Here is a 288,358-nt window from a genome sequence, read left to right as displayed (position 1 = left end):
TGCAGTCATTTTCCGCATAGGAGCGTCTTGACAATCCATCAGCGTTCCCATGCGATTTCCCTGCTCGATGAGAAATTTCGAAATTATATTGCTGACGTTTCACCCAGCGGATCAACTAACCTTCTAATTCCCTAAAAGACATCAACCAACGGAGAGAAACATGATCAGTTCTTATTAAGAATTCTCGTCCATATAAATAATGGTGAAAACTTTTCAAAGAGTCAACTATTGCTCTCTACGAGTAACACAATAGTTTTTTTCGGTTTTACTTAACACTTTACTAAAATAAGCAATTACTCTCTCCTTTCCTTCTTGAACCTGGGATAAAACAGCACCAATACCATGATTCGAGGTGTCAGTATCCAAAATGAATTTTTCTGTCTCAATTGGAAAAGACAAGACAGGGGAAGAAATCAAACATCGTTTAAGCTTTTCAAATGCCTCCTGACAATGTTCATCCCAAACAAACCTGCACTGTTTCTTTGTCAAGGAAAATAGGAGTTTTGATATTTGTAAAAATCCTCTAACAAATTTCCTATAATAGAAGTAAAACCCCAAAAAGCTATGAATTTACTTCTTATTCCGCGGAACAAGCCATTCCTGTACAGAAACAATCTTTTCAGAGTCAATAGAAATTCCTTCTTCCGAGACTTCATGTCTTAAATATTTAACTTTCCTTCCAAACAGGGAACATTTCTTTGGATTTATTTTTAAATTTGGTGCCCTGAGACGAAGAAAAAACTTTCCGTAGCCAACATTTCCTCGAAGCTTTTATTGAAAATCACAACATCACCTAAATAAACCAAATAAATTTTATTTAATATCTGATGAAGAACTCTTTCCATTAACCTCTTAAAAATCGCCGGAGGATTACATAATCTAAATGGCATCACAGTAAATTGCCACAAATCGTTTTTATTCTTGGTTTTTCACATTGGATTTAAAAAGTGGCACTGGCAGGTGAAGTTTCGTCCAGAAGATAAGGAAAAGACAACATTCTCAATGTTTTAAATCCAACGTGAAAAACCAAGAATTTTCTGATAATCGATCAAGAAGAGTTTCATATTGAAGCTGCTGATAAGCATCCTGCCACTCGGCGTAATGAAATAAAATTTTCTCAAAACGGAAATCTGACATAACGGGTAAATAACGAAGAAATCTCTTTACAAAGATTGTTTTCCCGCATCCCGTTGGTCCGCACACGATCGATGTCCACGAATGTTTCCAGCGCACATCCATTTCGCGAAATGAACGTTGTACTTAATTTAATAAACAATGGGATGGGACATTTGAACCTATTAGAAGTTAGCCCCCCACTTTTAGAAATAACTTATTTTGAGAGTTGTGCTGAATTGTGCTAGGTTTGTGCTACATTGTGCCCGAATTTTAAAACCGTAATGTGAAAAATGTCATAAAAAATGAAAAAAAACGACATTTTAGGCTAGCCCCCCACTTTGCGATTTTTTTAATTTTCTCGATTGTGCTAGGTTGTGCTAGGTTGTGCTAACATTGTGCCAAAATATTATCTTTAAAAAATAATAACAATAGAAGTTATGATAAAAAATAGATTTGGGAAAAAAAATATATAAATGACATTTATTCTTATATCAGTCATCTAAAGAGTATGCAAATGCATATCTAATATATATTCGCTTAGCACAAATCGGCACAATCGTCGGTTTCGTCAGCAGAACGATATGAAGGGCACTTTACTCTTGAGCGCGACCCTTCGCGCGCGCATTTTTTGTTAAAAATTCGGATTTGTAGTTATTGGATGTTCATAATACTGCATATCTGAGTTGTGCTAGCCTAGCACAAGTTGGCACGACTGTCGGTTTCGTCAGCATAACGATATAAAGGGCACTTTACTCTTGAACGCGGCCCTTCGCGCACGCATTTTTTGTTAAAAATTCGGATTTGTAATTATTGGATGTTCATAATACTACATATCTGAGTTGTGCTAGCCTAGCACAAGTTGGCACAACCGTCGGTTTCGTCAGCACAATGATATAAAGGGCACTTTACTCTTGAGCGGGGCCCTTCGCGCACACATTTTTTGTTAAAAATTCGGATTTGTAGTTATTGGATGTTCATAATATTGCATATCTGAGTTGTGCTAGCCTAGCACAAGTTGGCACAATCATAACTTTCGTCAGCACAACGATATAAAGGGCACTTTACTCTTGAACGCGGTCCTTCGCGCACGCATTTTTTGTTAAAAACTCGGATTTGTAATTATTGGATTCATAATACTACATATCTGAGTTGTGCTAGCCTAGCACAAGTTGGCACAACCGTCGATTTCGTCAGCACAACGATATGAAGGGTACTTTACTCTTGATCGCGGCCCTTCGCGCATTTTTTGTTAAAAACTCGAGTTTGTAATTATTGGATATTCATAATACTGCATATCTGAGTTGTGCTAGCCTAGCACAAGTTGGCACAACCGTCGATTTCGTCAGCACAACGATATGAAGGGTACTTTACTCTTGATCACGGCCCTTCGCGCACGCATTTTTTGTTAAAAACTCGGGTTTGTAATTATTGGATATTCATAATACTGCATATCTGACTTGTGCTAGGCTAGCACAACTCAGATATGCAGTATTATGAACATCCAATAACTACAAATCTGAATTTTTAACAAAAAATGCGTGCGCGAAGAACCGCGTTCAAGAGTAAAGTGCCCTTTATATCGTTGTGCTGACGAAAGTTATGGTTGTGCCAACTTGTGCTAGGCTAGCACAACTCAGGTATGCAGTATTATGAACATCCAATAACTACAAACTCGAGTTTTTAACAAAAAATGCGCGAAGGGCCGCGATCAAGAGTAAAGTACCCTTCATATCGTTGTGCTGACGAAATCGACGGTTGTGCCAACTTGTGCTAGGCTAGCACAACTCAGATATGTAGTATTTATTATGAACATCCAATAACTACAAACCCGAGTTTTTAACAAAAAATGCGTGTGCGAAGGGCCGCGCTCAAGAGTAAAGTGCCCTTTATATCGTTGTGCTGACGAAAGTTATGGTTGTGCCAACTTGTGCTAGCCTAGCACAACTCAGATATGCAGTATTATGGACATCCAATAACTAAAAATCCGAATTTTTAACAAAAAATGCGTGCGCGAAGGGTCGCGCTCAAGAGTAAAGTGCCCTTTATATCGTTGTGCTGACGAAACCGACGGTTGTGCCAACTTGTGCTAGGCTAGCACAACTCAGATATGCAGTATTATGAACATCCAATAACTACAAACCCGAGTTTTTAACAAAAAATGCGTGCGCGAAGGGCCGCGCTCAAGAGTAAAGTGCCCTTTATATCGTTGTGCTGACGAAAGTTATGGTTGTGCCAACTTGTGCTAGCCTAGCACAACTCAGATATGCAGTATTATGGACATCCAATAACTAAAAATCCGAATTTTTAACAAAAAATGCGTGCGCGAAGGGCCCCGCTCAAGAGTAAAGTGCCCTTTATATCATTGTGCTGACGAAACCGACGGTTGTGCCAACTTGTGCTAGGCTAGCACAACTCAGATATGCAGTATTATGAACATCCAATAACTACAAATCCGAATTTTTAACAAAAAATGCATGCGCGAAGGGCCGCGCTCAAGAGTAAAGTGCCCTTTATATAGTTGTGCTGACGAAAGTTATGGTTGTGCCAACTTGGGCTAGCCTAGCACAACTCAGATATGCAGTATTATGGACATCCAATAACTAAAAATCCGAATTTTTAACAAAAAATGCGTGCGCGAAGGGCCACGTTCAAGAGTAAAGTGCCCTTTATATCGTTGTGCTGACGAAACCGACGGTTGTGCCAACTTGTGCTAAGCGAATATATATTAGATATGCATTTGCATACTCTTTAGATGACTGATATAAGAATAAATGTCATTTATATATTTTTTTTCCCAAATCTATTTTTTATCATAACTTCTATTGTTATTATTTTTTAAAGATAATATTTTGGCACAATGTTAGCACAACCTAGCACAACCTAGCACAATCGAGAAAATTAAAAAAATCGCAAAGTGGGGGGCTAGCCTAAAATGTCGTTTTTTTTCATTTTTTATGACATTTTTCACATTACGGTTTTAAAATTCGGGCACAATGTAGCACAAACCTAGCACAATTCAGCACAACTCTCAAAATAAGTTATTTCTAAAAGTGGGGGGCTAACTTCTAATAGGTTGATATTAAATTGCTACAGAAGATATGGAGCAGTATAGTTTTTTTATTTATTAAATTCGCACGCATTTATTAATTCACTTAGGACGTGAAAATAAATAAAACAATAACTTGATTGATCTCTAATTAATTTGCTGAATGCTGTTAAAATATTATACACGTATTTATGCATACAGTAGGATTATCCTATAGGTATTTGTAAATTATGATTTTTACATTTTTTGAATTTTTATAAAGCAGCTATAAATGATGGGAAATGATGATTACATCAATAATGTTACGATGAAAAAGAAGAATAAATATTCATCCGCTTCTGAATTTTGTTCTGCGTCGATAAATATCACGACTAATAGTTCTGTATAATTCAGTGCCACATAATATTCGCTATATTTATAGAGAAATCTGATTGGAGAGATAAAGATGAGAGAGAGGAAGAGGGAAAAGAAGAAATGAAATTGGGCAAAAGAATGCTATCGGGCAAGAGTGGGTTAAGAGTGGGAGAGTTAATCAATATGAGAAATAGGGCGATTGTCCAAGTGGATGACCAAGCAGAATATTTCATTTTTCTATGAAGTTATTAACCTTCCGTCGCATCGATGATTCTATTCGCGAAATCAAATGCATAATATTCAATATGTAGCAATAATTAAATTTAGAGTAGCGAAAGCTATTATTCAGTTATCTCTCTTTTTTTTTTATCTGTGGCAGTAGACAAGAAATAACTACATTTAAATGATCAAATATATCAAGATAATGAAATGAAAAAATAATTGTTTTGCCGAAATAGATTTTTATAAGTTAATTAGAAATTAATTATCACATGTTATTTTTTCACACATTGACGATTATTGGTTTATTTTAAGGAATTTGTTACTGAAACGAAAGGTTTTCGAAGGCAGAAATAAAATCATTTTTCTCACAGTTGGGCCCTTTTCTGCCAATTTTGCTAAAGGACGATATTTTTTTGCGCAATTCTTGTGGATTTAACGATTTAGAGCGTAACCGACAGAATAACAAACTACTACTGTTTCCACGCGCACGACAGTGCAGGGCTCCAGTACTACATCATTATAAGCAATTTCAGCGAAGGCAATAAAATCAGGGACTGTTACAAAACTAGTTTTATCGAAAATGCCATGCCATTTCTTGTTCTACTCTCTTGAACTTTTGTCGGGAAACATATTTTTCCGCGTTTATGTCTCTTCTGGCCGGCATTATGTATCCAAAATTGACGTTGCGCTTCCGAAATTTATGGGACGAGTAATGCGAAAATCTCAAAGTTCAGAAATTTGGAATTTCCGTTTGATTTCACACATTCGCGCAGCATAATTTATAGGTGCGATCCCGACGCAATGTATGTTAAAGTGAAGAAAATTATATATATATATATATATATATATATATATATATATATATATATATAACATCCTTGACATTTGAAAGCACATATAACAGAAAAATAATTTTATAGAATTGAATTATTTCTACATGATATACGATATTATAACAAGAGCCATTATGAAAGTATAATCTAACATTAATGTAACATTAATGAGAGATTGAAAATAAAAAATTCATGATAAATTCATGATAAATTAAGCTATTCCAACAGAAAGCGAAAAATGTGTTATTTAAAAATTTTTTTAATTAAAATTTATCGCGAATAATATATTTTATGAAATATAAAATTAAGCATTAATTAATATTTTCTAGAAAATATTATTTGCAATAGCTTTTTTTCGTTTTTCTGTAAAAGTAAACTCACTTTTGCCTTTAAGTTTTCGATCCTGCACCACTTTGCACACGATCGCTCTGGGAGATATATCAGGATCTAGCGTCCGTCCATCGAGCATCTCTAAGTTCTATCCTTTCGAGAAAAGTTCGCGAAACTGGTTCGCGGAATCTCGCACACGCAATTCTCCGCGAAGCGCATCTCGGATGTATGGGATGAGGAGGAAAAAGCGGAGACGGGATGGATGCATTCAAAATCGGGTAAGGGGATCCGGGGAGGAAAGAGCGTTCGCCATCGAAGGGAAACGGGAAGGGGGAAAAGGAGGGACGCGCGCGAGCGGAAGATGGAAGTTTCGAAGGTGCAGGAAGGTGGTCGTCGTCGTAGGGGTCGTATCTCGCCGACGACTGGGGTAGGTGAGCGTCGAGTCTCGAGTCGAGGGAAGAAAAATGATCCATTAATCTGAAACCCAAAGTCTGGCGGCGCCGGGCGTCACGGCGGCGGCGGCGGCGGCAGTGGCGGCGGCGTCGGCGTCGGCGGCGTCGGCCGTGTGCGATGGTGGTTTCGGCGGCGCGCACTCGTGCTCTCGCACCCCTGCCTTCGCCTGCCTTTTCTCACCCTTCTCTCGACACGTACGTGATAGTGCGAGATAGGAGTGCGTGAGTGCGCGTGTTCGCACACGCGAGCGGAGGACGCGAAGAGGTGGTCTCTTCTCACGAAGTCGAGCAAGTGGAAGAGGATGGCGAAGAGAGCAGACTGAAGAAACGGACCAGACGGAGAGAGAAAAAGGAAGAGAGAGCGAGAGAAAGAGAGATCGAAACGCGGCCATGCCGAGGTGTCGAGACGAGAGACGACCGGCGGCCGCATCTGAATCCCAAATTTGACGCGGCTATACCGTTCCAGTGATTAAAGAGTCGGGAGTCGATGTCGATTGGTAGCGTTGAATGTCAGACTTACGTTTCTATCCCGAGGGTAACAACTGCAACGGTGACGAGACCTCTAGACCTGTATCGATTACGCAATAATTGCAGGCCGAAAGATCGATTACGAATTTTCGAAGTGGATGATCTCTGGAGTTTTAACAAAATAATATTTAAATCTGAAAGCTCTGTATTTATTAATTAATAACAATTATTTTGAGAAACCTATTTGTTTAATGATTTAATTAAAATGATTCAATTTCGGTAAAAATCGATTTTTCTAGTTTCTGTTATTATTTTTTCATAAAATAATTCGATTCTCCTCGCGATTATCGTACGATATCTCCATAATGGTCAACGTAATTTTCCAATGGATCGTTTGACAGAAACTACGACCGAGCCGCAAAGCATTAATGTCTAAGATCGATCGGGAACGTGGAAGACGTTCAGAGAAGAAGTAGGATAAAAACGCCGATGCTCAACCAGCCGAGCATGCAATCAGTGTCAGAGATATCAAAAGTTTCACTCTCATCGACTTTTTCCGAGTTCCAGGACGAGTTCGATGAGGGAGCGGCGAATCGCCGCTTTTTCTCTTTCCCCTCTCTTTCGGTGACGCTGCTCTCGCCCGGCCATAAACGCTCCAGCTCGTAATTTAAAATAAAGGAAGCATAACCGTGCATCTTAAACTCGATACGGACTCGCCGGCGGCGCTGAAGCGAAAGACAGAGACAGAGAAAGAGAGAGAGAGAGAGAGACAGGGAGATAGGGAGAAAGAGAGGGAAAGGTAGAACGAAGCCGCAGAAAAGAGCAGTACGAACGGGAAAAAGGGGCGAGAAAGACGAGGAGAAGGAACGACTCGTTGAACTATTAGTGGCACGCCATTACCCCACGATGCATTCATAACAGCCACCACGCCACAGCGTTCTCTCCCTCGATTCCGCGACTCCGAGACTCCGAGTCGAGCTCGTGAGAGAAAGAGAGAGAAGGAGAGAGGACCGCTCGCCGACCGGCTAAAGGCAGGAAATGAAATAAAGCTCGCGCGAGAAGCTCGAAACTGCTTCGACGCGCCGATGGACAGGCGTTCATTCTTGGCAAAAAGTAAGAAATCAGGAGAAGGAATAATAAGAATACGCGCGATGGGTGTTAATCGAGTGAGCAGGCCATAAATTTTCATGTAAAGCATTATATACCAACTATGTCATCAACTATGTCTTAAATATTTGCTAGAGTATTTATTTTTTTATAGATATGTATGAAATATATCTGTACTATAAATATGTGTGAACTATATCTGTATTTTAGGAAAAAAACATAAAATATGACGGATATATTTATATCTTCCATATAAATATTTCTCATGTCATTAATTTTTAAGTATTTTAAAAGACATTTATATATGCATATAAGATAACTCGCTCTAAATGAATTCAAATTAAAAACAAACGTTTTTTGTACGTAACGAATCTTCTTTAAAAGTACATATGTAATCGACTGCAGAAAAAACATAAAGAATGAGAATATGCATAAAATGTATGTAATTATATTAATAACTCTGTTAACGATTTTTCAAGTGTCTTAAAAGAAAAAATTTAAGAAATTTTGAAAGGAAATTTATACATTATAAAATATTATTGGATAAGGTAAGAGGCAGATACATGTAGATTTCTAAGAAGCTTTAGAAATTTGTATTTGTGTATCTTCTTATCGATATTTTATTGCGATAAACAAAATTGCAGATACGATATCGACGCATATTCACTTGACCTCAACCTGGTTCAATCGCGAAAAAATGTAATTTACAGTCATTTGAAATCATTACATTTCTTATAAATTTTTATATTTATTTTTGTGATCGATGTGTTAGGTAAAAGTAGAAACACTTTATGCTATATGATGTTTAAATGGCACAATTATTCGCTACTGGAGAGTAGTTATATCGTGATGGCAATTTTGGGACAGAACATCGTTTAATGGCAGCACAGCGCGACTCGTTAATTAAGAGACTTCGCCCGTCCGCTTGGGCAAAGTACAACAAGCGGCCTTGAAGCGTAGGGACAAAGGGATCTGGGTCAACTGTTACTCGCCTCATGATCACGAGAAATATGGATTAACTTGGCCAGCTTAAACCTTAATTTTTCTGGCTTCCGTCAAGTGCTCTAACAATGTTGTTTTTAAGATGAAATAATGAATTTCTAAGATAGTTCCGTCCCAAAAATGTTTTCGTCTTCGACATTATCGCCAAATTTCTCGAAATTTTAGCATTCATTATCCTAATGGAATAAATTGATCTTAAAATAAAAATTTATTGTTTTAGTTTAAGATTAATTTATTTTACTTATAATATAATAATATTTTATTTCAAATATTTAATTCAAATTTAATCATTAAATTGCTAAAATGTAATAATGTGCGAAAGAAAGAAATTTTGAAATTATTCTCTTTCATATTAGATCATTTGTAGCTTTTGTTATATATTTTTTGGTATATTGTAAAATTGTTGCGACGAGATATTCTGATTTTCTATATCAGGCGTGAATTTTATATCAATATCTCGAAGAATCCGGCTTTCCATTGTCCGCATTTTCTTATTTTCCTTGCTCGTTCTGCGATCTTAAACTTCAAGGCGGTACTGTTAAATCGCACGACTCTATTCATCACTCACTGCCTTCCGTTTCCTCCGTGGCGATACCGCGCCAAATCATAAATTTTGCAAATCCTTGAACGCGGTTCGCCGCAGATTGAACGAAGAGGATATTTCGAAAACGATAAAAAGAGATCTCAATCTCTTGCGCGTCATATTTTATGTAATTGTACTCAAAGGACAATTAGAGACTTGATGCAATTGTATCTCCATATAATGATAAACACCGTAAAATTTTGCTATGAACGCTTCCTATAAATATTAGTTAAGATTAATTTCTACAATACAATAGACTTTCTACAATATGAAATGAACGAAAAGTTAATTAAAGTTCAATTATCTTTATCTAACATTTAGCAGAACGGCCGTATATATGATCGGCATCAGAATAGTTGAAATATTTTCTATTTTTTATAATCTCTCCAGATTTATTTCTACATAAATAAATAAAGATTGATAGTAATAGCTGTTAAAATATTAATATGTAATAGCTGTTCAGTTTAATGTATTAGTATATTTATTATATTTAATGTAAGTATATATTTATTATATAATTAATATTTAATAATTTTATGAAACTTTGACGAATATTTTGTTACTATCCCTGGCGAATATACTATATTAATATATAAGAATAAATTTATATGTAAAATTACTTAATATGAAAAATATATATATATATATATATATATTTTTTTTTTTTCATATTATACACTTTATTTTTTATTTTTTCTTTTAGGAAAAATTTGGAAGCTTTTAAATTTCCCTGCCTCATTAATTTTTGTCATTTCTCTCTTTCGAGGATAATTCCAAAGTTTAAAACGGCGTATTGTCTGACAAGGCTTTATACACGCGATCGATCACGCGCAGCAGTCGCGATTTCGGGCTTCGTCATCCGTCCGACAATGAACGATCGATCAAGTCCGCAGCGTTCGCGCTATCAGGTACGGATCTACCGATGTCGCGACATTCTCACGATGTCGAGAGGTGGGCTGGGTGCTACCAATTGATCCCCAATTTTCCTGCCACTTGCTATGCAACCTACGCAATGGCATTCCGCGCGCGTTCACGTGAATATACTTCACCGAGTTGGTAGAAGCGCGCAGCCTCGTGCCGTCGCAATAGTCCCGAGTAGTAGTCGGAGTGAGTTGACCCTGGCTCGCTTGCAATTGATCTCAATTAGGTCTCCCTCTCCCTCTCCCATATTCTCTCTCTCTCTCTCTCTCTCTCTCTCTCTCTCTCTCTCTCTCTCTCTTCTCTTCCCCCTCATCTCTCCCGGTCGCGGCGTTCCGCTCTGCGAAGCTGCAAGCTCGATTTTTCTCGTCTCTCTTCGTCTTCGTCTTCGTTGAGGCAATTTCTCTTCGGTCTCTTCTTTCCTTTTCCTCCTATACGCTGCATCCCCAGCGCGACTCCTGCATCGTTATGCAATTGAGGCATTCGCCGCGAAAGAAGATCGTCTCTCTCTCGCCCCGTCGCGTCGATCGCCGCCTCACATCCTGCGTGCGATCGATATCTTTCGATGCTTCATTCCCGTCGCGTCGGACTTCGTCGCCGTCGCCAGGACGAGGCGGAATCGCTGCCTGTCGAACTCGATTAGAAAACGGAGTAATATCTGAAAACGTTCTCCTTCGCAGGAGTGTTTCTCGCTATTTATGATATTTTTTTTTCCTAAGTTTGAATCTGTAGCAGAGAAACTTTTCAATCTCATAAAAAGCGTCACTAGTACATATTGGCCGCAAAATAAAAAATTAAAATACAAATAATAATTTGTTATTATTTGATAAATATGATTGAAATCGTTCCTTCACAAATTGTTCAATTTTGATGAATTTCTAGTAACGAGATCATAAAACATATTTCATTGGCATTACGGTATCTGCTGAAAGTTAAAGATAACTGTATTTTGATTCTTGATCTTGTTCAACCATCAACGACAAGTTCCTGATGCAAATTGGCTCTGATTTATACAGGTGTTGAATACTAATCCATTAAATTAAGTGAACGATACGAGCTGGCTATTAAGAATGTAACGCCAGCCAAATCTTGAAATCTCCTTTAAATGGCACGCGCCGTCGGCGTGGACTTACGTATCACATTTAAGTTCAAGGTGTTTCGAAATTGGACTCTTTCAAAACAAACAAATGTCACTATCAAAATAAGCATCTCAAATGTCGCACGCTTGTTCTGCTCGGTAAGCTCTTTCCATTAACGCCGACTTGAAAAAGAATCGCCGAATCTAGCTCAAAATGTTAACTTCGACTAACGCTTAATCGATTAGCGAGTCTCCAAGATCAAAGATCAGCAAAGTATGAGAAACGAGCCGACTAATGTTACTAAATCGAACAGCTTGCAGTTTCGACTATTTCTAGCTACTGTAACAAGTAAACAATACGTCATAGAATAAAATTCCTAATTGTCGCAACTTTTCAAGATACCGCGTAGATCAACGGAAATAAGTCGCGTTCGCGACTCTCAGAATCTCGTATTCTTCTACCTTTTCTACTCTTCTAGCTTAACTCATAGTCTCGGTCGCCAGTGCAACTGCATGCACTCGGAAAGTGCAGCCCAAGTGGCTCTTATTTCGTGAACATTACTACATCTTGTCGTCGCCGGGGAAATTTCCCGGAGTAAATCCCTACCGGAGTAGCTCGGTCGGCTTGTAAGAAGCGGAATGAACGAACTGTTGAGGGATGAAATGAGAACCAGCGGGAAGAATGCAGACAAGACCGAGAGCGGATGAGGTATCGTTTCGGATGCTCGAAAGTCCAAGTGGCTTACAAATCGCAAATTTCCGTTGCGTCGGCGGCATGTTCGTGTTTTCCGCGAATGCGCGTCTAGGGCTGGCTACGGAGGAAGGGCGAAAGAATCCTCCCTTGTCATTGCCATCCCCGAATACGAATGACACTGGGAGATCGCGAGCAGATGGCAAAGAGAACAGTTTGCGCAGTGAAGATTCGAAAAGATTCAATCGATAACTGTCGAGTTATGACAATCGAGTAATTAAAGAATTGTCGAAACTAAGAAAAATGTGATCGAATGAGCTTTACATTCAATATATTTCGATATTTCGAAACACGAGCGAACAAGCGCAATTAGAATTAATGAATCATTTCATGAAATAAAAAGGGAAGTGAAGGAAATATAAATAAATCAAGATTATCAAGATTTTTAAAAACCGCTTTAAATATGTAGCTTGATATTTAAAGAGTTCATAAATTTTATACGACACTATCTTTTGTCATCTTAACAATGTAGAAGAAGACAAGAATTATGTCGATATTTTATCTTAATTAAATATTACTTGAATTTCAAAACTGTTAAAATTTCGAACTTACGATGTTTTACGTTTCGAGCTTACTCAAACTGATATTTTACAATTGATTTTTATATTAAGTTATTTTTTAAACATGACATAAATGGAATGGCGAATCGTTAAGCTACCCTTAGAAGTCGAAACTTGTTGATACGAGCGATTTAATCATTCAACTTGACAAAAACGACAAACTTCGACACTTTTTCGTGACAATTTTGAGGAGCGTAAAGAAGTCGCGCCATTTTTCCGCGCGCGTATAACAGCCGTCGCGATGGAGGACACTGCGACGTGATCTGAAAAATCGTGCACATTGATGGAATTAATCTTCCGTCGCGCCCGTCGACCAACGTCGGCACTTTTAATGCGGAGATATTCCTAACGGACGAACGCGGACGGCATTATATATAACAACGCCGGGTATCTGCAGCCGAGTATCGCGGTCGAGTGAAACACGACCGTCGCAAAGAAACGCGGAAAAAGAACTGCGGAAGAACTATGGGCGAAACTGAGAGCCATCGACCAATCACGCGACGAGGAAAATGCAAAGGAGAATTACAAGTGGCGATGATCTCAAGGATCTCTGACATTTGTGATTCGTCTTTACCTTTCATCTTAGAATTAACTCATCAAATTTTAGTTCGATATCATCAAAGTTTCGTTATCGATATCTTTCATTAAACTGAAGTTTCTTAAGAAACTTATAGACTTCGTTGGAAAAGATGTGAGCTATTTTTTAAAATTGACGACATAGTTAAATAAATTGCACGCAAAAATATGAAAAAAAATTTTTTTTAATTAAATATGCACTTTTTTTTTAATAAAACGTTATCTGCAAGATATACATTTTATTGGCGAAAATAAAATAAAAAAAAAAAATAGCAAGAAAGATAATGATTCCGTGAGATATAAGAGAAACAGAGGAAGAAAGTACAGATGAGTAATAAGAACACTCGTACTATCTTTATTGTCCGATCCCAGTGGAGGTAATACCTTTTGAAAGAGTGTTTATCTGACGGTGTCGCTGGCGAAGCAAGGAGAAAATCTCGTTCTCGATGCCGCACCGCTTGATCCCCGACTCGACAAGTTCCAAGTTCCGTTAATTGGCGAAGGATGAAATGACTGACCGAGGTGGAGAACGCTAATTGATCGCTCGAACGAAGGGAGAGCGAGGCGATTTAGCGCTTTTTCGCGACGAGCTAAGATCGGACGGCCGGTAAAAATAGATCGTCGTCGACAAAGGGGAGACCTTTATCCGTGGCCTGGCGATAGGGATGAGTTTACGGACTAGTTGTGTGCAATAAAGGGAATAGGGTTTCGCGTGACGAAGAGGAGGAGGAGGAGGAGGAGGAGGAGGAGGAGGAGGAGCGCGAGCGCGCGCGTCGCGAAAAACGATGAAAAAGCTCCGACCGGGATTTGAGCACGGCGCATAAAAGGTGCAATGAGAGGACGAGGAGCGCGAACGAGCGCGCTCCTGCCTACTGATCCGGACGAGGAGCCGGAAATGCGGACGGGATGTAAAAGAGGCCTACGATGGCGCTATTTTGCGTGCCGTCTTCTGGAATCGATAGCTCATTTAATTTTGTTCTTGCAAATGGGCTGGGGTTAGGCCAATCGAGGTGTTATGTCGTTGCTCGAAGCTCTAAAGAGACACATGCACCCTAGAACCCTTTTAATAGGACATGTGTGTAGGCGTACTCGTGATGTATAACAACTTCGAATCCGAAGAAGATGCAAATCGCTCGTACATTATGCAATATTATTTTTTTATGTACTTAATTTACGATTGCTGAATCTTGTGATTTACTTGTGATTTTTGAACGTCATAGAAAAAATATTTTGCGATAGATTAATTAAAAAACGAATGATTAATATCTCGAATATAATGGTTATTCGTTTAGATTATCGCTAATCGTAGTACTACTTGATGGCATAATCTGCAGGATCGATCAGCGCAATCTCCGACATATCGAATCTGGAGGTGTCACGGATGACACGTGGCTGCAAAAAGGTTCGATATAAGGGGTGCCTAGTTTGCGGAAGGGAATAAAAAAGCTGGGTGACGAGGCGGGGATAAGGGTTGCTAATCAAAAAAAAAGAAAAGAACTTCTCGAATCGAAAAACGATATGAGAGCGAGGGGAAAGGAATGCTACAATCAATCAAACAAAGTTGTTCGAGAAAGACTAGAGATCGACACGAAGTCCTTCTTTCTGGAAGCATCCTGGAGAAGCCCGGGTGGTACGGATGTACGATTTCCTCCCCCGTGTGATGACCTGCTTTCTCCCTTTAATCCTCAAAAAAGTCTCGTTTGCGAGATGTTGAGAACCAAGCGATCGAGATTGGATATCTAATACTCGATATTTATTTCGAACTAGCTTAAGAAATTTCGAGTTAAGCATATTCTGCCATTAACATGTAGAAAGTACATTATTATGATTGACGTAATGTTACGATCATATACATGGCTTGTTCTTAAATTCCATAAATTAAAATTAAATAAAATTCTGGGAAAAAGGACAAAATTTCAATTAATGTTAATGTTTATGGATAAAAATAAATAGTTTTATGGTAAATTCACCTTGAGAATAATTCGACAAAAGAGAAAGCACACGTGGAAAATCTTAAACACGCGCAGTTTAATCATGAATATTGCAATAGATTCAAAAAGTTATTCGGAAAAATTCTGAGATAGAAAAAAAAGAGCTTATCGTGCTTTTTTTTGGAATGAAAAGTTTCCATGATAAACGTAATTTATACATGCGGGGCTACATTACGCAATTGTGATCGCCTTTATCGATACAAGAAACGCCAAAGCGTCGCCGACAGTCACGCCAATATTGCGGAACGATTAAGGATTTGGCAACCCTAACTCGAGTTAGGGCGTACGAAAGCCGGAGCTCCGCGGTCGCAAATCACAGATTCGCATCGCTCGGTTTCCCGATAGGTCACCACACCGCCACCACCCACAATTCAATCACATAAATATCGAGCGCGCGCGCTGCCAGCCTTGAGATTCCATTCAATAACGAGTGGCCATACAAGCGAGACTCCCGGTGACGCAGTCTGAAAATGTGAAGCTTATGTCAAAAGTTCATTATTTCATCTGGAGATAACATATTTTTAGAATCTCGAAAATACGTTGAGAAAATGTATCTACGTATTTCTAGGTAAAGCAAATATAATCTCTTGTTATCATATATTAAAATTCTACATTTTTGTGAGTTATTTATTATCTGTTTTCGTTGACAGATTAAAATATTTTCAAAAAATAGTTAAAAGATAGATGACAAACGGAAACAAAAATTCTGAAAGATGCTTCTGAAAGAGAGAAGAGAGGGGAGAGAGAGAGAGAGAGAGAGAGAGAGAGAGAGAGAGAGAGGGAAAGAGAAAGAGAGAGAAATTTAAAGATTTTTCAAAAAAATTTCTTAAAAATTAATAATGTGTACAGAAATAGAACGTTGATCACAATAGGAATTACTCATGTCTGTTCAATTTTATTTCGCAGTAATGCATTCTGATTCAAATTTTGCAAGACGAAGGATGAAAAAGCAGGAAGTCTGCTGGACGGGACGATGTGTCGGATCTTTATTTCCGTATATTAGCATAATAATTGTGAAATTGCTTTCCGTTTGATTCAAGCTGATTCAAGCTCGTATGCATCGCATATATATATATATATATATATGAGGAAAGCTCCGATTTCATGAGAAACCGATCTTCGCGTCTTTTTATACGTCCACAGTTTTTCGGCTGTTTTTGGGCTACCATGCAGAAAAGAAGGTTACAATATAAAATTCGCCGGGTAACCCACTTGCCGGCCTCCAACCGACATTGCAGTCGTCCTGCAGATTCATGGACAGAATTGGCAGAAGCGACAAAATTAATGTTAGCAGAATGGATGAATATATTCAAGTACAAAAGTAATCACTCACACATCTAAATCGAAATAAGAGAAGAATTTGAATCTAACAAAAACGACTTTTATTTTTATATACAAACATTAAAGATCTTACATTAAATAAAGAGAACATTTATGTAAAGATAATAAATTTCAAGATTTAGTTTTTGATGCAATTATCAAAAATAATTAAAAATAAAAAAAAATCAATTCTTTAATTATATTGCAAAAATAAATATATGATTTTTTTACGATAATTAAAAAACTTGCCTGTGCTGAATTGATATCTAAGGAATTCAACTTGGACTTAAAACTTAAACATTGATTTTCCCAATCATCTCGCTTTCTCGAAACGATCTCAGGCATTGATGAAGAAAACTTTTCAACTTTTCCTGCAATCGAATCGCATTGGACACTATATGACTGATGATAACCTATCAGCGTGGAGATAACCGTACTGCGTTTATCATCTCGGATTAATGGAATATTACTGTTTAAGAGAATTAATCGCCTTCACAAGATACCGGGAACTCCGCACGGCTCCGCAAGCGAGGAATGTCATGTCCTAATTACCTATTGCACGCGAGACGTATTTACTCAAGAATAAAGAATCTCAGGAGTGTGACTATACTTCAAATGCCAACGTAAATTGCATGACGCCTGTAATGTACATAATTAGCAACGTATTTTTCACATAAAAAACTTTTAATTAATCTTATAATTTTTAGTACTTAAAACGTAATAATACCAAAGTGATTTTGCGATAACATTATTTTATGGATATTTAATTTAAACTAATTGACTGAGTTAATACGTTTGAAATCTATTAATTCTATGAAATAAAAATATTAAATTGAAATGATTATTGCGTTAATTTAACTCATGATTTAACTCATGATTTGTGTAATTTATTTTTAAATTATTAAATATATTAAAAATATTTTGTATTAATTTTACATTTTACATTAAATTATTTAACGTTAAAAAGTATTAAAAATATTTTTGTGTGTATTTTAATCGTACGAGAATATAATGTACAATAGCTGATATAACGGTAACGGATTTTTCGAACGATATAGCCACTTTCGTCGTTAGGCGACGAAATTGCAACGCAATCAGGAAGTCATCAGACACTCTGATAAGCATGAAACGCGCTATTTGATACGAATTCAATGGTATCAAATCTCTCGCGAATCGTGATCGTAAATTTTTCAGAATTAGTCCGCGCAGTCGTTCTACATTTTAACTTAATTTAGAAGAAATTGATCACATTATCTTTTTTAAAATCTGTTCTCAATAATTACAATTTTTCATAAAAATAAAACATTTATAAACTTTTATAAAAAAAATAGTCATACATGCAGTGTAACGTATATTTGTAAGTTTTTTTATGTATATTTATTCTTTGGTTGCAACTACGCAACATTATTACGCAGAATACATTCGTCTATTACGCAAAAAAATAAAAATGCAGTTGCGTTTACGACGTGCAACAACGCAGCTTGGAATAATTATCGCGATACAATGTGGAGATTGCAGTTACATTTTGCAAGTCCATATGTAATAATGAAATTGTATTCAGAACTGATAACGGGCGCACATTTGGAAAACGTGGTTTGCAAAAATACATAAGAATTACAAAATTTTGGAGTCTCAGTCAGTTGAGGACATTTGCATTTTTTGCTATTACGTGTTACGGAACGGAGCTTTCTTGACAGTTAGCGTCAAAGAAGAAGAAGAGGTAAAGTAAAGTAAGATTTCGAAACGTCGTCGTCGTCGTCGACGACGACGACGACGACGACGACGATGACGGCAACGTCGGAGGAAAAAGATTAAGACGAGCAGCGGAATCGTTATCAATGGTGTCAGGGTCCCGTGGTTCGTTTTATCGCACAGCTATCCGAGTATCCGATCGAGAGAGAAAGAGAGAACTATTCGATTGTGCTTACTCGTGCTTAAAGTCGGCCGCACAAGTGTGGTGGTTCTGTCAGTTTCTGTCCTCTATAATCCATTGTTTCAGTGGCCGTTAATTGTTATCGCCGTTACGTGACACGGTAAAAATCTCATCCGATCAAAGAACGAGGTTGATAAGACCCTGTCGTTGCCACTGCAGCCGATTACATCGGCATCGATAAGGTGGCGCATCCTCGATATGACTGCACATACACACACACACACACACACACACACACACACACACACACACACTCTCTCTCTCTCTCTCTCTCTCTCTCTCTCTCTCTCTCTCTCTCTCTCTCTTTCTGCTGAGATTCTCGTGAAGTTCTATATCTTACTGAGATATAGAACTAAGATATAGAAGGAAAAAATGCATAATGAGAAATGAGAGTAAAATGTTATATTTTTGGTTCTACATAAAGATCATATGTAAAATATTTTTTTCATATATATATATATATATATATATATATATATATATATATTCACCAATCTTAACATTAGATTTATTTTTTTATGTTTGCTACTAACATTTGCTTTATGTTTATTATTAATATATCTTAATCTGCAATAAATTGAAATTTAACGAGTATCGTAGATTTTTCTATTTGAGATTTATTTAAGAAAATTTATGAAATTCTATAGAAAATTTTAGAATGAATGTAATATCTCTCATAATTTATAAATAGCAAAACCATGTTACTTTACAAAGAATATCATGAAAATTTCATCGTCCTTTTTAAAAGATTAAAAAATGGAATAGAATCGAGAAAAAGATGAATAATTATTACGGTACTTACTTTTGAAAGATTTATTAATTTATATCATAAGCATATGGATAATATGTGTACTGCTGCAGGTGTTGCTTATGATTGGTTATCTGAAAATATTCCTACAAACCGTTATTTCCTGATACATACTTGCGGCACTTTCGACTGAAATATATTTTTACAATGTTTCGTAGCATGCAATGCGGCACGTGTAAGCGCACCTGCTCGCTTTGATGGATTATCTCGACCGATAATACGTTTATCTAATGAAAATGCAAGTCTAAGGTGCGTGCTTTTGTTATGTAACTGGTTATTGAGTACGTGCCTGACTTACGCTGGAAAATGAATTCGATTGATTGAAAACGGAATGAGATTAGTTATATTAATTACATTATTTATTACATTTTAGGTTACTTTTAATGAAACGTTAAATTCTACAGAAATTCACAACGGGATTCTAGAAATTTATATCTGTATGAAACTCGCAACTTAAATGGAGAATACATATCACATTTTATTTTATATTTGATTTTATATACTTGTTGTATATGAAATAGGATATATAATGAAATAAAAAATAATGAAATAAAACATAATTCTGCTTTTTTCTCTTTTATTATGTATGTATTATGAATTTTTCAAATATATCCAACTATCTTCTTATCAACTTTTATCACAGGCTTAGAGTGAAAAGCTGTATAACAGCTTTTGCAAACACGAAATTTGTCGGGCGTCGCGTCAGCCGATTTTTCCATGTCTCGATTAGCCTGTCTTTATCCTTCTTCTTTTTCAAAAAAAAAAAAAAAAATTAATCGTCCCAGCGAGCGAGAGGTACTTTCGAAATCGGCTTGTCCGAGCGGATACTCGCTTGTAACAGTTAGGAGGATTCGACGTCGACGAGCCGGGCGTCGCGACGCCATGTGGGCGTCGAGGGCATCCATCATGCCCCGCGCGTGAATTACCACCGCTGCTTCTAACCCAACCTAAGAGATTTTCGAAGAAGAGGATGGCGAGGAAGCGAGACGAGACTAAAGGAGCAGAGAAGCCGAGGTAGAGAAGCGGTTGTCCAAACTTGACACTGCGAATAGTTGCCTTGCATACGACGAAGTATCCTCTTTTCGTACCTTTTCTCTTGTAAACCCTCTTTTGTTTTACTTCCGTTTCCTTTGCTCGTTTCTAACGTGTGTGTGTGCGCGCGCGCGCGCGCGTGTGTGTGTGTGTGTGTGTGTGTGTGTGTGTGTGTGTGTGTGTGTGTGTCTGTATGCGCGCCAGATTAAATAGAAAAATTGATGATTTGAGATTCTGGCCTCACTGGGAAAGAACTCATAAAGTTTAAACCTAGTGACCTAGTAATCTAGTAATCCAAGTAATCGAGCCGAATATTTCCATAGCTGAGTTTTGTACACATCAATATCGTGAACAGAATAAATTTTTGTTTCATCATAACCCATATTTAATATAAACTACATGAAAGCTATTCAATCTTAAATGATTTAATTCAATCTTAACTGATTAAATGATTAATCTGATTTCAGATTAATACTTTCAATTTATATTTAAATTCATATTTAAAAAAATATGTAACTCTCTCTCTCTCTCTCTCTCTCTCTCTCTCTCTCTCTCTCTGTTTTTGTTTGTGTATTTAGGGATAATTTCCAAAGGAATAATTCGTAACTTTAGTTCGGGTCAGTCACGTTGACAGTGACGAATAATGGATATTCTGTCGACGAGAGAAAGAAGAGAGAAAGAAGAATACAGAACGGTGGGAGACGGAGGTCTCCCGCGATAAATTCGCGCTATATTTTTCACGGTAGAACCATCTCGTGCTTCCACGTCCTCATAACCGGCACAAATTGCGCAAAAATACTGCCACATATAAATTGCGGCGAAATCGGCGCGCGCGCCGACAAGTCCGAGAATCTCTTGGATCTAATTTGAGCAAAAGCCTTTTCCGTTCCTCTGTGACCGCGTCGTCTCTTTCCTTATATCGTATACGTATACAACGGACGAATCTCTAGGTACATTTTTAATCCTTGTATTACAGTCAAGGAAAATTACGAAATTACTTCGGGGCAGAATTTCTTGTATCTTAATTTTAACTAAATAATTTTAACTTAGGTATTTATTTTAATCTATTTTATATTTGTATATTTTTATGGATTTTAATATAAAATTGTTGTACAAGAATTTTCTGTTTATTTGCTTATTGAAGCATATAAATAAAGATAAGATATCGAAGCGATAAAGATTAGTTAAAGTGATAAAATTTTTTTATGATAAAATTTCATGGATTTTTAATTTTGCATTCAGATCTTCGAGAATTGTCAGCCTAAGGGGGAAAGGAGAATAAGCAGTGATCAATTATCTGCACCTATGTCCCGAAGAACTTTCGAACTTTCCGAATCGGGATATCTACCCCGTTTTTCTATTTGCCGATATTTCAGCCGCGATAAAGAGATCTGAGCATGGTCTAGACTGGCCGAGTCGATAAAGGAATCTATTACCGCCGAAAAAGAAAGAAAAGAAGGGAGGAAAGGATAGTTCAGAGATGTGCCACTGACTCCGTGGAATCTCAGAATTTTTCAGGCTATTACAATATAGCATTTCTTTATCTGCACAGAGATGCCGCGAATGTCAAAAGAGGGGTTGGACCCCTTCCGCCGTTCGTTTTCACTGGAGATTGGTAGTTTTTCTCGGATCTTATTGGTAGCGCATTGCCGGAATACAGCGAGCGTTAATATTGACCGCCTCTTTTCGATAGTGCCCATCGCGGTATCACGAAATTGAATTTATGATATACAGTGACGGAAGAGACGAATGGTTGCGAGTATTCCGGATTAAATCCTACGAGAGCTCGTCGCTAGACGACTGTCTTCCTCGTTTCGAGGAAGTCGATATCATGGCGAAAAGAGACATGAAGAGTAGAAATTGCACGTTTCAATATGATTTCTAAATATTGCAATTTTATTCCTGATATTTTACTCGAAAGAGAGATTATTTTAAACTATCGCAAGAATTTTTTTATATTGTTGCAGAGGATTAATCGACATAGAATATGAATTAGTCCGTTTAAAAAATATTTATTTAATTTTTTGCCAATAGAAGTTTTTATTTATAAATGCCTATGTAAAACTCTGAAAGATTTTACTTACGCATTTTTATCATTTTAAATCGTTTCTATAATTATAACCTCATCGCTATGATTCTTATCGGGTATGAAAATTTCGTTTGAAAATGACGATTCAGAAAAGATATCACTCGTTTCGTTTAAGAAAGGTTACTCTTTTCGTTTTAATCCATTTACGAAAGTTCCAATTTTCTCACAGATTGCCGGGGAACACCGTATTAACATTTGATTAGAAAGACAACGCACTTGGTGAAAATGATATAGTTTGCGATTTGCACGATCGCGGCCATAGAGCTCATATGAATATGAATTTTCCAAAAGAAGATCTCGAGGGCTCGGAAGATCGCGAGTCGTCCGAGCTGCGAGTCGTCGGAGCGAGACGGGCTTTCCTCCCTCTATCTCGCAGCAAGGAAATGGAGAGGAAACTGATTGGAGCTGTTAACGTAAATACGCGAATGGATGTACGCGATCGGAAATCGGGATTAGTGAATTGGCTCACTGTTTCTCCCTTATATCTCCTCCCTACGGAGATAGTGCTCTCCGCGCGCGCGCGCGCTTTCCTCTCCCTCTCTCTCTTTTTCTTTTCTCTCTCATTGTCCTTACTCCAGAAAGCCATCGTTTCGCCTTCCCGATCTTCGCCGTTCTATCTCGATATCTTCTTCGTTTTCTCCCTCTCCGACTCTCTCTCTTCCGGCTCACCACCGACCGAATTGAGCGCTCGTACGCCGTTCGATCTTGCATTTGGCCGCCAGTCTGGATTTCTGATTTGAGTGCTCGCAATTTTCGGACGGTAGAATCCGCTTTACGCCGCTCGCACGCTCGAGACTGCTGATCTCTGTGCGAATTAACCGAACCCTCTCTCTTCTCGTTATCGCGATAATTCGCGCATTCGCAATTCACCACGATTTCTTCGTGAACCGACGGGGAAATTTTGCTATATTAATGACGTAATCTCATCTCTCGTAACACAAGAATATGTAAATATTTGAATACACAGCTTTGAGGTATCGAAAATGATTATCAATATTATGATTATCAATATTTATTCGTGTGGTAATCTAATATTATATTTTTGATAAAAATTAGATAGCTGTAATATTATTTCGGAACGAACGATTAAAAATGAAAAGAGAATGTGATCGTAGGAAGTATGAAATATAAATAATATTGTCATTTAATATATATTAACATACGAGCTTTTGTAAATATACTCGTAAAGAAAGTTTGGCATTATTTGAAATTCAAGAATAATTACGAAATAGGAAAATGAAAGATCTTTTCGATGTAAAAGCGAAGCCTTGCTGCGCCAAGACTTGTAACGGATCACCTTTACGTCAGCACGAAACGAGTGCCCTGGCTAAAGTGCATACAGGTAGGCGGTGCGTGGGTGTGTATATGTGTACATGTGTGTGGCTATAAGCAAGTGCACACTCGATCCTTCTTCGATCGTTCGGCAAATGCTTTTTACGAAATTGGACTCGTCAATGGAATTGAATTAATGTATACCGAGAGAGAGAGAGAGAGAGAGAGAGAGAGGGGGGGGGAGAGAACGAGAGAGTTACATGCGCGGATTGGTGGGATGGTCTTGTTGGCAGTCTTCTTGGATATGATCGGTTCTCGGTCACCATCTAATCACCTGAGAGCACAAACGTCGTCATCGATGTAAAACGATACCGCTCTTCTTTTGCAAGCCGCGTTTCTCTTTTATGTTCATAACTGCTGCCAAACTTTCGATTGACGTTGATAGCTTTTATTCGTAAAACATGGATTTGATTGTTCTACTAAAGAATTTGTTAAGTAAGTTGGATCACATTTCAAATAAAATTGTCGAGTTCTAAGAAATAGCGGTTCAAATTGATTTTTAAAGTAAATTTTTTATATTACATGTCTACCACCAAATTAATATTTATAATTTTTGAAATTAACTTTTTTGAGAAATTGCATTAAATTGTTCTTTAATTGATAACTGCGAAGAAACTAAAATTGGATTATTACAGAAAGACTAGAATTTATTTAAATAGTTTATATAATTTTGTGACATTATTAATTTGCAAGATTCATATTAAAATTAAACATGAATTATATCACAATTTTTCTTGAAAGCAATAGATTTTAAATTTCTAACGGCGCAATTTGTTAAATTATGTTGAGATAAGTTCAGAACTCGAGTTCACTGTACACTAAAAACTGAGATCAAAGGGAAATCTCTACTGCCTTGGTAAAAAAATACTTTTGTCTAATTTCAGAAAGTACCTATTGAACAAAGTTCATTTTATCTACTTGCAAGAGAAAAGTTAAAATTTGTATAATTAAATTAAGCAGATATTTAGTATAATTCGATATAATTAACTGTATAAAAAGCGTTAACGATTTACATGGGTTACTATTTTATACTTTATTAAATAACTTTATTAGATTAAGTTGTGTTAATAGAATTCCTTTATCCTAGTTTAAAAATTAAAATTAATTATGTAAACTTTAAATTCAGAATTTTAGTTCCTGTTAGAACGATAATTTCGAACGATAGTTTTATATGTATTCTCCTTTAAAGTTAGAATGTATTATATATCTTGAACATGATTACGAGGGTTTTTTATTGCGCGATGAAAATCATTGTATAAGATACACGCACGGTCTCAGCCTGCCCACAAACCACAACTTTGGTATCTACGTCCTTCTGATAAGAAAGACTTTCAGAAATATAAGATACATCATGACAAGATAAAAACCACGTCCGTAAAAATTGATGTAGAACTCTATTTCCTTCCGCGATTACATGGCTATCTATAATCGTCCGCTCTATCTATAATTGTTTCCCGTTACATACGGATTAAAAAAAAACTGTTGTTACACTTCGATATGTTGAGAGAGATATTTCGCGTAATATGGTAATAGATAGTTTAGTTAAATTGAAATAAAGCAGATAAGTGACAAAGTATTTACAATATCATTATGTATCTTTTCTCTAATAAAAATTAATCATATTATTAACTATATTATTAATATTCAAATTTTAATTTGGATATATTCGTTACGTAGTTTGAAAATTTTTCTATTCTATAAATGTGACATGTTGAGGTGATTAATTAATATTTTATTAATATCATTAACACATTTTTCATATATTAATTATATGATAGCAAAAGTTTGTAATTATTAATTTTCGTAATTTTTTTTTTTTTTTTTCTTTTGCCTAAACGCAAGATTGTCAAATGGGAAATGTCAAGAATATGTCGGAAAGAATCCTTCTTGCAGCTCTCTATTTCAATACGTAATTTCTTTCGCGAATTTCCCGTTTCTTTTCATGCGCTTGACGGTACGAAATGACGCATGCAGATCGCGAAATGCGAATGCATGTTGAATCATCGAGCGAGCGCATCCTCGAAGCTCGGCGATCGAGACAAATCGTTCATTCCGGCCGGACCTGGTTCTTTTCTTTCCACGCGCGCATTAAGAATTAAAGCTTCCGTGCTTGTAGTTACCTAACGATCGTAATTTATTATTCAAGCCGTCCCTTTCCTTGGCCGCCGCCAATCATCATCGCAAATTCCCTGTGACGAGCGATCGCCCGCTTGTTTCCGCGTACCCCCGGTATCGGAAAGGCCATTTGCAATCTGTCGAAACCGAGATGTAATTGATCGCCAACAAGAATGCCGTCCTCGTTCCGCATTAAACGCGTCGCGATATTATGCACACAGACCAAAACGCGATAAGTGCCTTTTATCAGTGGCAAGTTTAGAGCTCTTTATCATGCGATAAATTATGCGAAGCTTAGTAATGTTTATAAAATAAAACGTTAGTGAAATATAAGTGCGATCGACATAAGTTGGTCTTATATCATCTCCTCTATTTATCTCGGTCACATTCTGCTCTGCAAGATTCCATTTGCCATAACAAATATGATATAGATGAAAAAATCCGCGTGTTGTGTTCACATATCATTTGTTTGCTAGTTATATTTCTGCATGGACTTGAATGTTAACATTTTTGCGATTTATTCTTCATTAAGTACTTTCAAAAGATAAGATATTCTAAATGACAATTTTTTAAGAGACGTAGAATTTGGTTTTCGATTTCTGTTATTTGCTTAGATGCCCCAGATGCCTTACTGCTCTTGAATTGAAGAAATTATGAACAATTGTAATTATCGATTTCTTACCGCTGATTTCGACATTTCTTATCTTAGATATTCTGGTCTATGCGCTAGCAAATGTCATACAAGTATAAAAAGGACGAATACGTGTAGAAATCGCAGTGAACTTTGGAACTAAAAACATGCGATCAGATTCCTGAAGTGTCACTTGATAAGAAAGGGAAGTGAAAAAAGTCGAAGCGTTTTAAAAATGTCAAGCCTCTTTGAGTTAAAATTTTTTTTTTTTTAATGATATATCTTTTTAATAAACTTGTTAAAAGAACATCGATCTATGTTGCTAATCTCTGCCGAGAATTGGAGTTTTAAGAGAAACACAATAACTCTTTAAACAACAGAATCTTTCTCTATATACGTAATATATATTTTTATATATTACACATTATATTGTGAACGCGAGATAACCTTTAGTCTTGCTCATCTTGATGACAGCGCGCTGCCATCTTCGTCGCGTTCTTTTCGCTCCTGGACAACGAAGGCCGTTTCCGCGCAGTTTATAAAGATTTTGAACGAAAGTGCCGGGCTTTATCGGTGGCTGAGAATCACAGTCGGAACCCGAAGAGAGAGAACAAGAACGGAGCTCATTCTGCGCTCTCTTGCCTCGTGTAAAATCGACGAAGTGATCTCTATCTTGAAACTCAGTCAACCAATCTCGATAGAACAGCTTCTTCTCTGAAGAACATCTCTAGTTATATTATGAATATAGATGGTAAATTTAATTAAACTCTAATCGTTGAAGAGTTCTAGTTGTACTTTGCATAATTCTAATTAATACCAAGAGAATGACGATGGCATTTCTCGACGAATTTAGCATCTTCCGATGATTATCTGCTTCTTAAGTCTTTTAATTTTTATCTCAGCGTGTCAAAGTTTTCTGATAAATTAAAATTACTAATTTTAAGTTTTGTTCAACAAATTTTTTCTAAACTTCTACCTTTTTTAGAGATTCGCTTTAAATAAAATTTAATTTCATATTATAGTAAAATTATTTTGTAAATAAATAATGTTATTTTAGTGCTGAGATATCATATACAGCTCTACATTTTCATTCAGAAGATTATAAAAACTTTTAAAAGTTTCAGTTTGAATTACTTCTTCTGTAATAAGTTCTATAGATATTAAAATCCTTCAAATTTGCTGGTATAATCCTTCGCAAGAACTCGGCTGGATGGAAAAATCAGAACGGTGGCGCCGAAAATGTCTTCATCTTCGAAGCATCGCGCCGATAAAGGCGGGTTGATGATAGGGTTATAAAGTCCTGCTATACAGTCCGCGACTGCACGACTGAAATGGCTGATCGCCCCATCGGAGGGGTAGTCTCTCCCTCGAGCGTGAGTCTCTCACGCGAGGGGTTAAAGCGAAAGAAGTCTGGCGCTGGCGATCGTAAAAGCATCCTGCTGGCGCGATACCCCCTCCCCCCTTCTCTCCCCGACAGCTTCTCAAACTTATCGATAAATACTTTCGTCTTTCCGTGTATTCAGAGGTCCGGCGAGACGATCGGTCAAGTTTGAAAAGAGTGTCGGATAGTAAAGGCAGGAAGATGCCTAAGCCGCGATAAAAATAACTAGACTAGTTCAGATTTATACTGCGGAACTCATTTGCGACCAGCTAATTTGACGAGCTTATCGAAATGGGAAACCGGCACCGGTGAAACAAAAGGAAAAGGATTCGTGCCGGTCTGTTAAGCTTTACTCCGTCCGTTATACGGTCGTTCGGACTGCAGCATTGTGTCGCATCAGCAACACAAGCGAAACTTGCTAACATGCCGCACACCGCCCTACGGATGTGGCTCCCTTTTTTCGCGAATTGATATTGAAAGGGACATGTTGTGGGTGGAAGCAACGAACGCGATGTGCGTCATGAAGGCAAGCCATTTCTTTCTGGCAGTAAAGGATACATCGCTTACATTTCCACGTTATAAATTTTTGGATGTTAAAGCGCCCGGTGCACATGTCAGACGTCCAAGTAAATTGAACGTAACAGATGATAAATACCTTGCAATTTTATGACTTGCCAAACTGTCATAAAGCGTTATAAAAATAAACTATTCATAGATAGATGTAGAGATTAATATAGATAGATATAAATATTCCTTTTTCAAGAAATTTTTGGATATTCTATATATTCACAAAATTAAAGATTTTCTTTGTTCAATAATCTCATAATAATAATATATTATCAGAGATGGATTTTTGTGATTATTTTTATTATATTTATCCATTTAAAGGCCAACAATCTGCGACTATGTTTTAGGAGGGTGATTAACGAAACGATAAAACGTCGTGGCGCGAGTTTGAGAAAGTTGCTCGAAATACTTCGCGTCAACTTCCGCCTGTCTCGTTCGCGATATAACGGCCATTTTAAAGAAGCCATTTTTATTTATCACGCCATCTTCTGCGTGTATGTATTTCATCTTCCTTCGGCGCGCGTTCGTCTCGCCGATTCGCGTATTGGGAGACGAAGACGAAAGGAAATGGTTATCGCTTCGCGACACGGGTATTCTCGTATTAGGATAGAAGCTTTCCGAAATTTTTCGGAAGATCCAACTCCTATATCCCTAGCCGATTCAATTTGCCTAATGAAGAAGGCAGGAGAGACGATGGGGAACTATAAAATGCTTCTATGCTTCTATGATTCATTCTTTGCGAATTGATTTTTTTCATGTATTTCTGTATTCTTTTACGTAAATGTCGAGAGTATAGACTCTATTTCGCTACGAAAGATATACGTTCGAACAAGATAAATTTCCTATAATTTATACGAAAAGGCATTTAAAAATTCAGGAAGAAATGAATTAAGACCCCCGAATGGGTCTTAATCAATTTACAAAAGTATTACTAATACTGTCGAGTACAAGTCATGTATATTCTAATACTGTCGAGTACAAGCCATATTTAAATCTCTTGAATTACAAATTTCCTGATATTAAAATTTATTCTTTATTACTTCCAGTCCAAAAATAGCATAAAAATAGCACAAAAATAGCACTTCAATGATTACATTATTTTTAATTGTAAAATAATATAAGGAAATAAAATTGATTAATAACAAATTATTGTTATTAACTGTTATTCGATTCTGACTTCGTTGTAATGCGTGGTTTAAGAAATATTTTATTTCTTTTTTTCCTTTTTCTTAGCATTACTGTTTTATTATATAATAAACCATGTTATTCTTTCTGTTTGCAGAATTCTATACGTCACAACTTGTCACTGCACAGTAGGTTTATGCGAGTGCAGAACGAAGGCACCGGTAAGAGTTCTTGGTGGATGATCAATCGCGATGCCAAGCCAGGCAAATCCGCCCGTCGCAGGTAAGTTCAGATTTGCGGACAATTTTCCTCTCGTCCTGTTTCTCTTTGTCCTTCTTGATCGCGAACTTGTCGAGAATACCGTGTGTATCGTGCTTGTTGCACAGAGCTACTACCATGGAGAGCACCGGGAGTCTAGAGAAACGACGCGGCCGTTCGAAGAAGATCGCCGAAGCTATAAGAAATGGCGGATTGCTAGCTGAACCCACGTCCAGTCCCAGCAGCAGCGTCGGAGAAGGTTTAGATTTGTTCCCAGACAGCCCCTTGCCGCCTGCTAGCGGATTCCAACTCTCCTCTGACTTCCGGTATGTTCTAATTTTCGTATTTAGGAGTAAAATGTAAAATTTGTATAGCGCAAAGATTTATAATCAAAAAGTTATTTGGAACTATGCGCTGCTTTTCCATAAACTATCATGTTAATTGATATTAGAGTTGACTAATTTTTGTGTAATTTTGAAAGGATTTGGAGTTCGCAAATGTTAATTAAAAGAATAAAACAATAATTTTAATGGCATTTTCATGGCAATATCAAAGGTATAGATATTATAATTATATTAAAGATATTTTAAGTGTGTACGCATGTATCTACATCACTTAATCTATAATCATAAAAATATCTACGTTATGGAAAATTAATTAAAGATTAATGATTAATAAATTTCAAAAGGAAGACGAAATTAATTGTTTTGTCATTCAAGTCCTCGCGCCTCGAGTAACGCCTCTTCATGTGGCCGATTAAGTCCTATCCCAGCAGTTCTCGGGGAACCAGATTGGACACCAACCTATGCATCTTCTTACAGCCCAGAACAGCAATTAGGTATATATCTAATATTAATCTCACTTTCTCCTTTTACATTTTTTTCTTCCTTCTCCCTTATATTTTAATATTTTTCGGATTTATCTCCATATATTATAAATTTCTCCATATATTATTATATATTATAAATTTACATCTTCTAGCTATATAAAACAGCGTTAAATACAAATTACACATTTTATTTAAGTGGCACATAGTTGGTGATATGATTATTTGAATTTATTTTATACAAAAGATTTAGCAACTAAGATCCTGCTTGCCGAAAAATTGACTATGTTACTTGCTTGTTTGTTAACATGTACTTGGCTGGTATCAATATATCGTTTACACATTTTATGTTATTATTATAATAATCGGATTAATCAATTGAAATTAAAGATAAAATTAATTTTTTGCGCTTTATCTGTCCAATAATGCGAATAAAACATGCATCATGCTCGTCAGCAGATACGATCCTAGCAGGCAACCTGGCAGATACGATGAAACTGGAACCCTACCAAATGTACCAGACATCACCGCCGGCCAGCCACCAACAGCAATCGGGCCCACCGCCGCCTTACTACGAAACGCAGTACCAGAGAAATAACGGCCTACGCACGTCATCATCTGCATCCTATGGCCTGCCACCTACTTCGCAGCCGACCAACCAGCAAAGATGCCCAATCCATGGCCTGCAGCCGTGCGCCTGTCAAATGGTGAGTCCGAAATTTTTGGCGGATTTTTCGCGCGAGAATATCACAGCCTTCCACAAAGGACGTCAGCGTTTTTATGTTGCGCATGTTCGGCCTGGCAATGTTGCAAAATCAATAAGGATCGCGATGTTTTACACACACACACACACACACACACACACACACACACACACACACACACACACACACACACACACACACACACACACACACACACACACACACACACACACACACACACACACACACACACATATATACATATATATATCCGTATGTCGCTTTCTGTACGATTTAAAAAGAAAGGATAATGTTAACGAAATTACAATGATGATCGAAATGATAAATAAATATTTCTGAAAATTAATTATTTCTTGAGATTAAGTATAAATACGATCTAACTGAAAAATTATTGTTAAAGAAGTTGAGGAATCTTTTCTTTATGGAAATTGAGCTCGTTATTTTCCACGACGTCGATATTTTTATAACAATATTTTTGTTGTCTTGTGTGAAAAGATTTGCGATGGTGCGATGGAAGCTTATTTACATTTTATTATTGAAACTGGCTTAAAAAAGCATCATACGCTTATGGAATTGTATTGGAACGTATTTTTGATAACGGACAAATGCAAACACATTCAGGCCAAACTCAGAACAACCTGTCCGTGGTAATTGATCAATTTTTAAGAGATCAAATTTGCTAAGATTAAATTATGCTAAAATTGATTTATTTTAATTTCTATTAATTAGTTATTTTAATCCTGCGAGATGTATATGTGTCATATCTTTTTCAAACAGATTCAATTTTTCGAGATTCATTACATTTCTAATGAATTAGAGTAGACATATAAAGAATAACAAATATGGAAAATTGATATTTGTACAAGTATGAGTATAAACAGTGGCATATTTTACGATACCGATAATTATAGAAATAAATTCACATTTTATCTATAAATTATTAGATTAGTCGAAATATTTGTACGTACACATAATAAATTACAACCACAAATACCATAAATTGTTATGATTACGATTTTATTTTCATCGCATTTTCTTGTTACAAATTCGCAAATTAGAACCTGAGTCCTGGCATGTCACCGTCCGGCATGTCGCCATCGTATCAGCAGAACGAGCCCACTCCTACGACACTGGGCAGCAATCAGCAACAGACGCTGCAGTACATGATTCAGACGCAACGTCAACAGCAGCAACAGCAACAACAACAACAGCAACAGCAGCCGCAGCATCAGCCTCAGCATCAGCCTCAGCATCAGCCGCAACATCAGCCGGCACAAACTGGACCAGCTGGACCTAGTCCACCCCATACGCCGACACCTTGCCCCCCAGCTAGCACGATGATGGGTCAGTTGATGGGTGCGCTCAACCATTCCGCCCTCGATGACCTTAACATCAACATCGAGGCGATGCATGGCGGTTTTGATTGCAACGTTGAAGAAGTAAGTCTGATCATGCATCGTCTGTCACTACTGACATTCCCATCGCAAGATCCGTTATTTCTCATGCCACAAATAAGTTTTTAGAAAAATTGCAAAATTTTCAAATTAAAAAAATCATTTGTCACACATGCGATTACCCAAAGAGGGGAGAGGTTTTCTATATTAAAAGAGAAAAAGTGTAGAATTTATATCTTGATTGTCACGCAAAATATTAATCCTTATTCAAAGAATTTATTTTAGTGTAATATCCAAATATTAGCAGGCGATATTATTAATTTTTAAGAAATCATAATGCTATGTACATAATTTTATCTGCTTTACATAACACAGAAAAAAGTTTGGTAGAAATAGTTACACAACAATTTTAGAAAATAAATCTGGTTTAAATTCTGCAAAAAATTCAACAAATTTATATTCTTGGATAAAAATTGCTGTAGAAAAAAATCGAGGTTTCGTGAAAGAGATAGATACAGACGCGTGACACGCGGTACGTGAATTGCAGGTAATCAGGCACGAATTGTCGATGGGCGGCACATTGGACTTCAACTTCCAACAGGGGGTGATGGGTACTGTGCAAGTCAGCGATGGTAACGTCGTTGGCCAGAATGGCGGCGTTGTCTCCCAGAACACGGGTGTCGTCATCGGCACGACGACCGGCAACGCGCCGGGCGTCTACGTAAGCACGAATGCGGCGACCCCCGCCGCGACCCCCTCGTGGGTTCACTAGCAGTTAACCCCTCTGCCCTCGACACCCCCGTCGTCCTTGCCGATGCTGCCGTTGTCCGACGGATCGCTGGATAACTTCTGCGGGACGACCGAAGGGCAGCTCATCGGTGAGTTCCTTGAGTTTGAGTTTCTTGATTTTCAAGTTGCTGGTAATCACAATTGTTATATATCGAGGCCGAGTGTCGATAGATTAAATCGTGTAGTCGTTAGTCATTTGGATTTTCGAAAATCGAATCCAGGCCAAGATTCGTATTCAGATTGTTAGAAAAAAATTGTAGAAAAATCATGGATTTAACTATGATTCGGTGATAATAGCTTTAAGCAGAGTTCAATTTACAACGATTCTACATAAGATCATCCGTGCAAGATTTTTATTCATTTTATATTTTTTATTATTTGGAGTCAGTAAAGAAAAAAATTACTATCGATATTGATATATATTTAATGTTCATTTCATATTTTGAGATTAAATGTTCCACGAGTGGTCAATAATTAAAAGTAGTTTATTCTAGTTTATCGGCTTTTGTAAACGAAGGAACTTGGACTAATTTCCAGGCGATAGCTTTACTCAAATGCATTATGTAGTCGTGAAATAAAGGAAAGACGTAAATCTATGTCATCCATCTGTTAGACGTTAGAGTCCGCGAATCGATATATCATTCTCGCGTGGCTGATTAATCATCCGGTACTTCTCTCAGGATCTTTCGTGAACTTTCTCTCACGTCGCGTTTTCGATCATGAAACTACGAAGGGAGGAAGATAGTCGGGTGGACGCAAGAGGGAATAGGGGGAGAGAGAGAGAGAGAGAGAGAGAGAGCGGGTCATTGATTGTCCCCTCGTGCACGCAAAATAATATTTGCATACTCGTGTCATAACAGTGCTCAGCCGTATGGTATTTAATAAATCGCTTCGACGTTTTGTACCTCCGTCCCCCGAGCCTCTCGGCCCTCTGTATCCCCACCTTTCGCTATTTCGTACGTGCCGACACATTCATATAGCGAAAACCCGTATTCCGACGGTGTTTTGTGCGAAATCGCTATTGACTTGGATGCGATAACAATTACATCGCCGCGGGCCGTGAATTTTATGGAAAGCCTTAACACAATATTGCTGATCGCGATCACATGAAAACAGTGGCATTCTGTTTGATGAAGAAACGAAACGGTGAGCAATTAAGCGTTAGCGAAAAAACACTTGCGAAGTCTCGATTTTCTTTCGAGGCCCGAGTAGTGCGCGTTTTCATGTCACTCGTTTAGCTGTAAATGCGAATTTTCCATTTTTTTTTTTTTTCCATTTCGTACGCACGTCCGAATGTAGATTTCATTTAGTAGATAAGAAAAGATGTATCTTAGATAAGAGATCCATTGGTCCATGATCCGAATAGCGTATTGTTAATAGACGATATTTTTGAAAAGAGTAGCTTAATTTTTAGCATATGAAAGGAAGCTACAAGTTACATGTTTCAGAAAATTGTATAGAAGTGTAATCAGAAAATTGATTTTCTGGAAATAAAATTGGTTAGATGGAAAATACCAAAGGTGTACCTGTGTTTTTAATACAACTCACGCTTTAGAAAGTAAAATTGTTTTAAAAGCAGCAAATTCACAAATGTTTGACCGTTCACGCGCTTACGACGAGACGATAATCCCTTCTTCATCATTTCCCAGAGTATTCGTTTACGGCATGCTCAAATATTCACGTCGCTTTGCAACGACCTTGGACAATTTACACGAAATTACACTGGCAATCGCGCCCGGATAATGCGATCTGTTTCTTTCTGTTGGTAGCGGAGTGCTTTGTAAGCGATAAAAATTAAAACGTTTTCACATTCTTTTACGTCGGCTCCTTTTTTCACGTCTCGCTCTCTCTTTTGGTGACGGAGGAGGAGGAGGAGAAGGAGGAGGAGGAGGAGGAGGAGGAAGAGGAGGAGAAGAAGGGGGATGGTGTAAAAATGTAACGTGATTTCTCGGAGAAAATCGCTTTTGCTGCTAGTATATCGCAACAAAGTGACTAAAACAACTCCGACTTCGCTACCGGTGCCTTTTAATCTTTAGTACATGTACAAAGGTGCGATGTAATTACAGCTTTATCCTACCATCTCGACTATCCTTGTCCTCGTCGTGGTCGTCGTTGTTCACACTAATGAGGATGAAAATGCTACGGGAATGCACGGATAAACGTTCGACGATATTAATTACACACTAATAATCGCGTTCTAGCGTCTGCTTTCCAGTGGTCCAGTTACAGCTGGCTGGATGTTGGCTTCCTCTCACAATCTGAGCGGTTGCATGATCGACGCAATAATGTTTTTCGAGTGTTGCAAGAGGAAACGTATGAATGAAGCGTAATCGCCCACGATTCGCGATGATCGCCCATTTACTCGCAAATCTATAACGGTTCGCATATCATCGCGATGTTACGTTTATCTTTTTTACAATAAGATAAAAATATATAGAATTAAATAATTAAAGTTAACAAAGTAGGAATAAAATTAACTTAATGTAACAAACCAATGCGATAGAAAATAATATTTCTGTCGAATACAGATATATATCACATTCGTGTATATGCATTTTCATTCATGCCACCGTCAAACCGTGCAACCGATCTCGACTTAAGCCTCGTTTTCGTCACTCACTGATTTTTCTTGATTTTGCGCATCATCCGTCGGACGGCAGCAAAGCTCAAAATGGAAAACGGGCGAGTAGACAGCGAGAAAAAATGACGCCAGCGTTTGGCCACGCGAGCGGCTCATTTTTTTCCCCCGGACAACCTCTTTTGGCGATTGCACTCACATGACAGCCTACTTTGTTGTCCCTACGGGCGCGGATATTATTTACACGGCGGAATATCGGCCCGAGAGAGATATTAGCTTTCAGAAAAATATTTTTCAGAGCGGCGAACGCGCGCGAGCGGCGAAAAAATACCGCCCCCGGGCTTACGCCCCGGTATATTAACGCCTCCGGCCGTTCCAGTAGTTTGTTGTACGTATGAAACCGGTATGCATGCCGATCTCCGTTAGTTCTGGGGGATCGATGTCTTTTTGTTTCCTCTCTCTTTCTCTTCTTCTTCCGTTCTCTTTCCCTCGCATTCTCTCCTCTCTTCTCCTTTTTTTTTTTTCATCCAACTGTATATCCATTTACCGGTCTGGCGGAAAGGGCATAAATTCGAGGGTTTGGATAAAACCGATACCGCCGTGCCCGCAACGAGCGAAACGCAGCGCGACGCGTAAGAAACGCGCTCCGAGGCACGGACGTTTCAACGCGGCGGCGATGCTGCTGTGACGGTGACAGGGAAAATTCTGCGGTAATTCTTCGCACAATATGGAAAAATTTCTCCTACCGTTTGAGAAAATATTTTCAATCATTTTTACGGGCTAAAATTCTACCTAAGGCGGTAAGCTGAAATAAATTCATCTGGCATGGAGATTCTGGGATTCTCTCGACCCGTGATAATTGGCATTTTTATGCTGAAATATATTTGTTTTATATAATTAATTAATATCTCCGATTGTATAAAATCAGACTGAATAATTATTTCCATTTTATTTCCTACATCTAACACAGTAAGGAAATGGTAGCCGTTTCTCTCTCAAACGACGGATAACGAGAAGAGAGTTGATAACGTGATAATCCGAGAATCGCTCCGTTTTATCGAGCGCGATGATAAAGGAACGACCGGAGAAGTCCGGCCTTATCCCGCCATCGCCCTGTAAAACTACTCGCGAGAGTAGTCTCAGCCACGGAGCGGAAACTGCGAAACTACGAGAAGCGTCCCTCATTAAACGACAGCGCGCTCGATGAAACTTTTGTCGTCCGAAATAACAATGGAATCTCTCGAGCGCCAGATTATTTCGAGATCACACGGTACATGACTCTAATTGAACGACTTCCGGTCGGCGTCGCGCTAATGGAGAACAGATTTTCGGAACCATGCCGCTCGTAAACTCGCGGTCGAAACTCGAAACTCGCTCACCCCCCGATCAGTTCCTTCGCGAAAACTTCCAAGTTAAAATAAAAAGCACCCGGGAGGGAAAGAAGAGAGCGCGACGCGCGCGCGGGAAGGAAGAGGCAGGAGCGAAGAATAGGAGCAAAGTGGAGAGATAGGAGAGAGGACCAAGGGATGCAACGATAGATCGAGGTAGAGAGCATGTAAGTTGCGGAATGAGAGAGGACGGGTCGCTCGCTTGACAAGGTTGGGTGGCAAGAGAAGAAGTCTTTTCTTTCCCCTGTCCCCTTCCCCGTCCCTTTCTCTTTTCTCCTCCACCAACTTTATAATTCTTGCGACGCTTTTGGGGAATGAGATTGTCGGCGGCAGGGACGAAGGCAGGCGGCTAGGGGGTGACCGGGCTTTAAGGTAGTCCACTGGCGCCAGTGACGTCTGCCGAATAGCTGCTGACTCCCAGACTCCTGCAGTTTCGGCTAAGTGGTTCCCTTTTGCCCCACTTGAACGTCTGTGAGCGCACACCTTCTTCCTTCACACCCGGCCGCGCGCCTATCGATGATGAAGGCTGATGAATACTCGACTTTTTATCGACCGTGGGGGAGATACCGTAGAGCGGTGTTTAGGGCGACGAATACATCAATGCTTTCTATTAAGTTTTCACATCACATAGGTCAAGATTTAATTCGCACACGTGGCGGCAGATTGCTCTTTTTATTAATTAGATAGACTCTCCGAGAAATTCGGAAATTATGAATATTAAACTTTATGAATTGTTTAAGCTTACTATTGCTAAAATAAGAGTTGGTCACTGTATTCTGTAACATAATCATTTCCTGTAATATATATTTTTTTATAATTAATTAAGTGACGAAAATACTATCGGTAATAAAAAAAATTTAAGATTGAATGATATAAGACATTCGAGTTTTAGAGTAATCCAGTTTATTCGTCAACATTATTATAATGATATATGAAGTCATTGAAATATAGAAAGAGAAATTATAATTATTAAGAATAACTTAATAATTCATTAATAAGAATAAGAGACATTAAAAATAGTTAGTAAATAGTTAGTACTTTGTTAAAAATAGAAAATTTGATATATGTAGTAAAATGTATATATCAGATACGATTAGTAGAGAACAAAATGCTTAATCTTCATTTAATCGTGACATCGTTGTAATCTTGGTGAATCGATTACGACAAGAGAGACGTGCCACACGTGTCAAAAATTAATTACATTCTGCAGACGATGACTGACGTAATTGGACGCCGAACGGTTGGTTTATTAAAGTTTCGAGTATTGCTGGATCATCGCCAATCTTACATTAGTAAGCAAAAGAGCTCGCGAGTCATTTAATCCTTCAGTTAGCCTGTTAAAATGTGATATTCAAAGCCATTTTATTACGTTTTTAATTAAGCTAAGCTATAATTTAAGCTATAATTTTTTCATAAAATAAAAAATTAAAATTAAAAAAGATATTATTAAAATTTATAGATAGTTTAATTTGACTAAAAGGATACTTAACATTTTGAAGATTTTTAATTAAATTGCAATATTACAGATTCATGATTATAAATTATAATTTTTCGATTTTTAAAAATTTTTTATTCTCGTATGTGCGCATAAGCATGCGTAAGGATTTAAAATTCAAAACATGCGAAATCCTAAACCGACGTTTATAATCTGTTTGACCTCGGTGCTTTATATTAAAAAAAAAAAGTTATATGTGCATCCACGTGTATTCCCTCAGTGGAACGTACGAGTCGACATCACTCGATGAAAAGGGCTCGAGCTTTTTTTCTGGGTCAAGGCTCAACCCTTTTGCGCTACCTGCAGCAGAGAACTTAAAAATGGTTAACTGAAGAGGCGTATTGTGTGATCACAATTTATTTTCTGTCCAAACTTTGACCGTTATAATTTTAAATAAAATATTTGTGAAAATATTGTTAAATAATATATAAAAAATTACTATATTAGCCTCCGATATTGCAATCTCATATTTCTTTCTCTTTTTCTCTTTATGCCAATCTTTTCAAAATGGTACTTTTATAATACACAATTTATTATCGCGTTGTCATTGATTTTATGTACGATCTTCTTCAATTAAATGGCTGTCTTTAATGACCATTCATAAAATGGCAAAATGATGTAATACTACTATAATTTAACAGTGCTCCGGCCAATTAATTTCTCCTGACCCAAAAAGGAATTGAACTATACATTTCAGAATCGCCGATGTTACCGGGAAAATCAGCAGGGATGACACGGTTGTAGGCCGCGCGCAAGATTGCCGTTAGTGTCACTGCTAGTGTAGGGATGAATATAAAAGTAGCGACGATATGTCTCGTCGACTGCGAAATTTAAGATGAATCGGTACGTTCTTGGCCGGCGTTCCACTTTTGGAAAGTTTCGTTTATTCGTTTTCTCGGAAGGACAAATGTAGTTTTGAATGCAATTGGATAGCGCCCCCGTTGAAGTATTTAGGTTGAGTTACGATCGCATGAAGTTAAACAAGTTGATCAAACGAAACTTAAAATAACTTTGACGCATAAAAAAAAAAGGATTATAAAGACGTTAAGACCTTTTAACGTTTTAAGAAGAAACATGTGCGAAGAATGTCCTTTCAAAGGGAGTCAATTTTAATATACCATGTCCTTTAATTACTTATTATTATTATAGATTATAGCTAATAATATTGATAATAATAAAAATATAAAATATATCTATAAAATATATCTATAAAATATATCTATAAAATATATCTATAAAATATATCTATAAAATATATCTCATATGTTGTGGACGAATATTCGTGTATTTATGATTAATGACTTATAATTCCTGACAAATTAAATTCGCAATTGTCTAATATCATTATCGAAACTTTAATGTTACGAAAGAAGGGAGTACTATGCACTTGTCGTACGAGTATGTGTAAATCGATCCCCCCCGCTTTATCTTCAAACTGTGTGATGACCGTCGACTGTTGCAGCGCCGACATCGCAAAAAGCGTATGCATAAAAGAAGCCTAACGCTTCTTGAGACTTCTTAACCCACTTTCTTACGGAACCTGCGGTTCTCGACGGTGAGCATCTCGATCTATCGATTAAACGTTCGATCGGGTTCTTATTCTAGAAAACCGCGACATGCCCGCGGTTTCACGTTACCACAGTTACCACGGAATTCCAATAACACTTGTTACAAACTTCTTCATTTGTATCCTGGAGTTATCTCGGTGTCTCGGTTAAAGAGATCGACGAGAGCAGTAGATCATATACGATATATATTCTTACACATTTCGGTCAACAGCATATCCAATTTGATAGAAAACTCCGAAGAGCGCAAAACTTCGACCGATGTGCGCGAACTTCGGAATACGTAAATTCGATCGCGAGCATGTTTGACCGACGTGACGCCGCCGCGACTCGAAGCTCGTTCCGCGAGAGTTCCCCCCACTCTCCTCGGTTAACTCCGCGTGGTACCCGTTCTGGTCACTTCGCAGCCTCTTCCGTAGCCTGCTCCCGAGCCCGTGAGAGTGGAACCCGGCGGCCTCGACGTTTTCTCCGTTAATGCCGATGAGGAATGCCGCCGGGTGTGCATTCCTCCGCGCAGAAATGTCGCGATGTCGCCTCGACGAGGGAAGGGAAGGGGCGGACGGCGCGAAGGCACCAAAAGGATCCCGCCGGAGGGGCGGAAGATGCAGGGATTGCATAAATAGAATCGCGGCTTCCTTCGCGCGCACGTCGTGCACACGTGCGCGACTGTCGTAACGGCACACGCCGGTCAATAACGGCATTCCGGCTCGCAGGAAATTAAGAACGAGTCGCCCGAGCATCTCGGCGTTCAACTGCTGCCCTTAATCGGGAGTAATGTTCGCGGGAGGGGGCGGGGCAGGATATAAAATTGCCGCCGTGTTTTACTTCCCAAAGAGATTTGTAATCCTCCCTTACCACCTTGTAACCTTAATCCGCGATGACTATGCTAATGATCCGACATAAATCTTAAATGCTCCTCAGTAATTTGTGTCATGACGTTTCGTTATAGAAATATTTCTCGCGTTAATTTTTTTTTTTTTTATGAAAGGAAAATGCTTTCCATGTAAATTATTTATTTAGAGAGATTTCTATGTAAAATTACCCGAATTTAAAATTAAGATGAGATGTAATAAAAATTAAAAATTCAAGTAAAAATAGTTTATCTGATTGTAAGTAATTCTGTGTAATTGTTACAGGAACTATATGGAATTTAATTTTTTCGGTGCCTGGATTATGGAAATATTTAACGAAAAGAATTCATAAAAAATATCCACACGTAACATGGCATATTTTGTCGCAACATGTGTCGTCAATATGCGATTCTAATTATTGCTTGACACGCACGCTTTAGTTACAAAGTATACTATGGCAGCAATTCCTCATAAATGAATTTTCACATAAATTGTCAACGTCCTTTTAAACTGCCTCTTTTTCCTATACATTAACGTTAACTCGCATGTCTACGGAAATCAGAGTTTCCTTTCCATGGTCAATTATCCTATTACTGTTATTACAACCTTAGTCTAAGAAAAAATAATCTAGAGAAAGTATCTTAACCACAACTGATATGGAATTTATTTCTGCAGACCTCCGGCAATTAAAATTCCTTTTTTTGTGATTAATTTTTTTATTTTGTCGCATCATTTTATTTTCGAAAACATTACGTCGTAAGATACTCTGATCGCAAGAAATCTGTTTATAAAGGAAGCAAAACAAATTGTAAGGAAAATCACGACTACTAAAAGATAATCAGGAAATCACACTATTTAAATTATCTATCGAAAAATAACAATAAAATTAAAATTAAGAGAGAGAGACACAAAATTTCCAAGAATTAATTATCCTACTATCTTTACTGAAATAAAAATTCTCTTATTTACTCGAATTTTTCATGAGAGTGACAAATCTTGATCTTAGAATTTATAACTCTTTTCCATTTGATTTCACGCATTAAGGAACGGTGCCTGACGACGATCTGAATCTCCCTAGTTCTCCAGCCCTTCATAAGTGTAACGACGTAACTATAACGTCGCAGTAACATCAGCCGGTCTACGGGGTGAAGCACGAAGAAGGGCGCCGACCGCCTTCTAGACGGGGGTGACCGGGTTTGTGGTCTTGCCTAATCGAGTGTGCGTTTCCGATGAATTATTCAGGATCGAACACCAGCCTCCAAGCTAGCTGTCCTTAGCCGTTAGGCGTTTATTCTCATTATGCGTCTTGCCTATCTTATGTTTCATACGAACGCGTCGATAAGACGTCCTTCTCCTCTCTCCGCTACCTTTACGAAAACTTTCAAAACCTCTAACCTTTTCAAAATTTAAGAATAATAAAATAAAATAATTTAAAGTTTTTCAGAGGAATTTGTTCCTTTCAAGTTGTTGGAACTAAGAAATTTATAATTTAGCTTGTGAAATTATTGAATTGTAAAATAGAGAATAGTTAATAGAGAATGTATACATTTTACAAAATGTGAAAGGGAATCAAATCTGAAGGAGATTAATAGAATATTTTTAAATAAAGATTTCTACTCTCTCAGATTTCTCTATAAGATAAAATTCAAAATTTATCAAATTGTAATCGAGACAAAATAAATTAAGAATTGGAATTTACATGTGTGCATATATGTACATACGTATACGTGTGTGTGTGTGTGTGTGTGTGTGTGTGTGTGTGTGTGTGTGTGTGTGTGTGTGTGTGTGTGTGTGTGTGTGTGTGTGTGTGTGTGTGTGTGTGTGTGTGTGTGTGTGTGTGTGTGTGTGTGTGTGTGTGTGTGTGTGTGTGTGTAATATAAATTTTGTTATTATAATTTTAAATAAGTGTATTTGGAATACTTTTTAAAAATTTTGTATAATATTATGTATAATATTATGTTATATTGAAGTAGCGATAGGATTTCAGCGAATCAGTTTAAAATTTTCTAGGACTTTAAGTTATAACATAATTATATTTTTTTATATATAAATTTTTTTATATATTTTTTTATATAATGTTATCAAAATATTAAAAAAATCAACTGTTTGCTTTTTTTGACGCCAAGCTAAGCAACTGATGGTGCACGATACCCGCGTGAAAATGTGGAAAAGTGCTCACGGAATACGTGAGCAATATTTATATCCGATGCGACTTAGCAAGACGGCTACGCGTTTCTAACGCGTATAAGCGCGCATACTACAGCTTGTTTCATTAGAAATTCTAATCGAACCACGACGTTCACGCACGCCTTTCGTACGCGCCCTGCGATTGGTCGACCGGTCGTTTGCAGTAAAACCTGTCTGCCGCGTTTCAGTCGTAATTGCGCACACGATCCATAAATCGGCGTAGGTTTCAGCCTCTCCTTTTCTCCCCCTCTCGTCCTTATAACATCGTTAAAATTTTCAACGTTGAATAATTTCATAGTTATCGATACCACACACACACACACACACACACGCGCGCGCGCGCGCGCGCGCGCACGCACGCACTCACGCATCAATAAAAATCGTCATTTTCCTCTAAAATTCACGATTGGAGAGACACGTGATAATTTTGAAACATTCTGTACCTTAATAATATAATTTATACTTGCTTGATCTTTCTTTTATTATTAACCGTTTCTTATTTTACATATTGAGAAAATTGATATTATAAGATATATATATGTAATAAATCTTCTGACCTCTCCTTTTTCCCGATTTTTTTTTAAACATGCAGAGAAGTTTCATAATCGATGGCTATATTTACGATGACTTAATCTGATGAAAAATTGATATAATGTGGTAAGGGCAATTGAACGCAACGGCGGATAGTGACACAGTGAGACGAACGGATAAAACGGGAAGAAATAAGGAAAAATCATGGTTAAGAGTGATTTAATTGATTTTACAACGATCGACATCGTTAAGTAGACCGTGATAGGTTCTCGGTGTCACGCATCGATAACCGCCCGGCTGCTTTTTAATACACTTAGGTCTTACGCTTTTCATTACATAATTTCGCGTATGTGGGTCGCGAACAGGAATTAAATCGATATTGGAAACTGCGGCCGAATTAATCCTTACTATAAAGTCCCATTTTTGGGAACTTAATAATTCCAGTTGTAATTGAAGATTCGAATTTTATATAAACGTAATCTAAAATATAAATTAATAAATATAATTATAAAATTATATTTATCTAATCCATATTGAGTTAAATTTTTTATTAAGAGACGCGAGACATCGTTGTGTTATCACACGAATAATCTCATGTCTCTCTACTCTATTTTTATAAACAGAATTTATGTGAAAAAAATATTTAAATTTTATTCTCTATTATTTTATATTTTTATTCTCTACCATTCATTATTATAACTTAATAAAAGTAATAATTATGAAAAAGATACTTAAATATCTTAAAGTGATGCGATAGATTATAATTAAGTTAGATTTTTCTTTTCATTTACGATTTCGGAGTTAGCGTGAGTTGGAATTTGAGCTTCCAATTCTTAAAGCCATCCACGAACATTTTCTTTTTACATTGACTTCTTTTCTTCGCGATATCAGAGGAATCTTTTTCTTATAAGAATCTAATCCAGTATGAATTAATTATATCTTTCATCTCTTTTATCTCCGCTTTCTTCCATTTCGTTCCAAAATCTCTGAACAACTGAACCGTTATATAACCGACTCATTTTGGTAGAACATTATGATCCTTGTGTAAGTGGCGCTTCAATTTGCTCTTGACAAATAGTCATCACACTTCACGTACTTCCAACAACAACAAGTGATATTCCAAAAATTACGCGGACTTCATCCCGTAATTCCGTAATAGTACGTTCGCGCCTCGTGAGAATATCGAAATTCGCAATTATGCGATCAGTATGATAATATGTCTCTTCCCAACTAAACATCTCGTCAATCAATCGATCGTCAGCTCGCGAGCGGACACCCGCTAGATATATTATGCGTGACGTCTTGGCCTACGCACTTTGCTTGCGTCACGGTATTAGACTCTTCTTCAGTCAAGGCGAACTTCGTTTCAGTCTCACAAGAGAATGTGCGTGCGATCCGTACGATTCACGCGTGTTCCGCATATGATGCGCGCGCGCGCACGTATGTATGTATGTATGTATGTGTATGTGAACCATGCGTGTGTTCATTCGTATCGTAGATCCAAATATGTGCGTATAGATTTTTGGATTTTTCCATAAATGTATGACTGACACAGGAAAGTCCTCCGTATGGTTGCTTTCGCAAGAGGCAAGATCGACTTAAAACGATCCTTCGTGATTGGCGCTTAAAAAGCAAATGCCGGTTTGGTTCTCTAGCGGCGGATATAGAGAGTTGTCGACGACGATAATTTCGAGCGATAAAGCGCCGCGGCGTTTTAATAAAAATGTTCCCGGACCCGATATTTTATTTATTTTTGATATCCAGCCGGCCGCGTGCGTTCTGAATGTGTCTACACTTGACGTGCGTAAATATTTGTGACTGGTACGCTCTCGCTATTGTCGGGCTGAACGGTTGATTAAAATTTTAGGGTAAATATATCCGCCGGCGTATTTTTACGCGTCCGTTTCCGCGTTCACGTTTCGCGTTATAATATACCTTCATAATATTTAGTTTGCGCTTTTATACCTGCCTTGTAATCCGTATAGAAACGCATACAAACCAAAATATCTTACTCTCTTTGCGCGTGAGGATTTATACGATCAAAGTTCTTTGGAGAATCTAGAAAATTTCCTCATTATTAACCTTTTTAAACGTTCTTTACTTTAAGGATGTAATTAAAATGTAATTAGATTTAAACGATTATAATATAAATATAAAATCTTACACCATAAGAAAATGTTCATTCTATACTTGCATATGTCATAAGGATTCACATTTCACATTTAATATATTACATTATACGACAATAAATTTGTCGTATGTGCAGAGACTCCAGTATTATTTTTGCAGGTTAAATTCCATTCATTTTTATGTTAAATTAAATGAATATTTACAAATGTTATAAATCTGCGGAGAATTTAAAGGGAGTTTCATCTCGTACGGATTTCATAAAAACAGTCCAGTTCGCTTGACTACTAACAAGATAATTGCTGACTATTACTTAATATTATTACTATTGACTACTACCGACAAAAGATTGTAAGAGATAAGTGTATGATACATCTTAATGGCTCAATATCGTTTCGTTTGTGATATAAATCCCAAACAGAATAAATACGAGAGTACCTGTGCACGTGTGAGCAACCTTAAACCTGCGCAGCGGATTGGAACACTGACATTTGGCGACTACTCTCAGTGCGGTTGCACTTGCTGAGCACGTAGTGATGCACGCGGATAAAATGCACAAGTCATCTTATTAGCTAGTCATAGCTGACCGTGCCACTGAGAGTGCAAGTCTCGTTTTCTCAGTGGCTGCGTTAACTGCGTTTCAAAAGGAACAAAAGCTTTGTTTTCCGTGTATCATAACGAACCGTGCCAAACCGTGCTTTGTCTTGTAATCTTGCAATTATTGCAAATTAGTTTTACACAGCATTTTAATATATTAAAACAGTTGCTTCAAAATTATTATTCCTTGTATTAATGTGATGAAATGTGATTGCTACGAATAAAATGAGAAGGAATGTACATCTTTTATATATATTATTTAATTTTGTGATACATGTAAATACTTTTGTTAATTCTGTAAAAATCATTTTTTATATTTGAATATCTTTAGTAATTTTTTTCAATATTTTTTGCGTGGAATGATTTAAATATTCTTAATTATTCACGAATTAATTATTAATCGAACGGTATTACTTTCACTCACGGATATTATTAACCACATTAAATATCTTAAAATTTTATATATGCTATTATAGAATGTTTCTGATAAGATTGTTTCGATATGAGGCACATGCAAAATTATCTTCGACATTTAACCACGTGAACTATTCTCGAGAGACATTCTGATTTGACTCACAGATATTTTTAAAACATTGGCAGAAGATTGCGGACACATTTTATTGCTTTATCTGTAGAGATTGATATCTCTCTGAGTTACAATTGTGCATTTTATAGATCATAATTTTACTTATTTATACATATTTTTATATATGTATATTTATATATATATATATATATATATATATATATATATATATATATATACATGTATTATGTATGTATATATATTATGTATGTATGTACATACATACATATGCGTGCATATATATATATATATATATATATATATATATGTATATATATATAAAATTTATCGTATTTCGTAGTTTCATAATGGATATGAACGTGCTCGCATTGCTCAACAGCCAACCGCGAAATTCCAAATCTATGAGCCGGAAACCTTTTTTCTCGGCGCACTGTCAGCCAGTTTCGCTTGCTCTGTTATAACTGTATCATACGATGATATTTTCACGATTCGTCGTTCCGTAACTCTGCAAGATGCAGAGAAAGTATTCACGAGTTTATGAACAGACATACAAATGGAATTCACAACGTTTTATTTCGAATATGTAATACAAGTCAAATTACAACACTTCGATACTAAAGATTCAGTGCTAAATTCAATGCTAAGAAAATATATTAATATGTCTATTTTATCTCATCTAAGCTAGTATTATTACTAATATATTATAGAGCTTGTACAAAATAAAATAAATAATTGAAAAGTTAACAAGTTGAAAAATTGATTTAGATTTGACCTCTCCAATTTAAAATCATATTTCGTAAATTTTCAAGAAAATTAGATTTCTTTATTCAATATCATCAAGTTTTGTGAATAATATATCACGAGTCGATTGCTTTTCGACTTGCATAATTAAATAATGGAATAAAATCCTTCGAGAAGACTTCGTAACTTGTTTCCAGCGTTAAAGTATGATTTTTTTATCAGTTATTTAACAACAATGTTAATTATATATTGCATGATCGTCATTCTTAACGTCGAATTTCTTTTTAAATAATTAATTATCTGCGATATTGCAGTTAAATAATACTACCGAGTTAAATTTTAAAAATTTTAGTTTGTAGCGGTGACTAGAAGTCATTTGCTATTTTTAATATTTCTTATAGCTAGGCGACAGCTTAATGCCGTTCGCTAGCCAACTGGCGCCTAAAGGCCGACTTACGCATATGCGGATGATATGCTTGGAATCTCTCGATACCAGAGATCGAGCTCTCGACGACGAAAAAGTAGGCCAGTTTGCGTACGCGTGACCAACGATATTTTTTCAAGTCACCCTTCCCGAACATATTCGGTCAGTTGATTGAATGTGCATGAACGTACATGAACGGCGAAAACTTTCCCATCAGCAAGAGTTACTGTTATTTATATCACTGTTACTTGCACCGCATTTTATCATACTGGATCGTTATGCAATATAAAACTTAAATAACATTTTATCGTACACATAGAAATTATATAGATAAATGTAGAAGTGGAATTTGCATAAAATTAATAATACGAGCACCTCTTTTTGGTGAAAATACAGTGACGAGACTAGAAGAATGGAAGACTAGAAGAATTAAGTAATTACAATTCGAACAGATGACAGTCTGCCAGCGAATTGTTAACTTAAAATCTGATTCAACGACTCTTCTTCTGATTAGATTTCAAGAAATTAAATCTTTGCGTGACGGTGATTAACAGAGTGATTACATTTTCGAAAGGAGATTTTACTCGCAATGGGCAACGACTAGCACACGGCTAATTTCTAAACCGTAAATAGTCGGAAAATTGAATCTGTCATTAAAAAGGGGATAGAAACATTGCCTCGAAGTTTTACTTAAGCTTCTCGTTTCCTAGATATCGATAGACTCGATAACGCGACACGGCGGCGACCGCAGAACGGATCGTACACTCTACTTATAGCACATGGCGAGCGAGCACGCCCGCGCGCACGCACGCACGCACGCACGCACGCACGCACGCACGCACGCATGCACGCACGCACGCACGCACGCACGCACGCATGCACGCACGTATGCACGCACGCACGCACGCATGATGTCCAGCGAGTCGCAATCGGTGCATGCGTCCACACTTTCTCACACGTATGCGTGCGTGCAAGCACGCTTGGCTCCACTCGGTAAAGTTCTAAAATAAGCCGCGAATATAGGCCGTCGAGGCGCTCCATCTGCCCGTTGGAACTCCACGCATCGTTTATTATACCTGCTCATCTTATCGAGAAAGAGAGGAATGCTCTCACTCTGAATTTTTCGCGTGAGAGAGCGATTCGCGATTTGACGAGAGAGAGAGAGTCGTGTGTGAGATATAAAATTCAAGAGAAGAGAGAAATTATTCTTTAAATATGAGATTCTACATCTCTCTCTCTCTCTCTCTCTCTCTCTCTCTCTCTCTCTCTCTCTCTCTCTCTCTCATCGGAACTTTTCATTAAAATATGATTAAGTGACGACAATATGATTACTCGCGAGTAATGCAAATCTTCTAAGATTTACCTCAGAAATATCATTTTCTATGTCATTTTGATACAAGACTATGGAAATATATGAAGTATATCTTATTTTTATATGCATTATCATCTTTAATTGTTTTTATCAGTTTGCTATTCACAATACGGAATATATTTTATATTTCGATTCTGATTGATATTACGATAAAAATAATCTCGAATCTTAAAATCTGCGTCTTAAAATATGTTCACGATTGATTACTGACCACTATTCCGTTCAACGCCCTATTTATCATTTTACGCGATGAAATGATTATGTGACAAGTGTGTGACAGTCGAAAAGTATATTGATCATATATCTCGATGTAAAAGCTGTAAGACGCGTGCGACATATCTCCCAAGGCCGCTTCGAATGCGATTATATGTATGTTAGTATGTACGTGTGTGAGTAAACTCGACAGACACGTGCTCATATACAATGAGTGCGTATGAAGCAAGTGATGACGTATGTAAGGAATTAAGCTAATCTTGCAATTAATTGGTCAAGCAGATACGGAGAACCGTGCCCCCTCTTCGCGGGAGGCAAAACCTTTATTCTAGATTATCAATATTTTTCCAAGTGACTCGTACGAGTGTGCATGTAATATGCTGACAGATAATCTCGATAATTTAACTAAATATTTAATTGCGTAACTAACGATTTAAGAATTAGGCAGTATTGTAATATCAGATATCGTGTTTTAGATTCTTTCAAATCTAATATCTTGTTCACTGCAGTTTTAAGAAAGAAAGACATTTATTCTTTAAAAAATCTTATTAATAATCGTAAAATCCTTTTGTTAACAATAGATAGTTCACAATCGATATTATTTATATTTTAATTAAATTGAAAGAAAAAATTATGATTAAAGTGTAAGTTAAAATTTTAAATATGTATAAGTCGGAAATTATGAATGCTTTAAAAGAGAAATAGAAATTGCTTAAATGTTGGTTAAACATTGTATTTAGACGATAAACGAGCGCAAGTAATCGTTTATAATATGAAATTTAAATAACATTGAGGAAAAAACCGACAATCGTTGTTGCAAAATCTGGCTTTAGGAAAGGGATCGCTCACATCTCTCTCTCTCTCTCTCTCTCTCTCTCTCTCTCTCTCTCTCTCTCTCTCTCTCTCTCTCTCCTCTTCTCGTCGGGCAGAGAAGAATTAGGTGGGAAATTATTTAAATTATTCCTTTCCAATGGGTGACAGGTCGTCGGTGGTAGCTGCACGGGGTTGTAGAGGTAATGGGGGTGAGGGGTGAGCGAGGCGGCGCGGCGCCGCCAAGGAGGACCACTTAATAAAGAGCCGCTGACAGCGTGACAGTAAAGTAACTTCGTTCGCCGGAATTTAAAATTAGATTCATAAAAATTATTCTAATAGATTCTCTTGCTGGCTGGCTGGTGGAGTCGCCGCTCAGGGCAAATGAGGCAAATTCGATTTGACACGCGGGCCGTTCCCCGCATTCTTCTTCTGTTCTTCCACGACCTTTCCTCCTCGTCTCTCCTCCCTCCTCTCCATCATCACTTTCCTTTCTTCTTTCTCTTTCGCATCTTTCTCCTCGACGGCCTTGTCTTTCAGTTATCTCGACGGTTCGGCGCGAAAGAAGCGCAGCTGGAGCGAAAGCAGGACGAGTTATGCAAATGCCAACAATAACCGAACGTCAATCAGGGAGAAAGTTAACTTCCGGGGATATGGCTGTTGGTTCACTTCTTCTTCATCTTCTCTTTTTCTTCTTCTTCTTCGCCTTCTTCTCGAAGAGAAGGAGATCCGAAGAAAGCGGTGCGAATAAGCGTCCCCGTCTATATAAATTAAGGGAAACCGATGACGGGGTTGCCGCACGAGGACGAACTCGTTCTTCGCGACACTGACAGCCGGAGGACGGCCTTCGAATGTAATTTAAAGTTTGTCAGGCCAGAATTCTCCGCGCGAACGGCAAAAATGACCTCATCTTGCAATGACGCTTTCTGCGTTTTGAGAAAATGCCTGGCCTTCATTGTGGATGAATGCGACAATATTATGAATTTATTTCATCTTACCAAAATCTAAATACACATTAAAAATTTATTATCTAATTTCTATTGTCTACTTATGTGATAATTAATTATTATTTTATAAATAGATGCAAAAATTAAAGAGATTTTACTAGGAATTTAAAATTATATTTTTAAAGATCAAAATTAAAATTTAATCATTTTTTTGTTAATTAATTAGTCTATTTTATGTAAGATTAGATCTGGTTATGAAAAATATACGATATATAGTGATCTTACAAGCATATTTTTGACGGAACTATTGTCAAATATTTGTTTTTACAAATAAACTGGAATATATTCTTCCGCTCGATCTTCTTAACTGCGACAGTGAATTGGAATTGGATGAGCACCGGATCGCGATTACACGTGAGAATATTTAGCACTTTCCTGAGCACGTAGTCGAGCCATTTGAGAAGACATGGATCTCAGTTTTCATGGCGTTTAAAACGGGGCTGCGAATAACCGGCATAATCAGTGTAGAAATTAAAGCCAATTAGTGTGAAGATAGCGGTCGGTCGTTGCGGAGATCAAATGGAGGAAAGGGGTAATTTAAGCGTACTCAAGCAAGCTCTCTCGTCTCGTACCGTTTAGTTCCGAAAATAAAAGCCGCGTGCTTTGTGCTTTATGCCTTAGTGCTCGCGACTCGACTCCGTACCTTTCAACCGCGATGCAAAATCTACGGTAAATCACGTCTCCATATATCTGTGCTAATTTACTGAAAATTTTGCAAAGTACTGTTCTTCCATTTGGGAGACCGTTTTAATCTGCTCGGTGTTGTAACGTTTTTAGCTATTTTGATTTGGTACGAACAATTTAAATTAATATCACATTAAATACTATTCGCGAACAAAACGCGAGTTAAGCCCCGTATTTCGCGGGTAGCGTTCGCAAATTATACTCACTCGACCCCGATGCGAAATCCGCACAGACGTCGCGCTCGGTGTACGTGCTAATTAACATTACATTTATGCGGAAGAGCCCCATCGTGGAAAATAATATTCAAAACGTAGTAACGTTGACGCGAAAGAATAGCATATCACATCTTTCTCACAGTGTTTCCCATGAATTATTTTAATAGTTATTCTTTACCCATATATTATATAATCGCGATTAAGATAATAAAAATTTTAGTAACATCAAAATTTATTTAATTTGCTTATTTGTTTAATATCGGCGTTTAATTCCTCTCATATTACGATATTAAGCAAAATTAACTATTTACTGTTTAAACCTCTCTAATCTATCCATCTATTTAACTATATATGTATTATTTCGCTTTATCAATAACGATATATTCATGATGTAATACATGGAAATTGCTCTCGCTCAATCGATTTTGTTTAATAATTACCTGTACTTTCAGTTTTTTTGGAAGACTTTTTTACCATTTATTTCGCGAACATTCTTTTATTTCCCTTTCAATACGTAAATTATTTCCTTTTTTTTTTTAAGGAAAAATAATGCTTGATTTCTATTTTGTAATTACGCTTTGACATATATAATTTATATAGATTGTCATATTATTACGAATCTATAATGTCGGTAAATATCACAAAATTTTTGTTTTCCGTTTGTATACATCATCGCGTACCGGATAAGGACGGATAAGCTCGAATAAGGACGGATTCGCGAAGCGCATCCTTCCGATATTCCATGTCATGAATTCAAACTTTACAAGCCGTGTACACAAGCGCCGATTTATAACGCTCTACGGAATGATCGCGACAGCAATAGGAAGTTCGAATCGCCGGGTGTCCATCGCCGGGACCGTCCGCCGTATTTCCGGTGCGAGAAAGTAGCCTGTTGGCAGCGTTGTCGACGCACGATCGGTCCACCGTCCATTTCTGTTCTCGCCCGCGGGATCGTCGACGGCTTCTTGCCAAAATCGAGGGGAAATTCTTTTACGGTAATCTTGGACGACCAAAACGAGCGAAGATGCACTCGTTTTATGGCGTCCACACGTACCTTTGAAATATACATTTACCATGCGCGTAAAATCGATCAACCTACCTAACATATCTAATTTTTTTTTTGGAATTACGAAAAAACGTATCCTTTCCACTTTTTATAAATAAAACAAATGTATTTGTATTTTACAAAGCTTTGAATATAAAATGTAGTGACAATATTTGTAATATTTACTTATGTCCGTGACTTATATGATATCTAAACTCAGATTTGAAAAATGTTATAGAATAAATATTCGCATTTTTTTATTATGTTAATGGAAAAATAATCCTGCGTTAGAGATGGTTCTTTGATCCTCATGTTGAACGAAAAAAAAAAAAAAGAAAAAAAAACAGTCATTTCTTTCTAATTAATAAATTTCAAGACAATTTGACGTATTAAGTGTCGAGAACGGTGTTAAACCGAGATGAGAATTCTGGCCATGGCGGCTTCTTATTCTACCACAAACTACTCGAGATATTCGGCTTGAGTGCGGGTGCGCCTCCGACTTTCCTGGTATGTACCCTCCTGTGTACGGGCGAGGTGTAAAGCCAGCTACTCTCGGTAGTGGTATCAGTGGGCACTTGTTGCTCCTCTGGCAAACCCCGTGAGTGTTTACACGCTAAATAAGTGTACACAACACCGTTACGACGACGACCATGCCAGGCTTCGTCTCGGCAATGCACCCGGGTACGTTTGTGTGCCGTGTCTTTTGTGCGTGTGTGAGTGTGTGTGTGTGTGTGTGTGTGTGTGTGTGTGTGTGTGTGTACACGCGATATCCCAGCCACGATTATCGTGTTTCCTTTCGGTCGGAGAAGATATCGTGGTGAATTTTATTTCGATCTTATCACGCGAAAAACTCGCGGAGAACTTAATTTACGTAACACACGCGCCATTATTAAAGATTTTATAAATTTCATACATTAGGCTTCATCATTCGCTTTATTCGTCTTTATTTTTAAGAAGGGAATGCGCTACTATCGCGTTAAAAAGAGATCCTTTGTCACACGTTATATCGTGTTATTGAGTGCATAGAATGATATTGATTTTCTACAATTAACATAAAAGAGTGAGATTGCCCTAATGCGTAATTTACGTTTGTAATTTGATTTGCGTGCAACTGAGACTTAAATGATACATTTCATTGAAGCATACGATACCGATTACCTATGTGTTTAATATATGATAGCACGCCCTTTGTGTTTTCCGACAATCCTCATATATATGTATCGGAAATTTTACATTTTCGTCACACTTGCCAATAAATGAGCGAATAATACTTTTTATATCAACGAACAAAGTAAAAACATCAAACGATACGTCGGAGAGAATTTACAAATGGATAATTTCACTGATGTTATTATGACGTAATGCGAAAAAGAGCGCGAACTCGTGTTACATGAAGATTAAATACATCTCTACATTTAATCTCTTGAGAAAGGAGAGTCCGTATATCCGATATACCAGAAATTCATTGAGCTATCATTATCATCTTGACACGCGTGTGTGATACAAAGCATGCGTTAGAGAAAGAAGAGAAAGAGTATACAACCTAATATCGCGAGATAACGCGGGATGAATGGGCACGCAACAAGCTACACGCTGAATGTGCCAAATTGAGGGGAGTCATTTGTTTGACGCCGTGCCGCGCAGCCACGACGCGTGACAGCTCTTTCTCTCTGTCCCTGTCTCTCCCTCTCCCTCCCCCCCTCTCTCTCTCTCTCTCTCTCTCACTCTTTTTCTCTTTCTCTCTCCTAATCCCCTTTTTTCGTCTACCCGCGTAATTGCACCGCGAACAATCGGAGCGCGCCCATTCCCAATGATTGGCAGGTATCAATGACGGTCAGCTCATCCCATCCCCGTACTGCATCCCTCTGTCTCTCATTCGAGAGATGATCAGTGATGCCGGTGATGCTACGAAATATGCGAATTGATAGAAATACATCGTTTTTTTATATGAATAGCCAATGTCTAACATATTTTTGCTTCAATATTAAATCGGTAAAAAATAATTTAATTCTAATGTTCGGAAATATAGTAAATTTGATTTGAACAAGTAAAATTGCATTGACAAAATAAAATTCTTATAATATGTAAATATGAAATCATGTTTTTTCTTAATTTTTGTCAAAATTGAATCAGAGTGCATTTCTTGATATTATCAATTTGTTTTTTACTATATAATTATGAATTAAAATACGATTAATTTTTTAAAACTAATGTTTTATTCATCTCATTTTAAATCTCTTTTCATCGTTCATTTTAAAAATGAATTTTCAAAATGAAGACCAAGTATAGTATGAAATAATATGTTCAATTAACAAAAAAATATTAAATTGTTTTTAATATATTCTTTGATTGTTTCATTTATTCTTTAAACCACTACATTTCATTATTCTGATTTACATTATTTGAAAAAATATTTAATTGCCAGCAAAGTTTGTATGCTTTGTAATAGAAAGATTCAGGCACATGAACTTAGGAGCACAGATTTAGATTTGAAAATATCGCATAATATTTAAAAATTGGCCGTCACATGCAGATTTACTCATAAATTATCTCGATCTTGAAAGGAGATGTTGACATAAAGCAGCGACGGAAGTAGGTCAGACGTATAATTATCTCTTGCGACGAAACACAGCCTCACAGAAATCTTACCCTTTAATTACGGTCGCCTGGAAACTTAACCGAGCGTGTGAAGACTTGTAATTTATAACTTATAACTTAAGTACGCTCGATGTCTTCGAGAAATTTATCGCACTCGCGCGCGCGTAGTCGCGCACTTAATAGCAAACTTCGAGTACACCTTTACCTTATTATATCTCACCTCACCTCACTTAACGAACCTCCGTAAGCACGTCTAAAGTAGTGCGGATATCATGCGCAAATTGAACGGCATTTATCGTCTAGTCCTCAAACTCAACTCAAAATTTTCAAATTAGTATTTCTTTCATTTCTCGATTTACAGTAAAAAATCATATTTTTATGCTTACATGTGACATTACAAATAATTTAAATATATTTTCGCGATTATCATTTATAACTCTTATTACAATAATATAAAAAAAATATTTTGGTACGAAATTATTTTAATAAAGATATAATAAAATAGTAACGATTGCTCTAATCCTTATTGAATTAATTTTCTAGCGTTTCTCATATTTTATTATTATAGATTGCTCATCAAATATGCCGAAATATCGCCGAATCATTGATATTTTCGCCTTATAAACCTGATTAAAAACCATTTAATGTAACTATTCTGCGTCAATGATAATTATAATAGCTCTATCTAACAGCCTATGTATAAATAGAAATCCTCATTCATCTTTTAATCTTTTAGAGATTATGGAATGAATAGATATTTGAGATATCTGAATCGTTTTCGAAAGCTTGCAAACTCATCAAAGAAATATGAGATATTACGCCCTATTGATTATTTTACGTATTTATTTGAATCATGGGAAATGTAAAAATCTACAGTTGAGAGAAAAGGAATGAAAATTTGTGAATTTTAGTAACTCGAATACTCAAAAATATGAAAGATCTGAAAATCGAGGGACTTTTAAAAATACATATTTGATTTGAGTATTTGATTTGAGTATTTGAGAATACAAAGAATTCGGAGAGAGTCTATCCTGTCAGATTTATTATACATGTCGCTCAGGCACACGTCGTCACACAACGCCTCGTTTAATCAGTCGGGGGGTTCGAAAGCGACGCGTGAAATCGTTAATCCTGATAAAGTGTACGACACGCCACGGTCTTATCGAGTCGCGCTTTCGCGCGCCCGTAAGACGAGTATCGATTATGCGATCGCGCGCGATAAAGTCACGGCGACGACGAATCTCCTCGGGCGTTAATTCCCCCGACTGTCGCGCCGAGTGAACTTCCGCGCTACGCGGCCCTCGTCGTCTAGGTAAATCGGCGACGGATAACGTCTGCGACCATTATCGGAGGCAGCATGTAGGAAGGAAGGAAGGAAGGAAGGAAGGAAGGAAGAAAGGAAGGAAGGAAGGAAGGAAGGAAGGAAGGAAGGAAGGAAGGAACGATGGACCTCGAGGACGTATGTCCTCGCGAGAAGGATCGGAGATTAGCGGCGCCTCAGGATCACTGAAGCAGCATGATCCGATGCGAGGCGCGCTCGCTCGATCGCGCGTTCAGTGGCCTTGAAATAATTACATTGGCTCCCCCGTCGTCGCCGCTCCTAAGCGACACTTGCTCTCGTTCCCTTAATGACGCGTTTTGCGACGTCATCTGGAATGCCCTCTCGGCGCGGAGGTAACGCGCGGGTTTCCTTTTGATACCGCCGGAAAGACGCCGGAGCGCGCTTGTGATTTCGAATAGAACATCGAGATTGACGTATCGAGTCGCTAAAATTTGATAAAGACGAAGTATCACAAAAATTCAATTCTCGAAGTTAAAACGCTGTTAAGTTATTGATACAGTTACATACCGAGGTTGAGAGATATTTTACCCTTTAAAAGCGATTCTAATAAACCGTATCGACAATGGTTATAACGAAAAATCTTTGCCGAAAGATTTTTAATTTTTTTTTTTTATTCTAATAAGAATTCTTTATGCTATATTTAATTTTTTCGAAAAGATTTATTTTTCCTTTATTACATATATGTGCATATGTAGATAGACGGTATATCCCGAAATAATCAGACGTGAGAAAATAATGAGAGAAAAATAGACTCGATTGACACTTCTTTAATGTCCGATTAATCGCTTATTGACAGTCGCGATTGAATATGAAAGCGCTAAATTGGCCAATGAATCGTCAATGAACGTCCACTGCCTTGAATACTTTAATATCCCGAGAAAGGGACACGGTTTTTTTTGAGAGAGAGAGAGAGAGAGAACCAAAAGGAATCAGGATAGCATCGAGGGACACAATGAAATAAGATAGGTCATGGCGGAGGAAAGTACGCAACGGATGCCTCTGGCTTCCGGGACAACCTGCTCTAGTCTACATTCTCAGAAGGGTAAACAACCCCGGCGTTTGTTTACCCATTCACTCGCTCGCTCTCTCACTTTTAAAGCTTTTCAAACGATATTCAAGCTCATAGTTCCTTAAAGCATCTGCATTGCAACGCAAGAAAGTGCGTATGTCTTTAATCTCACTGATTGTCACTTTTCTGATTTTGCATATTTCTTTCATTACGAAAAAGTAGCTGATAATCGAAAAAGTCTTCTCTCAATTTATAATACTGTTAGCTACGTTATTTCACATGAATAATCTCAATTTTATCGATTTTTATTCATACGATAGTTTTCTTTTATCGCAATAAAGCATTATTAATTACAGCATTATTACTTCGGTGATTTTATTGCACTTTAAATGCATCTCAAATTTATCCCTGAAAAAATGCTACAAAATTCTTCGCCGTACAAGCGAGTTATATTTATTAAGTATACAAAAAAGTTCTGAGCTTTAGATTTCATACAACCGAAATAATAATTTAAATTTTATATATCTTCCCGCCCTTTTGCGGTTTTAAAGCGTTGACATTTGGCCTTCTAAAATGCCATACGGTTTGGCGTTTGATGCACATAACCTCAAAAATCAGTAGTGTTCACGATGGCAATAACAAAAGAGCATATTCGATTTTCCATCCATTTCGCTTCATCTGAAGAAAAATGCTGCTGAAGCCACTGCAATGATTTGTGCTGCATATGGAGAGAACGCTGTAAGTCATACTACATGTAAAAGATGATATCAAAAATTTCGCCAAGGAGATTTCAGTCTTGAAGATGAACCGCGTGCTGGACGCCCTCAAAAGATTGAAACGGACGAATTGCAAGCACTGCTGGATATAAACTCTGCGCAAACTGAAAAGAAGCTTGCAGAACAGCTTGGCGTTACGCAGCAAACCATTTCGGTACGTTTACATACGATGGAAAAGGTTCAGAAGGAAGGCAGATAGATTCCGCATGAATTGTCCGAAGACAACAAAAATCGTCGGCGTGACACTGCACTCACTTTGCTTTCAAAGTTCCGGAAAAAAGATTTTCTGCACAAAATCATTACAAGTGATGAAAAGTGGATTCTTTATGATAACCCTAAACGTAGAAAATCATGGGTTGACCCTCAACCTTCGACATCAACGCCAAAGCCCAATATTCACGCCAAGACGATTTTGCTCTGTATCTGGTGGGATTGGAAAGGTGTGTTGTATTACGAGTTGTTACAACCGGGTGAAACAATCACGGCAGACCGCTACCAACAACAATTGACCAATTTGAGCGATGCATTAGAAGAAAAGAGGCCATTTACTGGCCAAGGACGTCGTAAAGTAATCTTGCTTCATGACAATGCTCGACCACATGTTGCGAAAGCGACTCAAGACCATATCTTTGCGTTAGGCTGGGAACTTCTCCCGCACGCGGTGTATAGCCCAGACATGGCGCCTTTCGATTACTACCTATTCCGGTCGCTGCAGCATCATTTGGCTGATACACATTTCGTGAGATTTGAAGAGATACGAAAATGCATTGATGACTTCATCGCTTCGAAGCCGGTGAGCTTCTATGGTCAAGGAATTCGCAAGCTACCCGAAAGATGGCAAAAGGTCGTTGATGCAAACGGGGAATATTTCGCTAATTAATATTTTTTTGTTTGTTTTTGAATAAAGATTGAATTTTACAAAAAAAAGCTCAGAACTTTTTTGTACACCTAATATGTATATTAATAATACATAAATATCATATATATATATATATATATATATATAAAATTATAATATTTCTTTTTAATGAATAATATGAATAATAAACTCTGTATAATTTGATGACGATAAAATAATAATAACTACGACACTTCAAGTGTTCATTTTGTATTTAATAAAACTTTGACGATTTTTAACATATTACCATTCGGTATTCTTAACGCGAGATAAAATTAAATTCGGTGTGCGTTATGTTATTTGTGTGAATTCTTGATATAATTTTTGCCACGACGCTTGCTTTTGACGATGAGAATACGTGAAATCTTAGAAATCGAGAATCGTGGGAGGAATGATATATCCACTCACCCTCGTCCAAAAGAGGACTGTCATGGCAACAACGATCCATCTGCCTGCCTATCCGCGCCTCCTCTCACTATCCCGTTTCTCGCACATTTTCTGGCCACTCTGTCTCGTTTCCATTCGTTTCTCCCTCGTTTCTCCTTCCCGTCCGTTCACCCTCCCACCTACCTGCCAGGAAATTAAAGTGCTTCGTCCGATTTCTGAAAGTACTTCAGATTAGTATTGTTCGTTAGGCAAAAGTGCGTGTTTTAAAAATAATACAAGTGTAATATTGTGGATTATTTTTTATTTCAGTACACACACACACACACACACACACACACACACACACACACACACACACACACACACACACACACACACACACACACACACACACACACACACATATATATATATATATATACGAGAGTAGTCTAAAAAGTTTTGAGCCTAACATAGAAACAAGTATTTTTTCGGTCAAATATAGTTTTATTTTTCAACATAATCTCCTTTTAAGTCGATACATTTTTCCCATCGATACTCTAATTTCTTTAACCCCTCCAAATAGTAGTTGGCGTCTTGCTCCGCAAAATAGGCGTTTACGTATGCGATAACCTCCTCGTTCGATGAAAATCTCTGTCCTCCAAGCGAAACTTTAAGCTTAGGAAACAGGAAAAAGTCGCTGGGGATCAGATCTAGTAAATACGGTGGGTGGTCAACCAATTCGAAGTGCAGTTCGTGAATTTTGGCCATGGCGACCGCCGAAGTGTGAGCAGGTGCGTTGTCTTGATGGAACAGCACTTTCTTCTTCTTCAAATGCGGCCGTTTTTTTGCAATTTCTGCCTTCAGCTTATCAAGTAATAATGCGTAATACGCTCCCGTTATTGTTTTACTTTTTTCAAAATAGTCGATACACACAATTCCGTATCCCAAAAAACAGTCGCCATCCTTCCCAGCTGATGAAACCATCTTCATCTTTTTCGGAGCAGGTTTACCCTTTGCAGTCCACTGTTTTGACTGTTCTTTTGTCTTTGAAGTGTAGTGGATCCAAGTTTCATCTACAGTTATGAATCGACGCAAAAAATCTGACTCGTTTCGCTTGAACCGCTCCAACAGGGTCTTGGAAATGTTCATTTGAATTCGTTTTTGGTCCAAAGTCAGCAAGTGCAGCATCCAACGCGCGGATAGCTTGCGCATATTCAATTCTTCAGTCAATATATGACAAACGCGTTCTTTCGATATGCCCATAGCCTCTACTATCTTTCTAACCTTGATTCAACGGTCGTCCAGTACCATTTGGTGAACATTTTCGATGTTATCAGCGGTGATCGCAGTTTTTGGCCGTCCCGAACGCTCATCATCAGCCAAGCTGGTACGACCACGTTTAAATTCAGCTGCCCATCTTTTTACGTGGCAAATGATGGGGCAGAGTCCCCGTAAATAGCGTCCAATTTGGTTTTGCGCAGGCGTATTGTCTTTCAAATGTAAGAATTTAATCATGGCACGATATTCAATTTTTTCCATTTTTACAAAAACACTGACATCGACTGACACAAACGACTGTCAAACAACAACTGATCCAAAATGGCTGAAATTTTCACAAAAGTCTTTCAAAGCATATACTATTGTAGTACTAGAATGGTTTTGACGAGTAATTTCATCTTCAATCAAGGCTCAAAACTTTTCAGACTACCCTCGTATACATACACACATATATACTGAAATAAAAAATAATTCATAATATTACATTTGTATTATTTTTAAAACACGCACTTTTGCCTAATGATTATATTATCGATATATATATATTATATTGAATTGTAAAAATTAATAAATATTTTTCACGAATTTTGACAAGTAAGCAAAAAAATTTTGTCTTTTTAATATAATTAAATGATATATATTATTTATTGTTTATATAATAATTTTTTAATTTATTAATAATTTTATTAATTTCATTTTTATCAAAAATTTATCACACACAAATATACCGTAATAAATAATTACCAACTTATTGGCTGACCTGATATTTGAATTCAGCACAGCGGGACAGTGCTCTTGATTAAATTAACCAGTGAAACGTCCCGTTATTTCTTTTCGGGCAACGGTAATTTTTGCAAAAAAGATCTCTCAATTGCGTAATTTTCTACGTCCATTAGCGGGATACGGTTTCAGTTGCGCTATCATTCTTAACATCGCTGAAATGCGTTTCGAGGGTGCAATCGTATCTCTACTCTACCAACGTAATGTAAATTTATGAGTCCGATATCGAGTTACCGCGATTGCGAGAAATCACGTACGTTGCACTAACATCGCCGATGGAACATTCTTACAAAAGAATTCGCGGACGATGCACCCTTCGTCCCGACTGAAATTCCTTTTTACTCGTAAAACTCACGTTTCTTCGCTCGAATATGAGCGATGGGGCAAGAGTGACTAAGGATGACATGGCCGAAAAAGCGACTGATTCGTTCGATTTATAAGGCCCCGTTCCAAAATTAATCGCATGACCTTGCTATGCACGCTGCAAACATTCGCTCATGCGTTGACGTTGTTTTCATAAAATGTTTACAATATGTCGATTATTTTAAATTATTTTTATATAACTATATACAAAATTTTTAATTATATCGCAGTATCGTATTCGTATATACATAAAATAAATGTGTACATAAAAAGTCTTTTTCTTTTATCTTAGAGAGTCTAAGTCAAATTTACGTAGCGTCAATTAAATCTAAATACATAAATTAAATAATTTTCCATTTTAATTTACATTTTGACTTTGTGCAACAAAATTTTTAGCCATTTATCTTTAATTTTACTCGATAGTTTTATAATACTTAAGCTCTTTCGAGTAGTTATTAAACCGAAGTACACTGGATCTATCGATTCATTCGTTTCTACTGGATTTATGTCGGGCAGATAGGACACGTCGTGTTTGGAGAAAAAGTTTCGAGATAAATGTCGTTGCGCAGTATGCGTTCGGCTCTGCAGTCGATCATCGTGGAATCACGATAATCGAGTTGAAAACGATAATGTTCCTGCACTTCGGCGGCGTCGTTCATGAGGATTGTAAAACGGAACGAAAATGCAATCAGGCCGCTCGATAGTTTTGATGGTTTCACCGTCGTAAAGCAACTTTTACGGCAGTCTAATATTGATGTGTTTAAATTTTAGAGCAAATTTCATCCCCCTAAAACTCTTTCTCTATTCTTCTCTCTGTGTGTACATTTGTCAATCTTGTTTAAAATCGGCCAATTCTCGTAAATCTCCTTATAAATTTAGACTGCATGAATTAATCATCATTAAGCGTATAAAAATCATTTTTTACCATAATAGAAAGATAAAATCGTTAATATATTCACAATTAAACTCGAGAAAAACACATTTTTATTTCATGCCGTAGAAATGGATCTCTACGTATGAAAAGCGAATTAAAATAAAATTTTGTAAGTGCTTAACAAAATTTAATCTCATACTCAAAATATTCTTGAGGAATAATTGTTTGCCATATAGTGTGAAATGATAACTACCCCACTTTGGAATGATAATTGCTCACTAAAAATGTATCTTACGCTTTCTCGTCTTGAAGAGGCAACCGACATATATAAAACTTTAATCAGCCAACTAATTATCCGCTAGATGACATCGAGCAATGGCTTTCGAACGATATTTTTCGCACGCCAGATCTGGATCATATAGAAACTAATTGTCTAGTCGTCCTCATGACATTAAAATTCCAGTCGGTCCTCTGAATGTCATGCCACCGTATAAAACATTTATCTGGCGACAAAAGAAATTCGACCACTCCTTAAGACCGCTCGCTCTCGACGGGGGTCATGAAGTTCAGAGGAATCGCAGAAAGTCGAAGACACTCGCAAACGAGCTTGTGTTCAGATGAACTAATTATGAGTAATAGAGCACTAGTCGGGATCAGGGGAAGGGAGGGGGTTGGACCGGAGATTGGATAGGATTTGGGAGAAATAAAGGATCCTGATGTCGTCCTGTAACACGTAGGCCCGCGATTGGGGTGAGAACGTTAGGAGTGGGTCGGTGGCGGCGCGTCGACGGCGCGAGGACTAAAACTGTCAGCCTTGACAAATCTACGAGCGACGTCCTAATAAATTCAATTAAACAATTATATTCTCTCCCCGTCTGTATTCGAGCGAGGAGGGAAGGCGAGGTCGAAGGAAGAAGGGGGAGAGCCATTTCTGAAGTTTATAGCCGGTCTCAGATCAAGCGTAGCGCGCGGCCCGGGGGATGTCCTGGAGGGCGGTTCGTCTTAATATAAAGCGAGTTGGTAAGTTTGGTACTACCAGCCAGCAGAGGCTAACTTATAATGCGATTTGTTTAATCGGCGCCAACTACTTTGTTCCGCCCAGCGTTTTCCGTCGTTATCCTTTAAGAAGGATGCGGAGCTACGAAGGAGAAGGAGTTCCTTTCCTCCTATCCTCATCATTCTCTCGTCGACTCATGCTAGCTCTTGTAACGACATGTAGTATCGAATCATCCCTTGATGTTGATGTGTCTCGCGTAACTTAAAATTCCAGAGGTCCATAGGTTTAAAAACAGCTTGATTATTACGCCTCTTAATATTAAAATTTTGTACTAGGATTTGAGAAACTTAATGTTTTCTTATAATTTGTTACGATTGTCGCACAAATGTAAATATTATATAATTAAATTGTATATAATTAAAATAAATTAAATGAAACATTTTTTTGTTTTATATTTATTGAAAGATTTTTTAAGATTTTTTAAAGTTTGAATAAACATATTTTTTTATATGTAAACAATAAAAATAATTTTATAACTTATAATTTTATAAATTAAATTTTTTCTCTTTTTTCTACAATGAAAAATAATGGAGAAGTTAATATCTGTTAGAATTTAGTGTGATCTCAATATGAAAAAATAAAAACTAATTTGCGATCTATGTCGATTTTTGGAAAATAGGACAATCAGCGTCATTTTATACTATTCTCTGAAGGAAATGAGACATCATAGGTATAAATATAGGAAATTCGCTGTTCTTCTTCTACAAACCGCAAAATGACATTAATTGGGCAATTTACTCGAAAAGTGACATATGTCAAATTTTAGAGATTTTATCAAAATAAATTATATAACTTTAATTTATACCTACATCTCCATCATTATGATTCAGAATATATGACTTAAATGACCTACTTTAGAATACACATACGTGTTGATATGTATATTTGTACCTTGTATAGATAACGCAATGCTTTACTCTTCAAAATTTCCGATAGTATGTATTTTGTTATTAATTATTAATAGAAATCAGATTAATGATTATAAAAATATATTAATTATATGTATTATATTATATAAAAATAAAAGAATTTGTTAAAATTAATGAATCTATGCAGTAATTAATACCATTAGGATTTTAAGAAAATTCTATTCTCTAATAGATTTATTATATTTATTCTATTAAATTAAAAGTCTTGCTTAGATTTATAAAGTAAATTTAAGTATGGCTGACTTGAAAAATTTGAAGATCGTGTACGAAAATAGAAAGTTTGCTATCCTTTATTTCTTAAAAGAGATGTTCCTGTAATTCTTGAGATAAACACAAAAATCGTTGAAATTTTTTATAGCAATGCAGGATGTGCAAATTGTTCGTGTGTGTCCCAATGTTCAAATGTAACTCTTTCTATCCTGATATTCTCGGCGCGTAATAAAATACCCATATATGGAAAGGTAACCGAGAAGTGTCACGTAAAAAAGTGGATTCATCTAACAATCGATAAGATTATAATAAAACATATGTTTTCGCGCCAAGTCTAGTCTGTTGTCTCACACGCATCATCCACATTTCATTGCATCACTCAATTCCCTAAAATTTCGGCAAAAATATGTATTCTTGGTTGTACGCGACTAAGTTTAGTGAAGACGCTACGTTGTGACGTAGGTTCCCCATGATTCTTCGCGATATCGTTTTTCCCATCTTCTTTCTCGTCGTTCTTTGCAGAAGAACGGAAAGAAGCTCATAGCTCTCCCTCCGAAGACACCCTCGTGACCGGGACCGGAGCAACATCGTCCTCGTTACGCGGATTAATAGACACTTTACGTCCCTTTCGGACAATCTGGGAAATTAGCGTCGGCCGAGCGTAACTCATTCATGGGTAGTTAACGGTGGATAGCCGGGGTTTCACCGGACTTAATACGCGAGTCATAAGTCGTGAAGTTCTTGCGCGAAGGCAGGCGCCCGGCTACCGGGAAAGAAGACGTCAGGACGATAGAAAAGAAGGAGGAAGAGAGTGGAAGGGAGTTAGACAGCGGTGGAAGAGGTTGGGAGAGCGGAAAAGAAGAAAGTCAGAGAGAGAAAAAGAAGGTCGCGGGAGATGGTGGATGGGACAGGGACGGGAGGGTGGGTAGCGAGGGGTGGTTGGCGGTGGAAAGTGGCGGCGGCATCGGAGTACGCCCGGAGGTGGAGGAGGTAGAGGAGGTGGAGGAAGAATATGCGGCTGCAAGAAAGAGCCGTCCAATATTTCAGCGCGGGACGATCGCGCGACTGAGCGACCGAGCGACCACTTGAAATATCTTGTCGCCGGGCGAAAACTTTCGGGCACCGGCAGCCGCTGAACATGCTGACGTAACGTATATATAGAACTGCGGGACGAATAAAGAGAAAACTCGAAGCCGTCGAGTCGAGTCGAGTCGAATCGAAAAGCGCCGCGACCTGCCTGACTCGTGACTGACTCGTTCTACTTCGCGAACGTGGAATACGTTGTCCATGCAGTCACATGTAACTTTTGTATTTTATTGCGTGGACAAAAGTTGGATGATTGACCCGTGGATCTTACAAAAGGCGGAACCGTCAATTAATTTTGACTTAACAAGCTATACACATTTATACATACTATTGTATACATAATAAATATATATGTTATTTATTACAAAATTTTTTATCTCAAAAAATTTAATTAAATTGCTTTTATATTTTATCTGATTTAAGTTCATGTATTTATATATGTGCAATATATTGTTCTTTAAAAAAAGTCTTGTACAATTTTGTGATAATTAAATATATTATGAAAGATCATATGCTAATGATGTTATAGCAAGCCATTTTGCTACAAATCGATTTGAACTGTCTCAAATAAAATATTCATAGGCTAATTAAGAGTAAGTGTTCCCAAATATGTCGACAATAATACGTCGACGAATCAGAGATTTAAATGTATAGCGAGGGCACCGCTTTGATGCCAAATTACATCGCGAATTCACTTACCGTAATAAAGATAATTAAACGCCAAGATTTAGTAAAACAAGGTGAAAAGTAATTAAGTAAGTTACGTAAAATAATTAAGTAAAGTGAAATATATACTCAGATCTTTATGATACAAAATTTTCGATGTATCTAATAGATTTTTTTATTAATAAATTAAACAAGTTATGTATAAACGCAAGTCACAAAATAATTCATAGTAGGAAAGTACAGTTTAAGCGATGAATATGTCTAATATGATTATGCATAAGGTAAAATTCTAATTTCAGTATGCTATTTAGATCATGCATAAAATTTACGTAACACGCAAGTCTCGACTTAAGTATACGAATAAAACATTTTTCTTAATAACATAAAAGAATTGTATCTTAAAGGGGCAACATTTTCAGATTTCTAGTGATGTGGAAAAATCTAATAGCCGTTGCAATATAAAGCACCCCTTTGTGTATTCTCTGCGTTTTTTCTTAAGAAGCTTAGAGTATCGATTTTTTATAGAAAGGATATAATTAAAAATGATTAATCTTCGTCATTTTATAATAGGATGTTATTCCGTCATTTTATAATAGAATAGGATTCTGTTAGTTAACATTTTTATTTTCAAGAAAATATTTTCCTTAAAAATAATTAAAAAATACATAATTATTTGTGTAAAAATCTAAAAATCTAATTTATCTAAATTTTTTAATTTTTATTTTAATTATAAAATTTTTGTTAAGAGAGAAATTTATTTTAGAATCACGAATCTGTGTACCACCTTTTGTATGTTATATTCTCTACATTCCTTCTATTTTCTATCTTTGAGACTCGTACTTGCAAGGAGCCGAAATCTCTCTCCAGCCACGCTGAAATCGATAATCGGCGTGAAACGACGCCGTTCATCGCGAACAAGCGCGTTGAGGTCGCAGCAATACTTTCAGAGCGCCTAATTTAATTTTACGACACAAAGGCGATTCGACGCCAGTGGATATAAACCTTAACTATCTCCGAATCATGGGCATAGGTCGAAGGTCATGCGAAAGAAGTTAAACGTCGCTATCTCGACTGAGCAAGGTCGATATACTAGGTGTATTACCAGTTGACGTACTACAATCCCATTATCTCAAATTGCTGACTTAATGTTAAAAAATTGATATTTTTAGAATATTGATTAGATACTTATAAAATCGCTAGTAAAAAATAAAGAAATTTGTTAAACCTGATTTTAGTTTAATTTAGTTTCATCATATTATTTTAATATTTATTTTGAAAAATAAATTTTACAAATTAACGATTCCATCGAAGTAATTTTTATTTTGTAATCGAATTTTAATTTAAATCTAAGTTCTTATATGAAAATTGATATTGATATATCGGACCATCTATTCCTGATTAAAAGAATTGACCCCTAATCTGTTAAATAAAAATTATCATAAATTTATATTAATGCAAATCGACATCTTATAATTTGATCCATGATAAAAAAATAAGTGATATTTTTGGATCACCCGATATCGGCTCGAGCTGCACACCCCGTAAAGGCGCGATCGAGTAATCCTGTTCGTCTCAGAGAAGACGAAGAGAACCAACGAGTCAGCTAGCCAGCCAGCCAGCCAGCCAGCCAGCCAGCCGGTTGGGCCGTTGTGCTGGGGGTTGAAGTGGAACTGAGCCGCACACGGGGTATGCGGGACGACGGCGCCGGAACGGCGCGCCGCGGCGCCACGTGGCCAACCCTCCCACCCGCCACTATCTTGTCACGTACCCTCCTTCGGCGCACCGACACGCGTCTTTCGCCCCTTTGCACCAACGAGCCCGCCGTTTCCCCTCTGCGCCACTCGACAGGCTAACCCTCCTCGTTCTTCTTTTCCCTCTTTCCGCACCCCTTTCCTCCCCACCGCATTATCCCCTTATCCCCTTTCTTTGGTGGCCGACCGGCACTGTCTCTCTATCTAGATTCGAATTGTCGCGTATCTCTATGAGCAAGTACGATACTCTAAGCGTAGGAATGGTTAGTATAACCCTTCGATAATGACCGCTGACCGAATAGTCATGCGCTATCGTGATACCATTGGTTTTTGCGGAATTTGCGATTCCGTTTCTTGGAATAGAGAACGTGTAAAAAGCTTAGTTTGGATTAAGCTAATCGCGCAATACTCGACTTCGATTTCTATGCGTGATTAGAGAAGGTCTATGTGTAATTAGGAAGGTAATAAATCAAATATGCCATATGCTTGCAAAAGTTGAATTACTGAAATATTATTATACGATATCAATTATCATATTTTTTTGAGATGGTGAGGGATAACATTGATGTCTAGGATGATATATAATAGTCATTTGACTCATTATAAAAAGCAGAGAATACAAAGAACAAGATTAAAGGAATAAATCAAGTAGGCGCGTTCGCCGCTAAGTGCATCGCTTTTCCGCTATTTCCGATATTTCCAGTATTTAAGGATGCCATTCTTAATTCGTAATTTCAGCATGCATAACGATAAACGTCGCGCGAGTATTATACGGCGTCGTTTCCTCCGACCGTATATTTCTTCGGGAAAGCGGCGGCGGCGGCGGCGGCGGCGAGCTCAAAAATCATGAGAGCAAGAGCGATACGGGAAAAGAGGGAAGAGAGGGAGATGCAAAACGAAGCAGAGAACACGTGGGGCAAATAAATATGGTCGACGCGCACGTGCCAAAACGTACGCGCGTGGGTGGGCTCGTAATTTTTGGCGGTGACGATTTTTCAAAATCAAACGTAACCAAAAGGTCGTGCTATAAATTCCGCTCCTCCGCCCCGCCCTTCCCACTATTTCCCCTGCATTCTCCATGCCCGTTCGTAGATACATTGCGTAACGACACGTAACTCAATGTAATTCAATCGGCCTCGCATTTTTGCTCACGTTACTGCCATATATCAGCGAGCAGATCATACATCGGCATGGTGCGCCACCACTATCCCAACCCCCGCCCCGCGTGTCAGTGACAGATAGAAATGGCGCTGCCGGGATGGAAATTAAAAATATAAAAAACTGTGCTCTATGCAAAGCTAACGCAACCTATTTTTTCAAATTGAATCGGTTCGGACCGCTCTTCGTATATTGGACGTGTTTCGGAGTCGCGGTAATGGATGGCCGAAATGGAAGGTTGATACGATATGTAATTGTGCAATTGATACGAGCTGCAGGTATTACTGCTCTCGTGATTAACCCTTTAAATACTAAAGAAGCCGGCCTGCGTGTTTTTCGAGTTTCCTAACGTGTACCTGAAATGTGGCGTGTACTAAAAAAAATAAAAACAACATTTTTTTCTTTGCTAAATGTTGTGATTGAAATTATTGTGTGATATCGAAATTAAAATATATTCGACGAATGGCATGCCGCGTATTATCCTGTACTGAACAAATATATCGATAAAAACGTAACGGTATTTATTTTTTCTTTTTTTTTTTACATTTAATTATGTAAAGGAAGATCATACATATGCATGATCGTATTTGAATATAACTCGCTGTAAATTATTGAAAAATTCTAATTGTAACTTTATTTATAATAATAGTCTTTTTTTGAAAATAAAAACATTGACATTTTTTTGGTAATAGATAATTAAAAAAATAAAAAAAATGATAATTACGAATTTCTTACATGGAGCTAAATGTAAAAGTGAATATTCACGTAGCACTGTTTGCTTTGTAATATCAGTAGCATTATAATTAATGTCGCTATTAGTGTAATTATATGCGTTCTATATGTGTACTTAATTCGTAATTAACAGCCTAGAATGAATTTGACCTAGAATGAAACGTGAATGCTGGCATATACGTATGCGTTGTATTGTTCGCATAAATATTTACTTCACTCGCAAGTTAGACGTATAATATTTTGTAAAACGGGCGAAATCTCTCTTTGCGAACCATAGAATTTCAGATACGCTATTAACACTATTATTTAGTAATGTTTAACTACCTGAAAATGCATGAACATTATAATAAACAATCACAAAAGTGTTTTAGCGTCACAAAATAATTTTCATGTTAAAATTTCATGTCAAAGTTTTTTACGTCGAAAGATCTTCTCGCACGGATCAACATTGAAATATTCGTTAAGAGTTACGTTATAAAAATTACGACTCGCCGATTATGTTAATCCACTAGGATCGCGCACAGTAAAACACTTTGCGAGATGGAATCCGGAAATTCGCAATCGGGCGTTTGCAGGGCGACAGTTAATTACCGCCCTGGAAGGAAAATCGACTACTGGTCTCATTGGGACGGAAATGCTACTACTTCCGCACCGTTAAAGACACCGATATAGCTTCGGTTAATTGTACTCTTTTTATGTGGCCAACGGTGCTCGTTGAATTACTGCGATTACGCAATCAAAGAGAAGGAAAAATAAACGCGCGATAGACTCGTAAGACTTGAAAATAAAATCACGGGCGATAAGACGCCTTCCTTCGAAGTCGTAGCTAACTCAAATCACGAATGGAAATGTTAACTCCCAGGAAGATAAAACTGTCCCTTTTCCTTCTTCTTTCCCGCGGATCTATGTCGATCGTTTGATCTCTCTTTCTCCCCGTTAAGTATTTAAGCGCTATCCATTAAGTACTTAACGAGTCCTACTTGGACGTAGCGCTGATTTCCAGGATCCACGGTAATAATGCAATCGCATTATGCGCGCCCGAACTTTTCTCTCTGTCCTGAGAGCGGATGAGCGAGTGAATACATCCCGATTCTAATTTCGCCCAATTATACGTTACATCATGCGAAAACGCGAAACGCGAGCACCTGGGATCGAGACACAGAAACCGGAAAGTATATGGATTCGAGCTGGAATTGGTGGAAAAAAAAAAGAAGAAAAAAAAAGGAAGATGACATCGGAGTGCAGAATCCATTAGCACGTTCGGGCGGGGAGGGGGGGGGAGGGATCGCGTTTTAGCATCGACGCCCGATCTTTCATCCTGCTGGGAGAGCTTTTGTACGTGTGCGAATGAATGAGCCGCCTAGCTACCATTTCTTTCCGTCCCCGTCGCTGCTGTCTAAATCCGCCGGCACCGAATTTCCACGCGAGACACGTGTCAGGAAAATTGCACGTCGAATGTCCGAAAGATGCGATCCTTTTGTCTAGGGAAACTTAATTTGAATTCACAGCTGCCATTTCTAAGCTTAATCCAAAGACGAAAAGACGTTGCCTCCAAACGATAGACACGCCATTTTACATATACTTACGTAATGTGACAAATATCTAAATAATAATTTATATCTTTGTTATTGCAAAATCTGCCTTCTTCTCGCTGGATGGTTTCAGATAGGTTAATTATGATCGACTCTAAATCAATGTTGTCGCAACGAGAATGCAGCTGATTGCGATATGCGTTGGTCCACTGGCAATTCATGATTATACGCAATACGCGTTTCACCTCGTAATAATGCGCATAACAGTGCTACGCGTCGTGATCGTTAAAGCGTAATCGTTAAATCTACTCGCGGACTTAGGTCCTTTGATACGAAGTCTGGAAAACGCGTACTCAACAAGGCGTCGTTTCTTCCTTTCACTTTTCTTCCTTCCGTCCGTCCTTGCTCTTTCATGGCTTTTTTCTTGCACTTAGTTGGTAACTCGGTATACATTTCCTGCCTTTTCGCTCGAATCGATGTCTTCGTTTCCGACGATGTCTCGCTTAAGGTCGCAAGGGAATACCAATGATCGAAGGAAAATCACGAAGAGACGTGATAGAGTTGTTGAAACAAGGAAATATAAGAAAAAGATCGGTGATGTAAGCAATTTAAAAATTGATATATAAGACAGAGTATTCTAATCTACTATGCAACAATGTTGCATCTAATCTTGAAATTGATGTAATTAATCTTTGAATAAATCACGATCGTTGCTACAGAAGGAATCAATGATTCCATTTTCATTTTCTAAATTAACTTAAAATGTAATTGTTTCTACAATCTAATAATTTTACCTTGCGTTTCACTTATTTAAGCAGATTAAATAATGATTGGATAATATAATAGTAATTATTCTAATTACTTCATTGTGTGTAATTATTCTAATTTTTTGCTCAAAATTTTAGGATTTAAAAACTTTTGCAAACAAAAACTTTCTTTTAATTAAGTAAACAATTTTTAAATATATTTTAAATTTATTATATTTTAATTCCCTTTGTAGTCTATATTTCGGCCTTTCTCTTGTATTCCATCCAATATCATTTGAGACTATCTTTGCATTACCCTTTCGCGCGCGAATCTTTCTCTCTGATAGAAGGACAGAGCAAAACGGAAGTGACAAGAGAGAAGAAATACCTCGTAGCGAGCGGAGTACATCGGTCGAACGAACAAACGGAAATCGGTTTGGTATTGGTATGCTGCCAATGCAGGCAGCGGGGGCGGGTGACGATTGGTCGTCGTTCACGAAGTGGATCAGCCGCATGCATAAAGCTGGGGAAAAAATCGTGCGAAGCGCTATGCTCGCGCTACCGCTCCGCGCTACCACCCCATCCGTTAAATATTAGCCCGTCCGGGTCTGCCCGTACGGGACACTTTTTCTTCGCTGTCTCAGCACGTTCTCGTTCACATAAACAAAGTAATGACGCGCCCGCCAACGCGAAACCCAATTCCCGGATTTCGGCGTTAGCTAGCCGACAGTAGATGCCTGTATGCACACGCATATCCACATACATAAATATTCACAAACGTACACGCACGTACGCACGCACACACACACACACACACACACACACACACACACACACACACACACACACACACACACACACACACACACACACACACACACACACACACACACACACACACACACACACACACACACACACACACACACACACACACCCAGCGAGCTACGTATCGTTGTACGCGTTACGAACACGTTCACGAACGGTAAAAGCCGCCTCGGCGTGCATGTAAATCACTTCGACGACGTCGACTACGACGACGACGACGACGACGACGACGACGACGACGACGACAACGATGGCGACAACGAGAATCCTGCTCTCGCTCGCTCACTCTCTCTTTCTCTCTCTCTTCTTGTCCCCCTAAATCGTCCACCCTTTTCCTTCCCTCTCGTCGTACAGGTTTGCGTGCATCGACTCACTTCGCCGATATCAGCTATCGACTTCTCGCTAAACAATGCTTCGATCACGAATGTGAGCTGCGAGCTCTCTCTTACTCCCGCATTCCCATCCTTGAGTTTTCTCTTTATCCTTCTTTAGCTCTTTTTCTTCCACTTCTAACCTGATATCCGTTACCTGGTCCACCCTTGCCGCGTCCCTTCGCTTCTACTTCTTTGCCTTCTTCTTCTTTCTTTGTATCTTGATTGGAGTATCCTGGTATCTATTACCTTGGGAAGTTGTCCTTGTTCCCTAACTTCGCTTCGTGTTCTTCTTTCTTGGGTCCCTATCTTGATCCTGCATCGTCGACCTTGTTAGCGCCGCTCGCTTATGCATTATTTTTGCTTCGGCTTCGATCTTGATCCTGCTATCCTCGCTCTTTGCATTCTTCGAATTAAGAGACGTTCCCCTCTCCTTGTTTTCCTGTCTCTCTTGATATTTATTATCTTGCCATTATCGCTCTTGCTCTCTTTAATCTTTCTTTGTATAATCCTTGCTCTTTTTACTTCCATTTCTCTATCTTTCTCGATATTTACTATCTCATCGTTGTCCTTGCTACTTTGTGAACTCTGTCTCTTACAACGTATATATATATATATATATATATATATACGTTGTAAGAGACAGAGTTCACAAAGTAGCAATATTTATATATATATATATATATCCTTCCGCATTATTCTTCTTCATTTACTCTTTCTCTTAATCCCGTTCCGTCATTTTTGTTCCTCTCTTCGTTTGAAGGAAACGATTACGATTTTTCTCGCCGTTATTTCTTGTATGTGTCATTTCTTATATTTATTATCTATTCATATTACTCTTATTTTTTTAAGTTTTTTCTTTTCTTTTCGATTGCCTTTTCTTTGCTTCTTGCCGTTTTTTTCTTTTCTCCCTGTTCTATTTTTCTTTGAACATCTTTCTTCATAATTTTTATTATTATTTCTAATATTCTAATTTTGTTCCCTATCGTTTTCTTTATCAACTGCCTTTAACATTTAATAGTTGCGATTATTAGTAAACATGCAGTATTGTTGAGTGACTTGCGTCATTACAGTTATCAACCGTTTAGTTCTATTCCATTACACATATTCGCGCTTCATTGCTCATCATCTACAACTTCTTGTTGGAATCTCGCTGGAAATTGTGTTATGGAAGTTTCGCGCGCTTTTGTAAGAAGAGTCACTCTCGCAGAAATCGACGCGATTTTTGTAACAACCTAATATAACGACGGCGTTACGTCATCTCTACCTAACTCCTCGCTTCTCTTCCCCAGCGATGCTTCTCTTCCCTCTCTCGCTCAAATCGCCCTTTCCCATTCTTCCCGTCGCGATTCGCGATCCTTCTCCTCCGCTCTTTAACCAATCTGCAGAACTGTCGCTTCCGGTCGACCATCCCGACGGATGTCGAGAGATCACGTCGGAAGAGAGGGATTTTGATCTCTCTAGCTCTCGCGGCTCGGAGGAAAACTTTTCAATATCAGGAATGAAAAAGTTGCTGCCACGGTCGACTTCTTCGAGGTCGGACTCGTTCGTCGCGTAGCTAGATCAATTTAGGGCAATGGATCAAGCGCGTGGAAAATAGCCGAAACGGCCCTTTAGCAGCCGAACAGTCTCGGAAGTTTCCATTTTCCAAGAGATCACGTTGAAACAGCCTTTGATTGAATTCATTTGTCAATGCATTAATTGAAAGCCCATTATCGAATTTACTTATTAAGCATTAATTAGTTTCAGGCTAAATCTAAAATTTTTAATATTCCACAAAGATCAGTAGTACTTTAAAATGTTATATATTCATGACTTTAAAATTAATGAAAATATCTATTGACAGAATGATTGAGAATTTTGCGATTTTAAGTATATTTATCAATATAAAATTTATTATTCTTTATTATATAATGTATTATATAATGTACATTTTGAGATTAATTTTAATTTTTTTAATATCTACTTTGTTCTATTATTTTGAGATTATTTTTAATTGAAAGGTATTTAACAATTTATCTGCTAACATAAATGTGATTAAATACATTGCATCAAAATGAATTAAATGTTCATCTACAATGTTATATCAATATTATACCAATATTATATTATTTATTACAAATTTTATTTTTTGATTGCATGATAAATAATAACAATAACTTATCTATTTAATATTTACTTTATTTAATAACTATTTATATGCAGTTTTATGATATATGAACTTCCGCTAAAATGCCATCGTTGCTTAATAATCTTATTTGTTCAAAATTGCCAATATATTCAACGATAGTTCGGAAATCTGTATTTATTCAAGTGCTGCGTTCTTAACCAGACGAAGGTATCATGCCTAATTATAAGTTGCAACTCGTCTCAGAAACGCGTTGAGTGAATAATATTCGTTGAATATATGTCATTAAGTTTTTTTTGCAAAAACGTTTTTAAATATTTTATTTATATATTTATTCAATAATTATATAGCATTTTATATATATATATATATATATATATATATATATATATAATGTTATATAATTATCGCTGCAGAGATATTTTTATTTATTATTTGGATTTTAAATTGTTTAAACAAAAATAATACATTATCTATTTACTTGTAAAAATATTGACAATTTCAAATAACGAAACAATATGTTATTTATATATATATATATATATATATATATATATATATATATATACATTCAATAATTAAAATGTGCAAATCAGTCACGACTTTATGTAAAAGTCCGTAACGAAATGGTTTGTCTTTCTTCTGTTGCAGATGTTCGGCATACCGAGGACGAAAGGGTGAACCGGCGATTTGTGATAAGATATAGACATAATGATACCAGATCACGACGAAATACGTACTTCAAAAATGCCAATTTACGCTAGTGCAATTGTAGTGCGAGAAACTAAAACGTCGCGAGTGCGATCAACGTCGGCGAGGGATTCATCATCACTTCATCAAATGTTTTCAGCTTCTTTTACAATGAGCTGCTGCTCACTATAGGTCGGAGATGCTAACCACGACCACGAGATTACAAGTTTGGATTTACGAAAAGTTTTGTAATGTATGACTAAATCAAATTTTAGTGAAATATTGTAAAATATTATTTCTTCCATCAAAGTTCTTTTTCTTTGTGTCTGGCGATTCACAAAAAGGTGATCGAAAAGATTTGTTTTCTTTTATTTAATCTGTTTTAGATTGTTTATTTTATTTTTCTTTTGTTTTATTTTCTTTTTTGTAAAAATCATTTGCACAATTAACCCTTAAATTCCAAATGAATTAACATCAAGAAATCTAATATATTACTTATTAGAGATTATCGAGTCTTTATTTTTAATTAATAATCATGGAATGAATTTGATGTTATGTTTATATATATATATATATATATATATATAATTTTTTTTATTTAAATAATTTATTTTAATATATAATGTTTATATGAAAAATATTTTCTTTTATTTTTAAATATTTATATAAAATATTTATAGATTTACATATTATAATTCAGACTTTAAGGGTTAATTTGTACATGACCATTTTCAATTACTAATTGTTGTAGTATTATTTTTACTAATAAAGTATTTCAGTTATCCAACAATGCTATTGCTCAAAAAAGTTGTGCCGATTTATATTGACAATATTACAATAACAATTTATTTTTAACGATAATTGTGCGTTGAATCAATTAATTCTTATTAATTCTCAATCATTAATTATTGAAAGGATTCTCAAAGCCGTAACCTCCCGAATATCTCGATTTATGAAGCGTCTCCGACCTGTAAAATCGAGGATTCGAACCGTTGGAATATACATTAAATCGCCAAAATGGACAATTTAATCACGTTTAGAACTTGGAATAGATAAACTTTGCTGAAAGCGTCGTTTCAATTACTCCGTGTGATTCTTTCACACAATTTTTTCAAAATCTTTGAAAGCAGGAACTGAAGTTTTACTAATGATTATATATATTAGTATCATAAAGACTTTATTCTTATAAAACTGCAACATTAAAATCTTTTAATTATACCGTTATTGAAAAATTAAATAATGTCGTTAAATAATGATACAAACGAAATGTTCATAATATCGGTATATAGATAATTTTATGATAATAATGATATTATCGATATCCATTATCGTAATAAATGCTAATATTCTCAAATCAATCAGGTATATTCCTATACGTAATATAAAGAAATAATTAAAGTATCAATATTTTACTTAAAAGAATTTCAAGAAAGAAATTATATATGTAATATGAAATGATTATAATTAAAATTATTTTGTTTGTTGTAAAATATTTGTTTGTTATAAATATGTTACAAGAATTTAAATAATAATATTAAAAATTTAGTATGAAATAATATAAATCTAAATAATTAGAAAAAATTTTTTTCTGTTTTCAACTGCAGCAAATCTTTGCATTGTGAAAACAAAAAAAACTTTATTTAATTTAATGTGTTAATAATTTCAATATAATAATTTCAATCATTGCTAATACTATTAATACTAGCACATCAATAAATTTTGTATATTACGATATATGGACAATTATTCCATTCGACTTTCATCTTGATTATATTATATAAAATTGAAGAAATGACGGTACTAATATTTTAATATTTTCAATCCCTGCTTCAAAGTTGTTTAAATTTCGCGATCGGCGAGATTCAAGTCAATTTTTAAGATATAAGATACGTGTGATCTGGTAAACTTAGATTTTAACGCGGCCATCTCACAAAACGCGAACCAATTCTAGATCACGCCGCAATTGTTATAATCGCATAACCGCGTACATAGATATATTTATAAGGACACGGCGATGAGTGCGAGTAGAGGAGACGAAAAAGAAACGATGAAGAATTAAGACTCGCCGACGTGTAACACTGTGCGTACAACGATCTCTATCGTCTATAAAGAAGTAACCTCATAGTGCTTTAAGGCGCAAGATATCGCTGCACAATGCGCCCCTTTTAAATTTGGCATGCGCTATTAGTACATTATTAGTGCATTTCTTGCTCTTGAATGCCGATGTTCCAAACAAAAGCGTGAATTAGTCAAACAGTTGTGGAAATGAGTTTTTCTTTTTCTTTTTCTTCCTCTTTTCAACACGAGATCGATCTCAGTAGGACTGTTAATTGCTCTGTAAATATGGCTGTCTGCTTCTAAAAGCCTGTTTTACCTCAAATGTAAGATACATTAGCTCATTTTCGATTAGAAGCAACCAATCATGTTTAAGTAAAATGAAAAAATTTATATATTTTTTTGTTGCGAGTGAAACAACTTTAATGAAGGATAATGAATAAACTCGAAGTTTTTCTGAAAGAATAAAATTTTGAAGCTGCGCTTTAAATAGAAGAGTTTAAACATTAATAGCGCGTGTTCTTCCCGAAGGACGCACTGTGCAAAGAAATATATAAATATATTACACATATATATATATATATATATATAAATATATATATATATATATATATATATATATATATGAAAGAAAGATATACATTATATTATTGTATATGTAATTAAAGTAACACAGAAGTGAGAATGCGAGAAATCAGTCGCTAGCAGCGTTATAATTTATATATAAATATAAATATATATGTGTGTGTGTGTGTATGTGTATCATATATATATTTATATGTATATATGATATTATATAGAAAATATTGAATATACTCTATAAGTAAATTGTACGTTCACTAGTGTTACGCGTTATACATATATATATATATATATATATATATATATATATATATATAGTACGTACACGATATATATTATATATTTAGATTATACTAGGATATATTAGGTGTTAAGATATGCATTAGGTACAATTAATATAAATAAACTGCTACTATTAATAGACGATGTAAAAGTGTAAGTTTAGTCATCGATCAATGGACAAATTTGCGACGCGATTTTAACATCGCGATACTACAAATCTGCTGCATCGACCTTAGAAAAAAAGAAGAGGACGAGCAGAGAAAGAGAGAAAGAGGGGGAGAGAGAGAGAGAGAGAGAGAGAGAGAGAGAGAGAGAAAGAAAGAAAGAAACAATTCAGCTGAGAGCTGTACGTTCACGACTCGTTGGTGCTTCTCCTTAGGTAAATATATTACTTTGTATCCTTCTCGTCGGCGGAACAATAATCGTTAATCAATGTCGCTGCTAAGTAAATAGGCCGAGAGTGTCGAAATTCGTCGTCGAGATAAAAATTGCGAGTCGCCGCAAACGTCTCTCGAGATTTTCTTCTTGCCATGGGGAACGTCAAATTTGTCAGCTGATCCTCTTTCAGTGCTGAATTAAACTAAAATCAGACACCGCGAAAACTTTGTTTTTCGAATGGATTTTCTTAAAAAACAAATGTTTAATTTTATTAAAATAATTAATAGAATCTTATATTTTATTAATTATTAGTACTGAAAGAATTAAGCTAATATAGTCACAAATATTGATCAAACTACGTTGACCGTAATTGCGAGATATATCCACGAAAAATTCTAGATCTGGATATATACAAATGCTTATTTTTGCTAACTTAGAGCGATCGAGAGCTCTAGAGCTCGTATACAAAAATGTGTGATGAATCGAAAAAATTAATATATACTTCAAGATATTCATCGATTGATATATTATCGATGATTTAACTAGTGAATCGCGTAACGAAACCGTGCCTGGAACTTTTTGCAGTCGTCCCGGGAATTTGGATGAAAAATTAAGCTATGAACTTTCTCGACACTATCGGTCTTGCGGCCAAGAAATCGTCGTCAGTTTTCTGTGACGTTCCCAAGTCTGACCTGTGTTATAGGAGAAACTAGAGCGAAAGCACGGATCAAGCTTGTCTCGTAAGATCGAAGAGAGAACTTAGACGAATTTGTTAAATATTAATATTCGGATTGTCCCAATGTGATGAAACGTCAAGCCACGTAGAAAAGTTGGTTATTTGATAGATATTCTGGGACAATTCTTCCTAGGTTTCCTAACAGACTTCTCTCGAGATCGATTAATTTGCGAGACGTATGCTCTAGGTGCTTAAAACGGAAAAGCGACTCTTGTTGACTCTGAATAACCGCAAATTCGAGCTTACAGGTGACTCTAGTTGATAGTGCGGTCATGTTTTTACCAATTTTAGAGATAAATTGCATTGTGCATTGACGAATTAGTCGGTGTCTTAGCCACGGAAATAATTTCCGCAATAGTTCGGCAACGATTTAACTCTTAACCGCGTTTTTCAATGGAAAATAAATTTCTTTAGTCTACTTTCTACAACATCACGCAACAATGTGATGTAAATTATTTAGTAGACAGAAAATTATTCGCAGAAGAATAGACTATCTGTAGTATTGCAGGGAGACGCATTTAAGGGTTAAATTTACTCATTTAAGTCCACCATGCTTCGTACTTTGTTAGTCGAATTCGCCGACGAAAATTGTGGAATGTGATGAATTAATCGAGTAATTCGCAAATGTAATTAATAAATTGATTTAAAAAAAAAAACGCTTCGCGTTTAAATCTGAAGAGAGATCTATCCTGAAATAAATTTATCCAGAATGGATTAGCGTTAAAATTATGATAACAATGTGAAGCATAGTGGATTCGAAAACGTGGATGGAAAACCAAGGAAATATTCAATAAGTCGTCGATTTTTATGTAGATGCACAATACTTGACACCGTGAAAAATTTTCGGCGCATCCGTCGCGTGCGAACAGAACGGAATCGGGGTATCGTAAGCAACTGTAACAAGCAAAATGAGGTCAATTCTATCGACAAATATGATTAAGCTTAGAGTACCTATGTACCTATGTGCGTACGTCGATACCGACAGCAAGTCCCGTTTGACTGAGACTTACCGCCTATGCGATAAGCGTGCCGATCGACTTAAACGACAAACAGTGACGAACAATTTAAAATAACGATTAATAAGAAAAACTTCGAACTAAATTATTTTAATTTTTAATTAGCCATTTAATTTCTTATTAATGTCTTAATATCTTAATCTGTATTAATGTCTTAAGAGCAGATTTATTTGAAAAATATTTTAACAATTTTCAAATGATAGTTGAATAAAATTATGACAATCTCAAATTTTTCAAATTAAAAGTTATAATAAATGAAAAAGAATTTGATGTCAATGTTAGTCGAATTCGATCGTTTCGGCTATTCTTAAAAATTTACAGTGTTTTATTAAAACAGAAACATGAAATACGAGCTTTCCGTTTTGGCGTAAGTGTACGAAATTACTCGTAAGTGTTCATAACGTAATTACCATAATTAGCACTTAGGGACGGAGTTGATTTACATACAAAATACATGTGTGACACTGAGGACAAGTGGTTTTTTTCCACATCGTGAAACATGAAGCAGTAAATGGTGAACTGTTTTGAAATAAAAGATTCTAAACGGCGAAAATGTACAATTATTGCGGAAAATTGGCATTATTGTAAGCATCGCTATGCTAATAGTTTAAAATCTTTTCTAAAAAAGATTGTTTTCAATTTTTCCTTTTATTTCCTAATGTTTTCGATATCTGGATTCATTCTATTTCGTATATAAGGGAGACCATATTTTTATTATTCATTTATCATGTAAGTTAAATAGAAGGATTATGCTGCGCATGCATATATACATATACATACATATATACATATATATATATATATATATATATATATATATATTTCTGCATTCGTAAACCGACGAATTTCTGTAAAAAGCGCAAATTCTAGTGAAGTTGAAAAACATGTATGCGCTGGAATCAAATAAATGGTTTTTTCTTTCGAAATCGACTCAATTATTGAAAAGGGAAATGCGCTATGCTGCGATCACACGATCGACGTTTAAAAAAAAATGTCGAACTCACTCTCTATGTCACACGAGCGTGCTTGATTTTCGACCGAAATGGATTTTAAAGCGTCATTAAAATGCATTAGTTCCATATACCGACTACGAATACGATTTCGTCATTGAAGACGAATCGGTCGAAAGCGGAAGTGGAACTTTTTAGAAAAAAATTACGCTCGCGTCTCGAAAATCATGCACGGAGAACCAACTTTTTAGACAAAATTATTATAGCTCGTGTATCCGTCCACTGAATATAGAGTGCGTAAAAAGAAGTTTGCGACATTGTTACACATACGGCTTTAACCGAGACAATTTAGCGTGTGATAATGTTAATAATACAATCTTGAGAACAGGTAATCTTTTTAACACAATGTTATCGGCAATCATAGCTTCACAATTATTTTCCGATATTTTCTAAATAGATTCAACAATATATACACACACACACACACACACACACACACACACACACAAGAAGTTGAAACTTACTAATATAAATTATATATTCTTTCTTATAGATTTACGTATATAAATTCTTATTAAAAGATTTATTGTAATAGCTGCACAATTCAATTGTTTTCAAAAATTCTTAAGGAAACTAATTTAAATTTAATTAGTAATGTCAAGATTGATTTCTAAAATTAATTTAGATAATTGTTTTTTTAATTTTTTATTATTTCATGCATAAGATTTAAAACAATAATGGATTTTATTAAAAACCATCTCTTTGTTCAAAATTTATTTTTTTTCGATTAGTCTTATCGTCAAATAATTGTGAAACTGATATTTATATATGTATCTTAGATTAGTTTATTCACGATATTCAAAGTTATGAAAGAAATTGTTTGATGATTTTTTTCAGGAATATAACTTTTTGTATATTTATCATTTGTGTAAATTGCGCGCTGTCATCGGCGAATTTCATCTCAAACATTGGTGAAAATTTTTATCATCAAACAGATATCACGTAATATGTCACATTAAAATAAAAATCATGATTCCTGATCACGTTAAAACAATAAGCTTTTTTTGAAAAATAATTTCGAACGATAAAATGTTTGATTTAAATCTGGTTCTTTGGCAAAATACATGAAATATGAAAGTAAAAGCATAAAAAAGCGGCCAAGTGCGAAAAGGAATTGAAATTTTCGCATTAGGTAGGCCAATTTTTAAAAAAGAAGAAAGGAAAAATTGATTCAAATAAGTTTTTTTTGATAGAAATAGAAGTCTGTTTCGGACTTGTCCTCTTTTACATGCATGATGTAAGTATAATACATAAAGACATGCTTATGAAAATGAAGAATGCACCTCGCCTGATAATTACATAGCCAATATTAATAGCGCAATGGAGAGAGAATAGGAAACATGGGGGAAGCGGGCGTCATGTCGATCGCCACTTTTCGGCTAGAAAGATCGTGATTTGTTTCGATCGACGATTCTGGAACAATAAATTGCAATCACATCGAGTGATCCAACTGCAGCCCAGAAATACGTACGGAGTGTGTCTTGCGAATGCCGGATATTCGTTCCCTTACACAAAGAATGTTTATCATTATATTTCGTTTTTTTATTTTCTCTTTCAAGAACTTTCACACGCAGCTTCGTCGCAAGACGATGCTGAGCGGTAATACATCGACGATTTAATCGTTAATTCCTCTTATAGCCTTATATAGCATGTTATTATTATTTTTCATCTCAAATATAGGCGCATGTAAGCACATACGTTTGATGATATGTACAAGATATGTAGAAGTATATTTGAAAACTTGAGTTATATATTTAATATGAGTATCATTTAATATATGATTCAAGCTTATAATAAACGGGTTGTATAGAAGGCTATCTTATTTTATTCCATCTTTATCCCTAAAATTCCCCTAATAATATGATTTTCCAATAAGGAAGCTTATAGATGTTTATATTTCTATAATACATTTAATAAATATTATTGTTAAAATTTTAATTTGATTAATTGATAGCTCCAGAATTCATTTAATTTGTAAAATAAAAAGTTTTTTGCATTATAAAAGATTTAATAACCGATATCATCTTTTGAAACAAATATTATTTTAGTATTTAATAATACTTGTTAATATTCCAAAAATTTGGATAAGCTCTTTTTTTCCCCTTAAGAATTAGTTACAAGAATGGAACATGGAGCTATTATGCGGAAAAAGAAATAAATATTACTTTTTTACGCAGAAATGTATATGTATATTCATGAGTAATATATATATATATATATATATATATATATATATACATATATATATATTGCTAAAGAATCATTAATCAATGTCGAAAAGAAGAATGGTGCGTTGTATCATCCAAGGGGAGGAAAGTAAAAGGTATGATAGGGATAGGAAGGAAGACTTAAAGTGGGGAACTCTTAAATGCCAGCGTACCTTTCTATTCCATAATTTCCATCTCCAGTGGTTCTATCGCAGCAAGTACTAATCATTCGTCTATATCAAGATTATAATTCCAAAAAATGTAAGAATCTTCGATATTTAAATTCAGTTAAATGTAAATTTGAACAATGAGATAATAAATGAGAAATATAATTTATATATATTTGTATCATGAGACTATATTGATGATTTATATAATATGAGATTAAATTTTAAAAAAAGAAATACGAATTTCATATAAAACAATTAAAGTACAGAAGATACCAATATTTTCAAACGCAAATTATTATATATTATTTATAAAAATTAAAGAGAATACTTCGAAATAGTAATAAAAATTTTAAAACAGATTTACGTAACATTGAAAAAAAATCGTAAATTTCACTTTCCAAAAAATTATTTTAAACATTCAAGAAGATTCTCAAATTTCTTCAAGCGGCAACTTTTCATTCGGCAATGTTTCTATTTCAATTAACTTTATTTCTAAATCGATTATATAAGCCTTAAACAAAATGTTGACTGTGAGATTATATACGAAGTTGAAAAATAAAAACTTTTGCTCAATTGTAATATTAAAATTTTTTCTTCTTAAAATGTTTTCTTAAAATGTTTATTTATTTTTACTATTTTTTTTCATTGGATTATTCTGTTTCTAAATAATCTGTACATTTTCAACTTTTCTTTATCATTAAAAATAATATTAATCAGTATAGTAATAATATTAATCAGACAGAGAGAGAGAGAGAGAGAGAGAGAGAGAGAGAGAGAGAGAGAGAGAAAGAAAGAAAGAGATTATAAAAATTAAATTTATATTTACTTATTTTTACTTATTTTTATACACATGAGGTGTAAGTTCGTCTTATTTTAAAATACGATAATTCAATACAAGAAAATTGTAACTCAATTTTTAAAAAATTAATTTAAAAAAAACTCTAAGCTTTTCAAAAATCTCAAAGATATAAAAAAATTTCTTGAATTTCGCATGCGCATCAAACTTGTAATTTTTTTGTCGATTTTAATCACTTTGAAGATGGTAATAGGGAAATATCACAGAAAAAAAGGTTCGACAAAGTTTGAGAGAGAGTTTTAAATCAATTCTTTTATAAATAGCTCGATCGCTATTTTTTACATAAATTTGTCTTTCATCATTTTTGCTATCGATTCGAAAAGACCTTTTGATTTTATTGAAAAATGTATATTCAGAAACATGCCGTCGCTAATTTTGTCATTGGCTGAGAATAATTGTTGTTTTGTTAACTACGATTTGAACCTCCATACCTCTCCATTAGAATTTACTTACGGCACCCAATATAGCGGATTGGGCCATTATTGAATTCCAGTGGAATTTCAAATATTGCAATAAAGGCATCACGAATTCTCTTCTGGAATCTATTATTGAGCAGAGTCAAAGAATGTCACTTTATCATGGAAGTTATTCTTGATATTGCACAATCGACGTGATGGATGAAAATAATCGCTAATCATGCTTTGCATACAATTATGGTAATGTAATCGCATTTAGCTTGATATTATATTAAGGATAAATATAACTTTATTTAAATATTACGCAGGAAGATTTATACAGACGTCAACAATTGCAATATTGCCGTTGTAATAATCGATAATTGTATCTACTGTTGAGGAAATCCAAGCGTTAAAATTCCATTGATTAAATTAATAATATAAAATAAAACAGCGTGTTATCTGTGAAAAAAAATATCTCGAAAATATAAAACATGTTCGATATGATTTTATTCAGACTTTCTCACAGAAAGAAGATCTGTCGCCATATAACTGTTTTATAAAAACCCTTTAATTAATAATATATAAATATATTTTTTAAGTAATAATAAATATATTTTACATTAATTTATTTATTTGGGTTCTATTTTATATATATATATAAAAAGTTAAAAATTTCTATAATATACATCAAAAATATTACAATCTTGTTGTACAATAATTGTAATCCAGAATAAATTTATAAAATAATATTCTTTTTTGTAATAAATCTAATAAATAATATAATGTATAATATAATAATAATATAATAATGTAATATAATAAAAGTTTTTAAATAATAGTATTAAATACAATTCATTTTATTAATAATATTCTTTTCAAATATTTAAGTTAAAATTAAGACAATAAAAAGAAATGTGCTTAAATGAAAAACTGAAAGATTTAATTTTATGTCAATTCTTGAATATAACCGTTCCATTTATCTGTATTAATAGCAAGTGCTCGACAAGTAGTATAGTGAAATAAACCCTCGAGGATACGAAGGTTAAAATGCAAATTTTCTTACTTCGCGAAGTTTTCTATAGTCGGAACCATCGAATTGGCACCGAAGGGACTTCGATATAGGAAGAAAGAAAGAGAGATCGAGAACCAAGTATGGTGGGGGGAGAAGGGGGGACAAATCCCAAGAAAGAGAAGGAAAGATATCGAATGAGGAAAGACGAAAAGAACGGCAGCGTGAGATTTCTTTCGATTTAATTAGGGATGACTGCAGGAAAGAGGGAGAAAGTCGCGTGATTCGCGGCCGGGTGACGCGTGTGTGTCACGGCAATATGGCGCGCTCTCGCCATCCGCGGAAATTCTTAATTAAATTCTCGCCGCTTCCTGGGGCCAGACCAGAGCGAGGAGGCCGCGCTGGAACTCTATCGGAGTTTTTTTCATCCGTGTCGGTCCTGCGGGTCGAGCAGAGACCGGCGAGTCAATCCTCCCTCCATTCTGCCCCCTTTCCTAGCCGCACTTGGCAACTTCAGATTGCGTTTGCTCCTCTCGAGGAGAAGTCTTTTCACCGCAAAGTGAGCTTTATTCTAATCTGCCGCCGTCGCGCGAGCGAAATAATTAAGCTCGACCATAGGCGTTGGTCCTGGATATATCTCGATCTCTCTATTCCTTTTTTCCCTTCTTGTTTTATTTAGAGTCGGCGCCGGCTCGTTTCCTCGAAATGTAACTCGTCCCGCCAGTTTTACGCCAGGAATTTGCTTAACTCTCTATTGCTTCGCGTTGTTTTGAGACAAGCAGTCTAATAAATATGAAAAAGCGCAGGAGAATACATAAAGAAAGTACGAAGAAGACATACATTTCTTGATGAATTTGAAATTGATTTAGAAGCAAGAGGATAAACTTTGATTTAATTAGAAGTCAATTATTAATTTAAATTAAAATGGCACATGGTTACAGCAAATTTACAAAAGTAGACTTTAATCTTATCAGTTTTTATATTTTAATGTTTGCAAATATGATTAAAGAGCAATAAAGAGACAAATTTGTCCATTCAAACTTAGTGATTATGATTATTCATTTTTAAGCGACATTCTAGGATTACAAATCGTTATAGTATACAATACAGCAAATGTCTTCGTTACATTTTCGACTGACGTATTCGTGTTTCCGCGTTGCCGGGAATCAAATAAAACTTCGAAATATCCCGCTCGTGATATCATCTCGTATGCATATATCTATATATCATCGTAGTTGACTGCTGAGCTTTGGCAAGGCTCAGCCATTGGAAACGGTGGCTGCCTCCTGGCAAAACCAGCAGTTTCGATGTAAAACGCCCGATTACACGAAAAATTGCCATGTTTCCCAAAACATTTCACTAAGATACTGAATATTGCGACAGAGAACTTGAGCGATTAATTGTCCATCAATTTGCGATAATTTTGTATTAATTTATTAATGAAATATAATTAAAATGTTGGCATTATGTTTTATTTTTATTCTGTGAAAATTTGTGTAACTTAATGATAGATATAGGGGATAAATTAACGTTTAAATTTTAAATTAATATTTTCAAAAATTTTATATTAGTATACAAAATAACGTTTTTCATATATTATGCATATGAATTTATGCATATTAAATATATTATATATATTATACATATATGAATATTTTTAATTCACAATTTTCTCAAAAATCTAATGTATTTTATATATAACTTTATTAGATATGACATTTCTTACGTGCATATTGACTTTAATCTTTATTTTCTCAAAGAATTTACAAATAATTTTGCTTGGAATAATAGTTCCATTTATTTCCTCAAAGAATTTAACATGTTTTACATATAATTTTGCTTGGAATAATATTTTTTGTTTGCGAACGCTATGTCAGATTATCAAAGAATTTAGCACGATAAAATGTACTGATTTCTTATAAAAATATTGAGAAATGTTCATAGTGAAATAATTTTTTTTTATCTCAAATACGCAATATGAAATAATTCACTCATCAATCGTTACTTACTTGTTCATCGTTATCGTTAGTCGTTATCACTGTTGTCTAATGGCCATAATTTCTATGAAATATCTTTACATCCAAGTAAATTTTTTAATTACTATTTATATTTAAATTATATATATATATATATATATATATATATATATATATATATTGTTCACGATTTTTATACAAACTTAACTTCCTGTTTTCTTTATTTTTATTAAATACAAGAATTTAAGGAATAATTCCATCCAATAATTATGATTATAAAATTAAATAATTATAAAACAAAGAAATAAAATTATTATTATAACTTTTAATGTCGAACATGAAGTGAAAATACTAAATTAGAAAAATGATCGAATCAATTCATAAATTGTTTTACTGAGCAGTCGGCTGCATTCAAATTGTCTCCTGCCTTTGAAGCTGCATCTATGACGCATCATCATACATCAGTCATAGAAAACGCACGTTTATTGATTACAATTTCACAAATAGATCGATCGGAAAATCGCGCGTTCGGCACTCCCGCCATTTATACTGTTACTGAATAACGCAACTATCACAATTGCGCGTGCGAGCGCAATATAATTCGGCACTCCCCGATATAATATATTTACACACCGGATTCAGCGTTCGGCGATTATAAAATGGCTGGATAAAAAATATCAATGCGAAATCCGAAAATGCATTAAAACTATCGGCGATTACGAAACGACACCGCGCAAACAATGAACTTGTCATAATCGCGCGACACGTTACTCGGCAAAATGCAATTGCACATTTTTATCGAATAAAAGAGGCGTGATGAGCAATACGATTTGCAACGATCGCCATGACGATTACAATATAGCGTCTACAACATACCAACGATGCAAGAATTGATAGGTGCACTCGTATCAATATTCATTCCAAACTGATTGTTCGATTCACGCAGATTGGCGGAATATACAGAGTGTTATCGCAGTGTTTTCTTTTAAGGATATATTCTTAAGATAATTTAGAATCAAAATACTCCTACTAAAAAAAAATGTCGATTATAACATTTTTCAAATTATAATCGATCAATGGTATACGAAGAGAACAGTTTTGCTATCGCTTCGAAACATACAAAGGACAACAAACTAATAGCAGAAATGACAATTTCGATATTTTTTTCTGATTTCAAGAAGAAACCTCTGGCAACAGATTTTATTTACATAAAGTATACTAAGATATTAAATATACGTCGCTGAACAAAGCGAATTATTAACATTTCCATTTCTACTCATTTTTTTCTAGAAAACCGATCTCCGAGAGAACACTAAATTGACAACTATAATCATGATACGCTCAAAGCGAATAACAATAATTATGCAATAATACTGCAATAATTATGAAATGTATATGTACATATATAGATATTAAGTTCGGCACTCTCAACATGTAATATCTACTATATTCATCCTTCGGACAACGGGAAGTGCAAGAATGTTGACATGTCCTATAATCAAGTTAACAAGACAAATTCGGCAAATGTAAAATTCAAAAAATTCAAAGTAACTTTGCAAAGATATAGAATATATTGTAAACTATATATAGAATTTTTGCTGCTGATATATGGTTTTAGAATAAAACATCTTTTTGAAAATAATTGGTTATGTTTCTAAATAAATATCGTCAAAACAATGAAGAATATGAAAAAATATTTTGAATGAAAATTTCAAATTTAAAAAGTGATTTTATAAACAACAACATGATTAGATTTTTCCGAAATAATAAATTTTTCAAAATATCCCCACCATTTACCATTTATCTTTAAACTAAAAAATGTATTTGATGTACAAAATATTATGTAAAAAATATTTTCTGTAACTAAATAATTCGGTGTGAAATAAACTTTAATTTAGTTGTAAAAAATATTTTTCAGTTCAAAAATAAATGCTAAGTGGTAGAAGTATTTTGAAAAATTTAACATTTTGGAAAATCTAATCCATTGTAAAGTAATCATGAAACTTTTATTCAAAACACTTTTTCATATTCTCCATTGACTTGACGATATTCTCCATTGTTTTGGCGATATTCGCTTACAATAAGAAATAACTAATTATTATTCGATAGAAGCTTTGGCACTTCCCATTGCATAGTTTTGTAAAAATAAGTGCAAAATCATTTTATGATGCGGCGAGTGAGAAGTACAATATAGTAAAGATCAAGGAAGAGAAAGAGTAAGGATACGTTATTCATCAATGAATGACATGCAACTATGACTGTAATCGCGATGTTATTGTAGTCAATACAATTCGGCGCCTCATTCCGCGGCTCGGTGCTTAAAGGATAGTATTCCGTGATTGCACGTCACATTAACGTTATCGGGCGTAATTACCTATCGACCTCGATTACACCACTGTCCGTTTAATCGCCGCCAGTCGAAAGCGTTGGAAAAATTGTCGATTGAATCTGTCGCAGTAGCGTACGCGAATACCGAACTGAATGCAGCAACTATTCACATGTTTTGAAAAAAAAAAAAAAGAAAAAAACGAGAATGAAATAAAATGTGACGAAAATAAAATCGTACATTTGTTACCGGGATTAAATTAAATTTTATGTTAAAGTGTTTTATGTTAAAGTGTCGAGCGCCATTACTTCTCAAGCCGTTTTATTAAATGTCTAACTTCGATGATTTGCGATATTACAGATGCGGACAGATACTTGACAGACGTATACTTATGAAACTGTGTCAATTCGTGCGTCTTTGTCACCGTAAAATACAAACATTTTCATGTGTTTACACTATCAACATCTCGATTTAATCTCGAGCAAAAACTATAACTATTACACTGTATCATTTAAAAATGTCGGGCGGACAGTCACGTGATCGATGTAACATTCGTTATTGAGCAATGTAGCCCCGTTATTTTGCGCCGTAATCGAGAATCGGAGCGAAAACACTGGCTACGTTCCTTTCTCCTCGCGGAGAAATCTTGTGCGTAAAATAATCGTATAAAATAACCAATAAGATCATTGCGCGTTATCTCGTACCAAAGTATTATTATGTGTTATTTTTTCAAATTTCATTGTTTAATCGTGCCGTGCATTTAGAAAGTAGATTAAAGTTATAATGAGTTGCGTTTGCATTTATTCTCATAATTTATTCTCATATTTAAAACTGATCTAAGTATAAATTTAAGAAGTCATATAGATATAAATTAATCACAGAATCTTATTAATATCTTAAAATATTAATTAAAATGATTTTGAAATAAGGATGAATTATGAATATTGACTTCATAGGATCGCGCAATCGAGTCACATATTGGCATCTTTTTCGTATTTTAAAAGAAAGAAGCGGATAATAACTATTACTATACAGCAAAAATTAATGACGGAAACGCGTTGACAAGAGAAAGAATATGAGATGCTAGAATTATCTAATAAATCCGTACAGCAACGATTTTACTACAAAACAACAAAACTGATTATAACAGATATCTGTTATGATCAATTAGAGATAGCTTTATTGTTAGAAAAGTAGTAAGTATTAAAATCATTGATACATCGATTTATCAAGTACTTCTGTCTCGTATTCTTCCTCTTGCCAACGCATTTCCGGACAGCTTCACCTTAATAGTATCGCTGTAGCATTCTAATAAATAATATCAAAATAAATATTGGAGTGCCAGATTAACATGAATGTCAATATTTTATAGAGATTACGTTATATCGAGATTAATCATGTATTTCAACTGATAAATATATTGTCGCTTCTCGATAAATGTTATAGTCGATGTAAATAGCTGTACAAGCTCCAAAAAATGTCTTATAGAAGCAATTTTCAAAACGTCAAAAAGTCTGAAAGATATCTGAAAGACGTTTTTTGGTAGTCATAAAGATAATTCTTTCATTTCTAAAATTTAATATTTAAGATGTCTTTTAGACTTTCATGTCGTCTAGGATCGATGTTGGTCATTCAGACGTGCGGATGTCGTGTTGTGTGAATCGCATCGAGAACGATGACGCACGTCGCCGCCGGGTGCGCATCTCGTGTTGTACAACCGCATAAGCGCGTGTCTTCGAGGTGCCTCGAAGTGCTGGGTCGTGTGTCAGGCGATTGTAAGAGGTTCTGTGCACAATGGAGGAAATATTAGAGATACAGGAATAAATATTAATAATATTAGAAATAAAAATTCGAAATAAATTTCGGAATATAGTTATATCTTATATCTATTTTGTGCCTACATTATGCCTTACGTTTAACATTTCTTTTTTCTAGATTTAAAATTTAATATTTATTCTTGCGTTCCTAATATTTCCTCCATTGTGGCACAGGATCTCATCAATTATCTCACAATCGCACGACACATTATCCGATTCCGAAACACGCACAATGTATACAAATAAGTATAAAATATGACTACGTCTTATACTTACTTGTGTATTACGTTGATTCTTTAGAATCTAGACACGAATGAACGAGAATAAAGAATAAGCAATTAAATATAAAGAAATAGGAACAGAAAATTATTTTCTATCAATAAAAGAACATCTTGCTATTCTTTGATTGTGTATTGACGCATGCTTTCCTATATGTTGAGAAATGTAATTCTCTATTTCTAATTGATATGTCTCTTTCTTTTTTATGTTCCATTTTTTTATGTTCCTTATTTCTTTCATTGTGCCTAGGCCCGTTACAGTTTCGCTGTTCGCGCATGCGAGTTACTCGGTAAATAAAAACTGCCGAGAAAATCGTCGTGCGATCGTCCGGACTAAGATGACGCTGACGAATTTCGCATTTTGCATTCGGCATCTTTGAATGTATGGGTGGCAGAATCAGTTCCTGCTCCGTTACTGCTGAAATATTGTTGAACAAGGAAAAAGGAAGAAAATGCGCCGGAGTAAGATAACACGAAGCGAAGTATTTATCGGTTAACTTATCGTCTCGGCGAGGAGGGAGAGGGACATCATCGGGGGCTTGCGCAAACATTTCTCGGGGGCACGCGAATGAACATCGGGATATCTAAACACGATGAGTGGAATTATGCGCAAACATCTCGTGCGGCAAACGGCGAGTACAACGTCTAAGTGTTCAAGGGGGAAAGAGTTAACGCTCTCGCGAAAGTATCAATATGCATAAGGGCCCGATGCTGTCTCGAGTCACCCTCCGAGTAGATAGACGTAACGAGTCATGAATTATGAATTTTGTTCGATGGGGAAACGATGTGTTTTCTCTATTTCCTCATGACGATCTTGCCGATGAGAGGACGAAGGCGAACCTTGGTATCGAAGACTCGATGAATATTTGATCGCGATTATTGCTGCATAAATATTTCCTTATGACAAACACAATTAAAAACTTCGAATCAGAGCCCTTCGGGTCTGGTCCTGGAAGGACCTAATCATGGACTGTTTTAACTCTTCTGTCATTCGGATGCTTACTATAGAAGATAACGCAATAACAAAGTAACAGACAAGATAAGAATGGTATCGCGTTGTAAAAATGTACGGTAGAAAAGTTAACTGATATTCCCTCCAATCTTTCGAATGACTGTTACTCCCGATACTTGAGATGTCATTAACATCCACAACGTAAATATACCTTAATGCACCGTAACGATAATATCATACTCGGGTTTTAACATTTTATGCGCTTTAATTGGTAACGAATGCGTTCTAGCGACGAGTGCGTCGTAACATTTTTAAACTCGATCGCGATGCGGAATATTTCCATGAAAATTTCCACTAACACATTTCCTCCTGGTCTCTGGACATAAAAACAGGGCAAATGTTTAAGAACAAATATGGCAGTAAAATTAAATACAGTGAAAACAAAAATTACGAATCATTGAACTCTATAGAATGTTTTAATATTGATCTTCTCAATTTTTTAAATCGCAATATTTTCCAATCTTATTTTTCATAAATTTCTAATATTCCATTTATTACAATTGATACTTTTAGTTAATATTATATTGTCCACATACATTTATTTTTGATTAACTAATGCATATATTCTCTTTTACTTTTTTTTCTCTTTCTCTCTCTGTTTCTGTCTCATAGCTAATAACTTAATAATATATAAAATTTATTTATATACAATATATAAATACATAAGATTCAGTTTCGAGTTATATTTTTTCTCAATATTCGCTTTTCTATTTCTATTAATATTTTCAATTGTTTTATCATTTATTAAATTCATATAGCTATCGCCTGTTGCCATTTATTGGTGTACAATTATATTTTTTGATATCTACTCTACCGATAAATTCTTACTTATCATATCAACTGTCAATAAAAGAAAAATTTTTTCTACATCAATCTAAATGTGAACAAACTTTGAAAAATATTAAATTTTAAGAACATAAATAGCTAACATAATATTACTAGAGAGAAACCTCAGAACGGCTATCCCAGACTTTTTCATGGGACTATTGAATCCTCTTGTACACTAACGCCTCGAGTTTAATATTAGCAGAGAGAAGCCTGAGAGTGATCATGGACGCGTTTTAGCTGTACCCTTATTCGCGTAGGTAATGTGCACGTTTTTGTGGTTAATTAGATGTTTAATTATATATTAAGCATACTCTCGACCATGAATTGTTAAAGTAGTACGGACATGCACCAGTACGCGATTTTATCGGCAGTGTCGAGAAATGAAGTGGTTATCTAATTTCACATACTAATATCAGAGAGAAGCCTGATACCCTGAGAGTGGTCATGGACGCGTTTTAGTTGTACCCTTATTCACGTAGGTAACATGCACGTTTTTATGGTTCTCTTCCGTGCTAGACGCAAGAGTAATAAAGATAGGCAGTCGTGTCCATATCGCCTCTCTTTATCACTCTTGCGTTTAGTACGGAAGAGAACCACAAAAACGTGCATGTTACCTACGCGAAAAGCTAAAACGCGTCCATGATCACTCTTAGGCTTCTCTCTGATATTAGTAGTGAAATTAGATAACTACTTTCATTTCTCGACACTACCGATAAAATCGCATATTGGTGCATGTCCGTACTACTTTAACAATTCATGGATTGAGAGTATGCTTATATAATTAAACATCTAATTACACTAAACTACATTAAAATCTATCTCGTTTTCGAGGTAGAACTTTCGCAAATTTTAAATATATATTCCATTTTAAGTGCAACGAGTGTACACTAAGTTTAGTTACAAAAGATAGATCTTAAGGGGATGTTGAACTTATCTATATTACCGACAGAATCTTTTGTGTCTGTTTAATTTTGTATTAATTTTATAAATTTGGAAATTCTTTTTCACAATTAAAATTTATGAATACACATCTCTCATATCAACTTCGTAACTTCAAAAACGAAAAAAATTGTTTTAATTTAGATTTTTTTTTATTATTCGTTACTCTAATATGGCATCCAGAGCTGTCAAATCGCGTTAACATTTGTTTTCTATAAATATTTTACGGCTTGTACCTATAAAATTAATATTGCTAAACTAGAAAATTACATGAAGAAACAATATTAAATTCATAGAATTAGGTTTAGATATCTGATGTACAAATATAAAAAGGTGACACGAATATTTATTTATATATGTGTAAAAATGTCTAATAAGTGTATGTATACATAAATGTATCTATGTATGTTTAAACAATGTATGTGTACAAATGTGCATGTAAACGCTTTGTCGGAGTTCTTTCGTCTCTTCAACAGCGCCTTAAATATTATCGTATTACGTGACATTAGCAAAATCGGATTGTATCGATACAAGAATACTATGTTATCAGCTCTCGCTATTAGTTTCATTTTCGAATCAATGTCAGAGAACGCTCAACGCCGCGCCCTCGGCTTCGGTAGGGTTGCGAAGCGCAGGAGCACGAACGTCGTTCTCCGGGTTGCGAAGCGCAGGAGCATGAACGTCGTTCTCCGGGTTGCCGTCCGGCAGGAGTTCAGTCGGTGCCGGTCGGTCCCGAGAACCGTTTACATCTTGCGGGACGCAGTATCTAACATGGCAAGAAACATGTACATTTGATAGGGTGGTTCATTCGACAAAAGAGAAAGTCGAATCGGTTTTAGCGCAGCGCACGATAATGAGCGAGTGAAAACAGAAAGATAAAAGAGAGAGAATAGGAGAAAGAGAAAGAGAGAAAAAGCGAAAGGGTCGTGATGAACAGATAGATACCGGTGCAACATTATCAATCGCGCATCTTCCAAACGGGAAGAAAGAGTACTACCCTTTTTTCGCACGCATAATCGTCGAGAGGAAGAGTGGCAGATCGAAAGTGGCGGACTACTAGTCGTGCTGTGACGGAAGTTAGGCGCTCTCGACGGTGATGCCCGTGACGAGTTGCAACGCGGGATAAAGGTGAGCGATTAATGTTAACTCCCCTGTTGTTGTCCACCGGGGGATTGGGTACAGCCATGAACTTAGAAGGAATCTCGATTTCGTAGAAATTTAGTTAGTTCCCGTGCGTTGCCGAAGAAATGGGAAATTTGTCGGTCGCACTCGTGTCGTTCTGGTGTCGAAGGATTTATTTTGCGAAATTAGAAATGTAGCGAGATTTTCGTTCTGAGGCGGAAAACAAGTATAAAATAGACAGAAAGAAAATTGCGCTTAATGTTTAAATTTTATTAGTGTTAATTGTAAAACAATTTTTTTTTGTTTGAATGATAGTAGCAGTTCTCTCTAAGATATTTTTTTATAGCCAAGATCAGCGCAAAGCGCTTTACAATATACGTTGAAATATTGGCAAATGTGAAATTTAGAGAAAATTTTATACTAGTTAATATATTGTGACTAATTTTAAAATAGTTGTTCTATCTAGACAAATACGTAAAATAAATTAAGTTGATTAGATGATAAGAACGTAACAAAGAGTGAAAGAAATCGTAGTGTCTATTATGTTGAAACGATTGTTAAAACAGAGAAAGATATCATGCCAAATCTATGTGTTTCGAGTAAGGAATTAATAAAGAAGATGAAAGAATAAAAGTTTCAAGTATTGGTGAAAGGTTGTCCTTAGTTGATTTTAACTTTCAATATGAATGGAGGAATGAGAAACGAAAGGAATACTTTTCCCGATAAGCTCGAGGCACAGTGAATTATTACAAACTGAAACAAATTGAAAACAAATTGAAAACGTTGTAGTTGTGACTTTTATCTTACGATTCATTAAAACGAATGAAATTTTTGTTCGGATTGATAATATTAAGATTTCTAAAAATAAATACAAGCAATTATGTACTTCTGTATTGTATGTAAAATGATATTATAATAAAAGTTGAAAGAAGATGATTAATTGATTACTCTTGTATGATTAATCGACATTCATTCATTAAACTTGAAAAAAAATGAAGCTGCATATAACTCAAATATTCTTGTAAATAAAACATGCATGTACGCACATTGATGAAATATATCACTCTGATTCTCTCTCTATAGACAATCGAAATAATATAATATAGTTATAATTATATATTTTTATATATAACTTATGCAGAAAAATTTTGAATAACTTATAAATTTTAATTCAGATTAATTACGATTTTCTGTGACGTGTTTAAGTCATTGATATGTGAAGTATAAAAATGAAATTTATTGCGTGAAATTTATTGCAAAAGAAACAGAAATTGCGTATACTTATATATTTTAGAACATATATACGTTTGATGACAGGTTATTCGCTTTCAGATGGGATAATTCTACTGCATTTCATAATTTTATATGAAAGAATATAATGTATGTGTGAAACATGAGACAGCGATATGTGTTTTGCATAAGAATAGACGATATTACGCAAGATCTTTTATTACGAACTTGCCGAAATGACAATATCGAATTCTTAAGAATTCTGTCTACAACTTCTACGTTTAACTCGATCCTTCCGTGATTTTACATATTGAAGATATTCGCGTTAGTGCCCGGGGAAGGAAGAGGTTGAAAAGGATCAGCATAAATTTCACGATTTATTGGCTCTCACAAGATGGCTAGTATATTATCAAATTCGACTTGGCAACGCATTTAGGGTTTTGCCCACTTGATTTATCACGAACATTAAATCTATTGGACGACCCGTTATCCTATGAATGTGCAAGATTCTTAATACTCTTACGAAAGTAATTTAGGAAAATCCAATTAATTTTCCAATAGCAAAATATCGACATCTGTCTTTCGTTCGACGGACAGTGTTAATTTCTCGTTATCGATAATAACCGTCTTCCCCTTGCAACAATCATGTCATCAATATATAATTTTAATTTGAAGGGTAAATTTATTAAAGAAAAGCATGTACACACACACACACACACACACACACACACACACACACACACACACACACACACACACACACGCACGCACGCACACGCGCACGCGCACGCGCCGCGCACACCACACACACACACACACACACACACACACACACACACACACACACACACACACACACACACACACATACACACATTGCTTTATATCTTTATATTACTGTTGTATAATAATTTTTATAAGAACCGCTGTATTGTATATATTTTAATATTGTTTCTTTTATAAAGGAAAGTGCTTTAAGAAAAAGATATAATAAACAAAAAAATCATAGACCAATATAAATCAATAATCCCAGTCAGTAACCCCAAAGCACTATGAATGTTACTTTTCTTCAATTCTCCGGTGTTTGCCCTTCGATCGCTCCACTTCCGGAATTTGTCTCTTCAATTCTAGCTGGCAACCATAACGTAAATTAGACCAACTAGTCGGTCGATCGCGCCAAAAGTTCCGCGCCGCCGAGAGGAAATTGTCGGATTCAGCCGGAAATTGCGAAATTTTCCGATAGCAGCGATCTCCAGACTCGGTCGCGGTCGTTTCTTGTGCGATGTTCCTACCTTGCCTTTTCTACGACGTACGCATCGTATGCTATCCCTCGTTTTGTAGAGAGGATTTCATCTCGCGATTACGTTTCGCTCCTGGAACGATTTAATGAAGACCCCGTTGATACCTTTCATAGAAGTATCGAATCTTCAAAAACCTTCAAAGACCAGTCTCCGATCCCTTATCAGCGCCCGACGGATGCACCAGCGAAATCATGGCGGGCAGGATTGGAAAATCCTCTTCGCGGAGATAAGTCGAAAAGGAAGGAGAACTTTCTCGAGTCGCGTTTGCTCGCACATGACGCGATATATAAGGCATACAGCTCGTTTTTGATAAGTATGCCGAGGTCAAGATATTTTTATAATGCATTCGAAGGCAAGGATTTGAGTTGGGAATTTTTTTTATGCTTTCTAGTTATTAATGAAAAATTTGCAACATCATTCTGATAAATAAATTAATATTTCAATATTTTCGAATGAATACGTAATTTGTTGCAAAAATTCAAAAAGTCGCACGCGGGTAATTATTCAATATGACTTTTTTTTTAATAATAGTTAATGTATTCAGAATTAATTTACTTAGAAAAATACAAAACAGTAAAACTGTTAAATTTAAATTTGATTTAATGTTTATTGTCTTCTTCGCGATAGCTAATGCAATTGTTTATTCCTCTAAAGAAGTTAAACGTTGCTATTACTGCGAACAAAAGATATGTTCATATATATATATATATATATATATATATATAAATGAAATCATAAGTTAAACAAATCGTCTGCATACTTTTTTTATTAGATATTTTGAGATCGTTGAATCTGTCTCATGTATGGCATTAGATTTCTTATTTGTTTACTCGTCGAAAAGATCAATATTTCAAATAAAAGTCCTCGGTACATTTTTTATCGTGTATGTAATATAGGCATATGTGTGTGTGTGTGTGTGTGTGTGTGTGTGTGTGTGTGTGTGTGTGTGTGTGTGTGTGTGTGTTAAAAGAAAGTACATTTAGATTTATAAGAAATATAAAAAAAATACAAATTAGCAAGAAACAGTTTACCAGAGATAAAATATTATGAAAAATGTGGATATATACAGGATGTTCCGCGAGACTTCTGCTACTTCTCGTAAAAAAGTAGATAGGAATCGAGACGAATATAAAAGTCCTATATTATTTTGTGATATTCGCAATAATAATCGAGATATTAATTATTAAAAATCCGTATTAGCTCGGCTCACTGCAAATGCAAGCGCGCGGTAAGATACTCCCGCTCGATCATTGTTGATAGATGCGTGAGGCATTGTTTACTTCAAGCGGCTGTTTACCTCGTGCGTAGCTATTGCCGCTAATTTGCCGGGCTAATACGGTAATTTTTAATAATTAATATTTCGATTATTATTGTGAATATCACAAAATCGTATGGGATTTTTATGTTCATCCCGGTCCCATCGATACGAGCGGTGGCAGAAGTCTCGCGGGACACATTTCAGAGAAATATATTTTTTTTATTTTTAAGAAAGTCGCTTAAATTTTATTTTTAACAAACTCTGCGTGCTTTAATTATATGAAAAAAAGGAAATTATTTAACACAACTTTAGTTCTTAGTTCTTGTTGTCTCACATGTAATAAATTAATAAACTTTTAAAAATTAAGATTTGAAATACATATTTCTATATTAGCATATAAAGTGTGTATTACTGAAAACCAGTAGAATATTTTGCGCAAAATATATTATAAATATATTATATTTCGAAAAAAGCATTCCAGATTTTATGCAAGCACCGCATTTTGTACCGCATTGATTAAAAAATAATGTTCTTTTGCTTTCTCTTGGATAATAGAAATATTATAAATTATTAGAAAGGACTCTATTTGAATTCTACGCAACGTCATGATTATTCATTTACATTTAATGCAGTCAGCTATATTTCAGACTCGACGTTCAATGCAACTTGTTAGGAGCGAGAGTGGAGAATACGATGATAGTGTTCCAATAAGTTTTCAACGCGAAATTGAAATCCTGCGAGCTGCGAGCGTAAACTCGTTACTTATTCGTCCGGAAGCGCTGTAAAAGCGTTGCGAAACTCTCGGTCGGAATAGCATGGCGCGCTATATCCTCGATCGTTTAATCTGCAAGCGTGTTGAGCCCTATCGTGCTCGTTTCCCTCGTAGCTCGAAACTTAGAATCGCCGCATCGATGTCACTTACATTTATCCTTTAATTTACGTTCTGGTGTCGTGTTCGTTTACCGAAATCGTGTTCGTTTACGGAGAAGCAAACAGAATCATCGTGGTTTGTTTAACTCTGATTTTACCATGTATTTCTTTTTCGAGCTTTCAATATTACTTTTAGTATGTTTTTCTAAATTTTAAAAATATATCTTTGTTTTAAAATTTTTGTATATCTTACATTTATATTTTGTGCAATTCGAGAAGAAAATACGCGATAAGATCATACATATTTTTCAGAGAATAATTCAGTGTTATGTGTTTTAAAATTTTAATATATTATAATTTTACAATTTAATATTTTCAAAATCCCGCAGGATGAAATATATGATCCAATTAAAAACAAAAATTAATTTCTGTAATATATTTTGTATAATATTATTGAAAAAAATATTTTTGTATTAATAATAGAAAAAAATAAGAGACTATGCTAACAAAATATTTGATCATCACTAAGTTTGTAAACATGATTGGTTTATTGCAGAAAGATAGGAAAATTGTAAGTACGTAGTATCAAGCAAAATTCTCGTTTCATAGTTGATCTTCTTGATCTCTTGTTCACGAAGTTATGGATCGCGTTGTAGGATAGAGAAAGAAAATAGAGAAAGAGAGAGAATCACGCGTCTCCGTTTTATATTATTAACAGAGTCGTTCTTCGCCGATGGCACGTGACCAGCATGATACCTAGTTATACGTGCAATGAGTATTTCCTTCCGGATGCATTGTGAAGTTGAGATATTCTGCACTTTGTTAACGATCTTTTTGCCAGTGTCTAAATCACTGAAAAATGCTGTTGGAGATTATTATGGCAGCAAACTATTTCTAATATGTTTCGAATGATTGAAAATTATAGATTTTATCAATCATTATGACTATTATAAGCGATATACTTTTTTAATAAATTAGACATTATTAATCTAGTATAAAATAACATTGCTGTTGCGACAATTTAAAAAAAGATTTCTCAGCGTCGCTAGTATATGTATATTTCAGAGCGCCAGCAGTGCATCACGCCACAGTGATGCATGCGTAAATTCGATCCGGCCTGGTACAAGAGACGGTGCCACAAAGGCTTGTGAAATTCAAAATTGCGAACGAGAGATTCTCTTTCTCTCTCCCCTTATCTCCCCCTTGGCATGTAATATCGTACTCGTGAGTGGATATCGGATTTACATTGGGCTTTAAACTGAAGTTACAGACGCGGTCGAGAGGGTTGCCTATATCGCATTTACGAGAACCCGATTGTTCAAAAAGCAGCACCTTTCTATGAAAATAATTAGCATATTCATAACGAATAAATTACGTCGACAAATAATAGCGAGCGATAACTATAACCGTTTTATCTATATTCTTGAGTCGTGTTCCCAGCGCGATAAATCCTATCCGGGAGATATGCGTAAGGAGACACGTTTATTGGACACGTTTAATGACGCGCGATAAATCTTCATTCTGCGAAATGTGACATTATTGGCTTTTTCCAATGGTAGATAGCTAAATGATTCCCTTCAAGCCATTGGTGTGTCGTTACGTCATGAGATTACGCGTACCATCATTGATTAACTATACATATAATTTGAATCATGAAGAGATAATATTATGAAAAAAAACGATTTTATCTGTTCAATTTATAATAATAATGTATAATATCTTAATAATTATCAGAAAAAAAATTTCTGTTAGTTAATAATATTAATTACATTAGTCAATATCTTCCTTTTTCAAATACAGTTTTATAAAATTTAAATGTAAAAATAATGCAAATTTGACCATTTTTATTATAAGTATTTACTAATAAAATACTATAAAATATTAAATATTAAATATTAATTATTAAATATAAGTATTTACTAATAATTTATGTCTTCTATTACATGTATAAACTTTCATTTGTTGTAATATATTTTCTAAAAATTAGTCAATTGTTAAAATATGAAAATCAACACTTATTGAAAAATGTTAAATAATTACTTGCAAATTAAATTTTTTAATTAACTTTAATTAACTTGAATAAATATATGTTGACACATCAAATGTTTTAAAATAATACTCGAACCACAAATATTATTTTATTCATTCATCAACCGCGTTGACGATTTACGATCGACTAAATATAAACAATAAACATGTGTACACAAGTTTTTTCGTAATCGCAAAAAATGATTGTAATTTCATATCGTGCAGTCGGAATCTCGTTTATCTTTTGCGACAGGTTTTATGTACCAGTGCGGAAAACAGGGACCATATTTACACGGGGAAATAAAAGGAATTGTGTGACTGATGGCACATACAGCTAGACATTCGTATATGTATTCGTACACATATATATATATATATATATATATATATATATATATATATACCAATTTTACGTACACAGAAAATGAATGTAGCAAAATAACAAAATATTTTGCAATTGGATTTTCCAGGTAGGACCGAAGAAACGAGTATCTTATCCTGAAGGGAGCAGCGGGAGACGGAAATATGGGAAAAGGGGACAAGAGAGGCGTCGCGCAGCGCAGTGATGGTGGTGAGTCTGTTCCATCAACAGTTTTAAGTGTGGATGAATAACAAGAGAAATATAAAATAATAATGCATGCCAAAGAAACAAAATATTTTTTATCAATGTCTATCATTCAAAATCATTAGTAACTAATAATATAGTTCAAATCTTTTTATCGATTAGATAAAATATGATAATAACACGTGAAATTTTAAAAGAAATTTTAAAAAAGTTGTTTACATTTCTGCATTATTTGAAAAATTGAAATAAAAATATCTAAGAAAATATTTATACTTGTAAGACTTTTAGATAAGAAAAGAAAAATAGAGGATATGTGTTACAATTTACATATATATATTCGCTACTTTTCTTGTGAGTGGAATATCTATTATCGTAAGATATAGAGTTCTATCGCAAAATTCAGATTTACGCAGTGAGATTAAAAGCGACCAATTTCCTTGCTTTTTCACTTTTAAAATCATTTGCTCCGTTGCCTATTTCCGGACACATTTTGCGACACACCCCGGTTCACGTTCGAAATCGCGATCAAAGGAACCCCACAAACTGGAAAACGCTGTCACGCACGTAGAACAACCAGAGAACATTTTGCCTGTCGATCGAGCCAGGCAAAAGGTGACATTGGACGATCGGAATTTCAATACGCGAATATCGCGTCTCGTACGTTATCGATGTTATCTCGGGAAGGGAATAGCACGTGTTTCGCGCATATTACTAACTGTGTAGCGGAGGAATTGAATTGAAGAAGAAACAGGGCGGAGAGACCACGCTGCGTATATTTGCGCTCCAACCTAACCCTTATTTTCCACATTCTCGATACGACTGCCATGTCGTCGCTGCGTTACCTGTCGGTTGTTTGCTCGTACATTGTTGCGTATTTGCGATTACTCGCGTAAGAGATACCTCGATACCGCGCGAGAATACTTGCCCTCTCGACTGTGCACACACTCGCAACATTGTTGCATCCCGGATTTTGGTGCAGTCATGCAGTTTCCACTTCAAAGCTGTTTGTCCCTCAATTTTACACGTAAGCCCTTTGTTGGAAAATTTTTTCAAAATGAAACATAAAAATATTACATAATGTAATATAAATAATCGTAATTGATACCTTCTCCTGAATGGCATAACATAAGAGATGCATAATTAATTGCATTGTATATTACCGACGATTAACTAATTGCAAAGAGTAAAAAGTAATAATAAATACAAATAAAAATTCGAACGTTTAAATAGTTTTCGCAAAAGAAAAATCAGTTATTAAGTTTGACAACTATATAAATTAATTGCGAAGTTACAAAGTTACTTATTAAGCTTGTTATGTCTAAATAGCAATAAGTCATACTTCAAATACTTATATACAATACTTCAGTCATGTGAATAGTCACAGATGCACATATTCGCGAACAATGATGCATGGCTGATTTCGGCACAGTTTTACATGCAAGAGAATCTGGAACATTTTCCAGCACCGCTCTCTATTCAATTTTGCTCGTATTCCACGGAAGAGAAGGGTGAAGACAATGATGCATGTCTCTGCATCCATAAGTACGATGATAACATTCGCAGAAGCAAAGTTCTGACGTTGACTCAAGACATATTAATCGAAGTCAAGTTAGTAATATCTTATTAGCACAAATATTTCACTATATTTTAAATCAATTAACTATATAAATTAATAACAATTAATTGAAATATATGAAACATATTAATGTTCATTTTCCATAATGTAAAAAAAAAAAATCACAAATTTAACTGGGCGCTTCTAAAGGCGATCGATAAAATTCCAATCGGAAACATAGGACGACCAAGAAAACCGTTCGAAAATTCGACACGTTGGGGGACTCTTTTAGATGAACAATACGAATGATTCAACAAAAGCAACATGCCGACACAAAGGTGGCACGTGCATACGATGGATGGACCGTTTGTCACTACAAGTGCACGGTTTTCCGGTGCAGAGAGCATCGCGCGAGTTATCTATTTGCGCGCGGATGCATCAGATCGACGACAGAACGTGTGCTCGCTTGTTGTCCGCCAAGTTGAGACAAGAGGATGAGAGATGAGGTCGTAAGAGAGAGAAAAAGAAATAAAAAGCTTTTTCACGCCGGAAGTCTTGTTTCACTCTTTGGAAAACTGTTGCATTTACGTAACTCAATTCGTCGTTAGATTAGCGAAAAATAGCATATTTTTCAATCGCAAGTGAAGTTAATTTTATACAATATCTACATCTTTTTTATATTTAATTTATTAATATATTTTTTTATATTTTTTCATATTTTAATTTTATATTTTTGATGTTGTAGTTGAGTGAATATGATGTATATTATTTTATTGAATTTGCAACGATGAAATATCTCTAAATAATTCAAGCGCTTTGCAATTGTAATTGTAATTGTAATTGTAATTTCATGCAGTAATATGAAAAAGATAAAAAGATCCTTGCGAGTCAAAGATATTATAAATCCTTTTGACAAAAATTTGATTGACGAAAACTATCTTTAACGGAAACATGACGAATCGCATTATATCGAGACGAATCGAGTTTTATGAGTTATATTATCTCGTTGGGTTGCACAAAGTAAACCGAGAGTCGGGAAAAAAGGTAGGCGAATCGCGAAAAGATATAAAAGTAAGACACACGGAAAAGTGCATTTCAGATATATGTCGAGATAGACATGCTGAGGAGACGATATCTTTGGGGATGATCCTTGAGGATGTTGGATGCGCATCTGTCGTCGACATGCTATCGACAGACGACTCCGTCGACAGTCTGTTGTTAAGGGTTTATATATACGTGCCAGGAAACTTCAAAGAAGATTTCTCTCTATCTCGCGTCAGATAATCTGTGCGGTGTATCACTGACAAGTTGTTATAATGTATCATAACATATTGCAAAATAACATTCATTTTTAACATGACACTTCGTATCTTTATTTATTACATTCGATATAGTTCTTACTTATCTCGTAAAAATATCTATATTATTCATTAACCATTGATAGTTCATATCTGTTTCCTTTCGTTTCTCCTTTCCATTGAATATTACCTATCGAATTGTCGTTTTTCGATTAGTAGTGTTATAAAATCCATATACTCTACGTGTGTGTAAAAGATATGGAAAGATAATAGAGCGTACCGGAAACATTATGAGAGTGAAAATTTATTTTTGTTAAAAAGATAACTTGGAAATGTCGTGTATTCCAAAAATTGTTTCAGTATGCATAATACGATAATACAATGGAAAACAAATTTTAGAATGCGAAAGAAAATTGAACGTTGTTACAGTATCATATCGTCATACGTTACGTATTGCTACAGAAATTATCGTTTTTTTATTACTTGAATATTAATGAAGGAAGTATAATAAGTAGAAGAAAGAGCAAACTGTACGTAGACAATACTCGTTTGCCTTGACCGCGTTGCTCAATGATTAGATGCGCCATCGTGATTAACATAATTCGCGTGCGACTGCTAAAAGAAGAGTGCACGGCTATTATGTAACTTTTAGAATCCAAACTATTTTTACTTTTATTTACATTTAAATAATTTAAATTTCTATTTTAATAAGATATTTCGAATTTATTTCTATTTCTTAAAAGTGCAAGCCTATAAATGAACATGTTACAACACTTACATTTATTGGAATATATTGTTTCGTTTTTTTTTTTTTTTTTTTTTTTTTTTTTTTTTTTTTTTTTTAATGGAGTTCGACCGAACGCGTAAAAATGATTGTTAAAGTTGTTTGACAAACACGCGCTCGGATGGAAAGTGACGTTTCCAATTTTCGTCGGAGTAATTTTGTACCGAATGCATTGGCGATTGCAACTAGCGCGACACGCAGTGCATTACACAAAGTGGTTTCCCGCATCAATAGTCGATTATTTGCTTTTGCCTTACTATGTTGAGACGCGAGGGATGCGAGGAGGCACCTTCGATGTCACAATGCGATTGATTGAACAAGAAAACGTTTGCAAGCTCTTAACCGTTGAATGGCTCGTTATCGGTCACGGTGAGAAAAAACAAGAAAAAAGAAGTCACGAAAAAGGATGATGATGGTGCAGATAAATGTAAGCGGTCAGAAGTTTGTTGCCGAATCTTGTAAGTAATTATTGTAAACGCGCAAGTCATTAGTAAGAAACTTTTTAGAACTAAGCAAAACTTGCTTTTATAATTCGGAACTTTCAATTTCTATCTTTTAATATCAATAAAAAATATTTTTATAATCCTTCGAGAAATTTGCATGTATATGTAAGTGATTGAGTGCCTATATATACATATAATATACACTTTTTTTTGCAACAATTGCGATTATTATTTTTTTCATGACATGTATGAATTCTATAATTTTTAATATCAAATTTTATTAATTGATTGATATTAAAATTTTCTTAAAACAGAAAAATTAGAATTTAATAAATATAAATATAAAAAAATATATCAATATATATCTTTATTTTCAACTTAAATTTCATCTATATGTATATTTTCTTTTTTCAACCAATTTTTTGAAATTTAACTTAATCTGGGAGAAATTATAATTCTACAAATATTTCGAATTATGAATTTTAAATTTAATTTATTAATTTATCAATATTTTAATAATTTCAATAGTTCAATAATTTATGTAATATATTTCTTGTCACAACGTTGAGCATCAATGAAGGATAATAATTATTTTAAAAGAAATGAAAAAATGCGTGTGTCATGTGTTTTTTTTATTTCTTTTAAAATAGTTGACGTTTCCTATGCAATCCGAAAAGACATGCTGACATGTCAATGTCACAGCGAGTTATTGCGAATTAATCAGGTTTTACACACGTAACGAAATTTGATCGTTACGTGAAGCGAAAACGCGGACAGGTGTTTTGGGTTATACAAGTAGAGATAACTTTATTGCTTTTTCTATGTATGTTACATAAATATTTGTCGAATTACAGCACATTAGAGCCTACCTCCTATATCACATGGGAAAGCTGCGAAAATACAACTCATCTCGGCTACATACAAAAGATTTACAATAGTTTTCGCACGCTGTGTTTGCACATGCAAACGTGATGACGAAATGTGTCATAGATTTTCCGTGTCTTTTTTTTTTATAATATATACGTAACTTTACATAACTTCACACACGCGAGGCATTACGATCATTGTTGACTACCGATCAATATTAAAATCTAATTGGTTATTAATTTACAAATTTTTGATATTAAAACAAATACTGTTTACTATACTTTAAAAGCTCAAACTTTTTAAATTTAAACTTTCATAAACTATCATTAATTACTAGTTATATTATATATAGGTCTGTCTACTGCACACTATCATTGAAATAAGCGGATAGAAAAATATCATTTTAATTCATGATTATTATAAAGTAATATATATATATATATATATATATATATATATATATATAAAATCTTCATTATGTAATGATGTATGATGTTATTATGATGACAATATATCAAAGGTAATGTAAGGTAATGTAATGTAAGAGTTTCATGTTTAATTTGTTAATTATTTTTACTGTTAATTTAAATTCTCTTTCTCCAAAATATGATTTTATATATTTTTATTTTTTTTTTGTTGAAAGAAGAGAAAATTTTACAAATATTAGGAAACAAATAACTGTATTGCTGGATGTAAAAAGTTCATGCATTTTTAAATTTAAAATAGTTTTATATTTTTCTATTTCCTCTTTGTAATATTTATAAATGTTTTCAAAATATTTATATTTTATATTTATATTAAATATAAAATACTATATATAAAGTACATATACATTTTAAAAATTACATAAAAAACATTATTATTAATATTTTAACGTATATTTTAATATTATTAATTTTATATTATAAAAATACTGGATTTTAATAAACTAAAATGTTTTTATTTTATGATAATGTCTTGCTTAATCTCAATTTATTAAAAATTTGAATTATTAAAACTATCATTGATATTGCGATCAACAAACAATATCAAAATCTTTCGTTCTGTAAATATCTAAGTCTACTTACTGAGCTCTTCTATCCAGCGACACAAATATTTGTACAGAGCCAGCAGAAGTCACACATGCACAAATTGATTCGAAGTACAGTAACTCAAAACTTTTCATGAGACCTTTCGTTGGTGTCAAAGAGAGCCTTTTCCTTTTTTTTTTTCTCTGATTGTATTCGTCTCTCGAAGGAGGATGAAAAGCGAATTCTGTGATGTTATTTAGTTTTATGCACTGGCATAGAACTTCATGACTTCTGCTCGAGCAGCGTCCGCAACAGGACCTCTGCACGGATCAGGATCCCAATTAATCCCAGGACAGCCCAACGATTCGAAACACTTTACGAGGCGGTTGTTATTGGACGAACAACAATGAACAACTGCCCAAACACATGGACTAGGAGACTGGACGGGCGGTCTTGGAGTCGCAGGGGCGGGAAATTGTGCCACTTGTATGCCCTCGCGATGCGGATTGATTCCCTAGAAATAATTTGTTGGATTTTAATTTATTTTAAGTTTATTTCAATTGTTACTTATGATTATGTTACTGATAATAAAAATATCCAGATATAATTTATAAGAAACATAAAAAAAGATATATTTATCATGTATACATAATGAAATATACAACACCATTATCTTGTTATATTTAATACATACATATCTTTTTATTTCCATTATTTTTTCTAAAATGTCATTGTTACTTTCGGAGACATTTGCAAAAAAATATTGCAAGAAAACTTTAAAGAGAGACGCAACGGTGCTGCTCAGCGCCCGGTCAATTAAGCGGAACAAAGCGGGGTGGGTCGGAGGTTCGTTGAGGTCGAAGGGGCACGAATTCGCCGCAACTTCCTCCGTGATTTAATGAAGCGCGCTTTGGTTCGGTAGCACGAGACAATCGGCGGCCACGAGATCGGATTCGCTGGTGAATAAACCGCCGGTGGACAGCCGAATCGGGTTCACGCGATCGAAGTGTGGTGAAGTGTTTTGACAAACAAATGGAGGACTCACCGTGAAATCGATCTCGTTGTCGAAGCCGCCCCTCGATAACACTGGCGGTGAGACGCGCGACGTCGGTGAGGAATCAGGACGGACTATTATTCTTGCGCTCACTGGCAGAGAGTTTAGTCTGGTTAGTTCCTGTCGTCTCCACTGATCAGTCTCCTTGTGTACGTCCTCCCTCATTCTACGGTAGAAATAGGGTTGTGTTTATTGGATGGTCCAAATGAGTAACTCTCGCCTTAATGATACGCTCAAGATGTTTCCTTAATTAAAGTTGCGATGTTCACAAAATCTGACACACGCACACACACACACACATATATATATATATATATATATATATCTCACGTAACTATGTAAAATTTTATACCATTAAAGAAAATATCTTAAATCATATCGAAATTTATTATATAAAATAAAAAGTATCATATCTTTTAAAATCCAAGAAGTAATTATATAATACATATAATATGATATAACCCTCGAAGTCTGTCACAACTTTTAATCTTATAATCTAAAATAAATTTGTGAAGTGAATAAATAATTTGTATCCGTTAACTTTATCGCGTAATATTGTATATTGATATATTAGAAAGTTACGTAAAAAGTTTCTAATGATAACACAATATTAGTAAAACAAAATAAACGAGCATAGCACGGATCAAATAAAGTTTGTTGGTATCGCGCCAAGCGAAACTACTCCATTTCTGCAAAGTGTTGCGCCCCAAGGATCACTTACCTGTTTTCTACCTGCCATCGTTTCTCGGATTCCAATCTTTGCCTTTTGCGTTCTTCCACTATTCGCCGAGTCTCGGCTTGCGACAAAATATTCGGCTGGCTATCTTGCCGCCTTCTGTACTCCGCCAAAAGACGAGGATCCTGATAGTAGATCGGCCTCGTGGCTTCCGGCTGTCTTGTTCTTCCAATTTCGTTCCTGGATCGTTCTCTTAGCATCTCCTGCCTCCTTTTCTCAGCTTGTAACTTCGCTGCCTCCAGCCGTTTCCTATCCTCCTCGTACCTCCTGGATTGCTCCCTCCTCGCTTCCTCCTCCCGCTTAGCCGCCTCCTTTCGTATCCGTTCCTCCCGTAACCGTCTCTCTTCCTCCTCCCTCTGTTGCCTAGCGAGTTCCTTCCGTCGCTCTTCCGCTTCGTACCTCTGCCGCCTCTCCTCTTCCAACCTTCTCGCCGTCTCCTGCTGTCTTCGTCTGACTTCCTCTAGCGAGCTTCGCGGATCGATATACGTAGGCGCCCATGGCCCGTGGTGTCTCCTCGTTCCTGGATCAGGATATTTGTCACGACGCCTAGCTTCCTCGATTAGTCTCCGTTCCTCGAACCAGTTACGACCGGCCATAGTCGATTGATTGTTCCTTGATGGTACATTCACTGGCTGATTCCTTCTAATGTAGTCCTGTAATTTTCTCTCTTCTTCCTGTCTCTTACGTTGCTCCTCCACTCGTCGGCGGTACTCTTCATCATTTCTATTCGCGTTTATCCGCGGATCTCGGTTCTCCTCGGGTCGATAGCGTCGTCTTTCTTCTTCCGATTTTTGATCGGCATGACTGACATTGATGGGTTGATTCCGCGCGATATATTCCCGCAGCTTCTGTTCCTGCTGTCTTTTCTCTTCTTGATGTCGTCTTTCTTCATCTCGATCATATTGTCTGATATCGTTCGGATAACTGACTGGATGTCTCGTATACATTAAATTCGATGGCGGCTCCTGTCGCCTTCTTTCGTCTTCTTTCTCTTGTCTCCTCTTCTCTGACCATTGTCTACGATGATCTTCTAATCTTCTTCTTTCATCTTCTGAAATATTTCTCATTGAATCTTCTTGACGTCGTCGTTCCTCCTCTTCCTTTCTTCTTTGCATTTCTTGTTGTAATCTGTTTTGTTCCCATCTCCTTATTTCTTCTTCTTTTAACCTTCTTTGTCGTTCTTCTTCCTGTCTCTTCATTTCTTCGCCGTAAGGTCTTCGTTTTTTGTCTTCGTCGTATATAGATGTTCTAAAGCCTGATCTCCTCGAGTTTTCTTCCTGCCACTTGCTCTGCGATCCTCTTCTTATTTCTTCTTCTTGTCGTCTTCGTCCTTCTTGTTCTCGTCTTCTCCATTCATCCTCGTTTCTTCTGGTCATTTCCTGCGTTTGATTACGCGCCGCTTCCTGCCTTCGTCGTTCTTCCATCTGTCGTCGTCGCATCTCTTCAACATCTACGCTATGAGGTGTTGAAATGTGATCTATTCTCCTACGATACTCCTCATATTGTCTTCTCCGCATCTCATCTCTTCTCCTTTCCTCTTCCTCTTCCCATCTGTTTGGCGTTCTTCGATTAGCCTGTTGCATTCGTCGCAGTCGTTCCTCCTCTTCTCTTCGTTTTTGTTCAAGTAGTTCCTCGTATTCTCGTCTGATACTATCGGTATCAGTATTTAATTTATGATTTTGGTCATGTCTCCTAGATGTATTTTGATGATATCGCATCTCGTGCTGCCTGCGACGTTCATTCACGGTCTGCAATTCGTCGCTGGACACGACACCTTCATCCTCACCAAAGCCCCATTCGATCAATCGCTTTGTGCGCTTCTGCTCACTTTTGCCATCCGCAAATTCCTTGGTATTTGCCTCGGGAAGCCACAGCAATCGTCGACTTCTGATGATGGTACCATCATCATCATCATCATCCGATGCAACGGCTTCTCGTTTTGCTTTAGCCTCCTCATTTTTTATTTTAAAATCTATCAGAGGCTTCTTGTGCGACTCCTCCTGGTCAGGTTTGAATTCGCTAGAATTCATTAAAGTGGACTTACCCAAATCTCCTCGTATTGGTAATTTCTCCGGTCGCCTGAACTCGTCCAAGTGCTCTGAATTAAGATACGTGGCATCCATATCGCCCCTCTTCGGCTTATCTTGTTTTGTGGTAGTCTCTAATTTCTTAAGTTTTAGCAACTCATCCATCTCTTCGTATTCTTCATATGATAGAACATCGTCGAGCTCTAGTGATATCGGCGTCACGAACGTGTCTAGCAACACGAACGGCGGCACCTCGCCCTTCTTGTCGGGCGTATCTATCGATCTTTTTGCCTTGTGGGACGACGGCGACGCTTCGAGACCCTCGCATCCAACCTGTAGCTCTGGCACGCCGCCGACACCGAAGGCGTCTCTGTTGACCGAAGGAGTCTCAGTTCGTTGTTCTTCGAAAAAGTTCGATTGCCTATGATTAATGTTCGCACTTGTCGTTGTCGACTTAATCTCCATTGTCTTTATCTTTGAATTCAGGTGGTCTGTCTTTTTCGGAGCTTTGCTTTTATTCCTTGACGGTAAATTTGTGGAGGGCGTGGTTGCGGTCAGTAGAGCCTTCTCTTTGGACAGGTCTAGCTTGTATATTTCCATCGACCCCGGGCCTTGATCCTGGAACGTGTCGTCCGCCACAAAGGGATCGTCCAAAAGATCTGAAGGAGGCACTACCGCCTCACGCGAAAGCGTTTCCGGCATCTCGTAGCCGTAATCGACTTTGTCAGCCGCGAATTCCGCGTCAGCGATATTCAGCAACCACCTCTGCCAAACTGAAAAGGGATAGACTCGCTTTGACGAGATATTGTCCTTCAGAATGCTATTAAACGGAAAAATTCGCTTGGTAAACTCAGCATCATTAGATAGAGCTTCTGATTCTGTAAAAAGTAATCAAGACATTTTTCTTTAATGAGATATTTTGAAAAATGCAGTTGTTATATCTTGAAATTGTAAATTTAATAATTTTAATTTGTTGTGTTTGTGTATATTTGAAATTATTTATAATAATTTAAGATTATTTTTAAACTTCTAAAGTAGTTATGTTTTTAAAAATGTTTTTATAAACTTTATATGAAGGTTTTCCATACTATATTTAATAATACTATTTAAATATTATCATTTCAATATGTTATGAAATCAATTATTTCGAAAACAAATTATTTTCGAAATTAATCTAAAAATGTTACTTTGAACTTAATTGCATATGAGGATCTTTTTTATACCTGCGACGCAAATCTTGAGAATCTTGAGAATCTTTTTTATATCTGCGACGCAAATCTTATTAACATATAAATAATTATATATATTTAATTTTAAACTTGACTTTTAGATATAATTAATTTCATATACATATATATATCTTTAATATGTGATATATCTTTAATATGTAATTTTTTAAGTATTACGGATATCTTATACGACGTAAAACTTTTTTAAGGTATATGCAAAGCGAGTAATTGCTGTGCATAAGAAGTTACAAACTTCACAGCTCAGAATTTCAAAATGACTTAATTCGATGTGTATTCAAGAAAATTGCAACTTGAAATCAGATGCTATTGAATAAAATTTCAATTATAAATTAGATATACTACAAATTATTATTGAATAAAATTTCAATTATAAATTAGATATACTACAGAAAATTTATTCTATTTTCGCACACATTAACTAGCTCAAAACGTTGGTTTAATTTAGATTTAATCTACGACTGAGATTTTTCAAAAGATATTTAATAATGGTTTCATATGTGGCTGTATATACTATTATATATATTATATAAACTAATGTAGCTGCATACTATAGTGACGTGAGTAATGCTTGGCGCCTATTTATTTCCCAAAATTCTTGCGTACATTATAAAGACACAAGTTTGTGTGTGTGTGTGTGTGTGTGTGTGTGTGTGTGTGTGTGTGTGTGTGTGTGTGTGTGTGTGTGTGTGTGTGTGTGTGTGTGTGTGTACATATTGCTTGAAAAATATAAATCTTCCATTATTCTCCTAAGCAGCCTTTAGTTTCATATTTTTTTTTATACTAACAAGAATGTGGAAGAAAAATTTAATAATATTTAGGTATATTTAAGTTTTAAAGTTATTTTAGTGGCGTAAAATATTCTGTGCATTTTTTAAAATATTCTTTTAATTTTGAAAATTAATTAGAAACATGCAACGTTTCTTTGAAATTACCTCTACGTTTAAAAACGCAATATGTATTTTAATAATGGAAATGTTCAAATTTTTTATATATAAAATTTATATATAAAAATACGCATTTTAATTTTTAATAACTATTTTCAACGCGAGAGGAAGAAATAAATATAACAATATTTGAGATTGAATACATGCTGAAAATTCGAGCTTTTAATCGTAGTAGTATTCGTTCGATATTAGAATTGCATGAAGACAACGACCAAGGAAACCTTGATTAATCAGAAAGTCCGGGCGAACGGATTTCCACTGGTTAGACCCAGCGACGCGTTTCGTCGCGACGCGTTTATTCCGTCTCTATTAGACGGCACGACAGAATTAAATCGCTGATGTAACAAGAGCCAGTGAGAATAGAGTACTGTATATCTACGTAATAAATATATTAAAATGCTGAATGTAAAATAGGTATAACAAGAAAATAAACAAATAAGTTATAATTAGCAAAAAATTATATTTAGCATTTACAAAAAGAGGAAGAGTTGTAAATAAATTATTTCTATAAAATAAACATTTAAATACGTGAGTTATAATATTATATATTCAGATATTTGATTGTATAAGGAGAGGGAAAGAATCGGGAAAATTTATACTAAGCTTTTCCTGATGTATTTTCCTCAAAATGACAATATCATATTTGATATCAACCCTTGAATTGACAGCGGGACATAGTACGGCTCTTTATTTTGCTCAGCTTGACATAGTATTGCAAAGTCTGACATACCCTCAGCGGAGATCGACCTTTGCGAGTCGATCTTAAGGTCGACCGGTTGATCCTCGGCCAGATCGTGATCCCTCCAGTCTTTAGTCTGGTCCCGTTGAATCCCAACGTAGCGGCGCGGAGACGCGGGGGAGTATTGATCGTGGGAGAGGTGGAGGGTGACTGCTCCTCCTACCAGAACCGCCAGCGTCAGCCAGACCGTGGCCAGAGCCACTGTCACCCGTGGTTGCATCCTTCTGCAATCAAACGGGTGCTCCCTCGTTATTCCACCTCAGTCGAGCTCTTTACGGCATTCTGACTTACTTCACTTGCGTTACGCTGGAATCCTTAATCTTTTAATCCTTTAATACTGAGTTTGAGTTCCCCGTATTTCTTTATTCCAGTTCTTTAGATAAGATTCTTTGTCATAAAATTATAACGATAAGAGAAAAGTGAATGAACGGCGAAGCACATAAATGTATTATTATTATTATAAACTGTGGTGCGATATTAAAGGTTACAATAAAAGCACACAAAGGATATTCTGATATTTTAATGTCGTAGAATAGTCTTTCTTATTCACACGTGAGTTCTTCTGTGCAAAACGATTTTTTTTTTTTTTTTTTCGTAAAATAAGCTGCAATTTAAAACAAATTTTCGGCTTACCTATACATCATTCAAACCCAAGCATGCAAACCAACGCGCTCCAAGTAGTACCACTCTCGGAATATACCAGCGAAGAATAACGTATTCACTGTAACAACCATCTAGCACGCGAATCTTCTTACGCCCAAAAGGAAAAACCACCTTGGCTCTCTGACTTTGAATTTCAGACAACCGGCTCTCGTCACCCCGTCTATGAGCTACTCCACGGCATCTTTCAAAGGACCGATCCGTCGCTTTGCCGGGAAAGATGAAAGCAGGCACAAGGCAACTTGTCTGCCTATCGTGCAGCTCTCGAACTACACTTGAAGTAGCCCGCTTCTCTCTCTCTCTCTCTCTCTCTCTCTCTCTCTCTCTCTCTCTCTCTCTCTCTGATTTCTAGATCTAACTCTTTCTACACACGGATCTACCGCCACTTTGCGAATGACACTTGAAGCGCGCCTCTCTCTCTCTCTCTCTCTCTCTCTCTCTCTCTCTCTCTCTCTCTCTCAGCGAAGCGAGAAAACGAACAAGAGATAGAGAAAGGTCGATATCAACGGCGAATCAAGTGATCTTGACACACTGCCCGCGTCAGGTCGAAGTGGCTAAACTTAATACCGTGGCGAAGGAGAAGGCGAGGAAGGCCGCTCGTAGAATTAACTTTCGTGTATGCATGACGCGCCAATTGACTTCCGCCAACTACGTTTGCAGAACGAGAATTATAGTTCTCTCTGTTTCCCTTTTTCTCTCTCCCTTTGCTTCTTTCCGTTAATCCGTCGACTGAAGTTTACCGAAGGACCGTGTTTCGGTAATTTCGACCAAATGCCAATAGCAAAATGCAAATCATTCCTCGACATGCAAAACGTCACGTAACTCTAAAGAATAACAGGATTTCAGAATATTCAAGGAAAATATGTTGCATAGTTTGATTTTAGCAACAATGATTTGAATTTATATGCGGAAAATAAATTCTTGATGGGAATTCTAGGATGGAGATTTAAAAACTTCTATTAACTTCTATTAATAATGATATAATTTTAAGTTATATATAAAAGTCCATATGTAAAAAAATTTGACTAGAATTAAATTTTGTATTGTTTATTAAATATTTATGTTAAAAAACTATCAGATAAAATTGAAAAAAATAAATCTGCTATTAAACATCATGACATCTCAACATCTTAAAATCTAAAAAATTCAATAAAAAATTAGAAGTGACATTTTGAGAAAAATTATATATAATAATTTATGACGACGATCTTAATTTACGTTATATTAATATTTCTTACTTTCATTCGAACGATGATAATCTTTTAGAAAAATCTTTTTATAATGACATACTGATTATAATGAGAGATCTAGATTTTGTCATTGCAGTCAGTAAACCAGCGCAAGTTATTCTTAGCTACTTATTTAGCGTCCAAAGGAAGCGCGGTTGATTAGACCCTCTATAGTAGACTCGATATATCCATATCATCATTAAGTCAATTAGAGCAATCAGATTTCTTTTCTTCTATTTGACGGACCTTATGCCACGGCTTATTACTAGAATAACATATATTTTCTTTGGTTATGCGACCTAGATTGCAATACCATTACGAATTGACCCACGACTTAATTCTATTTTTTCCTGGAATTCATATTTTAGTGATACAGAGATTAAGCCAATTTGAGTGAGAGAAATGCGATTTCAAGCAAGAACGAAAGAATAATACATTCTCGAGCACGCGAATGGGAAAATATCTCGGTGAATGAGGATTTATTAGTTGCCGCAAACAAATACATACGAATTAACGATGGAATGTATTATTCGTGGCGATGGAGTGAGATATAATCGTAATATCTTATCGAGCGATACATCATAATTTTTTTCGATAATGATTGAACAAGAATAATAACCTGCTGACAATCGGCAAATGTATAATTACAGGGGAATATATATTGAAAGACATTATCACCGGCTATAATACGGTCGAGAATTATGTTTGTATCAAGTGTCTCTAATTGCTGGATATTACAACATAATGCTTGATTGCGCAAATAGAAGAGTGATTAATTAGTAATGAACCTGTAATTAAATAGTCGCAAACTCGTGTTCGGGGCGAAACTCTACCTTGTAAACTACAATTACGTTTAGCACGAAACGAGATACATGGTGCAGTTCTGCCAAAGTACTTCATTCACTTGCATGCATATTCATGCCTACCGATACCGATCTATCTACTCCTCTGTATATTTAAAAAACAAATATCTTCCAAACATCGCAAGAAAAATCCTAATATCGAAAGATAAAAGATATTTTTAAGATTTTTATCCATTATTTTGCTCAATATCATTAAACTATCATTGATATATTATATTGTATTGATTGTTGAATTTTATGAATTATTGTTGTGTTAATAATGATGTAAAGAATTAATATTCTAACATAATAAAATATAGCATTTAAAATTGTACAGATCCGTAGGTATCACAGCCATATTTAGCGCCAAATACGGAACATAAATACCTATTGAAGCGGCAATTAATTTATTTCTTCAAGAAAATAGGCTTGTCATGTTCTTGCGCGGGATCTTCGATTATAGGAATGCCCGCGGCATCGCGCGAACTTAATTGCACGAATTCGTCGTAGACAAGGCGGATTAAAGTTCTGCCAATAGTCCGCAGAGTTTCATTTCTCTTTTCCGCTATCTGATTCTCTATCTCACCGTCTCTTTTCAATTCATTTTGCATTTTACTCGGGGCAAACGGCGGGACCAAACTTTCCTTTCACATCTAACTTCTAGTAGAAAATTGTTATAGTCGTCTCTCTTATTATAAATGCGGTCGAGACACATCGAGGCACGATCCCGAAAGTGGTAAACGTACACGTCCGGAAAATATGACTTTCAACGCATATCACAATAATTTTCTACAAATCCGATTAATAGATTTAATTTAACAAGATGTGGAAATGCAAAACGAAAACAAATATTGAAGAAATTCCTCGTTTTTTTTTATATAATATTTTCTTCTTCATTCTTATATTCTTATGTTTTCTTCTTTATATTTGTAATATGGAAATTAATTGCATTACATTGTAAATCCTTCAATATCATTATCTATAATTTTATTTTATTGTACTTATGTAATTTATGTAATTATAAAATATCTCAGAGATCTCAGAGATTTAAAAAAGTATTTTTTTCTGTATTTTCTTAATGAAAGAGAAATAAATCTTACATTAAGTAATCTTACATTAAGTAAGATTGTTATTTGAATGAAATCATATCAATTTATCATTTTCAATGATAAATTAAATAATTATGCATTTTAAATGAATCATAATTATCTTCTTCACTATTTTTATTAATAAAGAATCATTTTCATGTAAAAGATCTATAATATGTAATAATATTATTATCAAAATTCTGAAGAATTCGTGAATAAAGTAGTTTACAATACACTTGGAGGAATATGTGAATGCAATTGTTCATTATACGCTCGGAATATTCTATAATTCTGGTTGAAACATTTGTCGATTTATTTGTGAATATCTCGGAGTCGAATTGTCGAATTTTCAACGTTGATTTTACCAAATCGTGAGCAGTTCGTGCGAGGCGCAGCCCAGAAATCGTGGGAAAAATGGTCGTTCGGGGATTTGGACTGGCGCGCACGACGAGACAATTGCGGCACAGTTTATTATGCGGCACGCGAGATCGGATTAAGATCGCGTTCAGTATTCGACGCGAACGCGTGCATAGATCGATCGTTCGATCGCTGATAATAACGCAACGCGACATGCTGGATAGAGAGCACTAAAACGGCCGCTAAAAACGACTGTACGGTATATCTACAGTCTGCGCTATCGATCTGCACTGCTTTCGGCCTGACTTTTTGCAGATAACGTATTGAAATATTGGAGTTTTACGCGAGTCTCCGATATACGTACTCGTGCGAATACGATGTACATCCGCGCGAGACAAACGCGATTTTTTTTTTTTTCTATTAAATTCGATTCGATGTGTATTTTTATCACGCGCAATGATAAATTTTCTCGCCGTGAATGATTGACCATCGACACTTTAATGGCGGTCGTTATGTTTCCTGCTACGAGAAAGATGCATAATGTATCGAAAGCAAGCATTAGTGTTGCATTATATAGCGTATAAGATGACTCGGTATCGCGGAATATTTTAAGGACTGAATACGTGAAGCTGAAGAGCATCTTTTTCCGGAATAGAATTTTTATGAAAAATAGAATTATGGAAATATGTGGCTCTATTACCTGTGCAATTCTAGAAAATATCTAGAAAAATATTTACCTGTTAGGAATTAATATTTAATATTAATGCTCTACTGCTGAGGTGGCTCGGAACAGTACGACAACTAGAGTCGTTCGTCGAGCAATCTCTTCATCGAGGGGCTCTTTTCTCGGTGGAGTCAAGAAAAGCGGCATTAGCATATTAAAGTGTGCCGCACAGTACGGGAGCGTTGCTGGCCAGAAGGTTAATTGCGACTTAATAGGCGGCCCGCTTTTCAGCATTACAACCGTTATTCAACGTTACCGCGCGCGAATTCCTTAATGCGGAATGCGAGATGCCGCGCGATGATTTATTTCTACGGACGATTCACGCTTATAAGTGCATAAATAACATCGATGCGCGCATCGCAAAACGAAGAGTTTTCTCCTCTCTCACCGTTTTCATCACGTTGATGTATAAGTATAAACCCCAGTATAAACTCACGTGTTGTTTGTATAATTGAACTACGAAGTCGGCAAATATTGCATAGGAGTAAAAAAAAGGGGGGGGGGAAATAAAAATCTTGGGAAAATATGGAGCATCAGAAAGTAGCATTGCTGGAATTATAATACGATGGAATTGTCTAGTTTCGATCTGCGCTCGTGAAAATAGCACAAATAGCGAGTTGTTCGAAAAGATGTATAGCGACGGTAACAAATATTCCGAAAGCAATTTGCATTTTTTTCCTTCCTGAAGAAAATTTAATCCACGGTTTATTGTAGATTGCTGAGAGCTCACTCTCTTTCTCTCTCTCTCTCTCTCTCTCTCTCTCTCTCTCTCTCTCTCTCTCTCTCTCTCTCTCTCATTCGCTTACATTCTTTTGCTTCCTCGCTTAAACACTCTGACAGTACCCACTTAAGAAGATCGAATATTTTTTAAATACTTAATTTCACAGACTTTTATTACAGTTTTTACAGATTTATTAGAGTTTTATTTTAGGTAACAGCTTTTTAACTAATTTTGATTGTAATTTTGACTAATTTTGATTGTAATTTTGATAATTCTTTGTTCTCTATAAGTTCTAACAATTCAGAAGACCACCTTTGCCATGTAATTTCGTCGCGTAACGAGGCGATTATCCACAAAACAGCCAATAACCATAGTTCGCATGCAACTTTAATTGTTATTACAACGCAATGTCATAATTGGATGACGTTGGCAACTCACGAATAACTCGATTGAAATACGGATATACTTTCGTAATTACCAGACTCTCTCATTCCGGCGCTAATCCATTTCCTTCGCATGTAACAGCCTGGAAACACCAATTGCAAATTATTTCCTGATCTAAATGTACCTGCTCCGTACCGTCGATGAAAATCGATCGTGTCAATCCTTTTTTACTAAGAAATTATTTAAAATATCTTTTTAAGGAGGAAAAAGATAAAATATATAATCATTTCGTGATATACTTTATGTTCAACTAGACAATGATACATATCTAAATTTTTTCCGTTACAAAAAAAATTACACGATTAAATTTTTAACGATTTATCGGACAATTGAACTCGTACAGATTACATTATGTATCATCATTGATCGGCTAGCGCTCGCTAATTAAGGCTAATTAAAACGACAATCAAGCAAAAAGTATCACCTAATTAACGTGAACGCCCGCATTGCCGCTGATCAGCGGGCTCATCACACCGCTAAATGCGATCACTTATTAATGCCGAGTGATTTGTATTGGACTATACTAACGAGAGCGCCAAGAAGAATAATGATCTCATTTGTCTGATAATGTAATTGTGAAAATCTCCAGACAAATAAAGAATCGCGTTCCATCATCAATTACATTTTCTTCACGTCCCAAAATGTTATCCAATCCGCACTCTGCCGGATTAATCTTAATTCAAATCCCTCTTTGTATCATCGAGAGGGAGAATCAAGAAAAGATACGAAAAACATGAGTTATTTTAATATTAATGTTTCAGATATTAATATAGATTCTCCAGTTATTAAAATATTGAAATGTTAAAATGTGAAAATTGTGTAAAAACATATAGTAGATCTTTTTACAGTATACACAGTGCTTGTAATAAAGCGACTTGACCTCATATAAAAGTTGATGATTGAAAACGGAACGAGTGTATTTTGTGAGAAATTGCCTCGGTGCTTCTCTTGATTTTAATATTTGCCATTACTTCTCTCACAAATCTCGCGGGAAAAGATTGTCCTTGCGGGATACAATACAATAAAATAATTTAAAATCACGATGGTTTGCTTAAACGTTGACATAACTGAGTATCTATTGGAGCTTCACTATTTTTGTTTTCAAACGGCTATTCTGCAGACGACACCTTAATTCTAGTTAAACTAATCTAGTTAAACTATCAGTAAATTGCATGGAAAATAGAAGGGATGCGCCGAGAGAGAGAGAGAGAGAGAGAGAGAGAGAGAGAGAGAGAGAGAGAGAGAGAGAGAGAAGAGAGGGAGAGCAATCTGGATACGCCTGATGAGATTCTATTCTTATCCCGCAGGAAGTTATATTAAACGTCAATAATGCTTCTGTCATTAGGTCTATTATCCTCTTAAGCATTATATATTACGACGGATTTGCACATTGTGATTCCCTCGGGCAAATCGATTCATGACACCACTCATTAAAATTCTTCATATTCTTGCTAATTACTTTTTTTCATAATATTTTCTCTCTTTCCGCCATAGTAGATAGTAAAATTGGATATATATATATATATATATATATATATATATATATATAAAACTTACATTTGTAATTAAGCAGCATACTCCGTGAACGAGAGCTCTTTCATGATAGAATAATTAAAAACTTGATATATTTTTTTCATAAATATTAAAACAGAATCGGTTTGAATCCGATTTAAAAACATAGGAAAATCGTATAAGAATCTCCGGACCCTGGAAAGATAATTCCGAAGTTAAATCCGTATTTTACGATACGATTCGAGTGGTAAGGCGAATGTGGGGCAAAGGTTACTCGTGGCTGATGCGAGCCTTGCAGCCATGGCCACGGGCAGAAATTTACGGCGAGATTATAAATTAACACAACATTAGTATCGGGAGCTGGCAGGCAGCTGTGTTATCTCTTCGAGTCGAGTGTCGAGCGGCGTTATCACGTTAGTCGCGAGCGAGCGAGCAAAATAATTAGAGTACCCCGTATATAAATGGTACGTAGAGCCTATTTCGAACTAACCGGATAACACCCCCCCCCCTAGGCATTAATTGCCGTCGCCGCCGATGCTGCCGGTGGATGTCTTCTCTTGAAGTGCGACATGTGATGTCTCTTACGATGAAATCGACAATGACTTGCGACTTCTACGCGCTCCAATCATGATCCAATCATGATCATGATTTTCTCGTCTCGAATCTCTTCTTTAGAGGAAGATGCATTCATATATTAATAAATTTCAAAGTTGCATTACAATATCCTTCGTTTGTATTTAATTCTAAATTTAATTCTATTTGATCACTTCACGCTTTTTCTTCTTCACTTCAAAATTTTATTCTCTATCTCCAACTGTTTTAATGTAGATTTACAAAATACACAAACATTTAAATATTTATTTTATGATTACATGCTTTTAATTTTTTAAATACATTTTCTTAAATATTTATTTTATAACCATATGTTTTTATTTTTATTTAATAAATTTTATCTAACGAATTTTTATCTAACGAATTCTTCAAAACTGAAGGTAAAACATTGGGTGTATTGGGTGTATTGGATTTACAAAATGACAAAAGATTTTGATATATAATAAACATCAAATTTTATTAACAAAAAAACTGACTTTAAAAATAATGATTCTGTTCAATTTTCTTTTTTCTCTTATATGCAAATTTTAATTTAAAAATTCTCAAATATTAATTTTATATCGTGTTATATTTTTAATTATCTGAATTGATTTTCTATAACTTGTATAAAGAAATTTATACAAATCGTATGCAAAAGTTCAATTAATCGTGCGGTAAGATTAAAGAAAACTGCATGCTAATGGCAAGTGCAATAGGTTTTTCACAATGTAATCTTTATCATGCTCTTTAAAAATTCCCCGTTGGATAGAAAGTATCGTTTGTTTTCAGAGGACTCCACTTTTTCTCATGACGAAGTAAGGTGCGCCGCTCTATATTCGTTATCAATGGCTAATTGCTTTAATCGCTAATTACTTTCTTCAATATGCGATAAGGTTGGATGCTCTTCGCTATCGTAAACCGGTGCTGCGAATTAGAACGCGCAGTTAAGTGCCTCGATCAATCGTATACATACAGGTAATTTGTATTGCTATGTATATTATTAATGAAAATAACTGAAAATAAAATAGACGAGTTATCAGAGCCAAGAAGAAATAATATCGTTCCGCTAAAGAACTTCGCTGATACATTATACATAAATATACCTGTAACGGTAAAATTATTTACTGTTCGCACTTGCTGAAACATAATTGTAATTATTGGAAGCCGTAGAAAATGGACAAAGTTAATTGTTAAATGTAAATGAAAAATACTATTGAAGTTTTTGATGTTGCGATAAATGAAATAAAATATGAGCTTAATAAGAATACAGAGAAAATAAATAAAAGAGAATAAAATATATTGTGAAAATAAAATTTATTTTTATTTGATAACTGTCAAATATAAATATTGTATATTAAATAAATTTATAAAAAGTGCTCTTGTTGTAATTGATTGAAACTAGTCAGAAATTGTTATTGTTAATATACGATATTGATGTTTCAATATAAATGGTAAGATAGTTTGCATATACATGCAAATATTACTCATACAGCTTCAATTAATTAATTTTATTATGTAAGATATGCGATCCTTGATATTTCTCGACTTTTTACTAGTATTAGGATAATAATAATTTTGTTTAATTATTATTTTTTTTTGTTGATTTTTTTCGATATTCTGGAAAATTGAATTAATTGATACTACGGAAAAAGAAGAGCCGTTATATTTAAAAGAATAGTTGTTACATTTGCTAAATATTTTAATCAAATTAAATAATTTTTTTGAATATAAATTATTTACTTTTTATTTTATTAATTTTTTGAAGTTGTTTTACCATATTTAAAAAGCATAATAATAAATTTCGAAGAGTTTTGAAATTCCAATGCACATTCAGAAAGTATGTTTCGTTAAGATTCTCGTCGACATTGTTCTATTCGTATTTGCAAAAGTACGTTACTATTTCGCGAAAAGCTCGAAGATTTTTACGAAGCGATGTAAGATAGTATTGAAATCGGATTCGCGAATCACCTTGCCGGCTCGCCGAAAGAATTCATTCGCCCGCATAACGTATAATGCGGCTACATTCCCATTAGATTACACGGATTCCGCTGCTTCAGAACGCTTGAGCTACCAACACGTCACGATCCTTCCGATGATTTCAAATTCTGCAGCAGAAGAGCGAAAACTTAAAGCCACAGCGGAGATGTATGCGCGATGAGATATGGTTGCCGTACGAATAGCCGTCATTCTTATTCCTGAATTTCCTCGATTTGGAAATCTTTATTCTCCCAAAACAAACGGCGCGGTCTAGATTAATCTTTAAAATATTAAATTATTACACAAAGTAAGAAAAAATTAAATATACCTCCGAGTAAATATTTAATTTATTTAAATTAGCATTGTAATTAAAACATGTCTTTATAATTTGTTAGAAATCATTTATTTGAAGTGATTAAATTTAAAAAATCGCAGTTTAAAAAGGTAATTGCAGATATTTATTATTATAGAAAAATATCATGGTATTTTCATTTACGACAAAATTTACTTAACGATTTTTAAAATGCGATTTAATTTTTTTAGTATTTTAAGATGTAGAAATCTATGATATTAAGCCAATTCATTTTTTGCTTCATCTAGTTGGGATTTGCTCGGCCGTAACACATAGGTTAATCGTTCGCGAGCAATTAGAGGGAATTGCACGATCAAAATGATGATGTCCAAGGAAGTTCATGGTCAAGTCGAACATTAATACCACTGCAATCAAGATCATTTAAATGTTTATCAGCACGTGCGTACTCGTCGTATACCGTTAATAATTGTGATATATGTACGTGCTTGTTAAAGATTCGTGCTTAAATCACAGGCATGTATTGCTGCCATCAGTAAATTATCCTTGATTCGTTGGAATTAATGACCACACATTGTGTACGTCTCGACACGCAGGACTGTTCCATGAACCATTCGTAAATGTCAAGAGCTCGAATTTTATAGGTCAACAAGAATCGAGAATATTGCGTAAGAACGTTATAAATATATTTGACTTTTGAAGAAGTGACATAACATCAATTAACATCAATTTTTATCCAGAAAGAGAATCAGATACAATCTTTGAAAATATTAAGGAAAAAAGACAAATCATCTATATTTTTAGAGATTAACAAATTGTAAACTTAATTATCATACTGTATATATAAAATACATTTCAACATTAAACATTATTTATTTAATAGATTTTTTATTCGATGACGAAGAATTAGCCCGAACTGCTTCTATAAGTCTATAAGCCGCTGGAATAATTTACTAAATATAATCTCATGGAATACTTGCTTTCTCTATATAGTTCGCACGCATTAATAACGGAGTTACAATCCGGTTAAATGTGTTAATTAAGAGCGCGGAAAACTTAGATAAGTCTGTAAGGAGGGCCGTGCGGAACTTCAAATTAGCTCGTTATCCATGTAGTGAGTTCTAAACGAAAAACATCTTAATCCACGGTCATTACGTAAATAAAATGTAGCTTTCCCGAGAAAATAACATTTTACTTGCTTTTCCGCAACACATATTTTTTCATATTTTTAAATAAAATGTACGTAATTTAATATAAGATCAATAAATACATAACACTAATTTAAAAATAAATATTTAAATTATATTACACATGTAATCTTAAGAAATAATTTAAAGAAATTCTCATTCAAATTTTATTATCATTATCGTTATCACCCATCTCGTTGTCACATCTTGTCGACATTTTATTTCTTTCGACTAAACTGTTCCTTCATTTAACTTGATAAGGAATTTGGATGTTGCAAACAAGATCATTTTGATGCGTTGCTAGGCATTGTATTGAGACGAGGTAGCAAGTAAAACTTGATGTAACTGGATTCTCCTGGGAAATTGTCGAAACTGTATATCGACAACTGGCATCGTCTAGCATGAATCGTTTCTGTTATTCGACTTCGTGACAGCAGAAATGGGATAGCATTGGAATAGCGGGTCACCAAATATATCGTGCTAACAATGTCGCGAGCGATCCACGATAGTTATCGTTATTGCGTGTCATTTTGCCAGGTCACGCGCGTTTAGCACCGCTTTGCACGCGAATTGCGCGTTTTTACCGTAACGAGACTTTTCCTAATGGCGTTTAAGAAGGAAAAACTCATCTACGAAAATCGCTTAGTCGCTCCGACTTCGTAATTACATTTAGCGGGCGCGCGTTCATGCAACGTCAACATTCACTTTATGAGTATTAATAGGTAAGACACACAGGTGCTTTAGAGGTTCTCTTAGTAATAAATTCTCGGAAACTAAATTGGGATCGATTTTGCTGACAAAATTTTTTGTAATGAGAAATATAACTTTCTTTTCACTTTAATTTATACTTAATCATATCCTTTTACTTTTACGGAAAGTAATTTCCTGTAAGTAACGAGATATAAATCTTTCCATTAAGTGAAGGCGTATTTCTTCGAACCTGCATAGACAAACAAAAATTGATAATGTGCTGAAATTTCTATGTCTGTCTTGGGTATTTCCAGCGAGAGACTGCTATGCGTTTTTAGCAAATTATGTAAATTTTTATATTCATTCGCACGTGACAAAGTAATGGGTTGCACGGAGACTCATGAATACATCCGTTTGGTACACTGTGTTCAACTATGGCTTAATTTTTACAGTCGCATTGCCGTTTGCAAGCTACATTTATTACGGTGTTGTAAACAAAATTTTACAACTACTATGAGAATTGCAGCAACACATGGTTTATCTTCTCTTTCAGAGAAAGAGAGAGAAAGAAGGTGTGAAGCGAGAAAAAGTATGTAATACAAATTTATAATGCAAGCGAGTGACGTGATATTTTCTTTTGTGTGCACTTTTAATTTAGGGAAAATGAAGGATAACGTTGCCAAGTAACGAGAAATTTAGTTAAATTTCAGAAAGAATGAAAGCAGAGAAAAATAAAGAATTAGCGCAATAAAATCTTATTTATATTTTATATGAAGTGTAATATTTAATGGCAACGTAAATTTCATAAGAATTATAAGAAGAATAGATATTTATATATTTGTATGTAAATATTTAATTTTTTTACAGTTTTAAAAGGAATATTGTTTATTTTTTTCACGTTTTGCATTTATAATTAACAATTATTTAATAAGGCTTTATAATTGTTTACTATAATTATTCTCTTAATGATGAAATAAACTTCATAAGCAATGTAATTAATCACGTCCATCGTAACTGATATTGCCTGTGAAATACAACATAAATTGTTAATTTTGCTTATTGTCTTATGTTTCTGTTAAATTTACAATGTGACGCAATTGCGACGATAGAGGATAGTACAAAAGGAAGTTTGATAAAGCAGGATACTACAAACGACATACTATATCGTGAACGTTGAAATTGTAACAAAACTTCCTTCCGCATATAATTAGCAATACTATTACGAGACACGGATCATCTGGAATTCCCGCTGAGGATATAGCGAATATCTCGAGGGAGCGCACGCTTATTCATTTGAAAGTGATAAATACTTATCCTTTTATCATTATTATTAATTATTAAGGAAAGTCTTGAGAAATAATCGATAATTTACAACGACGGATATCAAGTTGTAAAATTATCATTTCATCACATAAGAAAATTTGGTTTCTTTATTTATATTTTAAACCTATTTATCTCTCTCTCTCTCTCTCTCTCTCTCTCTCTCTCTCTCTCCCTTTTTCTCAAAAAAAAAAAAATAATTTTTGTCCTACAAACAAATTATCATCAAAACTAATATCAAATTTTTTGACATTCAAGCTCCATATTGCAAAAATTATCAACAATCTCAGATTAAAATTAGCATCAATTTCAAATCTAAATAAAATCAAATAAAGAAAAAATTTTGTTTTAACTTTATAAAATCCTTATTTATATATATTAGATTTTAATATAAAATGTTTTATCTTAATCTTAAAATTTAATAATTTGAATAATCGGATCTTTAAAATTAGAGAGATAATTTTGCATATTCTGCATAAGTAGGGGTTATTGCGTTTGCAAAATAAACTTTTGTAAACTATGATCCGTATTACTTAGCTAAGATTTATACAGTGTTCTTTGCTTATGGTGAATTTTTAATTTGCAGCTATGAATACTTCACTAATGAAGTCTTCTGTTTGAATAACATCCACTTCAAACTGCTCAAAAGCAAAGTTTACGCTTTCGAAACGCCGTACGCCAAAACTCTGTAATCTTCAATATCAAATAACTCCTCTAATGAGTCTGCCAATGAAATTCTCGTTCGAGAAAGAGTTCTTTTGAAATTTTGAGAAAGATTTCCTTACAATTTTTGAATATCTTGTGTTAATTACATTTCAAGAATTAGAATCTCAAATTAGAAAATAACTTTATTATGATATAAAAGCGATAGTTCATAGTTGTGGCAAACGTTTAGAGAAGGTGATGCGATTTCCAAACAAAAATTTATCGCAATAACAAGAAATTATTGTTTTGCATTTACCTCCAATTAATAAACATTTTGTATAATGAGATGTGAATTATCGGATATCTCAGTCATAAGGCACGTCCGTAGGGCCGCTGGGTATATTGTTCTCGAATAGACGGCTTTGTTGTCCTTCCTGTGTCAGGTAGACTGATTTATGGCACCTACGAGGTATCGAACGGCTAACCGCATGCGTTGCAATGTGCAATTTGTAGTCACGCTGGGACAATTTTGCGCGTACATCTTTCCCATCGTAAAGCAAATGCCGGCGCACAATTGCCAGCCACTGACTGTGAGTAATTCAATTCGTTAATGTAACGCGGGAACGTAGCAATAAGCATTGATTTAATTTTTTAAATCGATACACATTCGAAAAATGTCCATTTTACAATTGGAACAATAATCATTATCTCGCTAGAAGCGAAAAGTTTTCAAAGAAACATTATTTTGAGAGAAATGCAATTTAAAAGAATAAATTTAAATCTTTTGTTTTTGCCTTACGAAATATTTCAAGTGTATATGTATATATTTACAAAGTGGCATTGCATGTTTATTATTGCAAACGTGTTTATCAAAGAGTTTTATCGCGAAGCTTGTTTTAAGAGCGACAGCAGTTGGCAACTTAATTTCGTTTCTTGAGAGAAGCGTGAAATTAAGTTTATTACGTAAGTGCATTACGCGAATAGCTAATATGAAGTAACGTTCTTTTCAACGATATATTATAATTTACGGCACGACAAATTACATGATATGACGCGCTGCACAGCGCCAGTATTGTCGATTCGCGAGGCCGATTATCTTCATAATTCAAATGTGACGTATCGACATAATGTCGTACGCATTAGTTGCGTTTCCGCGGAGAAGAAGACGAATAGCGAGAAGCGAGAATCGGCAAATCGCGTGAAAAGAACACGCGTTTTAATTTCCGTTTTCCTTTCGTATTTTGCATTTCATGCAAACAATTTGTTAAAAACCCGGAAACAGCTTAATCAGATATTCGATGTAAAACCAATAGCGTGAAAAATAGCAAAAATTGCGTGAAACCAGCGTGAAAAATTACAAAACTTTAAATAGAAATGAAATAATAATCGCAAGATAAACAGTTTATAGAATCAAATGAGATAGTTCGTAAATAAAATATAAAGTTGAGTGAAAAAAAAATTGTGATGCATAAACATGAAACATAACGTCTTGAATTCTCGACTGAAAAATATCTTTTCGGAGTTATCATCTTTCCCAACGGCTATTCTTTTAGGTTTCCAATTCTACAAAGTTTAGAACTTCACATATACGATAAACAATTCTGGAAGCTGTAAAAATTCCTGTCAATATGTCGCGATATACGCGACGCGAAATCGAAGGAAGTAGTTTTACAGGGCGGAGGAAAGGTGAAACGGTCGCTTGACACTTCATCTGAGAAAAATATTACTCGCACACTCTTGCGTATCTTGTCTCGCGTTTATGTATAAAGAAAAATTATCGCGGGTTCTCATTCATTCTCGGAGTGTCTCGTCGGCATTCGCGCGTGTCGATTCATCCGTGCCTGGCAAAGTGCAATTTACCACGTGCTGCAACGCAAACTCGTGCGCCCGCGAAAGCGCAGTTAATCGTTTGGATTAATTAATCGAAAAAGTTGCCAAATTAACCTCATTAAACGCACAGTCGGCGTGTCAAAGGGTGAGTAAACAGCGCTGTTTGCCCTACGGTAAAATCAACCCGCTCCGTAAGACGACGATAATTGTTACGACGGAGTTCACGTATCGGAAGATAAATAATTACAATGTCGTTGCGCCATTGTGCTGGCAAGTTGAAGTACCAGGTAGTCAATTTTGGTGGATGGAAAAATTAATGTACCACAGCGTGAATCGTTTTTTATGATTACAATGTCACGGAATACAACATGTCGAGCTAACATCGTTAACAAAGCGAACGGAATTGCATCGGGTAAAGAAGGTTAAAACGAAGAACAGGTAATTACTTTTCCATCGGAATTGCAAATAAAGCCGGAAAGATCGACAGATTACAATCTTGTTCGAATATTTCAATCCGATAGAAAGGCCAGTGACATTGTGTGGAGGCGGTAAAAAAAAAAAATAATCAAAATCGCAAATTATAATGAGGATGGCATCAGGAGAAAACGGAAGAGTCAGTAGTGAGAGGGAGAATTCATAGAAAAGTTGAGAAAAAATGGTGAGAGAAAAAAGAACGAACGAGGAGAGCAAAGGGCAGCTGCAAGAAAAGATAAAGAGAAAGGAAAAATGCGGAGATGAGAAGAATAGAACTCTATTACAGTCAAAATATGTATGAGAATAAAAGAATAAAAATAAAGTTACGGAGAACGGTTAGGTACAAGATAACTGAATAATGGAAGAGGAAAAAGTGGTCGCAAGAAGGGAAAACAAAAGGGGTGAATTGGATGAGAACTCGAGAAAAATGGTACTATTAATGCCGAAATATGTATGAGGTTAGAAAAGTACGTCATCGATGGGACAAAAAAAACAGAACGATTGAGATCATAATATCTGAGCATCTATTAGAAATCTATTCCGAAACGTTTCTGAACAGAATGATTTCGCTTTTTGATATTTTAAATAGAGCTGTGATGTGCAACTGAGATCCAAAATAAAATTTCGAATATCTAAATAAATAAAAAGTTTAATTGAAATATAATATTTATCCGCATAATATACATAAATGATTAATTAGATAATCACAATTATTATCAGGAAAATAGCATTAATAAATATAATTATATTACATAATAAATATAATTATAATTATATATTATATTATTAATAAATATAATTATTGATTTAATTCATGCTTTTTTAAAGGCACAATAAGAACATCACGTTTATGTATAATTAATAATTAATCGCAAATATTAACAATGAACTATTATTAATATTAACAATGAACTAAAAATTCATCTTCAATTAGAATATAGTTCTATCCACTCTATTTAGTTTTATTTCTTACTTATCAAGACGAATGGAAAGTCGATTGTGTTTGTATTTCAAGATATAATAATCTAAAGGTAAAGATGGAATAGAAAATTCACAGACCGAAAACTCGTGTTTCGATTGGTTTGCAAATAGATATATAATAAGTGAATAGTAAAAGAATATCTGAATAGTAAAGATGGACGATGACAGGATATAATAAAAAAAGGAAAAAGTAGTCTAACAAAAGTAAATTTTTCAACTTTATAATTTTTTATAAATTATTAATAAAAAGTTTAATTGAAAAAAGATTTCATTATGCAGATACTACAGTTACTAGATTTAATTATCAGGAAACATATAAATATTATGTTTGAGTTTTTATAATAGTTTTGAAATAGACAAATTACAGGGAGTGAATCAAAATTTATCTTATTTTGATTGTAATTGCAAATATATTCATTTTCAATTAATAATGATTTTCAATTATTAGATTACGATTAAAAATTACAAAAAGGGCGGAAAAAGTGTGATGCGAAAAAAAATAACATGACAGAGAAGTTAAAGTCGGACGAGGCCCATACTATGCCTTTAATTTCAAATACCATGAGGAACGTTCGCCAATTGATTTTATGCAAATACCGTGGTTGGTCGGTCGGTCGGTTGGTCGGCTCTACGTGCCAGGCTCAAATAACACTTTCATGGGTAGCCAACCGGAGCCGGCTTCATGAACGTTTAATTGAAATAAAAAAGCTAAAAGTGGTGTAATTGCGCGCACGTTATTTACGGAAGATCGTATGTTGATTTAGCGTAATCGAATTGAAGTTTATTCGGTCAATTTGCCAAAAGTAACAGTAAATGTATAACGCACAAGTTGAACTTGTTTATGCAATGAGAAATGAAATGATATATTTAAATATATTTTATAATGAGATTTTAATTTAAAGTGAGATATGTTAAAAATATTTATAACGTCTCTACATTAACGCTAAAAAAAGATCAACCCTTTTAGAATTATGGTAAATATTATTATTAAAAATTGAACAATTAAATATATATGTAATATTCGAGAGAGAAACATATTCAAGTTCTTTTTAGGAAGCTATGTTGTAAGAATTCTAAAATGGATAGTAAGAAGTCAGACTTCATCCATGTTGAATTTCATTTTGCACAGATAGATATTCCTTTGTGATGTTTCTATCCTAAATGTTGAACGGTCTAGCAGCACTAATATAATTCTACATCCTTTCCCCGTTGTTCATATCACGTTGTTAATAATTTCATACACGACGTCATTACAGTCCGAGCGTCCCCGATGAGAGAAAGACAAACGTTTGTCAGATAGTATATCGTTACGGACACGCAGACCGAGTGACTGGGCGGAATTAGGGGAGAGCGAAGGATACTGTACGCGAAGTAACACATTAATACTATACAATGTAATATCAGATATACCATGCTTGTTCTGTCTTGCTTCTCCCTCTTTTACCCTTATTTAGCCATCTCTCTCCTCTCGCCTATTGACAGTACATTTGGCCATCTCTCTCCCTTGTGTCCCATCCTGATATCACCGTGCCCTTCTGCTCTCTGCCATTATTAATGGTACCATTCTGGAGGGCAACAACCCCTCACTCCCTTTACTCGTGTTACAGCGAATATACGCAACACACATAACATATTACACTGCATTGCGATGCATTTGTCGACCGCTGGAACAAACCACGCGTATAGAGAATAGCAATAGTATTTTGCATCTAGAAGAGGAGTACATTTTTTACGTTGGCCACGAATTATGTTCAAATTTTAATAGGTTTTAACTCGAAAATATCTGTAAAATTCTTTTCTCTTCCATGATTCTATACAAAACGAACAGAGACTTATCATATCAACCTTCGTAATAATAAATTTCAGTTTTTGAAAAACTTGAGAATTGGATGCAAGGAGATTATATCTAGAAATTGAAAGAAAATTATATTATAATTTTATGTTTCAGAAAAATAAGCAATTTTACTTTAATCTCATTATTTAATCATCGATTGTATCTTAGACTTGAGATGTATGGTAAAATAGTTTTTAGCATTTTATTTTATACTTTTTTACCGATACCTGTAAACAGTTTTGTAAATGAGGGAAAACTATTGAGAAAAATATTTAAATTATTATTATTGTTTTGTTAAAATAAACATTTTTTGCATTGCGATCGCAATATACAGATGTAATTAAAACATTTTGCCAACTTTGCTCCAAATTGCACACATCTCTGTGGTGAGAAACTATTAATATTAACTTCGTGTGTAAACGTGATAGCTGTTGAAACGTTTCATTCATTCGTAATACAAAACTTCGAAACGGGATTTCAGTGCGCGATTGCATTTTACATTTTCAGTGGCATATGTGGCCAACGAATAACCGCGACGTTGCACGTGACATTCAGATACGTTTTGCACGTGTTGGCTCACACGTACGCATACACAATCAAGTTTGACGAAATTATATCAATTTAAAGGATTTATATCGAACGCGTATTACATTTCCGAATTGGTTGCATTTTAAAACTTTTTTAAATTGATATCACGTGCACATTTAATCTTACATTAAATATCTGTTGCGATGTGAAATTAATAATTATGAAATCAATCCCGAAACATGATCAGCGCCAACAACAGCAAAATAAAAAGAGTGAGTAAAATCGGAATCGAAGAATTTCATTTCCACAGTTAATAATGCAGATTTACGCGCTTGATTGAGTATAGTAAAGTTTAATGGCCAAATTAATTTATCGCGACGTATACCTATTAAAAGGTTATTAAACTTTTCGGACTTTTCGACCGTTTGATCGCGAGGTAATACGTGCGATGAATCTCGATCGGGTTTTAACGTGATAAGAATTTGCCAGCGAGGTATCACTTCGAGGTTTTCATGAATTCCGTCTTCGTCAAAAAATCAATATCTTTAAAGAATATGATAGGCTTTAAGCACATCACGACATAAATCAATTGTTAGTTGATCGTTTAAACTCTGCAGTACCGTAAATGAATTTTAATAAACTAAATTTTAAATTTACATTGAATTCATTATTGTTAATAATTACATATTAATTTAACAAGTTTAATTATTCATAAAAAAATAAAAGTTTTTATTAGATCATAAAGAACGAAACATTTATAATTTTAAAGTGATTTCCTTTTCAATATCCTTCGTGAAAGGCAGCTGTTACAATTCTTCGCAAAAAAAAAAAAAAAACATCTGCACGTACGGAAATGCATCTGTTACTCACATCCTGTATAAAAAATTGATAACATCGCAAAACGGTGTCACAATTGGTCACGACCGTTCTACGCATTCCGGCTATTCCGAGAAGCTGTTTAATCCGTTCATACTAGGTCGCTTGTTTACCGCTGCCGTTTCGCTTACCGTTCTTGAACTACGTCAATCTAGTGGCAGCAAAGTCAGCACAGTTTTGAATTAATCTCGCTGACTTTTCTCAGAAAAGCCGAACAACGCTCTCTTGTAACTCGCCACGTGCATCATTCTGTCACACGCAAAACAAAATGATTCATATGTCATTCATGCGCGCGCGAATCATCTCCAGCTCGTTTCCGTCTGTATGTCAAAACAAATTGCACAAGTGGAACTAAACTAGACTGTATGGAATGACAAATAGCATCGCAATTTTTTTCAGTATAACGCAAATGTTAAAAGTGCTATTTCCAGTTCATCGAAAGAAACATTTGTGACAGTTTTTGACTTTTAAGTGTGGCTTGTTAATACGGAACGTACGAAAGGGAATTTAATTCTTCATTATAAAATTCAAGTTAATGAGCTAACGTTATATGTCAGATATTTGTCACAAATTATAAATGAATATTGTAAGTTGCAATTTATATAATTAATTATCTCGTAATATATGTCGGAAACGCGCAAGTATCATTTAGAGCTCAAAGGATTAATATCAAAATAATATTAATTATTCAGTCGCAATTACACACAAGCGAGGCTTTGATTTGCTAATCTGTGTTCCGGATAGTAGTTGCAACAGCAAGGTACAAACGGCAGTTACAGTAGTAATACAGGGGAACAGTAGTTATGTAGCATAGTAATGTACAAACAGTGGCTTCAGGCGGTAGTTACAGATGGACGCGGTCGACAGAATTACAATAGTTTTTTCTTTTTTTTTTTTTAATATCTACAATTGTTTGATATTCTTTAAATAGAAGTGAAAAATTAGTGAAAAAACTCCGCTCGACTCAAAATCTCGTCGAAACTTTGACGTTTTACGAATAACGCAGCGAGGGATAAATTTCAGAGTTTAAGACATTTCATTTCACGTATGATTCCAAAATATAATCTTGGTTTTCGCGAGTTAAGCTTCAAAGCTTATTTTTCCAACAGAGTTTGTGATAAGTGTCAGTTCTGTATCACGTAACACGATCCGATCTAATCTTCATCCGATGTAACTTGTCAAGATGCCTCAGCCGTAAAGGGCTGCCTTTCGCGGCTAAATCGACCCGAAAGGATCTCGATCGGGCCTCCTTTACCTAAAGAAGACTGCGAAATATTCCACGAATCGTCGTCATCGTCGTCGTCGTCATTGTCTCGGCGGACACGTCTCGTCTTCGATAAGTGATGAGGCTAATATCGAATATCGATTTACGTTGTGCATAGGCAATAGCGGCGTGGCGCCTCGTCGTCGTTATCCCGTCAGGATTGGCAGTCAGATATCTAAACGATCGATCCACGCGAAGGTGTGCGAGAGCCGATATCTCGGCTCGGTCGCCCGGATCGATAACGCGGCGGAACTGCAATTAGCATACACGTGATCTCTACGTGATTGTGCAGCGGCACGGCTCCTACTAAAGCTGTCATTTCCTGGACACGTACCAAACACTGTCTGGCGTTAACGGCCAGTCGCGATATCTTTCCGGAAACAATAACGCGCCTTATTAAACCGCCCTATTTCACTCGTGAAATAGTAGAAATCTGAATTCTATCACAGTGTTACGATAATCCACTTAAACACACCAAAGCTAGATTTTATTGTAACAGCTATATTTTCAAATGAAACGGAGAGTAAAAAGGAAGTAATCGGCAGAGATTAACTTTAGATTAAAGATTTATTTTAATAAAATATTATTGATGATGTAATTATAATGATACGATTTAACAATAGCATATATATATATATATATATATATATATATATATATATGCACAAAAATAAAATGATAAAATTTATAATTTATATTAACACAACACAATATTGTATATATATAAACATATAGAATAATTGGCAGTACACATATACTAATTGAATTAATTACATTATTGTTACTTTGTAATCCGTGTAATAATATCAGTCGATTGATCGTTTGAAAAATTGATTCAAGATTGCGATTATTTATTGCGACATTCACTTTTACTCAAATTGTTTTCGCATGCTGCCCGTGACAATGATTCGCTCAGCAGACACGACCGGCTTATCTACTACAGCAGTTATTACAGTCTTGATAGGCAGGCAGCGTCGTCGCCGTCAGCAGGAAGCTGCTATGATATTCATTGGGCCAAATGAAAAATTACTTCTTGTATTATGCGCGAGCGCGAGCGCGCGCGAACAAGCGCGCGAGCGTGTACGACTAATTGCACGCATGATTGAAACGCGCGCGTATCAATCAAAGTCAACTGCGTGTGTTGATCCCTGGTAGTGTCGAATCGCGATGAGATGCGTTAAATGGATATTACGGCCGGCATCTCTTAATTAATTTTCTTCCCAAAGCTCTACTTTCTCAGCCTCATACAAATCGCGGCGATCGATTATACTTCGGTTGTGTGTAGGAGAAATTGTTTAGTGAAGCATGCGATATTCAATAGCAACGCGATGTCGATGAAATATCGAAAATAACCGCACGGACGGTTTACACCGAACTCTCGTATTTAATTACCTCTTTTTGTATTTTAATTATTATTTATTTATGATAATTATTCTTTTATGATGTAATTTAATTTATAACAATTGTTCAACATTAAATATGAACTATTGACTTGTAGAATACATATATAAATGGTTGTATATTTATGAGGCCGATCTCTCTCTCTCTCTCTCTCTCTCTCTCTCTCTCTCTCTCTCTCTCTCAATTTCGTTTTACACCTCATATTTTATTTTTATTTATTATATATGTGTACGTTTCATTTTTTTATATTGCGTATAAATTTTTACAAGGTTCTAAGAGGTTTCTAAGCGTTATTTTGATTATTATTTACTCGCTATCAGGTAAATAGGAACTGCAATGCAGATGTTAGATTTTTTGTTGGTGGACACAGTCGTTCTTTTAACGAACTGATTATCTTCCCCATGCTATATAATTATTTTGCTCGTGCTGCTACAGAGCACGGCTTTGGCAAACGACCCCAAAATTCGTCGCTGTATCCAGGCGAATTTCCTGCGTTGCGTAATCGCGGATAATTAACCAACCTGCTACCACGTTCGCTTCGAGGCGCCATATCCCGATCATGATTTACCCCCGTCACAAATCGAAATTTGTACACGGTGGGCTACCATATGTGACCAACGTTTTCGGAAATAAATGTAAATTCGGCGAATTCGGATAATTAAGCTCTCACCGCAAAGTTATATTTCGAAGAATACCGAGAAGATTTCCAATTTACTCGATTATGCACAATTTTTGAGACGTTAAATGATTGTGTTACGATTGATGTGTTGATACACGAAGAAATATAATTCTGAAAATATTTTTTATCTTCAATTGCTTCTAAATCTAAATTTCAAAATAAATATTTTATTATTTAAATATATTGAGATCCACTTTAAAGAGTTTTTAAAATGAAATAGAATTCTTTTTTATAGATATTCGACATACTTGTTTAACGATATGAAACAAATGTATTTTTAACGAGCTGTTAAATATTGATGATTCGTCAATTGGATATTCGTTAACGAGAATTTGTGAGAAATTGGCAAAATTGGCGAAAATTTGCTTCAAACGCACGAATCGGGATTGTATCGAAATTACCTCTCGACATATCGCATTGTATTTATAGCATTCGAAATAACGTATCTTCATTATAAACGTCATCCGCACACCTTACGAATCATTTATAAAAATTCCACGTGACAAGGCAATTGACACATTCGATACGTGAGCATGAACCGCTGTCATTTGCGCGAACAGTGAGCGCACTTGCGCGATGTTTTCTACATTTGTTCTCCGAGAAGGATACGGTAACGTTAAGATACGCATTCCCGTAACACTTGAGCTATTCCTGGACTTGGCATTTCATTGAATGCTACGCTGTACCGTGCGTTTTACAAACAAGGCGAGACAGATTAGATTATGGGTGCCGAGTCATTACGGGCTTCGGCACCTCCCTTATCACGGCTCGCGGCCGAGCAACCCGCGCGCTCTTATCACCGCGTGCAAGTATGTAAGGAAGGTCTCGCGTATACCCTGAACATACACACACATACACACACACACACACACACACACACGTTCCGCATGATGTGTTCGCCGGATAAGGCGTGAAATATGCTTTCTTCGAGACGAAGTACGGTTCTCTCAAAGAATCATTTTCGCCTCGGCAATAAAGAGCCGGAGATAATGAAAATTACAAAATTACGCGTAAGCACAATTTAACTCAATAAAACTTACAATATGTAAAAGTTGTATACATCCCTGTGTCATTTAATTCAATGAAAAAATAAAAATGTGCGTTTTGCCAAGCAGACAAAATCTTATGATAAAAGCTAAATGGCTTTAATATTTCGTGATTTTCATTTTTGTGAAGAAAATTTTATGCAAATATAACAAGATTTTATTCAATGGTATCAAGACTTGCAGTTTAAGGAAAAGAGAAAAAAGAATTCTGAATGAATAGTGCAGGAATTATCGGGTTGAAGAAGTTCAAATTTCGTGCTTGTGGAATAACGATTTCCGCAGATGTTGGCCATTTCCGGCACTCGACCGCTCTAACGAGCCATTAAACTTTCGCAACGGTCACAATCAAAAATTATAGGTATTACTTGAATAAAAATAAAAGAGACTTATATGGCTTGATTAGTATCATTCAATGGACATTCTCTGGACTATTTCTTTAAAATTTTGTCAAATTTTATGAAAACTTGTGAATAAATAACATGTTTAAATAATATAATAAATAATGTGCTCTTATAAAGTTGACGTTCTGCATAATATTAAATATAGTATTTTAAGTTTAATTAAAAATACTACAATTATTTTTAATTTTTCACGATGTTTTTCATTATTCTTATTTACGTTCCAGAGCATCTCTTGTTATGAGCATCTATTGTGCGCTATATAATTTTTGTAATAATTCATGCAAATCCCAGAACACTCGGGAATAAATCTCCTCGTAAAATACATTATAGCACGTAATATAAAACATTATTAAATAAACGTGTAATTGTAAAATGTATGCTTGTTACTAATGTCACCTAAGAGGAATATGCACTATACATTGTCTCCCGTAACGTTGAAAGATTTATGAGCGTTGTGTGACTTGCAGATACATTTGGTCAAACATATTTCGCACACGAACTGTCCATCTGTGATGCCTGAAGCATAGAACGTCCCGTAAATGGCAAACGACAAAATGATATCTCTTTTGTATTACGAGACTTGATGAATTTCAATGTATTTTCAGAAAATGCATTTGCACCTTGAAAATTTGTGCGAATTATACATAAAATGTGTTTGAATTATATAATAACAACGAAAAAGCAATTCGCCGTTGATCGTCATTATAATTGCTGGATGTTTACCGAAAATCCATATTCGTACAAAAGCTCGAATGTAAATTTAGGGAAGAGTATGATTTATAGCATCGATGAAAATACAGTCTCGACTAAGAGGGAAAATGCAGTTTATGCATACAACACATTTATCTCGTAATTCTCGTAAATGATAATTCGCGTTTAGTTGTACGTAACATATAACACGCGCAACGCATGTAACATGTACTATTGATCGCGCGTTATGTGATACGTTTCTCGTTATTACAAAAGAATATTAGATATCGTCTATATTAATACTTTTTTCGTAAAGGCGTATGAAAATGAAAAGATGTAAAATTTTGAAAGCGAATAATAGTTTAAATCGTAATGAAGTAAAAAAATGAAATGTAAATGTTTTACACTTAACATTTACGATTAAACCGCAAAAGTTTACATATAACAAAAATGTATTACGATATAAAAAAAAACTGCTTTAAGAGACTTTATATGTATTTCTATTATATTTCGATGATAACAAAGTAAAGTAATTTTCCTTATCTGTTAAAGTGTAACAGTTTACTATTGAGGCGTACGTTAGATTTACGATTTTCCATTTGCGTGATATCTATCTCTTGGAGGTTTTACACTCACGTATCGACAGTATATTATAGTAAATAACATGAATAGGATCTGCTTATGTAATCGAGGAAATTGAAAATTTCGAATATCATTGCTCAGCAGTATGCACATGTGTGGACATGCGTCTTGCTTCGTTTGCGCTTTAACTTCAAATTGCACTTGGCGCACGTGAATTCTATTACACGAATATTGTCACACCTTTTTTCATCATGCTTTTATATTTAAATTTTATTCTTTCCTTCATTTCTTCATAAACATGATAAACATATATGCTGTCTGTGTTTATATAAAATATAAAAATCAATATTTTGTGTGATTAAATTTTGTGTGTTAAATAAATTTATTTTATTTTACCTATAAAAGCAAAATTAGAGAAAAAAATGTCACATTTTGTAATCAGTCAAAATTTGCTTTCTTTCAAGTGCTGTTTTATGTTTCTTGTTTTTTTTTTTTTTTTTTTTTGATGCAACACGAATTAGATATTTTTATAATATCATGTTGATGTAATGTTTTATTTCATAACATTTCTTTGACAATTTTTTGCCTGAAAGATGTACATATTGAATGTCGTGCGAATTGGGAGTATATAAAAAGGTTAGAGAATTCATACATCTATTACGAATTCAATACAAATACTATTGAAAAACATGCGCACATTCTGTTCGAGATTTAAATTTATTGAGACAAAAATTCGTAAAATGAAACATTTTTTATGCGATCCTTACGTTACTAACACTATTTACATAATTCAATGAATGTTAAAGTACTGAAACGCCAAAGAGACATTTTAATCGTCCGATCAATAATACAAACAAAATTTTCTTACTATCATCGTCTAAGCGATTTGCGAGCACGTAACGTCTTTGAATAGAAAGGGCGATGTTTCTCGAATACAGCACAGATATTTAGCATTTATATACGTGACGTAACCGCGTTACCTAGCTATACGGTGCACTCTCTGATCGATAAGCGTACATCCCCGGAAGAGGAGGAAGAGGAGAAGGAGGAGGATAGGACCAAGGCGCGAGGTGAGAGAAGGTTTTTTTGTCACACGATCCGCGACAGCTTGATAGTCGCTCGTCCTATAGATAGAGAGAGTATATAGAGAGAGAAAGAGAGAAAGAGGGACATTCCGCTGGTGGTATCCTCCGCTTGGAGATTTATTGTCGATTTCGTAGAGCGCATCGCGCCATCGGCTCGTTGAGAAAATTTCGTCCGATCGAACGGACACGCCGGGCTGTCGATAAGCCACGCGATTCACCATTAATCTGCATGCGCGCGCTCGCTCGCGTGTTCCAATGAATGCGTGCGTACCTCTCGAATCCATCTCTCGAGACTCGCTCGAAGGCAACATAGTAACGCGGTGAGGTCGAGCAGCATTTATCACAAGCCGACGTGATTTCGAGAAAGATGAAAAAAGAGAGATGTTTCTTTTAAGTCTTTTTCACGACATTAAACACGTGTGTCTCTATGTTCGAGAAGAATAAAGAATGTATAAAGAAAGAACATTTTTTTATATATTTAGAAATTTATCTTTAGAAAAAATTTTTTGGAAAAAAAATTTTTTTTTTTTAATTTTCGTGCGCGAACTTGGAAATAAACTGGTGCATTATAGCTTAAGGTATATTATTTACGATTAAATTAACGAATCGTATATGTGAAACTAAAAATATTGAATTTATTTGATAGCGTAAATTTTTAGTATTGAATATTCTTAAGTAGTTCTTCCTATTAAAACTATAAATTTATTGTTTAAGATTGTAACAATTATTTATTAACTGTATCGCTTCAAGTAATTGTATCTGGAAGCTTCATCTGTAATAATGTATACGCGAGAGAAATTACTACGGACATTGCGGAAACACGATGAATTCTTTAATAGAGTCTATTCTGATTATCGCAATAATTAATTTTGTAATTTTAATTTTCGGACTTTAATTATTTACTTTCAATTATGTATATTTACTTTATTTTATAACAAAATGGATTTCATTAACATTCTTTGGTAAATCAACAGGGATCCTTTTCATCGATGCATCTATTGCAAATGATTGACAATTAAGATCTGTAACATTATTTACACAAGACGATACTTTGACATGATTCCGTTGACGCAACCTCGAAGGAATCGTTTCATAAGTCTATGATTAAATCGCGCGACCTTGTCAGCAGGGCTCCACATTGCTGACATAACGGCATATGCTCTCAATGATAGTCAGGAACGTCGTTGTGACTTAATAGCATCGATCACTGGCATGGAAACGTGCGTGTCAAGCATCCATGAGATCACTACTGTATTCATCGTCGTGTATATTTTTTCACTTGTGAAAAATAAATGTCTCTCAATTCCGGCCTTAGGCCTGGTTCCTATAATAACAGGGATATCTACTGATCTACGATCTATTTATACATGAGAAAGATTATCTGTTCGTTCTTAATCAGCTATTTTTTTCTTTTTTACGAAATGCGAAGTTTACCGTTAAACATTCCAGAATATAAAATTAATATTATCATTAATACTATAATAGATATTATAATTAAACCTTGATTAAAATGTTAAATATATTTAGCTTTTAGCATATCTCTTTTAATATTATTTTTCTTTTGAATTTATTACGCAAAGTAATTTCTGTAAAGGATAGAAAGAGGTAATTTTGTGGAAAGCAAAATTGTGACGTTTCTTGAAAAAAAGGCATAAGCAGTCACTTCTAGTCACATGCATGTGACATGACATCGCTAAACATCACAGTGTGTAACAGTACTTCGCCAATGCGTCACTCTATCATAATTATACATTCGTAATTAGAAAATTCCACTCATGCGAAAACGACATGAGAAAAAACAAAATAAGACGAGAAAGTTGGAGACGGGCGTAATTACGACGTGCCGATAATATTTCAATAAACAGATTATTTTTTCGCGGATTGAAACGATAAAGAGCAATACTCCGGCGTGAATCCTTTTCTATCTTGCCGTTGTTGATTAGCGATAATTCACGATAATTACGTATTGCAAATAAAACGCCGGCGAGATCAATCGAGGCGGAAGTTAGTTTATACCACGAGTAAGATAACGAGTAATTGCCGGCTATTAAATTAGCTAACCGCTACACCTGGCATACAACTGAAAACTTCTCTTTTTTAAATTCATTAATCTATCCAATATAGGTTTTTTTCACAGATATTTACTTATAATTACAAAATTACAACTTTTTTATTAAATATTAAATATAAAATATGGAATATACAATGTAATTTTTATATAACTTTATATAATTTTAATATATATTGTGATTTAATGTAATTTCATTTAATTTTAACGCTAGGTTGCATTTTAATTTAATCTTTTTTAATATTTATGGTTGCTACATAGTATAGATTGAATAGTATGGATTGGATTAATCACATTTTTTTTTATATCATATGTATTGAAAAAGTTCATGAAAATAGTAAAAAAAATATATATATAATAGTAAAAGTATATAATAACAAGAGAAAAAAGTTTATTACAATTTTTGTGTACAATTTTTCCAAACGAATCATATGGTCCAATAAATTTGCAATGAAAAAATTATGCTCCATACGAGAAAACATGTAAAATTTTTATAAAATTAACTATCTATACAAAATATCATAAATAATAAATAATATATAATAAATGTATTTAAAACAAATGATTATGTTTTCAGATCCTGTGATATCGAATAATATGATTCTATATTAAATAGAAGATTAAGTAGAAAAATAATTTATAATACTGGCGGTTAGGTATTCCTTTAGTTCCTTTCACAGCACTTTTTATCATGTTTTATCATGTGCGTCGGATAACCCTGAAGAAAACAAGTATCAGTTCATTTTTAATTCATGTCGAGGTCTCGCTTGTGCAATGGAAATCGTGTAAACGTTTCTTTGAAATAATTTTTTAACTGGCTGTCCCAACGCGATTAAATATTGATAATTATGTCTGCGCGGCTATGATGCGTGACTACATACCGAAATTTCATAGTACCTGTTAATTAACAATCATTAAATTTGCATAATGCTCATAGTATTTTCAATTGATCTCCATTTACGATAACGTAATTAAAGTGCTCCCTATAAATTCCTGAGCGACTATCAATACGGCCACGTTTAATTATATGCGATTATGTGGGACTTTTGCGTGATCGTAGAGATTATTAAATTTTTCCAAAGTAAAAATTTAACCCTGATGACCAAATGTGTTATTGTTATCGTATATCAAGTTCACAATATTAAATTAAAGAAAATAATAGAAAGATATAAAGTATACAAAAAAATCATACATTTGATAGTAAAAAGAAGATTTGCACATAAGAACCTTGTTGTTATAATTATTTCGAGAGAACATTTTATATTTTTCCCTAATCAATTGTAGGCCTAGTTTACGAAGCTCAATAGCACGCGTATCATCATGTCAGAGAATTCTGACGTACTTACCTGTTTGTCAAGATGCCGTTAACTGTCTCTTCCTACAAGCTCGCTGCTAACAAGTCTCATTCGTGAACACGTAATGTGCAGTTCGTGTACTCTTCTTTCTTTCTCTCAGTCACTCTCGTTTACGGCACATCCCAGGTGCTAGACGGCTTCTTCCGTGGCAAATTAAGCCACAATGTTCCAAACTCTCTCTCTCTCTCTCTCTCTCTCTCTCTCTCTCTCTCTCTCTCTCTCTCTCTCTCTCTCTCTCTCTCTCTCTCTCTCTCTCTCTCTCTCTCTCTCTTTCTCTCTCTCTGAAAATTTCGAACTGATACCAGTGGCACTGAACACGAATCTAGTCGACTTCAAGGTGGTCCCCACCGCCCAGTCTTAACGGCAATCCAATTTGCAACGATCGATGCTACTGCAACTGGAAGCGCGTCGACCAGTCACGCCGAAGAATCTCGCAATCTTCCTCGGGGTGGTGAGTTCCGGTCGATCTGTTTCCGGAGAAGTTAACCGATTGAATAGACCCGATGTGAACGATCGATCACACGGTTAAAGAGCGGCAATATGGCGGGCGAAGTGTTGGTTCCGGCTGAAGTGTCGATACCGTTGATACTTGTGAAACCCTCGGGAGATTCGTTATTTCGATTACTTTGGTTTTGTCAAAACATCGAAATCGATAAAACGAGAAGAAGAACCTTTAAAGGAAGTGCAATAAATTAATCGCGATCGCCCCCTCGAGTCGAGCTTTCAATCCCATCCTCGGAGAAGGAAAGAATCTTTCACCATCCTTCCGCGAGAAAAATACAAGATGAACGATCGTTGATCATCAGCGGAAAACTTTTGTGCCGCGTCTTTAATCGCGCGCGTCTCTCGCCGATTATACAATACTCACGATACTCAAGTATGAAAAATGCGTTCGCCACTCCTGGTCGATCGCGGCCGCGCGTTTTTCACTGTCGTCGGCCGAGGTGTCACTGCTTCGATGTGCATCCTCGCGATTTATAAAGCCTCGCGTCTCTCGTCTCCGACGGTTCTTTGCACGCCGCGTGTGTGTCAGTCTGGCTGTCGTTATTATTCCCCTGCCAAGTGGCCGTTTCTCCCTCCATTGCGAGCCGTTACCACCCACCGTCACATCGTATATGCGTGTAAAGTCTAAAGCCTAAAGTCTAAAATCGGAATTGACATAATTTTGCAGCCTATCATTATTTTAGTTCACGTAGACTTTTTTTATGGTCTGAGAAATATATATATATAAATTTCGAAATGATTTTTTTGATGATGAAGCTATGAATGAAATCGCGGATGTTTTACTCACGATGAGTAAATGTGAATAAATTATGAATAAATTTATGGCAAAACTTATAACATAAAAAAATAGGATAATATCCCTTTTTATAATATTAACTTTAAATTTGCTCTGAATTTATCTTTATTAACATTTTTACTATAATATTTATATATAATATTTATATATTAACATATATTATTAATGTATAAATTCTAATTTTTATATTTTTAATATATATTGAATAAAGATTAGGTCATTCCGAATATTAAATAAAAATATATAAAAGTGTATCTATTGCATTACTTGAAGAATAGCTGTTGAAATGTCAGGAATTTTGACTCGTATAATTCAGGCTGAACAAACGAGTACATGTCAAAATGATTGACGCGCTACTAGAATTATGGGCTTTTATTTCAGGAATCGATGCCTCTGACGCTGGTTAACCCTAATTGAAGTTAACTGAATTCGTTCTCTCTCTGAATGATTGTATCATGACACGAATAGAAAGATATGGTACGCTGAGATTAAAGTTAATCAACATCGCGGGAATTGACAATAAAGAAACCCGTATAATGAAACGTTGATGAAGGAAAAGATATATAATATGTGACATTTCTAAACATTTCTTTTTTATTTATACATTTATAAAATAATAACAAATAATTAAAGAAAATATTTAATATTATTGAAAATCCTATTGTAATAATTTTTTTATCGACATCTTTCTTCTATCCTAAATTGATGTCTCTCTTATTGTATATTTTTTATATTAATACTCTTTCTTAATTGCTGTAAAATTAATTAATTTTAAATCTAAAATTTAATTATCTATTGTTGGAATTAATCTTATTTGCGTAGGACAACAAGAGTTTCCGTATTCATATACTTATGAGCGGAAAATTCCTAGAAAGAATAAATCCTCTTAGAATGAAGTTAATGTGCGTTGTTTGGATTATCTTTGCACGCCAAGGGCTAGCAAGAGATTTTTCCCATGAACTTGGGAGCTTCTTATCTCAAGCGTGAAAAAAAATGATGACAAAAGTTTCAAACAAGATGGTTTATTTTAACTTCTTCTTCTTTCTACAATCTCGTTAACGCGTTATAGAGTAATGCGCTCAATGGCCTAATTTTATGATAAAATTTTTATCAAAATAAATAAATTTTCAAAATGTGTATAAAAGTTTGTATATAAAAATTAATATGTTTTTGGATATTTTGATTATGTTTATGATTTTAACGTTTTACTTACTGTAATAATTTATTTATTATAAATAGAAACACAAAAGAGAAAATTAGCTTTTCAAAAGAATCGAGAATACATGGGATATACATGTAATTACAAATTTTGCAATTTAATTTTAATTAGTTTTATGACACTTCCAGTGTTTTAATTTTTTATTACTAAATTTAACACAAACGATTATTAATTTCGTCGCTTTGTCACATTTCTCTCTCTGTAGTTAATGAATTTAATTCTGTTGGACTACAGTCATAGTTAATTCGCTCCATACAAATACAGTCTAGTCCTCATTCAGCTACTATTCAACATTTACTTTAAACGGGTTTCTTCTCAAGCAAATATAACCTGGAGCTAGACTATTGTATATTTCATTCTAAATGTGCAGTGAGGATACAGTTAACTTTCCGTAGATGACAATCTAATTTTTATCATCCGCTGGCAGAATTAAACATATTGAATGTTCGTTTGTGCGCTTGAAAATGCTTATCTTCGCCCCGGACTGAAGAAATTCGTTGCTGCCTCACAACTTCCTCTCGTGCGTCATTTTGCGTGGGAAAACCTTGTGATAACCGATAATAGTCTGCCGAATGTCTGCTGCGAATTGCTCTGCATCGATTATCAGCAGTGGGCAAACTGCGTATATTACATTTATTTCAAAAATATTTTTAATTATAACTATAAAATTATATTTCATAGATTGTACCGTTTATTATCTTGAAAAAATTTAAAAAATTTATTGTTAACTTGCATATTATGTTTACATGACTTTTTCCTTTTTCTATGATCTTGTTTTTTAGTCTTGTCTATGTGAATCTTATATTCTTCGTTTATGTTTATATTATATTTGTAATACAAATCTTTTATTCCTCTGATCTTTTATACACATCTTTTGCCACAGCTTTTACTCCAGCACGTAATTGCCAGTAATTATAAAGTCGGGCAACTTTTTTCACTCCGCTTTTCTGACGTCTCCTTCGCCGCCACGAGGAAGCCCGCCGTATTCGTTATCGTTCTTCCGTCTCTCCCAGCCGAGGTTTACTGTGGTTCTCTGTTTCGCGACGACGAGACAGTTTCGGAGCATGAAAAGATAGCGTTTCGGTAGGTGCGTATATATACGGCCTGGCGCGTTTCAGCGCGAACAATGACGCGATAATGCATCCAGATACCACCGACTGAATTCATGCGCGCTAACGTCGTCTCAGATGTGGAGGCGAAACGTTAACGTAACGCGAGCACGTCGACACGTTAAATTTGCACGTGCGAATGCATCTGTGCGCGGTCGCATGTGTGCGTGCGTTAACGATCGCGCCAAGTTCGTTGATGAAAATGAAATGCGCGAGTGGTCGGTTTGCGCAAATTAATTAATTAAACCATTTGTTCACCATTTGTTTGAAATAATTAACGGATTGTTTTAACATTAGCGAACAGCGTGATGTTAACATAAATTGACTATTTATTATCTAGTGATCAAAAAAATTTGCGAGATTACAGATATCATATCAAATTTATAAAAAATGTTTCTGTCACATTTTACAATGTTATTGACTTTCCAATATTATTATCGATATGATTTTTTTACATATTACAATTGTTTTAAATTTTTATCTAGAATCAATCTGATTGATTCTATAAACCTTTGTAAGTCAAAATCATAAATTTTATTTATTTGGTAACAATTTAATAACAATACACCATTTTTTTTTAAATTATTTACATTGATAATTTGTTTGAATTGAGAATTCTATATGTTAAGAATCGACGGAATCGAAGTTCGTTGGAAGTTCGTAATCTTCACGCATGATTCACGATCTCTTCCATCTACGAATTCATCACTCACTGGGAAAAAACGCGATACTCTCCTTCCTCTCACTCTAAATAATCTCGTTATCTCGTCGAACTTCGAATTAATTCCGCAATTCCGCGGGTGCGGATCGGCCGTGGTCGAATTAATCTTCACCAGTGAAAATAACGAGTTCGATATTGTTGCGGTCGCCGCTGCATCTGGCTTGTCGATACGCGAGAGAGCTGCGACGGACGTGTACACGTCCGCCTTTTTATTTCCAATCGAGAATGCGAATTGCAACCGCACCAGATTTTCGCCGATCCTCTTCTTGCGTATTAATGCGATAAGCATCTGATCGTAAATCAATTTGGTTTTCAAATTCGGCCAGTCAATTTATCTTTTAATTTTCTTATATAGCATATGTACCAGATGTACCAAGTCAACAGATTTATATACGTAAAATTAATAATATTAAATTTCATGTTTTGGAGGACTGTTTCGAAAATGGCGGTTCGATTACGCATGTATTACAGAATTTGGTTTAAAAGTCCAGAACACAATGCTATGTTAAATTCTGCGGAAACCTAAATTTGTCCGTATACATTTTAATCTATATTTAATATTTAATTTCAAAATTATTATTAATTCATGATATTTGCTGTCGATAATGGATGTTGCGGATAATGATATTGAATATCAAACGTGAAATAAGTGTGAATCAATAAAAGATTAGATATTAGAGAATTAAAACTAAATTTGCACTTTGCGATATATTTGTGTTCCGCAATATTGACTTAAAAATTAATAAATTTTTTTATCAATTCGCAAATGTGCTTTTTTTAATAAAACTTATTACATTTTAAAATTAACCGATATTGTTAAAAATCCAGATCCACAATTTTTACCTCTAAAACTCTAATCAACTCTTTTTTACAAAATATATAATTTTGTTAAATGATAATATGTTAATGATTATTATGCCAGTCTGTTTCCTTTTTTTAAAACTATTTATATCTTAATTGATAGAGTCACCTTAAACAATCTCACAGAATAGCGATGCTTGTGGCATTCTGTATGTGGCTTTGATCTTGATAGAGCAGCGTTCGAACGGACTAGCTAAACTCGATAGCCATTGATTATTCATAAATTTACATCGTGTAATCCCGACCTCGGTTTGCAATTGCAGAGATTAGGTACAAGGGTACGCCATGCAAACATGGGTGGCAAAAGAGCTTGGAATGATAGAGACGAACTCGATTGACATGCACTGCGCACTAAGCAATACAAAATGATGTGTCTACAAAACGTAAATGCTTATCTTAACAAAAGACAATTCGTCAATAATTTTATAATCAATTACGATTGCGTTTAAATATGTTTTGATTACTGTTTTGTATTAAAAATTAGATTTATATTAGTATATAGATAATATATAGATATATATTAGTATATAGATAAAGACGACTTTAAACTATAATTAAAAGATACTATATTATTTAGAAATTTTATTAAAAATCCAAGGAGAAAGGAAATACCGGCAAGATATTGGGCCAATATCAGTTTTGAGTATTGAATACTGACGATACGATATATACCACTACTGGCGCAGCACTGTTGGAATATTAATAGCTTTACAATCGATAAATGAAACAATATCTAATGTTGTTATATTAGGAAACATTTTAATAAATAACAATTGTATTGTATTGTATATAATAAAATTCTGGTATTATTATTATTGTATTTCCATTTTCTTTTTATGATTCATCCTACATAATTACAAATTAAACATAATTCAATAATAATAAAAATATAAAGATATAATTCGGCATTAGAGAAATATGAACTTACAGACAAAAAGTCCTTACAATGCAATACATTATCAGAATAAAAATAATTAAATAAAAAAAGAATAGAAAATGTATTTTAAACAAATAAAATTTTGTTATATGTTCAATTTTCTCAGTGTCATACTTTGTATTCCAATGTGTATTTGAATTATTCCTTAATTGTAATATGGATTTTGTTATAACATCTGAAAAAATAATAGTAGACTTATTAGATTTTGGATTTTTGATATTATAAACAAGAAAACGTGTAATGGGAACTTTTTCCAATACGTTACGTCTACGTTAAAATAAAAATATTTGCTAATACAACATGAATAATTGATAAAACAATAAAATTTGTTGCAAATATTTTTTTTACTTTAATAATCAATAAATTATTATATATCAATAATTATTACATATCAAATGATTTAACTAACTTTAAGCATGAGCGTAAGTTTAATATGGTTTGTAAGATTTTTTATTATGTGTTTTCTTCCTTTTCATTACAAAAATTTTAATTATATCCAATTTATGACATATATTATGTATGATTATATTATTACATATTATTTATTTTAAAATGTTTCAAATTTTGATATAAATTTTATATGAATAAAATAATCAAATAATAAAATAATTACAAGTGATTAGTTATTAATTTTTAAACAATAAAAATGTAATTCTACTTTATTAATGTTTTTATTTTGATAAGTTGAATAAAATAAGATAGTTGAATAAAACTGTTCAATAAATGTATATTGAACTGTTTACGTAATTAACCAAAAGAAAATTAATCCTAAAGGCGAATAATTATGTAAATTTTACTCTTTTGATTTTAATCTTTTGATATTTCTTGATATTAATACATAATATGTTTATAATAATTTATTATACTGAGCCACTTTTCTTTGTTAAATTAAAGCTATATATCTTCATATTACGATTACATATTATATTTGGCATACATGAACCTATTTTCTTATGCAGTTATTGTAAGGGCAATGATCAAAAATATTTTTTATCTTTCTACAAAGCATTATATACTTTCTTTTTAAGAAACTTAACTAAAACAAATTTGTTTTATTTTGATGTACACAAATGCAATCAATATCACGATGAAATAAATAATTATATTTTATCATTAAATAAAAAAATAGACGAATTTTTATCCAATAATTTATTTTTTACATGAGATAAAAGGGAAATTCTAAAGAAGATTATTAAGATATACGATTGATCAAATTATTTATCGTAAACAAAAAAAATCAAAACGGGAAATAATAGGATTAGGAAACAGATAATAATTACATAATGTTATAATATACAAAAACGGGAAACTATTGTATTAAAATTTATTAAGAAACAACATATTATAATCATCAAAATTAATATAATGAATATAATTTAAGATTTGTACAGCAATTATTAAATTTAGACAGTTTTAAATGCAATTTAGACAGTTTTATAGCAATTGTAAAAAAATAATATTAAATACTAACAAAAAGCGGAAAGAACATTAAAAGAATACATAATATGTATAATAATGAATGTAAAATAAATTATTATAAATAATCCAGAATAAATTATTATTTATTCTGGACTCAACAATTAAATAATTATTGATATCGAACATATTTATCTTATCAAATTTAGTGTTCATTAGTGTTCATTTAATGTTCATAGTGTCCTTGTTTTCTATAAGATAGACAATATATGAGTGATGGATTCTGATCTGTCAAAAACATAGTTCTTATTTGTAATTGACTAATATTAATAAACATTTCACAGATTGGCAGAGTCGAAACTCAAAATTATTGATTCTTCTGCTTAGTTAAATCTAGTGGATCGCAATTTGTTAACAGGTTTTATTTACTTGACAATGGTGGAATGTACGTGAAAAGAAAAAAAGGGATAATAAATATGTAAAATATAGATTTAATAAAATTAGATTTTAAATAGCGCTCAAAAAGAAATGATTAGCAGATCATATATACTCATACATACATACATCTATAAATGTAAAGATATGTATACATACATATTTACATTTATTTCGTATAACTCGTTACAAAGATAATTGAGACAGGTTTACGCAATAACATAATTATGGTCGTATTATAATGCAACATTAAAAAATACATTTATTGTATTACACTTTTATACTAACACAATATTAAAATACCATTTTTTATTTTCTCATCAACTAAAGTCGTTTTTGATATAAGAATTTTGTTATTCATTAATCGCTTTTAATTATGAATACGTATTCTTAATTTGAAGAAAACATATACTTGATTTATATTACAAACACAATCTGAAATTTTTATTCTCTCTATTTATTTTCAATATGTTGAATACATACTTCATTATAAGTGAATTTTAAATCTTAAATTTATGTAGTTATAATTATAACAAAATTGCATTATTGACGTTTTAAAGCTGGTCACTTATTTAAAAAAGATTTATACAATAATTTATTAAATATAATTTAATATTGACTAAACTTAAGACGTTTTATTTCCATTATTTCATTGTCTTTGATAATAAAACTAAACGTTACTCACAATAGATAAGTAATACAAATGTCGAAATATAATATATTCGAAATTATAATAATGTAAGGTTTACTTTAAATACATGAACAATTACATATTTATACAATAACAATAAATATATATTTATAATTATAAAGTATAATATAAAATTATAATTTAAACGTAATTATAAATAAATATATATATATTTATTATTACAAATTACATGTATTTTTTATTATATATTTGTATGCGCACGCGCGCATAAATATACATAAGATATTAGATAGTATACAATTGAAAATAAATAAGAAAATATAATGTTAAAATATAGAAAATATAATGTTATTTCATTAATAACAATTTTATTAAATAATAATCAAATTATAGAATTAAATTCTAGTATCGTTAGCATTGTATTTCTTTCTAATTTTATTTTTATGATTTATTCATCTAATTACAAATTAATTACATGAACTAAATAATGAGGGAAATATAAATTAGTATTAGAAAAAAAAATGAACTTATCTAAGGAAAGAATGAAAAAGAAATATTAGAATATTGACTACTATTATAATAGAAGTAATTAGATCTAAGATGTATAAGAATATTTCACACAAAGAAAAACTGTTACGATATTTTTATTCTCCTAAACATTGTACGTTGTACTGTAGTCTGTATTTGATCCTAATTTTAATATCCACTTTGATACATAAACTGAAAAAAAAGAATCGCAAAATTAAAAGGACTTCTAATAGCCGATCGCACTTTGAATTATTAACGTTATAAATAAGGAAATATCTAATGACTTCTCAAAATATATTAAAATGAAAACATTGCTAATATATATATATATAATAAAATATTCTATTGATAAGACAATTTTATTGCAAATATTCCTTTTATTTTAATGATCAACAAACTTACTATGTATCTACATTTTGGGTTTAATTATGACTGTGATTTTAAAAGTTGCAAAACTTTTTATTATGTGTTTTCTTCCTGTAGATTACAAAATCTTCAATTACATCCAATTTATAATTGATATACATATAATATATTATAATTGATATACATATTTGTTATTTTAGAGTATTTTAATTTTTTTTATAAAGCAAGATTAATTAGAAATAAAATAAACAAGCAATAAAATATAAATTAATTTTTAAAGAATAAGGATTTGGTTTTATTTTATTCATTTTTTTTAATTTGTCATTATGTTAAATAAAATATAAGAACTATTTAACATGAAATTCATGAATCATGCTCATATCAATTAAACAGAAAAGAATTAAACTTAAGGACAAATAATTATGCAATTTGAAAATGTATTGGTAAGTTATGTACTTTGAATTTTTCAATATTTTTTAACATGTTGAATTACAATATGTTTATAATAATTTATTGTACCGTGTTTCTTCATATAAAAATAAGGACTATATCTTTAGTGATTATGTGGCTATATATTATAATATTTGAGATATATACAAACTATTTATTTTCTTTATGTAATGTAAATTGTCTTACCGGTTATTAAAATTGTGCGAAGTTGAGACACTGTTCTCTGGAACGACCCTCGACTGAGAATCCGATGGGTGATAGAGTTACTGGAATTCTTAGAGACAGATTGCAGTAGTTTAATGAGTCAACGTTTACAATGAGATGTTAACGATAGTCAACGTTTACAGAATGTAGAGTCCGATGGTTGCGTACACTTTGAGAAAATAGAGTAACTGTCCGCCAGTCAGCTTGCACGCACTTGTTTACGCGGTTCGCACGAATTGCGTGATCACATGGTGAGAGAATGTTCGCAAGCTCTTGCACATTGATTGAACTTAACAAATGAATACGTGCTGCTTCGTCAATCTGAGATACGCGCACTTGTCACTGAGAATTCGCTCTTTGAGAACGCACACATATAAATATTATCGAGTTTGAAGATACTTGAATCACTGTATGACGATAGAGAATGTCACACGTTACTTTAAATCGAGTAGGATTCAGGATTTGAACGCGGCTGTGAAACCAAGAGTTCGCCACAATTCAGAATGCTTCGCTGAGAAGTCTCTCTCGCAACAAGAACTAACGTTATCACGAGACGAGTAAGACTCACAAGTTTAAATTACGACACGAGCTTCACTAAAGAATACGACAAGAGCGATAGAGAACGACAAGAGCATTTATATGACGACAAGAGCATGGTTTACTTTCTATGAGCAGAGATCATGGTCGACTGACTGAGAATCTTAATAACGAGAGCTTTGCGAGGAACTTGCAGAATTATCCGATCGATTTCGTTCTATCGGTGATTAACACAACGAATCATGTGATTTTCGGCCAATCGATAGCCTACATATACGTTTCGTCAATTGCGAAACAACGCCGCCCTTGAAAGGTGGCCAATAAGCATAATTCCGCGTGGTAAGTCGACGGGCGCCATAGATCGGATGATTTAGGATAATCGATCACCGCGGATTGTCATGCGCGCTTCGCATGTTCCGCTTGAATTGATTTCATCTATTTAGATAATGGTCGCATACACGCGAAAAGGAAAGCAGAGATAATAAATATGAAAAACATAAGTTCGATTATAAATTGTAGATTGATGATAATAAAATCATATCTTAACTCTGGGCGTCAAAGCTTCTTCAAAGCAAAATAATTAACAAATATGCTATATACGAGCGTAACTTTTATTAAATACATAGGATCGATTGTCTTTGCTATTAACAACGTAACAACGCACAGTTCTGGAGCAGGTACTTGTATTTGCTGCGAGGATTCTCGTTGCAGTCGCAAAATGCACCGACCCGAAACACTACGGCACGAAAGCAATCCACGGAATTTAATTAAACCCTGTGCTTTTTTTTCGATCACGAACGCGCATGCGTCTGCGTGCCGACCAAGTGAATATATATCACGAAGATTTCTAGCCTCAAAGGCATGATGAACTTAGCTCCAGAAAACGCGAACTTTAAGCGGAGTAAACCTAATAATGGATTTCACTTAATTAAACCATGCTTCTTAATTAAGTTCATTCTTAATCGTTGAGAATTAAAGTATTGCTATATGTTAAGATGATTATGATTACGAAGACATTCATTCTTATTAAAGTTCACATTATAAATTCAGTAATAAAGAAATAATATGCATTTCATATATAATAATTTATACATGATGCATTTATATACATATAAAAGTGAATTACTGTAACAATTACTTTGTATCAATTTTATATATATATTAATTTGGTTTGAATTGTTAATGATATATACATATATTATATATGTATATAAATTGTTATATATATAATTATATATATATATATATATATATATATATATATATAATTATGCTGCTCTTATTTATTATTATGATTAAGTATTATTATGATTAAGATTAACAATTATGTCATTACATAATTCATTCCATACAATTCATTCCATAAATATTTATTTCAACCAAATATCAACTAAATTATACAATAATTACAAATTATAGATATAATTAATTCGAAAACATATATAAATTTTAATTTATTCTTTATGCATTGTATTAATTAATTTACTCTTAAAAGGTTTAGTGAAATTTATTGAATGACATAAAATAATAAATGCAATAATAAATTTATGATCCGCGTTGTATTTTTGTCTTGTCGACATAACGCCATTTGAATAAATTTCCCTGGAAACTGTTGCGATAATAATTTACAAGACCCGGCTGTTGTATTATGGAAATAAACAGATTGATCACGTTTACTTTCATAAGGGTTTTTTTCATGACGTCATTCTTCTGAGTATATAAGATCACCAGATCATTCTTTTACGAGAAAATTGAAAAGAAGTACATTTCGCGAATACGCATAATTATTATGTTATAGTGTATTATAGTATATTTTTAAACAATATCAAAATTTAAGTCAATTACATTAGATCTCAATTTTATTTTTATCTTATGAAGTCATGAAAATAATATTATTTAATAGTAAAAATTTGTATGACTTTAAAGAAAAGTAATATTAATTGTATTTAAATTGCAATTATATTAATTTCTTTTTAACATTTATTTTATATTTGTATTTTGTATTTATTTTGTTTTTTATTTTGTATTTTGTATTTTGTATTTTGTACTTTATAAATTTTTTTATTATACAGTTAATGATTACGATATATTTTTTATTATACAATTTATTATAGGGGAGAAATAATTCGGACTTCTGCTAATCATGTTGTTTCCTTGAAATTAAATAAAACGCAAATCATGATTTTCAAGAATCAGATAATACTGATCTTTCATTTTCTTCCTCTTAGATTTTTTTTGTTGAATTAAGATGGAATTTACTGCCTGATAAAATCTATTATAACTGATACATCACTATGTGACTAATGATCATGAATATCAATATCATTCTTTTTACGTTGCATCAAATATTAGTCTGTGATTATATCATTGGATATAATACAACTTATTAAAATTTTTCTTCTCTTCCGATTTTATTATTTTATAATAAATTTTATTTTTTATAATAAGTATAACACATGTAAATAAATAACATTATTTTAACACTATTGCAGTGCACATGACAAATTTTTAACGTAACATTACACACATAAAAACTGATATAATAAAATATATACTGTTAATGTATAATAAAAAAGAATAAATTATTTTAAAAAATAGATATATAATATAAAATAATTTAATAGAGACTTTTCATCGCAATATATCCCCTTAATATTTACATTACGCACAAATGGTTAATCAAATCGGACAAATTTGCAAGGCATTTATGTTTTCTCCGTATGCACACACACGCATATATATTATAATTATGCTTACAGAATTTACGGTACGCATGTTACATGTGGTGAGTCCAGTGTTAACCAAAATTGTCACGATATAAGCCACGATAAAATTGCCACGATATTGCCACGATATGCTTGCAAGACGAGCCTTGCGCGACTCTCTAGGTCTGGTGAAATATTCTGCGGTTATAATTAGACGATAAATTCTATCGTATTGTATGCCGCCCTTACACATTCCATCGGACACGTTTACCACACTCACCGATGTAAACTATGGCTCTCTTCGCGAAACGCCCCATTGTTCCGCATGAACGAATAAAATACTCCCGTTTGCCTCTATTTTAAAGTATAATATCTGTCGAAATGATTTTGTTTACGTATTAACATTTTTATATGTCTCGCCGGCGCGTGTAACTTATTTCATTTTGTTCGTTTACGTGAAAACGAATTTTAATTAAAACAGCGGTTTTTAACAAAACTGTGTTCTAGCATCGTAATTACCATGTCCGGTTTGGCAAAGAAGTTATTTTCTCTACCCTTTGGTAAACGTGAATGTCCTTGTGCCTGATAAATTACTATAATTTTTACGGTTGCCAGAGGCGTGTGTTCTCATAAAGTGGCTCAAAGCGACGATAAACATGGAAAAAAAACGTATCCTCTCTTCTCTCTCCTTTTCTTCATTATGCAGCTTGCGTAGTTGCATGATTGTATTGCAAATATATATGAAAGTGGAACACCTAGATCTAAATCGATCTCTTTTTAATAAATGTCTCTTCAAATTCGTATAAGAATAAGACCTCGAGCAAAGAATTGCCGAGAACTGTAAGCTGTAATAACTAAGAGAACGGCAAACGCCAACGAAACAGGTTTTTAATTATAATGATTCGACATAAAAACACATGGAAATCGCAAAGGAACTTTGTGTATCCTTCACGCAATAATTCAATATGACGATCGTAATTATGTAACGAAATGTTGAGCGATAGTAGGGAATGCGAACGGTGTGTCGCAGAATCGATCGGCAGTTAAGATAACTCTTCATATGCACTTAAGACGTTTAAAGATAAAATCGCGTACGTGGAACAACTTGTAAAACAAGAATGTTTTGCACGTGTAAAACGAGAGAGACAAGATTGTCCAAAGTCGCGTGCAATCGCAGGAATCAGGCGTCGTTTTTAAAATAATTCTCACCCCGTGAATCAGGTTGATAATCGAATTATCACAGCTCTTTTATTCTTCTTGTTTCTATGCTTTCCCTTCCGCTTTTCTACTATTTCCCTCCTCAAGGGACCGGTCGATTGGAGGACTCGTGTCAGCGACAGGATGCAGAGGAAGTCGGTGGGACGCGGAAATCCGTTGTTCGTTCCAATTCTAATTACAATAAAGCTGACTTTAATTGCGCGACAAGATTCGCGAGGGCAATGAGAATAGTCCTTTGTGTTCTTAATAGACAGGACAGAAGAGCGCCCTCCCCCCCCTCTCTCTCTCTCTCTCTCTCTCTCTCTCTCTCTCTCTCTCTCTCTCTCTCTCTCTCTCTCTCTCTCTCTCTCTATTCGTTTACTCTTCGTAATCCTTTCCGTCGTGATATAACGCACGCGGGACGAATTGCGTTTCGCGGCACGCCGTGATTCATCGTCAGCGCCGATGCAAATGTTTGAGCAACCCGTTATCTCGAGAGACCACCGGTCCGCCACCTCTTTTTTACGCGAGCATCGCCTTTTTATCTCGCTCTTCTTGCTTTTCTTCCACGTCCACCTCTCTCCAGCCGCCGTATTTTATTCACACCGTGAATTTGTGACCGACGAGAGCTCGCGAGAATCGTAAATCATGGATATTGGACGGTGTCGATTCTTCTGCCTCTTGTCGGGATTGCCATTAAAGGGATACTCGATACACACCATCCCGCGATACCGCGAGGGATATTGGGTCGTTTTCACGCCTCATTATTGCCAACTTTGTGCATGTGCGCCTCGGCATGTTCACGCTGTGAAAATCGACGAGCGTTCGATAGCGGTAGCTGTTTAAATGTCCGGCCTTCGTGGTTGTGAAATGAATTTAAAATAGTAAAATTTCAACGGGTTATTAAAATTTTTTGACGAATAAACGAAAGAAGATTGCGAGACATCGTAGGAGTCTTGGAATTTTGATAGAAAAGGATTATAAAAAAAATTTGATTGAGAGACAATGGTTATCTCTCGTTTATTTTATTAATGATTATTATCTGTCATCAGAATGCAGATTGTTTAAAATGAATGTACACATTACATATATAAGTGAAGTATTTTCCGAATAATTGGTAATTAAAAGGATTCAGCAATAAAGCATGAAGAAGGCTATACTTGCGATTAAAATTACGTCACGAATGATGAAAACATACGCGAAGAGCGCAATAAAGTTATTCTGGAAAAAAAATCTAAAACTTGTCGAGGTAATCACTATTTATAATTAGCAATAATCCTCGCGCAGTTTGTATATGTGTAATATTCCTTATATAGTAGTAGATATGGGTGGAGCCCGGTGTGGAATGTTTTATTGTTCGTGCGTAATTACGTAATCTCGCAAAACATTTTTACAATTCAAAATAATTTCGCAATGTGCATGATCGTCTATTCGTCCGTAAGAGTCATCGATGCAGTCATCCGAAGGCGTGTATTTAGATCGCGCAATTGTTATTCCTTTCGATGAATAGTATTGAATATCCATGGTAAAAAGTGAAAAGTGAAAATAAATGTATGGAAATACTTCATTAATAAGATTTTTTTGTCGTAACAGTAGCTTTTTCTTTGTAAATGTTGCACAGTTAAGCTTCAAAACCGATAATGAGGCGTAAAACATTATTTTTTGTGTGTGCTTAGTCTCAAAAATGCGATTTTATCAAAATTTTAACATAATATCTCTTTGTTAAGATATTGAATGTCAAGATTTAAAAATTGTGAAAAGTAATATTTTTTTGTTAGATTTTTATTGAACATCTATATATTTTAATTCTTTTTTAACTGATGTTGATTTAATGACGTAGAAAAAATATTATTGTAATCTATTCGCATACATACATTGAGATGATGCGTTTGGACTCATGAAGCGTTCGTGAGAAGATGACGTCAAACGCTTTAATGCATCGAAAGTGCACGCGATTCGGTGCGTAAAGAATCGGATAATTATTCACACACGCGATAGCCGCATGCAGAATTCCTCTTGGTTTATCGTGAGCACGATCGAAGCCTCACTTAGCATTGTGTCTGTCGGCAATAAATTCGATTGCTTTATGCACACAGGCAATTTAATGGTCTAAAATAGGATGCCGCGCATATTCGTGCGAATAGTTGTAATTGTGATCGTGTTTAGTAGTGGGGCCTTCCTAAAGACGTCGATTTCGCTTTCGCATTTTTGTGCCAATATTTTCTCCGACTTTGTACGATACCTCCAACATTTCTTGAAAAAGCAACAATCAATTTTTAATCGAGTTTAATTCTTTGGTTTTAAGCATTCTCGTTTTTCGTGAAAGTTATGAGGAAATTTCGCATTTCCGCAAAGTAATTCGGTCAATAACAATACCGACTTAATAAGATGAAGATTTCAAATATCTTGAAAGCATCTTTTGATTATAATTTATAAATGTTGCTCTTAGATATTACTTTAGTATATTACGTTAGTAGTTTTTTGTCTTGATTAAAAATATTTTAAAATATAAAAAATATTTGAGTTAAATGATAATAAAGATTATTAATATTGCTTATAAATATTACTTTAGTAATCTTTTTTTAATTAGATTAAAGATATTCTAAAGTATAGAAAAAGTTCAATCAAATAATAATAAGCTATCTCTAAAAAATTTATTTAATTATAATTATTTGATGTAACTCTTAATATTGTTATATTTAATAATTTATCACTTGAAATTGTTATAAAATTTCTTTAAATTGCTTTGTATAAAAAAAAAGGTTTACATGGTTCGTTTTTTTGACATTGCTGATAAAAATTCCGACAAATTTGCAGCGTCGTGTTAGCAGGATTGAAACCGGGATCTCCAGTGAGAAGAAATTATAAATTCACGAGAAACTTTCATGTTGAGCGGATAGAAATTTGCTTCGGGGAGGTTGTTGACAGTGTTATACGCATACTATTACATCTTATGCGATAGAAATAATCCTGTCGATACTTGTAAAAAAATCACTTTTTCACAGATATTGAATACTAATAATCGTTTCCCATTTATCATTGCTTACAAATTTGTTCTTTTCCAAATCCACTTCTTCAAATCGTCCTACAAGAAAAACAAGGTATTTGATATTCATGAATCTTTATATATTGTCCGTTTTAATCTCGTTGACTGTTAAAATAATTTTTTATAACATATTTTATATAAACAAGATGCAATATAAATTTCCAAATGTGCAAAGATTTTTCTTTTACGAGACAAAGATACGTCTCTGGAAGATGTTTACAGAATTATTAATATACTTTATGAAAAGAGTAATCTTGCCTGTATCTCATTCTATTTGTCTATATCTACCATATCTACAGCTATTACTTAGGTCATAACTACTACGTAAAGAAAATCGGACCGTCTGGATAACCTGGTTTTCCATTGTGATATTATTCGAAGAAAAATCAGTGTGCTGGATATTTTGTTGAGTCGGCGTGGAATTATTCGATAGAAAAGACGCTCTTCGATATCTACCCCGACATAAGATACAGTGCCGTCTCTCATCGCAGAACATAGATTAATAATGCCAGATTAATAATGCTTCATCATTTGTTTCTGTTGTTATATCAATTACGTAGTCACATTCCAATATGAATACATCATCGGCTGACAATATTGATCTTTTGTTTTCAACTTGGCGTGATTATAATATTGTTAAAAGAGAGATTTTTTTTTAATTAAATATACACGCACCTACGGTTACTTATGTATATAAACAGGAACTCAGTATCATCTCGCTGGTTTTAATTTTCGATGCTACAATATGGAAGAAGCTATCTCGCATTAATTCTCGCATTTCTATCACCGGAAAACAATGCAGAGATCATTATTCATATTCATAGCTGCGAAATTTAAATTTGCCGAAGTTACACACTGTGTTATAAATTTCCTTCGAGCGTCGCGAAACACACTTGCAAGCATTAGAGCACCTCGAATAATTTCGTCGCCTCGGGGCCCCTGAGGCCAATGAGACGCGGCTGCGAGGACCGACCGAGGAGAAGTATCGGGCGAGGCGATGTATCAGACGTCTCTCGTTTATCTACTTCCCGTGCAGAGTTCCACGTCCCGACACGTAGCCACTCGGAATTTGTCCGATAAATCCGTGACTCCCGCGGAACTTTCTTAACGACCGACTGGTCGCTATCGGACCCATCGCCGCCGATCCCCTCGAGCGATCGTTTTGCATCGCAATTTCATCCGACGGCGCGAGATCAAACGAACAGTCTCGTAAAGTTTTGTTAAACGAAGCGAGTCTTGATCCGAAATATTCTTATCCCCCATCAAGACGCGAAATCCCGATTCGGAATTTTTTCAACGGAATTTTCAAATGATGTTTTTAAGCTTGCGGAAGAGTTTGCCTGGAATAAGCCGCCACGAGTTGTAATAAGTTAGTGAGGTGTACTCTGAATGTTTATCATGCGGGAACGTCCAGAGTTATCGCATTTAGTTTGGTGCGCGTAGATTTTCTAGCGTGATCGAAAGCTCTTTTCAATTACTTTCAATATTTTATGGAAGTTGAAAAACAAATGAAAATAAATAAATAAGATTAAAAAATGATATATCGACGAGAAGAGGAAATAAAATTTTAAAAACATTAAAGCTTTTTGAGATAAAGCTATTTATTTCTGGATAATAATATAAGAATTTTATTTTCTAAAAATTTATCCCAAGAATTTATTTAAACAGATATGTTTGGTTTAAACTGGCTTATTCTAAGGACAGATTTATCTTTTAATTAAGATAATTACTGCTATATTCTTAATTCATAATATCTTCAATTTTTAAATTGTGATATTTTTTATACAAAAAATTAATTAAATTAATCTAATACAAAAGAATTTTATACAATATATTAAGAAAAATTTGAAGTTTAGAAGGCAAATGTTATCTTAATTAATATCTAATTAATAATAAAAAAGTATCCAATCAATATAAATCAGAAAATTAAAATATAAAAGAAATTTTCAGTTTTAATAATACATGAGATTTAATTGTATTTCTGTGCATGAAACTCGATCTTTTTTACATGCATGGATTTTTCTCATTTCATACATGGAGAGGTATTAAAATAAAATTATTGATTAATAATGTATTTTATATTTAATGTCGGATTTTATCGAAATATTATACTTCGTATATAAATGATTTCATAACTCATTCTTTTTTTACATTTTATATAAAAATTTTAAAAGAAAGCTATAAACAAGAAAGAAGTGATAGTAACAATATAACAATGATAGATGTAGGTATATGTAGATAGATAATCAATTAATATTCCGTTTCGAATTAAAATCTTTCCAATGATCATCAATTTGTGCGATACTGGAAGCGAATGACGAATGGAAACGGGTGCATTCGCGATTGACGCGCCCTAACGTGACTTCCAATTAGTGGCAGCGACGTCGGGATGAAATTGAATTTTCCAGCCGAGCTCTTAGCGTAAACGAAAATTTACGTCAACGCAACACGAATCCAGCGTTACTCTGTCTGTATATGTGTACGGTATATCGTGCGGTTTTTCGCTCCGTAACGAAAAATAGTGGGATTGCCGGACCGCGCGCGCATCAGCACACCTTTCCGAACAGGAACTTTTCTATGTGAAAACGCTGAAAGGTTCCCATCGAGCAGATAGCGCTTTTCACTCGTTATTCGCTGCCTTTTTCACTCTTTCAGCATCCCTTTGCGATCCCTCTGAGATGCGCAACGGCAGACAAGGTATTTTGCCTATTGGAAGTTTTGCTCGAAATTTTACGAGATGAGATTGATTATCATTTGATTACTATTATGAATGCAGCCATTTAAACGTATTTTTTCATGATAAAGAGATATCTCAGATATTTTTACATATTTAACCCTTTGCACTCGGATGTCCTCTCAGAGGGGACAATCGGAGTTGATTAGTGATTATGGAGGATGAACTAATTCCACCGCAATTTTTTGAGAAATGCATGTTTCCCTGAAGTTTTCTATTGAAATGGCACAAGAAAACAAATCAAAATATTATCAAGATTTATTTATCAAGATATATGAAAAAAATATCAGCCGGTTTTACGTCGGAAGAGAACGTGCGAAATGCGTTCACGACGGTCTGAGCGCTTCTCTAATCCGCTTAAAGAGAACAATAAGGAGGATTTGTATAACAATGATATGCGAGTATGCCTCGTACGATATAGTGAAATTTGATAAGATAAACAAGTAATCCTAAAATTGGAGAAAGAGATTTTCAATGCATATTGGGAATTGCTTCAAAATTTATCATACTGTAGAAAATTATAAAAAATAAAATTTTGATTTTTTTGCAAAAAATATGTTCCTCAATGTCTACAAATTCATAGATTTTAAAATCGACTGAAAACTGATAGTATAATTAAAAATAATGATTTCTGTTGTCGCAAGTTAGTGATAACGCGATAACTTTATTCGATTCAGACAATGATGCAAATTAGACATTTTTTTCTGTTCTTCAGTGCAGCGTAAGGCCATCCAATCACGTGATGCTTTCCATTAGTAATTGTGTTTGTTATCGACGAAAAAGCACAGGCTATAATCCAGTCTGCATACACGACCACACTCGCGCGCATTGGGAAAGCCGCAGAGGTGTGGCCAATACGTTTGATCTGTGTGGCGAGATCCGCCTGTGCACTCATCCGTATCCTAGTCGCTCGAACAGCAACGGCGCCGCTTTCATTGGCGAAAAATCCGGTTTACCGATCCTCAAATAGCGCGCGGACATGATGAGGACGCATTTGCTAGAGGACGGTCTCTGTAAAACGATTCCGCGCCATCGTTAGTGATGACTTTTTCATAGCCGGTGACAAATTTAAACCTCTTTGGCATTATACCCTTGAGTAGATTGAACGCTATTAGTGCGGGAAAAACTTGATTATAAAGAGACGCTCATCATAGGGAATAGCTCAATAATCGTTTCAGCTATGTCAACGTTAACGACGATTTTATATCCTTTGATTACGGACTAATATCGCGACGTCATCACACGCAGAATTTAATATAACTATTTTTTTCACTGACAATTAAATAATACGCAACTTTATTTTAAATAAAACTCAAAGTTTATATCCAAATTATTCATTATTTTTAAAGTGTACATTCTTTATTCATTGTGCAGCTTTATCATCAATAATAATAACAGTATAATTATTATTTATAAGAAATGATTGAACATTCTTTTCAAAATAAATTGCGTCAGATCTCACGTTAATAACTTGTGCGGATTCGTGCGCAGTTGCAACAAAAGATCCGACTCCAATCGTCATGATTTGTCGCAATAGTTGAACAATTCCAGAGGTAATAACGACTGAAACGACGACATACTTGCGGTGACAAGCTTAACTATCTCTTGAGACCGAAGAAGAAGCTTTGGCTTTCAGGATAAGAATCCTGGAAGTCTGAAGATCGACTCTCTCCTCTCACGGATATTCTTAACGATCGCGCTCTCCTTCTTTAGAAGATAATCGAGGTTACGACTGTTAGGATCTAGAAGGATCCTGGGAAATAACTTTCGTCGCCAGAAACCAGACAAGTCGTTTTCGCGTCTTTTGTCTCCTCGCGTAATTACTACGCGTCCGCAAAAATTCATCATCTTATTTTACGAGCGATAAGAAACGAATCGAAGATCTTTAATAGCACAGGAACATTTCATATCAATTGTTAAACTATAGTAATCTACGCAATCTATATTATGATGATTAAGGTAATGAAATAAATTTGTTTCTACGCTAGTGTGCCTGTGTAAATTTTATGGAATTTTTTCTCCGCTTTTTTTCTTGTATTATATTTTCATTAATTTATCTTTTTCCTTTCCATTTCTTTTTTATTTATTCTTATCATTAGATAACAGAGAATAAATAGATAGATTAGAAAAAAGAGCTTAATAATATAAATGAGAAAGAATGAGTGATGATTAAATACTTTGTGTAAACCAAGTTCCCTTCTGTACATTGAAATGAAAAAAAAAATTTTATTTATTTCTATCGTTTTTAAATACGTTCTCATTGATATGCCCAACTTGTAATTCTCACTTTTCAAACTTAAACTCGAAAATCCGGATCTAAGAAGACATAGAAAACGCCTTTCTCTATTTTGACTTAATCGCGATCGCCAGTGTCGGCGTAAATTTGGAGGGATAACGAGAGCTCGTTCGATATAACGATCACGTTCGAATCCTGAGCAATCGAAAACGACAGGTCACTTAGCTGGCGCGTGCCGATGCGGAGAAAACGAATCCGTTTTGCGCGGTTTTGCGCGATTTTGCGCGAACGACAATGCGCTTGTTGCATTTTGGCATCCGGCCCGTGTGCCGAACGAAGGGCCCTCCTCCCTCTGGCCACTTATTTCGCAGGATGTATCCCGGCGCATTTCGTGGATCGAAGAAGCGACGGGTTACGAGAGCTACGTAGGAAACGCGCGCTGAATTCCAATGAAATCGACCAACCACTGGAAAAGACACGACAGGGTACAAATGTTGGACGACGTGCGCAACCCCTTCGCCTCCGCTCGATTCGCCGCGGATGAAATACCGGATGGCGCGATACTGTGTGACGTACGAATAGGGTTTAGGGCCTTTCGTTGGGAATTCCCCACGGGCAACGTTGACGTGAGTCCTCTTGAAAGGGAGTCACGATGGCGGCGGGTTTAGAAAATTTTATAACACGTAAACGTGATGGTGGAAAAGGCTGTCGATGGTAAGTCGAAGGTGAATTATGCTTGTACGCAGACGGTTGCTTTGTCCCGCGACATCTTATACATGACTCGCAAATCACGACTTTCAAGGATTTTCGCTGTTAAATTTATTAAAACGTTTCAGTAAAATTTACATTTTTCTTTTATATTTATCCAGGACCACGCGATCTGTATCTGTGCGTACATGGCTGATCATAAACGTATCTTTACTATTGGAGGCGATCTTTACTACTTGTTATTCCCAGCGAGTATAGGACGATATTGATGAAATATTCTCATACCAATCAAGAAAGAAGAAAGAAAGAATTTTATGAAATTAATGAATAAAATTGCAGAGAATATTCTTACGAAAAAGTACAATTATATTTATATCCTCCTTTTAGAAGAAAAATTCTTACTTTGTATTTCGGGATTTCGTCTTGAAAGCTTCTCTATTACTTCATCTGAATCCACTAAATTCCCGCGAGTCGACAAAATGCAATTACCGAGTAATTCGGAGAACTATAGGGGCAAGACGGTGCGTTTTACAGATTGGCAGCCAGCCAGCCAGCTTCTTCTCGGCAAATCATATTATCCTAACGAGACCAGATAACGCCCTTTTGTCGATGAACGATGACGCCACGAATGTATCGTGTTCGCCCGACCAAAAGCCACCCTAGTTAAATGCAAACGAAAATGAGAAAGTTCCCCATTCGCATAATTGACTGCTGAGGAAAATTACGTTTCTTGATATCGTCAGTCCCATTGAAATTGCGAGACTTTAAAATCCTTAACAATGGAAAAAGAATTATTGATATATAAAGAGATATTTTATTCATTCTGAATAAAAATGTATATTTTCTAATTATATATTTATTTAATACTTTTAATGTATACAATTTTATTTCATAAAGTAATTAGACAAAATTCTTTATGATTATAATTTTGATAAAATAAATTATTTCAATTAATTTTATTAAGATTTTAATAAAATAATTATTTTAATTAATGCTATTTGCATTACAATTGAAGTTATGATATAACGATTACATAACGAATGGTTAAGTGGAACAAACACAAAAGTTTACTCCTCCTATTTTGTAACAAGAATAATCATTCCGCTGTAGAGAGCCTGTCGAAGTATCGGTATTAAAGCAAGTTTATTCGTCGTTCTCATTGGCCGAACATTATGAAGAGCGAGATAATACAGATGTATAAGGTGTCTTATACAAGCTGGCACTCGACCAAGCTCGTCGAGCGGGCAGTTCCGTACTAACGAACACAACAGATGTTACGAAACTCGGCTTTCCATACCGCGAAGCGACGAGGAATCACATTATTCCTTTTATGCGTCCATTTTTAAGATAGATATATATATAACAAAAATGACTAATCAAAAAAATATAGCTTAATAATAAATTTACGTATTCATTTTTAAGTGAAAATGTTTTAATTATTAAAATGACAATTAATCAAAATTTTATTGAAGAAAACTGGTTAAGTCGCTCAAAAAAAGAAGAAAATTTTTTTTTAGCGGTTGACAATCTTCGAATCGTTTTCTGTCTTGCCGCGAAATAAATTTTCACATCGCGTAATCTACGCGGAACAAAGAACACGAGGAATGTGGATTTTCGGCTTTGTAACGGCGGGACTTACAAAGCCGTAAAAGAGGATTGTGGGGTTTCGTGCGTTTTGTGCTGCGAGAAAATCTTTTCCGCTTTGCCCCGACGAAAGTCTCAACATTACTATGTTTATGCTCACCGTTAACAACTTATGGTATGAAACCGTTCCTTGCAAGAGAGAAATCGACGGAACTATTTCTCGAAGGAAATGTTGCGGAAGATAGCGAAAACTTCGTAGAATACATTCTTATGTTACTTGCAGCAATGCTAAATGCGCGAATTATCTCAGGTAATCAAGCCCACTTTATACTCACGCATAATGGCGGAGGTGACGAAAGTTCTTCAATAAAATTTAAGAGTTTTCGAAATTAATTTCCGTACACTTTTAAGCTCATTATGATTATAGTTAAAGGTTACTTATTTACCTAAAAATCTGTAATGCGAAAAAAATTTGCTGATTTAACTAAATTCCTTTTTTCTTTCTTTTTTTTTTTTTTTTAACCCCAACAATAAATAGCGAAATACTTGTAATGCGTTCGACGTAAATGCAGACAGTAAAATCCCGGCGTTTAATCAGTCAGAGCTTTATTTGGAAATTACGGAGCGTAGTTAGATATGACGTCGCCCCATCTTGCGAAGGATTAAGCCGGCCGAGAGGATTAAACGTGATAAAGCTGTCTATTACGTCAGATGAGAAATTTCGCATCTCTCTCAATATAGATGCGACTGACCGGCCGTATTATCGCACGAAGGATACCGCACGTGTGATAATACGGAGGAATCGTCGAGCTCGTCGAGCTTGTTGCGGATAACGAGGCGCATCCGCGGCGATCGGGGACGATGGGGCGAGTCGATCGCTTTAAAAAGCCCACTTCGAAAAGGTCGCTTTAAGAACAATCCCGTGTTTTACGAGTAAGAAGCTTTAGCCCGCTTTTCCGCGCCGCCGCGCTTTATGTCGCTCGACGCGGACGGATGCGGACGATGTTGGTATTTCCCGTCAAGTTATTCACTTTCCGGATGCGCCGAGTGACGTTTGCACTCCATCCTGTGTGTGTGTGTATATATGTATATAAAAAGACCTCTTTTACCCATCTCCTCCCCCCCCCCCCTCTCCCTTCGCCGAGGATCTCATTATTCCCGCGCGTCTTTATCTGGCACGATCGAAAGGAGCACGCGCGTTTTCGCTAATTTGACTTTGTAATGCTATTCATCGGGCGTCGAACAATCCGGGGTTGTTTAATTCGAAATTGCGAGATATTGTATTTGTCTTGTGTACTGTGTATACCGGCACAGTATTTCAATTCGGACGTTGTATGTTTCAGCCAGCACCAATCTCGTCGGCAAGTTCACGCAGAGCGTCCGAAGGATCGTCCAGGACGTGAAGGACGAGGGCACTTCCAGTAAGTCCGAGCGTTATTTTATCACATCCATCTCGCGTGGGAGTTTAATTAAACTTTAGCCGCTATCCTCGCGAATCGGTGCGACTCAATAATCTTGAACAGTGAAAAAGACTGCGGTGTGACGGCATTCGTGTGATTCCTTTTACTTTAAGAATGCTTTTATATAAGCGTCGTCACGGATTTATGATTTTTCTCGATAATTTCCTAACCTAGAAAAATCTAATAAGAATGGTAGCAGTCTAATAAGAATAATAACTGAAAAAAGAAATTTAAAGAAAAGAAATGGCACTATATAAATGAAATTTTCCAAGTATATAATTTTTATATAAATATTTTTATTGTAATATCTTTTAAAACGAGAGAGAAGTGCACACACAAGATCTCTCACTTATATTAAATCAACTTTTGAATATGAATTTAGCTTTGAGTCTTAATAAAATTTAATTGTCAATATTTTTAATTCGCTATGAACTCTTTTCTGAACTTTATTCCAAATGGAGTAAAAATGAAGAGCGAGCATTCGTTCCAGATGTAGCAATTCTGATGAATCGGTAATAGAGACGTTTGTATATATATATATATATCGCATGGAAATAAGTGCCTGGCAGTCTTCCAGCAGCGAACGGTTGTTCCATGAATGGAATCGAAGCGGAAACTCTTGTATTCGATTGGACCGGAGAGTAACGGCGTGTCGGCTGTCGCAGTATTAGCTGAATGGACGGAAACTTCGCCGTCGGCTGAGAATTCTGTCAGGCTCAGATTAACGCTTTCCCATCGACGAATGTCGGAACTATGATTAATTCCGACGTCAACGTTCCCGCGCCGCCATCGGTGAAATGCGATCAGATAAATTCCTAACGTACGTTAATAACACGTGTGCGGAATATCCTGCAATCCGCGACCTCAATTTTGATGATGGACTCCCTAACGAATTTAGAATCGACTTTATCCTACAACCCTCGAAATAAGACAGCCGCCATTTTTTGCAAATCCTCAACGATTTTGAAGTTAATAGATCCTTTTAATAGATTAATAAATTAAAGTTTATCAGAGACAACATTTATATTTGATATGAATTGGATAAGAGTGTCCGATAAAATCATAGTATTAATCATAGTATTTTAAAGTTTTTCCTGGCATTATCTCATGTTCCTTAAAATGTTTCGAGAATCCGTTTATTTGCAGAGTTTAAACTTCTCCCACAAATTTGGGCTGCATACAAATTTGATGAAACTGTGGCGGAAACATGTCAACTGAGGTGCTTATCGCGTCCGCCGTGCTCGATTTATTTATGTCGAAACTTTCGGCGTTATCGCGGTGTCGAGTTAATTGAAAATTAATTGGAGGCGACATTCGCACGCGCGTCTTCATCATTCCCATCGCGCTTAATTTAACGGCCCCGTTAAATGCGATGCGCGATGATTGACGCGCGCGATAAGGAAAATCGATCGAATATATATATATGTCGCGCGAGTAAAGTGCATCGATACACGATGCCAAAGTATTTGTAATCGAGAGAAAAATTGCCCGAGGTTTCCGATACTTTATGAATCGCAATACGATTGCTCTGCTCGACGGGCGCAGGTGGACAAACTAAAGAGGAGGTGATCGAGACGAACGAGAGGCTGAGAGTCGTGAGGATACGTCTGGATGGCAGTTACGACACTGCCAAGAGGGCCCTCGTCGAGCTGATGTGCAAGTATACCGACAGCAAGCAAGTGCGCAATGTGTTCCAGCGTTACAGCCTCCTCAAAGATATGATCAAGGTAAGACAAGAGGAACCGGGCCTCGTAATTGGGTGTAGCACACACGTGTTTTTGTCTTACGAGCACTTTGTACTCGGCGAGCGTCAGTCTCAGACTGTCGCCCGATGTAATTACGTTATAATTATGTCTGCCGGTTTACATAAATGACGAAAGGAGAACAGCAGCTCGCACTTCCGCTAAAACTCGGTCGAGTCATTTGCGCTCGGTTCTCTGTTAAGGAATGGTTAAGGAACTAATTATTGACTTGTAACTTTAATGTAAATTATAATTAACTTGTTGAAGAATTTATAATCGACTTTGTTCAAGTTACAGTTAAGGCTTAACAACTAATTCCTAAATAATTTCCCGATAAATATTATAATTTGTATTGTTAAATTATTTTTCTTAAATAATTTGATCTATCACTATATGTAATTACCTTAAATGTCGATTTATTCTTTGATTGAAAGAAATTAGTTTTATTTATAAAATAATGTCTAGTATTTAACGCATTTGCCAATTAGAATAAAAGATGGTAAAAAGAGATAATAATTATAAATAATTATATAACAAATTTTTTATTCATAATATGGATTACACCATACTTTATTCAATTTGTTTTGAAATGTCTAGTGATGGGTATGAATTTTGCACCAATTCAATACTCAATAAAAATTACCAAATAGAATTGAATCAGGAGTAATAATTTGAAATGGAATAGAATGAAGAAAAAACAGGTAGAGTGACAGATGTACGGATATTTTGTCAGTAAATAGGTAACAAGAACGCAAAATATCCTCGTCCGCATGTAACAACGCGGAATTTGCAGCTGCACTAGCAAACCGGCGAACGAGCAATGGCAGGGAAGGAATTCGAAACGCGACTGTTTTATTTTTCGAAGTTCCTACGCGAAATACATGCTGCAACGGGCGCGACATTCGTTGTCCGAGAGATAGATGGCGCACCCGCGGGACGAGCAACAAATAAAGATGCACGCGACGAGAAAGAGCCAGCGTTATTATCAGACACGTTCGCAGTCAGGACGGAAGACAAGCACGACGTTATCGTCATCTTTCAGTTCTATTTTTTTTCCTTCTTTTTGTTCTCTTGCACCCCCTGGGGGTGCAACACAGCGCACACACAGCGATTCGCGATCGTTGGTCCCGCGGGTGCGTTTGCACGGGCGACGACATTTGTTTCCGGTGTAAACTTTCGTTACAAGGCGCAGCCGCTATCGAGAGAATCGAGAACGCGGAGTTTTTTCCTGTTCGGCGGAGGAAAAAACAACTTGGGATTAATCCTCGAGCGGTACGAGCGCGAAATAAAATTGCCCCCTGTAAATCGCACCGTTTGTTTCATCGACGATCGTGTAATCCCGAGGTGTATTGTTTGAAGCGTTTAGCAAGATGCGAGAAAAAAGAGAGCGATAAAAGCGCCATAATACAGATATAATCGTTATTCTTTTGTAAAGACGATGATAAATTTGCTCCCTATCGGCATTATTTGTCGAAATTAGTCTTATACTTTTGCTTTACGAAAATAAATAATAAAAATTAATCAAAATTGATTTGCATACAAAAACAATTTTAATCAATAAAAAATTAATGTTAAATTATTAAAAATAAAATTATTAATTAAAGAAATGCAAGTATGAATTAAGACTAGAATCAAAGTGACTATATTTCAATCAAAATTGCACGAATATAGAAATATACGACTTAATCTGTTTTTAAAGTGCGGATAGAAAAATTATATTAAATTTTTTTTTCCTTTAAATAAAATGTCTCTACTTACAACTTGTAAGCCATTTTAGATATAAATACAGACTAATGCAGATAATGATGCTAGATTTTCTAAAGACGCGGATAAAATCGATCTTTTTAAACCACATCACGTTTGATGAATGGGCCAGTGAGTTGTTCGAAGACACATGGATAAAGGGATCCACTGTACAATGGCCGATCATCTTGCGCGCTGCTTTTTTCTCTCGATTTTCTTTTTTCGTCATAGCGACCATAGTCCGAGCCGATCGATGATTTTGCTCTTCCAGGACGTAATTAAGCTGGAGACGCAATATTGGACGTTGGTGGATATACCGAGGCAGGAAAAGCAAGAGACCGTGCCCGCCTTCGTACTGCGTGCCTGTTCCATCATGGAGAAGACCCACAAAAGCGGCGAAGGCGTGAAAACTTCGGCGCGTCTTGCCGAAGAGGCCGAAACCAAGAGAGAGCGTATCGAGAGACTCGAGAGTGAGTATTCGGAGTGCGGTAATCGATCGAGAGTAGTGATAGTGGTAGACTTTGCCGAAGAAAGAAATTCTCCATTGTGTTTCGTCAATTGTTTTTTGTTCGTACCGTTCATTTTCCTAGCTGCGACTTTTATTATTGTCCGTTTTAACACCTTCAACCGATGCGAACCTTAGTGAATAGAGAGTCAGTTAATTTATTTGCGAATCAATCTTTTCTCGCTTCTATCGACTCATTAATTTTCTTTTAATGAAAATTTAAATTTTATTTAATTTTATTTTTAATCTAATTATGTTTGATTTCTATATTAAATTTTTTTATTTATTATATTCTTTATTATATTCTTTTTTATTATTCTTATATTATTATAAAATTTACATAATTATATTACATTTTACATAATTACATTTTACATTTTACATAATTAAATTATATTTTATACTTACAGTTATATTTTACGCTCGCGAAACAATTGTAATAACATATTTTTTTATCTTGTGTTTAAATTATGCAAAAGAAACACGATTTAATGGCTGCCCCTTGGCAAATTTCAGAGCCTGAAATGAATAATAAATTATTTCCTGCCATATCCGAGAAATTGGAGATATCAAAACTTCATCATGCCATTAAAACGCATAAAACTGTAATATTTTACTCTTTTTCAATATTACTTGTAATAGTATTATATTATTATTTCATATTATTATATTATATTTAATTATCAATTTAATACTCCATTAATACTTTATAAAAATATTTTTTTAACACATAATAATAAAATAATTGTTTTTGTTGAACTGAAATCAAGAAGCTCGAAAATTATATAATATTTTTTAATTAATTTCTTTTTTGTTATCAGTCAGTTTTGATCAGCCAAACACCGATTTTTTTTTACACTCTCATAAATATTTAACGATGATTTATACAAAAATTTATAATTTGTTTTGAAAGCGTGGAACATGTGGTATTTTTCATTATCGATATGTGAAAATTATTGGAAAAAATTATTTTTTGTTTTATTTTTTTATTTTGTGTGCGATGCATCTTAATACCAATGCTTTTGCGATACTCTACGATTATATTCGTGATTGTCGCGAATTTATAAATTGCTTCGGTAAACAAGAGAACTTATTAGCAATATGAATTGTCAATAGTACGAGTGCACGAAGCCTGGTGCCGTAATTAAAAATATTCACTGCAGGTATAATATTTCATGCTTTCTCATTTATTTAATCAAAGAACATTTTTCCTCTCTCTATTTCATACAAAATGTAAATTTTACTTGAAACCGTTTGATACAAATAGTTTGAATTAAATGGTTAATTAAAACCATTAATTAACTTAGTAAATTGATTGAGAATTTTTTCGAGTTTTATATATATATATATATTTTTCTGTTTTTATTTTATTTTATTTTATTTTATATCTTTCCATTCTATTGATTTTATTTTTTATTTTGTTTTATATATTTTGATAGAGGAAAATCGAAGCAAACTATATTTTTAGATATACAATGTATCGTTAAAAGAATGAAAAGTTTTATCAAAACATTCCATGTAGTGGCGACAAGAATATGTAGTCAACAGGCAATGAAATAGAAGAAAATTTGTTAAAAATGTTTTACAAAATAAAGGTTGTTTGAAAATATCTGCCTGATATCAAATTGCTGCACCAGTACTTCAATTTGATTCTGGGCTGTATGTAAATGTACATATTAACGGCCAACGTTTCCGCTTGGTTTTCATTTTGCTAGCAAGAGCAATATTTCCCTGAGCGTTAATTAATGCTCCTCGCTGGAATGCCAAGCAAACTACGGTTGATGCAACATCCGACATTGGTTTGTTTTTGTGCTCGCTCATTAATAGCAAAAAATTTCTTCACAAATTTGTTATATCGCATATTGTTATATACATAGGATTTTTCCATCGCGTGACCGACACAAAACCAATTTCGCGAAAAAATTAATCATACGGAATAAACATTGTGTTTTAGAATTTACATTAAGAATAAATGCATAATAAACAAAACCAAACAAAGTGAGATAATGGATATGATGTGCTTTGCATAGATATGACGACGGCGCAAATCGAGGCAGAGAACACCCAGATGACCAATGATCTGTACAGATTGTTGAAAAAGTACACGGGTCTCAGGAACCTCATCAAAGTGTTGAAAGTACGTGTTTTGTAACTGCTTAACTTATGGAGTTTTTTTTAATAGAGTCATCTAAAATAATATGTTTGAGGAAGAGGAGGAAAACTATGGTACATTTTGCATGAAATATAATCTCAGAGTTTATGTAATATCTGAATGCGTATATTTTAATTTTAACTCATAATTTTATTTATTTTATATTTTACAAACAATGTGAAATTGTACTTTGGTATGAAAACGAACTTTTCTGAAATATCAATATTAAATTAATATTGGAAAATTTAACTTTTATTAACAGTACTCTTTTATTTATAACGATATTATATTTTTTTTTTAATTAAAATTTATTAAGAAATTAATGTTTTTTTTTAATAATATATAATGTTTTCTAGATTTCTTTATATTGGTTATCTATTATATCAAATATAATTCTGCGATTGCGATTATAAAAAACGACATTGTTCAACAGCAGCAAAATGTAATACTGGCTGTCACATTGAAGAACATTGTTACGATCATTACTTTTCTTTTTATGTTCCAATAAGTTGCGTACTGCTGCTGTTATAACATTTTCCGATCGATAGTACCGCGGTTATCATCTACTCGTTTTATGTTCTCTTTCCATGGAGTGTCAAATAAATCGGAGATTAAAGGCGACCGAAGGTATCGTAATATCAAGAAAAACCTTTTTACCTGCCTTTTGATTCTTATGCGAGCATATAAAAATTGTCGCGGATGATATTTTCTTAAATCGAAAAAACGTTCAGATATATTTGGAACCATTTTCAAAAAGTTATTGCTCTATATTTCCCGACTTCTATCTATATTATATATTTTATTATGGATTAAGATATATATTTTATTATGGATTAAGAACTTTTTTTTAGAAAATATTTGTTTATTAAATCTTGAAAAATACAGTCAAAATTGTAAGATAATTGTAAAATTTGGAAAGTAGAATTGGAAAATTTTTCTCAGGATAAAAAAATAGCATACAAATATAATTTGCCATTTATTAATCATCGAGATGATTGAAGGGTGCCACTTTCTATCGCAGGAGGAGTACAACGGTTCGAAGTTGTATCCGATGTTTCCGCGTTACACGATACTGAAGGACATGATAAAGGACATAATGCACAACCCGGACTACATGGAAGTCTGTCACGAGCTGGACCAAGCATAGCGGCCCGACCCCCTCCACCGTTCGCCACGTATGACCCTGTAAATTCCTCGGGGTCGCCACGTGGTCGTCGGTGAAGGGGGTGAATCACAGAACGCTTCAGCTTCGACTGATTTTTTTTTTTTTTTTTTTTTTTGGACAAAGCAATTCCTACGATCTTTGGTTTTCTATCCTACATCTTCGCGAATTCCCATTTCCTTACCCATACCTTGACTAGCCGCTCACCAACAACCGCCATCTTCATTCGTTCGAATCTCAAGGCAAATCCGGAACAAGTTACGTTAGACTTGTATCGTATACAATTTCTCGCAGGTAAGTTAGATCCATTCCCCTTGGCGCGTGTTTTGCAAAGTTTGGCAAAAGGTGGGAAACACGATGAGGGATTGAATATCGCGCTAAAGTACGTCATCGAATGTTGTGAAATAACAACGAATACGTCAGACGTATTATAATAGCAACATTATGAAGCTGGAATAATCGTGAAGTCAAGGTAGGTCATGAGGTCATTCTCGTATATTCATAAGAATGCTGCTACTTGCTGCTTAATCATCGCGAAAAAGAAGCAAGGCGACAGAAAATAAGCTTCATAAAAATTAAAGTATTGTTTTACAGAGAATAAAAAAGATGAGTTTCCCATAGATACACAATCTTAATATAATTAAATTTCAGATAAATATTGGAGAATTAAAATATTAATATCGTGCTGAATTTTTATTGAGACTTTGTACAATACAAAGTTGACTAAAAAGCTTATAAAACGATAATTTTAGAGATTTATATCAAATCTAATAATTTTGAGAATTTTATTCACTGCTTTATAGACGAAGCGAGAGTGCTTTCGAAACAAATCCAAGTAGCAGGATTCGCGAGATCCCAGCGTAGAAGCAAAGAGATTGTTTTAAAATTTCTAATTTAAAAATTTCCAATTTTACGTCGGAATAGTCGCTCGCACGTCACATATAAACGAGACTAGTTGCGTTATTATTACTAGTGAGTTTCGTGTGCATGTGCATATATTGTAATCAATTAGGAACAATTTGCAAGATTCATGGGGTGTCGAGTAAATTCGTATAAGACCGTGAGCGTGAGTTTGTACATAAATGTAGTTCGTGTGCGTGGAATTAGCGTGAAATTGTGAGAGTGGCGTCAGTTTGGAGCACATTATTACCTGCTTCCTGCTGTGTAGGATTTTCGTAATAAAGGATATAGTCTCGCGCGACCGAATATTCGCTTTACCTACGAAGAGGACAAAGATTAGGCAACTCGAAACTCTCGAGCAACGCTCTGCGAGAAGATGTATTTATAACGAGAAACATAATTAATGATTTAAACACTTGGAACTAAGATTTATAATATGGTTAACTTTGAATATGGAGATTTTATTGGAATATTTGAATATATTGTGTGGTACATGAGTCATATATTTAATATGTAAAATTTGGAGTATTTGAACCCTCGCTTTTTATCTGTGAATATGATAAAGATTAGGAAAGATTCGGAGCGTTCGAGAAATGCTGAGAAATAGTACATGTTTATGAATAAGAAACATTGATTAATGATTTAATTCTTCAAAGGTAAGGTTTACAAGGCCAACTTTGAATGTGGAAATTTTTTTGGAATATTCGAGTCACACATTTGGTATATGAAATAATGAAATATTTCAAATATAAATCTACGTATATCTAAGGTGCATTTTGTAAAATGTGAATTTATGTCCTGAAATGAAGTAAAGTAAATCATAAGTCTAAAATGTATGATTTTTAAAGTAGATCCAGATTTAAAGTAAAGCTAACACACGCATACACATATACGCGCGCAACAGAACGAGTTTAACTTAATTTAGCGACTTGGATGTAGTTTGCAGATTCATGCATAAAATAATGTAATGCATGCATCTTTTCAAGCTCTTACATTTTGGCTTAAATAGAGCGATTTAAATATTTTTTTCGAGCCGATTTTAATTAAAAATTATTATTTTTTTCGATCTTTTTTTACATAACAAGAAATATACACGTGGTGTTGAATATTAGTTGGCAATTCTCTCTATATGTGCATACTATAAATATTAATGATCTCCCGTTTAAAATACACGCGACGCCTATTACGAATCGCGAGATAAGCTAAAATGGCATTTATAGCGAATGAATCAACCGGTACTTTTTTGTGCGAAAAGTGAAGCAAGAATGTCACGTGCATACGTTCTTATTTTTAATGCAGCGCGAGACTTTCCAGGGCATCATATATTCACACGTACATTAGGATAGAATATTCACATTGTACATTTAACACTGAATGCAGTTCTGTATAGTATTTATATATCGAACATGATTTTCGAGCGCCATATAGATCACATTCAGCAAAAAAGGAATTAGTTGATAATTAATTAATGTATCATTATATCATTAGAATCTACATAAAATACATTTGATAGCTGCATTTTGCTAAATATACAATAACATTTCGTATGCTTGATGATAATAGCGTCATGAATAACATTTCTTATTCATATTATAAAAGATGTTCGGGATATAAAAACGTTACTTAAATATTAATTTGGCATAATAAACATATCATTAATGTCATACATATATATCATACACTCTCCGACGGAAAAGTCCTCGAGAAATTATACGAGAAGCACCTAGTTAGAACAATTTTATTCCATTTCCATTATCTCGCGAAAAATTTAAAAACATCTTCAAAATTAAAGATTTTCATAAAACTGAAACAGACTCGAGCCAGAATCAAATCGTTAAAGCGTGAAATTAATCGTGAAATTAATCGTGAAATTATTAAAGTTGCTCGCCAGTGTTAATTTGTGCATGATGGTAAAAGTTGTCGATAGCCGGTACATTGTATTAAAAGTCGAAATTTTCATAAATCTTTTCCGATGGACTTTCGCTCAGAGTATTTGCATTCGTGTATACATGCATATGAATATGCATATCGTGCTGTTCGATATTGATAAACACAGAGAACGTCATCGGGCCAGTTGTCCGACATATAAAATATGACATGTTCTCCAAGTGCTAAGTGCTTACCTCATGTAAGTATTTACGTGACAAATGACAGAACCCACATGTTGCACGGTCGCGCATAATGCAAAATGCAACTCATACGTAATGCAGTTGCATGACGTGAATTAACTGAATTAACGGCAGTTAATTCGTCGCATAAGTGCAAGTGTAATAAGAGGATCCTTTAGGATTTTGTTGTTTCTCGAATCGTTAAGGTCTATAAGCGCATAACAATATATACTATATTAAAGTACGTATAAAAAGAAAAATGGCTGACGGCCCGAATCAAAATAACAAATGTAATACGCGGCAGACATTGGGACGATGGATCGAGGCACCGCTTCTTGGACTGCGGGCCCTTTCCAATGTTTGCCGATGGTTAGTGCCCCTTCTTCCTTCAACACTATATCTCCCTTTTAAACCGTTCTAGCATTGTGTAATCAAAAAAGTGTAATTTATCAAAATGTCTAATCAAATCTTAATAGTATCTTCGGATATCATTTACAAAGCTGGATACAGGCGAGGAATGAGCAAAATGTTTCAAAATCAAAACTCAATGCTTTTCATCTCTTTTTAATCAAATGTGCAAATTTTCATTAAAGGAAAATATTTTTAGAAAGTATCTGCTTTAAAAAAAAAAAATCGATCGCAGAAGTGAATATTTAATATTTTAGATTCATTAATCGGAGATTTCAGATGTGATGAGGGTAAAAAATAACTTTTTTATTATCACACTACTGATACAAAAACAATAACTAAATTATTGAATTAAATTATTGAGCAACAAGAATCAATGATATTATACAAAATATTATACAGTATATTGTTACATCGTTGCTTATTATAGTTTGAACATTTCAAACAAGTTTAAACTTTAATATCTGTTAGCATTTATCAACGATGATGAAAAAGATCAAAGAAATTTATCAAAATTCACGTAACTAACTTAATAAAAAAACCGCCAGCGGTAGTGTGTCTGCATCCAGCACGTTTACAAATTTTTTTCTCCGCGTTGAGACTGTTTAGACTAGAGCTTTTGACGTACATATATAACTACTATATATTATATGTATATAAAAAGAATATTAAAATGCGTTGGCACTAAAGATATCTAGTAGATTTTCATGTCATTATAAGTTAATGGATTCTTGAAACCAAAGTGTAGAATTCAGTATAAATCTTGTTATTATTTTCTGATATCGTGGAACATCAAATTTATATTCTAAAAGATTAATTTTTTTTTGGAAAGTTTATATAATAAAAAGATTTGCAGGGTATTTTTTTCCGATATAAAGAAATATCTTTCTTTAACAAAAACAAAAACTTATCACACAAGTAGAAATATTTTTGATCGAACAATTTTTTAGAACTTCTTAAAAAAATTTTCAAAGTTAGCATCACTTTAAGGAGAAAGCTTTCACATTCCGTATAATCGGAATATATTTTCCGGCACTTTGAAGTCTCTAAATATTCACATGTCGTATGACACATTTATATCTATTTATTCGTTGTACGATGCAACTTGTGTAAAGATATTTGTAGTCTTGTATATCCACTCTGCGAATGATGTATTGTGACCAAAATAATTAATCTAAAAATCTATGGATCAGTCCATAGATGACAATGTAAATGAATATCAATTGAAGAGTCTGAAATTTCTCTTTCCACAAAAGTTTAAGTGCTAATAAATTATCTATATTCATATTGAGAAATAATTTTATGGCAAATAAAAATATAAAAATTTTTGCAGTATCTGTTATGACTCTTTCTATTACAATTACATTATAATTTAGTTTTATTATACTTATGTTATTTAGTCTTTTCTATTTATAGTATTTTGTTTATTATAAAATAAATGAAATGTATTTCAATTGTATGGGTTTTTCTAAATCAGATTTTATTTGATATCAAATAATATAATATATGTAAAAATTTATAAAAAATGAGATTGTAAGTAATTTTATATTTTATTTATGACTTAATCTCTGAAACAAAATAATTAATGCGTAGATTCTTTCGATTTTTTTATGATCTTCAATTGTCTCTTTATCTATCTCTTTATCAATAATTGGGCTGGTGGTTATACTTCTTAAAGCTCACTTTTACTGCACGATCTTCCGATCTACGATTTGTTAAAATTAATCATAATCAAATCAAAATTTGGTAAAAGTAAAGAATTAGAAATAAATAAAACAATAATGTAGTGAACTGACTTCATTTTCGAGTTGACGACTAATTCTCATCATAAAAATATTTGTTATAAATTATAAAAATAGCATTATTTAAACAAGACATATAAATGATTATTATTATTATTATTATATGTATGAAAGTCATGCAGTGCAAAAGGAGCTCATAAAATATGACTGTAACGGGGATTATACTGTGACTCGTGATTATCACCGGGCGATTGACTCGCTTCGGGCGGCGCAGCTGATATTTTTTATGCAACCGAAAACTTTCTTAGACCAATTACCATATAACGTATAAGATGAACCTATATAAGATATACCGCTAAAAACCGTATATATAGCGACGGAGTAAAGCTACTACTCGATATGCAATGTCTCTGAATTGAAAAATAATAGCAAGTGTGCTCGCCTTTTCGATGAAACTAGGAGAGTGCCAAATAGATTTTGAAAGTTTATACGTGAATGTGTGCTTGTGGGTATACGTGTACATACGCATACGTGCGTAAGTGTATGTTTTCTGTCACATTTTTATAGTGTACTGGCTGCAACTTCGAGAGCAGTGCTCTCGTTCGCTGAACCGATCGTTATCCAACTTTACTTTTCAATTCATTGACAATGTTGAAAAGTTTATTGTATTTATTTATTGATAATTATCGATTAGTTTCGTTGATAAATATATAATTTATATACTTACTATAAAAACTTTCGGTCACGTTAAACTTCTTCATTGAAATTATATCATAATTTTTTACAATTATTTTTACTATTATTATTTTTTATAATATAATAATCAGTATATAGATTTGTGTAGAAAATATTTAATAGAAATATGTAATAAAATGTAAAGATCATTTCAGCGAAAATGGCCATTTATCATCTGAAAAGATAAAAATATATAAATAATGAACGTATACAAATGTCAGATATGAGAGATCTACCGAATGTGTTTTAAAGAGAGTGTATATGGTAGACGTATGTAATACTTTGTGCTAGATAATAAGATATATTTTAACGGTTCTTTGATCTCTCTTAATTGATTTCTCTAATTGTTTGCATGAGTTTTATAAAAATTTTTCAAAGTTTTCCTGAAAAATATATTAATTTTTATGCGATTGGCCCATTTAACAGCTTTATTTTACAATGTAAATATATATTTTCATGATAATTAACAAATTATAATTATCATCCTTTGATATAAAATTTAAATTTAAATTTCACAACTGAGAGTATATTATAGGTTAATTAATTTTAAGGTTAATAAAATAAAATTTATGTTTATGTTTATTAATATGTCAGTTTAACATATTAAGGAATAAAGTGACCAGAGTGAGAGATTGAATGACCATTAAATGACGACTAAATATACATAAGTGTACAATAACGTTAATTGTGAGGAATCCATTGTATTTCCATTGTGAGGAAACTCGACTTTCTCTCGATCTCGTCGTCGCTAATTAAGTGTGTGTGCAAATTCACAAATTATATTCTCGACCAATCTATTTGTCTATAATCATCGCATTATCATTGTCTGTGTAATCATGCTCGCACTTGTGCGAAATGCATGTTTACATGAAAAAAGATCTAACGTTTTAAAATCTGCTCTCTTCTACACGTGGAATACATACATACATACATACATACATACATACATACATACATACATACATACATACATACATACATACGTACGTACGTACGTGTGTGTGTGTGTGTGTGTGTGTGTGTGTGTGTGTGTGTGTGTGTATCTATGTATATTATCTGCTTTCTATTAATGCTAAGCGCTTCGGCTGCATATCGATAAGTCATATATATATATATATATATATATATATATATATATATATATAGGTATACATAGACGTAACATTTTTACGAAAAAATATATTTTGGCAAACTTTTCATGGACGAAAACAAACTCTGAGAGCAGCATTGCTTAGTTCTTCGTGATGAAATACAGAACCCAATGCAGAACGTTCCCGATCGAGAGGACGTAAAGATCTCGCGAGAAGAATAATAATCAGCACTATATTATAAAGAAAATTTATTACTGAATATCAAATTTAAATTATTTTTAATTCAGAACAGTGAAATGGAAGCTTTCATCTCAATCATTTGAGAAATTTGTCATCGGCGGGACATTCTGCATAAAAATTACAGATTTAACAGTCACTCTACGTAAATGCACTCGTCATTCATTTCAGTCAGCAAAGTGAAGCGACCCCATTTACTTACTTAGAGACTCGGTATAGTATCCAGTATATAGAAGTATTGTTAGTTCAACTAGCTTTTGCGTATTTTGTAAAATGTGCGCTGTAATAAATATCGTCAGCATAAGCGTGCAAATTCAACGATGCACATCGGTGAAATAACGCGAGAGTTGTTCGAAGTTCGTGAATCTTGACTTGATTAAAGCGAATAAAGCAAAGATACTCCATCTTCACAAATAGATGATAGACTGAGAATTGAAAAGTGAGAAGAAGTTCTTTATATATGAGTACATTTATCTTTCGTGAAAAATTATATTGATATAAAAATTATACAATAATAATTTTTTATAACTTCTATTATTATAATTAATTATAAATAAAATTTAGCTCAATTTTACTAACAATTATGAGTAATATTAAATATTTTTTAACTGTACAAATAATTTTTACACTATTTATACACAGATTGTATGCAATTATTTATGATTCTTAAAAAGTAACTAGTATGTTAAATTAAAATTATTCCAAAAAGTTAATTAAAGCCGTTTAATTAAAGACGAGATGCTATTCTGTGATTTATTATACGCGCACATTTCCAAGTTGACTGGATCTTTAATAAATTATAGAGTAATTGTTGTTATACGCACCCGCTTTTCTTACTTCGATTGTTGATATTAATTGGTAGCATATAGTCATGTGCAAGAGAACTGACACTTGTGAATACGTTGTATGTTTCGTTATAACGGAATCGCGAGGATAATTTGTTTATTCATTTCTGCAGCAGAATACACATTTGTGATCTTCAGATATACAAGAGGAATGAAATAAGAGGATCTAAGAAATTTGAGAATATTTAAACATTTTATTTTCATCCTTCTTTTATTCTTCTTCACAGCAAATTCTTTATTATATTAATTATTTATATGTAAATCTTTTTACTTTCTTTATGACAAATTATTAAGACATATTTGCTTCTCTCTGTCTCGAATCTTGGAGGCAAAATCAATATTGGAAGCTATATTCTTTCAAGGATGTTGAAAGCTCTGTTTATTGGCGATGCTGTCCTCGCGATTGAACGACAGTAACGGCAGCTTATGTCTGAACAGATGTTCAATAGTAAACAATTAGACTTAGAAGCCATGCTAGATTAGATAGCGAGACGTAACAACCGCTAGATGTCCATAGAGTGTTACGCTATAGCGATTTCACCGATCCACCCTCCTATTTATCGCATCTGTGAGTTTCTCAATGGAGGGGTATAGTGAGTAGCGATATTGTATCTTACTTAGGCTAGTTATATCGACTATATTAGATCCTAGTTAACGGATCATTTGACGGAGGTATGTGCCATGTAATAATAATAACGCTCTGATTTCGTTCGATGTGTCTTTGTCATCGCGAAAGAGGCATTACTTGTTTATTGGCTGTTAAGCTTTGTTAATAAAATATTATGAAATTTTACATTGAACGTCAACATTTTTGACCACACTTACTCCACCTTTGCCTTGAAAAAAGAAAAATTTAGCTAACAGGTAGTTATTTTTTTCTTTAATCAACTTTCATCAATTTAATTTGTTAATACTGCAACTTGTTATATTTTACTTCAAAAACAGCTATTTAAAAATAAAATATTACATTTTTATCCACAAAAGTTCAACATTTATGTAAAAAATTTTAATTTTGATAGTAATTAAGAATATATTTTTATTGTTATTACTTCTAATTATATCTCCTAAAATTTATCGTTTCTTGTTTCTAAATATTTTAACTAAAAAGTTAGCTAAAATAATTCAAAATTATAATTTAATTAGGCTAATTTTGTCAATTTTATTTTTTCTTCTTTTTAAGATTAATTTCATAATGGATTTCATAGTGATTTAGAATTTATTTTAGTTTTTATTAATCCTTATACTACTTATATCTCCTAAAATTCATTGTTTTTTGTATTTCTAAATGTTGTAACTAAAAACTTAGATAAAAGAATCCAAGATTATAATTTAATTAAGCAAGTTTTTTCAATTTTATTTTTTCTTCTTCTAACTAACAAGCCATTATACTATCGTGAGAGCTACGCATTGTGTTGTGTCGGTAAGGTTGCGTTCTTTCATCAGTCCGCAGCACCGTCGAATCCCGAGCTTGTAACAAGTAAGATGGCCTCCACCGACTCCAGTTTATCAAGTGAAAATCCCGCCAAGAAGGAGGATGAATTTAACGAATTTTATTCGGAGGTACGTGAGTTTTCCTCAATCTCAATATTTCTTTGCGTATGGCATCGCCGACAGAACGACGCTCAATCGTTCGCTCTGAAACGGCGACATAAACAAACCCGTAGTAGCAACATCGACAAGTATCACTTTATGCTCGAAGTAAAATGACAGTGAACGTCTCGTGAAAGCTGTCTGTGCTTTAGCTATCTTATATTGACATACGCAGTCTTGCCGAATCATACATGCGATAGTGTTATTGTAAAAACGCCATTGGATTTGCCTAACCTACGCAGACGTGTTTGTGTCGAGTTGGTTATCGTAGTTTCTTCAAGCTTTTTCTATTGCTATATAATCACACTTTATATAATTATTATTGGGACACTCATTATGTTTAAATGTATGTTGTATCTTCCTTAACAAGACTTTCTCTAATGAGGTCGTAATTATTTAATTTCCATTCTTTATGTTGTCGTGCTGCCAGAGATAAACATAAAGATAAACATAATATTTCGATGACAGCTTTGTTTAATAGCTTCCATTATAAGTTTCTTTATAACAACCACTTATTTTGATTGTAACTATATTTTTCTTCTGCTTTTGTACACTGAAATTTGTATTTGTTGATTTAATATATATAGTTTATGTTAAGAAGAATTTTCTAATAATTTAAGAAAGTTTGGTAGAATGTTATTTTAAAGTCATATTAACAAATGTATTTTATTTACTATAGATAATTATAATTTTATTATGTTCTTCTAGGTTAAGGAAATTGAGAAGAGAGATTCTGTGCTGACACCCAAGCAACAAATTGATAGATTACTGCGACCTGGATCATCATACTTTAATTTGAACCCATTTGAAGTCTTACAAATTGATCCAAGTACAGCAATAGAGGAAATCAAAAAGAAATACCGTCGTGTAAGTACTTATTTTTTCTTTTCTAATAAGCAAAAATAAAAAAGTATCATTATTTAATTTTGATCTTTGTCATAGATGTCAATTTTAGTTCATCCAGATAAAAATCAGGATGACGCTGAAAGAGCACAGCAGGCTTTTGAAAGTAAGTTTAATAAACAGGTTAGAAAAAAATATATTGTGCTATAATAAATAAGTGATAAATTTATATAAAAATACTTTATTAATTGTAGTTGTTAATAAGGCGTGGAAAACTTTGGAAAATGAGGAAACTAGATCAAAATGTATGGATGTTATTGAGGAGGCAAAGGCTCGAACTGATCACATGGCAAGTATCTATTTGCGAAAATTTTATTTGTACAATAAAATGTTGCATTGCAAAATATAATTTGTCAATTTCAATTTTTATATAATATAGTAAAATTTAAAGATTGCAGAAAAGAAAAAGAAACAAAAGAAAGAGGGAAAATCTGAAAACTCAGGTTCGACACTTTTAGAAGAAGAAACTGAGGAAGGTTACAGGCATGCAGTCTGGGTTATGACAATGAAATTATTCGCCGATATGGAACGAAGAAGGTTAGTTTGCAATCCGTATTCTAATACACACACACACACACACACACACACACATATGTATATATACAGTATATATATATATATATTAAGTATCGAGAGAAAATCAATTGATGATCAATAAATGCTCAATAAATGCAATAAATGTCTTTGAGTATTTAGATACAAAAATACATTTATGAATAATAATTTGTTTTTTTTTTTTCTATAGACGGGAATTGGCGACAAGAGATGCAGAACAGCGTAAAAGAAAACGCGAAGAAGAATTATCCGCGGAAGCTCAAGCAGCGATGGAGCGCGAATGGCAACGAAACTTCGAAGAGTCCAGACAATCACGCGTCGATAGCTGGAAGGCATTTCAGTCGGGCACCAGCGCCACAAAACAGAAGAAGGCAAAGAAATTAAAAGCCTTCAGGCCACCGAAAACGAAGGCGGAATCGCGATAATTGTGATAATCGTCTTACGTTTTCTCTATTTCTGGTGTGCAGATTCTGATTTTAGTCAACGCAATGTTTTATCTTAGAGATTTTCTCGCAGTGTTAAGGTAGGTTAAACAATCTAACACCGCATGATGTTGAAACCAACAATAAAAGTGGATCACTTTGACTTGAAATTAAAAAGATAGGAGGATACTCGAAATCCTCAATCTTTTGATTACAAGCCAAGTTACAAGAAAAGAGTTTCGACATTTATGTTGGGTTTTAAACATCGAGATTCTTCATCAAGTTTCTAAGAGATGTTCTCATATTAGTAATTGGTTTCATCAATCTTCTATTAGGATGACAATTAATCTTTAATGAATTTTTAAACATATTTATTTTTTTCATTGAAGTAAAGAAAATATTTTTGCAGATTACTGAGATTATTTCCATTTTTCATTAAATCTAATGTAACATTGCGCATATAATATTCAAAACAAACGAACTTGTAGAAGCTTGATGAAATCGATTGCAAGTCTACTTTCTTGCTTAGATAATCGTGATTCAAAGTTAGAATAAAAACATTAAAAAGACACACATCAGTGTTACCGCGAGCAAAATCTTAAGAGCGAATTTGCGCGTTACTGCGAAGGGAAAAGATATATGGATGTTGCTAACTGGAATAATAGCGAAGTTATTAGATGAATGATGAATGCATCTCTTTGTGACACAAGATTGAATGTGATTTTGTATGCGTGATAAGCAAAATCGCACCGTTTGAAAATGGTGTAAATGTCCATTAAAAATTTTATTATACGAACAAAAAATCTATCATATAATTGAAATATAACTTAAACAATATAATTTAAACAAAATTTATTTTTATTTAAATTTATTTTTATTTTATTCAAATTTATTTTCTACATCATTTTCAAAGTGAATGATTCGACTGTGAGAGTCTCTTGTGTATAAATCTCACGTCTCTTTGCAAAATTTAACGGTTAGGAAGTTTTTTTGCAAATTCCGTGATCGTGCGGCATAAAGATTTGCGTGTGTATAGAAAAAAAAGAGAAAGAACAATTTTCTGTATTGTACATTCGCAATATCTTGACGTCATTGCGCAACAATTGTCAATTTTATAATCTACATGTGTCTCGTACCTTTATTGAATGTACGATTGTCCATCATGGGGAAAGTACACACTGTTGAGTATATATTTATTGTACTGTGACGCGAATTCACAGAATCCAGGGTACTTCCGTAACACCCTATTTCTGTAAATGCCAAATTCGCGCGAATTAACTTTCGAATATTTTAGAACAATACGGAAATTTGTAATAAAGACCATACAGATCTTAACACATTCGCCACCAAGTCTGATATATGAAGAATGTTGACAAATCTCAACACACTCTGCGATTTAGCGGCTGAGTTTTGATTCGACGAATTTTTTTGAAAAAGAATTTTCAAAATATCGTAAGATAACGAGATTTTCGTGCCATAAAGGACCGATTCGCTTGATATTATTGCACGAAGGGCTTCGAGAGCTTGAAGTTTCGATTCTGCACTGAATAGAATCTCGATCTTTCGTCGACACCAATTGAATCTAAACTCTGCTAGTACACATGTCGCGATGACTCTTTTATAGCTTCGCAAACACCTAACGTACGATCTCGCGGAGATTCATCGAGGACGAAAACGATTCCTTTGATTTTTGGAATCGATTGCGAAGCGTGAATATATACGTATAAATTGTTTCCAAAAGACTGTTCACATTGCACGATGCTGTGTCGTGATTTTGGAGAACTATCTTTAGCGTGTACATCGCTACTCAAATGTATTAAAGAATCTTCCACCGAATCGTGATTGCAGCAACGATGCAATATGTCCACATAAATCGTGCATTCTGCAAGAAAAAAATGCATACAATCGTTCTTGTTCCTCTTATCGGAATCTTTACCCCACAGGAAATATACACACACACACACAAACACACACACACACACACACACACACACACACACACACACACACATACACACAGGGTATTCTAAATTCGGTATTTTCTTTTACCTTGAAAATAATTCTCAAATTCGAGATTCCTGGACCAATTTGGAATTGATATTTTAAAAAACATTTGCAGAACCTCTTCACAGAAAAAAAAATCAAATCCATGTTGGTTAAAGAATCTATAAATAAAAAAAAAATATATTGTGATATTCCCCCCAAAAGTTCTCTTTTTCTATAATTGTATTTTTCGTACTCAGATTATATATATATATATATATATATATATATATATTGTGTGGCTAATTCATTACTAATTATTAATGAGATGTGGATGATGAGATGTGGATATTTTTGCCATTCCTTATATACACATATCGTGAGTGCGATGTAATACATATTACTTGATCATACACATACATATATACATACATAACACTAGAAAAATGATATTATATGTCTTTCACATAATAGACAATTAATTAAAAGAGATTAAATGAAAATCATTTTTGTATATGAAGTCAAAATGGATTTTTCTTTCGAGATGCGCGAAAGATACTTCTTAAGTTATTCGCGCCGTGACGTCGGTAGGACGTAAGACGTAAATGGAATGTGTCGGATACATTCGACACCCCAGGAAGCCGCGCCGGTATCAACATTCCGAGCCAGTGTGACGCCGTACGTGACGCTCGGCAGCACGTACAGTCGCGAATACCGCTAATAGTCTCGTTTTCGATGAAAAGTCGAAGTGTTCGGGTAATCTTATTCGTTAAAAACATCTCCTTAACGCTATATAATTTCAATGGAGGAGGAGTACATAGACGGATTGCTTGAAATTCTTCAGAGGGTGGAAGATATTCGGGGAGGAGAGCTGTTGCGAATCGTGTAAGTATTTCAAGAAAAGAACTTTTAAAAATTAACATTTTTTTTTTAAGCGAAAAAATTATCCGAATCAAGAAGGGAAAATATTAAGACGGGAAAAATAGATTCGCGAATCTTTCTTCGTGTTCTGATCTCATATTTCACTTTTTTTCGCGACATTTTGAATATGCTGATGCATAGATAGAAATCTAAATAAGAAATTTAAATAATGAATAGAAATTTTCAGTAATTTCTAATTAATCGTTTTAATATTTTTTACATAATTTTGACAACAAATCGGGTAACGATAAAATTTAATCATATCTCGATATAGCGATATAGCGATAGGAGTTAAAACCAGTTATTCGTTTACTATTGAGAATTTATTCTCTGACCTTCGTTGTCTTGACTTTACAGTTTACAAATATGTAGTATTTGGAGGATGAATTACAGCGTAGTAACAACACAGCAATATATTTCGTAGCCGTGATTGTATTACATCCTATCATTGAAAAAATTCATCCATTATTATCTTCATTGTCATAATTTTTTGTTAATTTATTCTTTTTCTTTTGCTACACTTAAATCTAAAAATTTACCTTGTTGATAGTAATTCAAGTATAATGTAAATAACGAAAAAATAATTATATAATGGAAGTTCTAATATATAAATTATTTGAGTTTATTATTTCCTTCTAATGCTACCCAAGTAATGAATTTCATAAGTAATTCTCGATATAAGAGGATTAAAATTAGAGATTATTTATTATCAAGATGATATTATTGCAATAAAAAAAAGCCTAATGACTGAGGTACATGCCCTCATTCTCGAATGCATTTCACGTAATTACTTTAGTATTCACAGACAATATGTGAATAGAATTTAAAAAGCAATTCTTTAAATTCATATTCACGCGCATGTAATGCGATAATAAGTCAATGTTTAATCATAAAAAAATTAGTAAATTGAATCTTTAAGCAAGATCTATGATACGCATTTATATTTCTTTTTCTTTTACTAAACTTTTAAACTAAATTGTATCGTTTTGCGATTACACTACTTTACAGAATTTTATGTATATAGACATACAATCTGTATTTCAAAAAATATTTGATCGCAAAGTAGCATTTATTATTAGCTTGCATGCTTATTTATTCATACTTATATAGGCAAATTTATATAATAAGGCTGTTAGCGTGCATCAAAGCAATTAATGCACCCACGCTATTCACATTCATGCATGATGCGTTTACGCTCTTGTGACAAGTACATGTATATGTACGGTTGCAGGTCGAACGCAACAGGTAGCAACACCTTCTGCATCCTTTCGAATTTTCGTTGCCGTTCTCCTAGATATGCAAGATGCATTTCCATGCGAGATTCGCACGCAAGGAAGAAAGAGAGAAGAATATCGTGAAAAATCAGACACGTTAGTTGATTTACTCTGAGCGATCGAAATGAAAGGAAAAGGAACAATTGAAAGCAATAAATATTTAGTATCTCTATTGGTATAGATCGTACAACAAAGATGAAAATAAGTTACAAAATAATTAAGATAATGTATTTAAATAATAATTGAAAGATAAAAAATTATAATATGAATATAAATTCAAGATTGTTAGGACGAAGATGCTTTATCATCATTATTGAAATATTCTCTTCATATTTATCATATTTAATTCTTGTCACATATTGATAAATGCGAATTATAAGTACAACATCAGTAATATTGAAGATTTTGCAACACGCTTTTAATAAATCAGCAAATATTATATCAGATGATTGTCTTTGACTGTTGAGAGAAATCGGAGTTTTTGATTTTATTACATTGGATTTTATTACATGCTGTTGAAGCAATAAGGAATATTAACTTGAAAAATTTCATATAACTGTTATAATAATATTCATATAAAGGAAGTTGTGGCATCATAACAAGAGCCGCAAATTCAACAGGAATTTATAAAGAATAACTTCCTGCGACATTGCTTGGTGTCTTATATTTTCCTTTCTCCAGCCGTTATTCAAATTATACCGATATTTGCTTCCAGGCAATCCGAGATAAAAAAAATAATAATCGATGATTTATTAACATCATATTCATTGCACTTATCATTAACAAGATCATGGGATTGTCTCTGACATATCGAAGAAATATACGATCGTGTTTATGTTACGTTATGAAACAAGATAAATGTATTTGGAATATTATATTTTATAAGAAATTAAAGATATGACAAAGTAATTTATTTTTTGAAGAAATAATCGTATTTTGATTTTTAACAAGGAAAAGAAAAAAATTCTAAATATTTAAAAGAAATTTCAAAAAATTAAAAAAACAAATTTTATAATATTGAAAGAATTTTGTGAAGCAGTTTTATTACTATTGAGAAAAACATCTTATTAGTTCTTAGTAAATTACAAGAATATGAGATTTTAATAGAAATTTCTTTTATATAATAATATAATATACGCAAACAAAATTTAAATTCCCAACGAAAATTGAATGTGCGACTTGAGTATGTTACTCTTTTTCTTGTTTATCAAAAATATTTTAATTTAATATCTTTCTTATCTCGTCTCTTATTTTAAATCCCTTGGACTTCCCGGGACCAATCCCGTCATACATGACTGATCTCTCACATTATTGTATATGTTCACATATACACACACACACACACACACACACACACACACACACATTCGTGTGTGTACGCACGATCTTTCTCCAATACCAATGCATGAAACAGGTAAAATAAGCCACACACACACACACACACACACACACACACACACACACACACACACACACACACACACACATCCATATACATCCGCACATACAAATCAAGAATTCCTTGCTATTAGTTACAGCAAGAGGAAGAAAACACGGTACACACACACAACACACACACACACACACACACACACACGTACACATCAGAAGCAGATTATCGCTGCAGGTAGAAGTAAGGGAACACGCGTCGTCGCTACGTACACAAATGAAGCGTGTATCCGTATGCGTGCGAAGTAGTGTTACGCACACGCGTACGTACGCACACAGAGACAAAAACACGCCACACCAGTTTACACAACGCACACAAAGTAAATTAAGAGTCACACTTTCGTATGCGTGCGTCGTGCGCAGGTATAGAAGGAAAAGAATACACTTCACAGTATCATCCACGCAAACAGGTAGAACGCAAAGCGATGTGTCACACCAGTTTACACACGGTGCACACACACACACATACATATACACTTTTGCGTGCAAACACACGTACGTACGCGCACCTGCCTGGGTGCGCAGAGGGAAAAGAACACGGCATTCACATATACATCCGCATACAGTGACGAGTGAAGAAAAAACGCCGCGTGCGTACGTGTGCCCAGGTAAGCCGACGAGCAGTGTGGCACGACACTCGTCTGAGAGTCTGAGGTGAGCCTCAGTGAGGTGGTATTCACCGCCGTGTGTGCAACTCCTCGTGGTTTCACCTCCACCTCCGCCTCTTCTTCCTCCTCCCGCTACACCAGGGAAGATAGACGCACGAGGACGAATATCGGGGTCTGTAGCTACGGAACGGGCCCTCGGATCGTTCTTTCGCTCTCCCGGTATCTGTTAGCCTTGATAGGCGCCAGCCAGCCTGGATACCCAACGTTTAACCTGGCCTGGCCTGGTGAAACACACGTGCGTTAACCGCAGAGCGAGTACCGAGGGGGAACTCTCGAGTTCGCGAGTTCGTCAAAAAGAGGATTTCTCCCGGTCGCGAAGGAGTGAATTCCTTTGAGGGTGTTTAAAGAGGAGGAGCGTCAGGATGTGTGATCGGTGATCATCGTGGTGTGGCAACGTGAGTGCCGACGATGTCTACGACGGATGTGGTTCGTGTCATTCAGCAAGGAGCCGCTGCCGACGAGGACCAGGGGTAAATTCTCTCACTCGGCATTTATTTCGAAGTAAATCTCACCGCGGTGAAGGGCCTTCTCTCGAGCCGGGAATATCGGTGAAATATGGTGCGTCTCTATGCGTAGTGAAGGTCATTGAACGGAGACTCTTGACGATTGTGTTTCAATACTGCTCTTCAATATCGATCGTTTCCCAAGTAGAAGAACATTCGAGAAAATATTGCAGTTAATTAAGATTAATTCAATTTATAATGCGTATATTCATCGACGACTTAAATAAACAGCCGAAATATTATTTAGCAAAATATTATTTAGCAAATTTTATAAATTATTCTAAATCTGGAAAGATCTGAAAGATATGCTAAAATTGTCATCGAATTCTAAGAATCGAATTCTTAGGCGTACATCATGGCTATTGACTGCTTCGAATCATCGATTTCATATTTTATTATAAAGTTATGGTAAAATTTTGTCTCATTCACTTTTTAATGAAGAATGATAAATAATCTTAGGGAGATAAAATTGGAATCTATCTCTTCTATTTTAGCGTCTAATGAAAAAAAATACATTACTGCAAAATTTGAAAATTATCTTACTTTAATTTATAATGTATTCTTTATTTCTCTCTCTCTCTCTCTCTCTCTCTCTCTCTCTCTCTTTCTCTCTCTCTCTCTGGTTATTTTGAATAAAACTATTTTACAGAAAGATATCTAGTAATTGTTAAAGAAGATAAATCTTTTTAAACATATGTCTCTTGTAATTTCCAATATAATTATTTGAGCACAAGTTGGTCGAAGTTTAATTCGTGAATATTCTCATTGCAAGTGAGAGTTGCATCGGATTCAGAGTTGGTGGACATGCTGATCATGCGTTTCGTGCTGTGAGCAAATGGAGGATAACCGAGTCGTTAGGAATGGAATTTTTGGTTCGTGATGAAATAGAATAATTAGAAGGAGAAAATGACGGAATGAGGAAATATTACTAGAAAAATAGAAAGAAACTGCGTTATGAAGTGCCAAACACTTCATAATAATCGCCGATGCTCAAGAACGAATTATCAAAACTGTTAATAATAAAAAGGAATTTTGCATTATCTTTCCTATTTTGTTTTTTTCTAGATCTCAAAAGAATATCATATTGCATAAGACGTGTGATATCTTCTTATTTATTATTCATGTTTTTTCTGAGTTATCATTCACGAGTTATCTCTTATATATTTCATCTTTATTTTAATCTTTACTTATTTATCATTTTTATTTATTTTTTTTGTCATTTTTAATCATTTCTTAAAGTAGACAAAAAATAAAATAGACTTTAATTTACGTTAAAATAATTTTCATGTTAAGTAAAAGTATTTTTTTTTTAATTATCATGCATATCTTTGGGCATTATATTTCTTCTAAAAATATACACATGAAGCATTTTAACACATTGCACTTGCATGCGATAAATTTCATTTAATGTATAATCTTCTAATCTACTAATTTAAACATTGCTTGATAACTTTGATCAACACATGTAGATTATTTTGTATACTTATCATAAACTGTGCTGCTACCGTTGAGTGCGCTATGCGTCAAATTACTCGGAAATCAAGTACACGCGACATGTTATGCACATTATTATTCTTTAGCATTCTTTAGATACTCATAAGGAAAGTATGCCAAGTCACGACTTCAAATTTTGCATAAATTTTATAGAAATTTAGTAATTTAAATTTCTAATAATTTTTTTCTTGAATCAAAAAAAGTAACTTCTATATTATTTTTTTCTTGATAAGAATTTCAAAAATATCAGAAAAAGATCCAAAAGAGCTCTAATTCTATTTTCTAATTCTATTTTTCTCAGAAACTTTTTCATATTATAAAGTTAGTCTTTAGTCACAAGAAAAAGTAATCGTTTCAAAGGGTTACTTCAGGGTTTTATGTAATTTCACAGTTTTGAAGTTTACAATCAAATTTCCTTGTCAGCTGAAATTAATCGGGTCGTTTATGATTTCGACCTCTGTTTACTCACGACGTACACATCTCGCGGCAAGCGCTTTATCAGCGTTATTTGCGTTATATTGTACTTTCAACTCCCTGCTGCCCGCGGGAATAAAGTCCGATGAACGCGCCAAGCGCGACTGGCAAATACCGTCGAATCGTCGTCGCCGTCGTCGCCATCGGGAAGAAATAAGACATTCGCGCGAAACCTGTTTCGGCGTTATCCGAGATTGCTCCGCCGTCTAAGTATCTTGTTCGCTCTACTCTGTTCCCTAGTAGATTATAAATGTATTTATTCTTCTCTATACTTGCCTCGGCAAATATGAGCCTGTTATCTGTTACCAAGTTACAGAGCAGCACTCTTGGCTTGAGACTTGGCTTGTTAAAAATAAAATTAATATGTGGAGTATTAAAAGTATTACGTAGTAATAAGAGTAAGAGTGATACTGCTCCTAAGTATTAGGAATGTCTACGTAATCAGTCTGATAAACTGCAATTAATTTCATACACGAATCAATCTTTGAAATGAATATGAAATGAAGATAAAAAAAGAAATTTAAGAGATTAACTTTATTATTACTTTTTTAAGATAAATTGGTTTGTTAATTTTTTTGAATATGCAAAGTTAAATCGCAATTGCTATTATATTATATTCAATTATTTATTATTGATAGGTTTGAAAAGAATAAACTTCCACATATCATGCATCTGCTATTATGAGAATGATTGTACAGATTGAAGGAATGATAGTATATAAACCGGCATTGTCGCACTATTAATAAATCATGAAGTTATTTATGACTAATCTAAGGAATGAATAGACGAACTGTTGAAAACGTTTCAGCATTTTTATTCAAGTATTTTTAGATGAACTAGATTTTTCAATTGTTGGAATGTATAAATTTAATAACTTTAGTATTTAGATCTAATTATTTATTCAATGAGACAAATATAAAAATTTATTTCGCTACACTGTAACGTACATAAAAAAATTATTAATAAATTATATATTATATGTTATAATAGTTAATTAGATGTATAAAAAAGTCATATTGTTCCTTCAAGCATTTCACAGACTTTCAACAGCGGATAATCTTCCTCTTAAGCGATTCTTCGTGGCGGAACGAGCATGTAATTAGACACATTTTTGCATCTTCGGTGTACGCCGCCTAATGCCACACCGCCGTGTAATTTGCTAATATTGCAGTGTGTGTTGCACCTGTAATTTCGACCCTCGCGTACCCTCTTACCACGTCTCATATTTTCTTATGAGCCTTTAATTGTTTCAATATATTGAAAATCGCTATCTCGTATCTTCGATCTACGAAGGCGATTTGAGTTGCAATCTTTCCATTGAATTCTCATTACCTAGCTACTTACCTACGTTTTCGTTCTCGATTGGAAACTTGTGCAATAAGTAATAATGGAGAAAAAATGTGAGATTATTGAAAATCGATTAAATCCCTTGATTAAATCCTTAACACCCGTCAGGATTGCTGCGGGCATCCTCGGTTCTTCACCTTACGCAATCAGATTTTCCGATCTCGCAAAATCTCAGCGAGAGAAAAGTTTCCCTCGAAGGAGGCTCTAGGCGCTCATGACTTGACATTAACCTACGGAATTAATTTTCCCTCGTGCCACTTGACTCTTTGTTTTCGCTTTAAGGGACGAGGGAGCAGGTCTGTGTACCTTCCCGAAAGAAGAAATCAGAGAAGACGGCGAAGCGGCATCTAAGATACTGAGACCATATTAGTTACGTTTCTTAGAGAAGACTTATTGTCATCTCTCTCTTACACTTTCTCATCTTTCCCTCTCTCGTCCTGCTCACTCTTCCGCCAATGTCAATGACTGCTCCCTTGAGACTGGCTGTGACCCCCGTGTGAACGAGTCTCGTCTTTCTGTGTCTCGCTCGGTCGGAATGGCGCTTTCACACGAAGGTGGAAAGACCGCACAATATGTGTACCCGCATATAATATTTGACGGGGCGTTATATCAACGCGAATAACGCGACTTATTATATATTAGGCTGTGAATATTCTGACCTGCGAGCACCGTTGACACGTGCTTATTACGCGGCACGGTACACGAGCGGTTTACGATTCGACATGCTTGCCTCCCATAAAGAGGAAAATACTAACTTTTATTGCGAATCTATCATGAAGCTCAGCTTTTAATGATTCGGATTATTAAAAAATTATGGTAAGAAAATAATAAGAATATAAAATGAAACTGAAATGCCTGAGAGAAGAATCAGGAATACGAATGAAGGAAATTTAACGGAAGATGTGGATAAAAAAGCAAATGAAAGTAAACTCATTATTTATAGTACTTTACCTATGAAATATGTAATTTAAGTATGATATATTATGCGGCAATTCGTTTAATAGGAGATTAAACGTACGGATGATTTCGATAATCGAGCGTCGGAACGCGGAAATCCGTGCGTGTCCGGTTGAATAGGCTCGCGGACGCGGGTTACTTGGAGAACGAACCTTAAACCTTAAGGTTGAATAACGGTACTTCCGGCGCGCATGCATACCTACCTACCTACCTACCTACCTACCGTGCTGTCTCTACGGGGGGATCGCGATTTCTGTGCTGAGCGGCGTCGCGGCGCGCGAGCGGTGCAACGAAAAGTCCTGGCGAACGAACGGATGAACGGACGAACCTGTCCTGTCCTGTCCCGCTTCGTCGCGAACGCCGCAGGGTCGACGCACCGAACGTGACGATATTTTGACGTGCTTTGAGAGGCGAGCTCCGCTCCCCGCTGTCGCGAGGCTCGACCCGACACGTGATTCGCGCTCGGCCCGCAGTTGTGCAAGTGGAGTCGAATCGCGATGGCGTACGGTAAACGAAATATAAAGAAGCCGAGAAAGGGATATTGTGCGTGCTAAGAAAATTATAAAATTGCTTCTATATTGAATTTATCACATGTAAGAAAGAAATTGCTGAAGATATATTTGAAAGAATCTTTGCTATATTGAAAAAACAATTGAAGTAAAAAAGAAATTTTACTAAAAGAAATATTAATAGTTGTACATAAGAAAAGTATGGATGTAATAAGTACGCTAAAAAAAAATAGTTTTTAGTAATTTTGAGAACTATATTCTTTGCGTTATATATTACAGTTTACTTTACCAATCTCAAATGTAAATTGCAACGAAGATTATTTTTCACAGTTTCTTGGATTTTTCATAATTTGTTTATTTTCAATTAAATTAGAATGGTATATTTAAACGATAATTTTTCCATTCTGTGACAATAATACAATTATTTTCTTTCATAATAATTGAAATTCCTTTCTTATCTTATATATAATCCTTGACAAATAAAAAACCATCTTTTACAATTGTGCAATTGACCCTTTGAATTGCATAAAATATTATCTTGATGAGTAATCACAACCTTCATGTGTCGACCGATTCAAAAGCTAATCACAACATTCTTGCAACGCTTGACAATTTAATTAACGTAATGATGGGAAAGTTATTGTTCCACGAGAGACGAATGATATAGTACAGCTGTCGGTTTTCTTCTTTGAAAATAATTATTTTTCTTTATCCTCTTCCGCTCTACATTTTGTCGTGTTGCAAAAATGTCTTCGTCATCCTCGAGACATGATATCCAGATATTGACCCTGCGACCTGATTTCCCCTTTTCGCTCGAATTTCTAAGAATTAAAGTGTCATTTGAATAAGGCAAGTCAAAAGGCTGTAATTTAAAATCACAATAAGGAAAGGGACAATTATTAAAAAATTTTTCAAGTTTTGAGTTTTTTTAGTCTCTCATTGCTGTGAGAGAGTTTAAGCTGTCTGTCTTCTTGCAGTATTATTTAAAATTAGAAATTATTTTTTTAATTATAATATGATGTTGGAACTTTTCTTTTCGCTTTCTTTTTCTGCTTCTACAGGCAATATTTTTTATTGGATGGATTATGGTGTTTTTGTAAAATACAGTTTTTCAGAATATAATTAATTATGATAATATAAATGTTTCGATTTCTACTTAAATATTTCGATCTAAAACAAATTTTAATATATTTTGAATATCTATATTTGTTTCTTAACCACTGGAAGATTTTTTTCATCTTCTTAAATTGCATAAATTGCATTTATTCAATAATATATAAATTCTATTATTTCAATATTTTTTTAATTATACATTTTATGTTAAATTGTTCCATAGCGTCTCTTTAACATTTCTCGCTTTCACGTGTTACAAGTTAAAACTGCTTTCTGCAGACTCTTATCGCGTATGCAAAACCATCCGCGTGGAAACTCTTGATAATATTATTTAGCGACTCAGTGCATTTCCTAACAATTTAAAGCATTTTACAACGCTTTATTCTCGTAAAATGTAATTCTGTCTGTTATCTCACTCAGCCAGAAAAAATTTAATATTGTATATACAAATATATTAAAGTGTTTGTCAACATTATGTAAATAAATATTTTTCCATGTATTCTATTTAACTAAAATGTTTATAGATGTTTATAGAAATAATTTTTTCATTCTGACTATAATTTTAAGAAATTAATTAATTTTTAGTAAGATTATTTTTAACGTCAAAAATTAAAAACTTATAATTTTAAAATAATTTTCTCAGCTTATTTCTAAGAAAAAAATCAATTATATAAATTCATTAAAAAGTTTATAAATAATTTATTAAATTTAAAACTATAGCTTTGATTTGTAAACCGATGTACAATAAATGTGTTTGAAATTATAATCAGATGAATATGTATTTACAGATGTCGATATAACAGTTTATGAATTAGGCCAGATAACCGGATAACCCAGATCATCTGCATCATTATTAGCTTTTCCTGATACGTTTCTTCAAGAAACGTATTGATTAGCGATTAGATGTGCCGTTACGGTACAGCATCCTCAATACGAGATCTTGAAGATCGATGAGACGATATGAATGTGTCCTCCCACGCAACTTCCTCCGCAGCTTGCAAAGATATGCAAATCGTCTATGTTGCGATATCTGATTTCTTCAAACACATATTTTCCTTTACTCTTACCTCCTTGTCTCGCTAGCTGCATACGTTTTTCCAAAACTTTGCATTCTTTTCTGCAAGATCTAGTTATTCCGCATCGCGGAAAATCCGTGTTATCGCACGCGAGCGTTATCGACCGCGATGGAAACCGAGTGGAAAGGCCATATTAGGCGTCCGACGCGGTTGAACCACGTCGTCTACCACGAGGCATTACTGTCGTCTAATGTACGTCCAGTCACGCCCCCGCTGGCTGGGGCCCGGAGAGCGAAACGAGCGAGCCGAGGCGAAACGAGACGAAGCGTGCCGAGGGGCCCCATCGGCGGCGGGCCCCCGTCGCCGATCGGCGAGATCGCGACGAGCCAAGCTCTTGCGAGGTGTTCTCGACCGACCGGGTCGCGAAGCCGCGCGCGACCGCTCGCGTTCCCCTGGCCGAATAATCCCTCAATTACATGGGGACAATGTGCTCAACCGCGTGTCCGTCATTTGAATTGGTAAGCCGACGACGGGACCCAGCGATCGATTTCTCGGCTATTCCGAAAGTGGTCCCCGGTTTCTCCAAAAATGCCCTAAGTACGTCTAAGAGCTGTCGTCGGAGCTAAAGTGGTTTCTAGGCTGAACGTATTGTGTGCAGTGCGATCGCGATTGAATGCGTATTAAAGTGAATATTAAATTTTAGAGGAGATCCTGTTAATGGAAATGTTGGGTAATGTCATTAGGATAATGAGGATTTTGTGGAAATAACGTATCCGGCATTTTGTTTTTGCATTACATTTGTCATTTTTTTTAAATAGTTGCCTTATGCTTGTGTTGTATATATTTGGTCCAGGAAGTATTACTAAGGGTAAGCATAAGATTTCTTCATGCTGATCACTATAATTTCATTTGTATATTTTTCTATTTTTCAATTTTTTTCTATTGCATTTACATTTAATATAACGTTAGAACACGAGAATAATATTAAGTGTAGATATTCAAAATATATACGAATTATCTATGATATCTTGTTTTAATAAAATAAAATGTGTAGAATTTGAAATAATGCGTAAAAAATTTATTTATTTCTATTAGAAAAATCTTATTAAATTATACGAGTTTTAAATTATTCTCAAAAATATACATAAAACTCCAGTTAACCTACAAGTATTTTCAAACATAAGAAATGAGTTCATAATTACTTTTAAATACGATAATTGATCTCTGTCGCATTTGCGTTGTGTAAAAGGAAAAAAAAATATCTTTCTCGAATTAAATAGGTTGGCGGTATGATTGCTTTCAACCAGTACGGTTCATCTTTAAGCGTATCTCGTTTTTCAGAAATGGCAGTGAGCAACCGGATGTGCACGCCTATTCGCGTTTAAATCTCGCATTAATGCAAAGTGCTTATATTTTACGCAACCGAACGTATCTGCCTTTCCAACGAAGTTCAAATATGATGGAAAAAATGCACTACTATTCTATCTTTTCAACTTTTTAACATTCTATCTATTTCTTCATTTATATCTTAAAAATTAAATCCAAAGGATTAAACATTTTTCTTAGTTTATATTTTTAGTGTGTACAAAAGTCGAAAAAAAAATTTAATTATGTATAGGAGATTTACCCTCTCATTGTTTATTAAATATTGAGATTGAAATCATCGATATCGATTTAGATAACATGAAATGAAATTGATTATTATATATTATTATATAGTTTCAATTCATATAATAGTCTTCTATTTATGAAGCCGTTTATTTCTGCTTTATTTTTTTTCTAGAACAACTTTTAATGAATGAATCGTATCTAAAACATTTCTATAAATGATAGAGACTTTTTATAAAGTTATGAAACGTTAAAAGACACGTTTTTAGCTTAACAGAACGATGCAGCAAGTGACGTATTCCGACATAGCATATAGCAAGTAATTTTCCTCGATCGCGATATCCGATCCTGTTCAAGACGTTGTCGCTATATCGCCGGATGTGAGCGCAATGACTGTTCTCGGGTTTTCTCAACTGTCAGAGACGGAAGTGGATGAACAGTCAGGTGCGTAGCTGCATGTGCGTTCACGCGATCGGCGAAGCGATTTTCCGTCCCCTGCATCGTTGTCATCGTGTTTATCATGCATCTTCTTTTCAACTTAGAATGTTCTTTGTTGTTAAATTGAATTTCTCATCGCGTTGATACAAGTTGTTGGTTCTTTGCCGTAAAATTATTCATGAAAACCCGCACGTATCTGCGACGGCAGAGTAGTAACTTGCATCGCCAGGTATGGAAATTTCCTTCCTGAGCCGGATAGCCGGCAACGGTTATTGGTATTCTACTCTTTTGCTGGTCTATCGCTATTCTCTTGCACGATTCATTGTTCGTACCTGATCCGATGTGGAGAATGAGGTAGAGAAGGAAAGAGCAAGACTGAAGAGAGAGAGAGAGAGAGAGAGAGAGAGAGAGAGAGAGAGAAAGGGAATAGGTAAAGTAGTAAGACTGCATCTCATTATTGCAACACGTTAAATCGTTTCGTGAATAAATTCAGGAATATGTTTTGTAGAATAAATATTCGCACGCCGTTAAGAAAATTGATAAAAATGAAATAGTAAAAATCAAAATGAAAAAATGAGAGATCGAAAAACGATAGATAAAAATGATTGAAGACATTCAAGCACCTTATTGCGATAGAATTACGAAATTAAGTACCGTGTTTTGTCATTCGGCTGATATAACTTACACAGAGAGAACGATTTCTTTGGATTTAATAAATTTTATTAGATTCGAAGAAATTTATTTTTTTAAATAGTCCAAACAAATCAATTATTGATTCAGCAAATTCGATTGTTTGGTTTTTCAAATGATAAATAGCTTTAGTTTAAATAAAATATTTATATTAATAAATTTTTTGAAAAAAAACACTCTTTATTATATTTAATAATATTAGAGAATCTCTTTCTTTCATTTCAAACAATATTTAATTTAGCCAAACAAAGTATTATTTAGTTCAAAGATAAATATTATTTTCTTTAAATAATAGTGTTTTTTTCTATTAATCAACATGGTATATACTTTAACAAAACAACAAAACTTTTAATTCAACAAAATAATATAAAGTTAATATAAAATTATGTTGTTTAAATTAAATAAATTCAAGTCAAACGGAATTGCTAAATCTAAAGGAATCTTTTTCTCAATGTACGATCAATTGCATGAACGCGATTTTTTTCGCATGCCTGACGAATAGAAACCGGTGGGACACCTACGAAACACAGTCGCAGAACGTTGTTGGCACCGAGCGACGAGCGATGTAGCAATCTTTCGCGTAATGATACGTCGAATCTTTTTATAACAAAAGGAGCCTAGATACGACCGTCCCTGAGTCACTGTCGCCGACATGGCAATCAGTCGACATAGTCGTGTTCCGTCGTCGAAAGGCTCTTTTTTTTACGCGTACTATAGCGATTTATCATCCGGTCGATTAAACGCTCGTTGAAGACTCATTTCAAATCTGAGAGAAAACAGATTGTCTCTTGTCGTGATTTAATATGATCACCCATTGCATAGCAAACGTTTAAACAAAAAAAAAATATATATATATATATATATATATATATATATATATATATATATATTGCAAGTGATGCCAATGTTTTTGTTAAAAAGATTTGAAGGTATCTTGAAAGTTTAATTCATAATGTTGCGATTACAACCGATTGATCGAAGAGATTTTCTAATATCGTAAAAAAATTCTTAAGAAGATTTGCGAGCGCGTTTGCGCAGGGACTGAATAAAGTCGGCAATTAATTGCATAATTGTCGTCAGCTGCGTGACATTTAAAATAAATGTGTGATTATATAACGTTATAAATAAAGTACGTGCATAGACTTCAGTCTCGTCTATAACATTTATACGTGCGTATTGACGATTAATTAATCATTAATTACAAACGTTATTAATTACAAACGTACGGAGGTATCAAATGAACCATATAAATTCTTGTACGAATTCAATAAATATTTCCTTAGCACGGGTACAGGAACAAGTGCTCGTAATTTTTTATTATATCCCTTTGGCTTGATCTGACAAATCATGATCTATTCAATCTACGTTTGAAACACAGAGAGCAATGGATGTTGACTATGCTCATGGATTAATCGCGATCACGCGCATATCTATGCGCGTATTATAGCAGCAAAAAATTTGCTAATGCCGTAGTTAACAGCGCGCTCGTTCGCGCACGACGAGGGAGAAAATCTGGCGGCGCGAACGATTTTTGCGGCTGCTCGAGTGTGATGAAACGGCTGTTCGTAGAGAACACGGCGCGTCACGTGCGTCAGTTGCGTGAGTAAGTCTTGGCCATTAAGTCGCACGCCAGGACGACGGCGACGAGGTATGCCAGTGATCGAGATATATCCGCGGCTCGTAAACTCATTCGTTTCTGCCGTTCGATGAATAATCGCGTTCGCCGATACAAAGATACGATATATATATATGATGTGTGTGTGTGTGTGTGTGTGTGTGTGTGTGTGTGTGTGTGTGTGTGGTGTGTGTGGTGTGTGTGGTGTGTGTGCATGCAATGAACGACGCGAGCAGCCGTTAATTACCCGCGGCTGGAAGTAAACAATAATTAACCGTGACTAGGTGTACAGGCGATAAAATCACGCGTCGCACTCGACAGCGGAAAATTCGACGCCCGATAAAATTGGTTAACGCTTGAATAGTTTTTTTATATGTTTTTTTATATGTTTAATCGTTTTCGTTTTTATTTGACAATCAAGAAGAGTATTCGTAATTGAGTTAATTAGGATTAGAGACCATGATGTCGTGATGAGTAAGAACAACAAGTGAGTAAAATATTTGTCGAATACAGTCTAAGAAATAATATCTTCATTTAGCGCAATAGATGATTATTTGAATATTTTCTTTAAAATAAAGCTCTTTCAGCCGAGCCTTCATTGGCGCGACTGCGGTCGCGACGTTCTCCGCAAAGTTGCGAAGTTCAACTGCGGCACGATAGGCCGACGAGGGTATCCTCGTCGGGATCTCCTGCATCCGGCTTTGTGTTCGCAGGAGGCTGAAGGCTGATCTACAGTATCTGAGAAGAAGGGGGCTGCTCAAGGCGTCCGGCGGCAGTGGCGGCGGCAACGGCGGTGAACCATCGCATCAAGGACGCAAATGCGCGCGATGCGGCGCGCCGTTCGGTAGACTTTACAACACCGGTGCGACCTGCACACGTTGCAGACACCGCGTGTGCCGGCAGTGTCGCATCGAGATCAGAAACCACGCAGGAGGTGACAAAGAAGTCGAGTGGACCTGCAACATTTGCAACAAGATCGCGTGAGTGTCACCCTTCCGAAAATCGCTTCCTTAAGAGGCACTTTCGCGAAGTACTGAGCTGAGAATATCAATTTTATTTATAATATTTTATTTAAACGAGAGTATAATATTTATATTTTATTTATAATAATTATAATAAAAAAATACGTTGCACGCATTTACTTATTGTGTTATATAAAAAAAAATATTCTTGTGGAAATGACAGTTAAATATATGTCCGACTTAAAAAACTTAAAAAAGTGTTACATCATTGATTTTCGTGTGATATTATTCATATTTCATAAAATTTCTTACTAAGTTGTTGTGCAGATATTTATTGTGATTAATGTCAATAAAATATAATTTCCTAAGACAAAATGATGTACGAATAAAATATGAAACTTCAATGACTTCAATTTAAGTCGAAAGTATGGAAAGTATACTTCTTCCGCGGCGTGCGATCCTTTGTTCCTTGCTATCTTCGTGCGATGACCTAATTTCGAATCCGTTCAATTTTCAGAGAATTACACGTCGTTACCGGCAAATGGATGTACGAAAGTTCGATTTCCAGCGAATCCGTCAGCGAGAAAACAGCGACCCCGGTGGACATACTAAATCGCAGCATCCGACGAGCGTGGACGATTAATGGTGCGTTCTGATAATCAATCTTCCGTCGATGACTCTGTAGAAAGTTTGAGAAATAGGAAAATTTCCTTAACAGGCAGCGAGAGTTAAATATTAGCAAGAAAATTAATGTCACTTTAATATCGTAATTATATTTCATATTCATTATCTGTTTGTTTCTTCATTAAAGCTCAGTCACGATTGCCTCATTTCCGTTTCGCATGGCAGTAAATTTACGATATAAATTATTTTCCCGAAAGGTCCTCCGGCACGTTGGTTAGCTGCGAGAAAGTCTCCGGAATTGCGGATATATCGCAGCCTGCCATCCCGCCATCAGGATTATCGAGAACCATTGGAGGATTCGGGCTTCGACGATAAAATATTATCGAAGCTTGAGAATTCACGAGAGAGCAGCTTGGACGTGAAAGATGTCGCTGAGAACACCGATGACAACTGCAAAAATGTAATTAAAGCGATCGAGAAGAGTACGTCGATTAACGAACGAACGAAGCGAGAAAAACCGAAATCAGAGGAGGAAGTGCCATCACCGGATACTATAAGATCTTTTAGTAAAAGGAGTGAGCGCTCGGGTAAGGAACAGGAGGACCCTGTGCAGGAGCATAGCACGCCAAGAGTGTCACTTATAAAACCGCCGAGGATTCTCACCAAGTTCATATCACCCGAGACGAAACCGAGTCCGAAGCATGGCGAGAGAAGATCGAATATTCCCATTTTTAAAAGGAGCTCCAAGGAGTTCGAGGATATTCGGAGTCCACAAGAGTCACCTAAACGATCGCTTATTCCTCAGAGGTATTATTTCTTTCTTTTTTTTCTTGTGCATGTAATTCTGATTTTATCCAAAATTTTATCTTTAAAATCTCATACATTTATATCTCCTGTATGTAATATTGAAAATCATCTTTAATAATTGACACTATGATTTGTTAATTACAAATAAAAAATAAATTAATAATTAATATATTTATTATTATTAATTATATAATTATTAAAAAAAGGAAGAACCTTTACTATATCATCTTTTCTGTGCAGGTACAGAGGAAGCACCGACGATTTACGTCGCAGTCGCGAAGATATAAGCGTGCCGAGTTTAATCCCGAAATTGCTATCTCCTCGTGGCAAGGAAGAGCGATTGAAGCGGCAAGACAGCAAGGACGACATCCGTCATTCATCAAGATCTATGCGAAAGGATTTTAAGGAGGAGGCAAAATCTCCGTCGCTCGTCATCTCACCAACATTCGCCAGTAAAGACGAAACTTGCAAGTCGGGAATAAGAATCTTTCGCCGTGATAATAGTCGGGAGGACGTGGGCAGGGATAACGTGAATTCGATCAAAGAATCCGCGAAAGGAAAGCAGCAGGATAAGCAAGAAATAACGGAGATTGTAGGCGGCGCAGTGAAATCGAAAGCCGCCGGCGAACAGAGCAGGATAAGGTGCGAGGACGGCAAGGACAACGTCAACGACGCCGAAGAATCGTCGTCGAAGAGAGAGGAAGCAGTCGCCTCGATTGAACAAGATCCGACAGTATTGGACGTGCAATCGGACGAGAAGGTTGATACGGAACACCAGGATGCGAGAATGATCGACGTGATCATCGCGGAGAATAGGACGCAGGACGAACGAATACGGGAGCGGGACATGATGGTCTTAGGCAACGAGGCGATAGACGAGAAGCATTTGTTGGCGACCCGAGAACCGGTTGAATCCATCACGGAGAACGATAAAGGGCAGGACAACGACGAGGAAGAGACGCGGGACACCGCCGAACGATTATTGGACGTCGGCAGCGACGGTGACGTCACTGGGATCGTCGATGAAAGAAAGGGCTCGCTGGAGATCGGTTATGGAAAGAGGCCGGACGAGTTCCAAGTGGTCAGTGAACATGCTTGTGTATTGTTTGTGACGTGTGGGCGCGACGTACGCGGGCGTATTTGTGTGCGTCCGTAGGAGGTGTTACCGGCATTCTTTGCGAAATATAAGCCTTCTCCGTTGAATTAAGTATATATTATAATATTACATTTTTTACTTTCACTTTTATTAAACATTAATCTGATGCAAGAAAATATTATTTAATAAAAACAATCTGTATATTTAATATTTATCACACAAAAAGGGTTGTATACGTATTTGCTACTTGGACACCTTGTTTGAACATTAGATATAAACTTTCTTTCTAACCTTTATACATAGGTTTTATCTTTTATTTCAAATTTATTTTATATTAAAGTCAAATACAACTTTTCTTTTCGACAATATTTTCGAGATCTTTTCGTATATCTTAATTTTACTTAATTTCATTTTTTTAAGACAAGAAATAATTTCAAACGTATGGAATATAGAAAGTAAAAGATGAATATTATTCCGTGGTTTATGCAAGAAATGATGAAATAACAATTAATAATAATTTCCTGGGAAGCGACAGACCCGTTCATGAAAATACAAGAAATTACATATTTATGAATAACAGCTTATAGTGAGAAGACTTTCGCGTGCGTATGATTTTATTATTTATTCATGACTATCGTGTTGCTTAATATGCCGTTCTCTAATCATGATATTGTCATGCATATTGTTCCCTGAGCAGATACGACGAAAGTTCTCCAAAGAAGAATTCTCAAATCCGGATGACACCGATGATACTCCGAATAAGCGTTGTTCAAGCGTAAGTTTAATTATATTAAAGCAAATTTGATATTTACATTCTTAAATTACTTAAATTTCAAAGGATTTTAAAAAAACAATTATCAATATTTTTAATTACAATAGATTGATACAGATAAGATAATAATTGGTATTTCAGATTTTAATTCTTACAATATGTATAAATTAATGTTAAATTGGACACTTTTTTATTTATTATATATATTTATTATATATATAATAAATAATTATTATTATTATAATAATTAATATAATATATAATATAATATATATATAATATAATATAATATATATATATATATATATATATATATATAATATATATATTTTATATATATATATTTTATATTATTTCTATCATGTTATTGTATATTTGGGGGTCTAAAATTTTGCAAAAAATCGCTTGTAATCAAATTCTTGTTTTATTAACAGCATTTATCACCGGAAGCCAGTCCATTGAGCACAAGATCATCGAGATACAGTCCTCGAGAGAGCGAGAGCGAGCCCACTCCTGCATTGCCACGTAAAACCGGAGGAGATTCCTGTTCAGCTTCCCAAAGAATACGCGATGCAATAACGAGGACCAGGAGAGAATCCAATAGTAGCACCAGATATGAAAGTAGTGGTAGCGAGAGCGTCAGGTGCGTCAATTTTATTTTTACAAAATGAATTCTTTTTTAATTTCTTTGCAAGAAATCATGTTTGCGTGTATTGTTCCTTTTAATTTTTCAAGAAAGATATTCAATCCGTTTTAAATCAAAATTTTATTAAATTTATATTAATATTTAATTAATTAAATTATATTAAATTATATTAAAATTATATTAAATTTGGAATATAAAATTATTCTCTTAAAATAAAAAAAATCTTTAAAATCAGACGTTGCAATGTTATTTTATGTTACAGATTAAGCGAGACCGGTTTGCACGGATATGCAGAACTGGCCAGGAAAGTGAAGTTCTTCGGAGGAAACAGCAGTGGCACGATTTCGTCAACGATTGGCGGTGATGAAGTTGTGCAACGTGATAGTGCAACCAGTGCAGGGGAGGATGAAATCAATGAAGATGGTCACGATAGAGCAGGTCCAATTCCTTCTCAGGGAAGGACAATGCTGCGACGAAGGAGGCAGTTCGATGCTCAAGGTAATTACAATAATAATTATAAAATTATTAAAGTACATGTATACTTCTTCTATTTAAAATTAACAGTAATCTTGATACATAGCTGTTAACATTAAACATACATTTTTTTTTTAATTATTAAAATATATGTATAACTTTTCTATTTGAAATTATAATAGCAATCTTGATACGAACATTAAACATATATTTATTTAAATTACATATTAAAGAAAGTTAAAACATTTTTTAGAATTGTTTATAATACTTCTTGTTAATTATTTCAAATCTAATGTCTGTTGTTATTAATTGGAAAAAATTTTAATTTTGTTTGTTTTCTCCAAGTTATTTGTATTTTCAAAAGCCGTAGCCGTACTTAATAATAACGAACGATGCAATTATCGTATAGTAATTATTAAGTATCGTTTCGCTTTCGCGATCGCCTGCCTGTATATTGACTACCGATAGTTGCCGTAATTATCCAATCGCGTGTTCGCATGATTCCTAATTAAATTCCAAATACGTGTTTTCATTCTCATTGCGACAATTGCTCGTAATCAATCACGAAAAGTTGCATGATTTTTCTTTGCTAATGAGTTAACAAGAAGCAAACTTTCTTTAATTCTTAAATTCATTATAAATCATATATAATAAATATATAGTAGAGATTGATTCTTATTAAAAATATTTTCATATTCGGTATGGAAATCAATTTCTTAATTAATTTCTCACTTAGTTAAAAAAATCTAATCTAAAAAACCCTTTCACTTATTAAGTTCATCGGCATAAAAATATTCTCTTTTATTCGTTTATGCTTTATATTTATTGTTTGTAGCGTTCCGTTTTATACAATTTATTTATCGTATATGATTTACTATATACTATGAATATATTTGCATGTATACATAAAGAAAGTCGTACTCGTAACAATAAGCTCATCGATTATCGAAACCCTTTCAAAAACTTCCTAGTGAAAAAGCAGCCAGTATTCTTCAAGAACGGACCCCGTACGGGACCATTGACATTCCGAAAGTTAAAAGTCGCGTTTGAATCGTGAGATAAACTTGTTTCTGGCCAAATATTGAGTCCGAGTGGTAGTAAAATCGTATCTAATCTCTGAAATTTCAGTAATTACATACAGAAAGTAAGGAATACAATGGCTCATAAAATTACATCGTAGTTAACGCAGTATTAGATAAACTCGCTAGTGAAAAAGAAAATGATAACGAAAGAATAACGAAAGAAGAATAATCAATGAAAACGTCGAAGAAATGTCTCGATTGATTTTTATCGCTTTATCTTTAGAAAGATTTGCCAGTTGAATTTGTCTCGGGAAAAGTCGGCAGTTTTCGCTCGTCGTTAAAGCGATCTTTTTCCCTTTATTGTTTCCGATGAAATCTCCGTTTCACTTCCGATAAACATCGCGTCAAACGGGAACATTAAGAAAGCAATTATTCTTAATCTCGTATTTCGTCCGCCGCGAGAGATTCGATGGAATGTGAAAGGAATGCATTCGACGTTTAATAGTGCATAAAACGCTTGACGTGCATATTCCGAATCAACGTCGGTCTTCGTGATCCAAACACGCCCGCTGTTGCGATTTCGCGCGGTATCGAGGAACGATCATAAAATCCGGGTTGAGCGCGAATCGAGCATTTCAGCATTTTTTAATTCTCGCTTCGTCGTACAAGTGTACATTTTAGCAAACATGGAGCTGATAAAAGTAGTCCAACTATCATTGACGTTTTTATTATCAATGTATTTTCTTATTTTCTATACCGGAGTCGTCGTCATCTTATATTTAATATGGACGAGAAGCGATTAGTAGTATCAAAACGTGTGACAATGATGATTTTTCTTCTTTAAATTTTTACCACGAAAAACTTTTTTTTTTTCGAGAGACAGGAAACATGAAAAAAAGGTATGCTTAAGTAATGTAAATAAATTTGTAGTTGATTGTTATTACAATAATTATTAGCACTTTAAATTTTTTATTTTGTTTTAAATACATTAAGTTTCGCCTTAAAGTTACATTCTTCAATCCGTAGCCTTTTCGCCTAATTCGTTCACTGTTATCTTCTTTGCATCGTTGCGCCTTAAATTTATAGCAGCTTATTATCGCCACGTTTCGAGCCTAGTTCGCTCGTGAATCTCAAGGTTCTTGTCCCAGATTCCGAATAAAACTCGTATCTACCCATCTTTACCGTCCATTCTTGCCCGAGTATGATCGTTTTGGCACGGAATCATCCGTACGTGGCGCGGCGGCGAGCGAGGCGGTGGGCAGCAGGTGAGGCGAAGCGAAGCGGAGCCCAGGGAAACAGCATAGGAATAATAGTATAACAACGTTCCCTGCTGGCACTCTATAGTCCGCTCACCTGCGACGCGAATATACGGGGTGTCGCGGAATCGCCATTCGACCACCAACAAATAACGCGCACGACCGTGCGCGACTCAACACATTAATCGTGTAATTATTTTTATGAGTTATAAAAATAAAGATTTCTATTTGGGATTTTAAGGATTTTTTTGATATATAATTTCTGACTGGTAACAAAAATGAAAGAAAATAAACGATAGATATCTTAATCGATTTTTCTAAAGACCGTTCCGAACTGAAAGTTTAATATTCAGAATTTCTATGTTTTTATTTACGAAGTTCTCGGACTCGGACACAAGATACTCTTGTGTTTTAGTATTTTCAGGATATCTTCACCGTTTTTCAGTCAGGCGTTAGAATTCTTTTAGTCAGGGAAAGGTTGCACAGGGTAAAACAGAGCATGGGAGTCGATTGTTTTATCGTGCTGGTCACCCGATATAATACAGCGCAATGCACTATAGCGTCGGGGTACTATAGACTTCATAGTAAGGTAGTGACCGACGCTGTGCGGGATTCAGGTGTGCCCTCGGCGTAGACGCTCTCAGTTTAGCGGCGGTAGCCCACGCGAATCGCTCGCCTCGCCTTCTTCGACTTGGTATGGCGATCAAAGCCGCCTTTATTTCGCGACGACAGAAAGGGAGAATTGAAAAATACAATTTTTTTCCGCATCTACGGTTTTTCTCATCTTTTTCTGACTGCCGTTGAAAGTGACAGCCGAACATTTCAAGTTTTCTCAAACCGGCTTTCATATATTCTCGGATAATCAATAAAAGAAACTATATAATTCTATTAAAAAATCGAAAAGGTATATATATATATATATATATATATATATATATATATATATATACCTTTTCGATTTTTTAATAGAATTATATAGCTTCTTTTATTGAGATATATATATATATATATATATATATATCTTCGTTAATATATAAAATCGAGTTTCTCGTTAATATTGAAGGAAGAATATAAGAATGTAACTTTATTAAGAGTACATATTTCATTTTGAAATAACGACAATATAAAACGCTTCCTGCGTAGCTCTTCATGTACTTTGATCTGTTTCATCTAACTTTGACGCATATCACAATCGCTTGTCTTTCCTTATAATGAAAAAAAAAAATAGTACTGAAGAAACAGAAAGTTTTTTAAAATTTCTTAAACTTATTTTTTAATTTTTTTGTAATTCTTTAGAGTTATACTAGGATGGAGATTTACCTATGAAATTGTATTATTTTGTGTGATTTAATACGTTTTTAAATGTGTTTGTGTGTATTTGCACGTGCAGTGATAGCTAAACACTAATTGTCAAAGACTGAGTAGTGAAAAAATCTAAGATAGAATCTCAAACGGTTTGTTAAAGCATCAATACTTGCTGGCGGTATCAATACTTCGGTTTCGGAGTATTGACAGATAGCATTATAAGTCTTCGATAAAACGTTTTACAAAACTGATTTTTCTTCGTAAAAGTCAAAATATATTTTATTTGATGAATTTCGTGTTAATTCATTTTTCGTGTTAAACCATTTTTTTTATGGACATTATCACACGATCACTTTTTGATTTTTTATATGATTTTTTTATAAAATATAAAGATTAATATAATTATATAAAAATATTCTAAAAATTGATCGATATTTTGGAACTTTATAATTGAAAAATTTTAATGAAATTCTTGAAATTAAAAAACATTTTATCGAAGTTACAAGGATAGTTCTATGTAGTAATAGTTCTGAATACGATTTGATAATTGCATTTTAAAACTTTTTTGTAAGACTTGATTGTACGATAGTTTGCGTGAAAAAAGTATTACAACGTAATGTAAAAATTTTTAACATGATATTGATATCTATATATTAAATTGCAAACTTTTCAAATGATTCTCATATTTTTGCTGCTCAAAAAAATTTTGATTCCATAGGAAAAAAATGTAGAAAAGAAATTTCTTTCAGACAGAAAATTTCAATTTCTTAAAGTTGAGTTAATCTATTATTATGTCGTTCCACTGTTTAACACATCAAGAGATTACATTTTGTGTCTCTAAAGTAGAATATGACTTCGTTTTCAAAGGGAATCATGTAAATTATAGATTTACTTCATTTTAGCACTGACAATAATAGGTTTCAATGCAAGTATGAGACAAGTCCATAATTTGTAAGACTTATGTAAGTACAACTTTATACTTAAAATAAGTCTTACGGACTTATCTAATTCTAGCATTGACAATTGCAAGCTTCAGCGTAAAAATGAAGTCAAACTATGTTTCACGTATACAAGATCTGTTTAAAAATTTATTTTTTTTTATTCTTAATATCTATGTATAAGAAAATTACGATTACTTTTTATTTTTCTTGCTTGTATCATTCAATTCTTATCATATTAAAGACTCATGTTTGCAACTTCTATCATTCTCATTTTAAATTTAAAATTGGAAATCTTTCTTGATTTGATCCGCCTCTTTCATCTTTTCTCTCTCTCTCTCTCTCTCTCTCTCTCTCTCTCTCTCTCTCTCTCACACATTCTCGCTCTCGTTCTCATTCTCCCGCTCTTTCACACAGTCATTCACGAGAAGTCAGAAAGGTCTGGTTGGCGCGAGGAGACCTTGCGGAAAAATCATACACGCGGTCAGAAACGATAGGCCCCCATCGTGCCATTGACCAGGTAATTCAGCGGCGCGTAAAAAGCAGGCATAAAGCGCGCCAACAGAGAAAGCCTCAATTCTGTCCTCCTCTACTCCATTCACAACGAAGCACCATGACACTTGATTGTGCCTCGTTTTTTTTTCTGATCGAATATAGACGCGAGAAGTAATTTAGAATGAATGACTCGAGTGCTAGGTACTTCAACAATAAAAAGAAAAGAAAGGGAAGAGAAAGAAATCTCGGGAAATTTTAATTTAAAAAACAAACTGGTAAAACATAATTTTATTGGAATTTCATTCCAATGTAAAATTTTTATGCACTACATAGCAAACAAAATCGACGTGCCTCTCCTTCATCTAGAGAAGAAAATCTAAATGAAATTAAAAAAAAAAAAAATTCGAGAGAAAGGATTTTAGAAACGTTTTCGCGAGGCAGATCGTCCGCGAGTTTCTCGCGAAAAAGCACCGATGGAGTTTTCGCAATCGTTTACGGAGGCAGTTGAGAAGCGGACTCGCGCGCTCGCGAAGGATGTAATTTATCTCGCGCGTAGTAGCACGGCGAAGAGGAATCGAGGGGGACGCGGACACAAACCAAGGTGGTGTGACGTGACCAAGGAGAGATTTAGACGCCGCCGTTCCGCCAGTGCATCGCGCGCTAAAAGTGCATTGTTTCGGACCGTACAATAGATATAAATCCAATCCCCCTACGTGTGTCGCTGACACATGCGTGAGCGAAGTACAATAACAAAGTACAAAGAGTTTCTCGCGCACGCGATGCATTATGCCACTCATTATCATACCACTTTCCTATCGTCATTATTATTAGTACATCGCGAATAATCGCGTATATTTTTCTCCTTCTTGCATGCATCGACACATGCAGTACCTTTCAATTAAAAAAAAAAAAGATTTATGTCAATTGAATGAATCACTCTCAAAAAAAGGACATTTCCGACTTTTAATGAGTAAAATTGATGGTTGCCTACGTGAGATTGTGTCATTATAATATTATATTTTACATTACATGTAAAATCACAGTAAAAGAATATAATAGAATTAATTTCTCATGAAAAAATATAATGATACAAGATGTACATGCGAATCTTTATCGGCTCAGAAATTTTTATTATCACAATCTTTTTCCGCGTCGGCTAATTAAATCAATCAAGGAAATCTATAAACGAGCACACTGTCGCATTTCAAGATTGCAAAGTCGTGAAAAGTCGGAATTTACCAACGGTTCGTTAGCGTCGTGTGCGAGCAAACATGCTCGTAACGTTCACAAGTTACTTCCGAGCCGGCAGGAACATTAGCGCGAACTTTTGCGCGCGTTCAACCGGTCGCTTCTAACAGCGCCGTAATTTGTCCACTGGCCTCCAGCGTAACTGAGACTCCGTAAGGGATGTACTTTGTTACAGCACAGCTGTGTAGCTCCTCCAGGCTGTCAACCCTCTAAATTCTTTATTAGATCGGTATGGACTGGAGCTTCATCGTAACATGCTCTTCATTAAATTGCTATGTTGCCGCTTTACAGAGCTGCTTCGGAGAATTACCATTACTTAAATTTCTTAAATTTTTCTGTTTTATAAGATCACACTTCTGAATAATTTTACAATGATGATTAATTTTTTTTATTAATAATTTATATGTCTTTGATATCAACAATTTAATTTTGTTAAGATCTTTTAGCTTTATAATAAATATCCTTTGGTAGAAGTAAATAAATAATTAAACTAACATAACACTGTTATAGAAATATGTAAAATGTAAAATTAATAACTAAATATTACCATCGATTTTAATAAATAAGTTTAATAAATAAAGATTAGCAAATTAATAGATGGGATTATTTTACACCTTCTTTTTAGATACAAAATAATAGAAAATTAATGATTTAAGATTTTTAGAAAGAATCAATATCATGAAGTATCCAGCTTAATCATGTTTTTAAGAGATTTATGCTATTTTCAATTTGAACTCCCGGAACACTAAAAAGTTATCGATGAGAACGATAACGGCTACCGACGTCTCGATCGGTTCGATAAATTCAGCTTATCGGAGAACTCCGTCTTTTATCTACGTGTCCCCGCGATCTTATCGTACTCTCGCTGAATCAGCCGGCATAAACGAATGAATCATGAGCAAAATTGTTAAAAAAGGTTCGCGGCGACGCGGGAGATCGCACGCGAGAGCTTGCTGCGGCGGCGAGGATCTGCAGAGCCTGCAGACGTTGAATCTAATCGGACGCGGGGGTGGAAGCAGTCGGCAGCGCAGTCCTAATCCCGCGCCAGGTGGCCCAGGTCAGGATCAGCCAGCATCCGTAGTGGACTACAGACGGTTGGTCTTCATCAGCTCGGATTCATCGTCGGGCCGCGAGGAGGACGACGCCGACAGTAGTTGCTCGAGCTCATCCTACCTGAACGGATTGCCGCGCAACGGAGGCCACCATCATCACCACGCACAGTCGCTCGAGGACTGCGACTGGGACTACTTCGAGAGCGGCTCCTTGCCGTTGCCGACGACGCCGATCGTCAGCGTCGGCGCCGGTGTCAACATCGCCGGTACAGCAGACGCCGTCGGTCAGGACGTGTGGAGCTGCTGTCCAGGACGTGGTTCCGCTGCTTGCCAGGTACCTTCATTATTATTATTATTATCATCATACCTTCATTATTATTATTATAATACATCTCACATACGATATGCTCGAAAGAATTTGAATTAGATCGATACAGAAATTTGACATATTTATTAAATAAATCTGAAAAACATAATTTTCATTATATTTCTCTCTAAGCATTAAAGATTAAAATATTGAAAATTCGCAATAATAAAGCTTATTTTAATTCTTTTATGCATATTGTATATGATTTGTAATAAATATTTTATGGTGATTTTCTGTATTTTTAATAAATTTTTAAGAAATATAATATAATGTTACTTGATATAAAATATATACGTTAAATATGCGTACTCGATTTTTGTAATAAAATAAATAAATAAATCGAACAAAAAGATGATATGAGCGATGAAAAAAGTTTTTCATGGATATGAACACGACTCATGTGACCGCAATCATGTGAGTGCCGCTGGCTGCGCATCCGTTTGACAAAAACGCATTGCCGCAGTTAAATTAATCATTCACGTTCTACTAGCGAAGAGAGTCGCACAGCAGCTATGCGGAATTCACGGTCACACTTTGTCAATAAACCGTGCTTGGGTACTCGTATATCGAGCGACGCCTCATGCTGATTATACTGATCGATAAACGCTTTGAGCGGATTGTCACCGTTCGCTTTCAAGTTATTAACCCATTTCTCTATTGACATTTACAAGTGGAACATATTTAGAGAAAACAAAAGATTTAATTAATACATTTTTAAGTTTCATGCAATAAATTTTAATAAATGATCAAAAAGTAATTCATAAATTTTTTCTATATTTTTATCCAAAGACACGAGATTGAAACAAGAAATACATAAAATATAATTTCTCTTTTTCGATTATTGTCTTTTATTGTTATGATTTGATTATATAATTTTAATTAAATTAAACATAAAGTATAGAAAAATATTTGACATTTATTTATACATAATTAACAAAATAAAATTTGTATATAAAAATATAAGAGACTAAAAAAAGAAATAAATCAATTTTGAATAAAATTAAGTGTAAATATATAAAAATATGTTTAGTTAACGAAAAAGAGAAATAAATGCAAATGAAGTATAAGAAAGAAGTACAAAAAATTTTAAGAGATATTAAAGATAAAATTTCTATTATGAAAGAATATCGCGAGCCATTATCCTGTCGTTCTATCCAGGCCTGCGGTGGTTCCCGAAGCGCGAACGTGCTTCCGGTACCGGTGCCCATACCGGTCCCGGTCCCGTATCCAGTGCCGATACCGGCCGCTCTGTGGACCGGCGATTTTGCAGCGGCTGCGTCATCCATGATAAGTCGCAACGACGGTCATGCCGAGCCGGGAACTTTGAGGCTACGAGGTGATCCGGCGGCACCCTGGTTCGCCTGGCATCCTCGATTCAACCAGCCCCTTCATGGTACGCGTCTGGATCCGCGGCTAGCTGGCACCTTCGATCCAACTACTTGCACCTTCCGTACGCCGGATCAAGTATTGACTTCGAGACTGTACGTTCCGATAACTGAGACAGTAACGGCTCCGCCAACGAATCTCGAGTCACCGCAAATAGGTCAGGACGTAAAAGATGAAGCAAAAGTGGTGTTAAAGACTGAAGAATTCAGGAAGGAAGAAAACTCATCTGCGAAAGATATCAATGAATCTGGTTCCTCTGTCACGAAGAGTAAACAGAGACTAGAAGAAACGAAGAACATCGAAGCAGAGTGCAAGAAGGGTGATGAAGAGACGGAAGAAATAGAAGAGAACGAAGAGGCCGCTTGTGAAGATTCATTGTCGTCGTCCTTTGAGAAAAGCGCGCAAGGAATGTATCAACATTCGCGAGAGGACTCGGGCAGCTCGTCCGGGAGATCCTCGGCGGACAGCAGCGATCTGGAAGAGGATTCTAGTTCGCATAGATTCTCCAGGGTGTTCGTAGTGAACGATGACTCGCTTACTAGTGACAACGATATCGAAGACAATGAGGAAGATGATTCGGATTCTGCGGCGGAAGGTGGCGTGACCTTGAAACGCGTCACTGCGATTCCTGAAGAAGAGCCGGTGGTGTTACAACATGTAAGACACTTAAATGAGGATGTTCTCATGGATAATGAACGAGAAACGAATAAAAATGAATTGGAAGAATCTAAAAGACATTCCAAGTCTTATATCGTCGGCAACGATCAGCCTAAAAGTGATGATAAGTTATCGGATGAATCTGCTGCTAATTTGACTGACAAACGAAAATATCGTAATAGAAAAGATGGAACTAATAATAATAATGTTAAGCGATTTCCTCTTTTACTGCAACGTCGTTCGAATCCTGAAGAACTCTATTTAGCGGACGATAATGATTGTTCTGATAATCGAATTGAATTAAAATCCATCAGGATGCTCGATCCCGATAGTATTGATCTCCCAACGGCTGTTTTAAAAATAAACGAAAAACCTATGTCAAAAATACAGGTCTACTCCGAAGAGGAAGCTGTCGATGCATCGAAGGAAACATTGCAGAACGATCTGATCGAAAGTTCAAAGTCATCTTCGAGCGATGCTTGGGATTCCACCATTGTACCAGATTCTCTCGAAGTTTCCTCCGAAATTTCAGTTCCCGAGGAGACTGATGCCAACTATCAAGTTTCCGATAACGAACAGAATACACAATTGATCATAATGAACGATTGCGACGAGCGAGGAGATAAGCAACGTTTATCAGAAGCAAATCGTTCGACGAACATCGACGTCATTGCCGACGCGTCTGCCGACAGTTGCACTAGCAACGAGAGCAACACCACAGGCAGCGAGGTGAGCAGCGACGAGCTTCACGAGTACGAGGTGACTCCGGCCGAGTTATCCTTCGATTACAATAACGAGGTCGCCGCGATCAACAACGAATTACTGTTTCAAATCGGCAAGAGGAAAACGGAGGATACGTCGAGAGGCATCAAGGAGAACGGTTATCATCTCCGCGGTGATCGTGATGACAAAACAAATCCGACGATGACGAAGAGCGGCGCCAAGCGGAGCGTGCAGTCTGACCAGAGACTGATCAGCGGGCGGTCTTCAATAGAGTCGATGATCGACGTGAAGGACGACAACGACGACGATGAAGACGACGACGAAGGCTATCGCTCCGTTACGTGTCGTCGCAGCGGTCAAGATGGCGGGCCAGGAGACAACGACCCGACGGTGGCGGCGGGCGAGGAGCGCATACGAGCCGACGTGGGCGATGCGATTTCCACCAGCAGGATCCAGGAGATGTTGAGAAGCGCGGAGGAGCAAGACGGTGACGGCAGCAAGGTGGACATTGCGCATGACGGCCCGGTGAGAGGCGATATCGCTCAGGTGGGAGGAAATGGTGATGGTAACAGTGGTAGTGGTAGTGGTGAGTGCCCCGAGGAGGGGGACGCGACACGGTTTCGCTCAGTCGAGCGACGCCCGTGCACTCGGCAGGAGAATGGATTCCCAGCTGACGGCCAAGCGTCGGCCAAGGACCTTATCAGAGATCCAGCCCAGCATAACAACAGCGGTAACAATACGAGTGGTAGTAATAAATATAGAAGCCTCGTGATGATTACTCAAGAAGCGTCATACCAACCGGTGAGCGTCGTCACGTCAGACACCACGACGTTGCTGCAACCAGATGAGATCCATTCGACTGGAGGCCAGGGAGGTCTGGCCAGTTACTTTCAGCTGGCATTGGAGGCGGTGAGCGAGCCACAGCTTCGTAAGAACGCTCCGCGCAAACCGCTGATGGTGAAAAGACTACCAACCGCGGTCGCGGTCTCTGCCGTCGCGACGGGTCATCAGTCAGCCGAGCCTGAAGTAGATAGTGGGCTGAGTGTCGGTAGTGCTAGTGAAAGCGACGACGTGTCCGTGAAGAACGTGCCGAAGCCACTCAATTGTCGGCAGGAGAATGCGGATGACGTGTCAAAGGATCGTTCCGTGACGGATTACCGAGAGAACGCGAATCTACGTGCCTCGTCGCAATCCAGCGACGATAATTTGAATACGAGCGGTGTTATTATACTCGAGGAAGGTCTAGCCGACGATGATTCTTGGGTGGAAGAAGTGTCGCATGATGAAGACGAACCGGGTGCGACTACTGCCACGGAAGAAAGTTCCGAAGATGAAGCCAATAATTTCGGCGATCGCGAAGAAGAACTCAGAGGTTATCGCAGACAGGCGATCGACTTCACTTTGCATACCATTGTCGAGGAATCTTGCGAGGAAAGTGAAACGGAGCCGAGTCTGGCAGCCGGAAGTCCCTCTAAGAAACCAAGACCACCGTCCGCTTCAGAATTGGAAAAATATTTCTTCTTCGGTTTGGGAGGTGATGGAAATAGTTCGAGTATGGGCTCGCGCGAAGTCGACAGCTTGTCGGAAACTTCATCGATTCATTCTGAAGGGCTAGAATCGCTCGGCCAGGATGAAACTAACGGTAGTGGTCAAAGTCAGGACAGATTAAACAATGGTGACAGTTTCCTGAGTTCCTCTAGACTGGAAAAATACTATTTATCAGAATTTCTCGGCTTTGATCAGGATAGAAGAGATTCCGATGGTTCGGTAGGAAGTGATTCCGAAGGCCGACCTAGTCCAGAAGCGCAAAGAAGAAAAAAATTAGTGCGTGCGAGAGGTACAGGCAGATCTCACAGTTCTTCTCTGGATAATCTGTTGGCTCTCACGCAGAGCTCGCAAAATCTGAGTTCGCAAAATTCTCTTCAAGACCTGAGCCTTAATCAGGACGCGCAAGAAACGCAGTCTGAAGGTTCTTCGACGGAAACTGATGGTACAGAAGACGGCCAGACCGCAGTTTTTGGCACGGATGGTCAGTTCGACACAGTGAAACGTAAGAAGAAAAAACCACGAAATTTAGGAACTCAAAGTCCACGCGTGCCAGACGATCGAAACAAGACGCCGGAACCCAGTAGAGAAATGGCACTGATGAACGAAGTTGTAATAGAAAACGAGAACGAGGCGATGAACTCCGAGGATTCGGACAGAGCAAAAACTCCGCAACCAGAGTCCATTCTGTCTTCATCCTCTTCGCCGTCCACTCTTACAAATAGTAGTAATACTCTGAACGTAGCCTCGTCCTCGCAAATAGATTCCTCGAGAAACTCGGTTTCGGTAAATTCTAATGACGGTCAACGATCGAAGCAGCAATCGCGAGACTCAGGCTTCGTCGGCAGTTGCGATGATCTTCTTCAACATCAGAAATTGCCAGACGAAAGTCAAACAAGTAATATTGAGATTGATCAAGAAATCGGCAAAGATCGCTCGCTGAATAAGACCTCGGAGCATTCTCAGAACGCGAACCAAAACATTGTTAAGGAAGGAGCGATTGGTAAGAACAACTTGACGAAACATCCGGTGAATCACGCGAGTCTGCCGCACCTGGCGAATGCCTCGCTGTCACGCAAGGATAGTTTCAATAACTGGTCTAGCGACGAGGAGACGAATCTCATGATGTCTAAGATGCGACAGTTCTTCAAAACAATGGTAGCCAACTCGAACGGCCAAGGATCGGGCCAGGGACAAAACTCTACCAATGCAAATTCTAGCGGCGCCTCGCCGGCACCGAGTCCTCGACTGCCGGGTTACACTTCGAAAGCGCGACTTTGCGTCCAGAACCGCACTAAACCGCCGCAATTGGTATACTTTGAAAATGAGCTAACGCGATTGATGAAAACGGTACCGGGAATACGCGACGAACAAGTGCGAGAGATCGTCGAGTATCTCAGCTCGGAAGACACGTGGTCAGATTCTTATGACAGCTCAGATTATACTAGCTCCGATCTCGAGGGCGCTGCCGGAGGCCGCCGATCAGCCCTGCAAGAACAGATCTCGCAGAGTTGCCAACAGATCATCAGCAAATTTGACACCACTTCCACTGGTGGTGATACGACTCTATCGGATAAAGAGAGAGAACAGATAAAAGGATCAGGTTCGGATTCCACGATGCAACCTGCGCCCTGTCTGGGCAGAGATACCGCTTTTGTTTACCAGAAACTGGTGCAGAGCTTTACAAAAATGGCTGGTGACGGCGTGAGCTCGGACGCCAACTCCACGCCGCACAGCAGCCCGCCACTGATCGCTAAAGTAATGCATCACATTGGCAGTCGACTGGTAGCGCTAATGCACGAGGTTTCGGAGGGAGGACCGGCAGCACATCATCATTCCACCACCTGGCGACGATATTCTCAACACCACCGAACTCCATCCTCTGCGTCCACCACTGAGGACGATGACTCAACATCCGATTCCACCAATGCGCCTTCATCGGCGCACTTGCAGTTGCCGAGATCGAAATCTCACGATCCTTTGTTATTAATCAACAGCCACCCAGCAGTCTCTACCGGTCAGGAAGGGGAAGAACGAGAGGCCAGCGATTATGAAAGATTCTCCTGGCGCGGCAGTTTCGAGTCCGCACTGATGGCCGCCGACTCGAGGACAAAATTGAGCCTGTTAGCGTGTTCCGGTGATGTTAGTGGTGGTGGCAGTGCTAGTGCAAGTGCGAGTGCCCTGGCCGCAAAGCGACGCAGCGCCGGCGATTTGCTATTCAATCCGAAGAGCTTCTCCAGAGAGCAGCTCGACAGGGTGAGAAGTTGCGGCTCGATCGGTGGCGGAAGCGGGGGCGGGACCGGCGGAGCTGGCGGCGGTTCCGTCGAAGAGAGAATTTGGAGCAACCGGAGAAGATCTTCTGTTCCTGACGCTAACACCAGAGGGGAATCAGGTGAGCCCGAGCGTGACTGTCTCCGCGTATGTGTGACTGAATGGATATGATGTGTACTTCTCCACGCGGAGTGATCTTGCGCAGATCGTATTACATTGCGGAAACGGCGGTAATTGGCGTTACAGCTCGATTTTGCCTCTCCAACTCGAAGCAATCCCGCAGGTTGTTCGAGCGTTCCTTTTCCGCAATTACGCTTTAGCGCAGACTGAATACGTTAGATGTTGTAGCCAGATCAGTCCCGATAATGGGCTTATATTTTATGTGAAATGAATAGAGCGCACACGCAGCTACGGGTCTAACTTAATTGTACTTATATTGGTAAATTAAGTCAGAATTAGGAAGCGTGAAAGCAACTCCGCCTTGTGTGTTTTATGCCGCACGCGATTCCGAGTCTGTTTTACTTCGTTCTTTAATAAAAATAAATTTACTGATAAACAGTGAAATTACATGAGAAAAACATAAAACGTAAACAAAATAATAAAAGTACCAACTATATATATCCGGGGTATTTTATGAGCTATTTATTAAATTGTTATTGTGGATATTTATCGAGATCAAATTCCTGAATTAAAAAAAAAAGTTTTATCGCGAAACTCATATACTGAAACTTATATAAGCAAATTTAATCGAATTTGAAATCTACAATAATTTTTTATATGTATGAAACGAAAAGAAAGTTACTCGAGGCTTGCTAATGAATACGATTTTTTTCTATAGAATTACTTTCTCAGGTCTCATCATCGTAATCATGAATGAATGAATGAATGACGCCTCATGAATGTAAAATACTTATGAATAAATAATTTCGATACACGCGTGCACGACTTACGAATACCAATAAATATACATTTCTGATATATATATATGAGTCAAATAAAATGGAACGGCATTGTACGCAAATAGTAAATTTAAAGGTTGCATATCTAATGAATTCGCAGATAACATTTATCTAGATCACACTTAAAATGCGATCATGTAAATTGCACAAGAGCTAGTTCATTTCCAAATGCGTTAACATTGTTATCGTTGTCCGATACACGAAAAACGATTGTTTTATCGTGCAGGTGCATCGGCCGGCGACGAGGACACCGAAGACGAATTGGAATACGGCGGGGAATCACGAGCGACGACTCTACCACGTGGCATGCAATCCGCCATCAGTGCAGCCACCAATTCTCTGCCGCGACTACCCGCAAGCGCGCCGACCGGCCTGACGACGACGTCGTCATCGTCGTCGTCGTCGTCATCGTCGTCGTCGTCGTCGGCGGCGGCGGCGGCGGCGGCAGCGGCGGCGTCGTCCTCGTCACCGATGCACAAGGCGCACAGCGTCTATCACTTCCTGCCGCAACACAGCGGAGTCAAATCTGCTCGGTATCGACCGCCCGGTTTCGCCAGGAACAGCAACGTCGGGCCCGGCGCGATCGGCGGCGGACCCAAACGCGCCGTCAGCGCACCAGGTCTGCAAGTTTCCGGCTCGCAATCGGCTACTGGCAAGCGAGATAATTCGAGATCGAGGAGGCAACAGGCGATGTCGCTTACGTCAGGTGAGTCACAATTTTTCTTTAAATTATTCATAAATTATGCCAGAAGTTCAGTCATTCTTAATCACAAATTTCCCGGCGAACATCGAGTATTTCCTGTATTTATTTCAAGTTACATATTAGTGTCTCTTATTTTTTTTATTTATTTTTTCTTTTTTCTTCTTTTGCACAAAATCTTTGTTGATAAAAATTTAAAAGCAATAAATACATGAGAAATAGTTAATATTGCAAAAATTCCTAGAGCTTATCTGAGTGTCATCTATTTTTCGCTTATTTCTATATTACACTAAAATTGTTATCTTATTTTTTACTTATAATTAATAATTAATTAATATTTTAACTAAATTTTTATGAATTGTTTAATAAAACTTCGAAGAGAAAGTCTTATAATTTGACTAGAGAATCTGTTATTTATAATGAGAGAAAGTGTGTGACTTTTGGTACATTCTTATAGTTATGAATTATATGTGTGTTGATGTAAACTTTTGTAAAATTATATTTCATAAAATTAAAAAAAACGGAGAATATATCTGTTTCACTTAAATCTGTAGGCACGTTTTGAGAGACGTTGAGAGAGAAAGCGCGTAGATGAAAGGAAATTTGGTCGGCGGATACGTGTGATTCCCGTGCGATAAATTAGGCCGCTGCATCGTCACGCACACATGATGCGCACCATGCAAATGATTAAGTGTAAATATGAAATTACAGCGAGCGTCGTCATGAAGAAGAACGCATGGCAAGAGAGAAAATGTTTTTAGATTTCTTCGCAGGTGAATGGCGGGAAACGGAAAGTACGCGGCGAAATTCAAAACATGCAACTCATCAGAAAATTTGAATTCTTATTTGAATGTTTTCTTTAAATTTACATGAATAATGTCTTTTCTGAAAAAATTTACACTTAAATTAGATTTTACAACACTAGAAGTATGTGTAGCAAAGTATTTGTTTCAAAATTGTTGCTAAGAAAAGATTGTCTGTTATTTAATGTTAATCATTAACGATTCTGACATTCCGTATACCTACGTATTTTATGTGTACGTCTGCTGTAATGTGACTTTTATCCGTAAACTTGAGCAATCTATGCAGTGGCAAAATTCCTTCGTGTCTTCTCCGAAGGCGTAAACATTGCGAAAAGCGGGACAACGTTGCGAAAGCGTGCTACTCGTCGCGTGAAATTTAGTGTAATAACAAGTCTGAGCTAACTCTCCGACACCTCCTTACACCTTCGTTACATTTGGCTTTTCTCTGGCATTAATTCAATTAATTCAATTATGATTCAATTATGTCACGATTACCCATTACATCATGCCCTGTAAATTTAATTTTCCGGACATCAAAGTGTTTTCCTAGTTAGTACTTGACTATAAAACACGATCGTGACACGCAACCTTTACAAGAAAGTAGCTTTATCCTTCCGCCAATAATATTTTATATATATATATATATTTTCTCTTGAGAAAAAACGAAGATAATAGAAAGCAGATTTCATAATACGTTAGAAAAAAAATGTGCACTAAAGATATAAACCATAAAATCAATAAACGATTATAGGAAACCTTTAGATTTCGTATCTTAAGATAAATTTTTAATCAAGAGAAATAGGAAATAGTAAATCTAAAATTACCTGTTTTTAAATATTTATCTAAATGTAATCAGAAAACACGTTTTATTATCATTATAACATGAAGCAAATAAAATCAACGTAGAATTAAAAGCACTTCCAAGTATGATTATTAAAAAAATGACGCAGAATAACACAGAATGTTTACATTATAATACTTACAAGAAAATATTAACTGCAATTTTATATTATATAAAAATAATTTTCTGCATTTTCTTATACAACAAACTTCAAGTTAAGTTTCAGACTTGATTATGTATTTACTGAATTTTTTACGCTTACGATCGCTGGCAATCGGCAATCACAGGAAGGAGATTTATTTCGCGGCGGATAACTCTCTTAGATTAGCGTTCCTCCATTCCTGAAGTGCGGCAATATTCTTCTCGGTTCTTCTTTTTCTCTTCGCAAAACGCGGAAAAACAGGTGCCCCGCTCGTTTCTGCGGCGAGGTAGTACGTGCTTTTTTTATGCGCGACAAGTAGAACGTCGCGCATTGATAATGCGGCGCATTCGTTCAGGTGCTCGCTCGTGTGTAACAAGTGCAACTGCTTTATTACGAGGTTTCCCTCCTTTTCTCCGACATCTCTGCCTCCCCCCTCCCCCCCCCCCCTCCCTCCATCCCGCAGCTCCTCGGTCGCTCGTGCACGCGCGACAATCGATAATGCCACGCAAGGACCACTCCTCGCACTCCGCACGCACTCCGCGTGTGCGTATTGTTGAATCTTTCGTTGGTGTCACTCCCGCGACAGGACGCGTTGTAAAATCGACATTCATGCAGGCAACGACATCGCACTTGCGACGCAAGTGTGTGATTTATTTTTCCTCCGTTTCCACTTTATTTACAGAATTTACGTGTAACGTATGTTTTTTCACGAGTACACGCATTTCTGCACGCGTCGATGCCAATCGAATGAAATGATTCGAATGTTTTCGTATACCGTATGTTTTATATGCCGGCTTATCGATCGGCGAAATATATTGCAACGTTCGTCGAGCATTAACCCAGTCTACTTCTGAACGTGAATGTCTTTCGATAATAATCTGGCCCGTGGTCTTTCTGCCTACATAACAAGTTATCATAGTTAAAAAGGTAGTGGTTGGAGAGAACGAGTCGCGATATTAAATACCGCGATATTGAAAACAATTTCTTGTTTTAACATTTTTTACTAAAAAAGCCACATTTTTTTATATAACAGAAATTTTAGAATGTGCTTTTTTGAAATGTTCTTTTAACTATAGCCTTTTAATCTGAATAAACATATTTAAAGATAAAATAAGTATATTTTTTATATAATTGTAATTATGATAAAGGAAAGAGTTCTGTATTACTTATTGAAACATTAATAATTTTTGCATTTAGTACAATATATAAATAATATTTGTTTTAAGACAATTTTTTTATTAATTATTATTTTAAACTCAGTAATTATCTACAATATTAAATTAATTTTAATTCGATGAAGTTCAGTTTTTGCTGTTCGAATAGAAATTTAAGGTCCTTGCCACTCCCGTTTTCAGTTGCGTCTCTCGTGGATCGATAACGGACGAAACCACCCTTCAACTCATAGCTTGGGGATAAAATCTTCAAATCATACACAAAATTTCATCTGAGCGATCGTTCCCTCATGTGTGAAACTCTATCTACGAATGAAATTCACTAAAAATCGAATTTAAAATCGAATTCAACATCGATATATTCAAATCTAAAAATTCTAATCTAAATATTGGATAAAAATTTTATATATAATTAAATGTCAATATAACTTAACGTTCATCTACTTACTTCGATGTTTCCCTTTAATATACAGTATTATACACATCCGGTAATCCAATCGATTCAACGCTTACTCGAACAAACCTCGATTCAGAGTCGAGCCTTAATTCAATAAAAAGTGCATTCTAATTAAATTGATTGATGAAGAAAGACAGTTTAATTCATATCTTGTCTTAACTTGTTTTTGGAAAATGATGTGAACAAAAATAAATGTAAATTAAAGGAGAAAGATCTTATTTTTCTAATTATATTTGGCCCTTTAGCTTTTTGATTACCTAAAATGAAATAATTTAATAAAATATTTAATCTTAATATTTTCTAAGAAAATTCTAGAAATTCTCTCTTGAAGTACCTTATATATATTCACATTAATATCGTCTTGCGATACTATCATACAACATTTTACAATTCGCTGGATTGTATGCATCGCACGTCTGCGATTTCCGAGCCGTAGAATTCCGCATTCGTTCGCCACGTACTCGTTTATTCTTTTTGCTCGTTAGAGACCGGTCGATGACAGATTTACGTTTAACATCGCAGGCACTGCAATACTTTATGCTGTATTCATCGGCGATCATCGTTACCGCTTCAAACCAGATCGATTTTTCGCACGAATAAAGATTAATACGACTCTTAATTACCGTTTTATGCCGCGAGCAATGCAGGATATTCAAGTTATCTTATTTCTCTTCGCCTGGCGAAGCTCTCTAATTAACAGCAACTATGTATAAGGTGCCTAAGAATTAAATTATGTTACCGTCAAATAAACTTTAATGACTTAATAAATATCGTCATATGTTAAAAATTTTTAATTTTTGCATTTTTTGAGAGGACCATCTTAAACTTTTGTATTTCTTGAGAAGCTTCCTTTTGCGTTACAGAGTTACAGTCGTAAAAGAAATATTTTCCCAAAAGTTAGAATTCTCTCAGAGAATGAACGAGAAAGGATCAAGCTGGCGTTAAGAAAGTCAAGAATGTCATTGAACCATCGTTGCTGTGAGTTTTGGAATGCGTGTCAAGCTTTTTGCACGATTGCTAGAACGGTTCTTCGCTTCGCGGACAACCATGAAGCAGGACGTTACGTCTTTAACCGCCGCATGACATCTTTTTTAGATTTCTACGATCCACTTTAACCGACTAATGGAATTACGCGAATATATTGTTTTAATCGGCGTTGTTTAAAAAAAAAATTTTGCAAAAAAAAAACAGTATGAATAGTTTTTCATAAATATTACAGTTCATGCATTAATTCGTTATATTAATTCTTGCTCCACACATTTTAAATAGAGAAGATCTTGTAATATATATATATTTATTATCAATTCTATTTAAATGTATTCTTTATTTCAAAGAATTGATATGAAATGGAAAAAGAATACGTAAAAAAAATAAATTATAGTCTTTGTAGGCAATTAAAAGACGGCAAAGTAGGCAATTTTCGCTGAAAAATATAATGTTCTGGTATAATAAGACTAACGTTATGATACTATCTATATTACGTAGAAACAGGCTGACATAATTTGCTTGGTATTAGTAGTTTATCATGACAATATCCACGCTTCGATAGAGTAATTCGATAATTGCGAGTGCAGGCTACTGCTTTTGCGGTGAAACATATATATCGACGCATGCGTACATTCTCTTCTTCCACGGTTCTAGCGAATAACTCCGGTAGTGAGTAATTTAATTACACGCGGATACGCGCAATAGCGTTTTCTAAAGGAAAGGTAAACGCGAGTCATAGGATCAGCCAGTGCAAAAAGGAAAAGAAGAAAGGAAAGAAAAAGGAAGGAAACGCAAGCAAAACGCAAGCAAAACGGAAGCGACGATTGTACGCCGAACGCATAATAAAGGTGCAAGAGAGAAGATCAACTAAAACCGTTTGCTTTAAAGTATAATAACATTTGACAGAAATATCATTATAGAAATTTAATTACCCCACGCGAGAACGATCGAGGCAAATATGAAAAGCTGAGAAAATTTAATTACATAGATACTTTGTTTTCGCTAATCACACAATTTCTTCTGAGATCCCGTTTTGTATCATGTTTTTTTTTTTGCGGGTTATAAAAGGATAATAATTCGTCTAATCGGCCGCTGAGGCTGGAAACTGCGTTCTCGCATCAGGCGAGGCACGCCAGAACTTTCGCCCACATTCTCGGTGCGTAGTACTATGTCCCGGATATGGCGTTCACGTGCGTGCACGCATATACAATTCAACCGAGGGTAACGGGCGCGCTACTCGGTTTTCCGCGCGCGATGGGAAACCGGAGGGAACGAGATCAAATTTGTGGAGAGACAATCCGAAGGTGGCGAAATTACTCGCGAGAGACAGACGCGTAATTACTCGCGCTTGGTAGGGCCGAGTGATTTAATTAGCCCTCCCCATCTGGTATCGCACAAACACGGAGCACGAGCATGCGGGCATGTGTCTACGATACTCAATCTTAATTTTAACGACGGCACCCGCGACAAATTGAATCGCAAATCGCGAAACGTATAAAAGGCCACTTTTCTAGAATAAAAAGTTAATTAGAAAAGGCAAGGAAAATTAATGAAACGTGAAGATAAAATTAGAAAATTTATTGTAGGATTAGGAGTGACGTTACGTAATAGCAATGCATAATACTGCGATACGTAGTTAAATATAAAGAGATATATTTTTCTTAGTTGTCATATTTGCTGCAACAAACTTTCTTTAACCGACGGTGACGGCAGTTGATAGAACGCAGTGTACGGACTCATGAAAGTGATTTTTCTCAGGCGAAGCGCGGAGATACCTCGATACGTTTTCACCTTGGCACACATTCACCTAAACCTATTTACAAAAGCTACAAACCGATTCCGTCTGTGTCGCCACGAGAATATTATCGGGCGCGATTAGAAATGCATCGCCAAGCGTCGGCTATTATGTCGGTTATCGGTGGACGATGTTACCCAACATTTAATTGTTCACTACTTTAACATTACTCAGCACGACGCACAACAATGATTATCTCGACAAATGAAAATCATGAATGATGCGGCTTTCGTAACATGGCGTTTAAATGGCACGTTTACAGATGTCTGTTTCTTATCTTTTTCGCAAATATTATTAAAATTCGCATATCATTTTACAAATATAATAAAGATTTGAATATTTAGTACATCAGTAAATATATCTGATTGCAGGAGATACAAATAAGAATTGTGAAATCATTATTAACAATGAAATTTCAATCAAAAATTAAAAAAGATTTTAGGTATTTAAGAAAATTTAATATTGAAGAACGTTAGAGATTTATATTCTTAATAAAAAAAATTATAAAAATTATATTATTAAATTAATCTCTATCTTCTCGTAAAAGATATTTCCCTCTATATGATTTTATGACTTCCTTCTTTATAAATTTATCGTTTGTTATCAAACCAGATACTGGACCTTGAATGTAGAAGTAATTAGTGCCAGAAAGCAGGAAGCAAAAATCAGTATTATCGTTGCTCCTGTTCCGTTTAGCTGAATAACAAATAATAAAATGGACAGATCTGTCAGTATAGGGAATGCTTCGTTCAATGTTACATCTCTCTCGAAGTTCTCTTATTTGTTTTATTACAAAACATCAGCAAATATCAATTTAAATATGTGCTGTTACTTTTAATTTTAAATCTTTGAAAATAATATACTATTCTTTTATTATTTTAAAATGAAAAGTACCGTTGAAGTATTAAAGTGAGACGATCCTTCTACCTTTGTTTAATTTAGTGAAACCATTTTATCTCTTCTTATCAACTCATACTGAATCTCGTGTGCAAGCTGACTTAGAAGAACAAGAGAAGAAATAAGAATAATTAACTAGCAAGAGAAATCTACAGAGTGAAAAAATTGAATTAATCTCAGGAAGATGGCAAAGGGTGCTCATTATTCGACTTTCAAAGAATCTTCCACCCAAAGTTCTTGGTCCACTGGTAAAATGATGCAGTGTCTCGCCTCAAATTTGTTTCTGGAGTGTTGTTGCGGCTCTTGTTACGCAAAACAAAAAACAGTTTCGAATTCAAGATCGAACGGTACAAACGAGATGGATAGAAAGAAAAATCTAGAGCCTGATGATCTTATCATCGAATCGGAAATTCCACTGACTGATCTTGTTAAATCAAAAAATGATGAAGAACATACAATAGAAAAAATTCCTTTAACAAAGCATGACTATGGAATATCGAAAGATAATGAGTTTCCAACATCCATCAACAAGGAAGAAGCTTTATTGGCAAATCATAAAGATGATTCTTCTCTCAATGTCTTGGACTCGAAAAACAGATCCTCGTCCGGAATTCTGACCGGCGGAATGAAGCGCGTAATCGAGAATCTACCAGTTCTTCCAAAAAAGGAGAAAAAGTCACCGTCGATTAACGATGAGAAGAAAGCGTCACACAGCGATTCAGAGCTAGGATATGCGAGTATCTTTGCCAAGTGCTCGAAGCAATATGGGCAGCAAGAAATATCCACTCCTGAATTAATATTAAGTTAGTCATAAAGTGATTTTAACAATTCTTACAATTGGACTTGAAGAGATTAGCGTGATAAAAAAATTTGAAAAATTTTTTGAATACAATTAAACTAAAGTTAAAATTATAAAAAAGAATTTAATTTATATGAAATATAAAAATTTCTGCGCGCAAATACAAAATTGTTACTAAAATTATTATCACAAATTAATTACTGTATTATTATATTTATGATAAAGTATAATAAAAACAACAGTAAAAATTAAAAAAACTCTCTTGAAATATAAAAAATAACGTTATATTTTATAATATTTAGCAATTCAGACTTTTAAAACCACTGTCGAAATGGCTGTTTTAGTTTTAAGCTATTGTGAAAATTCTACTTTTTGAATAATATTCATTCTCGTTATCTCTCAATTGGACATTTGAAATCTGAGTCAGTCTGAGTAACCAAGTTTTCTCATGATATCGCAGACGATGGAAGCAGTTTGTCGGAGGCATGCAGCACGCCGATTATCGGAGCAGGATCACGAGCAGGCTCTAGTCACACAGTCCTAGACATGGACGACATCGATCCGGGCCATCTCGCCACTCGCTCGTCACTGTCGAGTCTCGGAGTAAGTTGCAATTTGTTAAAATTTCCTTCTTGCTTAATGCACATAGAGGATGGACCTCAGATTGCAGCACGTCTCGCTCAAAAACTATTGCCCAACTTTCGAGAGAAATATCGTACTTATCGCAATTTAACGCGAAGCGAACTTGCAGCGTTGCATCTCTCGCATCGCTCAGATTAACGGAATGGGAGACAGGTGCTCTCGCCAGAGAACGAAGCGAACTTTACGACGCTGAGGTCGCCGTTCTAAAATCCTCACGATCCTAATTCTCGCGATTCCAGGCACGCTCGGACTCGATGGCGTCGGTATACAGCGGCGCGGGCGAGGGACGTTGCTGTCGATCCGTGGTCGTCACAGGTGAGGTAGAATTCGCCTTGCAATACGATTACAAGAATCTGACGTTCGAAGTGCATGTAACCAGGTGCAAAAATCTCGCGCCCGTGGATGTAAAGCGCAAACGGTCGGATCCGTAAGTATGCCCATTTACGACTATTATATTATATATGTGTGTATATATATATATATATATGCGTGTTCTTCAATGTACTTCAATTTTTATATTTAATGTATGTAAAGCGCAGTAGTAAAACAAAAAGTTAAGTAAGATAAAGTTTGTTATCCTTTGAACGCATTCTCTTAAAGCATTTAATTTAATTCTATTTTCAACTTATTATATTTTCCGATATAAAAAAATCTTTATTTTTGTTTATAAGAGACACTGAAATTAAATATGCAATCTGAGTTTTTATAATTTCATATATTCCTTTTTCCTTATCTTAGATACGTCAAAGTATATTTGCTGCCGGATAAATCGAAGAGCGGTAAAAGAAAGACAAAAGTGAAGAAGCACACGTTAAATCCAGAATTCAACGAAACGCTAAAGGTAAGGTGTTCATTGTGAGCTGGCACGGATGTCCGCTGCTCGTTTGCATGACAATTAGTGATTCGATGTTTCGTCATCGCGCGGTTTTAGTTCCATATGAGCCTGAGTGGCCTGGAGACGAGAACACTATGGCTGACAGTTTGGCACTCGGACATGTTTGGCCGCAATGATTTCCTTGGTGAGGTGCGAATGCCCCTGGAAAACAAGATATTTGACGATCCGACGCCCCATTGGTATCCCCTTCAAGAGAGGGTAAGTTTCGCCGCCGGTTGTAATTATTGGTTGTAACTATGATATTCAAATGTATCAGCGAAAATGATGACATCTGTTGACTTTCTGTTGAAAAATTTAGAAGCGTTATCTTAAAATTTTAAAGTTAGAAGTCTAGTCATTGATCACTTCCGAGTGAAGCAAATCTCTTGAATGTTATTATGCATCCGATGGATTGCGTCATTGTGCATTTAGCAAATTGCGTCACTGTGTATTCAGTAAAAAATTTTGTTTGTCTAGGATAGAAACATAGGTTGCAACTTCAAAGTTGCTTAATTAAAATGCTTTCAATGTGTTCCGATATGAGCGCATGTGAATGCAAAATATGTTTTTCTATCTTAAATAAGTATGTACCGTAAACATAGTATCATAAGGTATTAATTTGTTTCAATTCTTTTAACTATGAACCAAGTCGAGATATCAAGATTAATATATTTTTCCATCGTATATTATGAAATATTTAAAAATAAGTTAGCAAATTAAATAAAGAATTTATATTAAAGAATATTTATTCATCCTTTTAGAATTTATATATTAAATAGAATTTATATTAATTTCATTTCAAATTTCGCATCTTTCGCCCATTTTAAAGTTTGATAGATATTTAGAATCTTCCTTTCGACAATACAAATTTAGAGAATTAGTTTCAAGAACGAAATTTTAGATCCTAATCTTCAAATTCTTTGAAGCTTATTTATATAACTTCATTATTTACATAACTTCAAAAAGGAATGTGCGGATTGTCTCACGTGATAATAATTCACAGACGGAGCCGTTCGATGATCCAGTCGCATACAAGGGCGAAGTAATCGTCGGCCTGAAATTTGTTCCGCCGGATCCGGCACAGCAAGAACGTGATCGGGAAAATGGCGCAGAACGTGGCAGTTCTAAAGCGAAAAAGAACTGGAGCCGCGGTGCGCTCCATGTTCTCGTCAAGGAGGCCAGAAACCTGCAGACGCGTAGCAAAAACTCGGGCACTTGCGATCCCTTCTGTAAAAGGTATACTCCCTCTATTTTATACAAATATTTCTATTGACATAAAAACAAATAAAATTTATAAAAATAGAAATTTTTATTTTTAAATTAGGAAAAATATATATATATATATTTAATTGTTATTGACTAAAATTGATGAAAATTGTTTTATTGCTTTTTGTTTAACTGTCTTGATGTTTAACTAAAATTCTTATCATCTGCTAATCTATTTCAGTTATTTACTCCCTGACAAAGGCCGATCCGGTAAACAGAAGACCGGTGTCGTTCGCAGATCTGGCGGCTCGCCGGTTTGGGGTCACACGTTTATCTACAAGGATGTTAGTTTACAGGAATTGGCAGAACGCGGATTAGAATTAACAGTTTGGGATCATGATCGAATCGCTAGCAACGAATTCCTTGGCGGCGTTCGATTTAATCTCGGCACCGGTACGTATATAAAATCATTACTCTAAATTGTATAACATGATTATTTATTTCTTTTATTCATTAAATTGAATTTATTAATACAATTTTTTATTACAAGTGAGATATAACTACCTTGTCATACTAATGACTGTACTAATATTCTGTCAAAATTTAGTTGAAGAGAATTTAATTAATAAAAAAATATTGTGCTTCTTCCAATTTAACTTGCTATATTCTAAAAGTTTGACGATGATATTTTCTTATGTTTTTTTGACAATAATACAAATGCGAATTTCCATTTTAGGAAAACATTACGGGAAACCGGTGGATTGGATGGACGCAACCGGTCGTGAATTGTCTCTTTGGCAGAATATGCTCGAGAGACCAAATTTTTGGGTCGAGGGCGCAGTAACATTAAGGCCGAACTTGCACAATCATGGGAAGAACAATGGTTCTTAAGAGCGGGAAACGCGATAATGTCGCATACTCTTTCTAGTTATCATTTCCGAGAGAGGAATGGTTTGGAAACGCTGATGTAGTCCAAGTCGCTTGTATATAGCTCTAAAAGTGTCGCGCTTACGACGGACATATTCTTAAATATTCGTGAGCAAAAGGAATCAGTGCCTTCGGAAGCGACGTAAATCGTTTGATCTGAATAGGCATAGACAAAAATTTCCTGCTTTCGGTCAGCCGTAAAAATCGTCTATTTTTTAGCTTGAAACTGATCAAATACGTCACTATCGATTCCGACCTTCATATCCTGTATAACAATTGTATTAAATTATCTTGGGTTCCCTGTTCATTCTTATTTCTATGTTGTCTATGTTATTAATTTCTGTACAAATTGTGTTTTAGAATTTCTACTTCTTGAAAATTTTCTATATAGAATTTAAAAAATAATTTCTAACAAACGCGTTGTACAAGAGCTTTATTTCTATGGTTTCTTTTAATCAAAGATTCTTTATTTTTATTTTAGCTAGTCGGCTTTGATTGTCTCAAAAATATAATAATAATTTAATGAAAATTAGGAAAATTAGAAAATTTAGTTATTTTCATACACATATTTTTTATTTGTTTAATAATAATAGAAATTTATAATTTGGAAGATAAGACCAATATCTACAAAAATGAAAAATTCATATCCTAATCAAAAAATATTATTCAAAGTATTATTTTTAAATATTTCTGTTTATTAGAAAGAGAGAAAGTAAATTATTTTTCTTATTAGATTTTCTGTTGTTCTCCATTTATTTTCTTTTTTTATATATTTTTTGCAAAGCCAAGATTCATAATAATATAATATTAAAATAATTGACGTGCCAAATATTAAAAATTGTAACAAATCATGTTGCAATAAATTTTCTTTATATTTTTCGTGATAAAATTATAATCTATTTCACTGCAATGCATTATACTTCTGCAATGCGTATTATGCTTTTAGAAAATACTATTTCTTTCATTTTTGTAATTCTAGGAATTGTATTCTTGTATTCTTTATGTTTTCTTCTGGATTAGCACATCAAGTCTATAGCAAAATACATTTAATTTTTTTTTTTTAAACGCATCTTTGGGTTTCGCATTTCTTTCTTGTCGCGTTCCTTGCGATTATTAGGCCTTAGATGAATACATAAGTTGTGCAAGTTATTAAAATTCGTGCAATATTGTAAAGCAGCGACGACATTCTTGACAAAAATATTGTTAGGTTCTTAAAACATCTGAAATGGGATAAAGAGCAAAAGTGCGTCCGTCCAAAATGGGTGGCAAAATAATTATCAGCATTCGCATATACGCATGTACGTGTGTGCTTTTTGCGGATAGCGAAGAAACAGCAAATAAGCTCTCGCCGAGTTCCAAACGTTGAATCACGCAAAATATTTCGTATATCGCGAAATTCTACCTCACCAAACATGCCCGAAAATAATCTGATACGGCACAAAAATAGTTTTAAATTTTTAGACTTTATAAAGGCGTGCTGTTAGTCAATAATCACTAAAAACATGTAAGATTATAATAGTATTACATTTAATACAAGAAGTTGCAAGAAGCAAATGAATGAAGGGGCTGCACTATATTTTTATATTTTGAGATTTTATCAATTTTAACATTTGATTAATATAAGGCATCATCTAACACACGATGGCTCTTCTCTAGAAAAAATAAGAAATATTTTAAAATGATCGTATTTTAGAATTTCCAATAATTCATACGCGATGAAGAACTCAGATTTTTTTTTATAAAAGTAGACACGCTTCCTTCGTTCATTCGCTTCTCTCTTCGCTGTTTATCAAACGAACTGGACGAGGCGTGATGAAAAACTCAGCGTTTGGAACATTTTGAACAACGTTGTGGACACTTTCCTTTCTTGGAGAGAAAGATGCTTCCAGTGTGTACAATAAAAACGAGCGAACGAACGAGTAAAGGAACGGTGTATTTAAGGGATTTAAATATGACCGCTTCCTCGATCGACACACAACTTAAACGAGAATGCATTTTTGTAGATGTTATATTTATATGTATACGTGTACACATGTAAGCGTCGAATTTATCGTCACTGAAAATCTGAAGGAAACTCGTCATTCATAATTATCTTCCAAAATTATAGAAGCTTTTTCCTCCGTGAATTTCAGAACGATTGTAAAAGACTCGTACTTGCGATGCGTATTGCAGCGGCGACTCGTCTTTATGTCGTTCATTTAGCGTTAAATGTTTGACTCTGAATCGATATCTATATTAAATAAATATAATATTCGATATGTACATGCAGTCACACATTTGACGCCGGATGCATCGCTAGACCGTGTTATTAATATCGACGTTTCTCGAGGGTTTCAGGATAAATCGAAGATTCGAACTGACGTACTCGTACTTAACTGATTTATTATACCTTCGATCATTTGTGAGTATAACATCGTAAGTCGTTGCGTGTAATTAGCTCTAGACTCTCTGTCTCCCTTCTTAAAAACAGGGTTAATGAAAGGGAACTGTGAAACTGCCTTTAACATTACGTAGAGATTTGTACGATATGCGTTAACTCCCTGCTGAAGATAAATGAATTAAAAATTGCATTTAGAAGACAATCCATTCTTTCAAATGTAATTGAACTTCGCGCAAAATTAGAAATTTATTTAAAAATTCTCAAATTTTCTTCTTAATGCACTATTAAAGGAAAAAGTATATTTAAGTTAAGGAATTCCAATTTGTATATATTTCTTAAAACAAAATTAACTGATTTGATTTGTCACGTACATACCCTAAGAGATATAAATTAAATAAAAATAATAATAGGTAAAGGTAACATGTAGAAAACAACAAGAAACGCCAAACTCTCCTAGAAGAAGCATATTTATTGAATTAGTAAATTCAGTAAATAAAACTTTTATGAGAATTTTCTTTTTAATTCAATTATCTTTTGAAGGGTCATATGTATATCTTAAATTAACTAACATAAATTCTGAGATATACAATAGTTATAATTAAGATTTCGATATCTCTGAAATAATGAATTTAGTGTCGTGGCGATAATTATACGTCGTGCGCATTTACGGACCAATAGAATGTCGAAGATTTTATTACGATAACCCATTGCGTTTTTTATCCCGTTAGAACCTTCAAGTTACTCTACGTATGTTAGTCCAGTTAGTTAGCACTTAATGTTATGAAATGTAATGTTAAAACTTAGAGAATTAGACATTTATTTATATGTCGCTCGTCGGTGTACATGATAAATAAAAAAGTTTTATACGTTTACTCGTAAATTCCTCTTGATTTATTTATTATAGAAACATAATCACTCATAAACTCGTAAATCAGATACTTATTGAGAATTGCACGAATTGATATATATTGAATATTATCTAAAAAACATAAAGAAAATGTACGAACACGAAAAATTATAAAATTGTTTTATTTGATGTTATACAACTATATAATTAATTAAGCCATTCCATTTTACACAATCTTATACTTTTAATTTTTCTTCTTAAGAAACATGTCTTAAATAATTTTTTGCGTTATTGTTTTAATTCAACATATAAACATTTAAATTTATTTACGTAAAATTTGTATTATTTATATAAATATAGTTTTTTTAAAATAAATCTCATAACCTATATTAAAATTCGATGGTCACTGATATCAAAATATAAGTAATGTAAATTACAAATATATCTTTATGATTAATGTCAATAATACTTACTAACTATGCGATATTTATTAATGTTTTGTTATGATCTATGAAAAAAATATCTTGTTGCTTATTATGTAAGTTTTCATCAATATCAATACATTATTATTTGACTAGAAAAATCGTTTACTTTAATATTTTAAGGCCACATTTTAGAAATATCCATGCAATCATTGATTAAAGATCGTTGTTCGAGATGAATCTATTGCCCTCCGAGTTCTTGCCGGAATATCGATATTTGCACTTACCATAAGCACCTGGAAAAAATCTATTGCTGTTAATTCATGTATTTACAACTATACAAATTTACAAAATTAATAATTTTAAAAAAATGAAAATTTTTAGAGTTACAATATAATCAAAAATATTTCAAGATTTAACTACCAATTTATTTCATTATTTGATTTAACTACGCACCTTTATGATCTTGAGGATTACGTAACGAGCTTGGCAAGGGCGTGTAATGGATGTTAAAATATATATCATCAAATTCATTATTGGCATTCGTCGAATTGGATACGAACTTGCGAATTAACTCTGGAACGAGTTTAATTGTCTTGGAGTATCTGCCGCGAGTCTTAGCATTCAATCTCTCCTGTTGAGTGACCCTTCGAGAATCCAGGAACCGGAGACTCGATGGTAAAATATGGATAGCATATAGTCTATAACGTTCGTAATCGTCTTCATCGGTAGACGTCGGATTGGTCAATTGATCGGGACAACCGGGATTGCCCAGAAGACTTACGTATTCCACGTTAGGACAACATTCTTGTATCCTATCAAGAGCTTTGTCGATATTGAATATCTAAGAAGAAAGCTTATTATTAACTTCATAGACAATACAAAATTATTATAAATTTAAAAAAACATTTTTTAAACGTTAAAAAGTTTGCAAAAAGTTTTTAATAACAATATTAAAAAAAAATCTCTATCTTCTGCATAAATTGTCACGAATTCCTTGTTAAATGTCATAATTCTCATAAAAAATGTCATAATTCTCATAAAAAAATATATTATTTCTTCTTTAATTATAGTAAACCTTATTATTGTTCAAACTCAAAGTAGTCAAAGTTGGCATGTGCGGTAATGTTTTGAGATCGCCAAGTTTGTTATTGTCCAAGATTAATTCTTGAAGCTGCTCAAAATCTTTTACTCCGGAAATAGTGGTCAGTTCGTTGTAGGAAAGATCTAAACTGTGGCAATCATGACCAACAACCCCCACTAATCCGTTGGGAATCTTTTCAGCTTTTTGCCCAGTGTACCATGCCTAAATTATCAACAGTATAAAAAAAGTAACAATAATAATAGTAAATAGTAGTAATAATAATAATAGTAATAAATAGTAACAATAAAAATATCCAAGAAATATAAAAATTAGAATTATTTTAGAAAATCAATAACATGCTTTCACAAAATAAATTCTTAATTCGTTTTTTTTTAATATTTTTCATAACATTTGTTAAATTTATGTCTTTTGAATGTCTTTTGAAATTTAATTATAAAATCTTATCTCTTTCTAATATAATACTCAAAAATTTTTAAAAATATTTATTTTGATTAAGACTTGACTTTTATAATGATATTTAATATTAAAAATAAAAATGCTACAATTAATAATATATTTTGGTTAAATATTTATTTAAAGAAAAACAATTTTAGATCAAGGCATTTGCAAGCAAAAAGAAATGCGCAATTTACATTAACATTCTCTTTATATAAGAAATCTCATATATATATATATATATATATATATATATATATATATATAGAGTATAAAATATGTATAAAAAATAAGAAACAAAAATCTCATATATATTATTAAATTATTATATTATTAATATATATATGAGCTTAATTTAATAATATATATGAATAATATATATCTTATTTTTATTTTATATATATATATATATATATAGAGCATGTATAAAAAAGAAGAAGTTATCTACTCTTTCAGTAAACATAATAAGATTCATTCATTTTATTTGTACTTTGTACAAACTTTTTTCTTCTCTTTTTTTCCAAATCTGGCCGCGTTCTATCTCCACTTCGCAACAACAAAAAGTGTAAAAAAGTGCAGGTAAAAAAATGAAGACCGGCGGTGTTATCAACACATGCAGACATGCATCGTGACGCGCATATCGATTAAATGCTATTGCGCACAATTAAAATTGTAAAACGATTAAGATTACCCGTCCGCTATCGAGAGTTAACGCACTCCTGTTGAAGTCTTGCTGACTGTAGTCCGCCATGTTGAACATATGCCACGCACAGAGAAAATTATCAGGCAGTTAATAACATAGATAACGTTTTATACGTATGTGTGTATACTGTATCATTATTAGTATAATATTAATATTTGATATTCTGTACCTATAATCCCATGTACAAGATGGCTCGTTGGTCTAGGGGTATGATTCTCGCTTAGGGTGCGAGAGGTCCCGGGTTCAAATCCCGGACGAGCCCTTTTTTTTTATATTTTTTTTCTTTATTACTTTAAAAATTTACACCATGTCTAACATATAAGAAAACATATTACATTTTTTTTATATTATTAAATTAAAAATGGTAGAAAACATATTACATTTTTTTTATATTATTAAACTAAAAATGGTATATTGTTTCAATAGATTACTAAATTGTTCCAATAGGCTACTAAAAATATAGAAAAGTACTCTTATTTTTTGTTTTCAAATAGTATATAAAAGTATATAAAAATCTGACATTAATTACATCCTATTTCCTTTTCATCTAATCTCGTTCTCTTTGGACTTTAAAACTTAAACTTTAAACATATTTATATATAATGTTTTCAGTTTAGGTAATACATATCCAAGGTTGGATAAATTAATTTTTTTCTATTAGATTAGATTAAATTAAATTAAATTAGATTAAATTAAATTTAATGGCTTATACAATTAATTTAGTTATATTAAAAGTTGCACGAACAAAAAACTAATTTAAATAAAGTTGCATTAACATTAAATTAATTTAAATTAAATTTAAAATTAATGTTTTGAAAAACATTATTTATATTAAAATATAATTTTTTAAATTTAAACTACTTTAAACGAAAACTAATTATAATATTATTGAATAAATTTAATATTATTTAATATTTTATTTGTAAAATAAATTTATATAAAATACCAAAGAAATATATTATCTTTTGTTAGATTTTTTTTACATAGAAATGTGTTTTTTTTAGTTATAATAATAAATAAAATAGTTAAAGAATTACATAGAAGGAATTATACAAAAAATACAAATATACATGATTATTATATATAGAAAAGAAGTGATTAGATATATATTAATTATACAATAATATATTAATAATTATAAAAAATATCTATATTGCACTTAAATAAAATTTTAATTAACAAAACATTTTCAAATAATTTTTCCTTTTTCTCTTTCTGTTTGAAACTTAATGGAAATGCAAGATATCATTTCCAATATGATCATTGAGTTTTTTCTAATTGTTTAAAATTTGACAGAAAGAAATATTTTATAAATAAAAACATGTTAACTTAAAAAAAAGTTAAATGTTAAAAAATGTTAAAAAAGTTAATGTTAATACATTAATAGTTAACTTAATTGAAATTAACTAAGTTAAGTTAAAAGTTATTAACTTTTAACTTTATTATTAAATACTCAACTAATTAATTACTACCCAACATTACATACATCACAATAATATAAATAAAATCTAATTGTATTAAAATGTTAACTTATTAATTAGTAATATAATATTTCACTATTTTATAAAATCACTTAAAGTTTTTTTATTCTTCTTCAATTTATATATCGTATGAGACATGCTATTTATATCCAAAATTTTGCTGGAAGACGGATTTTCTTCACATTTCTTAACTTTTGAATGTACTTGCTCATTCTTATCTGATTCATTTTGTCTTAGCTTTTGTTTAAATTCATTCCTAGATGAATCAGGAAGAGCATTCTCATCAATGTTCGAAACATCGTCACTAAAATGAATAAATAAACGCAATAAGTATTTTGTATGTGCTTTATCAAGTATTGCATCGTACCTTACACTATTCGTCGAAGACACTTCAGACTCTGTTTTTGTATATTTCATATTTGGCAAATTTAGTTCATTATAAAAATGGAGCACAGATTGAAAAGTTTTTACGAAGTCAGTTGCAATCAATCCGACAGCATCAATGTGAAATAACTCTTCGCTAAATGGCTTTGTAGCGATATATTCTGAGAATATAAATAATAATTCTATCTTAATTCTATTTAAAAATATAATAATATATAGCACACTATATGCGAGAAACGCATACTCCTAATCAACTTCGCGCCTTCCGCTTTATATTCTGCAATCTCTTCATCTTTTTGTTTCACCAAATCTAGCAGAATTTTATGCTGACGAATCAATTCCATCGAAGATAAGCAAAAAGGCATAGTCACGTTTTCCCAAAACTGTTGTGGCGTTCCTTTAAGGAGATCCAACGAGAATTTCAACTTTACGAATTCCTTATCTTTCCGCAATTCTATTCGATACATATTGATTTCTAGGACATTTGTGTGCACATATTGAGGAATATTGTTTAACATATCCAGTATCAATTGCTTCCAGTCAAAGGCATCGAGATTTAAAAGAGGATTTAAACTCTAGAAATTGTGTATAAAGTAATTTCCTTATTGAAATTGCAAAATACTCTTTCACACACAGACACACACATACATATATACACTCTTTCTAACAAATTCCAAGATAACAAATTCCAAGATACATTTGGCTTTTGACTTGCATTTATCGAGGAATAAAAACCAATTGTGAATATATGGTGAGATAATAAAACCTAAGAATCCAATTGCAATTTTTAATTTATATCTATATATGAAATAACGAATTCGATAATATCTTTTCAGTTGAGACAATTCAAGTACCTGACATTTGTGAAACATCGTTTCATCGGTTAGAGTCTCCATCCAAATTTCTATTAGATCCGTTAAAAGAACTTTCCATGATTCAGCTACCTTCGTGAAGCAAATTATATGACTTTTGTCATTTATTTGAAGATTTTTCCAAACCCTGTCCTCTCCGTAGCGATTTGAAATCATATTTTGATGACACGATGCGATTCTCGATATCGCAATGATAAAAAACGAATTCGATATAAAAATTTAAAATAGTTTTTATATATATATATATATATATATATATATATATATATATTGCACACAGTATAGGTTATGATATAATCTATACACACTGAAATATAATAATACTAGAACGCGCGTTAGAAGCGTTAGAAGCGTGAAATAACAAAAGTTGCATCTGGAGAGCGCGCTAAAAGTTATCGCATTATTCTATCTTTGATTTATATCTAATGAACAACAAAGATAGAATGACGCAATATTGCTATTTGATATAAACGTTATATGACAGCGCTTTATATTACATTTCAAATGCCTGTGTAGATTCGTTTTATTTAATCCATTAATATATTTTCAACAAATTGTCTTTAAAATGTGTATATTTTATTATACAATTTATACATGAATTTTTTTATCACATACTATGTTTTTTATTATTTACTATTAAAGCTTTAAAGTCATTTCTATTAGGGCCTCTTTCACCAATCTTCGGTTAAGCTAACCGACGGTTAATTCGACTATCACGATTGCCAACAACTGAGAACTAAACTGTTTATTGTTAGATAACTGTTAAAATTTTTATTTAAGCGAATGATTGCTTAATAATTTTTATTTACATTAATTATCGGATATTACTTACAATTTCATCTACCTACCAAGATACTTACAACACGAAAAGAATATTAAATTAAAGAACACACACTACTTTCTGAGCATTAAATTACAATTGGCACTCTTGCAGGTTAACTTAACCGAAAGATTAGTAAAAGAGGCCTTTAGTGTTGTCCAGAACTTGATACTTATGAAACGATACTCTATGTTGTCCATAACGTCTCACTTCGATATATCGATTGAAATGATTACTGCGCTTGCATATTGCGCTTTAATCGATACATCGAAATGAAATAACTAATAATGATAGTACAATGGTCATATTGTAATTATTCAAGTCCATTGCCTTTTCTTGTAATCTCGCTTTTGTTATAAAATGACTCATAATACATTTGTAGACAGTGCAAATTTATATATATGTTAAATTTTTAAAAGACCAATCCTTGCACTATGATCGATATCTCGAACAGCGATTCTTAAATGAAGAGATAGCTTAAGCTTTGTGAGATTTTAAATCCAAATCAAAACGTCCAAAAATAACAAATATTAAAAATGTTTTTAAAATAGAATTTTCATCATTTTTTAAATAAAATCTATTATTCAGCTCAATTGTTAAATCGACAATTTAGCAATTGAACTAAATAATAGATTTTCGACGATTAATAGTGAAGACACATTCTCTCGTAGAAATATATTTTGCTAAAAATATGATATGTATTTTGACTGAACATAAATCGACAATATTTTGTTAAAAATATAATATGTATTTTAACTGAATATAAATTGATAATCAAAAATACAAAAAATAATAAATATATAAAAATAAATAATTTAGCAAAAGATATATAATTAATCAAATGCACTTCTGAACTGTTTTTTTTTTCCACGTGTCAAATGTGACTGACAGTGTGTCGCGATTTTCCGGAAGTGTTAGTAAATGCACTTTTGGATTTGTAATTTCTTCGTTTGGATACTTCTCGCCAATTGGTGAACACGAGAGGATTGTATTCGTTCGTATAGAAAAATTTACGAGATTTATCGGTTCTACAATTTTTGCACAATCTATTAGACGGCGAGAAATGTTCAGGTTTATGTAAACACGCATTCGATGTATTACTAAATACTTTCTCTCTCTTCGTCATTAGATAATTACGAAGCAACACGCCACTGCATTTCGATGAGAGTTCGAGAAAAACTTTCGCGAAAGCTTTATCAAAATCCATCCGCTTTCCCATATTACTATCCTCTGCAAAGAAATATGATGTTTTTATTTAAAGTTAAAAATCTTCTGTATTAAAATAAATAATATTTTGTCATTATTGTTAATTAATAATATTCTTATCCTTGTTTTTATTTATGAAATAGATCGAAAATATATTGAACGACTTTATTATAGTGATACATATTACCATGTTTTTTTTCTTTAACAATTTCCTTCTTAATGCTATTTAAATCAACATCAAGTGATCCACATTTCTTCTTTATATCATTGCGAAATCTTAATTTCAAGCTAGGATTTCCTGCTTCGTCTGTACGTTGCGATGCCATTACATGCTTCGAGGCTACGTGCTATAATAAAAGTGTCTTGGAGAAAGTTGCAGCAACCAGTTTTGATTTTAATTATCAACTATGTCGCCAGCAAATTCTTAAGATTAGTAAATATATATAAGAATATATTTAATATATATTTTGCGAAATAAATAAATAAATAAATAAATATATATGTGTGTGTGTGTGTGTGTGTGTGTGTTCTAAATTTGTTTAAAAAATTGACTCAAATTAAATTTTCTACCAAGTTTTCACGGACTTGTTCTCTTCTTCTGCATTTCGATGCTAAGTTACATAAAATATCTTTGGTATAAGCATTTAGTTTTCTTGTGATACTTGACAATTCATTATATTCGAGTTTAAGTTGTCTGACGAGATAGCTTTCAACGCCCGAAATCGATATGTCAGGTTCAATCGCATTTTCATTTAAAAAATTGCAGGTTATTCCTACATCCTTGACCAAAACAGCATCTTGAAAGCCACCAGATTTATTAGTTCTGTAACGTCAATCTTTTATTATATTTTCTCTTTAATTACAAATTTTCATAAAATAAAATAAAATAAAAAGTAACATAAAATAAATCAATATAAATTAATCAATAGTAAAAATCAAAAGTAAAATTCTGAATTAAAATTTTTTTAATTAATTAGAATCAATAAACATACATTTTATCGCTGTTTTTATATTTTATGTATTTTTATTTTTGCAATTAATTAAAAGCTTAGCACCTGTAGTACGAAAATCCGCAATAATCTACTTCATTTTCGATATTGCTCGATTTTCGTATAGTATCGTCCTGGACTACTGCGAATTCATCAGGTACATAATCCTTCGTGACATTTATCGAATCGAGTAGTACCGTTGAAGCATATCGAGCAATTGGATTCTTATCTTGTCGCGAAAGGAAAGCGTTCTTGAAGTCCTCCGAGCCGGAAATCGCCGAGTATTTTCTCCTCGCCGACATAATACCGGGCGCATCGCCCGCTTCCGGGGAGGCGCTAATTGCGCACACCTCGGGAGACAAGTTGCTAATTAGCTGGACGGAATTGCGAGCTGCATGTCGCGATAACGCATTCATATGCATAGTACATAGATACATATGTATGTGACATTATATTTCGTGCTGATTATAATTACCTACGAATTTAGCGTGAAAACAAATGTAGCATACGCATCATATGAAGACAATTGCTTATTAACAAATTCGTTAATTAAACGACTGATTAACAGATTCGTCAATTGTATGTAATTACCGAGATTCGAAACTTCCTACGGCCCATCCCAGAGAAACACAAGCATGTACCATATTTGTATGTTTGCCATGTATTTTCGGACCTATCCATCACATCGTAGTAAAATTACGACACTACCGATTAATTTTAAAAATCCAAAGAGGAAAATCGAACATTTGCTTCTTTACTCCAGAATGGGTTATATTTACTTCTCGAAAGATTAATGGAAAGTGATTCTCGATTGCAATCTAAAGATAACTTCATTGTCGCTCATTTAAATAAAGATTTGCGTGAAAATATATTTTCTGGTAATCTATATTTTAAATTTTTCTGACGAACCTTTCTCCATTAAAAAATAAAGTTAAATTTAATTAAACTAAAAGATAATTAAATTAATAATAATAAAACGATTCTCTTCAATAGCTTGCCATTTTTTGTTAAATTAAAATATTACAAATTAATATTCCTATGATAAAAAAATAATCTCTTGGAACTAAAAATATATGTTTTTTTTTTATATAATCAAAGAAATTATATAAAAAAAAGAAATATTATATTTGGAAAGAATATTATATTTGGAATATTTCTAAGTTCTTAAAAATTAAATTACTCGTTAATTTGACGATGAATCTGCCACTGAACTGCTTGTAAAATATGGAATTCTACGCCACTGGCGGTTTATTTTCTCCGGCCGATCGCTTGCACGACGACGATGATGGCGGCGCTACCGGATCATCTTTGAAGCTTTAAATATCCGAGACATTAAAATTATGCAGAATATTAATTAATTGAAAATGATAAATCAACTATAATTTTAAAATAAATGTCATCAAAAAATAGAACATTCATGTAAAATATATAATGGTATCACGTCGAGTTTTATAAAAAAAAATTCTACTTTGGAAAAAATTCTTAAGAGATCATTTTAACATGAATAATTGCACTACAAAAGTTATTCTGCAAAAGTACATTCTTTTATGTTTTTTTCTCTCGATATAATAATAATAATATTAAGAAAGATAAAAATTAATATATAACTCGATTTCGTAATTTGACAAACTCTCCCTTCACTTCCATTCCTTTTTACAAATTTCAACAAAATATTTTTATATCATAAAATTGACGAGTTTATAACCTTAAGGAGCCCCATACTGATATACATCACTGCAACGATTTGCCGAGCACAGTCGAGGAACAGGTCGTGGCGTTGCGGCCCGACAGTCGCGTCGGCGCTTCGTTCGCCAGCCGTCGTCAAACTTATTCTCCTGCCGGGCCTCTGATATGCTTTCGTTATCTCGCTCTGATGGTGTGTAAATCTTAGTGTGAAATTCGTTCTTTACGGATTCGAGAAATACACGAGTATTCGTATTTGCGTTGGATCCCTCAAGGAATTAAATTCATTGCGACAATCGGATTCTTAGTGGTCCCCGCAACCGCAATGTCTCTGCGTTCCGCAGCGAGCCCAAGCCCGACTTGAGAGTCGTAAGGAAGATAGACTACCAATCAATCTGAACAGTATCCCAAAAAGTAATTTGCTCCTTTCAATGATATCATTGATGTTGAAGTAATAATAATAATAATAATCAATTGACTAATTAATTATTAATGAATATTTTTATGAAATATTAAAATAACGAAATTAAATAATAAATAATTGTTACATTCGGGAATTGAGAGAAAGTAGCAACCATCGCTGATTCGCCATAAGGAGAAATATATAGTGATGGCAGTGACATTTTTGCATTTGCTTTTGAGTCGATTTGTACGCTTGGTCGATCGAAAAATTCGATTAAAATAAGAATGTGTATCAAATCGACAGACTAGAAACATACCGGAGCAAGATTGTCACAAGATGCAAAAGCGAAAAAGCAGAAAACATGCATAGAGGGAAAATAGAATCAAAGAAAACGTGTATGATTGATGAGGAGGATGTTAACAGTGATAAACATGGTATAATGATAACATATACGGTTCGAGGATAATCACTGACTTTATCAACAACTCTCAGCACTTAGAAAACTGAACGATCATTTTTGTGCGTTTGCTCAAGATATCCTCTCCAACATCAAATTGGAGTGAATTTGGGTCTGGTTGTTAATGAATATTAATTGTTTTCCAATGAGTACAAATTAAAAGGATAGTTGTGTTAAAATCGATGTGGTGCGTGGATCTCATAAATATCAAGTAATCTGTGAATATTGACTTAAGTGAGATCGCGACGCAAACCGGATGAGATGTGTCGAATGGAGTAACGTCGGGATTTCTCGCAGATCATCGTCATCGTGGATCATCGATGTAGCGCGATGTCGGCCTGGTGGCCTGTCGTGGCGGCGGCGCTATGCGTCTGGATGGTCGCTGGTGAGTTCAATGCGGGATTATGCCGGCTAGCAGATTAGGAATAAATTCATATTTAAATATCTTTGACTAATTCAATTATATATAAATAATTATATATAATTATATGTAAATTATATATAATTTTATATATATAATATATATATATGAAAAATTATATGTAAATTATATATAAATTTAATAAACATAATAAATAAGTTTTGCTACGTTAATAAATTAATATGAATCATAAATCTTAATTTATGATTATTAGGTATGTAATTATAAAAAAAAGTCAATTCTGAAATATAAATATCCGGTCACCTATTGATTTGAACTCGAAAGGAATTGTAGATCTTTAGAATATATAGAGTTAACAACAAGAAGAGAACGATTGCAAAATTAAGGACTTAAAGATCCAAAGATCTATGGACATTCCACAAAATGGAAGGTATGTCATTAGCAATAAATCCGCAACTTCCTTGACAGAAACATCTGCGGTATTTGTAGAATTTCTAAATTATTCGATTTTTTAAAGATTTAATAAATATTTTGAAGTAAGAATGTCTATAACTGGCAATGACTCCATGAGGGATAATTTTGAAATTGCTGAATGGTTTAATATTTTCTCTAAATACTTTTTAAGATCAATATATTGCATTATATTCTTTCCGAAAGATATGATTTGAGATGAGTTGTAAATATATATATATGCGCTTTCTAATATGTCATGGAGAAAGCCACGGAGCGTATTAGGATGTATAGGAATGTTAGAACGATCGTTACTCTAATATAAACACGCAAAATCTTGATATTCTGATATCTAAACACGCAATGTATTTTTTTATCTAGGAAAGATAATTTTGCTATTCGCTCAAAAACAGCAAAGATGCGAAATAACGGCGTTACGTTTTCATAGTAGATCTTGCTTACGCCAACGATTCCTTTCTCTCCAGAGTATGCTATTATAAGTTGCCTTGCTATGTAACTAAATATCTTTTGTGCAACAACAATCCCATCACGTTGTTCTCACACAATAAAAAGACTCGTTCTATTGTAAATTTATAAGAAATCTTAAATAACTGTTAAAAAATCTTTGTGTCTATTTCTTAGGTAATTTTTTAGGTAATTTTTTAGGTAATTCAAATTTACAGTAAAATAATAATTATAATAGTTGTAATTAATAATAATTATTGTAATTGTTATTAAACGAATTATTAATAAACTATACAAATAATACAAATACACAACTATACAAATAATTTTCTTAATACAATAACATTTTTCTAAAATCAATTTTCTTCTTATTACAGATTTTTATCTTAAATTACGATAAACGCAAAAATATAATTTTATTATATTATAATATATACTACAAAACATAATATTATAATATATATTACAAAAATAAATAATACTTTTTATAAAACTACTTTTATATTATATTATATTATAAATTAAATTTTTTATACATTTTTTACACATAATTTTTTATACATCAGTTTCTCGTACAGATAATATCAAAAATAAATTTTTAATTAATTTTATTTTTTATTTTGAATATTTAGAAATATTTATATACAGCGGAAAGGTAATACAATATTGTCAGCATCTTGTTCAAGCTTCATGCGCATTGCCATTATTTATACCACTATCTATCATCCTCGAGTGAGCGATCGAGATTTAAGCAAGTAGAAAGTTCGTAATCTTAAGAAAGTTTCGTGAAGGCCTTCAGTGCCGGCCTTTTGTCAGATTCCTCTTCCTCAGCTCAGATAATTGCCGAAGAAAGCCGGAGAGCAACCGATCGCGCGCGAGGTAACAGTTGCGACACGATTACGAGAATGTGCGTTCAAGTGCGGCCGAAGAACGCAACAAGAAGAGGAGATTCGTACATATTTTGCATCTGTACGAACACTCACGATCGTTAAAAGCTGAAGACTTTAATTAGTCGAGTGCGCAAACAGTTTCTATCAAATCTCGCGCAATTACAACTCAATTCTTGGCAATGAAATTCGACAAGATAAATTATAGCATAGTTTATCTTGTCGAATTTCATTGCCTAGCTATATTGCTATATTTCTATTTGTACAAAAGCAATAATAAGAAAACGAGGTAAAGTTGAAGTTGTTATAAAAATAAAATCTTATTATCTAAAATCTTATTATTATATATAAATAATTAATATAAATAAATAATTTGTTTATTAAAATGACAAATATAAAGAATAAATATTCATGAAGTTGTATTACTATATAAAGAATATATTTTCTATTTCTTTTTATTTTCAAAGATTACATATATTTTACACATATAAAATATATATTTATATAATTTATTTCGTTCTATTCATGAGAGAATCAATAAAAATTCAAAATAATCCAAGACACATATAAGTCCAACAAGTAATAGAAATTTCTTCTGTTTGTGAAATCATATATAAGTACATATCGCACCTCCTGTCGATCTTGCGCACATACATCACACTTGACATGATTAAGCCTTCGAAGAGCAATTAACCGCGGCCAGGAAGCATGCGGTTTTACGAATAATTACAGCTGTTTCTCTGCGAGCTTATCTTTTACGCTAAAAACGTCACTCATGATTTAATCGTAAAAATTCCACATGTTACATATATATTCATTTTCTAGCTGATAAATATTTTTTCTTTTAAATTTAAAATTTATATATGCTAAATTTTTATATTAATTTTTGTTAAATTAATTTGTTAAATTTCCTTCTTTTTTATTCGAAATATTACGTTGGAATTTTTCTTTCGTATAAATACTTGACGTTAAATTCTATCTAGAATATTTCTATTTTCTCTTCTTTGATATATCATAAGCATATTTTTATCCGTGTTTCTAGATTTTTACTATTGTAGTTCGTGACTGCATACATGTGATGAATTCAAGCATGTGATTACTGAATTATCAGAATGTAGCTGATTTCTCGAGCTACGTGGTTTGAATATTTTGATATCATTTGAAAGTTCGCATAGACTAGAAGTCGGAATAGCGATCTTGCTACGCATATTGTGCACACATTGTAGCTACCGGAAAAATAAAAGCGGACAGTCTACGCATGCCAGGAATACTCGCGTTAGCCTCGTAAACCTTCTTTTTACGTTCTTCTTAACTGATACAATACGGTTGCCTCTCGCGAAATCTTTACTGGTTGCACAAAACTATTCTCCGATTACTTTTCTCTTGAAAAAGTATATCAAATAATATTAATTAATTAATTACAAGTGAATTGCAAATGATAATTAATTAGAATAATATGAGAATAAGTATTTTCACTTACTTTATTACTTACTTTATTATACTCGGCAAATATAATATTTTTGTATTTGTATTCTTATGGAATATGCAATGTATACATACATTGCGTATTATAATACAATTTATTGAGGAAAGGGAAATGCTATGCTAAATTTCTTTACTAAAATATATGAAAAATTATCATAATAAACTATTATAAAGCAGTAAAACGGTACTCGAAGAAGGTCGTAAGAAGAAATATACGCAAACGGCGAAGACAAACTTTATTCGCACAACACGATAAAGCAGTGACACGATCGCAAACTCACCAGACACGGGTATTAATACGTTGCACCTGGCGGTCGCATAACCGGGACGCAGACATTCAACAAAAACCGGCGGTTAGGCCTCACAATGGGAGTCCGCCTTGATTTAACCCTTCTCATTTCGAAGACAAAGAGTTGGAACATATATCTGAAGAACGTATATCTGAAGAACTATTGTAAAACATAGAATAAATAATGATATCAAAATGTAATAATATTTTTAAATCAAGTAAAAAAATACACACAGACAAAAATATACTTAAAATAATTATTTTATAAAGAGGTTTATTACTTATATTTAAAATGTATATAATATAAAAAACATAATATATTCTTCACCTTCCGAAATTTGTGAGAAAATTAAAAAGATTTCTCATACATCGAACTTGGAATAAATTATCCGAATTATTTTATTTTAAAATTTAATAAAGAAATTAAATATATGGATTTTTTTATTTAATTTTTCAAAAAGATATAGTATCGTCAATATCATGTTTCTATTATTACATTTACTACAATTATTTTCTTTACATTTATCACAATTGCTACTTGCCATTTGTTTTATTTTTCAGCAAATAAGCAATATAAATATAAAAACTGTTTGTATATAACAAAATAATTTTTAAATTTTCAATTTAAATAATTTCTTCCTTTAAAAAGGAAAATGGGATATGAAGATAAAAAGTAAAGGATCCTATATTAAATTATCGGTATGAGGCTTCGCGAGAGAATTAACAACATTCAAGCACAGAGACAGTCGTGCAAACCGGGTCACCAGACACCGAGCAAGAACCCATACCTAACCTTCACTGACACCAAGGCTTGTCGACTGCACTGACGGGGCGGGAGGGACGAAGTGCATTTCCACTGACTCGTAGAATTCCTTGCAATAGCACGGTCTTCGGGCCATCTTCTTCACGCGCGTGTCATATCGCGATTTATTAGTCATGATGTGTTTACTTGTGTTGCGTGTCTAAGCAATTCTGGTTTCCGGAAAAAATAAGTTTTCTCGAAAAAATTTGATTCAGTCCTACAAAATAAACGCACAAAACATATATTTAAAACAGAAATCTAAATCCAAAGCTAAAAACTATAAAATTATATCTTAAAGTAATAAAAATGATAGAAAATATGATGTACTAGGCAAAATAAAATTTGTCCGCATAGAAAATTTTGAACTAAAAAAATTTTTTTTTTATAATTTATGTAATAATCTTCCTTATGTATAATTTCTTCTTTAATCCATATTATATTTATTATGTAATCTTTTCATTAATATCCATATTTTCTTTTTCTAATAGCGATATTTTCTATTTTCTATTCTCACGGTAAAATTTGTATTCGCGCATAAACACGCTTTTATAGCGATTTCGACTTAACGCAGGAAATAAGCTCAGTATGGCGGATGCGGCGAACGTATGTTATTATGGCGCGGCCATAAGATGGTTTATGTGAGCATTCTTCTCACCAGACAAGGATCGCTCGCAACCAGTTCTAAACAATTCTTCGGCAGTTTTGCGGGCTATTTACTGCGCCTGTTCCTGTCGTTAATGCACTTTCCCGATGACATTACATTAGGCAAAAACTACCTCAATCAGTAAATGATAAGTGTTGAAGTGGCAGTTTGCATCGTCATCGCAATTGTTTCGATAAAATATATATATATATATATATATAGAATATATATATAGATATATAAGGATATAGTTATATATAGATATATATATATATATATATATATATATATATATATAGAATATATATATATATATATATATATATATATATATATATATAGAATATATATATATATATAATATATATAGAATGTTTCAAAAATAAGGATCAATCGCTCGAGAGATGATTGGAGACTCAAAAACAAAAAAAAAGTTAATATGAATATAGATCCGGAAATGCATTGTTTTCGAGTTATAGCCCACTTTTATATTGAAATTTCAAATTTACTTTCGAATTTTTTTGTCAACATTGAAAGAACAGATAATTTTTATGAATTTTATAATATAATTAAATTAAATAAAAGTTACGGGCTACTTTACTACACAGGATGCATTATGTGGAGAGATATATATCTCTCTTAGCATCTCTAAGCAGAGATCATGATTTCACAATTGTGTATCTTGAGTGCTAAAGCAACCCATAACTTTTATTTAATTTTAATTATATTATAAAACTCATAAGATCATCTCTCCTTTCAATTTTAACAAAAAACTTCGAAATCAAAACAATTTCAAATTTCAATAACGGCAATAACTCGAAAACAATGTATTTTTGAACTTATGTTCACATCAATTTTTTTTTTGTTTTTAGGCCTCCATTTATCTCCCGAATAACTGACTTTGACTTATGGAACACCCTGTATGAACATTAATCATCTGATTACAAAATAATTTAATATTTATTTTAATCTGATAATATAATTATTAATAAAGTAATTATCGAACGAATAAAATTTATGGAAAGATTGATCTTAAATTCATGACAGAATTTTCCATCAATAAATTTTTTTTCTAATAATGTTTCCTTTTATAAAGCTCTTCTTAAAAATGATCGTATCATGTATCTGGAAATTTCATATGATTATATGTAATAACTTGTATAGATCTTTTATTGCTGTGTTAACATAAGGATTTGCATAACTCGTCAGCTGCTATTTTTAACTAAAACCTGGATCAGAGTATCACAATTGAATCCCTTCAATCCCATAGAACTCTCAGAATCTTATAAATCTCGATCAAATAACTCGTTTCAAATTCAAAACTGGATTGAATTAATATTTTATAGAGTACTTTTTAACATTAACTATTTTTATAAAAAAATACTTACATACATAGAACTCGAAAGATAAGAATATTTCTAACTGGTTTAAGTTCTCTTATATTTTTGTCATATTTTGAAAATAAATTCGAAGTGAGAAGATCAAACGTTTTTCATTTGGAGCCAGGAAATTATTTCTTCGGTTAAATTAAACGAGTCTTATCTCTTAGTTCACGGTAATCCCGGACGAGGATCTCGAGTCTTCTCGAGAGTGTTACGTAAGGATCGTTAAAACGCGATCGCGCTTCGCCAGTTCGTTTGCTCGGCTCGACTTTTCGAGTCTCGAAAGCGTCGCAGCATATGAAAGTGAAGCGTCACGCCGGGGAATATTTAAGGATCGACGATGACCTCACCAGGTGCAGTGAAAGTTCTCCGATTCGCTTCGTTTCGGCTCTCGTCGCGGCCGAGATGGCGGGAACAAAAAGATACATGACCTCTTTCGGCACCCACAATATCCGGAAATACGCGCACTCCAATGACGTCACCTAACCTTGGCCAGTTTCATGTACTTTTCGAATTTTTCTTTTCAGTTCTTTGCAGTCGTATATATTTTTGTAAAAATTAATTTTGTAAAAAATTAACAGTCATTGTAAGATCTTTTATTATTTAATTCCTCTTTATATATTTAATAATAACGTCCTTTCGGAAGTATCCTGGAATTTGAATTTATCTATTTCATGTTATACTTTATATTCTGGTAATATGATTCAAATGTAATATCCGGATCATAGACACGACAGATCAATAAAATGATCATTAAGATAGCTCTAAAAGTAAGTTGATAAATCGATCCCAGGAACTGCATGGACGGCTGTTCTCGGAAGGCAAAGAGGCATTCGAAAGGCAAAGAGATGATCCGTGTCCGGTTAACGAGAAAACATCGTCGATTCGAAGGCTCCTCAATCGCATTGCGATCAACGACGGAAATCGAGTGGTTCACTTTCAAATCCTGCTACACGTCTCGCGTTATTTTATAGCTAACACACCATTCCTCATGAGTCACACGAAAACTGCACTTGCCCATTGCATACTCTTTGCACTTTGGAAATATTTGGAAATATTTCGTGTACAAAACGAGGAAACTTCATCGTTTCTTTTAATTTCGACGAAGTAATTATCTTCGCGCTTTCCTTATAATTCGTAATTTCGCTCGCATCGTCGAAATCAAGATCAGAAACTAAGATATTCGAAATCTCCGCGATCAAAAAAATATATACAATTACAAATAGTAACTACTATCTAACGATACTGAGTTAATTATTAATAAAAATTTTATTTTTTGTTAACAAGATATTTTGTTAATAAAATATTCATTAATAATTAACTTTGAATTAATTATTAATAAATATTTTATTCAAATTTATTAACCAATTAATATAAATCGTTCTATATTATTAAACCCATTAATCAGTCTACAAATTCTCGATGAAGTATCGCATGAAGATATTCTAGAGGATTCGTCGACGTGTGGAGTAGCAATTTGCCGATATATATATATATAGGCGCTAAATTATTGCGAATCCGTACATCGGTGCTGATTAACGATAACAAATAATTAGAAGGGAGCGCATCCTCGACCGTTCGGTTAATTTGCGATCGCCGATCGGCCGATCAATTTCCGGACTTTACCCGTTTCCGATACACCTGTATGTGTCGAAGCGAGAGCTCTCACGAGAGAAACGAGCTCGACGCATAAATCACGGGGGCCGGACTTTCTAGCCATTAGCGACAGCTCTAGCGATGAGCGCTACCGCCTGCCTAGAGCCATCAGCAACGTGCTCAATGGCCTATTCGTCTTGAAGAGCGAGCTTTAGCACTTTGCGATTTAACTAAATGCTCGTAGCATCGACAACATTTTTTTTTCAGGCATCCTTTGATTTATCGCAAGGCCATTAGGAACCTTAATGCCGATATCGCTTCGATATTGAAATGAAAACTACATCACAAAATGCGCTAAAATAAATCACACGTGTATAAAATGATGAATAAATATAATTTAATGAAAGTAAATTTCTTGAATATATTCGGTATATTTTGATATATTTGAAAAATCATTAGAAAGAGAAAGGATTAATGATATTTTATTAACAACGTAATAGATTTACATTATAATATGGATGATATGAAGAGTTATATAATATGAGAAACATTATTTATTGTGCAATAAAAAATAAATTATTAACAAAAATATTGTATAACTATAAGTATTGTTCATTAATAATATTAAAGCAAATTTTAGTTTTAGAAAAAGACAAGGAAAAGCAACATTTTTGTTGTCAATTCAGTGAAGCATGCCGCATGCAAAAAGAGTATATCAAATTAAGAAAGTCCCAGGCGGAAGGGGGACACTTTCCGTTCTGTTTTATGCGATAATTATATCGGATCGGCTTCAAGGATTATTGTGAAAGGATTGAAATGCCGTCTGCCTACTCTCATTTATCTCCGTTTCCGAGGTTATCTCTCACCCTGAGATGACAACGCACTTTTAACGTCGACTAACTGTAATCCTTCCTATAAAATTATGCACAATTGATCTTTTTCGGATTAAAATGATCGCTCTTGCAGAAACAAGATATTTTCGTTATCCTGCCTTGCACAAAGAGCAATTTTATCGAGTAGCTCTCAAGGATCATTGTGAAAGGAGATTGAAATTGAATGCTTACTTGCCTGTCACTTTCTTGATATTCCGTCGCAGATAATGAATTTTACTTCAAAGAATCAACAAAAGTAAAGTAACAAAGAGAACGAATATTTTCCTCGACATTTTAGATACTTGGACTATGGATACTTTTCTTGCGAAAATTGTATTTGTCAAAAAATGATGTCTTCCATTTATTATAGAAAGAAAATTGTGAAAGGAACATTGTGAAAGGATTTAAATTGTCTATCTGCCTCTTTCATTGTACTCTCACCCTGATGATAATCGAGTTTCTCTCAAAAGTAATTAACAAATCAGGATAATTTAACCGCAGGTTTTCCTCCGGAATTTTAAACGAACAATTTCATATTATTATTTGCCACAAAGTAATTTTATCGAGAATTGGTATTGGTATTGGCTTGCTTCTAATGAATCTCTTTCGCCCCGATAAAGTAATATAAAATAAGTCTTTTTTAAACAAAACTTTAATAAAACAGTTAATAATTTGTTAAATAAATTGTTTTACTTGCTGCTACATATATTCGCACAATTGAATTCACACAATGGAATCTTTTATTTTTCCGAGATAATTTTATCAGGATAGTCGTCCAAGAATCACTGTGAAAGGCTCGAAACTCCACCTGCCTCTTTCGAAAGCCCCTCACCTCTCCGCGGGGAGAACAGCGGAGTTTCCTTTAACCGGTCATCCACGAAGTAGGGCGACCTGCCCGCCGATGACTTCAGCGAGCAACGAGATTTCAATGTTCGAAGGACAGCGGTCTCAGCGGTGATAATTCACGCTGTGATTACAATCATAATTGCTAATTAATAAATTATTACTATAGCTTTTAATTTTACTCACAATATAAAATATAGAATCTCATCAACGATGTTTTATCGCAAGTAAGTAAGTTTTTTGGTGATTTAAAATTAATGCAGAAAAACTATGCTGGTAGCAGGAGAATGAGATACAGAAGCCCGCGACGCTTATCATCTCATTATCTTATCATTATTCTTATCTCTCGATAAGAAGCTAATAGAAGAGACGCTATTCTCTCGAACGGACACGATCGGGTACTCAATACAATTACATATAGAAAACAAACACAGACACATACAGGCGCAGTCGTTCGATCGCACTTTCATCGTCCCACTTTCTCCGTGTTGTTCGGGACGCATCGCCGTACTGACCATGCTCCTCGTTGTCTCGCGAAAGAACCTTTCGCACCTCCTCGGCACCTCCGTCTCGATTCCTCTCTGTCGTCGACGTTAAAAGTAGAAAACGCGTGGACGAAATCCGAGAAAGTCCGAGAATCGCATCCGCCTCTATGTTTTACATGAGACACGTCATCGTGTCTGGAGGATAATGATTCGAAAGGAAACTCGCTGTTGACCGATTTGGGAAAGTCCCAATGGCGATCGACTTTACGCTGTCGACGTTCACTCACGTAGCATTGGAATGCCCTTTAATCCCGCATATGTAATTTTATCTTTCTTCATCTTTTAATATATAGAATATCTCACAACTACCATAAACATACCAACAGATTTTTTTTTCAGTAATTTAAAGTAGATTTTTATGGCATCATTTAATGGCGATCATCATTTACCATAATTTAATAATTTATATCGAAACTCGAAATAATATGCATTTAAAATACACTGAATTATTTTATTAACAACATTGAAAACAATTATAAATTTATGAGAGGTTTGCTATTAAAAAAAAAAAAAAAAACACCTTAAAGTAAAATAACATTAAAATTACAAATTATTGTTAAACTTATTAATCCTTTCGTTTACATTGCCGCTGTTTACTATTATTAATTGCCAAGTCATCGACATCGGAGTGTCCAAATAAATGAAGGAAAGCAAAGAAAGCAATGCTGTTCTCAGCGGAGTTCTCCATCCCGCGACAACATGTAACCGCGGTTTACGGTACCACGCAGCGTCATCTAGTTAATGCTTATTCGCGAAAGCACGGTGTGCGCGGAATTTTTATTTTTATCCGGTCGTGACGCGATTGACATTGATACGAAATGCGCGATGCCGATTATGGCGAGAGCGCGCCGCATTACAATGCGCCGCTGTCTTCGCTTTGAGTAACGTCTCAAACGCGCGGCGCGTTATAGCGGTATTGAAGTCACTGCACCGTGAGAATACAGTTACTGCGCTATATTCTCATGAATAATCGCTACGATTACGAGAGACGAAGGGTGAGAAGAGAGCACGAAGTAAAACCGCTACCATTATGAAGATCGTCACGCTTACGTCGCTCTCTGCGAAAACACTTTACCGCATCTTCCCGACAGAGGATCATTGACTTGAGAACGATTGTTTAGATCGAAAACAGTCATTTAAGCGTAATCTATTTCTTCACATCGAAAAGATAGCGTTTCTAAGCTGTATCATATATAATTTTAATGACGACGGATTCCGCCGAATTTTTATTCAAATTTCTGCTTCAAGAAGAAATTTTATTAAACTGGAAGATAACATGGCCAATTCCTCGGAAACAGGATCTTAAGTGCTAAATGAAATAAATTCTATATGAAATAAATTCAATAATTATACCATAATATAATAATTATCACCAAGCACGTGCCAGTACGTTTAGCAGTAGCGGTTCTATAATAATTTGATAATTAAAATATTTTTTATATAAAAACCCCCGATTAAAAATCTTCTTTATTATCCCCTCCTCTACAGTAAATATACCGAAATATTAAAATATATTGAAATTGTATTGAATTTTATCGAATTTCCTCGGTTTGATTTATCTTTTACTAATTTTTCGTGTATTGTGTGAAAAACAATATATAACTTTACTTTTTACAGCTCTAATTTAATGAGCTTTTGTAAAAATCGAACGCTAATGAGATGTAGCTCACGTTTGAAAAGGAAACAAACACGTAACGGAACGGGAAAAAAAGACGCGCGATGTGCAATTAAGATCGAACATTCGCAAAACGATATTCGCGAGGAGAGTTCATTATCACTGCTCGGCCGAAGCCGAAGTAAATCTGAATTTTGCAAATCGCGAACATGCACGCTTGCACGATGCACTTTCTATTTCTAGTATATATATATATATATATATATATATATATATATATATACGCGCCTTTCGCGCCGTATCAGATCGGCCGGCCGGTATCATAACGTTCTTCGTGCGGCTGCTCGCCGTGACTTTCTATTCCAAGCATAACTCGTCGGACCAATCATTCTTAATAAGAAAGGTCGAGGATCGTTGGCGTGTAGTTACCGCGAAATCGCGGCACGATTGTTCGTTGGAGACGTCAGGTGTAGAACGCCGCGAGGTCCAGTTATTCGCTTTTCTTGCATGAGATGCCGTAGAAATGGCACGAGCAACACGGGAGTCGGTAATTATGCGATGAGGACAATATGAGAAATTGGAGAATAAATTATCTGAAAGAAATTTTTTAAGAAACGTCTGCTAATAATTGCTCTCTATATCTTCATTCTTCCTTTCTTTCTACTTTAATTTTTCTTTTCGAAAAATGATTTCTTTTTCGTAACTTTTTTCTGCTGTATTTCAAAAGTGTAATGTAATTAATTAAGAAAGATATGTTGTATAACACGGGTAATACGAAAGATTACAGAATTCCAAAGAGATTATGCATAAAACGAGGATTGCGTATAATAAAGGACAACCGAAAATACGTGAAATAAAATCTCACGAGGGGTCACAGTCTACTTGACGATATGAACTCGAAATCCAGGAAGGAATGCATATCAAGGCCGATCTCTCGATGCGCGTGCATTTCCACCCACTGCTCTCTCTCATTATCGTTCGGTAAACCCGAACCCTAATTAGAGCTCGAGCGTAAAACAGCGAGCTTGCCGGTTGAGCTCGAAACGCGCTCGCGATTGCGAGGAATCGAAGTCGATTTGAACGGGATTTCAGTCGCGTTGTCAACCTTCCGTGACGAGAAGCCATTAATTGTCGGTGAGCTGAATTTTAAACATTTACGTCGTAAATAATCGGAATTTGAATTGTCGCAAATACACATTAGGCAAAGAACTGTGATTATTTAAAATGAAAACTTTAAATATAAGCTATTTTTAGATCTGATATAAGAAAGACGTAGTATAAGAAATTCAAAGGTTATATAAAATTATATAAAAGTGTACATAAAATCTAGAAAAGACAGGAGAGTAAGAAAAAGATTAAAGATAAGAAGATGTCAGCAATTATAATATAAACATATAATATATAAAATATAAAATAAGATATATAAAATATAACATATGACATATAATATATAAAATCACAAGTTACAAAATTCTCAAACTTATATATTTACAAAATCTTAAATTTTCAAAATGTCTAACTTCAAAAATAAAACTTAGTATTGAACTAAATATTAAAATACCGAAAGAATTTCATAAATCATCATCATTAATTTTTTTTTTTTGTAGGAGATCAATTCAGCGACAACACACCGCCCATAATATGGCTGGATCGAAACTGGGTACTTCCGGATACCGAGCCCGTAGGAAGTGTCGTGACCAGGGTTCGCGCCAATGACAATGAACAGAACAATTTAACTTATGGTCTAGAACACCGTCATAATTACAACGGAGATGGTAGTCCTCAACCGCCGTTACCATTCTCCATTGACAGCAAGACCGGCACAGTATATCTCAATGAAACTCTCAAAGGAAAAGTGAGTATCCTCGATAACTGTCAAAATCATTTTAGATAAAAGTTTCTGTATCAAAGATATTTAAGATAAATAATTTTGATAAAAATATAAAACAAGAGATTACTACTTATAATTAGTCATGATATAATGTAAAACAGTTATTAGATGTTAAATATTATTTAACATCTAATAACTGTAAATTTGTTTAAAAAATCATATACATTTTATATTAATCAATTAATTAAATTTATACAAATTATTTAATAATTGTAGGCTCATGCTTTTAAACGTTATATTATTATTATTTTAAATGTTATTGCACAATATGTAATATAAAAATTGCTAATTAAATATAAATTTGACATATTTCGATATATATATATATATATATATATATATATTTATATATACACAAAAATTGTTTGTCCAGAGCAAAAATATTTGTGAAAAAAGTATATTACGAAGGAAACACGCGATATGTTGGACAAAGGCATAGATCTTCTACATATATAGCATTCGTGAATGCTCGGATATCGAAGCACTTGAGTTACGCTTCTTGTTCATTCTTCTTTTCAGGGAGGCCAGAACCTGTTACTCTACGTCACAGTTTCTGACGGTCAGCTCACGGCAAAGACTGAAGTTTTCGTCAACATCAAGAACGTATCAGCACATCAGGAAAAGGCAAAGTGCGTAATCACACAGATATACGCGCATATACATACACAATTTTTGTAGATTTCATATAAATCTGTACACCTAACATTAAAGAAATAAAACCAATGAGCTGCAGAATTTAAATGTTAACTTTCACAAAATAAATGAATATAAAAAAATTCTAGAGTTATCAATTAATTTGCATTAATATTGGAAGTTAAATTTCTAAAATATTTTGGATGTCCTTTTAATATAAATAAATAGCAGTATTTTTTTTAATTTAAAATACATAAAAATAAGATATTAACTTCTCATTACACTAATATATTTGAGTGCTAAAAAAGTTATGTCACCTTTTTAAAATTATTTATGAATATCGGTCAAATGATAATTCATTTGATATTTGATAATTGAAATTCTGAAATATATGTATAATATATGATAATATCTGTTAATGTCTCGATATATAATGTATTTTTCTTGTGTCATTTTTAAATAATCCGTTGTACGATATATATTCAAAATATTCATTAATTTTTGTATGTGTGTATATATATATATATATATATATATATATATATATATACATAATATATGTTCAAAATATTCATTAATTTTGTACACACACGCATACACACACACACACACACACACACACACACACACACACACACACACACACACATTATATATATATATATATATATATATATATATATATATATATATATATATATAAAGATTAAAAGATTATTTCTGCAAAATATAAAATTCATTATAATGCTAACTATAATTATTTTAATTTAATGCAAATTGATTTTCTGATTATTATACTTAGAAAAATGTTTAGGATCACAGTATTTCAATATAAATTATATTAAATAAAACAAATTTGCAAAATAGTATTTTTTTTAAGTAACAAGAAGTAGCATGTGATTTTAAGAGAATATAGCAATGATTTGTTTTATTAATCATACTGTATTTCATTAATAGAACAACGATAATTGAACAAAAATTGTATAGTATAAGAAGTACTTGTCAAAAGAAATCATCTTTTACCAGAAAATTGTCAAAATTCAATTGACAATTTAATTAGCAAAAAATTTAATATTTATAAAGGAAATTATGACAAACATTTATTTAATAAAACACTACTGAAAAGCCTGGAAATTTCATTAATTATTAATTATTACTACTATTAAATTAAAGGAAGATTTCTTTTGATATTATTTTATTAACAATTATGGATTAAAAAAATTATTTTTGACTTATTCTTTTAATAGGAAACCAAATCATGGTTCCCGTGGCCCGATACGACCGCCTTTCCCTCTCAGTATATCAAATCGACCGCCCTTTCCCTCGCCATTACCCCCTTTGCCGCCAAAACAGTATCATCTTGAAACTACGAAACTCGAGTTGGAGAAAGTGAAACCTAAAGAGAATGACGTCAGTGTTAGCACCAGTACCGTCAGTACCATCACTGAAGAGAGCGTCCAGGTGAACGAAGTAGAGGGTCCTGCATTGAGTTCGAAGGTCGCACCCTCTGCTGCGCCGCCTTCGCAGGACATGGCGATGACATTGGTGCCAGTAGCAGCTGGATGTGCCCTCATTGTGGGTCTTGGTATGGGCGTCTGGTCTTTGAGGAACAGATTTTGCGGCAGCCGCAAATCCAAAACAGACACGGTATTAAAAATAAGATTAATTCAAGAAAAGAAAAGATAAAGAAAGAGAAAGAAAACAATTCTTTTATCTCGAAAATATATTAATTCTCACATTATTTTGATCCAAATGAAATAAAATATGATTTCTTTGGTTTTTCAGAAAGAACAGGCGTCAGTTAGTGTTTCTAATTTGTCTGATGATCCTTCTCTCGTCCTGAAGAGATGGCGAGGTTCAAAGGCTCATAGTAATCGTTACCAGCCATGGGAGAGAGAATCCCAAGCAGGCATTCAGAACAAACAGGAGGATAAATGGGAATTTCCCAGACATAGATTAAAAGTATAATCATTATTCCATACTTAATTATTAATTAAACACAAAGTATCGATAATTAATTCATGAGTATTGTTACATTGTTAAAATCAAATAACATTGACTAGTCAATTAAATTAATAAATTATGGTTATAATTCTAATCCTATCCAATTAATTATATAAGCAATTCTGTTCTAATTAGTTAATTAATTATTTCTAGGTTTTCAATATTCTTGGTGAGGGTTGTTTCGGACAAGTATGGAAGTGCGAAGCTCTAGATATCGACGGCAAATCCGGCCCCACAATTGTGGCGGTAAAAACTCTGAAAGAAAACGCCACCGAACGAGAACGATTGGATCTCGCGCAGGAATTGCGCGTTATGAAGAATCTAGATCCTCATCCCAACGTGGTGAGACTTCTAGGATGTTGCACCGAACGAGAACCCATGTTCGTCATTTTGGAGTATGTGAGTGGTGGTAAGCTACAAAGTTTCCTCAGAGCCTCCAGAGAGGAGAGAAATCATGGGGGAGCGGGATTGACCTCCAGGGATCTTACTGGATTTGTATATCAGGTAAATCATTGGATTACAAATTTTTAATTAGAATCTACAATAATTTGATTTGAAATAAATTCTAATTGTGTATATTTGTTATTTGTAGATTGCCAAAGGTATGGAATACTTGGCATCAAAAGGTATTATTCACAGAGACTTGGCTGCCAGGAATATTCTGATCGATGAGAATCGCGCGTGCAAGGTGGCAGATTTCGGTTTTGCCAGAGATGTGGCAGCCAATCAGATTTACGAAAGAAAATCCGAGGGTAGATTGCCTATCAGATGGATGGCACCTGAGAGCTTGTATGATAATATATTCTCCGTTAAATCTGACATTTGGAGTTTCGGCGTCCTGATCTGGGAGATTGTGACATTAGGATCAACTCCGTATCCTGGACTAGCTGCAGCAGAGGTATGAAAATAAGTATATAAATAAGTTTTTATCAATTAAATTTAATTAATTTAATATTTTTATCTTATTTTAATTAAGTCAATTTAATTTAAATTAAAAGAGTACAATTGTATGAAAAGTTAATGTATATAAACTTAAATTAAATGAAAACTAGATTCATAAAATTAAATTAAATTGGTCAAAATATGATTAAATTCAAAATAAAATAAAAACATTAAACCTAATTGAATTAAATTAATACATAACATTAGAGATAAATCAAACTAATGAAATTAGTAAATTAGTAAATTAAACGGTAAATAAAAGATTACAATCAATAATTTTTTATGTATTATATATCAAAATATCATATCAAAATGTTTTATCAGGTAATGCGAAGAATCAAAGAAGGCTACAGATTGGACAGGCCTGAGCACTGTAAAAGGGAGCTCTATAATATAATGTACTATTGCTGGGACAAGGATCCGGCATGCAGGCCATCCTTCGCTGAGCTTGTCAACTTAACCGAAGGCTTACTTCTTGACGAAACGGATTATATCGAACTCGACAGGTTTCCGGATCATTCGTATTATAACGTGCTCAATCTCAGCGGAGAGAAACTGTGAAATTCGCGTAATGATCTTCAACGTTGTGTCACTCGATTTTCGCATAGATAAGTTGCCACATATTTCCGCAATAGCATTATCACTTAATTAGATTAACTTTCACTGCATAACGTAGGTGATGTAGGTGAAAAATTTTTTGGACTAATTTATTAGGCCGATGATCTTTTTAGCTAAAACAAATTATTATATTTATAAATTATACGACCGATCAAAAAGTAATATCGCATTTTAATGACATGTGTTTAATGAATTTGCTCGAGAACGATTTAAAACAGATCCTTTGATCCTTCTGTTCCATACGACACAAGACTGTTCGATCGTTTTGTTAAATACTCACATGTGTACATGTTAAATAATACTCACGTGTGTGTACATACATACATACAAGAAGTACATCATTTTTAGTACATAAGAACAGAAAATAAAATTTAATCTAAACGCGACACAATTACAAGTTGAAGAAAAGTATTCCTAATATTTTAATCACTATTCATTCATATAAATATGAATCTGTATATATGTACTGAGTTAAACATTGTTGTAAGTTATTGTACAATTGTTTGTTGTAAGAATAAATAAATAAACGTATGCACATTGTACATTTGGCAATATATATATATATATATATATATATATATATATATATATATATATTAATACTCTTTATATATGTTTCATAACCATAATTAAAGCATAGTTAACATTTTTTTTAAAACTCACTCACTCCTATGATTTATATTTATAAAAATTGTTATATATATGTCCGTTTGCCTCGACACCGCGTAAAATATTCACATAAATAACAACGCGTCATTAAGAACATCGAAACACTCCGCGACATGTCGTCAGGGAACGATCCTCTCTTCGAAGTATTGATTTTTCAAGTATTGATTTCTTTTGGGGGCAACAACGAGCAGATCACTTCTCGGTCGTAACAATATAATCATCGTCATTCAGAATCATTCTTTTATGTGTTCTATTAAACATAAACGAGTTCCTTCATTGTATTTAATTTTTAATGTGAGTAATTTTTAATCTCTGTTAAGAATATTACTTTATAAGGAATATGATTAAAAATGGAAACATTTATTTTTAACACTGTCAGTATGCAAAAAAGTAAGGAAAAATTTTGCGTTTTAATATTTTGTACAGTTATTAAATTTGTTTCACATATATTTTACAGGAATATAACATTTTTAACATTAACATCAGGAGATACAGTAATGTCTCGAGTGTCAAGTCCGTATATTCTATTTGAATGTGTGACTTTTAATACACATAATTCTTATAGTATTATAGTGAAGAAAAATTTGTTTTTCATACCATTATAGGATTACATAGGACGTGTTCCGTTATAAAATCTTCTAAACAAATATCATTATGTTAACTCTTTTTATCATGATGTATTTATGATGTCAAAATAATATATTCTTTGGATACATAATTATTTTATTGATTGAAATATAGATTTAAGAAAATAGTAAGTCTAAGAAATAACTATAAAAATCGCCTATAGTAATGTAGCCCTTTCCTGCAAGTTTTGTTCAAAATATTTTTCTCATAAGTGCTTTCCAAAGTATAGAGCTATCGGAATAATACGTAATATTTTATTGACATATTGATTTTATTATATCGATATTATTTAACCCTTATCCTCTCGCTGTAAGCTATTCATTGAATATAAATTTTTGCATACCGTGTGACAATAAAACGTCTATTTAATAATTACGTGAGAAAAAAATTGTAATTTATAATTTCTAACATAAAATAAAATATAAATTAACATAATCATTTAATAATGTTTGTAATAAAATTTGTAATCCATTTCAATATGTATCAATTTAAAAATAAATACCTTAATTCAATATATTAAATATATATGTAAATGATAACATGATACGAATAAAATAAAATTTTAAAAAATTATTTTGAAATTATACATTTTATTGAAAGATTAATGTTTTTAAATATTATTAATTACCATAATTGCTGCATTTTTTACTTATCGTATCTATTTCTCTCCCACCTCCCCCTCCCCCCCCCCCTCTCTCTCTCTCTCTCTCTCTCTCTCTCTCTTTCTCTCTCTCTCTCTCTCTCTCTCTCTCTCTCTCTCTCTCTCTGTCTCTCTCTCTCTCTCTCTGTCTTCCCCTCTTTCTCTCTCCTCTCTAAATAAAAAATATATATATATATTTGATTATAAAAATACACTTAGTTTAATTATACTATTACTGATATCTTCTCAAGTTGGTTATTACTTTATAATTACATTTCAGCATTGTATTCATGATATTTGTGAAAAATGTAAATTTTTAAAAATGTAAATTTTTTATTCGTTATTTTTATTCATAGATAGAAATCTTTCTTATAGAAATTTAATACTGGAAAATAGATTAATTACTTATTTGGAATATTAAAAACACTGAACAACAATGCTTTTAATATGTAATTTCCAATATTATACTGTTCAGTATTAAATTCAATTTCTGTAAGTGTGTAAACTTGTTTGGGACATAGATCCTGACAAAGATTTCCTTACATATTTCTATCAAAAGAGTATTTTAGTATACCTTTTGTATATTACAAAAAATTGTAGTGCAGAAAGTGGAGCTATAAGAAACAAACTAAGAAACCTAGTTTTGTCTTCAATGCTAGGGAAAAATTCAAAATTTCAAAACGATGAAAAAGTTGACTATCCTATCGATCAGTTGACCGAAATTGGCACTGCATTCGATTTTTCCTCCGATCGATTTTTTGAATCGATTTCTAGCATTGTTGACTTTATAAGGCTTTATAAGGATTAACTAAGTGCTTTTTATTCAGTAAAGTGTCATCTACAATAGAAAAATTATTGTACTGTTGTTCAATGTATTTGATATTCAAAATAAGATCAATTATTATCTAATCTTCTAATATTAGACTTCTATAAGGGTAGATGCAAAAAAATAACGAGAGCAACGTAAAAAAAAGCTTGCCAGAAAACACGTGGCAAGTATTTAGGTTACATAAAAAAGAAGGAGGAGAAAAAAAGCACATAACTAATATAAATTATTTTACCATTCTTTCCTCTAAAAAAGATAATAACTTTCTAAACAGTTACTTAATTTTTTAAATTTGCATTCAATTATTTGAGAAAAATTGCAATTAATACAGAAATAAAATAATATATTTAAATATTATATATTTAAAATACATATATTTGTTTCAAAATTATTAATTTTATATATATAATTATTTTTATATTTCCATTATGCTTAACTTATTTGATATATCAAAATTAATACTTTTAAAAGAATGAATCTATAAATACAATTTAATCAGATCTATTAACATTATTGCATTACTCCCTTACAGAAATTTAATTGGATTTAGTTGGAAGATCAATTAGTTATTTTGAATATTAAAAGCAGAGAGGGAGCGTAGCATAGTGGACAGCGCACATTATTCACTACGCCAGAGATCCAGGCTTCGATTCCTGACAGAAATATTTTTATAGATCTCCGCTTGATAGCTTGGCAAACCACGTGAGCATTCTTACCCATAGAACTTCCTCAAAAATTTGCTGTTTGGAATAGGCATTAAAATCTAGGTCCCACATGCCTGTGCATCATCTGCGTGCACATCACAGACATATGAAAGTGAGATAAAACAGGCTCTAAGTCCAGAACAGAAAGAAAGAAAAATATTAAAAGCGATAAATAACAGTATTTTTAATATCAAGTAATTAACAAGATGCTGACCATTCTTATACATTTATTTTGTCGAATTTTCAAATTTTTGTCAATCGAGAAAAGTAAACCCGAGGAACTACCATGTGGCAATCTTTCTGTACTTCCTGTAAAGTATTCTGAAAAGAATTTATCTCGTAATGACTCCGTAACATTAATCTATTTATTAAAATTTCATATTACATATATCTTTACAGATTGAAATAATACTGAATATACTGAGATACTTGGATATAAAATCTTTATGTCGTATGTATAGAGTAAATAAATATTTTAATCAATTAGCACGAGATCCTCTGTTATACGCGAATTTTACAAAGGATGATGCTTTAGAGTATATTAGAAGTAAAAATTCTAGAGAACATTTATTAAAACTTTTGCAATCAAAATATAAATATGCAAGGAAATTGAAACTCCATTTTTTCGATTTTAACACTACGGAAATCTGCGATCTTCTTGAGTCACATGGCAACTTTTTAACGCACTTAAGCTTGCTTCAACCTCTATGTTTCACTACTGATTTCATTGTTCATCAAATTTCAAGAAAATGTAAAAATTTGAAAGGTATGAAAACTCCGTGATATATCTCAAATATCTGTACCAAAACACTTGCAAATTTTATATATACATAATAATACATATTAATACATCCAGCAAGTTGACATTACTTGTCGTTATCTTGACATCATTTTTGTTAAAATTAGATTTAAATTATGACAAATTACGTCAACTTGTTATCTGGACAAATATTTTTTTGTTTTTAGAATTAATTTTCCTCGAATGCGAAACAGAACATGGATATTCACATCTCGCAAATTTGCAGTTTCTGGAGAATTTATATTTGCCTGGTAGCATAACAACTTCTACTCTATGCAAAATAATACAGCCTAATCGTCGATTACGTCGCTTGTCTATAAAAGGTTGCCGTGAGAAAATTGATTTAGGGGAGGTCTCCGCGGAATTGAGAAAAAATTGTCCAAATCTAGAGGAAGTAAATTTTCATTTATGTAATACAGATTCTACATCGCGATATTTCGTTGAATTGTCTGGATGTAAAAATCTTCGTGTAATAGATTTTACTGGGTGGTACGTGTTTCATGCTCTTCTACAATATTTTAACTTTCTATAGAACCCACATTTTTTAGTTAGAATTTGAAGATATTTGCTTTATTCATCTTGAAATACTGTTTTTCTTTTTATATGATGATCTGTAATATGATTTTTGTTTTATTTACAGCGGCTATAAAACTAGACATGGTGTAAACTTTCGTAATTTCCTCTCCTCTTGTCAATATTTGGAAATAGTCTTCTTACGTAATTTAGAAGGGCTCACTAATGATGATTTGAAAACTGACGTCGTGTAAAAATTTGAAATATTTGGATTTGATAGGCGTTCAGGATCTCACAGCTGATACATATCGTACATTTCTCGAGTGTTGTCCTAAATTAAATTTCATCCTGTTCTCGTCAAGTCATGAAATTTCCGATTGTTTGATTGCGCAATGGAAGGAAATGTATTCACATGTGACCATCATAAAATCTAATCTAGTATTGAATCAATATGATTAATGATGTAGGATGTATATTTTACAAAATGATTATGATATTTTACAATAAAGGTCTATCTGTGACACGGTGTAAACTTTCGTAATTTCCTTTGCTTTTATCAATATTTGGAAAAAGTCTTGGTGGATATTTTTTAACTAATCATATTCATTTTTAATACAATAATTTTTAATATAATAAATATTTTTTAATATTAATTATTAATATTATTTAAAGCATAAGGGCTATTCAGATAAATCCGTATAGTTGCATAAGGTCTGTATCAAATTGAAGATTGAATGGGAGACCAATTAAAATAAAAAAATGATTGTTTTTTCATTGTAATTGATCAAATTTCATGTAAATTTGATCTTCAATACATAATGTATAAATTTAATATTTCAACATGAAAATAACCAATCACTCATTTAATATGAAAAAGAAAGCAACAATACAGTCCTTTATATAAGATATTTGACTGATCAGTTTCTTTAAACATATGCATTATGCGACTCTGCTTTATCTGGCTAAAATTCTAGGAAAGGTTCTATTCATCTATATTTTGAATGTATAAATTACATGTCAAAGTTTTTCTTCATTGGACGTAATTAATCAATCATTTTTTGTATAAAGTCGATATTAGATTTTTGATAGATGATTAAAGTTTCCCGGGTTTATTTCAGTCAATCAGTCATTAATCTAAACTCGCTGTATCGTGATGCATTGTGATTCGATTTGTTGCATTATGACTCAACAGATATGTCGCAATAGCTTGATACAGGATTAATTGAGACCGTAAACAAATGGGATCTTTTTTATATATTCTTTTTTATATATTTTATATAGTCAATTCGTATATCAGATTCGTACTTGATAACTCTCTTAAGTCATAAAATGCGGTAAATCAATCATAAAGTGGAAATTTTTTTAACCTAGGAACAAAATAAAAATCCTCAAAATAAAATTCAAACACAAATTTAAAGTACTGTTTTTGGTTTTTAAAATACCTGGTTAAAAATGTCTCTGCTAATTTTTTTCACCGAGATATTAAATTTTTCGTGAGACTCGCGAGAAAATCGCAAGTTCTTAAAAACTTTTGGACAATAGCGTGTATAATTACACGCACACACACACACACACACACACACACACACACACACACACACACACACACACACACACACACACACACACACACACACACACACACACACACAGAGAGAGAGAGAGAGAGAGAGAGAGAGAGAGAGAGAGAGAGAGAGAGAGAGAGATATTAATGAATAAAATAAATGATTTTTGCACACACATAGTTAATACTTGATTTGATGTAATCTTATTATTCTTTATATGTATATAATTCAAAAATTATAATAATAATTGTTGATATATATATATATGTTGATATATATATATATATACAGGGTGTCCCACAACTCGCGACCGAAATTTTTATGACATATTCCTGACTTAAAAATAAGACGAAAATTCTAATACGAAAATGCCGAGATTATAATAGTTTTTAAATTAATAGCGATTAAAGTCGACTAATCATAGAGCTAACATTTTATGCGTTCAGGTATGATGATATAACAAGATAAAGACGCTATCACAAAGGCCCTCTTAATGTCAATCAAGATTATTATACAAATATATTGATATGATATATTGTTATATTTTTATTGAGAAATTATTTTTACTTTTTTATCAAACCTGTTTATATATTACATACGTGTAATTAATATCGGAACGCAAAATATTAATATCAATTCAATAGCGAGATATTATGACATGTGTTAAGTATCCATATAAATAACGTTGAAATATAATGATAATAAAATATTTCATAATTAATATATATATATATATATATATATATATATATATATATATATATACAGGGTGTCCCAAAACTCCCGCGTTTGGAGTACACTGCGTGATTCTCTATGCTAAAAGAAACAACTTTTTTCTTTAGCAAAATTGCGTGCGACGAGTAGTTTTTACAGTGGATCAGATTAAAAGTGACGAATGAGCGCGCGATCAAGGCCGGCGCGCGTTCCACAGGCCGGTGCGTGTTCTTCAGGCCGGCGCGATCTGATATCTAATCTTTGACGACTTTACTATATTGTTTAATACCATATAGTACTATATTGTTTAAAATATGATAAAAGTTAACAAAATAAATATTGTTTTTATCCTTTACGTAACAATTCAATAAAAGAATTATCTGATTTCGTAACATTATCTGGAAATAGAAATAAATGTAAATAATATGATGTATAAAATGAGCATTCTATTATTTTAATTACTGCAATTGCATATGATATAATTTTTTTAACTTCTCTGATACAAGATATTAGAAATAATTTTACACACTTACGAAATATGTGAAAATGTTTTAAGATATCGGTATAACCATTATTGAAATTTTACGAGATTATGTAATTATTGTAATATTATAAAGATAAAAATTTTTGTATAATTTTTTGTTAATTTTTTCTGAGAAAATAAAGAGAGAACCAGCTCTCTCAAAATATTTTAAATTATAAATTTAAATATTCTATCTTTAAACACTATTATAAAAAAAATCAATTTTTTTACTTTTCGTGATTACGTAATTACTACATGTAATTAATAAGTATTCAGTAATTAAATTCAGTATTCTTTTTTATATTCATATGTAATTGCGCATACGATAAAAAAATAATTAAAATAATGGAATGCTCAGTTCATACACCATATAATTTACATTTATTTTTATTTCCAGATAATGCTACGAAATCAGACATTTTTTTTATTGAATCGTTACGTAAAGAATAAAAATACTTATTTTGTTAATTTGTATTATATTTTTGAAGTCGTCAAAGATTAAATACCAGGCCGCGCCGGCCTGAGGAACGCGCGCTCATTCGTTACTTTTAATTTGATCCACTATAAAAACTACTCGTCGCACGCAATTTTGCTAAAGGAAAAAGTTGTTTCTTTTAGCATAAAGAATCATGTAGTGTTCTCCAAATACGGGAGTTTTGGGACACCCTGTATATATATATATATATATATATATATATATATATATATATATATATATATTAATTATACATTTACTCGTTACAATAGTTCGATATAGTATATATTTTAATAAAAAATTTAAAAGCTCTACTATCTTTATAGATACAAGTAATATTGCTATTTTCATTTATGATAATATTTCCTGATTCATCTTTTAATATTAATCCATTTTATATATATATATATATATTCCATTCCATTACTTTTCTGTTTCATTACCCAGCAAACGAGAAATAATTGGAAAATATTGAAACTTATTCATTGTAGTGATGTCAAATAAAGTTTTTGGATTTTTTGAATCTATTTGCCATCCGTAATTTGAATTACTAATTACAGATTGGCTACTTACTTTTTGTACTTCATTCAGCATAGAAATGAAACGTGCAACTAATCCATTTGAATCCGTTTGAAAATACAGATTAGCCATTTACCTTTTGTATCTTACTCAGTGAATATCAAAATGAAACTTGCTATCAATCCGTTTCAATTCGTAATTGTGGATTGGCCATTTGCTTTTATTATCCACTCAAGTCCACGAGTTTTTGTATATGACTACAGGCATAGAGAATGAATTCATATTTTCATTTTTGAATCCACCTAAATCCATCTGAATGCATCAGAATCCACATTATTAAGACGTGTAGGAAACGAATTCAGTTTGTTCAGTATCTATAAAATTGTTCTCGCTGGGTAATTAATTTGATGTTTATTTTTCTCTGAATCTTTTTTTTATTGTCAATGTTATTGCATTTTGTTTACTAAGAAAGATTAAATTATTCTGTATTTAATT

General features: G+C 34.3%; 9 protein-coding genes, 3 long non-coding RNA genes, 1 other non-coding gene and 1 pseudogene across 28 annotated transcripts; 8 read left to right on the top strand and 6 right to left on the bottom strand.

The window, feature by feature from the left end:
* The first annotated feature begins 19,126 nt into the window (after positions 1–19,126).
* On the top strand, positions 19,127–24,438 carry LOC148938253 (uncharacterized). The gene is made up of 2 exons (XR_016138514.1): positions 19,127–19,697; positions 19,822–24,438. It is a non-coding gene; the product is annotated as an uncharacterized LOC148938253 (long non-coding RNA).
* A 5,412-nt stretch (positions 24,439–29,850) lies between these two features.
* On the top strand, positions 29,851–35,231 carry foxo (forkhead box, sub-group O). Its single transcript, XM_089070331.1, has 6 exons — positions 29,851–30,002; positions 30,107–30,304; positions 30,698–30,816; positions 31,261–31,511; positions 32,588–32,968; positions 33,471–35,231. The coding sequence occupies exons 1-6, from the start codon at positions 29,917–29,919 to the stop codon at positions 33,693–33,695; spliced, it is 1,260 nt and encodes a 419-aa protein (XP_088926457.1). The 5' UTR covers positions 29,851–29,916; the 3' UTR covers positions 33,696–35,231.
* A 63,598-nt stretch (positions 35,232–98,829) lies between these two features.
* LOC105431954 (uncharacterized) lies at positions 98,830–193,175 on the top strand. Of its 2 annotated transcripts, XM_089077516.1 has the most exons (8): positions 98,830–99,263; positions 106,198–106,294; positions 106,415–106,515; positions 176,896–176,973; positions 178,558–178,739; positions 180,769–180,967; positions 183,033–183,139; positions 184,176–193,175. In XM_089077516.1, the coding sequence occupies exons 3-8, from the start codon at positions 106,470–106,472 to the stop codon at positions 184,299–184,301; spliced, it is 738 nt and encodes a 245-aa protein (XP_088933642.1). In that variant the 5' UTR covers positions 98,830–99,263; positions 106,198–106,294; positions 106,415–106,469; the 3' UTR covers positions 184,302–193,175. The 2 variants fall into 2 exon arrangements, with proteins under 2 accessions (XP_088933642.1, XP_011644792.1); XM_011646490.2 differs by lacking the exon at positions 106,198–106,294 and having other exon boundaries at positions 98,831–99,263.
* Positions 111,370–151,637, bottom strand: LOC105431953 (uncharacterized). Of its 5 annotated transcripts, none has more exons than XM_089077461.1 (6): positions 151,476–151,637; positions 150,599–151,074; positions 119,208–119,440; positions 114,242–117,161; positions 113,512–113,686; positions 111,370–112,980 (listed from the first exon to the last, which is right to left on the bottom strand). In XM_089077461.1, exons 3-6 carry the CDS (start codon positions 119,434–119,436, stop codon positions 112,729–112,731), a joined length of 3,576 nt encoding a protein of 1,191 aa, XP_088933587.1. In that variant the 5' UTR covers positions 119,437–119,440; positions 150,599–151,074; positions 151,476–151,637; the 3' UTR covers positions 111,370–112,728. The 5 variants fall into 5 exon arrangements, with proteins under 5 accessions (XP_088933587.1, XP_088933593.1, XP_011644791.2 ...); XM_089077467.1 differs by having other exon boundaries at positions 150,910–151,074; XM_011646489.2 differs by lacking the exon at positions 150,599–151,074 and having other exon boundaries at positions 151,476–151,634.
* LOC148938252 (uncharacterized) lies at positions 158,065–161,910 on the bottom strand. Its single transcript, XR_016139983.1, has 2 exons — positions 160,788–161,910; positions 158,065–159,977 (listed from the first exon to the last, which is right to left on the bottom strand). It is a non-coding gene; the product is annotated as an uncharacterized LOC148938252 (long non-coding RNA).
* Positions 193,176–193,806: 631 nt separating the features above from the next.
* Positions 193,807–197,191, top strand: LOC105431956 (dnaJ homolog subfamily C member 8). Its single transcript, XM_011646491.3, has 6 exons — positions 193,807–193,942; positions 194,681–194,839; positions 194,915–194,981; positions 195,070–195,164; positions 195,267–195,412; positions 195,621–197,191. Exons 1-6 carry the CDS (start codon positions 193,865–193,867, stop codon positions 195,853–195,855), a joined length of 780 nt encoding a protein of 259 aa, XP_011644793.1. The 5' UTR covers positions 193,807–193,864; the 3' UTR covers positions 195,856–197,191.
* Positions 197,192–197,343: 152 nt separating this feature from the next.
* Positions 197,344–250,018, top strand: LOC105431957 (uncharacterized). Of its 7 annotated transcripts, none has more exons than XM_089077432.1 (18): positions 197,344–198,720; positions 214,625–214,891; positions 215,391–215,518; positions 215,755–216,304; positions 216,545–217,385; positions 218,098–218,175; positions 218,607–218,815; positions 219,081–219,316; positions 226,473–226,942; positions 228,134–233,678; positions 234,743–235,222; positions 243,570–243,712; positions 243,991–244,178; positions 244,490–244,592; positions 244,683–244,844; positions 245,629–245,861; positions 246,073–246,284; positions 246,568–250,018. In XM_089077432.1, the coding sequence occupies exons 1-18, from the start codon at positions 198,638–198,640 to the stop codon at positions 246,720–246,722; spliced, it is 10,083 nt and encodes a 3,360-aa protein (XP_088933558.1). In that variant the 5' UTR covers positions 197,344–198,637; the 3' UTR covers positions 246,723–250,018. The 7 variants fall into 7 exon arrangements, 5 of the variants coding, with proteins under 5 accessions (XP_088933558.1, XP_088933563.1, XP_088933544.1 ...); XM_089077437.1 differs by lacking the exon at positions 197,344–198,720 and adding an exon at positions 201,513–202,617; XM_089077418.1 differs by lacking the exon at positions 197,344–198,720 and adding an exon at positions 209,714–210,078.
* Positions 226,106–237,373, bottom strand: LOC148938251 (uncharacterized). Of its 3 annotated transcripts, none has more exons than XR_016139396.1 (2): positions 237,105–237,373; positions 226,106–226,946 (listed from the first exon to the last, which is right to left on the bottom strand). It is a non-coding gene; the product is annotated as an uncharacterized LOC148938251 (long non-coding RNA). The 3 variants fall into 3 exon arrangements; XR_016139398.1 differs by having other exon boundaries at positions 237,123–237,373; XR_016139397.1 differs by lacking the exon at positions 237,105–237,373 and adding an exon at positions 228,186–228,320.
* A 133-nt stretch (positions 250,019–250,151) lies between the features above and the next one.
* Positions 250,152–252,803, bottom strand: LOC105431958 (leucine-rich melanocyte differentiation-associated protein). The gene is made up of 4 exons (XM_089077509.1): positions 252,639–252,803; positions 251,486–251,713; positions 250,864–251,251; positions 250,152–250,703 (listed from the first exon to the last, which is right to left on the bottom strand). Exons 1-4 carry the CDS (start codon positions 252,705–252,707, stop codon positions 250,624–250,626), a joined length of 765 nt encoding a protein of 254 aa, XP_088933635.1. The 5' UTR covers positions 252,708–252,803; the 3' UTR covers positions 250,152–250,623.
* A 37-nt stretch (positions 252,804–252,840) lies between these two features.
* On the top strand, positions 252,841–252,912 carry TRNAP-AGG (transfer RNA proline (anticodon AGG)). Its single transcript has one exon. It is a non-coding gene; the product is annotated as a tRNA-Pro (tRNA).
* A 670-nt stretch (positions 252,913–253,582) lies between these two features.
* Positions 253,583–256,234, bottom strand: LOC105424692 (non-homologous end-joining factor 1). 3 transcript variants are annotated; one of them, XM_011635054.3, is made up of 5 exons: positions 255,885–256,234; positions 255,370–255,459; positions 254,760–255,090; positions 254,499–254,676; positions 253,583–254,435 (listed from the first exon to the last, which is right to left on the bottom strand). In XM_011635054.3, exons 2-5 carry the CDS (start codon positions 255,409–255,411, stop codon positions 254,207–254,209), a joined length of 780 nt encoding a protein of 259 aa, XP_011633356.2. In that variant the 5' UTR covers positions 255,412–255,459; positions 255,885–256,234; the 3' UTR covers positions 253,583–254,206. The 3 variants fall into 3 exon arrangements, with proteins under 3 accessions (XP_011633356.2, XP_011633354.2, XP_088933614.1); XM_011635052.3 differs by lacking the exon at positions 255,885–256,234 and having other exon boundaries at positions 255,370–255,670; XM_089077488.1 differs by lacking the exon at positions 255,885–256,234 and having other exon boundaries at positions 254,760–254,912; positions 255,370–255,524.
* An 847-nt stretch (positions 256,235–257,081) lies between these two features.
* LOC112552451 (uncharacterized) lies at positions 257,082–258,704 on the bottom strand. Its single transcript, XM_089076166.1, has 4 exons — positions 258,469–258,704; positions 257,984–258,236; positions 257,594–257,760; positions 257,082–257,430 (listed from the first exon to the last, which is right to left on the bottom strand). Exons 1-4 carry the CDS (start codon positions 258,702–258,704, stop codon positions 257,082–257,084), a joined length of 1,005 nt encoding a protein of 334 aa, XP_088932292.1.
* A 1,462-nt stretch (positions 258,705–260,166) lies between these two features.
* On the top strand, positions 260,167–279,831 carry Cad96Ca (tyrosine kinase receptor Cad96Ca). Its single transcript, XM_089074702.1, has 8 exons — positions 260,167–261,330; positions 274,809–275,056; positions 275,612–275,721; positions 276,973–277,372; positions 277,511–277,687; positions 277,883–278,233; positions 278,322–278,627; positions 278,996–279,831. The coding sequence occupies exons 1-8, from the start codon at positions 261,276–261,278 to the stop codon at positions 279,230–279,232; spliced, it is 1,884 nt and encodes a 627-aa protein (XP_088930828.1). The 5' UTR covers positions 260,167–261,275; the 3' UTR covers positions 279,233–279,831.
* Positions 279,832–282,825: 2,994 nt separating this feature from the next.
* LOC148938250 (uncharacterized) lies at positions 282,826–284,580 on the top strand (annotated as a pseudogene).
* Positions 284,581–288,358: the final 3,778 nt, after the last annotated feature.

Source organism: Pogonomyrmex barbatus, unplaced genomic scaffold (assembly GCF_055798465.1).
Source record: "Pogonomyrmex barbatus isolate J1 unplaced genomic scaffold, ASM5579846v1 scaffold1, whole genome shotgun sequence".
NCBI classification, from domain to species: Eukaryota; Metazoa; Arthropoda; class Insecta; order Hymenoptera; family Formicidae; genus Pogonomyrmex; species Pogonomyrmex barbatus.
The sequence above is the reverse complement of the archived record's forward strand: the minus strand, read 5'-3'. Positions and strand labels throughout refer to the sequence as shown.

Coding starts and splice junctions, on each gene's coding strand:
- foxo (XM_089070331.1), top strand. CDS start 29,917: ATGCGAGTGCAGAACGAAGGCACCGGTAAGAGTTCTTGGTGGATGATC. Junction 30,305..30,697: donor CAACTCTCCTCTGACTTCCG/GTATGTTCTAAT, acceptor TTGTCATTCAAG/TCCTCGCGCCTCGAGTAACG. Junction 30,817..31,260: donor CAGCCCAGAACAGCAATTAG/GTATATATCTAA, acceptor CATGCTCGTCAG/CAGATACGATCCTAGCAGGC.
- LOC105431954 (XM_089077516.1), top strand. CDS start 106,470: ATGGGAAAAGGGGACAAGAGAGGCGTCGCGCAGCGCAGTGATGGTG. Junction 176,974..178,557: donor GAAGGACGAGGGCACTTCCA/GTAAGTCCGAGC, acceptor CGACGGGCGCAG/GTGGACAAACTAAAGAGGAG. Junction 178,740..180,768: donor TCCTCAAAGATATGATCAAG/GTAAGACAAGAG, acceptor TTGCTCTTCCAG/GACGTAATTAAGCTGGAGAC.
- LOC105431953 (XM_025219568.2), bottom strand. Junction 113,687..114,241: donor CGATGGCAGGTAGAAAACAG/GTAAGTGATCCT, acceptor TTTCTACCGTAG/AATGAGGGAGGACGTACACA. Junction 112,981..113,511: donor ACAACGAGATCGATTTCACG/GTGAGTCCTCCA, acceptor AATTATTTCTAG/GGAATCAATCCGCATCGCGA.
- LOC105431956 (XM_011646491.3), top strand. CDS start 193,865: ATGGCCTCCACCGACTCCAGTTTATCAAGTGAAAATCCCGCCAAGAAG. Junction 195,165..195,266: donor AGGCTCGAACTGATCACATG/GCAAGTATCTAT, acceptor TAAAATTTAAAG/ATTGCAGAAAAGAAAAAGAA. Junction 195,413..195,620: donor GCCGATATGGAACGAAGAAG/GTTAGTTTGCAA, acceptor TTTTTTCTATAG/ACGGGAATTGGCGACAAGAG.
- LOC105431957 (XM_089077418.1), top strand. CDS start 209,729: ATGGAAACCGAGTGGAAAGGCCATATTAGGCGTCCGACGCGGTTGAAC. Junction 217,386..218,097: donor GGCCGGACGAGTTCCAAGTG/GTCAGTGAACAT, acceptor TTCCCTGAGCAG/ATACGACGAAAGTTCTCCAA. Junction 244,179..244,489: donor AAGCGCAAACGGTCGGATCC/GTAAGTATGCCC, acceptor TCCTTATCTTAG/ATACGTCAAAGTATATTTGC.
- LOC105431958 (XM_089077509.1), bottom strand. CDS start 252,707: ATGTTCAACATGGCGGACTACAGTCAGCAAGACTTCAACAGGAGTGCG. Junction 251,714..252,638: donor TAACTCTCGATAGCGGACGG/GTAATCTTAATC, acceptor TTGATAATTTAG/GCATGGTACACTGGGCAAAA. Junction 250,704..250,863: donor TAATCCTCAAGATCATAAAG/GTGCGTAGTTAA, acceptor GATTTTTTCCAG/GTGCTTATGGTAAGTGCAAA.
- LOC105424692 (XM_011635052.3), bottom strand. CDS start 255,543: ATGATTTCAAATCGCTACGGAGAGGACAGGGTTTGGAAAAATCTTCAA. Junction 255,091..255,369: donor CGATGTTTCACAAATGTCAG/GTACTTGAATTG, acceptor CACAATTTCTAG/AGTTTAAATCCTCTTTTAAA. Junction 254,436..254,498: donor TCTTCGACGAATAGTGTAAG/GTACGATGCAAT, acceptor TATTCATTTTAG/TGACGATGTTTCGAACATTG.
- LOC112552451 (XM_089076166.1), bottom strand. CDS start 258,704: ATGTCGGCGAGGAGAAAATACTCGGCGATTTCCGGCTCGGAGGACTTC. Junction 258,237..258,468: donor TGCGGATTTTCGTACTACAG/GTGCTAAGCTTT, acceptor TTGACGTTACAG/AACTAATAAATCTGGTGGCT. Junction 257,761..257,983: donor AACAAGTCCGTGAAAACTTG/GTAGAAAATTTA, acceptor CTTTTATTATAG/CACGTAGCCTCGAAGCATGT.
- Cad96Ca (XM_089074702.1), top strand. CDS start 261,276: ATGTCGGCCTGGTGGCCTGTCGTGGCGGCGGCGCTATGCGTCTGGATG. Junction 275,722..276,972: donor GCACATCAGGAAAAGGCAAA/GTGCGTAATCAC, acceptor TTCTTTTAATAG/GAAACCAAATCATGGTTCCC. Junction 278,234..278,321: donor TTACTGGATTTGTATATCAG/GTAAATCATTGG, acceptor TGTTATTTGTAG/ATTGCCAAAGGTATGGAATA.